Genomic DNA, 288,358 nt, shown 5'->3' with positions numbered 1-288,358 from the left:
ACTGCACGTCTCTTTGCTGAAACCAAAGAGGATCTGAAGCACTTGCTGATGAAGCTAGAAGCCTACAGCCTTCAATGTGCATTACAACGTCCGATAAAGGAAACAAAGATCCTCACAACTGGACCAACAGACGCCATCATGATAAGCAGAGAAGTCGCAAGGATTTCATTTTACCTGGATTCATAATCCATGCCCTTGGAAGCAGCTTTATTTCAAACACAAAGCTGTCATTTTGAAAACTAAAGTGCCCCTGACCCAAGTCATGACATTGTCAGTGGTTTCATAAGGTGTGGAAGCTGGACAATGAATAAGGAAGACCAAAGGAAAAGGTTGATGCATGTGAATTATGTTTAAATGCACCCCGGGGCTTCCAGAAGAGCATACAACTGCAACTCTGTGACGGAAGAAGCACAGACAGAATTCTCCCAAGCAGCAAGAATGGGGAGACGTTCTCTTTTGTCCTGTGGAGATTTCATCTGAGGGACCATTTCCTGGAGGATGTTACGCTTGGTGAAGGTCAGAAAGAAGAGAGTGACCGTCAACAAGATGGACGGACCCAGCGGCTACCACAATGGGCTTTCACGGAGGCACAGCAGGGATTGTGAGGATGGCACAGGACCAGGCGGTTTCCTTCACTGGTCCCCGTGTCCTGTGTGTTGGATCTGACCCCAGGACGCCTAACAACAAGGTTGAACCAGGGTCAATTTGGGATGATGCTCTAAACAGTAATCTATATCACCATATAGTTTCAAATCAATTTTTTTTAATTTCTGAGAATTTTTATTGAACTACAGTTTTTGCCTTGGTTTTCTTCTTTAATCACTCATTATTTGTAATGAATCTTTCTTGCCTATCTTTCCTATTTGTGCTTTGTCTCCTTTATATCTTTAAACATTTTTAAATAAATCACTTCCTATTTCAATATTAAGACATTATTGCATTGACTGCTCTTATTTTCTTCCAAGGTTAGACATCATATCTAATTTTTTGCTTTTATTCCTAATTCTTTTTTGAGTACTGTTACCTTATTTTTTTGTTTTACTAATTCTAGCTTATTTTGTTTTCTATGCCTCATATTATTTTCTGTACATATTTTAGCTTGCTTTAAAATGGTTTGTTATGGCTTAGAGCTACTTTAAGGGCACTGCATTTGTTGCATGCTTGTCTGTTTGTGGGGTGTTGTGCTGTTCCTCGTTCTCTTGTTACTTATAATGTTGTATAGGATTGGTTCTCCACTCCTTTGTGATACTCGTTGTTATTCAGAATTGGTCTAAATTTGCTTTGGAATGTCACAGCGCTTCCTCCTGTTTTATTGCTTGCTTCTTTACCTTAATCGTCCTGCTTTACTCAGTTTTGATGTCACTCTCAGTTTTTCCTAAGTATGAAGTCCTGTCATTTCCTTTTATTCCACGTAATCTGAAAAACTACAGAGGAGTTTTTAGCAAAGCGGCACAATTTAACTAAGATTTTAATAGGATCATCTGGCTGCTCTGTTGAGCAAAGACTGCAAGGGAGAAGCAAGGCGATCCTTAGAACACAACTGAAATACTATTATTGAAAAAACGTTATGCATTAAAAAACTGAGACATAGAGGGACTTGATCAAGGGCAATGTAGCCAAGAGGAATTACCAAAACCCGAATCAAGGCCGAGCATGATAGTGAGACAAGAGGAAAGTAAAAGGAAATAGAGGAAATAACTAGGAGACAAATGATGTTTATAGAGGCCTAATACAGGCATGCACATATGTAAATATATTTGTAAATAACAATAGGGAAATATATCTACATAGATATATTTATATGTTGAGTATTAAGGTAGCAGGTGGACATTGGGCTTCTACTCAAGTACTCCCTCAATATAAAAACACTGTGTTCTAATAAACCAGCATTCTGTGATGCTCACCTTCCCTGACATGATCACTGAAGACAAAATGGGTGCATAAGCAAATGTGGTGAAGAAAACTGATGGTGCCCAGCTGTCATAAGATATAATGTCTGGGGTCTTAAAGACTTGAGATAAACAAGTGGCCATCTAGCTGAGAAGCAACAAGCCTACATGGAAGAAGCACACCAGCCTGTGTGATCTCAAGGTGTCAATGGGATCTGGTGTCAGGCATCAAAGACCCAGAATGAAAAATCATATCAACGTGAATGAGGAGGAGGGCAGAATGGAGACCCAAAGCCCATTTGTAGACAGTTGGACATCCCCTCACAGAAGGTCACAAGGAAGAGATGAGGCAGTGACTGTGCAGTATAGCGCCAATGAAACACACAACTTTCATCTATTTCTTTAATTCTTCATCCCCCTAACTATAATGACCCCAATTCTACCTTAAAAATCTGGATATACCAGAGAATGTACACTGGTACAGATAAGAACTTGGAACACAGAGAATTCAGGACAGATAAACCCCTCAGAACCAACAGTGAGAGCAGCGATACCAGGAGGGCAAGGGGAAGTTGTGGGGAGAAGGGGAGAACTGATCATAATGATCGACATATAGCCCCCCCTGTCCAAGGGGACAGACAGCAGAAAAGTACGTGAAGGGAAACAGCGTTTGGTGTAAGGCATAAAAAAATAATAATTTATAAATTATCAAGGATTCATGAGGGAGGGTGGGTGGGGGAAGGGAGAAAATGAGCTGATACCAAGAGCGCAAGTAGAAAGAAAATGTGTTGAGAATGATGTTGGCAGCATATGTGCAAATGAGCCTGGCACAATGGATGGATGTATAGATTGTGATAAGAGCTTTAAGAGGCCCCAATAAAATGTGTTTTTTAATTATGCCTTTGAAGTGTACAGTGATTTTTAATAAATTCATAAAATTGTGTGATCATTACCAGTAATTCTGTAATATTTTATCATCCCAAAAGGAAACTCCATACATATTATCACTCATCATTTCCCCTCCTCTCATCACCTGTTAGTAATCTCCTCTCTGTCTGTATGGATTTACCTAGTCTAGACATTTCACACAAGTAGGATCATACATTATATGGCCTTTTGTGTCTATCTTCTGTCACTTAGCATAATGTTTCCAAGAGTTATTTATGTTATAGTATTAATACTTTATTCTTATTCATTGTACATATATACCACTGTGTCCATGCATCAGTTAATGGGCCTTGGAACTTTCTCTACCTTTTGGCTGCTATGAGTTATACTAAGGAACCCGGAACTGCAGTTCAATCCAACGCCCACTATGCAAGAGAAAGTTGAGAATCGCTGTTCCTGTAAAGATTTACAGCCCCCAAACCTATATTGGAAGACTTTGAGTCGGAATTGATTCGATGGCAGTGAGCCTGGTTTAAACCTTGTTCCCAACTGCATAATCATCTAATACTACCTGAGCTGCTAATCTTCTGTGTAACAGGATATTTCTCCTTGCACTAGCCAGAAGGGCTTCTTTTGTCTGCTACTAAGAACCCTGTTTAATTCAAGGTTAATAACTACACACAGACAATATGTATGTACAATATAGCCATCTTTATAGATCTATAGGTAACAAAATCTCCTGAGGATACAAACATGATGTACTTCTCTGAAACTATGTTCATTTCAGCCTTCAACTTTATATGCTTTTATGAAGAGAAACATCTCTTTTTCTTAAGTAGTTGATGTCTAAAAATATCAAGAAGGCTTGAATTATAATTGGGATATTAAAGAGGGGAAGTTCAGGACTTAATAGGTTAAACTAAAATGTCTGATTCCCCTTAGTCTAAACCAATTCTAAGCATTCAGGTTGCTGTTGTGGACTGAACTGTGTCCCTCAAAAAGACACCTTAAAACCCTGCCCTTGAACCTGTAACATGGCCTTGCTTGGAGATGGGGTCTTTTAAAATGTTCGCAGTAAAATTAACACGAGGTCATACTGGTGTGGGGACCCTAACCTAATCAGAGTGGAGCTCTCATGCTTCAAAAGGGATGAGACACAGAGAGACAGAGAAAGAAAGCCCCTGGGCTGAGAGGCAGGCATAGCACTACACTCCAGCTGCAAGGCAAGGACCTCCTGGGGTGACCATAGGTGCCAAGGACAAGAGCAGGTTCTTCATCTAGACCTTTCGGAGAGAACATGGTCCCGACCACACCCTACCTCTCAGAGCCATGTGAAAATACACTTGTTCCTCGAAAGGACTCTATCTGTGGTACTGGATTACAGGAGCCCTAGGAAACGTGTATCTTTATGAACCACCAGTGGCACTGAATCCAAGACAAATCATCGCGCCATGAGGATGTGTGTCAGTGTTTAATTTCTTGGAAGTAGATCACTAGAACTTTCTTCCAACATACTCCTGTGTAGACTTGAACTTCTAGCCTCTTGGTTGGCAGCCACGCCCACTATCCATGCTCACTACCTAGGGATTCCTACAATTGCTAACAAATCCCAAAAATGCCATAGGCTATACTTTTTTCTTCTACTGTGGTATACATGAAAGGGAGGGGGTGGAATGGTACAGCGATATCGATGAAGAACAGAGCCAGGGGAGGGGTTTAGGCCTCCTGGCTCCAGGCCATGGAGCACAGAGGCGCAGTGGGTTCAGCGTCTGGAGGCTCCAGTCAGCTGCACTGTGGAAGAACGAGGCAGCAGTCTGTCTCTGTCAAGATTTAGAGCTTCAGAAACTCCTATGGAGCCTGTGCTGCAGGTCTGCTCTGTCCTGTAGGGTCACTCTAATTTGGAATCAATACAATGGCAGTGGGCGTGGGTTGGTCCAGGCCTGACATCTTGACAAAGGCTCATCCTTTAGAGTTGAGACAGGCTTCATGCAGGGTCCGGTCCTGACGCCCTTGCCTAAGCTTTTAGAGTCATGGGGTGCTAACAGAGATGGCTAACACTGGCCCCGAAGGCTAGGAGGTGTTCACTGAGAAGCCGTCAGTTTCAGCCAGCCAAGCCTACCATGAAAGAAAGAGGCATGGATGGGGATTTAGTCCTTTCCAATCACCACTGGCCGGAGGAAGGCCTATCTAAACCAGGACGGCTCAGACAACACAACAGAATGTAACTCCTTGAACACGTGCAGCGTTTGCAACCGGCTCAGGGAAGAACAGGGGGCCCTGGTCATCTGCCCGTCCTCTCTCGTCCTCTGGGCAGGAGGAAGACTTCCCGAATCGTGCATTTGGAGGTGGAACTGAGCAGGTCTGGCTCAAGCCTTTCCCCTTCTCTTTCCTTCCAATCGCTCAGTCTCCAGGGGCGGCGCCTGTCGGTGCTCCTGTTTGTCACAGGTTCAGGAGCCAGTCCCTGTTGCACTGACCGGTGGCTTCATACATTTGCCAGGGCGATGTTGGATAATCTTCGAAAAGGAGGGAGTGTGCGTTCATTTCTTTTGCCACAAATCTAAAGCCATTGGGGGGAAAATAGTCCCCTTTGAACTTTGTCAGGGCTGATGTACTAACTGTGAGGACGGCGCAGAACCAGTCTGTCGACCCCTTGCACAAGGGTCGCTGAGTGTGAACTCACACGAGGCGCCTGCCCTCACGGAACGCCGCAATGGCCGAGGTGAAGATGATGTCAATGGTGGAGAAATCATTTGGAAAAGAAAGGTGCCTAGCTTGAAGACATCACTGGATTGTGCATGCACACCCTGCTGGACTGCTGTGTGCATTTTCAACAACAACAAACAGAAATAAATTCTTTGTAAGAAGATATAAACCGGGCGTCATTTGCAGGTCAAGCTGGGTCACGCCCTACATACATGGCGTTAATAAACCAAACACCAAAGCAAAACCCATTGCCCGCAGGTGGATTCCGACTCCTTCTGGCCTTCTAGGACAGAGCAGAACTGGCACTTCAGGCTGTAATTTTTACATTTTACTCATCATTATAGAGGTTTATTAGAGAAGCTAACAGGTTACACAATGTTAAGGATATATGGTTAGTTCCTTAGTCCACAATACCTTTTCTGAGCTTGCTGGCAGGCAGGTCTCCCAGTGACTGGTCCTCAGCTTCAGTCCCACGGTCCCTTGGCCTCTGCCTGGTTTGGCCTCAGTGCTGCAGTTTCTGACGCTTCCATCTTTTCTGACAGGGAACTCAAATGCATTCTGGTGGTGCCTCTTCTTTCCCTTTGGAGGCAGGACTCCTCCATGCTTGGAGCTGGCTCATACGTAAAGGAAGCTTAATTGCAAAACCGAGCAATGCCCGAGTTCAGAGTCTTCTACACTTTTTTTTCTCATGATCTTACCCTTTCATCTGGTGGGAGTTACAAAAATTCTAGATACACAAGTTATACCCAACAGTTTAACTTCACCACATTAATGAATAGATGTATCACTTTTACATTATATGCCTATGATATGTCACATTCAGGTTGTAAGTTTGTATGGAGACAGAATGTCTACAGACAAACTGCTGACCTTGAAGTTAACAGCCCAACCTGTAACCCACAGGCAGCCCAGGGCTTCTTTGTGCTTGAGGGCAGTGTGCCTAAAATGTGAGCAAGATGAAAATCCTCAGTCAGCAAGCACGCTCTTCTCTAGCAGGCAGGCGCAGTTATGCCTGATGCAATCTGGGGCGTGGATCCCCAATCCTTTTCAAACACCCAAAGCGGTATTTTGTTGTGTTTTGTCAAAGAATCTGTTTGCTTCCTTCATTGATACTTTTTCCTGTGTGGATTTGCACAGACAGATTTTGTCAGTCGCCAAAACATGGTTTGAATAGGAATGTGGCTGGTAAAACAGGGATTGTTCCTACACTGTGATTACACTTCAAGTCTTTGAGAAAGAGTATTTCTTCTGTTTTATATATTGAATTTTCAAAGTCCCCAAGCCCCAGGAGGAAGCTCATCTGAATACCCACTGTGTTTAAACTTCATGTGGAAATAACTAAGTCCTCAGCTATGCTGTAAATATTAAAGAGTATGCAAGAAAAAGGAGGGAGATGGGAGGGGAAATCACTCAACAATTTCTATACAGTTAAAGGGATCCTTTGAAACAAGCACTTGATTCAATGCCTGTAACCCCATAATTATTACTGATTAAAAGGAATGTAGCAAAGAATGTGCTAGCTTTTCATTTTGGTGGGAGAATATATGATGTATAAAGAAAAAAAAACCATTAATCAGTGTCGTTACTATCAAAGAGCTGTAAATCCTGGGAATGTGTGAGGCTGTGAAGAACGGTGAATACTCAGCCTTTCAGCCCCATAACTGGTAGATCACAACTCATGCTTTTTCCCTTGGTCTTGAACGTGGGCTAAGAATGACAAGTTCAAAGAGATGTTTGTTTTGAGGAGGGAGTGCCTAATGGGTCCAAAGTGCAATCCAGTCTGAGGGCATGCTGGTTTCGAAATGGCCTTTGAGAGGACCCTATTTTCAGCAGTGGCAGCAGAATTTCTTCATCGCTGTGGCTCAGCAGATTTGTGTTAGAATGATGCTTGTTAAAATCCAGTAGACCAGTAATAACGCAGTGGCATAACCTGATACTCGGAAGACAGCCTGCATGCTCATCACCATGGTCCATTTGCACACGAATAAAGGGACTCTTCATTCTATCCTCTGCCTCATCAGCTGAAAGCTACTATTAATGTTTTGTTTTGGGGGGTGGGGGTGGGGAGTTGGTCGTCCTCCATTTCCTAGCTCAGTTCCTGATGATGACTGCTTCTTGCCAGAATCCTGGTTGAGTGGTTTTGTAAAGTGCATACCCGAAGACTGATCAAGTGGAAGGGGGCAAAGCCCAATATGGATTTTAGAGAGACCCCACTGCCTCACATTTGGCATGACTGTGAGCTCCTGGCACGTGTTGCTGTTAGTTGGCATGGAGTAATCCCAACCCAAGGCAACCCCGTATGGGCAGAATAGGATACACTGCCTTGGGTTTTCAAAGCAGATTGCCAGGTGTCACTTCTGAGGTACAGTTGGATGGGGTTGAACCACCAAACTTGCAGGTAATAGTTCTTCACTTAGCCAGTTGCATCACCCAGGGACTTTACCTGGCACATGGGTCTCAGTAAATATTTACTGAATGCATGGATAAGGAATGGACTGACTAAAGTGGAATGATTTCCAAATAACTAGAGGGTTGGGAGAATCCAGAACTGAAAACAGAAAACAAGTTTGTACCAACTTCTAGCTTGTCTTTCGAAAAAAGCTCCAGTTTTCAGGAAAGTTTTGTTGAAAGACAAAATAGAAGAATCCAATTCTTAGGAGCATTCGGCTGTACTTCCTTCAAGACAGATTTGGTTATTCCACTGGAAGTCCAAGTACTTTCACTACTCCTCCCAACACCACAATTCAAATGCATCATTTCTTAATCATTGCCCAGGTTCCACATGCACATGAGGTGAATAAAAAAGCATGGCTCGTGTCAGGTGCACCTTAGTCCTCAAAGTGACATCTTTGCTCTCCAATATTTTCAAGAGGACTTGTGCAGCGGGTTTGCTCAATGCATCATTTGATTTACTGATTGCTTCTTCCATGAGAATTGATTATGGAGCCGAGTAAAATTAAATCCTTGATAGCTTCAATCTTTTCTTAGTTTATCAAGATATTTTCCATAAAAGCTTGAAGGTAAACAAGCAGCTATCTAGCAGGGAAGCAACAAAACCCACATGGAAGAAGCACACCAGCCTGTGTGATCACAAGGTATTGATGGGATCAGGCATCAGAAGACCCAAAACAAACAATCACATAGATTCAAATGAGGGGGTGGGTGGAGTGGAGATCCAAAGTCCATCTGTAAACAATTGGACATCCTCTCAAAGAAGGCTCACAAGGAAGGAACAAGTCAACCAGGGTGCAGTATAGCACCAATGAAACACACAACATTCCTCTAATTCTTTAATGCTTCTCACTACCACCACCACCACCATCATGACCCCAGTTCAACCTCCAGCTAGACTGAGGCATGTACACTGACTGGTACATGTAAGAAATCTTGACACACAGAATCCAGGACAGATAAACCCCTCAGGAACAATAATGGGAATATTCATATCATGAGGGTAGGGGGAAGGTGGAGGGAGAATTGGGAGAAAGGGGGAACTGATTACAATGATTGACATATAACAACACCCCCCCCAAGGGTAACAAATAACAGAAATGTGGGTGAAGGGAGATAGCAGATGTAAGATATAAAATAATAATAATTTGTAGTTTTTTGAGGGTGGGAGGATGGAGGAGCCCTGATACCAAGGGCTCAAGTAGAAAGAAAATGTTTTGAAACTGATGAAGGCAACATATGTACAAATTCGCTTGATAACATTGATGTACGGATTGTATTAAGAGGTAAGAGCTCCAATAAAGTGATTTGTAAAAAGGTGTTGTCCGTTGTCCAATTGTGTGGTTTTTGGCTGAGGAAATCAAAAGCAAAACAAAAAGCCCTCCTGCCATTGAGTTGATTTCTATCATCAGGCTGGATGCTCTGAAATATAACTCATTGAGGGGGGGGGGTTTGAATATGGGCAAATAACTCAGCTGTATTCTGTTTTCATTCATGCATGGTGGGAATGGTGGGGAAAGGATGGAAGTATTCATGGACATTGTTGTGTTGAGAATTTCCCCTGAGTCTATATTCTTACTGAGAGTGACCCCACGCGAATGAGTAGAACTGCCCAGTAAGGTTTTCCCAGGCTGTGATCTTTGGGGAAGCTGATCTTTAGGCATTTCTTTCATGGGTCACTCGGTAGATTTGAACTGTCAACCTTCTTGTTGGTAGCCAAAGGCTTAACTGTTGTACTACAGGGTTTCATTTAGGGATATATTCCCTGGTGATTTTATTTCTCCCTTTAGAGAATTACTTTTCTCTAATCCTTGCCCCTCAAGAATGAATGTGATGGGAGAAAGCAAGGGGGGAAGGTGGCTTCCTCTGACCTGTGTATTCTAAAAGATAAAAAAATAAAAACCAACCATATGTGGGGGGCTATAGAAAATCCCATAGGGCAATTCTCTTCTGTCACACGTGCACCTAACAGCAGCACAGCTATATGCTTGTATAAGAGTTCCTCGGCTTGGAAGAGAAAGCAACATCAAGGGGCAATGACGGAGACGTGGAAGTAGATGTTGGTGGATAGTAGAGAAAGCAGGCGCAGCACATTGAGCTTCACCCAGACTGGGGAGCGCAGGAGGGAGGCGATGAAGGAACAAGAACCAGGAGAGTTTGTGAAGGGCAAGAGAAGAGAGCTATGTCCTGTCTTCCAGCTAGAGTCTACTAGAGAATACGAAAAGCCCAGGGAAGCAATGACCTTGGGGAGTATCATAGACACCCTATCGTGCTGAAAGCAGCCGTGTGATTTCCCAGGGCCAAGTAGATTGAGGACCCACCAACCTGAAGGAGTGTTGAAGGCGAAAAGGAGAGAGAACACAGAGAAAAGTGAGTCCTCTGAGAGGATGGATGTCTCGGCAGGTGGGAGTGGGAACAGAAGACACCGTGGTTAGGTAGATTTCCCCATCCCTTCCAGCCCCAGCACTTTGGCATCCACAGAAGCTTCTGCCACCCAGGTATAGTTGCAGATAAAAATTTGAGAGTATCCTAAAATTGTCTGAGGTCTGTGGTTGTGCTGGCTCTGTAACAGAAAGTGAAATTAAGAAGAAGATTGTTAAGTTGCAAGATTTGTTTTAGTTGCTGGTTTTTCCTACCGCTGTAATAGAAAGGAAGATAGACTAAAAGGTTGTTCAGGGAATTCATGTGGAGGTCAGAGTGAATGCAGGTGCGAGTGGGCGGAAAGGTGAGATCTAACAGAAGCACACATGGCTGCCAAGGTGTTTGTGTCCATCGGCAAGTATGGCCTGACCTTAGCCATTGCCGGAGGCATGGTGAACTCCGCGCTCTATAACGTGGATGCGGGACACAGAGCTGTCATCTTTGACAGATTCCGTGGCGTCCAGGACATCGTGGTAGGGAAAGGGACTCACTTTCTCATCCCTTGGGTACAGAAACCAATCCTCTTTGACTGCCGCTCTCGGCCACGGATGTGCCTGTCATCACTGGTAGCAAAGATCTACAGACCGTCAACATCACACTGCGCATCCTCTTCCGCCCGGTGGCCAGCCAGCTGCCGTGCATCTATGTCAGCATCGACGAGGCCTACGATGAGCGCGTGCTGCCCATCACCACCGAGATCCTCCAGTCCGTGGTGGCTCGCTGTGATGCTGGAGAACTAATCACCCAGAGGGAGCTGGTCTCCAGACAGGTGAGCGATGACCTCACGGAGCCAGCAGCCACCTTTCGGCTCATCCTGGATGACAGGTCCTTGACGCATCTGACCTTCGGGAAGGAGTTCACAGAAGCGGTGGACGCCAAGCAGGTGGCCCAGCAGGAAGCTGAGAGAGCCAGATTTGTGGTGGGAAAGACTGAGCAGCAGAAGAAGACGGCCATCATCTCGGGCCGAGGGCGACTCCACGGCCGCCCAGCTGATCGCCAGCTCGCTGGCCACTGCGAGGGACGGGCTGATCAAGCTGCGCAAGCTGGAGGCAGCTGGGGACATTGCTTATCAGCTGGCTAGCTCCAGAAACATCACCTACCTGCCACAGGGCCAGTCTCCTCCAACCGCCGCAGTGAGCCCGCCCTGCCCATGGCCAGCAGATGGGTGACACCTTCCTTTGGCCCCCACCCCAGGAATCACTGTGAAATCTCATGATTGACTTACATAGTGCAGAAAATAAAGTCACTTCAGATCGCTTCCTTAAAAAAAAAGGTTGTTCAGTTGTAGAAAAATAAAGCTGTTTCTTATAGATGTGTAGCTTAAAATTTAGACTCGAGGCACTTACTAAAATAATAATAGCATTTACTGAATGCCCATCATATAGCATATGGCATTATTAAAAAAAATAATTTTATCAGGGGCTGATACAACTCTTATCACAATCCATACATACATCAATTGTGCAAAGCGCATTTGTACATTCATTGTCCTCAACATTCTCAAAACATTTGCTCTCCACTTAAGCCCCTGGCCTCAGGTCCTCATTTTCCCCTCCCTCCCTGCTCCCCCCTTCCTCATGAACGCTTGATAATTTATAAATTTATAATTATAAATTTTGTCTTATTTTGCACTATCTGACGTCTCCCTTCACCCACTTTTCTGTTGTTCATCCCCCAGGGAGGAGGTCACATGTAGATCCTTTTAATCGGTTCTCCCTTTCCACCCCACACTTCCTTCACCCTCCTGGCATCGCCACTTGAACCACTGCTCCTGAAGGGATCATCCACCCTGGATTCCCTGTGTGTCCAGTTCCTATCTGTACCAGTGTACATCCTCTGGTCTACACAGATTTGTAAGGTAGAATTGGGATCATGATAGTGGTGGGGGAGGAAGCATTTAGGAACTAGAGGAAAGTTGTAAGTTTCATCGTTGCTACATCATACTCTGACTGGCTCTTCTCCTCCCTGAGACCCTTCTGTAAGAGGATGTCCAGTGGCCTACAAATCGGCTTTGGGTCTCCACTCCACACTACTCCCCTCATTCACAATGATATGATTTTTTGTTCTGATGATACCTGATACCTGATACCTGATCCCTGCAACACCTCATGATCACATAGACTGGTGTGTTTCTTCCATGTGGGCTTTGTTGCTTCTGAGCTAGATGGCCGCTTGTTTACCTTCAAGCCTTTAAGACTCTAGCTGCTATATCTTTTGATAGTGGGGCACCATCAGCTTTCTTCACCACATTTGTTTATGCACCCATTTGTCTTCAGTGATCGTATCATAGAGGTGAGCACACAATGATATATTTTGTTCTTTGATAACTGATCCCTTTGACACCTCGTGATCACACAGCCTGGTATGTTTCTTCTATATGGGTTTTGTTGCTTCTCAGCTAGATGGCCACTTGTTTAGCTTCAAGTCTTTAAGATCCCAGATGCTATATCTTTTGATAGCTGGATACCATCAGCTTTCTTCACCGCATATGCTTTATTCACCCGCTTTGTCTTCAGGGATTGTGTTGGGAAGGTGAGCATCATAGAATGCCAGTTTAATAGAAAGAGTATTCTTGCATTGAGGAGGTACTTGAGTGGAGGCCCAATATTGCATATAGATCTATTTCCCCATGCTCATTTATAAATATATTTACATATGTACATGCCTTTATCTAAACCTATATAAATGCCCTTTGCCTCATAGCTCTTTCCTCTATTTACTTTCCTCTTGTCCCACCATCATGCTCAGCCTTCATTTGGGTTTCAGTAATTTTTCTTGGTTACATTACCCTTGATCATGCCCTATCAAGCCTCCCACACCCTCCTCACCACCTATTTGGATCACTTGTTGCTCCCTTGTTCCTGGGTTTGTTAACATCACTACCTTTCCCCCCACCTCTCCCTCTCCCATGTCCCCTAGGAACTGCCGGTTCCCTTGTTTTCTTGTTCATCCAGCCTATCTTATTTAGACAGACCTGCAGAGATTATAGCATGCACAAAAACGAGACAGAGCAAAACCAAGCAAAAAAATAAAAGAAAACAACAACAAGCCAATGACAAAAAACACAACAACAAGAAAGAAGAGCTTGTTGTTAGCTCAGGAACTGTTTGTTGGCCTTTAGGAGTGTTTTCCAGTCAAGTCTGTTGGGGTACCAAGCTCTGGCCCCAAAGTCTATTTTCGCTATTCCCTGGGGACTTCGTTGCTCTGTTCCCTTGCTGTTCTGTTGCATGCCCTTAGTGTTTTGCCTCGGTGTGGTGGGATTAGGTCGGGGGCAATTCCCACACTGTGTCTCCAGTGTTGTCCTCTGTGGGGCTATGGGTCAGTGAGGAATGTTGTGTCTCATAGTGTGGTCTTCTCTTAGGAGTGGCTACTCTGAGCAGGAATTTCGTCCTCAAGGCTTGGTGGGCCAGGATGTGCTCCACTCTCTCCTCCTCCCCCTTCATTTGCTCCCGTGTGCTCTGATCAGACATGTCCCTCTCCCGGAGCTGCAGATTCAGTGCTGTCCTCTGAAGTAAATTCATCTGGGGGGAGGGGCATGTGTTCACATAGTTGGCATTGGGGCCGGCCCCTCAGACCTCTCCACTGTTTCCCTACTCCACGCCAACATGTTGCATTCACTTCTTGGAGCACTGGGTTGAAGTCTGGTCCCTTGTTTCCTGTGGAGATATAAACAAGACACTCTCCTTGGGTGGGTTAGTGCCCTGTGCCCCGCTACCCATTTCTTTTTAATTTTTTTCCTTTCCACCCCTTCTTTTTAGTTGGCTACCATATGTATCCCTGAATTTGGCCGGCCCCTGCCATACTACCTGGTCCTCACCCCAGGAACGTTTGGCGTTGGGCATTGCTTGAAGTGCTTTATGTGTCGCAACTCGTTTAGGGAGGAGCTCCTCTGCTTTAGAACTTTGTTTTGACGCTGATGGGGTGCTATTTAAGCTCATTTAAAAGCACAAGTACTATCATGTGCTTCTAATAGGAAAAAAATGGATTTTATTATTCAGAGCCTGCTTGTTTAACAAAGAAAAATCCCAACAGATCATTTAAAACACATACCAAAGTAGAGAGGGTAGTATAAAGAACCCCAAAGTACTCATCAGCCAACCTTAATTATTATCACAGTTCATATTTTTAATTAAGTCCTAGACATCATATCATTCATCTGTAAATTGTGAACATATCTCTACAAAAAAAAATTTAATTTCTTGTCAAACATCTAGTCTTCAAATTTCCCTGAGTAGCATATGGATTTTTTTTCTTAGCATTTTTTACTCAAGTCAAGATCCAAACTGGATCCACACATTGCATTTGATAAATACGTCCCTTAGCACACCATTATTCTACATGCCTCCACTTCCTCTTATTTTTGCCTCACATTTTCTTCTTTGGAGAATCAGGTCCTCTGTGCTGCAGTTTCCTACATTCTGGATTTTGCTGATCATCGCTCTGTGTCTTGGCAATCATTTCTGTGGCATCATGGTGGCCCCATGCACAACGGATCAAAAGATTTCCCAGTTGTGCATATTCCTGAATCAATTTAGTGTTATCCCTAGGGGTGTCACTGACTGATTTTTGTAAATCACCTGGCCTCTTCATTTGGAAGTTCTGCTGAACTTGTTCAACTTCGTAAACCTAAATACATCAGCCTCCACTGGCAGGCGAGTGGTGGCTACATCTGAAGCGCACTGGCTAGGGATTGGATGCAAATGCCCGGCACCTCAAACAAAGAAAGAACGATACAAACCAGTCACTGCCGTGAGTCTATTCTGGACATTAGAACTGTGTTGGTGGGTCCGGAGACTCTTTAGAGGAGGGAGCAGAAGGTCTCTGCTCTCCCCCGAGGGGCAGCTGGGGCTAAGTGCTGACCTTGTCGCTGCCAGCCCAACTGCTTTTAGCCCACCGACAACCAGGGCTCCCTGTGGAAGGAGGGATTCTACCACTGAACCCCCAGCGCCTCTTTAAGGAAACACAAGGCAGACAGTTACTGCAAGAGCAAAGCTTTGGTGGTAAGAGAAACTCATCTTCCCTTTCAATGACAACAGGGTCACCAACATCATTCAGCCGCTCCCTCCTCCCCCTGAAATCTAACCAGACAGCCAGACCTTTATTTACAGATCACTCACCACTTGTCTCAAAAATCTTTATTTAAACAAAGATAAGCAGTAGCACACATAAAGTGTGACTTTGTCTTGGCTTCTGCGCCCTTCTCCAGTGTCGCTAATTTCCTTTTGTTTACCAGACAGTGCTGGTGCCCTGGGACCCGCACCATGTGCACTGCTCCCCATTTACCTCGGGATTGAGGCCATCCCGTGGGGAACAGGTTTTCATGCGATTAGACATATTGAATGGCCAATTTATTCCCATTCAGACCTGGTAGAAAAGACTGACTAGGGAAGCCTCCCCTGGGAGAAGGTGGGATTAATTCTAGTCATCATTTGATCTACTCACAGCTGAGAACTCTTGGGGTGGGGGGGGAGGGGTGGGGGTTGGGTAAGCCATCCTGGTATTTTCAAGACAGGTAGTTGCAGTTAGATAAACCATCCAGACTGAAATACTGTGTGTAGTTCATATGCATGTACTATGAAAAGGACAATTATTATTTGAGGTTTGGCCTTTGAAAGATAGTGGCATGATCTTATATCTAATCATTTGGCTTCAAACATTTCTCATCTCTAATATTTTTATGGCCTTTCCAACACTGTTAAGTAGGCCATTATATATTTATGGGGAAATTCCATTTTTAACTCATTTTTCCACCAAATTTTGAAGCGTGTGTATGATAGTCATTAAACTGAGTTTGCTATAAATAATTCCCACTTGCATGTGGCTTCAAATTGATTTTATTTTGCTAAAAAGAGTACAGTTATTTTAAATCAAATCTGAGTTCTAGTTTATAACATATGAACTTGCAAGCAGAAAAAAGGCTTAGAGAAATGAAAACCCAGAACCGTAGTACTGGGGAAAGCACATCTTGTGTTGAAAGTCAACTTAGGAAGAAAAATAGTGACGTACTCGGGAGCAGAGATCGGCAAACCTCACAGGCTCCATTAGAAAGACAAGGCAGCAGACAGCTGTCATTCAGTTCCAAGCCCCTGAGGAAAGAGGAGATTCATTCTCCCACAGAAAACAAACAGATCAGCTCATCTTTAAAGAATTGAGGAGAGTGGAAAGTAGACTATGGGAGTGTTACGGGTTGAATTGTGTCTCTAAAACATGTGTTGTAAATTCTAACTTCTATGCTAGTGCTTGTATTCCTACTTGTGAATGGGTTTCTTTGTAATATTAATGAGATGGGATTGGTGTTGGGTAAATTTTGTACCAATCTGTCCTGAGATAGAAAAAGGTTCAATGGACACTAATAAGCAGAGATGGGGGACAAGACACCCCAAGCCACCAGATCACAAAGAACCCCCAGAAACAGAATTGAAGGGATAAGGACCTGTATGCCGAACCAGCAGAGAGAGAAAGCCTTCCCTAGAGCCAGCACCGAGAATTCCAGTGGCTAGCCCCCAAACTGTGGGAAATTAAACTTTTGTTTATTAAAACCACCCACTTAGGTATTTCTGTTATGGCCACACTAGATATCTAGACATGGGAGCAACGTCAGCCTAATAATACCTTTATAAAACAACCTTTGCAGTCTACAGAATGTTCTCCCTTCTAATTTCTCAGCTCAGTGCCCCTAGGTGGGGCAGATGATGACCAGCTGCAAACACAAGCCTAGCCGCTCAAGTCTGCCCAGAAGGCATGAGATCCATGTGTGATAACAGCCACGGATAACCCTGTGGGGGTAGTTCTACCCTGGCACACGTGGGGTCGCCATGCCCAGTCCACTCCACAAGTGGTTTGGGTGTCATGTCTCACTTTAACTTCAGGCCAACTTTGTGGAGTATGATGTCTCCGTTTTAAAGAGGGAGAGAAGGAGGCAAGGAGAGGTTAAGGGACTCACTCCAAGCCGTGACTTGAAACCAGGTCTTTGATGTGTGTGGATGCCCCTACCCTTATACCAACTACAGGGTCTTTGTGTTTCCAGGATCGCCTCTCCTATGTCCTTCTCACTGGCCTCAGAACTACGTTTCTGCTCACTGTCGGGATACAAAGTGGGTCTTTCTCCCTCTTGCTCTTTGGTGACTCCTGGATACCTAGTCTTTGGCTCACAGCTATCCTTGGGTGGGTTTCATCTCCTCACTGGGCTTCATTTTCCGCATCTTTGAGATTTCTTGTGCCTGATAAATTCTCTACTTTTAAAACTAGAACTTAAATTTTAGAGTATAATGAAATATGAGCTGCCTTTCTCGAGCACCGCTGGGAGCTAAGTCCTCGCTGGGCCTCGTGCTCGCAGTTGCTTGGCTGTCCGACTTGAACCTGCTTGGCAGGCTCCTGAGGCACAGGGCTGGTTGTTAGGCAGCCCTCAAGCTAAAGGAAGTTCACAGTGCTCATCTGCTTTCTCTTGACGCACAGTGATCACTGTCAAACTGGTCTCCTTGCTTCTCCTTTTATCTCATGACTTCCATTTTCCACACAACTGATCTTGTGAAAATTGAAATCAGCTCGAGTCACTGCCCTCTGTCTTCCTGGCACACAACTTTCCTTTGTCGCATTCTGTAATAAACTATTCAACTCACTGCCACCAAGTCCATTCTGACTCATAGTGACCCTACAGTATGAGCCCAACTGTCGCGGAGGGTTTCCAAGACTGTAACTCTTCACAGGAGTAAAAGTCTCAGCTTTCTCTCTTGAAGCAGCTGGTGGTTTCCAACCTTTGACCTCGCAGAAAGACTGCTCCCAATGGAGAAAGATGGGGCTTTCTACTCCAGTAAGCAGTCACTGTCTCAGAAAGCCACAGGGGGTCACTATGAGTCCGTGTTGACTCAATGGCAATGGGTTTGGCTGGAGGTTGGTGATATTGATTAAGGATCCTGGGATGGGAGGATTATCTGGATGGGGCCAGTGTCGTCATGGTTGTTGGGTGCTGACTCCGTGACAGAGCAGAGCTTCCCCTTGGGTTTTGCAGCGAACAGATGTCAGGTCTTCCAACCCCCCTGCCTTCCATTTAACAGTCACTTAATTGTTGCTCCAACTGGGCTTCCCATGTGGTCATAAGGGTCAATATAAAAAGGAAGCAAGACATTTAAAGATACTACACTGCTGGCTTTGAAAGTGAAGGAAGGCGTCATGAGCCAAGGAATGCTGCCCCGAGCACTCAAACCAAACTCATTGTCACTCCGTAGATTCTGACCCACTGCAATCCCAGAGGACGCCGTAGAACTGCCTGTGTGGCTTCCGGAGATGGTAACTGTTTATGGGAGTAGAAAGCCTCATCTTTGTCCTGAGCAACGGACGGTGGTTTAGAACTACAGCACTTGAGGATTGCAGCCAGAAAAGAATGGATCCATTTTACAGGTCTTTGTTGATGACAACGTTCTAAGACCTTTACAATAGTTAGGATTTTGCACTGTGCACATAAAAAATTCAGCACTTATTTTCATAGTGGGAATAATGGAATGTTTATTTAACTCCTTTCCAAGAGGCCTGATCATAAAAGAAAATTCAAGTGCTTCCTTACAAATGGCAATTTATCTGTCCCGCCCCCCCCCTGTATGAGCAGTAGCTGTGATATTAATACTGTGTGTTTATGTAGGACACCATCTTCGTTTCTCTAGGGAAGCCAGTATTTAAAGATGTCAGTGAATCATCCTAGAGCAGAGGTGGAAAATTTTTTTTCTGAAATGATCATTTGGATATTTCTACCATCATTTGAGGGTCATACAAAATTGTTGATTTAAAACAGCCTGCATATTTAATTAGCTCATCCCTCACGTGATGGCTGGAACGGTTTCTCTTTGGTGAAATGTATGACCTTAGCTGGTGTGGATGAGTTCGCAGGCTTACACCACCCATGGGCCAGACGTTCCCCATCCCTAGCCTAGAGTATCTCCGAGCATCTGGAAAATGTCCGTGGGCGATTGGATGGGGCTGTAGACCTTCAAAGGCATTTCCCAAGCCCAGCACCAAAGTGGTTGGTCTAAGGGTGGGGCTGGGGGAGAAGAAGGGGCAGGCACCAGGTACTTCACACTAACATCACCTTCACTACTCACTTCCTTCGAGTCCCTCAGTAGTACAAATGGCACCTATCTGCTAACCGAGAGGTTGACATCTCAAATCTACCCAAAGGCACATTGGAAGAAAGGCCCAAACCCTATTGAACACAACTCTTCACCGTGAATTAGAAATGGCGACAACTGATTACTCATTTCCCAGGGAAAGACATGCTCGCTCATTCTCTGCATTAAAAGGCCCATAATTGACCTCATCAGATCCTATGTTTGTCCCTTAACCAATCACTCCAGCCAGGGGGATGTTGTACTTGGTCAAGTCTGAGTCTCATTTCCATCTCCAAATTTAGTGTTGAAATCAACCCCATTTACCTGAAATCTAACCCCATTTACCTGCTTAAAGAGAGCTGGGGAGAGTCGTTACCATGAATAAGAATGAGATGCTAGGCAGGCAAAAGTAGCGTATGGCCTTTCCTGGGCACCCTTTGTTCAAGGCACCAGGGTCCTTGCATAGGCCGATGTTTTAGAAGTGCTTACTTTGGATCCTGAGATAACACCATGTTACCACCAGTCCACTTCACCAGTATGAGCGAGCCATCTGGTCTGGGTTTGACTATTTTATCCACGTTGCTTGTAGTTCTGGCTTAAATCCCTTGGCTTGTGAAATCAGAGCGCAGCATTTGAATCTGCTGAATTCTGAAAAATGTTGGAATTATAAATAGTTTTTCATATTTTAGAAATGCAAACAGAAGTTATGAACATTTTAGACTCTCAAAGGCACCAGATGGTCTGGTGGGTTTTCCTCTGTGTGTGTGCGTGCACGCGCGTGTGCATTTTTTGTATAGAACACATTTTATTATTGATAGGACAATTATTCTTATACTAAATAAATGATACGGAAAAACTCTCGGTGTAGGAAAACTTCAAATACTCGTTTTTCCTCTGAATCATACAAAACCAGCTGTAAACAGCTTTTTCAAAAACATTTTTTTCTTTCTTTTCCATTTATTTTAAATTGGGAGTTAATACATCCGTCATTCAACAGCTCTTTCAGAGGTGGTCACTGTGCTTTGTCGATGATGACCCCCGATGCAAGTCTCCCCGCATGTGCAGGAAAATGTGAATCAGTATTTGCTCTCTGCTCACGGTAAGCTCACCATTGAGAATTTGATAGTACAAATGTAGAAGAGTGCATCTTCCAACCGCTGGGTCAGGCACCAGTAGGAACAGCCTGCCCTGCCCTTCTCAGACAAGCCACTTGCATCAACAGGGCTCCAAGACGACGAGCCATCTCCTTGGTATCAAGCTGACCGATCAAGACACCACCTTACCGTGGAACTTCATGGATGAAGACAGCTTAAGCCCCTGCAGCTCCAGCCCTACCCTCTCCCTTCTTCTTTACCCTCCTTCTACCAAGTTCATGGCCCTTAGACACCTCTCAGACCTTGTGCAGAGCAGCTCAGCTCAACTTTCAGCCAAATGATAGACAGTCTTCTAAGGTGACCAATGGTACCAGGGAGGCACTCACTTCTTGGAACCACCTGAGATCAAAAGGGCAGCATCAAAAGGAGCATTAGAAGGATAGGAAAGAAGGACAATGGAACATCGGGAGGAAGTGGCAGGAGTGCTGTTATGTAGTGGGAATTACAATCAAAGTCACAAAGCAAAATGTGTTTGGATTATTCCATGGAAAACCAGTGTGCGCTATAAACTTTCATCCAAATCACAATAAAAAGTTTTAAAAAGACAACAAAAACTCCATGGATGACAAGGATCCAATCTGCAACTGACCATGGGGATGTTTCTGGACCAGGCAGTGTTTCAGCCGCCAGCAACAATAACGAGTGGATTGCTAGTGAGACACGAAATCACAGAGTGGTTAAAACGAGAGCTCTGAAATCCTAGCTCTGAAATGTCCTGTGTAATCTTGGGCAAGATAACGCCTTTGTGTTTGTTTCCTCATCTGTTTTTTTAAAAAAAAAAAAAAGGTATTAATTACACTTACCTCATCGGGTTGTTGTGAAGATTAAGTTAATTAACATTCAAAGCTCTAAGATCAGTGCTTGATGAATAGTAATCAGCATATCATCATTATATACCCACTCACCCCCAAAGCCCACGGCCACTGGGCTGATTCTGATTCATCGCCACCCTTGAGTGCAGCGTCGGACTGCCCCATAGGGTTTCCCAAACTGTCCACCGTGTGGAAGCAGGCCGCCTTCTCTAGGAGAGAACACAGACTCTAGACTCCAAATCACACTCACTGCCATCAAGTCAATGTCATCTCAGGGCGATTGTAAATCTTTATGGGAGCAGAAAGCCTCATCTTTCTCCCGAGGAGCAGCTGGTCGGTTCGGACTACTGACCTTGTGGTTAGCAGCCCAAAGCACAACTCACTAGGCCACCAGGGCTTTCCAAACACAGGCGGTAGCTCCAAAATAAGTTGCAGTTTGATGGCGCCTCTGTTTATCATGGAAGCTAACTGGCGTGCCTCGTCAGTTAGCCGAAGGTATACATTGACACAGCCAGTCTGTGAGAGTCAAGACTCATGCCCAGAGTTGGCGCTTTTAAGGGCCGTGCCTCTTGCAAAGCAGATGGAACGAACAATAAACGAAGTAGAAGGTGTATAACTTGTGAACAGACTCTTTCTAGGTGGAAGGGTTGCCTATGTTAGAACAACTTACAGTGCGCTGATTTCTGGAGCAGCAAGAATGTTTGGTATGGTCTTGGCCCGCCTTTTATAAAACTAAAAACCAAACTGGCTGATGGACTTGATTCTGACTCACAGGGACCCGAGGATAAGCCTTGAGATTGTCTTTGAGGACCTCTCCCTGCCCAATTCCTCCCCCCCCCCTTTCGTCTTTCTTTTTACTAAATATATCATCCAACTCTTGGTGTGCAGTCGCTCAGTGATTTTGCCTGGCTTCTGTTACTGGAGCTTCAGGAAGATGGTGCTCGATACTTCTACCCGTATCAAGTGAAAATGTGGATGAAATTCTCTCCACGCCTAGAGTTTGCATTTGCCCCCATCCTCACTGCATGCTAAATTTGGGTTTTAGGTTTGACAGCCTAGACAGTAAGTTGGAAAACACAACAAAGAGCCTGAAAACTCTCATCTGAGTAACATCAACTTCAGGAACAGCTGCTAAGATAAAATAAACCCCAGAGAAGCCAGCAACCAGAATGCAAGTGCTTTGCTCCTTAAAGGGACAGACAGACTCATTGGGATTTTGAGTCTTAAGCTGTTTCTTTAAACCAATTCTTTATTTTAATTGATACCAGTGCTTTTAAATACTGAAATTAAGAAAAATAAATACATTTTGCCTTATTTGCTCTTTTTCCAATTACAAAAAAAAATGTTTTGTTTTTGAAAAAGTCAAACATTTCAGAAACGGAACAAACAAGGCAGCACGTGAAAGGCTCCATGAGGCCACCCTTCTGCAGTCACCTTGTTCAAGGGATTGCTGCCTCTTCCTCCATATAGTTAATGCTGGAATTTTATCCAGGTATCTCTTGTCAGTACACAGAGGCTTTTATTCCACTATACTAAACTTGAGCAATTCTTCGATGGAATAAGTGATAGAAGTTTATAAAGTGGCAAATAAAATCCATCAGAAACCAACCTTCCAGATTTCATCTTCATTGAGAATATGGAGGGAGGGGTGCAAGCGGTAAAGACAAACACCTTGATCTAATGAAATGTAAAATTAAATGGAAATATACAAGTAAGATAAAATTGACTCACCAACTACAGATTAAATATATATTGACTTCTGTGATTGCAACACAAGCCTTCATAGTGTGACTCAAATTAACAAAAACTTATCCTTAAAAAGATAGCTAAAAAGTCTGTGTTTTCAATGATGATTAGGAAGCCCAGCATATTAAAACATGGCCGTAGAGAATAGACAAATGAGAAAGGTTATTTGTTCTACAAAGGCATCATTCATAATAGGAAAGGATTTATCATAGTTTTCTTTTCAACATATAACTTTGCTTGTGCTTGTGTACTTAGGAGGAGCCCTGGTGGCACCGTGGTTAAGCATCAGACTGCTAACCAGGTCAGTGGTTAAGCCCCCAGCCAATCCATGGAGTAGAGATGTGGCCGTCTAATGGAAGGATTACTATTTTGAAGGTCCTATGGTGTGGTTCTCTGTCCTACAGAGTTGCTACGACTTGGAGACGACTTGATGGCAGCGAGGGGATGGGGATATAGCACACTCAGAAGATGGCTTGATTAGAAACCCACTATTTACACATGACTTTTCCTGGAAAACATCTATGGCACAAAGCCAGCCCCAGCAAGCACACACAGTGCTGTGGCAATGCAAAGCAAGGAGGTTATTTTGAGGACTAAGTAGGGCTAGACCCAAGCCATGATATTTTCACTTGCCTCCATGAATGTGAAAGTTGGACATTGATTCAAGAATAGCACAGAGGAATACCCCTCTATGCATTTTCATTATGGTGCTAGCAAACAATATTGAAAGTACCAAGGGCTGCAAAGGAACCAACCAATCTGTCTTGGAAGAAGTACAGACAGAGCGCCGCTGGCAGCAAGGATGGAAAGACTTTGTCTTACACACTTCGGGCATGTTGTCAGGAGAGACCAGTCTCTGGAGAAGGACATCATCATGCGTGGCAAAGTCAAGGGGACCTGAGAAAGAGGAAGGCCCTCTTTACAATGGACGCAGCGGCTGTAACAGTGGAACAATTGTGAGGCTGGGGCAGCACTGGGCTGCGTCTCATTTGGTCGCGTATAGAGTATGGGTTGGAACTGACTGGATGACACCTAAGGATAACCAACAACAGCTGAATGTGTGTGTGTGTGCAGATGTGTGCGCATTACAAATTGTACATCCATTTGGGGACGCACACAGTAGGGGATCAAAGGGTTAGGGATTGGTAAGACTCATCAGATGCTCCTGCTCAAAAAGGGGGTCCCTTCCGAAAGAAAGAGCAGGGCAGGAGATTCCCAGAACAGACCAGACGCAAACCAAAGGCACGTAAAACGGAGCAGGTAGAAAATGCGCAGGTCATTCTCTCAGCTAGTCTTTTTGTTTGAGTATGTGTGGGGTGGAGAGGAGGGGTGGGGTGGCTCGAGGGAGCTGGGGGAAAGTGATGGGGCAACAAGGGGCGAGTTGTTTTTCACCTAGGTGGAGGTGGGAAGCAAAGGGAACCCAAGTGGTCTATTTTCCCGGCAAACCCCAAGGCTGGTGATTCAAACCCAGCCAGCCTGTTGTAAGCAGCACAGCGGTATCACTTCAAGCCTGACCAGGACTGGCCTCCATCCAAAGGGATTGGCTAGAAATGAATCATCTTTGGGAACTCAGCATGATGCAGATTCGCTTTGACAGCCCAGCTGAGTGAAGGCCACCTTTCAGAGCCCCGCTGGCAACTTCTCAACGCTGGGCTTTTAAAATTGTAGGCCAGTTGCCAGACCTGCAGAGTAAAGATTGTTCTAATGCCTTACTCCAGTTCTTTCTGTGGAATGTTCCTTGACCTGTCAGCCCAGGGAGAAAGCACTGAAGTCTCTCTCCCATGAGCCTTGGAAACGGTCCCATCCTGGTTTGCAGTTAATTACACACAGCCTTAGACTGCTCATGTGGATGAAATGAGCGTTGGGCTGCTAACTGTCAGGTCAGCAGGGCAAAGCCACCAGCAGCTCCTAATGAGCAGGATACGGCTGGCTACTCCTGGGAAGATTGACAGCCTTGGAAACCCAGTATAAGGTTGCTATGGGTCTGAATCCACTTGATGAGAGTTAAAAAAAGTAAGAATATGAAAGTGCTGAACATAATATCCAGCGAAGGATTTTATTTATACACCAAGCCTTGCCTGGAAAGTGTTTGTTGTTTTTATTTCCACTGCCAATGCGTCCATTCCAACTCAAAGCAACCCTACAGAAGAGCAGAACTGCCCCTGTAGGTTTCCGTGACTAAATCTTTATGGGAGCAGAAAGCCTCATCCTTCTCTGGAGGAACACCGGGTAGTTTCCAACTGCTGACCTTGCCCTTAATAGGCCAATGCATACCTCATTCCTCAAATCCTGGCCCAAACAGAGCTATTTGAAAACAGAGCTGGCAAATTGAGGTGACTCAGCCCATATTCTCATCTGTTCTAGCATACAGGCCCCAGCAAGCAACTGTTCTCCATGTGATCCCCAAATCGCTGCTGCTCTCAAAATAATCCAGATGGTATGAATTATAGCAGAACCCCTTAGCATTTGGCCCATTTTTGTCCCAATGTGACTATACAAGTTAATAGAAGGTGTGTGGCCTGAATGCTTGCTGGAGGACTTATTTAAAATCAACATTTACAAGGGATATATATATATATGATTACCTTAATATATGGGGCTTCACAAAGAGTGGAAAACCTCTTTATCTTATCATTTCATGTTCCACTTGTACATCAATATCAGAGCTAACTTATTTCAGAAAATGAAAATAGTTTAAGTTTACAACAATACTTATAAAATTTGTATGTAACAGTAGGTAATAAAAAATGTAAAGTCAATGTTCTTTCCCTCTTGCTATGGTCAGTTTGGCAAGCAATCCTCCAATATAGGCAAGGAGGAGCTGGTGCTACAGAGACCATCACCACCACCACCACCACCGCCCCAGCCCCTGACTTCCTGGGGATTCCTTTCTCGTGGGAGACAAGACTGTAGCGAGGAAATGAGATCACTGCAGGAGATGGTTTTCAAGCCAGAAAAGGCTGCTCTCTATATGGAAGTGGATCCAAAGGATGCATGAGAATAGGTGTTTTTTTTAATATTCTTTTATCCCCCCAGTTTTATTGGCACATAATTTACATATCATATAATTCAATAGTTCAATCATATCAAGGAGAATTGTATTATCATTACCACATCAATTTTAGCGTATTCTCCTCCCCACTGCCATGGTTAAATCGCCTTTAAAATGAGTTGTGCGATCACAAGCCGTTCTAGAGCTCCCTCCCCTTGGAGAATGAGATTTTTGAAGTCAGTTGGAGGAACCTGCCAGATGGGCTGAAGGGCCAGGACAAAGGACCACAGGGCCTCTTTGGCTGGCACTTTGTAAGCCAAGGCAAGAGTTCAAAGGTGGCTGGGGGTAAGCTCATGCCATGCAGGACTGCGTAGGAAGTATTACTTCATGCTAAATGAGAGGCTAATGAAGAGCCTGGAAAGGGAAGGTCTAATTTTCATTTTTGAAAGATAATTCTCATGTCTGGAGAAGGGATGGGATTAGAGCAAGAACGGAAGTCTGAAGATAAGCCAGAAGAGCTTGGAATTATGAACATATATACATATACACCCATATACATAATAATTTACAAAATGGTGGCATAGAGTGCCTATTTTGCAGCTGATGTGGTTTTATACATCCTCTTTGAAATGACGTCCAGTGTACTGTGTTTTGGCCTCCCCCTCTCTGCCCATGTGCGTTAGTGAAGAAGAAACATAGGTTTGCCATTTCAACATGACTGCTGAGTATGGTCATCACATTCGTCTCTAACGGGCTTTGGGATTGCTCCCAAACTCAGATTTATTCTTAAAGATGTATTTTCAATCCTTTGAGCAGCTTTGCTGGAATATGCACACCAACTTGAAAAGTGATTACTTTGAAATGAAATGCCTTCATTTGCAGTTGTAAATTCAGTTATCACCAAATAACTGTTGAGCACCAGCCCCTATGTGGCAGCCACGGGGTAAGGCATGAGGACATCAGGGAACACCGTGGTCTCGCTTGCTCTGGATCCTGCATCTGGCTCCCGTTCTTGGGACCGAGTCAGCTCCCTGCAGCGTTACCTCCAGCAGCCCGCCCACTCCCGTGTTGATCTTGATTACGCCAACCCCACACCTACATGAGCGGGCAGCAGCTTCCCACTGGGTGTCTGACCCACGGACTTGGGGCTTGCCAGCTTCTCAATTGCATGAGCCAATTTCTTGAGGCCAATCTCTCCGTCTAGATCCATATGTGAGGGAACTTCAAAAAGTTTGTTGAGAATTTTCATTATCTTGAAATTCCATTTTCCAGGAACTTTTTGAAGGCCCCTCATGGAAGAAGATCACTGATTTTGATCTCTAGAAAATCCAGCCTCAGAGGTATCTTTGGGCCTGCACGTAACCGAACGTGCGGCCCAATGTGTCCTAAGGAGTCGCTCGTCTACTCCCTCGCACAATGAGTAGCCAGCAAGTACGCAGCGCGAGGGCAGTTTACTCAGCTTTGCAATGAAGTCTAGCTTTGGAGTTGCTTTTTTTGTCTTGTTCTTGTTTTCCTTCCATGGTTAAAGTATACTTCCATAGTTCTTGTTCAATGGGGAACAGCCAAAGCAAGGAAGGAAAAACTCTATGACGTTCAGGACAGATAGGCTTCCCCTGAAACTCCCTGCCCTTACTTCTCATTTCACCATATGGATAGACTAGAACAAGGTCGCATGTTCTACTCCTATCCCAGAAACTGACGAAGGGCGTCAAAGCACCAAGACTGGCTTAGCTCAGCCGTTCGCAAAGTGTGCTTTACAAAAACCCTGCAAGAGGGGTCCCCAACACCTTGTCAGGAAGCTTGTGGTGTCAAAGCAAATTACAATATTGGAAACCCTGCTGCTGTAGTCAATTTCAACTCAGAGCAGGGGAACCTAGGGCGTTTTCAATGGCTCCTTTCTCAGAAGTAGATCCCCAAGTCTTTCTTCCTAGGTGGCCCTATGGTGGACTTGAACAATCGATCTTTAGGTTAGTATTTGAGCGCTTATTTCTAACATATTATTTGCGTTTTTACTCTCCTTTGCTCTTGAGTGTACAGTGGAATTTTCCAGTGGTTACCTGAAATACTGTAACAGATTGAAGGTAGAAGCAAATGTGAAATCTAGATGCCTAAAGCCAGACTTTAAAACTATTTGCAAAGATTTAAAATAATTCTTTCTACAAACTTTTTGGAATATAATTAATATTCATAAAAGTTGCCATTTATGTTAATATGTAAGCCTGTTGTTTCAAACTTTTCAGTTTCACAGTTGCAATTTCCTATATTGTCAACATCAATAGGTATAGTCCACAGAAACAAAAGGTCTTTGGGGGTCCTCGTCTATTTTAAGGGATCCTGAAACCAAGTTTGAGAAACACTGGTTTATTCAGACACAGTTTATTCATCCCCGGGGTTAGGAAGCGACAAACTTTTCCAGAGTTAACCTGAGCTGCCCCAAACCTTCCTAAAATGACTCTCCTCATAGCAGGTTATTGTGTGTGTGTGTGTGTGTGTGTGAGAGAGAGAGAGAGAGAGAGAGAGAGAGAGAGAGAGAGAGACTGCTTATGGAATTGATTCATGTTTTTTATCAGTGAGATATTGACTAAGGACTTTGGGAAGTGGGTGTTCACAATTAAGTACTATTTTAAAGACGGTAACAGGTGTAGTTGAATTTTCCCACACCTCTTCTGGGAGCAGAGGTGCCCTCTCTCCCATCAGCGCTCCAGGCACAGTAGCAAGGCAATAATAACTGGCCGTGATTGCTCTCTCCCTCCTTCCCTACCCACAAACGTTAGGTCAAACTTGCTTTGTTGGCGGTGGTTACCCTTGAGTTGGTACTGACTCACGGGGATCCCATGTGCAACCGAAGGAGATGCAGCCTCAGAATTGTTGTCTGAGTCCACTGCTTATCTACCTCATCAAGAATCTCCTCTTTTTGGCTTCTCCTCTACTTTACCAAGCATGATGTCCTCTTCCAGGAACTGGTCTCTGGTGCAAACACGGCCAAAGGACTTGCGGCAGCGTCTCGTGTCATCCTCCCACCGAGGAGCTTTCAGGCTGACTTCCTTCCTAGGCAGATTTGGGGGCGTTACAAAGAATCTCAGTGTGTGTGCTGTTCTCTGTTCTGCAGTCCAAGGCATTTTCAATATTCTTCACCAACACCACAACTCTAATTCATCAATTGTTCTTTTGCTTCCTTATTCTTGGGCCACCTTTCACATGCATGAGGTGACTAAAAATACCAGGGTCTTGACTCAGGACCAGTCATCTTAGTCCTCAAAGCGACACCTTTGCTCTTGAACACTTTTTCAGAGTCTTGCACAGCATATTTGTGCAATGAATTGAATTTGACAAAAGAGAGCGTGGAAGTGCAAGGCACCTGGCGACCATGCTTGGGGTAAAGTATTTCGTTGGGCCTGAGGTTGTCACCCAGGCGTGCTCATTACTTGCCTTGGTCCAGAATAGGGAAATATTCCTGTCCTCTCAGTTCTTCAGAGTTCTTATTTTTTGTTCTTTTCTCCTAATATTTTGGTTTCATGGTACTCAGGAGCCTCCTTAAAATGCAAAACCGGTTTTTCTCCTTTAGATAAAAGTCTTTCGGCATCACTAAAAAAATTAATTGAAGTATTTTAAAACACAACCCTCTACTTACGGGTCTTCCCATATAATCTTTTTCCTTCCTGTGGCCTCTTTCCATTCCTGGAGAATTTCAAGCCTTCATGGAACTGGGAAGGGTCCACCCGACACTGGAAACGGGTGCAACCCATGTATAAAGACCATGTCTTTTCTCTGGACATACTTTGTTGAGTGGGTGTGCAGTAGTTTATAAACCTCTAGTTCATGGGTGCCATTTCTTACATTCTTCCTTCTGCCTGCTGTGTTCTGCTTTGATCCGGTTTTGTGGCCTAATTTTACACTCTATCCCCCCCCCCCTCTTTTCGGCCGTTTGCATCCTTGATTCCCTAGACTAGAACCTCCTTCCCTTGCGCCTGACCTAATTCTGGGTGCTGGCTGGGGTTTGGTTTACTACTTCTCTTTTGCAAACTCACATGCACTTTTTCTCCTAGGATGGGTGCTGGGGTTCACCGGGCCACGTTCTCCTTCCCCATGGTGCGCCCGGGCCCCCAGCCCAGCAGGCGTGGGGAGGGGCGTGGAGCAGGGCCGGGCCGGGTGAATCACAGGGCGTAACAGGTGCCGTAGCCGCAGCTGCGCCCGAGTCCCACTCTGGCTCTAGGGATAAGGTTTTCTTTTCTCTCTCTCTTTTTTTTGGGGGGGTGGGGGGGAGGAGACTTCGGTGGCCCCCACAGGGCCAATGCAAGCCCCGGTTATTCATATCCTAGCAACTGGCGGAGCCAATGGGAGGCGGCTGGGCCCGCGGCGCTGCGGCGCGGGGGCGGGCTGGGAACTTCGCAAACCTGCCCAGGCCCGGAGGCGGTCGGAGGGGCGGGGCGAGGCGGCCGGAGGGGCGGGGCGAGGCGGCCGGGGGCGGGGCCATCGGGAGCCCGAGGCGGCGGCGGCGGAGGGGCCGGCGGGCGGCACTGCGTCCCGAGGCGGTGGTGCGGCCCGCGGGGCTCCGGGAGGTGGGCTCGACAGCCGACGCGGCCTTCCCCGCCGCTCCGGGGGCCGAGACGGTGAGCGTCCTCGCAGCCTGCCCCGCAGCGGGGATTGTGACGCGCCCGCGCGGGGCGGGGCAGCGGCGTGGCGGGGCGTGGCGTGGCGGGCGCGGGCAGCGCGGCGCGGAGGTGAGCGCCCGCACCTGGCTCTGCGCCCCGCGGATCGGCGCTGCCGTTGGTGCTGTTGAGGGCGCCGGGGAGCGGGGCCCGCCGCGCCTGCGGAGGAAGTGGGAGGTAGGTGCCGGCCCCTGCCGGGGGTCGCAGCGCTGCGCCCTCGGGAGCGCTCCAGCCCGGGGGGCCGCTGCGAGGGAGCCCCAAGCCTCCGGGATGGAAAACGGGTGGCGCCTGGCTAGGGATGACGAGCACCGCGAGAGACGGGGGGGGGGGGGGGGGGGAAGGTCGATTTGGGGCCGTAGCGTCTGCCTCGGCGAGGTTGTGGGCTTTGCAGGGCTTGGGGTCGGGAGAATGAGATACCGAGTGGTCAGGGGAAGACAGCCCCGAAAATGGTCAAAGTCTGGCGGAAGAACTTACATCACCCGAGATGCAGGAATGTGTGAAAACATGCAGATGTAAGGTTTTGCGGTGAAGCACAGTAGTAAACCGAATTGAGCATAGCTGATCGCTTCAGTCATGCAAGTCACTTGGGCCCGAGAAGTAGAGTCGGCTGCATGGATTTCTCTCAACCCCCAACCCATGTATAAAGAGCACCTTTAGATTATCCCAGAGGAGTGGTGTTGGCGCAGTGGGTTAAGCGCTGGGCCGCTAACCAAAACATCAGCCGTTGGAACATATCAGCCGTTCTCCGTGGTAAAGATGAGGCAGCCCCATTTTCCGTGCAAATTTCTAGCCTGTAAAACCTGTGGTGTACTGTTTTGGCGGAAGAAAAATCTAGCCCGGAAGGTATGACTCGACACATTTAGGAAATGGAATAAAATTGGAAAAGAATGAGAGATTTAAAGAGAGAGAAATGCCTTTCGAATTAGCTAAGGTCAAATTGCCTTGACATTTAGAAGGTAAGTAGATTTATGAAGTTGGAGTCAGCCCACAAAAGAGTCCAAGCCCTGGTGGGTTAGTGGTTAAGCATTTTGCTGTTAACAGCTAGGTCCACAGTTTGAAACCACCAGCTACTCTTGGGAAGAAAGACAAGGCTTTCTATTCTTGTAACTTACTCTCTCTGGAACACATGGGCAGTTCTCCACTGTCCTCTGGGGTTGTGTGAGTCGGAATTGACTGGCAGTGAGTTTGGCTCTGATTTGAGAGCCCTGGTACGCATTGGGCTGCTAACACGCACCACAGTGCTCGCTGTTCAAGCCTACCGTCTGTCATCAGAACAAGGCTTTCGGCCTTGTTTTTACTCCTGGAAAGATTGACTGTCTCAGAAACCCCCAGGGGCAATATATTCTATAAGGCTGCTACGAGTCAGAATTGACTCCTCCCCATTGCGTTTGACTGGAGAAACATCAAAGCTGTAGGCCTACAGTGTTTAGGTTTATTCATTCAAACTAAGTAAGAAAAGCTAATCCGAGTGTGACACTGCTGCCACAGCCCATGACCGTTTCTCTAACAAACTGTTCTTTGAGAAGAAGGTTGAGAACTGAGTTATGAACCTAGTTCTCAGTCAAGTCATTTCCTATCCTTACCTTTTCCCTCCCCATCTGTACCAGGAAGTAAAGCCCCGGTATTAGGTATCCAGGACCGAAGCAATTTCCAGATAAATGCAGTTACTCCAGGTTGAAATGTGAAGATCTCTTTGAGGTAGTTTATTGTGCCAGCCTGGCCAATTAAGCACATGTAGGGTTAATTGAAGGGCGGAGAGATAAATGGCTCTGTGAGCCTCGCCTTTCTAGTTCTCTGGTCTCTTGCTTTCTGAAGGTCAGACCAGGGTGCAGCTGCTTAGCCAGTTCTCTGCTTTAGCTGACAAGGCGTACTTCCTGCAAGACATCCCTGAGGAGAAGCCACGTGGACTTAACCTTGATGCAACTCTGGGTGCTGGAGCAACTGTGTGGAGACCCCAGCCAGCACTGAGATGTTTACAGATTCACTGACTTGGCTTTCCTCCTGCAGTTGGCATCATTGCTTGTGTTTTGTGAGATGGAGGAGGACTTTGTGGATTGGTGTTGGACATATGGGTTAATGTTGGACTTGTGGGATTGGGCAGCACTGGGTTGGAATGTTTTCTTGATGCGCACTTCACCTTTATATAAAACCCTCTCTTACGAGTTTCTGTGCATTTGTTTCTCTAAAGTACCCAGACTCACACATTCTTCTTAACACATTGTTCCTTGTGACAAGACGTGTTATAGCATGTTAGGATTCAAACATGCCGGGGTTGTCTATGAGAAAAAGAAAATATTACCATTCAGATTATTTGGCGAGGGCCTCAGGATCAACTCAAATTGAAGATGATATGCTGGGCTCTCCTAACACCTGGTCTTGGGTCAAGCTAGTTATGGCAGGTGTCTTTTGAAAGGACCTAGTATTTAAGTGCCTGCTGAGTAGTAGTCGAGAATGATGGTGGTACAGGGGTTGAAGCGTTAGGCTTTTAAACCAAAGATTGACAGTCAGCCCACCAGCTGCTCCTTTTAGAAAGGTGAGGCTGCCTGCTCCCGTGAAGACTTGCCGTCTAGGAAACCCTAACGGGCAGTTCTGTTGTGTCTTACAGGGTTTGCTATGAGCTAGTCAGTGTAATGGCAGTGGGCTTGCATCTGGTAAATTTCAGAAACTTACATCTTAATGCAGGTTTTTATTTTAAGACAGTGTAAATTCAGTGTGGGAAGTCATTGGAATGAATGGATTTCATCTATGTCTTGACAAGGAGTAGAACTTTAGTTTATTGTATATATAGTTCATATATATATATACTTTATATAGTATCTACGGTTAGGAATTACAGGTGCTTGGCTGTAGAATTGGAGCAGAGTCGGGGAGTAGGTGTATTGGTAACGTCAAAGAGTGTAAGAGGCATCCGGCTGATCAAGGTGTTTACTAATGGGTGACTATTTAGTCCCCTGTGCCTCAGTGCCTTTGCAGACAAAAGCATTGCAAAATGACTTATTTGTGACTTTGCTGAGGACTTCAAAAGAGGACTATGCGTCTTGACTGGCAGGTGATAGGGAATCATTTAAAGATATTCAGGGAAATAATACAAAGGGGGTATCAAAAAATTCTTGGGAAATTTTCATTATCTTTAAATTCCGTTTTTCTACAAGCTTTTTTGAAGTCCCGTCCCCCCCCCCCCACACACAAATGAATTTTTATTTTGGGTGGAAGTCTCCCCCCAAAACAAACTCAACTGCCATCAAGTCATTTCTGACTCCGAGGGTAGAGCTGACCCATGGATTTCCACCTTACAGAAGTGGGTTTGAACTGCTAGGACCAGTTCTTAGTTCATCACCTGGTTCATAGCCTGCTACCCCACAAAGGCTCCCAGGTGATGCAGGTGACTGGCACCTGGGTTACTAACTGGTAGTTTGGCAGGTCAGATCCATGCAAACACATTGCCAGAAAGACCTGGCCTTGTAACGTTCACAGTCCCTGAAAACCCGAGGAGGCAGTCCCCTGGCACATTTGGGATCATTTGGGGTCACTGGGAGTTGGGACTGACTTGTGGGCAATTGATTGCTGTTTGTTTCTCTGGATGTGCTTTAGGTGGACATTTCCAATAGAACCAGCAATCCAGTGATTCGCAGTGGTCCCTAACACAGTCTAAGCAGCATCCTAGAGCCAACACCTGCACAGTAATTAAATATTTAAACATTTCAGTGAAGCCCCCAGAAACTTACGAAGAGCAGAAATGATTATGACAAACCTTACCGAGTATCTTTTATTTTTACGACTGAGGGAAAAGGCATAAGGTACAGCTCCACTTTTTCCAAATCAGTAGGAAAAACAGTACAACTAATTATAATGCAGTACTGAATCTAGGCCTCATAAAATGCAAAAACTGTGAAACTCCAGCAGTGTAGGATTCTGTGATGAGAAAATATGCTTTTCAGATAAGTTTTAAAAATAGAAATTAAACTTGAACCAGTTAAACAGCATTCTTGCCTATGATAATATAACAAAATACAGTTTCCCATTAACCTGAAAAAGTTTGTGTGTGTGTGTGTGATTTGGATGGAAAGTGTACAGAGCAAATTAGTTTCCGTTTCAACCGTTGGTGCGCATTTTCTTTGCTGATTTTGATCGCTATTCTCAGTGTAGCAGCACTCATTTCACCTCTCTGCGTCTGCATCCCTTAAGTCAGCAGTTCTCAATCTGTGAGTCGTGACCCCTTTGGGGGTTGAACAACCCTTTCCCAGGGGCCACCCGATTCATAACAGTAGAAAATTACAGTGATGAAGTAGCAACAAAATTTGATGGTTGGGGGTCGCCACAACCTGAACTGTGTGAAAGGGTTGCAGCATTAAGAAAGTTGGGAACCACTGCCTTAATTTTTCTTTTCCTCTTTTCCTGCCTCTGCGCTTTCTCCCTGGAGGTGATACATTGACTGCTAGCAGCGAGATGCGCAGGTCAAGCCCACCAGCCACTCCTTGTGAGAAAGACTGATACCTTTCTGTAAAGATGCACATCTTTGGAAACCCGCAGAGGCCATTCTTTGTCCTAGAAGGTCACTATGAGGTGAAATTGGCTTCATAGCAATGGGGTTTGGGTTATTGTTTGAAAACAATGGGGGTGATTTAGATTCCAGACTTGAAAGTTGACAAAGGGTCATAGTTTGGGGGTTTGACTAGTCTGTATGAGACCAGTAGGCCTGGTCTTTTTGATGAATTTGGTTTTTGTTCCACAGTGTTCTCCAGCTCTTATCACGGGCGGTCTAATGTGATCCCTTTCAGAGCAGTTGGTAGTAACTGAACACCGTCTAGTTATGGTGTCGGAGCTGTGGAGGCTGATATTTCCATAGTCCATTAGTTCTTCATACAAACCGTTTTCATGTGTTTTTAATTTTCTTACCTCTTCCGTTACATGGCCGTGTGCAAGCTTTAAGACCCAGTTCTCTGTAGAAGCAAGCATGGTGAGACACTTCTTACATACTTTGGGCATGTTGTCAGGAGAGACCTGTCCCTGGAGAAGGACGTCATGCTTGATACAGTGGAGGGGCGGCGAGCCAAAGGAAGACCCTCAGGAGGTGGGTTGTTCCAGTTTCTGTAACAGTGGGTGCGACACGGCACACCTGTGAGGATGGCGCAGGACCAGGCAGTGTTTAGTTTTGTTGTGCATGATTAGGTGTCTGGGTCAGAGGGGCCTCAATGGCACCCAACAACAAGACCCAGTTGGCTACTCACCAGTAGGATGTAGAAGATTATCCTTGTGGATTGTGCTATGCCAATTGATTTATCTACTAACTTTGGCATCAAACATAAAATTTTGGATTTGACCTCATTCTCCTAGCTATGTGACCTTGGGCCGCATGTGCCATGCCCCTATCATGTGTGTCAGAGCTGTTTCGGTTGTAACTTGTTGTGTGTCCCTGAGTTGATTGCAGTTTATAGCAGCCTCGTGTGACAGCTGGTCTGTGTTCATCGGGTTTCGGGGTGCAGATTTCATTAAGCCAGGTTTTTTGAGCTTGCCAGGTCTGTCTTTCACAGAGCCCCTTCTGGGGGTGTGAACTGCCAGCTTGCCCTGAGTAGCTGAGGGCTTACATATTGTGCCATCAGGGCTCCTGGGAAAGGCAGGGGTGAAAGTACCGACCACAAAGGGTTGTGATGCTTGAGGACACAGGTGTGCAGGCAGAACAGTGCCTGGAGGAGTTACTGCAATTACTGAGCGCTTGTTATTTCTAGTCGACATCAAAATGCAGTACTTGAATAAGAGCTGATGTAAACCGAAAGAGACTCACTACCATAGGACAGACTTTTTGTTTTTAAAGCACTTGTGGATCAGTCCATGTGAATCTAATAAAGCCTCTACAGCCAGAGACACTATGAAGGGGCGCAAAGAGTGGGGGGGGAATGAAAAGATAATGGCTTTCCCCCCCCCATGAACTTGTTTATGAAACTTCCTTGCACATTAAGTGAGCTAGGCTTGAACAAGTGACCTTTGTTTATTAAGACCTCTTCTGATTTGCTGATCGCCTTTCTGCCCTCTGGTTTTCGTATTTTCACTCCTCAGCTTTGCCTGTAAAGTCATTAGTCATCTAAGCTGTTGTATTTCTGTCCAGCTCTTGACCATCATGAGGCACCTACTGCTATTCATCACCCTCTCCTCTTCACAACTCTTTCCCCACTAACTTTGCTAAAGCCCCCTACCCCTGCCCCTTTCCCTCTCCGTCCTCAGCGTCTGGGTCTCTTTCCTGTGTCTGCTCCGTGCCGGTGCTCTGCAGAACTCTGTGCTGCCGGCGTTTTTGTCATTTGTGTTTTGCTCCCCGACCGAGTGTATGCTGACGCCTGAATCTGCCTGGCTGCCTTTTGATCCCCAAGCTCATCCCGTTTGAATGTCTCTTAAAGACTCTCCTAAATTCAGTAAGTTCGACACAGAGTTTGTTACCACTGCACACTCCGCCAACGACATGCAGCTTTGGTGACCACATGCTGCTGCACTGTCACTAAATGGGCCTGCATAATACCAGAGAGACTTTTACCTGAGGGACTCGGTATTCAGTACTGTGACCATGTTCGCCAGTTATACGTCTGAAATGTCGTGGGAGGTGCTGTCGAGTCGGCTCTGACCCAGCAACCCCTTGCACAACAGAGAGAAACACCGGCCGGTCCTGGGTCCTCCTCAGGAAGGCAGCTCTTCTGAAATTCTCAGCTTTCCATCATGATCCTAATTGCCATTGGCTGAATCAGTGAGACAGCCCCCAGCCATTAATCACCTGGTTTCTATATTTCTGAAGGACCCCCCCACTAAAGTATACATATTTTATGTACCCCCCAAAAATTGGAGCATAAAAAGCATTTTAAAAAATCAGTATAGCTCCTGTCATTTGGTGAGCAGTGAAAAATGTAATTATTGAAAATGAAACACCTTTTGAAAAGTTTGGAGGAGAGTGTCAGAAGAAGAATATTGTTCTAATAGGATTTTAGCCCCCAAGGTTGGCACAATAAACTTTAACTAACTCGCCTACTAAATTGTCAGTGCTCTTGGTTCATACATTAAAACACCTTGCTGCTTACCTGACATCAATCGAGATTAAATCGGAAACCCTTCACGTTGTACCCTGAGACCTATCTGTCACAATAACAACGGCATTACCCCGATGCTAGTTTAACACATCATCAAAATGTTAAGCATGCATTTAGCACATTGTATTGGGTTCTACTATGGGTCAGTGTGACCCCCTCAGACTGAGGTGGACTACCAACAGTCTGACAGGCCCGCTCACCAGGCACTCAGTTGAGCTAGTGAAAGAGAAGTTTCGATGCCCTGTGTCCAGTACCAAAGTGGACAGTCAGGACACAGTGGTGTAGGAAACCTCCAAAAAGAAAGTGGCAGTTCAGAAGAAAGCCGAGCAGTTTGGGCTTGGAGTTACCGGTTATTTTCCAAGAACCTTTCTAAGTTGCTACATGGCTGCTTTTGTATAGTTTCAGTTAATTCTCTCTGGCGGTAATTTAGTCTCACTACTATGTTCGGTTTGAACAAAGCCTCTCTCCGCTGGGGGTCCCCATCTCTTACAGGGAGGACAAAGAGGTACATGCTGGACTACCAGGCATTGAATCTCGGCTTTGTCACATTCAAGCTGTGTGATCTTGGCCAAGAAAACTCTCTGGGCCCCAGTTTCCTCAAGAGCAATAAGGGGAAAACAGCATTTTCTTTGGTTTTTGAGAATTTGAAAGAGTACGTGTGTGTGAAGTGCTTCCAGTTGTTGCGAGTAAAAAGTATATGTTTGACAAATTATATTACTGTTAACATTTGATAGAAATTCATTTGGTTGTGAAGGCTGTAGATTCTCTTATACAATTTTGAATAAATACATTTGATGTAAAGAGCTATACTCAGTGTGTATTAAGTCCCTTGGAAAATGTAAATATTAAAAGTAATATTTCTGAACAATTGTTAAAGATCAGGTGACTCCAATTGTACAGATCTATAAACTAAAACTCAAAAGTATGACCGATTTAAGGTTACTGGTTGGGCTGTCGGCTAGACATTGAACTACTCACCACAAGGTTGGTGGTTCAAATCTACCATCCTCTTCTTGTGAGAAAGAGGAGGTATTCTGCTCCTGTAAAGATTCATAGTCTTAGAAACGGTATATAGGCTCACTGTGAGCTGGAATTGCCTTGAGAGTAGTGTTGTGTGCATGTGTAAATAAACTGAGACCTAATGCAATTAAAACTGTTTATAGAAGTACACTGAGAGCCTTAAACCAGTTATAATAAGGACACCGAGACCCTTAACCCTTGGTTTTTAATGTTTTGTTGTTTTGTTTAATGCCCTGCCCTGTGCAGCTTCCCTGACATGACAACACAATAACACAGCTTTTGGAGAGTCAAGGTCAGAACGGATGACAGCAGTAGCCATAAGCCCTCGAGTCTGTATCAGGAGGTGTTGCATAGGCTCTGAAATTTATACTCTAAGTACATAATCTTCAGTGTGGCTTCAGGAGCTGTTGCCTGGAATCTAAGACATGCATCTTATTGGTTACCAGATTCATAGACAGTTGCTGCACTATGAATATTCTTTTAAAAAGAATCTTAAGGGTTACAAATAAAAATGATGTTTCCCTTCTTTCTCCCTAGTGTGGTTTTTCTTTTATTGTCTAGGCAACTTTTATTTGGATTTTCTTTTTTTTTTAAATCATTTTATTGGGGCTCATACAACTCTTATCACAATTCATACATACATCAATCGTGTAAAGCACACTTAAACATTCCTTGCCCTCATCATTCTCAAAGTTCACTTTCCGCTTGGGTTCCTGGAATCAGCTCCTCATTTTCCTTTTTTTCCCTCCTGCTCCCTACCCACTCCCCCCTCCCTCATGATCCTTAATAATTTATAAATTATTGTTTTATCTTAACCCTGCCCAGCATCTCCCTTCACCCACTTTTCTGTTGCCCATCCCCCAGAGAGGTTATATGTAGATCCTTGTGATCAGTTCCCCCTTTGTACCTGCCTTTCCTCCCGGTATCGCCATTCTCACCACTGGTCCTGAGTGGTTCATTTGTCCTAGATTCTGTGTTTCCAGATTCCAACTGTACCGCTGTGCATCCTCTGGTCTAACCAGGTTTGCAAGGTAGAATTGGGATCATGACAGTTGGGGGAGGAAGCATTTAAGAACTAGAGGAAGGTTGTGAGTTTCATTGTTGCTACACTGAACCCTGAGTGACTCATCTCTTCCCCACTACCCCTCTGCAAGGGATGTCCAGCTGTCTACAGATGGACATTGGGTCCCCATCACAGGCGCCCCTCATTCACGATTAGTGTGGATTTTTAATTGTATCAATGGACAGTCCCATTTGCTAGGTCTACTGGTAGTCTGTCTCAGAGGCCTGGCTTCTCTCTGCTCCCTGTCAACTCTTGTTATGTTAACAAAACCATATGGAGATCTTTCCTAGTTAGAAAACAGTAACAATAGCATTTATGTACCCAAGAGCTTGTGTTAGACAAGCCTTTGAACTAGTTCTTCCAGTGTTAGGCATGACTGAGGAATTGGAATTGGCACACCGAGGGCTTGAAATTATAACCAGCATGGGGGAAATGATAGTTTGATGCCCACTTAAAACATAGCCTATCTCATGGCAACCAAGTCTCTCGCCTGGTTGAGTCCCAAACAGTGGTGCCCTGCTCAGAGATGGCAGCAGCCTCACCCTTGGACCGTGCATTACTCTCCACGGTGCTGGCAGCAGTCTGGTCAGTCTTCCACAGCAGGCTCCAGAAAGGACCCACTATGCCGATTTTGAACCTCACATTCCAAGGTTTCAACCCATAATTTTTCCCATTCTGGTTATTCTTCAAACACACATAATCTGAGAATTCCAACCCATCCCGGTTCCACTTGTTTGCTGTGCCTGAGCTAGTGTGAACTGGTTTGAAGTCTTTCACATATCTAATCACAATGCTAATCACCTCCTAATCCTCTGGGGCAGCACCCCTCCCCCCTCGCAGATGAGAGCATGGTGCAGTTTTATGCTGGGTCACTCTGTAGGTATTGGGGTTTGAATCCTGGTGGTCTGACTTTGGATTCTGCGCGTTTAATCACTGTGCCGTACTATCTGGCCTAGTAGACTGTGCGTTGGGCTGCTAGCCGCAACGTCAGCTGTTTGAACTCAACAGCAACTCCGCGGAAAAAAGATGAGGCTCTCTGCTCCCATGGAGAGGTATAGCCTTGGAAACCCAAAGGGTTAGTTCCACCTTCCCTAAAGGGTCTTTGAGTTGGAGTCGGCGTGATGGCAGGAGTTTTGGGTTGTGTTGTCTTGGTTTCGTTTTAGTTCCGCAACAAATGGTTCAAAGTTGCCCTGGGAGTTGGCCGACTGGTGACTTGTAAAGCACAGCTTCCGTAGCTCACTGCCTACCAAGAAGGGGCTTGCTCTGTGTAGAAGTACCTTGATTAGTAATCTACTGAGGTTTGTATTCCTCAGCCCAGAGGGAGACACTTGCAGTGCAACAGCTTGTCATAACTTGTATCTTCTCACTATTTTGGTGTCAGCTTTATCCACGTGGGGGGTGCCGTGGGGTTGGGGTGGGATGGGAGATACAAGTTAGAGAGGTGGTAGAGAGAGTCTTTCCCACTGAAGTAGCAATATGCGATGATGGTGAACAGAACAGGCCCTGGAGTGCTCCGGGTTGGGAGATATGGGGTGGTTGGAATCCTGCCTCTGCTAATTGCTAGCTCTATGAATTTGGGCAAATGACCTAGCTTGTCTGTGCTTTGATTTTATTAGATCTGCAAAAGGGAAAGAATAGTAGTGTGGTAATGCATAGGTGATGAGGATTGATTTATTAATACACCACGTAAAACAGCAGCAGCTGACGCACTTGTTAAATCATCCCCTCTGTCCTAGATGGTCTGTGCTCGGTGTTTTCGCCTGTCGTGTCATTGCATCCAGTAGCCTACCAAGGTAGCTGTTTCAGCCCCATTGCACTAAGCCAGCTTGGAATGGCCCCGGGAATGTGCCTGCCAGCCTGCGCCTCAGAGGCTTGCATTGTACCCCCGTCACTCTGTAAATCCCCCTGATATAGCCAGAAACTTATAACCTGTCCTATAGGTTCACGCTGAGTCGGAATTATTTGCTGGCAGTGAGTTTGGTTTGGATTTTTAAACCTTTTAATTAAGATATTACGTGTTTCTCCTGAGCTTTGTCACTTGGTAGCTGTGAGGAGAAATGTAGGCGTTGAAGAGGATAAGAGAATTGGGAGTGTGGAAACAACATTTCTCTAAAGATTCAAGTCATCCCATTTTATCCATTGCTGCTTGAGTACTCATTGGTTATTCTCTCTGTTAAGTATGGTGGTGGTGGTGGGGATACCCAAATGGGTGACATGTGGTACTTAGACTCCTGCTGGAGATGAAGCAAACTACAGAGTAAACAGCTTCTTATTGAGTATCTTATGGAGGGAGGGGAGGGAGTAGCCGGAGGACAATGTGGAGAGGACAATGGTGGTTGGATTGTGCTTTGCCAAAGCCTTTTGAGACAAGGAACCGGTTCATTCTGGTTTGATCCCCTGCTGGGAGGAAGGCGAAAGAAGAGAGCAGAGTGTGCCACACATGGGACTCAGTTCCTGCTGTACTCACTTACTGAGGACATGCTGTGTTCCTGAACAACTGACTTTCAAAGATGAATACATTTCCTATCCTCTGGGAGTTGATCAACTGATGGAGCATACATCCCACTATAATAATAGGGACTTCTTCATTGTGGGATTGAAGGATATTGTTGTACTAAGCCTGATTAGTTGAATTTGTAGTGAATGGTATCATTTTTAATTGTGTTTAGGCAGGAGGCATATGTAAATGATAGACAGTGATTTAGAAGGGACTCAGATTTTCATTTACGTTTGTTATATTTACACATAGACACTTTTATTGGTTACGGTAGTTATTGCTGTACAACACATTCCCCCCAGATTCAGCAGCTTAACGTGATAAAATGGACCCTCCCACTGTTGCCCTAGCTTAGGAATCTGGGTGGCTCAGCGTCCCACAAGACCGCTAGCAGGGTGTTGACCAGAACTGCTGTCAGCTCCAGTCTTGAGTGGGCGATGATCAAGTACCAACCACACTCACTCGCACGGCACTGGGCAGGAGTCACGTCCTTGTTGGCTGTTGGTCAAACAGTTCCCAGGCACATGCAGCTCTCACAACACGAAACCTTGCTTTCCCCAGAACAAGGGCTCTGAAAGAGAGGCGGGAGACGGGAGATGATGCCCAAGACAGAAGCCAGAGCCTTCTTTTCACCCAATTTCGGAAGTGAAATTGCATTGTTTCTGTTGTCTTCTGTTGTTCGCTAGAAGAACCGAGGCTTTGGTTTGTAGACTAGCAGAGAACCGTACAGGTGTGCCTTAAAGTAAGTAGGAGATAAGTACCTTTGAGAATTTCATGTGCTTCCTGCAATTATTTGCATTGAATTGGAAAGATTCTATTCCTAAAAGACTCTTGATGGAAATATCTTACATTATATTTGCTTTTAACGGCTGGATGTACACCTTTGCTTGTGCAGTGGTGAAAGGCAGATGGAGTGGAAAGCGCAGCATTGAAGAATGAAATTGGTATCTTGGCAACGTTGGGCAGTCCAGTTGGCCTCCCTGAGCCCAAGTTCGTTGTCTACAATATAAGAAACACGTGTGAAAAAATGCTCTGACTTGAAGAATGACGGATTTATGAAACTAGAGAATTGTTTTCTTTCAGAAAGTATAAAATTATCATAAGTTCAAATCTTAGAGCTTTCTAGACAATTCTGCTAGACAATTCTTAAGGTCTGCATAATCGTTTTTATTGTCAAAAGTCCAGACTACCTTTGTTCATACTATACCTGAAATATATGGCATTGCTACCTTAACAACATACAATTTCAAAGTATTCAAATATAATAAGATAAATTTTTATGGAAATTATTTTAATTTTAATGTTAAATTTATTTATTTAGTAAAATATTTTAATGGAGGCTCTTAGAACTCTTATAGTTATCTATACATCAATTGTATCAAGCATATGTGTACATAAGTCGCCATCATTCTTTTCTTGACATTTACTTTCTATTGGGATCAGCTTCTCTTTTTTCCCAACCCCTCTACCCTCGTGACCCCTTGATAAATTATAAGCTACCATTATCTTAGTATCTTTCACCAACTGCTGTCTCCCTTTCCCCATGGTTTCTGTTTGTCACCCCGATTTTAATTTTTACTACCTGTAGTGAGAATTTGTGTTATAAAAACTCGTTGATGGGACTCACCCTTGGGAAGTATTTGGAACAGGGAAGTTTATTCGGTGGTTTTAAGACGTTATCCACAAGGAGGGAATAAAATGATGCCTTTGTGATGTTGACAAAAGAGGAAATTCTTTTTTTTTTAAAGGAGAAAATTCTTACACAATGTCTTTTTTTTCTGCTTTATTTTAAGGTTACTCATCTTAGATGAATGAAATGGCTTTTATAGGTATCGAGTTCTTTACTCTGATGAATTTTGCTCATAAAATTCACTCATAATAATAATTTATAAATTATCAAGGGTTCATGAGGGAGGGGGAAGCGGGAGGGAAGGGGAAAAATGAGGAGCTGATGCCAGGGGCTTAAGCGGAGAGCAAATGTTTTGAGAATGATGAGAGCAATGAGTGTACAAATGTGTTTTACACAATTGATGTATGTATGGATTGTGATAAGAGTTGTATGAGCCCTCAATAAAATTATTTTAAAAATTCACTAATACATTTGATCTATCTTGGAATTTGAGCTGTAACCAATGATACAAAGAATTTTGTATATAGACAGTTTTGAGCTTTACATGTTCGTGTACCGAACCATGATTCACTGTTAACTTTTTCCCTTCCATCTTCTGAAGCAATATGGTAACAGTGCTGGTAAAACGAAGCTTGATGTTAATTGTCAGGGATGCTCGTGTTTACTATGCTCACCATGACATGGTCAATATGGAAGTGAATTCCCCGTCTTACAAGGTTTGGGTCGGAGTCGGTGTTGATCCCTTGACGCTGTCAGGTTAAAGCGGACCCGTGGTGTTGCAGATTAAAGCCATCCAGCGCTTTTCCTTTGGTAGCAGGACTGGCTTAGCTGAGACACCCCCCCTCTGACAGCCTTGCCCACTGCACTGCTGACTGCCTTCATTACGCGCTTCGCACTGACCACATTCATTTCCATCTTGGGGTCTTTTGGCTTCTTTCTCTGCCTGGGCTGCTGTGGTCTCTGGAGACGTGTGGGTGACCCCTTATTCACCCATCTCTGTTCAGGTGCTAGCTACCTGTAGCCTTCCCTCACCTACTGTAGATACTCATCCCCAAGCACTCTCGTCTGACCTTATTTTGTGTTCTTTTGAGCCTCTGCCATTCTAACCAGTTTTACTGTGTTAATAACATTTAATTGATTGCTTACTTCCTTCTTACCTGTTCCTACCCTCCACCAGATGTGAGCTTGTTAGCGCACGGCCCTCCATGCGCCCAGAGCAGTGTGCCTCACGCCTCGTAGAGACCCCTCTCCGTTCGAATGATTGGGCATGTTCATCTCATCCTCACGCTCTGTGGTGAATATTTCCCACCATTTAAAATATTCCAGACTTGGGTTGTGAACTCTTGATCCGCAGGCCAGACCTGAATGTAGAGACACATGTTTCTTGTTTTTGTTGTCTGGGCCGCAGGATATGCACGGTCCAGTGTGCAGCTCTTGCTGTACAGCTTGATGCGTGTCTTAGGTGAATACCACCTAGCAGATGGTTGCTGGCATTCCAGAAGGCTCTCTTTCCATCACTGGCTCCTCCCAGGGTAAGCAGCCTATCTTACATTAAATTTTTTAAAAAATAATTTGCTTCTAGCATTTAGAACCTGGGAGGCTTCATATAAAAATACAGAATTAGAGCATCTCCGAAAACTAAAAGGTCTGGTAACAAGCCTGCTTTCCCTCTTGGCTACGATATATTGTGGCTGTGCAGGGCTGCCTCGAGTACCATATGCTCTGTTTGCCTGTGGCCTCCACCCCCCCCCCCACCCCGTTCCTGACCTTGACATCACTGGCCAGTTGCCATTTGTAATTTCATTTGAATTGTTTTTTGTTAAGTTAGGAAAATCTGTAGTTGGAGAAATGTTTGTCTCGCTTATTTTCTCTTAAGAAAAGTACCACCACCATCCACTGCCACTGACTTGACTGGCTGGGAGCGGCCCTCGCTAGGCTTTCCTGGGCTTTGAGTCTTTTCCCAGTGCCTCCCCAGGTGGGCAAGCCCTGCTGCTCTGCGGTGCCCTCTCCAGGGCTGGCTCCCAGTGCCACTGTGCCCCTTCAAACACCGAAGAAGAGGGTCAGCGTGTAGACTTCATTTGTGTGTATGCCCTGCTGGACACAGTGATTAAGTGCCCTGCAGCTAACCAAAAGGGTCTGCCTCAAACCCACCACCCGACCTGTGTGGGAGACCACACAGATTTGCCGCCTGGGAATCTGAGACCGCTTGCCTTTGCCCTCCATGCAGGGTGGCTATGATCCGGTCAGTGGCAGGGGGCTTGCTGGGGGTTGATGGTCCTTTTTTAGTTATGTGCTTGTTAAGCTCCTGGTTCTCATTAGATGCTGTCCAGGAGGCTCCAACTTACAGTGACTTTTTAAAAAATAGTTTTAGTGAGAGGCTCTTATAAATCTCATGACAATCCATCATTTATATTAAGCACACTTGTACATATCTTGCCATCAACATTTCCAAGTTTCTTTCTACTTGAACACTTAGTGTATCAGCTCCTTTTTCCCCCTCCCTCCCACACCCTCTCACCTTCGTGAATCATTGATCAATTATATATTGTTGTTACTTCGTGTCTTACAGTCTTTTGTCTCCTTTCACCCACATTTCTGTTATTCCCCTGGGGGGTGGGGCTATATATTCAACCTTGTGATGGGTTCCGGTTCCCCCTTTGTCCCCATTCTACCCCTTCCCCACCTACTATTCCTGTTTTATAATGCTGTACATTATCCCATATGAATGTATCATTTATTTAGCTAGGAGTCCTGGTGCTATAGTGGTTATCCATTGGGCTGCTATAAGGTCTGCAGTTCGAAACCACCAACTGCTCAATGGATTTTCAGTTCACAGCCTCGAAAACCCACAGGAGCAGGTCTATTCTGTCAGAGGGTCGCTATGAGGTGACATCGACTCAGTGGGAACGAGTTACTGTGGAACTTAAACAGTTACATCTACCTTTTGATATTGTAAAGAACAACTTACAGGTCAATTTTTATGCGTATCATAACTGTCTTAGGAAAAAATTTAGAAGTGGAATTTGTGGATTGACTTCACTTTTAAGACTTTTGGTATATATTCCTGGTAGCTTAACTCCCTAGACTTATACCAATGCTAAGGATTGTAATTTACAAGAAAAAATTGGGAAATATGGCTACTAAAAGCAAACTAAAAAAGGGAAATGGTAGCTGAGTATTTTTTTATCATATCTGTAGAAATACGAATTGTATTTTATTTTAAAGGTTTTTCTGTGGAGATATTTATTCTCAGTATAGTGCTGTACCTTAGATGCATATTGAGCCAGACAGTGGACCTTGCATGCACATGAAGTAATAAGAACACCTTAGTGAGACTTGGAGGACCTGTATATGTGTGAGAGCGTTGTTGAGCTAGCCCTATCTCTGTGTGTACAGGAGTAAATATTTCAAAATTTGTTTGGGAGCACAGACAGCTAACTCACGCCTTGGCCACACGAGGGAAAGTATAACAGTGTTGTTACCGGGGTCCCAGTCCATACAGCATGGGTTATTCTTAGCAAAATTGCGTTGAAACGTGTCTCTGATGAGTACATGGCAGTAGACACGTTTTCTCAGCAACACACCTGTCTTAGTCTTCTTAGAGTTCCTTCACAACAAAGGTCCAGTCACAACAGTGGCTTCCAAAAGCATCTGCTGGGCCGCTTACACTCAAGAAAGGTAGGTCAGCTCAGAAGACCAGAGTGGCTATTTGTGAGTCCAATGGAATAATCATGGTAGATCTTTTTGAAGGATGCAGGGCGATCATGGGGGACTCAAGTGAAGAAGTTTTAAGAAAATGTACAACTGCACTGGTGAGAAAAAAGGCAGGAAGGTTGTGCGAGAAATTGTCTCCCACCCTGACAATGTGCCCGCTCATTTTTGATCCCAGAAGGGCTCTTCTGCAGTGTTTTCCTGGGAAACCTCACCCCATCTCTCCTCCGGACTTCATCTGTCTCTTGTGTCTTCTTTTTGTTGCCTCATCTCCAACGAACATTGGAGCAAAGCAACAGTGTGAGTGCCCGGAGGATTCTTTGTGGCAGAGTCAGAGAGGTGGAGACACGGCCTTCAGAAATGTGTACACCTAGCTAGAGGGGATGATGAGCAATGATTGCTTCACGTTTTGGTGGTTTTGCTTAATAAAGGTTTATAAGAGTTTATGGCAGTACATTTTGACTCACATATTTGCTTTCATATTTTTAATTGTTAGATGCTATTATTCTCTAACTTGTTTTCTAAGGAGATGCCTACACAGAAGAGTGATAGGCACTGAACTACGTGCTTCCTGCTGAACTCGCTCCTCAGGTACCCCGGCTCTGGTGATTGCTATGGGAGATTGGATGACTGTTACAGATCCAGCTCTGTCTTCAGGTAGCTGAGTCTATCCTCGTAAATGTGAATTTTCAATTACACTGTAAATTATTATAAATATCATAAGTGCTACTAGAGAGATATTGTAAGGTATCTAATTTTTATGTTCCATAAATAATTAGCAGTAACCATGAACTGTTTATGTATTATCAGTCTTTTTTCCCTACATTGTCAGTCTTATTATTATGGTGTTATCATGGAGGAAAATTTTTATGCATTTGAAATACGTTTCTTTGATGTATTGTTCCTTTCACCTCGAACTTCTAAGTGGGGTAGATGAGTGGCTGTCATTTGGTCTGCTATTTCCGCACCTGAAAGTACCTTTGGAGAGAAGTGTAGGGTCGTCTGGAGCCCTGGTGGTGCAGTGGTTGTTTGTTGCACTGCAGTCCCGTGGTTCACAGTTCAAACCACCAGCAGCTCCTTGGGAGAAAGACTGGACTTTATACTGCTCAGAAACCCACAGGGGTCGCTGTGAGTCCGCACTGACTGATGTGAGTTTGAGTTATTGCAACTTTAACATGCCTACTGAAAACACCACTGTGTCTGTATGTCTTGCATCTTTTTTCAAATAAAGTATTTAATTTTCATGATAAGTTTTTTTCTTAAAGTATATATAATGTATAATTAGTTCTCAAAGTCTTGTTACGTGGAATGTTAGTTTTATATACATTTTAAAACATTATATATGTCAATGTCTTTCAGAAAGCATAAATATCTCGCAATATACCTCAGAAACAAAGATGTCTCCATCAAGTTTATACTCACATCAAGTGCTATGTTCTTCAATACCGTTATCAAAAAATGTGCAGAGTTTTTTCAGTGCCTTCTGCACGGAAGAGAATATTGAACAAAGTATTTGCTATCTGGATCAGGTAACATCCTTCTTTCATGTAAGAAGCAGTTGTGTAAACCGTGTACACAATGGAGCAGACTGTAGTGATGAGAAAGCATGTCGTTTAGTAAGCAGGCAGTCCCCAGGTTACACATGAGAGTTGTTCCTAATGGCTTCTTTAAGAATTTGTAGGAAAATTGGAACAGGTGCATGTGGTTCTTATTTAACCTTAGTTTCGTGCATGACAAGCCCTGGTGGTGTAGTGGTTATGCACTGGGCTCTCATCCTCATGGTTGGTAGTAGGAAACTGCCTGCAGCTCTTCAGGAAAGACTGGGCTTTCTACTCCCATAACCAGTTATAGTCTCAGAAACTCACAGGGGCTTCCTTGGCTTGAGTGCATCGGTTCCCAAACTTACTTGGCCTACCACTACCCTTTCAGGAAAAAAGTTACTCAGTCGTCCATCCTGTAACATCTCCCCACCCCCCGGCACTTGAAAACGTTTGTTTTGTAGCCCGTAATCCAGGATCAAGTGTAGGTTTCTACTGCGCAGCCCTCTTAGATCATTCCAGTGCCCACTTCCAGCAGGCGGTATCCCCACTGCAGTAACGCTGCATTAGCGTGAGGGAAAGCCCACAGTGTCTTCAGTGATTTAAAAGCTGTACATGCAGGTAGGAACTGGAAACACCGGGAACCTAGGGCGGACGGTCCCCTCAGGACCAGTGCTGAGTGGCCATACCGGGAGGGTGCAGGGAGGGTGAGGGAGAAAGGGGGAACCGATTACAAGCATCTACATATAACTTCCTCCCTGGGGGGCGGACAGCGGAGAAGTGGGTGAAGGGTGACATTGGACCGTGTAAGATATGACAAAATAATAATAATTTATAAATTATCAAGGTTTATGAGGGAGGACGGAGCGGGGAGGGAGGGGGAAAAATGAGGAGCTGATAGCAAGGGCTCAAGTAGTAAGCAAATGTTTTGAGAACGATGAGGGAAACATGTATAAAAGTGCTTGACACAATGGATGGATTGTGATAAGAGTTGTGCGAGCCCCCAATAAAATGATTAAATAAATAAAAGCTGTACATGTAGCAAGCGAAGGTGGGTGGTTATGATGACTGCGCTGTGAATTGGGATGGGTTCATTTGGTTCAAAGTGAGGGCAAATTTATAACATTAAAGGACAAATGGGAGTTCTTTGTAAGCCTGGTTCACTCATTCACTTACTGCCATTGAGCCTGAGGCTGTAAGTCTTCATGGGAACAGACAACCTCATCTTTCCCCCACAGAACGTCTCATAGATGTGAACACAGCCCACTAGGCCAGTAGACATGTGCTCCCGTGGGAACTGCCTGTATTGTGATGTGCTGACATAGGACTTGGGAGTAGATTTGCTACGAACCACCGTGCACATCTAGTCTAGCTAGAAAGGAAATTTGTGGTTAGGAGCAACTTGGCGTGTCCTCCTGCCTCCTCCTCTGAGAGTCCGACCCTAATTTTACTGAGGTAGAATCAGAAGTTCCTCGCTCTGTCCCTGTAACGGTTTGGTCCTTGTAGACCAGAGACTAAACTGGCCACTTCTCTTACTTCTTCATCCTTCAGAATAAAACTATTTTCGTAATCTCAGTGGTTTCTGTCTTTTGTTCATTAACCAAATTCTGGAAAAAACATTTTCTCTTCCCAGGAATTGACTACTTTCGGCTTTCCTTCATTATATGAAGAATCCAAAGACAAAGATGCCAAGAGAGGATTAAATATAGTTGCTGTTTTAAATTGTATGAATGAACTACTTGTACTTCAACGGAAGAACCTTCTAGCTCAGGAAAATGTGGAAACACAGAATCTGAAACTTGGAAGTGATATGGATCATCTCCAGAGCTGCTACGCAAAGCTTAAGGTGCATGGCGCCTAGGGATCTGCACTTGAAAGCCATCATGGAGTCTGATGCTGTAAACGTTTCAGGGAATTCATCAAACAGATTTTAGACATTTGAAAAAAGGTTCTAGGCTTTTAGAAAGTTGATAAATGAAAGTCAACATAAAGCAAGTGGCATAAATCAGTTCTACTTTGTGCTTCCTGATATCTGTATTGAAGATAATGATCTTACAGGCTATTTAGTGACTTGCTTACTCTGTAGAAGGTTAGACTAGGAGGTACTTCGGTAAATAAGAATCTTCCCGCTCCACTCAATAAGGTAGATGCTTAATTTAAGACAGTTCTCGTTGAGAGGTAATTCCAAGAAGATCATTCTTAAACTCATCTCTGCTTCAGTGATGAAGGTATTCCAGAAACTTTTACAGGGTCCATGGAATAGACCAGGCGTCCTCAAACTATGGCCCATGGAACATTTATCTGCCCACCAGGTGGTTTTGCCCTGTTTGTTTTTTTACTTCAGAATAACTAAGTGCAGTGTGCATAGGAATTTGTTCATAGTTTTTTTAAACTATGGCCTGCCCTACAACTGGTCTAAGGAACAGTGAACTGGCCCCCTGTTTTAAAAGTTTGAGGACCCCTGGAATAGACCATGAACCCAGGATCCCCTCAATTTGCTTGTTTTTCTGAATAAGAGAAATAAGTCATTTACTATGGAGCGCTAACTTCCTTCTCATATAAAACATTTAGTTTGCTTCTTGTTTTACTACTCTTATATTTTCTTTATTTATTTACTGGAGAAAGATGGAGAGGGAAATCCTCAGATGTATAACTGCCATCAAGCTGAATTCTGACTTTGAATGAGACCCTATGCAGGGGTTTCGCCGTGAGTTGGAATTGACTCAATGGTGACTAGTCATGTCATAAACTTTATCTTTAGATAACAAAACTAACACATTTAACTCATTATGAAGTCATTGTTTGGATGTCTGTGTTACTCTTCATCGGAGTTGCTTTTGGATGCTTTAGGAACAACTGGAATCCTCCAGGAGAGAAATGATTGGACTTCAGGAACGAGACAGACAGCTACAATGCAAGAACAGGAATTTGCACCAGCTGCTTAAAAATGAGAAGGATGAGGTGAGCGGTCAGTAACCATAGAGTGAAGTGTAATTGGATTTTGGAGGTCGGGGGAAATCTGAGATGTCCGTTAAGAACGATTTCACTTTAAAACATGTATTCGTTCTGCGCCGAGTTGGTATGGTGAACTGTATCTACATTAGTATCTGTAACGGAGAGGTCAGGTGCCCCTAGCATGCAGTTTAGCATGGCCGTTCCTAGTTCTCAACCTGGCTCCTGTACTGTCCACCCAGACTCACACTCCATTACAGAGGGAATTCAAATGCAGACCTTCTGTTCTCTGCCATGCATGTGCATGATACTAGGCACAATCCTTCTCTTGCTATCTTAAATATTGATGCAGTACTTCCAGTCAATCAGTATGCGACTCCCACCCCAAGTGTGTGTCAACCTGACTGCTGAGTCATGATTCTCAAGTGGCAGTTTGGTGATGATGTTGTCAGCCCCATGCTGCGGTCACTCGGAGTCAGCATTGACTCCGTGGTAGCGAGTTTGATATTTTGGTATATGGGTAGGTAAATATTAGGGCTTCTTTTCAATGTTAAGTTTGTAAACTTTCATTTGAGTTTATTGACCCTTCAAGCGGGCCCATCTAACAGAAAATGCTTTTTCAGGTGCAAAAGTTACAAAATATCATTGCAAGCCGAGCTACACAGTACAATCATGATATGAAGAGAAAAGAACGTGAATATAATAAATTAAAGGAACGTCTGCATCAACTTGTTATGAACAAAAAGGATAAAAAAATAGGTAAGGAGCAGCCGGCCTAGCTGTGGTGGTAAATAGCTAATGGGGTGCTAAGCAGTGATGTCTGATAACTCATGAGTGACATTTTTGTACATGGCTTTGTACAAATTGTAGACAGTGTATGTCCATGTGAATAAGATATTAAGATAACTAATGAAAAATAAGTGATTTTGCTTCATGAGTTCCACAAAAAGATTAAACTTCATAATGCACACTTTCAATAAAGCAGTTATAGGATTAATCCATGATCTTTCAATGATAAAATTAGTATTTCTGAGTAACAAAAGTATGTCCTTGGAGAGTTAACTACCTAAATTTGTCTATATGAGGGGGCACCCTAAAAAACCCGGAATTTTTTCTCAAAGCTACATATTTAAATGTATTTACAAAACAACTTTATCACCTTCATCAAATCTCCATTATACTTCATACATTTGTCAAATCTGCAATTCTAGTCTTGGAAGCATTTTTCAGACTCCTCTGTCTAGATGGCTGACAGCCCCTCCCTCGTATTTTTCTTCACCTCTCTTGCATTGTCAAATTCTTTCATGCCCCTCTTCATTTCTGGGAACAAAAAGAAGTTGCGTGGAGCGAGGTCAGGTGTGTGAGGAAAGAGAGCATGCTGCTTTTTGCCCCAAACTGGCACACTGAGATGGCTGGGTGAGCAGCTGGATTGTGGTGGTGGCAAAGCCAGTCCCCCATCTGCCACAGATCTGGCCTTTTTGTCACACAGTCTTAAGCGATCTTTTCAGAACTGCTAACTGGAAAGTTTGCTTTACAGTCTGACCTGGTGGGATGAGCTCCCTATGCACAACAGGTTGACATTTTCATCCATGTGGACGTCCAGAACAAGGTTTGTCCTCAGTCGACATTTCACGTTTTTTATGAACATTTTTACATTTATTTTTATGCTTGAAATTGACTACATGAAATTCCAGACCAAGTCTTGTAAGGATGTTCTCTTAAAATTACCATTCATCACCATGAATGAAAAAATATATTGGTGTAAATGAGTGTGATTTAAAAAATAAGTTTTTGTATTCATTTATTGGGGCCGCATAGAACTCTTATCATAATCCATACATACATCAATTGTGTCAAGCATATTTGTACATTCGTTGTCCTCATCATTCTCAAAGTACTTGCTCTTCACTTAAGCCCTTGGTATCAGCTCATTTTTACCCTCCCTCCCCACTCCCCCCTCCTTCATTTCACCTTGTTTGAAATGAGAAAAACACTCGTACTCTTTCTTGAGTTTTTCCTATAATACTGTCCTTATAAGCTGCATTCAACATCACAACAGTTTCTGCAGCATTTTCCCCAAGCAGGAAACAAAATTTCACAGTTCGACGTGAGTAGAAAAGATAATCAAAAGTGGTCATCACAAAAAATGAGTTCAAATGAAATTGCTTTTATGAAAAAATATACTGTGACCAAAGAGAACTTCCCCAGGCAACACCACTGGGTGTACTGTAACTCAGAGCGAGTGGCTAGATGTTCACCTAGCAGGGGGTAAAAATGCATATTACGAATTCTGCACTCTGCCCCATGCAGTTGTGCTGTTGTTGTTTTGTGGGAGAGGGAGCTAAACACCCTTGTATACTGACCAAATTGTTGGTGTCAGCGTGAGTCCCTTTAAGTGAGTAGTTTAGTGTGAATATTTGAAGCAGCTAGTTTACAAGGGTGGACTATAAAGTTCTTAGGTTGATGTATGTGTCTGAGGGATGCTTTGTTCCTAATGTTGCCCCTTTGAAATTTATATCTGTGTTATCTAAATAACTTAACTTTAAGGAGCTGTTGTTAGATGCCAGGCAGTCGGCTCAGACCCATACCGACCCAGTGCACGACAGACAGAGCACTGCACGGCCCTGAGCCGTCCCCACAGTTGTTCCTGTGCCTGAGCCCAGTGTTACAGTCGCTCTGTCCGTCCATCTCCTGGAAGGCCTGTTTGCTGGCTCTCCAGCTTACCAAATGTGATGTCCTTCTCCAGGGACTCGTCTCTCCTGACAATATGTCCAGAGTATGTAAGACGAAGTCTCGCCGTCCTTGCCTCTAAGGAGCACTCCGGCCACACTTCTTCCACAACGGTCTGCCCTTTTAGCAGTCCATGGTACTGTGAATATTCTTCCCCGGCACCAGAATTCAAAACTCAGATGCATCGATTCTTCTACATAGGGTCTTCCTTATTCAGAGAAGGTAGTACAGATTAAAAAAGCGTTGTTGTTGTTGTTGTTCGGTTCTCTGTGAGTACAATAGAACAAAACAGTGTCCATGTTGGAGCCAGCCGACGAGTCGAACAGTCCTGAAAGTGGGAGTGAGCATTAAGGAAAAAAAAGAAAAAGTCTTGGGAGGGCAGCAGTCTGATGGATGGAAGCCCCCGAGTTTATTCTACACACTCCTTATGTCCATGCAGAAACAGCCTGGCGTTAATTATCTCATTGTTAGGCAAGCACATTTGACACACATAGCCACTCTGTCTTCTGCCAAGCCAGACATCCTTGAGAAAATTAAACCACCTGTTTTTCCCAGACCTTGCATACTTTCTTGTCCTGGACAGTCTGTTCAAAGCGTAGTCACAGACACTGACACAGGCTGCGTCTTAATGGCCTTCAGCATGTCCAGTCCTGTGCCATCCTCGCCACTGTTGCGTACATCAGAGTCCGTTGTGGCAGTCACTGAGTCAGTCCATCTCATGGAGGCCTTCCTCTTTCCCTGCCCTTCACTTTACCGAGCATGCTGTCCTGCTCCAGGGACTGGTCTCGCCTGACAACATGTCCAAGTACATGCGACAAGGACTTTGCATTCTCGCTTCAGCGGAACGTCCTGGTAGTACTTCTTCCAAGATGATTAGTTCATTCTCTGGCCAACCATGGTACTTTCAGCATTCCTTCTCCAGCTTGCCTTATTCAGTGTCCATGCATATGAAGCAATTGAAAATACTATGGCATGGGTGGAGTTATGGAGCCAGTGGCTGGATTGATGATGGCCTGGGGGACATGGAAGGGAAATGAGTTCTAGAAGGAAGAAAAGGTTACAGAGTTGATGGTGGTGATGATTGCACCGCCCTTCTTGCTGTGCTGGAATGCTGGGTGGGGTGGGGTGTTAATAAAAACCAGAATTCCATGGCTTGCATTAGGCACACCTTGGTCCTCAAAGTATCGGCCACACTCCTCACCACTTTGGAAGGTCTGTGCTGCAGCTTTCCCCAGTGCAGTGCAGCGTTTAATTTCGTTACTTGCTGGCTCCATGAGCACTGACTACAGATCGGAGCAAGACCAGCAAAATCTTTAACAACTTCACTCTTTTCTGGTGCAGTTATGAAGATTGTCGTTTTCTTTACATTAAGTTGTAATCCTAATGAGTTCCTTTAAGCGATGGCTTAAATTCATATTGAAGATTTGAAAGTACAGCTACACAAATAGTTTTGCTGATCTGGTAAAATGCAGAAAACTCTAGGACTAGGTGACTCCTCTGGTGAATTCTGTAAAACATTTAAAGTATTAATACCAATCCTTCTTTCAAGCTCTCCTAAAATTAGAAGAGGGAGCATTTCCTAACTCATTGTGTGAGGCCAGCATTACTCTGATACTTCAGCCAAATAACGAAACCACACACACAAATTATGGACCAATATTCCATAAGACTATAGATGCAGAAATCCTTAACAGAATACTAGTGAACAGAGTAGAATAACATGTAAGGAGGATTATGTACCATGACCAAGTGGGGTTTATCCCACAATGCATGTGTGATTAATTATAAGGACAACCAAAATGTATATTATGTTGTATTAATAAAATAAAGGCAAAAAGGAAAACATTTGATATCTCACTTGATGCAAAAGCATTTTGACAAATGTCACCACCCTCTCATGATAGAAATACTCTGCACACTAAGGATAGAGTGGGTAGTGCCTCATCCTGATAAAAGACATTTATGAAAAACCCATAGCTGACAGGATCCAGACCAAGACATGGATGCCTGCTTTTGCCACTGCTGGTCAACAGTCCATGGGAACTTTCAGCCAGAGCAGTTGGATAAGAAAAAGTAATAAGAAGCGTCCAAATCAAGAAAAAAGTAGTAAAACTGTTTCTATTAGGAAATGTGTGTGATGTAGGAAATCAAAAGATTCTATAAGGAAGCTGCTAGAGCTAATACATTTAGCAAAGCTGCAGAATACAAGGGCGGCACACAAAAATTAGTGGTGTTTCTATATGCCAGCAATGAATGATAGGAAAATAAAGTAATTCCATTTTAGTAGCATCTAAAAGAAAAATAACTAAAAATAAATGTAACATGAGATAAAAGAATTATATGCTGAAAAATTAGAAAACAAAGCTGAAAGAAAGTAATGTAGATTTAAATATATATGGAAAGATGTTCTGTGTTCATGAATTAGAAGACTTAATAATACTAAAGTGTCATCACCACCCAAAGCAATCTGAAGATTCAGTGTAATCCATATCAATTCCAATAGTCCTTTTAAAAAATTCTCCATATATGAATGAGCTGACCATTTTAAGGTCTCCAAATAACCAAAACATCCTGGAAACAAAACAGAACAAAATAGAAGGATTCACATGCCCATATTTTAAATAAAAGAGTGTGATATTAGTACAAGGATAGACATAAAGACCAGTGGAATAGAAAAAGAGTCCAGAATTGAGCTCATGCAACTGTAGCCAATTGTTTTTCGACAGGTTGCCAAGTTCATTCAAAGGGAGGGTAAAGGAGTAGTCTCTTCAATAATTGGTGCTGGCATATTTCACATGCAAAAGAAAGTAACATCCACCTCACAATGAACATGAAAATCAGTTCGGCGGGAATCAAGGGTCTACATATGAGAGAGAACTAAAGCCACAAAACCTCTAGAAGATCTTAAAGCCGTCGAGTTGACTGTGACTCCTAGTGACCCAGTAGAGCTGCCCCACAGGATTCCCCAAACTACAGGTCTTGATGGAAGCAGACCCAGCATGACTGGCAGGCTCCAGTAGACCATCTTTTCAAGTCTCAGCTGAGCGCTTTAATCATGGCATCAGCAGGGCTCCTTAGAAGAAAGGGGTAAATCTTTCAGACTTTATATTTAGCAGGGTATTCTTAGATATGGCACCAGAAGCATGAACCACAAAAGAGAGGATAAGGTGAACCGCATGGAGATTAAATGTATTTTGTCTCTCAGAGGTCATATAAATAAAGTTGAAAAGACAACCTGGAGGATGGGAGAATATTAACAACCATATCTGATACGGACTTATTCAGAATACATAGAGAACTTGTACAACTCAGTGACAAAACGCCGACCTAATTTTAAAAATGGGCCAAGAACTTGAAGTGGACCTATCAACAAAGAAGATAGACGAACAGCTAGTAAATTGACAAGATGCTGAACATCATTCATCATTCCTCACCCCCAGTCAGCTGCAGCTCACAGCACCCCTGCAGGCGGGAGTGACTTGCAGGCTGCACCTCTTGAGAGGAGCGAAAGTGGCTGATGGGTTTGAACTGCGCTAGTGGTTAGGAAAATGCAAATCAAAATATGTGCTACTGCATCCCCACTAGAATGGCTGGTATTTGCAAACAAAGCAACAAAGTAGCAAGTGTTGTGCTGGTGAGGGGGATACTGGAACCCTCATCCGCTCCTGGGGAGAACTTGTATGAAGCGGCCACTGTGGGGCACAGGTTGGTGGTTCTGTAGAATAGTAAACATGTCATTACCACCTGACCTGGCAGTTTCACGATCAGGCCTCTGTACCCAAAATAACGAAAAACAATGATGCAAACATCATTATTTTCCAGTGTTCCTTGCAACATTGTTCATAATAGCCTTCAGGTGGAAACTACCCCATGTGTCTGTCAGCAAATGAATGAGTAAACAAGGGCAAACTGGGAATTCACTGAGTCACACAAAGGAAGTTTTCATATTTGCTTCTGCATGGAACCTTGAAAATAAGCTTGCAACAAAAGGGGAACTATTGTCTGACTCTGTGAGGTATCTGGAACAGGCGCGGATCCTAGGAAAGTAGACACAGAAAGTACTAGGCAGGGCGGGGTGGGGGTGGGAACTGTTGTTGATGGGCCTAGGTTTTCTGGTTGGAGTTATGGAAACATTTAGAAATCACGTCAAACCCAAAAGAAGAAGCAGCAATCAGTAGTTAAGACAAAAGTTAGAGATCTTTCGGTCATCTTGCATTTCATTTGGATGCTCAATGGCCTTTCAGCCTATTGGCGAGCAGGGGCAGTGCTTGAAGTGTGCTGTCATTACCTCTTTTGAAAGGGTTATGACGGTTGAAGTCGTTGTTCTGTGGAGCCTTGCTCTTTTGTGACCCAGGCCCATCTGACTCTGATCGTTCACAATGATGTTATTTGCTCGAAGATGACCATTTGGTCTCATGGTATGCCTTTTCAGGACAGTGGCTTCCTCCCCACGAGGCTAGTAGGACCATCACTGCTGTCCACACCTTGACCCCTTCAGTGGTCTCAGAAGGACTTGGCCACGTTTTTCTATAAAGACCCAGAGAGTAAATACTTACAGCTTTGTAGGTTCTTGCCACTATGGCAGAGTTATTTATATGTGAAACAAGAACCGTATACACTCAAGTATAAGCCGACCCGAATATCAGCTGAGGCACCTAATTTTACCACAAAAACTGCATTGAAAATGTGTTGAAGAACTCGGCTTATGCACGAGTGTGTATGGTATTTACATATTGTTTCTGACTGCTTTAGTGAGAGACAAGATGGAAAGAATGGGTATAAATGTATGTGGTCCAGTGAAACTATGAAAAATCAGGCACTGACTCATAGTTCACCACCTAACAAAAGGGCTCAAAAGCAAAGCTGTTGCCGTGAGACTTGGGTTGCCCTGGCCCAGCCATGGGATGTTGACTCTTGCTTAAGAAGGGTGACCAAAGAAGACCCGGTGGATTTGAATTGTGATGTTGATGGAGAATATTGAGTGTAACACGACTGTCCGGAGAATGGACGGATCTGCTGGAAGAAGTACAGCCCGGACACGCCTTAGTCGTGTGGGGATGGTGAGACTTGTTCTTCTTGGCTTGGACATGGCAGCAGGAAGGAAGGTTCTGGAAGAGCGCCATCAGGCTTGGTAAAGCAGAGAATCAGTGAAAAAGCGGGAGGAGACCCACCAGTGATTGTGAAGATGGCACAAGCCTGGGCAGCATTTCATTCTTTTGCATATGAGGCTTCTCTGAATCTGTTGACTCGGGCACCACCACCACCAAGATTTAATAAGAGTAATAAGTGACATTTATTAAAAATGGTGTGCTAGGTACTGTGTCGTCAAGAGCTGGACATCACTATTGTGCCTTCAGCCTTCACAAGTGTTTGGTTAATGCTTTCATCGTCTCCATTTTATCAATGAAAAAACTGGTTTAGCAGTTAAATTTAACCTGCCACTCTCACTCACAGTGCGGACAAGAGGTAGAACTGAAATTTGAATAAGGGCTATTTCAGCCTGAATCCTGACCTGTGTACCCAGTTGGTTTATGCCTTGAATGTTCAGAGGACATTACGGTTTTGAACATGTCAGGGTATGTGGTGAGACTTAGCTGTGCTGCTCTGTGTGTTTCCATTCGTAGCTATGGACGTTTTAAACTACGTGGGACGAGCTGATGGGAAAAGAGGCTCCTGGAGAACTGGTAAAACTGAAGCTAGGTAAAGTCTGAGCTTAATGGGTAAATTTAACTAGACTTTGCTGTGTGTTGCATTTTCATACCGACCGTTTCTTCCTCAGGAATGAAGATGAAATGTATAAAATTCTCTTGAACGATTATGAATATCGTCAGAAACAAATCCTAATGGAAAATGCTGAACTGAAGAAGGTTCTTCAGCAAATGAAAAGGGAAATGATTTCTCTTCTTTCTCCCCAAAAGCAGAAACCTCGGGAAAGAGCCGATGATAGGACAACCGTAAGTGGCCCTCTTCTCTGACTGCCCCGCTTTGGGGTTGCTGTAGCAGCTACAGGAGCGACACCCTGTCTGGGCGTTCTCAGCAGGGCCACTGTTGGCATTCCGAACAGGACGCTCCTGCCTCCGCAGCTCCCGGTCGGTTGTGTGACAGCCTAAAAATCAGTCTGCAGTTTGCCTTGGCTGGCAGGTTTTCTGAGGATTGGATCTGTGCTAAGAGTTATGATAGGCACTTCAGAAATATTTTCCCCATATTAACTTTATGACTTAGAAGAAACCATAATTGGCCCAATTTATAGATGAAGTGACTGAAGCCCAGAGTATCTTAGTTGTGAGTCCCTATCTCCCAGCTAGTTAATGACAGAGTTACTATCTGTTGCACCCCTGAACTCCTCTCTCTCTCTTTCTTTTTGGACTCCTTCTCTTAACTGCTGTGAGATGGGTCCCTCTCCTCTGGTCGCCACAGTCTCAGGGTCTCACAGGGGCGGGTCGACCCTGCCCTGTGGGGTTGCTTTGAGTCAGCATCACTCGATGGCAGTGTGGTGTATTTTTTTTGTTTTCTTTTTCAGTTTGGTTTTTGATGGGTGCTTAAATGCAGGCTTCCCTTTTCAGAGTGGAACTTCTGTTAACTTTGGGAACCACCAAATAATCATCTAGGCCATGCATTTATTGAATGTGCACTATGTTCTTTTACCTGGTGGTAGGGAAGCTAAAATGATAATTCATTTTTCCTTTAAGAAGCTCTCTTTGGTGGAGAAAGGCATACAAAAAATTAACTACAATGTGTTGAATCATACATTAAGGTGTTACAGGATGTTAAATAAAGCATTTGTGGGTATCCTGGAAGGTATCTCAGACTACGTGACATTGTCTGCTCCAGAGAAGGTGAGGCTGCCTGCCCCTGTAAACATTCACAGTCTCTAAGCTTTCTAGGTCACCGAGAGGCAACTCAATGGCCGTGAGGGGTGTGTTTTTTTAATTAAGTATGTAAAGTCTCGTTAAGATACACTGGTCTTTTCACCTCCCGCCGCTTGTAGGTTGTTTCTGATGTTGAAGATGACGCTGGGGAACTAAGTAGAGAGAGCATGTGGGATCTTTCCTGCGAAGCGGTGAGAGAACAGCTGACAAATAGCATCCGAGCACAGTGGAGAATCTTGAAAAGTCATGTAGAAAAACTGGATAACCAAGGTAACTACTGCTGAACTACATGGAAAGTTGAGTTGTGACTCGTCAGAAGCGCATATTTTTCGGTCACGTGTTAAACCACATTGTGGGTCAGCTCAGCAGTGTTTTAGGTCAGTTTGTGCCAGAGGTTTGAACCTCTGAGATTTGGCATGAGGTTTGAACCGTACTAAGAAAATTGCACTTTGCTTTCAGAGTGACTCTTGTCTTCGAGAAGAGCGCCCCAGGTGTCCGTCTGCTGAGTTATATAATTGAATGCTTTTCTAAATCTTAAAAATCAAATAACAGTACTTTTAAAGTAGCTTTAAAAATATTCTTTACTATTATTTTTAAACTACCTTCTACTCTATTTCTAGATGCTTGCATTTTTCCTGTAGGTTCCTAATTATTATTTTAAAAATATTCTTCAATTAATAGATGTTCATGGCAAAATTTCAATTCAAAGAAGCCTGTAAAGCAGAATGTTTAGGTCTCCATCTCTCCCCCTACATCCCCCCTCCCCAATACAGTTTGTTGTTCATTCTAGACTCCTCTCTGGATATGCAAATATTTCTTGAAATATATATAAAATTGAATATTGTATACATACTTTTCACTTAGTAATGTATTCTTGCAGATACTATTCTCATTATAAGTAAACATTGATTAATATATCCTTAACACTTTATATTTGTTAAGTAAACTGTAGGCTTGTAAATCAGGAAAATGTAAAGGTATTACTTAGCAAGTAAAGGCAATTTAAAGAAATTTTATTCCAAATTGTCAGATTCACAAATACAGTGACAGTTACCTTTAGTAGTAAAGAGTGATCAGCAAATTATTATAGCACCAAGATTACGTAAGTGGGATTGTGCTGATTTCAGTCGTTAGCTTCTATGAGTAAACAGCAAATGTCATTAATGCCAGGGGACACATCTGATAGCACTGCTTTGACCTTGGAGGTCATGTCAGTAGCAGTGTAGTTTATGAATTTCTTTCTTTCTGTTAGTGTCTTTGAGGGCGTTTTTAATTAGGGCATATCTTAAATGTGGATTACGAGTTAAGTATTGACAGTATAGTTCTTTTTGTAGGAATGCCATTTAGTCCCAGAATAGTGCAAATTTATAGGGTTTATGAATGGCTTATAATTGATTTGCTTTAATATTTCCAGTGTTAAAATCATGTACATTTAATTTTACTGTGGCTTATGAAAGTGTAAAAGAAATCATTACTCTGTACAAAACCTATGAGATTCCAGAAAAAGGAAATCCTGAGAGGCTCGGTCTGAAAATAATATTTGTATAAGAAAACACCATAAACTCAATGGTCGCTGGAAACCTATGCTGAATTACTGGGTCTGTGTTAGTTTCAAAGGTACACTTAGATGGCTTTAATGAGGACGGTGTAATTTCACGACAAGACCATGAACAAGAGACTGAAAAGCTTGAATTAGAAATTCAGCAGTGTAAAGAAATGATTAAAACTCAGCAACAACTTTTACAGGTAAATGTGGGTTACTTTTTTAAAGCCGTGATCCTTTGTAAAAGGCCAGGTTGTTCATCTGACTAGATTTTTCAGTCCTTTATGTTGTAAGGTCTACAGTTTGTGGCATTTTCCTCCCCTCCACACTAAATCCTTCCCTTCCTGTTAATACACTCACTACGTTCCTTGAACACTTGGCACGTGGAGGGTAGTTGGTAGGGGCTGTCAGGTGGGGTGGAACTGGATGAAGTCCTGGCTGATCGGGCACCATCCTCACCCGAGCCCCTGTGGTAACTAACCACAGTTGTCAGCCCACCCTGTAGCGGTCCCCTCTTTCTCACGGACCTCCCACGTTACCAAGCACGATGTCCTTTTCAACGAGCTGGTCTCTTCTGCAAGCACAGTGGGATCTTAGACAACTCCAGTCTTCTCCGTTTAGCTTGATGTTGTCTGTTGGTCCTGTTTTAAAGATTGCTGTTTTCTTTACATTGAGTTGTAGTCTGCACTGAATACTCCGGTCTTCAGTGCTTCAGGCCCGCCTTGCTCTCTGCGAGCCAGGTCATGTCATCTGCATATTGCAGGTTGTGAATAAGCCTTTCTCCAATCTCGGTGCTAACTTCATTGGGGGAGTAGCATTGGGTAAATGGACTCCTCAGCTAATTTTCTGATTGTTCATTTCTGTTCGCTTCCGAAGGTTTGGTCTGCCTTCCCCTGTGTTATTTCAGCTTGGTGGGTTCTTGCAGTGACTCTTTGGAACTTAACTCTCTTTTAAAATTTAATAGCAGCAGCTTACTACCGCATGTGACGATGATACCACCTCTCTACTACGAGACTGTTATTTGTTGGAAGAAAAAGAACGTCTCAAAGAAGAGTGGTCTTTATTTAAAGAGCAAAAAAAGAATTTCGAGAGAGAAAGACGAAGCTTTACGGAAGCCGCTATTCGCCTGGGATCGGAGGTATTTTAAACATGAAGTTTCCTGTGGAACGCCTGACAGTTCTACGTAGGCCTCAGTAGAATACCTCGCTGTTCTGCTTTACCTTGTTGGCTGTGCAGGTTTTTTGTTTGTTTGTTTCTAAAGTAGTTATACCAGTGATCTAAAAGCAAATCACAAAACTAGAAAGCCAAGGGGGGCTGAGAAAATGAGCTATTGTAGAAGGCTATCTTGCTTTTCTCAGCTTTGGGAACTAAGTGTTTTCAGATTGGCTTTCGACTATAGGTGTCTTTTTTTTGTTTGTTTTTAAACAATTTATTAGGGGCTCATACAACTCTTATCACAGTCCAAACATATACTTACATCAATTGTATAAAGCACATCTGTACATTCTTTGCCCTAATCATTTTTTTCTCTTCTTTTCTTTTTTTACGTTTTATTAGGGACTTATAGAACTCTTATCACAATCCATACATATACATACATCAATTGTATAAAGCACATCCATACATTCCCTGCCCCAATCATTCTCGAAGCATTTGCTCTCCACTTAAGCCCTTTGCATCAGGTCCTCTTTTTTTTTCCCCTCCCTTCCCTCTCCCCCCTCCCTCATGTGCCCTTGGTAATTTATACATCGTTATTTTGTCATTTCTTGCCCTATCCGGAGTCTCCCCTCCCCCCCTTTTCTGTTGTCCCTCTCCCAGGGAAGAGGTCACATGTGGATCCTTGTAATCAGTTCCCCCTTTTCAACCCACTCACCCTCCACTCTCCCAGCATCACCCCTCACACCCTTGGTCTTGAAGGTATCATCCACCCTAGATTCCCTGTGTCTCCAGCCCCCATATGTACCAGTGTACAGCCTCTGTCCTATCCAGCCCTGCAAGGTAGAATTCGGGTCATGGTAGTTGGGGAGAGGAAGCATCCAGGATCTGGGGGAAGGCTGTGTTCTTCATCAGTACTACCTCGCACCCTAATTAACCCATCTCCTCTCCTAAACCCCTCTATGAGGGGATCTCCAGTGGCCGACACTTGGGCCTTGGGTCTCCACTCTGCACTTCCCCCTTCATTTAATATGATATATATATATATATATATACATACACATATACACACATATATACATATACACATACATACACACACATATATATCTTTTGTGTGTGTGTGTGCATGATGCCTTATACCTGGTCCCTTGGCACCTCGTGATCGCACTGGCCGGTGTGCTTCTTCCATGTGGGCTTTTTTGCTTCTGAGCTAGATGGCCACTTGTTCACCTTCAAGCCTTTAAGACCCCAGACACTATCTCTTTTGATAGCCGTGCACCATCAGCTTTCTTCACCACATTTGCTTATGCACCCATTTGTCTTCAGCGATCCTGTCATGGAGGTGTGCAGTCAATGATAGGATTTTTTGTTCTTTGATGCCTGGTAACTGATCCCTTCGGGACCACTCGATCACACAGGCTGGTGTGTTCTTCCATGTGGACTTTGTTGCTTCTGAGCTAGATGGCCGCTTGTTTATCTTCAAGCCTTTAAGACCCCAGTCACTATCTCTTTTGATAGCCGGGCACCATCAGCTTTCTTCACCACATTTACTTGTTCACCCACTTTGGCTCCAGCCGTTGTGTCGGGAGAGTGAGCATCATATAGGTGTTTTGCTTCACACAAGAGATCTCTTTTGGGCATGTCGTTTATCTGCTCTCCCACGCGTGTGTTGTCAGAAATGAAAACAGTCACGGAAGTACGGTGAAAGGAAGCTCCCGTCAGCCTCTTTTTCCAGAGCTGCCTGCAGTGACCGTTAACAGTTGGGATTGTTCTATACACATGTGCTGCGGCTTGCCCTGGTTACCGAGGAGTGCCTTCCGTACATGCTACTCCGTCAGAAATTATACGAGTGAAGTCTGAACATGGCATTGAAGCATTCTTTTTCAAAGGAATCTGTGCAGAAAACTATAAAGCGAGAAAGCGCCCCCCAAATCCTTGCCCCCCCAGTCCCTTGCTCAGGAGTAAGCATGGTTAGTTTCCGTGTGATTGGTCAGGCGTGCATTATTTTAACTTCAATACAGTTCAGGTTTTTTCCTCTTGGCGTTGTCTCTTGATTCCCTACTGAAAAAAGATAAAAGAGTTTACATCTTTATAGTCGTTTCCTCCCACATTCTTCCACATCTTCTCAGTTCTTAGTATTCTTGCTTTTCCTAGTTCACATAAATACTACGCTCAATGCTTCCATTTCACGTTTGCTCAGCGTCAGACAGTATTTACTTGGTCCTGCAGTGAAGGATAAGTGCGTTCCTAAAATGGAATCTTGCTCCGCTTCCCTTGCCCATTACTTTCCAGTTTTTGTTTATGAAATTGTTTTCATTTAAAAAAATTAACCACATTGATCATCTGTTCTGTAACATAATCCAAATGTAAGTCCTTTGTCTGAGATGAAAAGATTGAAAGCCAGGAATCAACATTGATAACATCCAGAGATGATGTAACTGTTATGCCCACTAAACTACTGTGTTTGGACACATAAAAGAGAGCGTATTCTGTATTACTCTGACTCTGCGCCTGGACGAGAACCTGCCCTGGATCCATAGCTAGTGGAGCGAGTGGCCCTGGATCCATAGCTAGTGGAGCGAGTGGCCCTGGGTCCATAGCTAGTGGAGCGAGTGGCCCTGGATCCATAGCTAGTGGAGCGAGTGGCCCTGGGTCCATAGCTAGTGGGACGAGTGGCCCTGGATCCATAGCTAGTGGAGCGAGTGGCCCTGGGTCCATAGCTAGTGGAGCGAGTGGCCCTGGATCCATAGCTAGTGGGACGAGTGGCCCTGGGTCCATAGCTAGTGGAGCGAGTGGCCCTGGATCCATAGCTAGTGGAGCGAGTGGCCCTGGATCCATAGCTAGTGGAGCGAGTGGCCCTGGATCCATAGCTAGTGGAGCGAGTGGCCCTGGGTCCATAGCTAGTGGAACGAGTGGCCCTGGGTCCATAGCTAGTGGAGCGAGTGGCCCTGGGTCCATAGCTAGTGGAGCGAGTGGCCCTGGATCCATAGCTAGTGGAACGAGTGGCCCTGGGTCCATAGCTAGTGGGACGAGTGGCCCTGGGTCCATAGCTAGTGGAGCGAGTGGCCCTGGATCCATAGCTAGTGGAGCGAGTGGCCCTGGGTCCATAGCTAGTGGAGCGAGTGGCCCTGGGTCCGTAGCTGGACGAGACTCTGCCCTGTAGCCCTTTGTTGCTTCCTTTGTGAGTTTCTGTATCTGACTCCACTGCCATGTTTCTCATGTCTCATGCTGCCGTTTTTCTTAAGTTTTTTTTACCATTTTGAATTTTTGTTTGGTTTTGTGTGTGTGTGTGTGTGTGTGTGTGTGTGTGTGTGCTGTTGCTTAAGAAATAATCTCTGAGGTGTAAACATTTTGAATTCTGAAATATCCCAAAGTATGTTCATACCTGAGTGGTCTTGCATGTACAGGTGTTGGGCTTGGACTTTTTCTTTCAGAACTTTGAAAGAATCTATTTCTTCTAGTGCTTGGTTTAGCTTATGAGAAGCCTGATGGATACAAGTTATATTACTTTTATTTATTTTTTACTAAGTTTTAAAAGATTTCTTCCATCTCCCGTGGTCAGATTTCTCTTTAGTTTGGCCTTCTTATATTTTCATTTTCCTTCCAATGTCTGATGGCTTATGATTTGTATTAGTATATAAGAATTTTAGGTACTGAGATGTTATCTCCTTCACAGCTGTGAAAGTCTGTTTTGTCGCTAACTCTCTTCCTAAGGAAACAGAAGTAATTTGCATGATTATTTTCTCCTGTCTGATCCGGTCATTGCTTCTGAACCTACTTCCTAGCCGCCTCCAGGAGACCTTCTTGCTGCTTTGATGTTGCTCCAAGTGTCCTGGTCCCTTCCCTACATGAAGACTCTCTGCCCGGGTCACCAAAAAGAACCCTGTTGCTTGGTAGTTATGGGTTGGGGTGCTAACCGCAAAGTCAGCAGTTCAAGACCCAACGACGGGGCTTTCTACTCCGGTAAAGAGTTGTGGTCTCAGAAACCCACAAGGCAGCTCTACCGTGTCCCTGTAGGGTTGCTATGAGTCGGCGTTGACTCAATGGCAGTGAGTCTGAGAGTATTTTTGGCCCTTGCTTAACAGGGGCAGTGACAGAAGGGCAGGAAGGAGTGGAACTGCAGGGTGGGGAAGAAGTTAGATTAGAACCATCAGCAATTTAGAAGGGACAGATTTGATATGAACCTTCTTAAGGTTCAGTGGTAGTGGTTGCTACTACTAGTAGATGGCTGTTTGGAAGATAAGAAAAATGCTGGATAAAGCATATATCCTTGTTTCAAATCAATGACTTATGCTGTAAGATACTTTGGTTTTTAGATGAGTTTTTAGATGATTCCAATTTTGTTGGCATCTTCTAAAGTGTCATAGTCAGGAGCCAGTCAAACATAAGCCTTCTTCTCACCGTCAGGCCTGGTGTTGACCTTGGCTTTGTCAGTGTCATAGAGCTTCTTCACAGCCTGTTTGATCTGGTGCTAGTTGGCTTTGACATCCACAGTGACCACAAGTGGGTGGTTATCTTCGATCTTCTTCATGGCAGACTCTGGTCAAGGGGAACTTGATGATGGCATAATGGCCCAGCTTATTTCTCCTGGGGGCTGTCTTCTTAGTCTCAGGGTCTTGGGCCACTGGAAGGTGGGTGGCGTGCGGATCTTCTTTTTTAGTGGCTGTGGACGCCTTTCAGCACGGCCTTCTTGGCTCTTAAAGCCTTTTCTTCGGCTTCCGTTTTAGAAGGGGCAGGAGCTTCCTTCTGCACTTTCGGCGCCATCTTCGTGATAAGATGGAATGAATGAATACTTCATATATAATTTTCTCAAATTAAATATTTCTTTTCAAGATCAATTTATTTTATGTGAGAAATACAGCAGCTCTCTAGACCTCCAGTGAGCAAGCGTAGATAACTGGAGAGATTGAGGTGAGTGTTAGCCATTGACTGTTTCTTGCTTTGCTTTCTATGGCAGAGGAAGGCGTTTGAAGAAGAAAGAGCCTGTTGGTTAAAGCAACAGTTTTTAAATATGACGACCTTCGACCCCCAGAACTCAGCAAATGTGAAACTTTTCAGTGCCTTCTCAGGAAGTGAGTACTTTAAACGTTCTTTGATCTGAGTGTGCCTACAGCTAAGAAAGTATTCATAAAACATTTTACCAGAATTTTAAGTCGATTTTGGTATTTTACTATATTAGACTCAAGGGTGTGATGCATACCAGAAACTTTAATTGTGCGTATAATTTTGTCACGTAATTGTCACATTTGTGACAGTTCACAGTCTAAAAATACTATTTTTAAAAATTAGATCTTTCTAAATATTCTTAGAGTGTGCATAACAGAGGCCACAAGATTAAGTAGACTAGTGTTACAGGGATAGAATGGCTCATCAGATTATTTTGACTCACACAGAACTATAAATATGTCATTCTCGTGAGTTACCTGTATCTTACTTAGTGCTTCACTGTCTGTACCTCTTCGTTCCTTTCTAACAGCAGATTCTGATCGGGACAATCTTACAGTACCCTCAAGGCCACGGCAGAGGAAGCCTCACGGTGTGTGCCGCAGGTCTCCCGCCGGCACGTCTAAACTTACTAAATCCCTTCCGACGTCTCCTACTTCCGACTTTGGCCAGACACGCTCCTGTGTATCTGAACATAGGTACGGTCTATACTGGGTCTTTTCACGTATTTCTGAACATTGCCAGGGCTGATCTGAAGAACAGCTGGTATGTTCTTCAGTTAGCAATGGAGCAGACTCTGGAGAGGAACTTATTCGATTGATCCATTCCGTCTTCGAGTGTTCCCTGGGGACCTGTTACTGGCACCCTACGAGGTGTTAGTAACATAAAAATGAAAAGCTAGAAAAAGAAGTTAGTCCTGCCTTCTGGGACTAACATAGAATGTGTGCACTTATATTTCACACTTACGAAAATGCAATTTAAAATACAGACATACTTCAAGGACCAACTTACTATTTTAAGTACTTTAATGATATTAAGTAGAAGGAAATTGTTTTTGCATTTTGTGTACAAGACATGTTTTAATGTTTCTTCCTCTATGTCCTTTTATTTGATGCTGAAATATAAAGAATTAAAAGCTATAAGAGTTTTGAATTTATGATCAAGAGGAATCTGTAGGAGTTGCTCATTGCTCCCAGGAAGCCCATACGTTACTTTTAACAGTTGCATTTTGGTATTTCCTTAAAGTTATTAGCTCTTCCCCACACACACACCCCGCATGTCTAGCCAAGCATCCGCTTCTAGAACAGCAGCAGTATTGCAGGATTGTGTGTATAAAGTCTATGCCTCTGTTGCCTTTAGCTCTTGCAAACCCCCATCCCCGCCAGTGTCTCCCCTGCCTCCGTCATTGTTTTCCAGACCCCCCGTATTGTACATAGCCTGCCCCTCGCCACCTCCTCTCTAGTCTGTGACTGCCCTCTCCACATTCTCCTCCCGTCCCTGATAAGGATCAGTGGATGTTTCTTTTCACGGGAACATCTTTTTCTGGCTTTTTATAATAGTGGTGCCTCATCACATCTGCCCTTTTGTAGTTGACGGTTTCACTCAGCAGTGCCCTCCAGGTTCGTCGGCATTGTGAGGTGTTTATTCTTTAGCATCGCACAGTGTCCGGTGTGTGTGTGTGTGTGTGTGTGTACACTAAAGTTTACTTCTCCATCTCCCGCTTCTGTGAATAATGCTGCCGTGGACATGGGTGTGCATATCTATGAGGTCCTGGCCCTCATTTGCCTAGGATTTGGTATTACTATACCAAGTAGAGTCATAAGGTATTTCTAGCCCAACCTTTTAACGAGGGGCCGTCCCACTTTCCACAGCAGTGCATTCTCTGCGCACCGTCTCCAGAAGGGGTTGTTTCCTGGACCTGTTTTTGTAGCTGTGTTGTTGGGGCGAGGCAATCTGGTTGCTTTGATTGGCAGCTGTCCAGTGACTGGTGATTGTATTTCGTTGTGTGTGTTGCCTGCTTGAATGTCTTTGTCGGTGAAGTGTCTGTTCCTGGGCTCTGCTCACTTTTTAACTCGATTATTTGTCGCTTTCTTTTGAAGTGTTGCAGTTTGCTATACATTTTAGAGGGTAGTCCTTGTCCAGTGTAGCGGGCCAGTTTCCCCCGTCTGGGTTCCTTTTGCACTCTGGGAGAACTCCTTCGATGCGTGTAGTGCCTGGTGTGGGGAGGTCACCGTGTTTGCCTTCTGTTGTGTGGTTTCATTGTGTCTAATCTTGGTGGATGCCACCAGGTTTGTCCCCGCTTTTTCCGTGAATGATCTTTACTGTTCTCGGCCCGCCAGGAGGTGGCTGGCACAGTGGCTGCAGCAGTGGGCACAGGCATGTGGACGGTTGTGCGGGTGGGGCCGAACCGGGCAGTGGTTCCTCCTGTTGAGTATTGGGCCCCTGTGGGTTGGAACCAGCTGGATAGCCCCTAACAGCAGCCACAGTCTGGTTTATATTGAGATCTTTGACGCATTTTTAATTCACTTCTGCGTTTCCAGTGTGAGGTATGGGGCCTGTTACTCTTCTGCACGTGTTTATCTGCTTTAGCCAGCACCATTTGTTATGAGGTTATCTCTTCCCACTTCATATGTGTCTGCCTGTGTGGGTGGGTGTGGTTATTTGTGGCTTCCCCATTCTGTCCACTGATGGGTGTGCCCCTGTGCCAGCGTCGGGCGTGTTTGAATGCTGTGCGGCAGGATTGGACACTGCAAAGTGAGGGACCTCCTTTGTTTCTTTCAATGTCACATTTTGCTTATCTGGACGTCTCGATAGGTTTTAGTCCATTTTTATCTTTTGTAGAGAACATATTGATGGGTCTCATTTTTTCATTCAATGTACTATTCTGTCTCCGGCCTGGTGCAGTGAATTCATTTAAATTCAGTGTACTCATTGGTAGGTGGGGTTTTATTGCTGTCGTTTTGTTTTGCGGTGCTGTTAGTTTTTAAGTAATTTTCTGTGGGAGTGAATTTTGCTCGTGGCCTTTCTTGTCGTGGTCCTCTGCTGTGGACGTGGTGCTCCCTAAGTCTTTATGATTTCCCTCCTTTTTATTTGATGAAGTGTTTTCATTTTCGTTGAGGTTGTCGTGAAATTTACTGATTTTCCCCCAAGTTTAAAGCTGTGCTCTTTCTTGATATCTACATGATTTCCTCTGGGATTGAAATTCTGTCATTACATTATTCCCTCTGTTTACTTTGTAAGAGTTTGCATTACAAGTTGATAATGCTTGTTTCCAATTTTTCGTCTTGTTTGCCTGCTTCTGTATTTGGGCTGACTTCTGCGTGTCATGAATGTCCGTCTCAGATTGTTGTCTACTGTTGACTTCTGTTCAAAGAACTCACCTTGGCACTTTTTTGTAAAGTTGGCTTGCTTTTCACAAACTCAGTTCATTTAGAAATATCCCAATGTCATTGTTATATTGTAGGGACAATATTGCTAAGTAAATGATTCTTGGTTTGTATTTTTTTTAATTTCACCATTGTGCATATGCCTTCTTGCCAGTATGGTTTCTCCTGAGATAGCAGTTTCCCTTTTGTTGATAACTGTTCATTTTTCCTGGGCTCAAGTTTGGTTATGCCATTTTGATGATTCTCTTTTGGAATCAATCCTGTTTGGGGTTTGCTCAGCTCCTGAAATGCATATTTTCCTCTTTTGCATGATGCTGGGCAAGTTTTCTTTCAACAATTCTTGAGCACTTTCTTCTGTGCTCCTTGTTTCTTCCTCACCTAGAATGGTGACCGCGTCTCAGTGCTGCCCCCGGTGACAGTTATGCTTTCTTTGGGGATCTGTTGTTGCTGTTGCTCCTTTTCTGAGTGTTGCTGTGCACGGCCATTGAGTTGGTCCTGACTGAGCAGTGCTTCAAGACGGAAGAGAACGGCCGGGGTTCTGAGAAGAATGCTCGACAGCCGCAGAAAGCTCTGTCTTTCTCCTGAGGAGTGGCTGCTGGTTTGGGATTGCTGAGCCAAGGGTATTGGAGAAACTTAAGCAGATGAGAGAAAAATAAACTCTGTCTTTTCTTATGTAGAATGTAGAATGTTAATGGAATCTTCCAAATTTGACCAGAATTTTTAAAGATGTATAGAAACAAATTCTAGTCACCATTTACAAATAATGCATCTTATGTCTAAGATAGAACCTAACAGAGTCAGCTCAATTGTATGTGTTTAAAAGTTTTTTAATTCATTATTTTTAGGTAGGAAATAATTGTCAAAAGTAGTCCTTGAACATGCTTTCTTGTGTTTAATTAAGAAGGCTATAATACAACGGGCCTCCATCGTGTCGTGTGGATCACGTTTCAATTCCTATAAAGACCTTAATACATAGTGCACTATAAATATTCAGTGCCAGCCTAAAAATAAAAATACATGTGAACATAGACAATAAGATGCCGTTCCTTGTCTTTTGAGGTTGATATCAGTGGCCATTCCCAGTGACCCGTCTGAGGACAAGGCAGATAAGAGTGGGGCAGCTAGCCTCCAGTAAAGGACTTGGGCAGCTACACATGGATCTTGAAATTTTAAATTACTTGGTGAATTTGGATATCTTGTCCAAGAAGTATCTTGGATCTGGGTTTGTAATAAAATTATAGCAAAGTAATTAGCAGTATTGGTAGCTTGTTTCTTAAATGACATCATCGCTCTTTTACTGCTGTACAAAGACATGTCAAGGCTGTGTCGTGGATACTGTGTTACTGTACAGATATAATAGCTGACTGTCTCATCTGAGATGGCTCTGAGGGGTAGATTATAAACTTTATTAGCAGATAAGTATAAGATTTCTTAATTAGGTTTGTTTGGGTTTTGATTTTTAGAATTAAAAGCGACTTATTTATTTATTTATTTTAGGATTACCACATTGTGAAGTCAAGTTAGTGAAGCCAAGACACACAAAGGTACATGAGAGAAGTGAAAGTGGGGAAATCACGGAAGGTGTTCCGTCTCGATGAAAATGGATTGTTCAGTGGCCAGCCCCATAGCTTGTAAAGCTCTCCCTTGAGCAGGCGCTGGGTTGCAGCAGGCTGCGTGCTTGCTCCCAGACTCCGACCCTGAGTGCGGCAGCTGTGTCTGTTCAGCGTTAGGCCTTTACTGCCGGGCACTCGGGTCATTCCCAGCCCAGCCTTCTGAGATAGGTAGTATCATTTCCTCCATTTTTACAGCTGAAGGACAGGGAGGTTTGACCTGCCCAAGGCCCCGGAACTACGTGTGCACTCTGGGCTAATGAAAAGTCATCTGGTGTCAGAACCTGGGCTCTGAACCACTTTTGTGGACTCATTAAATATCTGGATGGATGGACAGACGGATGGATGGATGGATGGATAAAAACATGAATAAACACATAAGCAAGTAAAGAAGGGGGAACCATGAAGTGATCGGGAAATAATGGTAGAAAGATGAGAGTACTAGATTATAAGTCCAGCATATCTTCCTTCGCCCCAGTGAGCAGCGTGCTTCATGCTTCAAATGCTGGTATGGATGGCACTTGAATTAAAGAAACACTTCTTCCATCTCCTTGACTGGTGTGCTGTGAAAATTTATCTTGATAAGACAAAGAAGTGATGAGACTTTGTGACATCTAGACTTACCTAATATATATATAAGGATACGTATACATATACGTATTATCTACTTTTCTTTTCCCAACAGTTCAAGCAATGTACTGAATATAACTAATGAAGAAACTAAACCAAATCAGACTGGGAGAGAATGTCTAAGTCCGTCATGGAGCCTGGCGCCCAGACCTGGGTCACAGGATGGTTGCTACAATGGATGCCCCTTGACCTGCACAAGTGCTCATGAAGAAGAAGATGACTTACCTTAGACGCAGGACCTGATTTTTCTGCATTTGTGTTTGTTACCATTCACAGCTGAGCTGGAACAGAGTGTGTTTTAAATTCCATCATCGCTAGTAACTTAAGAGAGCCAGTCTGAGTTGTCTGAACTTCTCTCCTGTCTTCCTCCAAAGAGCTAAAATGTTAAATCTATTTAAAAGGATATAAAAGCTTTGGATATGTATTTTTAGTAACAGAAGCATCTGGCTCTGTGAATGAAAGAATGTATAGATGTTTGAATGAGAACAGAAGCACTAGCATGAGTTTCCTCTTGTAGGTATTAAAAATAGCACTTTTAGGAAACTGATTATTGTAAATGCTTAATTTTTATCTCAAATATAGTTGGTGTTGGAAGTTTAGCCCTTACTTGAATGTACACTGTAGATTTTTAACAAAGCAAGTTCTATATTTATTATGTTTAGTGTGATTTGAAATTACCTCTTTCATATGTTTTAAATAAAGTGAAATTTATGTATGTTTAGTACATAGATATACATGATTATGCTAAGAGACTTTAAGATTTAAAACATTTTACATATCCATAACTATAGTATTCCATGCCAATAAATTTTTTTTAGTGAGATTCTATTTGCAGCTGTTATTAGGCCATTGCCATGTTACCTGTAAGAACCTTTTCAGCCCATCTGGGCAATAGCTGTTCAGACGCTACTCCATGGAGCCAAGTACTTTAGAGAGCATAACCCTATGTGTAGGACATTTTTACCTCACTGGGTTTCCTTGGTGTGTGTGTGGTGTTAAACGTTTCAAGGCTTATGCTTGTCAAGTAATGGGCGCATGACTACAAGAGGACATTTGGGTTAAAGGAACGTAATACCAGTTTAAGACATTTGGATGATAGAAGATGTCGCGTCATTTGGATTTAAATTTTCTTTTTCACCAGGGGGGTACACCAGTCCAGTAACATCGGTACCGGCTAGGGCTCTGTACAATGACCAGTAATATTTTTATGATTCTTGAAGAAGGTATTTAACTACCACTGATATGGAAATATAGTAGGAAAGCATCTACTTCTGTAACCCAGGCATTGCTGTTCTGTGGGCGGGGGTGTCAGTGCATTGTGATAGCACTCATCACGGTTAATGTTCCTGATTGCATGTGTCTTCATAGTATGTTGTTATTAGCAGTGATAGTCATACGCATCGGTACAGGCTTTGCCCCAGGATTGTCGTCATAAGGTTTTTAAGTGCCTAACCCTGCTTGTGCCTGAACACAGACACCACCCAAATCCAGTGCCGGTTAGGGAGTGCATGTAATTCAGGCCTACCTGCCTTCTGTGTTCCAGCACTTCATCGCTTACCTAGCCTCACCCTCTCTGCGGCTATTCCATTTGAATCCGTCAGACTAGAAGGGAAAAACCTATTGTCTGTTGCCACAGCCAGTTTTCTTCAGGACCGATCGAGTATCGCTAAAAGCATCTAATGTAGCATTAAAGGAGTACTCAAACAGCAATCTCCTTTGTTGTCTCAAAGAGCAGGCTCTTGAACAAAAAAGTTAGTAGCTCACTACTGTGCAGAATTTTAGAAATGTTACAGAATGTTAAAAGATCGCACATTCCAAAAGAAGAAACGAGTATCAATTTTCTTTTGCTACTGAGCAAAATCGTGCTAAAGAAAGGCAATCATAAATTTCATTTTTTTTAAAAAGTCAGTGATGCATTTTCCAACATCGGGAGTTTCCATGAGACACTCAAACTTGAGCGTTCTGATTTTAAGGTAAATCTTCTCATTTGGGTTCTACTGTAATCTGGAAAGCAGCATCTTGTTTTGCTTCCATAGCAGAGCTCACTCGATTCTCATATTGGAAAGGAAAATTCTTTCAGATCGACTTGAAAAGCTCCGGTATGAAAGAAAAAATAAAGCGATAGCCAGGGTCCTGGAGCTTTTGAAGCTCTCGTAATCCGCTACCAGCTGTGCATTTTCCCTAACCGCATAGCCTTGTACGCTGGACCGTCCAACTCCGAAAAGGTCGCCAACATCCCAGAGCAGCTCAGAGTGACTGGTCTCCATGCCAGGGCAGCCCCGACTCTGCTTGTCGCTCCTAAGATGTGCTCCTTCCCCCGCCCCTGTTCAGGGTATTTTCAACGCTCTCTGCTCCAGTCGTACCTAACCAGGACTAGAGGGTGGCATCTGTCATTGGTTTTCAGCATGAAAGTTCTGATCATCTTAAATGTTTTCTTTATCAGGATGTAAGTCATAATTTATACCTCAAAATTTGTTTTTACATACCCATTTTGAATTTTCAAAGCATAAAAAGAGTAAAGAGTTATAATTATTTTTCTTGTGCTATTATATATGATGAGAACCTAAGAGAATTGATTGTACCTTCTTCTCCTGACAAAAATTTAAATGTACAAATAAATATGTTCTTATAGGAACAGTGTATGAAATGATTAGATTCCTTAGACAGCTCACATTAAATTGTGTACATCTTGGTATAATTGAAGCACTTACTGATGAGGATCAGGGACTGCGGCTGTCAGTATGGATTACACTTCAACATAGAGCAAGATGGATGGTATCAAGGAATTCCGTTTACTTGGGTTTACAATCAACAAACACCATGGAAAACAGTAGTCAAGAAATCAAATGATAAATTGCATGAAGCTGGCTGCTGCAAAAGATCTCTCTGATGTGTTAGAGAGCAAAGATGTCGCTGAGGATGAAGGTGCCCCTGGATCCAGCCTGCTCTTTACAGTCACTTCATTTGCACGTGAAAGCTGAACACCGAATAAAGAAGGCCAAAGAATCCGTGCCTTTGAATTCCGGGTGTTGCTGAAAAATTATTGAATGTACCATGGACGGCCAGACGAGTGAACGCATCTGCCAGGGAAGACACATGGCCACACAGAATGCCTTAAAACCATGATGTCTTCCTGCCTTTTGGAGAGAGCGGAATACGTGTCATCACGACAGACCCGTCCTTGGGAAAGGACATCATGCTTAATAGAGTAGAGGGTCAGCCGAAAAGCGGAAGACCCTTGACGAGATAGATGGACACTATAGCTGGACAGCGCAGGCTCACGCATAGCAATGATGACGGTGCAGGACCAGGTAGTGTTTCATTCTGTTGAATGTAGGGTCAATATCAGTTAGAACCAACTCAGCACCTAACAACAAAATGAATATTATTCAGAAAGAGGTCTGCATTTCATAGCTTAAGAGAGGGAGTGAGAGAGAGAGAGGGAGTGAGGGAGAGAGAGAGAGAGAGAGAGTGTGTGTGTGTGTGTGTGTGTTTGTTTTGAGAAGTTGCTATGCTGTGTGCAGTCCCAGAGTGCTCCTGTATGAGCAAAATCCTCATACAGTTGCTCTAGTGTAAAAATCTTCAAAGTCTGTCTTGTTTGGTGTTCCATGCTCTTATTTCTAAAATGGATTTAAAGTGTGGGTCATGGATGTTTAGTGAATACGCTTCCCCTATGCTCTTTTTCCCCACTCCCTTGGTTGTCGTTCATAAAGCATTTATTGTATGCCAGGGTTCCTATATTGTCGTTACTGAGGATCTGAAGTGTAGCACACTCCTGCCATTGTAAATGTTCAGATTGAGTAGAAAACCAGCTATGACAAATCTGAACCGTGATAAACTGTGGTGGATGCTATTGAAACCTGTAATAAAACTTGGAGTCACTGTCCAGCTCCATGAGGACCTCAGATCCTTTCGTAACAGTGAAGTGCTGAGGCTTCTGGTCTGCATGGCTTTCTTTTTTTTCTCTCCCTCCCCCAACAGTTTGATTGGCATATCATTCAGTAGTTCAGTCACATCAAGGAGTGTTAGACAATCAGTTTTAGGCAAGTTTCTTTACTCTTGCACTAATCTTTATTAGCTCCCCATCCCCCCCAACCTCCCTTGCCAAACCCCCAAAGAACCATTGATCAGTTACTGTCTATAGATTTACTCACCCTGGATTTCATAGAGAACAGTACTTAAAAACAAAACAACAACAACGTAAAACAACCTCGATAGGAAGAAAATAATAAAAGTGAACATTTTAAACCATAGGGTGCTAAATTGTCCCGTGACTGCATCTGCAACAATGCACTCTCCAATGCACTGTGCACGCTAGCAAGGCTGTTCCCCTCCCTGGCCCGTGGTCAGAGGGGATGCCCCCGGTGCTTCATACGCTTGTACTTAGTTCCCCTTCACTGTTTATAAACTAGAGCAGATGTTAATGTGTTGTGTTGTGGCCTAACTGGCTGCCACAATCGACTTTACAATGCTCTCCAATCGTGGGGCTGTTCACATCCCTAAACTACCTTCAGAGGGGATTCACTGGAGGCCTGACTAAGCGTGGACCCTGCAAATGGATTTTGGGCCTCCACTGCCATCCATAGCCTATAAACCAGGTGTTCACCATTTAAACTCTGCTACCATCCCCTCTAGATGTAGATTACATTATTGTCCATCATTGGATCACAGGCTGGCATTCTGCCATGCGGACTTAACTGACACCTCACTCAGATGGCCGATCGAGACAACCCTTTAAGACAGACCCCACATGCTTTTCTTGTTGATAGCCAGGTGCCGTCTAGTTTCTTCACCACACTTTGCTCTAGCACCGCATCTTCAGTGATCTCATGAGGGTGAGCACCGAGTAGGGCCCGTCTGTAGAACTAATTGTTATTAGATTGGGGCTAGAGTTAAGTGCAAGCCCAAAATCTATTCATATATCTATAGTTTGTCTCTGGTTAACCCGAGAGACAGCATTGTCATTTTGTGTTTGAGAACATTATCCATCTCCCCCTGGGGCTTTCCATTGGCATCTGGTCAATAGTTGTATTATTTGGGGGGTGTATATTAGATGCAAAAAAATGGATTCCCCCCCAAAGTTATGTATGTACTTTTTTTTTTTTTTTTTTTACAAAACATCACCTTCAAAATAACTCCACTACTATGAATACATTTGTCAAATCTGTGATTCCATTCTTAGGAACATTTTTCAAACTCATCTGTTTAGATGGCTGACAGCACCTCATTTTTTTCTTCACCTCTTTGTCAAATCACTATCCTTTGATGCCCCTCTTCATAGAAATAAAAAGTTGCACAGAGCCAAGTCTGGTGAGTAAGGTACATGGGGCAAGAAAGGCATCTTTTTGGCAAACACTGGCACACTGAGATGGCTGCGTGAGCAGGTGTAGTTGTGACAAAACCGGTCCCTCATCTGCCACTGATCAGGCATTTTTGTTGCACACTGGAACCTAATCTTTTCAGAACCTCTAAATAGCTTGATTAACAGTCTGACCTGGAAGAATGAACTCAAAATGCACTATCGCATCAAAAAGCAAGTAAGCTTCATCTTGATACTGGATTTCACTTTTGGGGGGAGTCTTCCACTGGATCGATTGATGTTTGCTTTGGGAGTCGTAAGAATAGCACCATATCATCTTCAGAATGACCTTGGAAAAAAAGTCTGGGTCGCTTCAGAGCTGTTCTTTCAAAGTAAGGCCTCTTTCTACTTTATGCTCTTTATCCTGGTCAGTCAGCATCTGAGGCACAAATTTCATAGCAAATCTTCCATTAAAATTTGCTGAACTGAGCAAGACAGTCCAGGTAACTTCCACATCTCTTCAATGGTCCATTGTCGTTCTTTGAGTACAAAGTGCACAAATTCTGTCGACATTTCATCTGTTTGGGAAGTTGATGGATGCCCAGAGCAAGGTTTGTCATCGATCGACATTTCACCTTTTTTGAAATGAGAAAAACACTTGTACACTTGAGTTTTTCCCAAGCAGAAAACAAAATTTCACAGCTGCATGCTGTTCTCTTAAATGCACCATCATAAAAAATGAGGTTCTAGTGAAATTGCCTTTACAAAAAAAAAAAAAACTCTGTGACCAGAGAACCTTCCCAGGCAACACCACTGGGTATTGCAAAGGCTCTGCCCAGCAATTTGGTTTTTGTTTTTGGTATCCCTTTGTATGTTCGTTTGTTTGGCAAGGTTTTGTTGGTTTTTATGTAGTTTTCCACAATCAAAATGTCATTGACCTCCAAAGCAGTATAGGAATTTCCCTCCACAGAAGACAGTTAAATTAGTAGACATGTAATCTTTAAGATTTTCATATTTAAAATTCAGAAGTAGTTATAGTCACATACTGTTAGTACAAAGGGTTTTCAACAAGGCTTGTGGGGAAACTCCATTATTTAAATTCCATTTCCCACACACTTTCTGAAGCCACCTTGTACATCATCTAAAACTAACATGAAACAGCAACATTGTATCTGAGAATCCTTCAGCTTTTTCAAGAAACGGAACCCAATTTCCCCCCCTTTGGGGTTTTGTTTATTTCCTCTCCCTGTTCAGCCTGGTTCCTTGCACAGAGTACAGGCATAGAGTAAGAAGCATGAAGTCACTTCACACACGCTTGAATGTTGCGCATGAGATGTCCAGTGTGGGTTAGCAGAGCCACCTCCATCTCCATCCATTCCTTCTGAACCCCTCATGTTGCCAAATTGGGGGGTGAGTGGGCTGCAGTGTGGTGCAAGCCTGCACAAGGCAATCCCTTCCACCTACCTGGCTTTGGCTGGAACCCAGGCCCAAGGCCCTGGCCTAGCTCAACCTGGTGGGGGGAGGTAAGGAGAAGGAACGCAGTCACTCTGCCACATAATTTAGCTGATAGGTACTATTTCATCCATTCGATTATTTAAACAAAACTGCAAGGAATTTATTGCCAAATATCGAAGCCTCTATTTAAGGAATGTATTTCAAGGCTTCTCATAGAAGCTTGACTCTTGGATAATGAGTTTTAAATGATCAAGCAGTTTTATACATTTCACTATTAAAACTCATTGCAGTGTATAGAGCACATTTCATTTTTTCAATACTGTGAGAATACTAATCTTTCTATTAGATGTTACGGACTCATATTAAGTGACAAGCTCAGGTTCACATAGCTATGAAGTGTTAAAGCCAAATATTTAAAACGCAGAGCACCTTAAACACCCAAGTCCACACTGCTATAGAACCTTCTGGTATAACATTAAGCAAAATTATTCAATTCTTAAACACACTAGGTATCACCTAATAAAATCTATAGTGGAGGTAGGATTCATTTGGTCTACCATATATACTCGAATATAAGCTGACCCAAGTATAAGCCAAGGTACCTAATTATTACCTGGGAAACCAGAAAAACTGATTGACTCGAGTATAAGCCTAGGGTGGAAAATGCAGATGCTATTGGTGAGTTTCAATAATCAAAACAAATGAAAATAAAATTACTGAAAATTGAGACATCAGTGGGGTAATGTATTTAAATATTTTAAATTAAAAACATAAATAAAAGGACAAGTCATTTGACATTAGTAAACCAGCACAGTAAGTGGAAAATAGGTTCAACACAAACAAGGTATTAACAAGGATACCTTAAGAGTACTATGCCCTGAGCTCAATCAGCAACCAAGCTAAAATGTAGAGTTAAAATCCTTCAAAACTGGATTCCTCATCATTATCCGTATCCCAGTGCAGAGCTTCAGCTGGTGTGAGGTCATCATAGACGCTGTCCTCACTGAGATCGCCGTCATCACCATCACTGCTGTCATTTTCATACAAAGTGCAGTCTTCACTGCCACCCATAGCATTACTAATACTACATTTCTGGAAGGCACGTCGCACCATTCTTCTGGAATGTCTTCCCATGCATCTCGAACCCACTTTGCTATTAACTCTATGTCCGACTTCATGAGATTTCCTCCTTTCGTTAGTCGGGCTTGACCAGATGACATCCATTCATGCCACATCCTTCGCACGCGGTCTTTCAAAGATACATGTCATAGGACCGCTCTGATTGGTTAGATGTGAGTAAACAAACATTCAAAGCCCTGCAGTGTCAGCGGGACTTTGAATGAACAGCGGAGAAACGGCAATCACCCGCGAGATAATGGGCGCTCATCCCATTACTTTGGGGGGGGGAGGAGGGGGGCAGCGAGATGTTGCCCTCGCTGGGGTCCCACTGACCCGTGTCTGAGCCGCCCCCTATGTACGAGTATATACGGGATATGCAAAGCTGGGTTGGTGAGTAGTTGCTCTGATAATTCTACTCAGGAATGGACTTAATCTGTTTCCAGATGAACACATTAAGGACCTAATTGAAATAGCTCATTTAAAAGCAAATTAAAAGTCATTGAGTAATCCCTAAATAGACCACCACCTCTTCTCCCTCCCACCTGGCCAATCTCGCCTCTGCCTGTGCTAAGTGCACGGCTGTCTTTGTTCACTTTGGGCAACATTGTGCGCCACGTCCCTGTCCGCCACGTCCCTGTGCGCCACGTCCCTGTCCGCCACGTCCCTGTGCGCCATGTCTTAGTGACCAGCAAGCAGTGCTTTGCCCTGCTGGCCAACAACTCCCCAAAATAATTCATTATGAAAATATTGCAGTAGCATTTTTAAACAACTTAGAGCAAAACGTGGTGTGTGCAAGGAAGCTAGAGACTTTCTAGTTCCCCTGATGTATTTAAAGACAGTTCTTGCTTCCAGTCAATAGAGTTTCGTCCTTGTATCCCATGTTCCATAACAGAAAACCCACACCATCGCAGTGTATTGATTAGGATGCATTCCTTAGACTGATATTCTAGAACCAGTTTTGGGGATCAAATTCTACAATACAGACAATGCCTTAGTTATGTCCCGGATCAGTTCCTGTGAGTCTTTTAAGTCGAGTTTGTAGTTAGTTGGAACAGGTGGATGTTTTTATTTAGCCTTACTGTAACCTGCTGTCATCAAGTTCATTCGGACTCAGTAACCCTACGTAGGGCTTCTGAGACTAAATCTTGACAGGTGCAGCCACCTCATCCTACCGGGAAGTGACTGGTAGCCACCCAGCCTGCTTACCTCGGGGCTCCTTAACCTTCCCTCTGTGCAAGAAGGGCAAAGACCGGAGCATGTCCCAGGATTTGAAAGCTGTGCATACTGCAAGTGAAGGTGATTGTGATGGATGTGTTGCCAGAACCCAAACCACACTAAATGCTTTTGAGTCCACTCTGACTCACAGCAGCCCCGTCGGATAGAGTAAAACTGCCATTTTATTGAGAACCGATACAGACATATCTTAACTCCATAGTCCAATCACAAATAGCATTGTACAATTGCTACCACCATCAGATTCGGAACATTTTCTTCCTTCTTGAACTCCGTGATATCAGCTCCCCTTTCATCTCCCCCACTGCATACCCCCAGGAACCTTTCTTCTGTTTGTTATCTCTATAGGTTCATCAATCCTGGATGTCATATGCAAAAAACAGCAAACATTCAAGAGGGCTACCCACAATGACAAAATACATCAGAGATAAATCTCAATGTTTAAAAAAAAGAAAAGAAACAAAAGGTTGAAAACCAGATTGGGGAGGTGTCGAAGGGATCAGGCATCAGGCATCAAAGAATAGAAAATCATATCATTGTGTGCTCACCTTCCCAACACAATCACTGAAGACAAATGGATGCATAAGCCAATGTGAAGAAAGCTGATGGTGCCGGCTATCAAAAGATATAGCATCTAGGGTCTTAAAGGTTTGAAGAAGTGGCCATCTAGCTGAGAAGCAACAAAGCCTACGTGGAAGAAGTACACCAGCCTGTGTGATCACGAGGTGTCGAAGGGATCAGGGATCAGGCATTAAAGAACAAAAAATCATATCATTGTGAATGAGGGGGACTTGGCATCAGGATTGGAGGAAGGCTGATTAACAACCCATGATAAGCCAATGACACAATCTTGCATGCTGAAAGCAAAGAAGACTTGAAGCACTTACTGGTGAAGATCAATGACAACACTTCAGTATCAATTACACTTCAACATAAAGGGGGGAAAATCTTCACAACTGGACCATGAACAGCATGACAAATAGAGAAAACGTCAAAATGTCCAAGGATTTTATTTTACTGGGATCCACTATCAGTACTCATAGAAACAGCAGTCAAGAAATCCCAGGCAGATTGGACAAGTATGTTGCCCAAGACCTCTCTGAGCGATGAAAAAGCAAAAGATGTCCCTGTGAGTGTAAGCACGTCTGATGCCAGCACGGTATTTTCATCTGAATCAGATGCATGCGAAAGCCAGACAAGAAGTAAGGATGACTGGAGAAGACTGGGAGCTCGTGGGGCTTTCTACTCCAGGAAAGAGTTACAGGCTTGGAAACCCACAGGGGCAGTTCAACCCTCTCCCATAGGGTCGCCATGAGTCAGCATTGACACAATGGGTGTCTGAGTGTTTTAGAAGACTCAACAATGAATTATGTACTGGGGAAGCACATCCAATATACCACGGACTGCCAGAAGAACAAATAAATCTGTTTGGGGATAAGTTCAGTCAGATTGGTCCTTGCAAGTGAGGATGGAGAGGCTTTGTCTCTCATGTGTTGGACATGTTTTCAAGAGGGGCCATTTTCTGGAGAAGCACATCATCCTTATTCAAGTGGAGGGCCGAGGAAGATTCCCATTGAAGTAGAGTAACACAGTAGCTGCAAGAGGGGGTTCAAAGGTAACAGTGTTAAGAATGGTGGGGACCCCGGAACTGTTGTGTTGTTTGTACATATGGTCACTGTAGGTTGGAGCAGACTCGCATCTGACGGGAGCAGCAGCACAACTGAAAATGGATAGGGTGTGCTGCTGCGCAGTTAACTGCCGCTTCATCTCCTGGTTCTGGCATAGCTCTTACTCAGAATGGGTGACTTGGCAGTGATCAGGCTGAGTGGCTATGCCCAGTGACTCTCCTGGTGACTCAGCAAGTACCTGACCATATAACGCATACACTCAGGTATAAATCAACCTGAAAATCAGCTGAGGCACCTAATTTTACCACAAAAAAACATTAAAAACGTGCTAAAAAGCTCTTATACACGAGTAGATTCGGCAAATCATCTGTTATCACACATGCAACAATGTCTACGTTTGCACGTTTCCATTTTCTATTAGCCACACTTAAAAAGGCAATAAGAACCAGGTGAAATTAATTTTATTAATCCATTTAATGTGATTCTATGTTAAACATGTTATCTTTTAAAACTATAATTAATAGGAAGACTATGAACAAGTTATATTTATTTCCATGCTAAGGCCTAGCATTCAGTGAATGTTTTATACTTCCAGCGCATCTCATTCAGGCCAGCCACATTTCAGTCCTCAGTAGCAATGTATCTCATGACTTCCACACTGGACAGCAAAGCTCCACATACAAAGAGAAATTTGAAAGGAAAATATTGTATTTTTGAAAAAAAAACAATAATTTCCTGATTGTACGTGTAGGGATACTCTTTGTTATCATATAATTCCATCGCCTTTTTTCTGCTTAAGCAGTCAATAGATAGCATAAGCTCTGGACAAGAGAGAGACATGAATAAGATACAGTTTCTGTTGGCACTAAAATAATCGCCATCTGTGTTATAAGATGCTCTGAAAACCCAGAGAGTCTGCAAGATGAAATCGAAACTGCTTCCCCCGTAGCATAATGCTCATGATTCATGAGCCACTGTGCTCACGGAAGTCCTACTCTTTCTGTAGCCTTCCTTTTCTGAAGACCACTGTATTCATTTTCTATTGCTACAAAATAAATTACTACTGATTAAGCTGCTTAAAGCAACATCTTTATTATCTCCCGGTGTCTGTGGACCTGAGACCAGGCACAGCTTAGCTGTGTCCTCTGTGCAGGGTCTCATGTGCTGCACTTGACGTGTCCGACCAGGTTGTCTCGGCCGAGCCTTATCTTGAAAAGGAAAGATCTTCTTCCAAGCCCATTCAAGCTGTTGACAGAATTCAGTCCTTGCAGTTGTGGGACTGAGCTTCAGCTTCTTGTTGGCTGTTGTGGGGCCAACTGTCGGGTCCTAGAGGTTACCCCATGGTCCCTTGGCATGTGGATCATCCCACTAGGCTGCCCGCACAAGGTAGCTTGTTTTCCAAACCAGCAAATGTGAGAGAAACTTCAGCATGTATGTCATCAAGTACCTCCCTTCCGCCCCCTCCCCTTTTTTGTATTGTATTGATTAGAAGCCAGTCACAGGTCAAGTCCACACTCAGTGGGACTGGACTATGTGAGGGGCCCACCCTAGCGTCTTCCGACAACACCATCCAAACCCACGTCAGTAGGATCTCTACAATACTGATAGATAGGAGCCTTGGTGGCGTACTCAGTTATGTGTTCAGTTGCTAACCACAAGGTCAGTAGTTCAAAACCATTAGCTGCCCCAAGGGGGAAGGATGGACTTTTTATTGTTCTAGAGCAGTGGTTCTCACCCTTCCTAATGCCATGACTCTTTCATACAGCTCCTCATGTTGTGGTGACCCCCAACCATAACATGATTTTTGTTGCTACTTCATAGTTGCAACTTTGCTGCTCTTATGAATTGGGTGACCCCTGTGAAAGGGTCGTTCAACCCCCATAGGGGTGGGGACTCACAGACTGAGAACCGTTGCCATAAAGTATTAGTCTCAAAAGCCCACCGGGGCAGTTCTACCCAGCCATACAGGGTCATTATGAATCAAAACCGACTAAAAGCAGTGAGAACATTGAGATGATGCCCAAAGAGGTTGTAGCCAAGAGCTACAAAAGATTGATTGTTTGCATCCACTCGACAGTGCTGTTGAAGAAAGGCCTGGTGATCGACTTCTATAAGACTGTTGTGGTGTTAGGTGTTGTCGAGTTGGCTCAGACTCATAATAACCCTAGGTTAAACAGACCAAAACACCGCTCTATCCTTTGCGATCCATCAAAACTGTTCTTATGCTTCAGCCCATTGTTGACGCCACCGTGTCAATCCATCTTGCCGAGGGTCTTCGTCTTTTTCGCTGCTCCACCACTGTACCGAGCGTGATGTCTTTTTCCTGGGAGTGGTCTCTCCTGAAAACAGGTCCACAGTACCTGAGATGAAATCTCGCCATCCTTGCCTCAAAGGAGCATTCTGGTTGTACTTTTCCCAAGACAGACCTGTCTGTTCTTTTGGCAGTCCATGGGACTTGCAAGATTCTTCATCAACTCCACAGTTCAAACGTATCAATTTTTCTTCAGTCTTCCTTACTGAATGTCCAATTTTTACATAGCTATGACTCGATTGAAAATATCATGGCTTAGGTCAGCAATATCTTCATCCTCAAAGTAGCATCTTTGCTTTTCAACAGTTTCAAGGGGTCTTTTGAAGCAGATTTATCTTATGCAATTGGTCATTGGAGATCTTGACTCCTCCTTCCATGACCATTGATCATAGATCTAAGCAAGATAAAGTCCTTGACAACTTCAATCTTTTCTCCCTTTATCATGATGTTACATATTGGTTCACTTCTGAGGATCTTGGTCTTCTTTAAATTGAGTTATAATCCACACTAACACTGAAATTCTTGATCTTCATCAGCAAGTGCTTCAAGCCATCCTCACTTTCAGCAAGCAAGGTTGTGTCATCTGCATATTAAAGGTTGTTAATAAGAGCTTCCTCCAGTACTGATACTGCATTCTTCTTGATTCCATCCAGTTCTCTGGTGATTTGCTCAGCATACAGGGTGAATAAGCATAGTGAGAGGATAGACCCGTGATGCGAACCCTTCCTGATTTTAAACCATGCAGCATGCCCTTGTTCCATTCATACAACTGCCTTTCGATCCATGTACAAGTTCCCCATCAGCACAATGAAGGGTCTGGAATTCCTATTCTTCTCAAAGTAATCCACAGTTTATTGAGGTCCACACAGTTGAATCTTTTGCGTAGTCAATGAAACACTAGTAAGCATCTTTCAGGCATTCTCTGCTTTCAACCAAGATCCCTCTGACATCAGCAATGATATTCCTTGTTCCAAGTTTTCTTCTGAATCGGGACTGACCCCTCTGGCAGTTCTCTGTCGATGGACTGCTGCAACTGTTGGAAGCTCTTCAGGAAAATGTTCATTGTAAGTGGAATTAATGATATGGTTCTGTAATCTGAGCGTTCTGTTGGGTCACCTTCATTGGAATGGGTGCAGGCCTGAATCTTTTCCATTCGGTTTGTCAAGAAGCTCCCTTCCAAATTTGTTGGCAGAAATAAATGAGTGCTTCCAATGCTTCATCAACCTATTGAAATATTTCAATTGCTATTCCATCAATTCCTAGAGCCTGGTTTTGGCTAATGCTTTCAGTGCAGCTTGGATTTCTTCCTGCGGCACCGTTGATTCTTGCTTATATGCTAGCTCCTGAAGTGGTTGAAGTCTGCTCGTTCTTTGGGTGCAGGGACTCTGTGTACCTTCCCATCTTCTTTGGATGTTTCCTGCATCATTCAGTCGTTAGCCCACAGAAGCTTTCAATAGTTCACTGCGTTTCTTGAGTCCTTACTGTTTAAGAGATCCTTCGCAGGTTTTCAAACTTTAGGTCTTTTCACATTTCATTATAATATTGGATTTCGTCTTCCTGAACCGCCCTTCACATTTTTCTGTTCAGCTATTTTACATCATCCTTTTTTCCATTTGCCTTAATTATTGTATGATTAAGAGCAAGTTACAGTTCCTTCTGAATTCCCGTTGATGTTTTTTCTTTATTTCATGACCTTTGCTCTCTTCCTGTTTAATGGCCTTGAGGTCTTACCACTACTCATCACGTCTTTTGCCATCAGTGTTCAATGTGTCAGATCTGTTCTTGGAATCCAGGTGGGAGAGACTCAAGGTTGCACTTGGCTCTCGTGGACTGGTTTTCATTTTCTTCCGCTTCACCCTGCACTTACTAACAATTGATGGTCTGCTGCACAGTCAGCCCCTGGCCTTGTTGAGTTCCTTACACCGAGCTTCTCTATTGTCTCTTCCCATAGTGACTCACAGTGCTCATTGCAACTCGCAGCGGCCCAATAGGCAGGGTAGAATCACCCCCTTTCAGTTTCTCAGCCTGTAATTGTTTATGGGGGCAGAAAGCCCCATCCTTCTCCAATCATGTCCCCCAAAACACTTCTAAAGGTTTTGATTCTTATTTCCCAGCTGAGGAGAAACTTGGCTATGAGGTAGCCAGAGAGCCTTGGCAGCCTAGTTAATAAAAAAGGGTCAGTTCACCCTTTGAAGGTCATAACATCCTTTTTGGTGCATGAACTGTTTGTATCTCCTAGGACTTCTGTGCTACCAGGAGGCTACAGTTCTTTTAGGTTTGAGTGGCTATTGTACAAACAGCCTACGTGTGCACAACGTTAGCATCCTCAGCCAACGTGTGCACAATGTTAGCATCATGGAAGATGACACAAACTTTCTGACTGGCTGCTCAGCCAGTTCCAAATGGATGACCCATCTTCTCTGTGGTCAGCTTTAAATACCTGACTCTTACAGACCACTTCTGTGTCCAAAGCTGGGCAAGGACACTGCTAAAGCAAGTTCCACCTCTCGACTAGACACAGTGGAATGTTGAAGCTGGTCAATCACGGATTGCCACCGTTCAGGTCAGAAGAGCTCTACAAACAGCCCCTGAGAGATAATTACCCCCTGAGATCTGAGAAACATTGAGAGAATCGTAACTTCAAGTGCCCTGCTTAATGTAAGACCAGCCTGTTAAGCTTACTAGTTGGACATTTGGGCCTACAAAAGTTTTAAAAGCCTTTTAAATGCATCTTCAGCTCTGTGAAGTCAGGTGAGAAACATTATTATTATTAGGGATTTTAAATGCATGAAGAATAATGAGCTCCTAACCATAGAGGTGTATGATTTGTGAATACTATATTAAGAAAACCGCTTTGAAAGAAAAAAGAATGTTGACATATTGTGGAAAATATATCCAATATCATTGAACAATAAGTATAGAAATTATTCATTTGGGAACCCGTTTTGCTGTGTAAACTCTAACCAAAACACAATAAAATATGTTTTAAGAAGAACAATGAGCTCCTCTTCCTGTGGGACCTGTTGTACAGCAGGATCAGAGGGTCCCCTCTTGTTTGCCTACATGCGGACCGCCCTCCCCGGGACCATCCCAGGTGTATGCTGCCTTAGCGTCCGTCTGCCGGATACAATAGCAGGACAGGTGGGTGTAGAGCCTTATGGACTGGGTTCCACTCCTGACTCTGTCCTGGCCAAGCTGTATGTCTTTGGGAAAGTTGTTCAACCTCTCTGGGCTTAGCTTTTTCATATACAGTAAGAGGGATGCCAGCTCACAGTTTCTGATGAACAGGTGGGATCCACCAGTGTTACAAGAAGAAGAAATTCTCGTTTCCCTCTTTACTGCTGCTCACTGATAGCTCAGAGGCTGCACTATTGATTGGGTGCACTGAGAGAGAACGAGAGTGTGTGCAGAGTTGTCGAGGGTAGAGAGCACTTTCACTGAGATTCTTGTTTGAGCTTCACAGCACTATAGAAGGCTATCCTGCAGGTGATATTATCCTCCTTCAGGGGGGACAAGCAAAAGGCTGTTGGTCACGATGTGCACTCACTAGGACACAGCTAGGAAGTAGAGTAAGAACCCAAGCCTTTTCGGCTTGATGCCTCCAGGACGAGATCCCGGAAGATGAAGGTGCTACAGCAGAGTGTGAAGAAAGCAGAGGGTGCCTGGTTATCAACTGGAATGGTGTCTGGGGTCTTAAAGGCTTATATTCAAACAAGCAGCCATCTAAGTGAGGCATCATCAAGTCCACATCAAAGAAGCCTGTGTGATCCAAATATGATGGAGGGGAAAGTACCAGAGCTTACACTGTGAACAACCAATTGGTAGAAGGCCGTGGAGGACAGTGGGAACCCTGAACCCATGGCAGAGCATCTAATCAGATTCAGCCTCGGGCAGATCCCCTCTAGCCACAAGGAAGGAACACAAACAGCTTACTATCAGACAGAGATAGTGTAAACTTGATTACAGTGGATCGAAATCATGGTATGATGGACTGAAATGTCCACTCGGGACTGCAATCAAAGAATCGCTTTTAGATTTTAGCAGTTCAGTTGTGACCGAATAAAGACTCTTCTAAATTATTTGAACCCATAACAGAAATATTGAAAGATTCTATTGAAAAAAATATTGAAGGATGCAGGAAATATCAAAAGAAGATGGAAAGAATACATAGAGTCATTAGACCAAAAAGCACTAGTCAACGTTCCACCATTTCAGGAGGTTGCATATGAGCAAGAACCAATGGTGCTGAAGGAAGAAGTTCAAGCTTCACCAAAAGCATTAGCCAAAAACAAGCCTCCAGGAATTTACGGAATACCGATAGAAACGTGTCACCAAATTGATGAAGCCCTGGAAGCACTCACTCATCTCTGCCAGAAAATTTGAAAGACAGCTACTTGGCCAACCAACTGGAGGATGGCCATACTTGTACCCATTCCAAAGAAAGAAAACCCAACAGAATGCTCAAACTATAGAACAATATCACTTGCCAGTAAAATTTCACTAACAAGAACCCAACAATGACTGATGCAGTACATTGACAGGGACCTGCCAGAGGTTCAGGTCTGATTTAGAAGAGGATGTGGAACAAGGGTTGTCATTGCTGATGTCAGATTCATCTTGGCTGAAAGTAGAAAATACCAGAAATATGTTTACTCGTGCTTTACTGACTACACCAAGGCATTCAATTGTGTGGATCACATGAAACCATGGATAACTTTGAGAAGAATGGGAGTTCCAGAACACTTCGTTGTGCTCCTGGGGAACTTGTACGTGGATCAAAAAGCAGCTGTGAAAACAGAACAAGGGAAGAAATACTGCATGGTTTAAAATTAAGAAAGGACACGCAGTATCTTTTCACCACACTCACTCAATGTGGATGGTGACCAAATCATGGGAGAAGCTGGCGTATATGAGGAAGAATGTGGCGTCAGGACTGGCTTATTAACAACCTTTAATATGCAGATGACACACCTCGCTTGCTGAAAGGAGGACTTGAAACACTTGCTGATGAAGATCAAGGAGTGGAACATTAAGTATTAATTGCAACTAATTTAAAGACCACAATCCTACCAACCGGACCGATAGGAAACATCATGATAAATGGGGAAAAGGTTGAAAGTTTCAAGGATTTTTCCTGTTTGGATTCAAAATCAAATTCTCATGGAAGCAGCAGTCAAGAGATCAAACGATGTGTTGTTAGGTAAACTTGCTGCACGAGACCTCTTCAGAATATTGAAAAGCAAGGATGTTACTTTGAGGACTGCAGTGGGTCTGGCCCAAGCCATGGTATTTTCAATTGCCTCAAATGCATGTAACAAGCGGACATTAAAGAAAGAAGACCAACAAACAGTTGATGCATTTTAATTGCGGTGCTGGAGAAGAACATTGAAAGCACCATGGCTGGCTAAAAGAAACCAATTTTCTTGGAAGCAGTACAAACAATGTCCCTGGAAGAAAGGATGAAAAGATGTACTCTTTCATACTTTGTTTATTTTTCATGTTTTTTTGTTTGTTTGAGATGAACTTGTTTCTCTCTAAGCACTCCAAGTCCATTTCAGTTTTACTCGTCTTGCATCGGGTAAGTCTGTTGCACGAGATCTCTTTAAAGCATTGAAAAGCAAGGATGTTTCTTAAGATGTGTCTAACCCAAGCCATGGTACTTATGATCGCTTCCTATGCATCTGATTGGTGCATACATTTGAATAATAGTTGGGTTGATTAGACTTCCTTGAAGATCGATAATACGATCATAGCATAAAAAGCATAATATTTCATGATTGATTTTCCAATGACCTGTTTGACGATGAGTGCGGCACCATTCCTCTTAATTGTATTATTCAGCTCCACTGAAACCTGTCCATGGTGGGGGACCCTGCTGGCGCTCCAAATACCAGTTGCATGGCTCCCAGTATCATAGCAACACAGAAGCCACTACAGTATGACAAACTGATGGACAAGTGGTGGCCATTTGCATATAGCAAATTGCAATTGAACCTTCCTCTATCGTGATGCCATAGCCTTCATATAGCCCCACTGCTTGGAGACAATCCTAATGTGCATCTTCCCTGACTGTAAACATGCAACATCCCTTGTTCTGGCCAAGGGGCTGCCTCTTGATTCACTACAGATTCTGCCTGAGCACAATTAAGTGTCCTGGAATTCCCATTTTTCTAGTTTATCCATAGTTTTTCATGATACATAATCAAATGCCTTTACAGAGTCAGTAAAACACAAATAGGCATTTCTTTCTGGTATTCTCTTCTTTCAAGCAAGATCCATCGGTTATCAGCAGTGATAACCCCTTGTTCCATGGCCTCATCTGAATCCAGCTTGAATTTCTGGTGGCTCTCTATTGATGTACTATTGTGACTATTGTTGAATGATCTTCAGGAAAAAATGTTGCTTACATGTGCTATCAATTAAATTATTTGATAGTTTCCACATTCCGTTCAGTCACCTTTTTTATTTAAATGCATACAAACAAAGATCTCTTGTAGTCTGTTGGTCAGGTAGCTGTCTTCTCAATTTCTTGACATAGGTGAGTGAATGCTTCAAGTGCATCATCAGCTTATTGAAAAATTTTAGTTGGTGTTTCATCAGAACCTGGAGCCTTGTTTTTCCCTAATGCCTTCAGTGCAGTCGGACTTCTTTGAGTACCTTCCATCCTGGTCATATGGTACCTCTTGAAGTGAAATAGCGGAAGGTCCACCTGTTCTTTCTGGTACAGTGACTCTGCATTCCTTCATCACCTCCGACATTGCTCGAACATTTACCATTGAATCTTTTAGTATTTCAACTCAAGGCATGACTTTTTTCTTCAGTTCTTTCAGCTTAAGGTATACATGTTGTCTTAATTGGTATTCTCTCCTTAATCCTTAGGCTCTAATATGCATTACAATGGTTACATAGAGCTCACAGATGAAATTCATGATTAAAGGGTTATTAAGGAAGTTAAAGGTTATAATGCCAGTGAGAAAGACTTGGGATAGGGTTATTAGGACATGTTACAGAGTTCCTCAGGTCTGCTAACAAATGTCCAAAGGGGCAAACCACTCTGCTGTAAGTCTCAACCCAAAGGCCTTCGGCTCAAATGTGTGGGTCAGCAAACCTAGATCCCCGAATGAATAGCCCAGAAGCAACACGCTCCAGGAAACCTCCATTCCACAAAGGCACTCCATTCCACAAGCCTGCCTCCTGCACAGAAGCACTCAGCTGTACTTGCTCTGTGAGCTGAGAAGTCCACGAATCTGTTCCGCGCTCTGGCTCCTGGTTCTGCTTCTCATTCAGTGATACAGCTGTCTTCTAGAAGGATTCAGGAGGTTCACTTCGCAGGACTCTCAGGTCCAGAGGACTTGATCCACTCCTGGCTCCTGCGATAACGACGTCGCTCCTCCTGCTTCTCAGAGGACTCATTTTATATGAAGCAGGAATGGGAGTATCGTCCCCTACCTTCCTTCCATGCAGGAAAAGGAGGTGTGGTTGGAATTAGAGACTTCGGCAAGAAGAGCCACATTCAATGCTTCACTGTCCCTACAGTAAGCTGAGAGCATTCTTCATCTTTGTGCTTCTAAATCATCTCCCCCCCACACACACACATTTCATTGTAATACTTTACTTTTTTTTTTTCTGAGCTGCCTTTTGAGGTTTTCCATTGAGCTCTTGTACTTCCTCAACTCTTCTGTTTGCTTTAGCTACTCTATGATCACAGAATGAGTACAGGCCAAATATTCTATAGAAACGGGATGGAAGACTTCATCTCACATACTTTGGATGTGTTATCCAGATAGAACAGTTCCTGGCAAAGGACATCATGTTTGGTAGAGGGGCAGCAAAAACAAGAGGGTAAGAATACGAAGGGTGGGCACCGTTGCTGCAACAATGGATTCAGACATAACCATTGTGCGGACGACCAGGACTGGGCCACGTTTCGTTTTGTTGTACTATGAACTGGAACTGACTCAGTGGCACCTAACGAAACAACCACTCTATGATCAAGAGCAAGTTCCAGTGTCTCTTCTGACACCCAGTTTGATCTTTTCTTTCTTTCCTGTGTTTCTAGTGACCTTTTGCTTTCCTCTTAGGGGGTGCTCTTGATGGCACCCACAGCTTTTCAAGTCTTCTGTAATTAATGTTCAATGATCCAAACCCACTCTTGAGTTGTTCTCAAAATTCAGGTGGGAGGTACTCAAGGTCATATTTTAGCTCTCCTGGATTTGTTTGAACTTTCTTGAACTTGAACTTGAGCTTACATATGAAAAATGATTATCTGTTCCACAATCAGCCCCTAGCCTTATTTCGGTAGCTGACATTGAGCTTCTTACATTCTCTTCCCACAGACATACTCAATTTAATTTTTGTGCATTCCATGTGAAGAAGTCTATGTGCATAGTCCCATTTATGTTGTTGGAAAAGGTGTTACAATGAAGAAGTTGTTAGGCTTATACAATTCTATTGGGTTATCTCTAGCTTTATTTCTATCACTAAGGCCATATTTTCCAACTACTGTTATTTCCTATTTATTTCCAAATTCCATATTCCAATCATCAATAGTTTTAAAAAAATCATTTTATTGGGCACTTTTACAGCTCTTATCACAATCCATACATACATCCATTGTGTTAAGCACATTTGTACATGTGTTCCCATCATCATTTTCAAAACATTTTCTTTCTATTTCATCCCTTGGTATCAGCTCCTCATTTTTCCCCTTCCCTTCCCCATGCTTCCTACTTCATGAACCCTTGATAATTTATAAATTAGTATCATTTTTTCGTGTCTTATACTGACTGATGTCTCCCTTAATCCACTTTTCCGTTGTCCATCCCCCTGTGAGGGGGTTGTATGTAGATCATTGTGATTGGGTCTCCTTTATCCCCCACCTTCCCCTTCCCCTCCTGGTATCATTATTGGTCCTGAGGGGTTTATCAATCCTGATTCCCTGTGTTTACAGTTCTGTTCTGTACCACTGTACATCCTCTGGTCTAACTGGATTTGTAAGCTAGAACTGGGATCATGATAGTGGGGAGTAGAGGAAAGAAGCATTAAAGAACTAGAGGAAAGTTGTATGTTTCATCAGTGCTGTACTGCACTCTGACTGGCTCATCTCCGCACAACCATTCTGTAAGGAGATGTCCGGTTGCCTACAGATGGGCTTTGGGTATCCTCTCTGCACTCCTCCTCATTCACAATGATATGATTTTTTGTTCTTTGATACCTGATCCTATCAATACCTCGTGATGATAAGGTTGGTGTGCTTCTCCCATGTGGACTTTGTTACTTCTCAGCTAGATGGCCTCCTGTTTATCTGCAAGCCTTTAACACATTGTACGTTAGATATATCTTGAGATGCTCTTTTTGATGATGAATGGAATGCTATTCTTGAAAGTGTCATTCCACCATAATATACCATATAATGGTCTGGTTCAAAATAGCCACTGCCACTTCATTTCCATTTCAGCTCACTAATGCCTGAGAGATCAAATTGTTCCATTTCACTTTTGATGACTTCCATTTTCCCAGATTCACATTTTGTATGTTCCAAGTTCCCATTAGTAATAGATATTTCAAGTGTTTCTTCTCACTTTGAATCATGGTCCAGCAACAAAAGAATGTCCTGAACACTTTATCCCATCCGTGTCATTATAGTCAACTACTTTGATAGTGTATTTATGCCACTTATTAGGGACCGTAAATTTGTCCACATTTTCCTCATCTATGATCTTTATAATTGTAGGCTTAAAATACAGATCTTTGACTCATTTTGAGTTCATTTTTATATGGTGTGAAATATGGGTCCTATTTCACTCTTCTGTAAATAAATATCTAGTTTTGCCAGCAAAGTTTGTTAAAAAGACTTTCCCTTCCCATGTTTGCCAGCACAGCTTGTTGAAAAGACTTTCCCTTAATGTGTCTCAATCTTTTGTCGAAGATCAGCTGTCCATTGGTGGATGGATTTAATTCTAGGCTCTCAGTTCTGTTCCATTGGTTACTGTGTCTGCCACTGTATGGGTATCAGTCTGGACTACTCTGGCTGTGCAGTAGATTTTGAGATTAGGAAGTAAGAGTCCTCTTATTTTGTCCTTCTTTAGTAATTCTTTGGTTATCCAGTGTCTCTTTCCTTCTCCTTAAATTGAAGATTATTTTTTTCCATCCTTTCAAAACCCACTACAGGAATGCCCATGTGTTTTATCTGTAGATCACATTTTCACAATGTTAAATCTTCCTAACCAGGAGCATGGTATAATTTTTCATTTATGTAGATCTCATTTCTAAAGTAGTGTTTTATAGTTTATTTTTGGTCATTATTCTGGTTATATTTATTACCAATTATTTAATCTTTTCTGTGTCTATTATACCTGGTCTAATTTTCCTGAGTTCACTTTCAGAACCCTCCTTTTCAGAAATCTCTTTGTTAATGTAATGAAATTCAATTGATTTTTATACTTTGATATTGTACCCTGCCAATTTACACTTTCAATTAGTTCCAATGCTTTTTTTTCAAAAGCTTTTGGATTGTCCAATTAATTTTCAAGGTGCTCTCGTATGTTTGCAATCCTGCTGAGGCCTCTCCATTCTCTTCCTCCTTTGTGGAGGGTGATCATCATTTAATTGTTGGATCTTATCAAATGCCTTTTCCGCATTGCCTGGTGGGCTCCTTTTCTTCTGTTCTAAGGGCTGGATTCGATTACTATGACAGTGGCTTGGAGGTGGCCTCTGACTTCCCAAGGGAGAAGGAGGATCAAACTCAACATCAGCCCAGACTGTTTCATATTTCAGATATGCTCCCATTCTCCGACCTTCTTTCCTAGTTCTGACACCAACTGTTCCTCACATGATTTGATAATTCATTCCAATGGCCATCCAGAACTCACCAACTTCACTCATGATTATGACTTTTACTAGGGAAATCGGTGGTTACAGTGTAGGGTCAGGAATATGCAGAATGTAATTCTTTCCTTGAGATAGCCTCTTCTCACCTGTGTTTCCAGACATGTTGAGGGCCTCAGTCTCAAGTCCTCCTGGGGCAAGTTTTAAAAAGCTTTTTAAAAAAATTTTTAGCTCTCTGCCCTGTGACCCCTTGCCTGTGCCCTGTTTGGGCAAGTGTACCTTTGCAGATTATGCATTCAATTCATCAGAAATCTTCAGTTCAAATATGCTCAGCTCTGGCTCCGTGCATTGGCAAACATATAGCTTGCCATGATTAAAATCTTGATGGCAAGCCACTTCATCAATAGCTTCCTGCCTAAAGGCCTTCATGTAACCTATGTTATCTTACTTCATGCGCTAGAAAAACAAAAACAAAAAACCCTTACTAATTGCAGTTAGCCTAATGTACTTTACTTAATGAAGTCTCTAGGGAATTTTTTACAAATTATTCAAAGACAAATAGGTTTTATATGTATGGATATCACTTACAGGGCCCAGATAAAGCTGAGAGTTTTCTCTTATTTACCTGACTCTTAGTGAGGACAAGCTAGGTCCTGCTGTCTAGTCAGTCAACAAGGACGTCCCAAGACTGGCCGAAGACATATTGCTCTGCTTGCTTGATCTTGGTCAATAGTTGTTTACCATCCTTACCCTGAAAGCTTATATGAAACAGCTATATGTGACTCTCAAAAGAGTAAATTCCAACGTACAAGGTGTATATTGCCTGTGTTTTCTGAGTTCAAAGAGCCAAAGACACCAGAAAGACAGTCTTGGCTGCTGATGGTTCCCTGCGTTTCAGGTGAAAGCTAGCTTTCTCGCCTGCTGTCCAGGAAGCCCACCACCCTGTCTCGCGCTCTTCTGGGCTTTGCTGCCTCAGCTGCTGCCCCTTCTCTGATACTGCTCACGGGTCTTGCTGTCGCTGGTGTCGCAGCTCTGTCTCCTGGATTGAAGGGGTTCAGTACAGAGGTCTTGGTGTCCAGAGGCATGCCCCACTTCTAGCTCTTCATTCTTGATGGTGGTGAAATTCTTCCCATTCTGCTTCTGAGATGACGTATTTTCATCCCAGAGGAATGATAAAACTGACCAATCCCTATTTTAGAGTCGCGTGCCTTCGATGCATAGGATTCACCAACTTCTAAGGGGGATTTCTAATTTCTCTCTGAAGTCTTGGATCTCATGTTTCCTATATCCCTTTTCACAACCTTTTCATTGGTTATTTTATTTTGGGGGGGGGGGGTAGCATATTTTAGAAGCTTCTTGAGAAAAGGGGTGTGTCCAGTAAAAAATGTTCTGAAATTTTGCATCCCTAAAAATAACTTCAATCACCTATCCCATTTGATTACTAACTTGGCGGAATGCTAAGTGGAAATCCATTTCTTTAGCGTCTCAAATGCACAGTTCATTGGCACAGCAGCTGTTGAGAAACCTGGTGCTCTTTGGAGTCCTGACCTTTGTGGCGTTCCTTTCCCTGGGGGGGAGGGGGGGCTCTAGGGTTTCTGCATTTATTCACTCTGGAAACTCCTGTTTTCCAGCCTTGCCAGCTTCCCTTAAATTATTTAACTGGTTGTTTCTAATTGTTTTTTTCTTCCCTTCTATTTCCAAACTACTATCGTCTGGGCACTTGGTCTCCAGGAATGCTCTCCTAATGGTCCTATCTTTCTCCTCATTCTCTCTTTCATTTTTGCTTTATCACGCCTTTATCTTACATTGATAGATTTTTAATTTTTACTTTCCAAGGAGTTTTATTTAAACCCTACCTTTGTCCCCTGCCCATGCACACACATCAACTCATCTTACTTTTCTTGAGGCTGTTAATGAGAATGTTTTACAATGTTTACACCACCTATTACTCTACAGTCTTCATTTTTGTTGTGTGGGTTCCTCTTTATGACTAAAAGTTAAAATTACAGGATAGAAAGGGAGGCAGCTCCCAGTGAGTGGCAGTTGTTTTTGATTATGAATTTCACTATAGGATCATAAGTATGTATGCTTTGTCTAGAAAAACCTGATAGAATATCCTTAGGTCAGACTGCGGGTTAATCTGATTCTGGGAGCTTAAGGCGTAATGTTGAGAGCTTGTTTTCAGGAGATAAGAAGTCACTGACCCCTCTGTTCTAGGTAGAGTCCTGACAAAGAGGTTTCAGTTCTCTGGAATCCATTTTTGGTTATCATGGAAGTTGCTATTAGATGTCCTTTAGAGCCTTGGAACAATGGGTCACTAAAAGCCACCTTTGCCCCAAACAATGGCCCAAATAAACCAGTAAGTGGGTTTTGCCTTGGGAATTATGCTCTTTTGAAGAATTCAATTTGTTTAGTGAAACAGATTCCCAAAGTCAGGCAAAGAGAAAGGTTTAGTTCTTTTATAATCTTATTTTACTCTGATAGTAGAGTTAATTAGTGGTTGTTTTAGTCATTCTTCAAGACAATGCTGTACAAAATTTTTTTCAGTTCCTTTCTCACCATTCTTCCCCATGGCAACACCAAGAAGATTTGGTATAAGAATTTTGATAATTCTTATTATTTGGGGAATATTTCTAAAGCTGTCGTCCAAATGATCCCCTGATTTATAAATCATATATCTAATCATCTTTGATTTCTATTATTTGCTGAACATAATTTTTGTTTTAACAGTACCCACATCTGCTTCAAAAGACTTCCTTTAAAGTGTTAAAAAGCCAAGGTGTCACTTTGAAAACTAGGTTTGTCTGATACAAGCCATGGTATTTTCTGTCACTTCAAATGGTGCAAGGAGACTAGGGGCTGGCTGTGGACAGACCATTGATTGCTCATATGTAAGCTCAGGTTGGAGCTGAAAAAAAATTAAAACAAGTCAACAATGCCAACATCTGACCTTGAGATACCGCACTTGAGTTTCAGGAATGTCTCAAGAACAGATATGCCACACTAAACACTAATGACAGAAGACAAGACGAGCTGTGAGATGACATCAAGAATATCATACATGAACAAAGAAAAAGGTCATAAAAAGACAGGAGAGAAAGTGAATGTCAGAAGAAACTCTGAAACGTGCTCTTGGTTGTGCAGTAGGTAAGACAAATGGAAGAAATGATAAAGTCAAAGAGCTGAGCAGAAAATTTCAAAGGGCAGCTTGAAAAGACGAAGTCAAATATAATGAAATGTGCAAAGACCTAGAGTTAGCAAATAAAAAAGGAAGAACAGGTTAAGTATATCTTAAATGGAAATAAATCGGGGGGGGATGGGCTCCAGAAATCAAGCCTTGAGTTACAATATGGAAAGATTCTATGAGCAAAATACAAAATGATGCAGGAAGCCTCAGGAAAGATGAAAGGCTCTTGTATAGAAAGCTCCTCCTTACACACATCAAGAAAAAAAGATGAAGGAATACAAAGTCACTGAAAAAAATGAGTCAACAGTCTAGAGTTGTACGAGACCCCAATAAAATGCTTAAAATTATTATACAGAAACATCACTGACATCACATGTAAGTAAACTTTTGCTGGAAATCCTCAACCAGTGTATGGTTGCAGAAGTAAATGAGAGGGAGTGGCTAGAGATTCCGGCTAGATTCAGAAGTATACTTGGCCAAAGGAACATCATTGCTGATGTTGCTGCATCTTGCCTGGTAGCAGAAAATACCAGAAGGTTTATTTGTGTTTTGTGGACTATGCTAAGACATTCAGCCATGTGGACCATAAAAAATCTATGGAGAACTTTGAGAAAAATGGGAATTCCAGAACACTTCATTGTGCTCCAGTGGAACCTGTACATGGATCGACACAGTTGTGTGAACAGAACAAGGAAACTGCATGGTCTAACATTAGGAAAGCTGTGAATCTAGGTAATCTCGACGGGTGCAAAGCAGCTGGTTGGCAAAGGTTCAGAGAACTGATACCTAGTCTTTTGTTGAGTTCAGTGAACCAGTTGTTAAAAGCACTAGCAGCACTCACCTGTCTAAGTCAAGTTCAAGTGACACTTGTAATCAGGGTTCTCTCTAGCCTACGGCATGTGTCTTCCCAGTTGCCCAATGTGCAAATCACAAATTTGTATTCTTTCCCGTTTTTTAATGTTCATCTGCACAACAGTGCATTCCCAGAAGCCATAGTAATGTTCCTTCTGTCCATAGGTATGAATAATTAGACAGAACTATGCTTTTAATGTTTATTTATTCATTTCATAAAACTTGTTATACTTTTGATGAAATGCTACATTTGTATTTCTCTGCATTTGGACTTCAGTAAGCAAACATATAACATCAAGAGAAAAAGTGTCAAAAACCAGTGGGTGACACACTGTCCTTAGTTTCAGCTTTGTGTTATGCCCCAAATTTCCACAAGATATTATCAATGAATTATGAAATTCCCAAAAGTGTTCAAAGAACTAAAAATATTGTCAGACCAATTGCTGTAAGTTCAGCAGAAGTGGAAAGGGGTTTTTCCAAATATGAGCATAATATGTCGCCTAATGGTTTCTAATGTCATACACAATGACGATTGTCTAATTGCCCTATTGCCCTACCTTTAAAGGGATAGGATCCTACCGTACGTGAAAGTTGCACATTGAATAAGAGAGCCTGAAGAATTGATGCATTTTAATTACGGTGCTGGCAAAGAATCTTGAAAATGCCATGGAATGTCAAAAAACAAATGAATCTGTCATGGAAGAAGTACCAACAGAGTGCCAGTCTTCGGCTCATATACTCTGGGCACGTTATCAGGAGAGACCAGCCTCTGGCAAAGGACATCATGCTTGGGAAAGGAGAGGGGCAACGGAAAAGAGGGAGACACAGTTCTGCAACATGGGCTCAAGCATGAGCATCGTGATTGATGTGGCGATGGCGCAGGGCTAGGCAGTGTTTTACAGGGGGTCATTTGTACAGAGGGTCATTCTGAGCTGGAACGGAGTGGGTGGAACCTGACAACAACAGCAACAGTGTATGCAAGTGAAAGATGGACAAGTAATAGACTTAAAAGGATCGATGCCTTTTAACTATGGGGTTGACCAAGACTATTGATAAAACAGGTACTATCAGAAAAACAAACACATCTGGTTAAAGTATAGGCATTCTACTCCTGTAAAGAGCCTTGGAAACCCATAGGGGAAGTTCTAGTCTGTCCTTTAGGGCGGCTGTGAGTGAGAATTGACTCGATAGCAGTGAGTTGTATAGTCAGAATTCTCTTTGGAAGTGAGAATCTCAAGACTTCGTCCTACGTACTTTGGGTATGTTCTCAGGAACAACCAATCCCTGAAAAGGACTTCATGCTTGGTGAAAAGAGGAAGCGTCTCAAAGACACGGAGGAGCAGCGTGGCTGCAAGCAGGGGCTCCCACAGAGCGGTGATTTATTTGATAGTAAGGTTGTGTGCCATTTTGGCTGGGCCGAGATCGTCAGTGGTTTGGCAGTTGAGATGTAGTCATCCTCTGTGATGACTTCTGTTGCGAACTGCCAGTTAATTGAAAGGTACGTTCTTGGGGACGTGGCTTGCTGTTAATGTGTATGAGGGGGCACCAAAATGTGTAGGCAAATAGAATTAGAAGATAATGCAAAATTCCACCAACTTTGTGAAGCCCCACCCAGCTGACATGGACGTTCTGGCAAAGCACTGCTTTTTTGTTGGCTCTGGAGTCTGTATCTGGACTTGAGCAGGTGGCCTGTCATATTAGAAACATGGATATTTATGTATGTTTATGTTTATATATGCATATATGTGTGTGTTGCTAACCTTTACAGCTCATGAATCAGCTGCTTGTCATCGTACCTGATGACCTGAGCTCATGTATGTTTGCAGCCAGCAGCCTGTCTTCTGATCTGATGATATGGGATTCATCAGCTCCTGCAGCTAGTTGAGACAGTTGAAACTGCTAGCCTGACTCACGGACTTGGAACTTGCCGGCCTCTACATCCTAAAATTTTGTGTCCATTCCAAAGAAAGGGGATTCATTTAATTCACTGAAGGTATGGATACTACAGCAAAGTGTGGTGAAGAAAGCAGATGGCGCCTGCCTATCAGAAAGAATAACATCTGGGGTCATAAATGCTAACTTTTAAACAAGCCGCCATCTGAGAAGAACACAGCAGCCTGTGTGACCCGAGGATTGTAATAATAAAACATAAGATTAGAAGAGGGAAATTATATTATAGTTCAAATTCTTAGGACCTTGTTTGCAGAAGGGTATGGGTGACAGTAAACGTCAAGCATCTATTTTCGGAGTCGCCAGGTGTTTCAATCCTCTGGTGCGTCCCCTCTGAGCAATGACCATGGTGGTGGCTTTGGATAACCTTACCCTCAGACAAAATGCCTCAGAAAGTGTCTTCATGTGGATTTCGTTAGCTTAAATCTTACATCTTATCCTTTGTTTTCCCTTTTTATTCATTTTAGATTTTCCTAGTTTGAAATCCAGGAGAGGTAAGTCTATAGAGACAGGGACCACGTGAATGGTCTTCTTAGGGCAGGGGAGGTTGGAGGGGTGGGAATGGAGAGCTAAGTGCAATAAGTGCAAAAATGAAGAAAATGTTCTAAAATTGTGGTGATGATTGCACAACTTTTTAAACACATTCAAACATTGAATTGCATGGCACATGAATGAGATGCCCATAAAACTTTATTTTTTAAAAGAAAAATGATCCAACAGAATGCAGAAGTGCCAAACAATGCCATTAACTTCACACGAAGTGACATGTTACTGAAGATGAGTCAACCATTCTGGCAGCAGTGCATCAGCAGGGAGCTGTCAGGAACTCAACCTGACTTGAGAAAAAGCATGTAGGATCAGAAACATCACTGCTGGTGTCTTAGAGATCGGCTTAAAGAAGAGAGTATCAGAAAGAGGCCTGCTTGTGTTTCGTTAACAAAGTGAGAATATTCCACTGTGGCGATCATAACAACCTATGGATGATATTGTGACGAATGGGAATTCCAGAACACTTCATTGTTCTCATAGGAAACCTGTGCATAGGTCCAGAGGCCGGCATTGGAACAGGATGAGGGGATATATTGGTTTAAAATCAGAAAAGGTGTGTGTCAGGGCTGTATCCTTTCACCATGTTCATTTATTCTGTGTGCAGAGCAAATAGTCTGAGAAGCTGGACGACGTGATGAGAGATACGGCCTCGGAATTGGAGGAAAGCTTGTACACACCTGCGATCCGCAGATGGCACATCTTGCTTGCTGAAAGTGAGGAGGACTTGGAGCACTTGCTGACCAAGGTCAAGGCCTGCAGCCTTCCGTGTGAATGGCAACTCACTGAAAAGAAAGCAAGTCCTCACAACTGGACCAGAAGCGAACACCACGGTAAGCAGAGAAGCCATGAGAGTTGTCGAAGGGCTCCTTTTACTTGGAACCTCAATCAGCCAAGAAGTGCGATGGCATATTGTCGCGGTCATCTGCTGCACAGGGCCTCGTGAAGCATGAAAGCGGTCACTGTGAGGGCTCAGGGATGCTCGATGCAAACGAGAGGATTGTCAATCCCCCGGGCTGCATAAGAAAGCTGGACCATGAGTACGGAAGAGTGGAGAAGAATTGATGGATTGGAACGATGATGCCAGCAAAGAATTCTGAAAGCACCATGGAGTGCCATTAGAACCAGCCAATCTGCCCTGGAGAAAGTTTATCTTAGATGTGAGGCCGGTGGGCCCTGGACCCTGGAGAGCCCCGTCCTTGGTAAAGAACGCTGTGCTTGGTAAAGCAAATGGGCAGTGAAACAGGGGAGGCCACTCAAGGAGATGGACTGGCACACGGCTGCCCCATGGAAGCACAGCACAGGATGGCACAGGCGTTCATGGTGCTGCGCGGAGGGTCGGTGTGAGTTGGCGCCAACCGAGGGCGTCTCCAGCAGCCACGCAGACGCACCCCAGACGGACGTTGGTGACCTCATTTGTAGGTAATATTTCCGAGGCTGAAACCTTTCCAAAAGCAAACAGCCTCATCTTCCTTCTGCAAAGCTGCGTGTGGGTTTTAACCGCTGACCTTGGAGTTAGCAGTCCAAGGCCGATCCAACAGCACCTCTGGGATGCCTTAAACATCTACTCTGCACTCCAAACTCCAGACTCGCTGTGGTGGAGGGGACACGGGACTTTCAGGACGCGCCTCTTCCTGCCTTTCTCCTTTACTTTACACTCTGAACCCAGCCCACTGCCCCCGCCTCCCCCGCCCCAGGCCGCGCCCCGGGGTGGCACCCCGCCCCGCCGCGGGAGCCAGCACGCCCTCCCGGCAGTCCGCCCGGGACCGCGACCCGCCGGCACGTCACGTCGCCATGGCCCGCCGGGCCCCACGCCTAGCAGCCCACCCGCGCCGCCCACTCCCGGGACTCGCTCTCCTGCTGCTGGCGCTGCCCCTCGCGGCCCGGGCCGACTGCCCGTGCGAGCACCCAGCGCTGTGCCGACCGATCCGCCGCCACCCAGACTATGAGGTGAGCCCCTTTGGACTTTGGTTGTTTCCTGCTGTGCGCTCCAGGACCCCAGGAGGACTGTAGTCAGGCGATGTGCTGCCCAGACCGGCTTTCATCCCGCCCGGAGGGAGTTTCTGTTTCATGGCTGCCTTCGCTTGAAAGAAGGAAATGGGCCCTCGGTGGTTGAGACACTCACAGGAACGCCCAAGAGACTGCAGAAAAGAGTAAAACCCCGATCTGATTTTCAAAGGCAGCCTCTGCCTTTCCTGGCGCTTCAGCAGTCTGAGCAACAAACACAGAGTGATGTAGGTGTTCCCTAAATTTAAAGTAGCACTGGAAGCCCTCAGTGGGCTATGCCAGGACATCTGGAAGGCAGTACTGGCCAACTCACTGGAGATCCATATTTGTACCCATTCCGAAGAAAGGAGACCCAAAAGAATCCACAAATCATAGACGATATCATTAATATCACATGCAAGTACATTTTGCAGATCCACCAACCACAGTTGGAGCGGTGCAGTGATTGACAGGGAGCCAGGAGAGGTTCCGGCCAGATCCAGAAGAGGACTTGGATCAAAGACTATCACTGGTGATGTAGCTAGACCTTAACTGAAAGCGGAGAATAGCAGGATGTTTGCTTGTGTTTTACTGACTTGACTATACAAAGGCATCCCACTGTGCGGCCGCAATAAAGCACGGACAAACTTGAGAAGGACGGAACTCCAGAAGAGTTCAGTGTGCTCACCAGGAGGCTGTCATGGATCACGAGGCAGTCCTTTGACCACAACACGGGAATACTGCATGCTTTAAAATCAGGAAAGGTGTGCATCGGATTGTATGCATACCGCATGCTTTAAAATCAGGAGCGGTGTGCATTGGATGGTATCCTTTCGTCCTACTTATTCGATCTGTCTGCTGAGCAACTGATCAGAGAAGCTGGAGTAGAGTAAGAAGAATTAGAGGAAGACTTATTAACAACCTGTGGTGTGCAGGTGACTCAACCTTGCTTGCTGAAAGTGAGGAGGACTTGAAGCACTTGCTGATGAAGTTCAAGATGACAGCCTTCAGCATGGATTGATACTCATTGTAAAGAAAACCCAAATCCCCACAACTGGACCAGTAGGTAGCATTATGATAAATGGAGAAAACATTGAAGTTGTCAAGGATTTAATCTTACTTGGATGCAATCAATTCTCATGGAAGCAGCAGAAATTACATATTGCCTTGGGTACATTTGCTGCGCAAGACCTTGAAAAGCAAGGATGTTCCATTGAGAGTTACGGTGCCCCTGACCCAGGGGTACTTTTAGTCACTCGTATGCACGTGAAAGTTGGACATAAAAGGAATGTGGAAGACCCAAGAGTAATTGATGCATTTGAATTAGTGTGCCAGGGGAGAATCTTGAAAGTACCATGATCTGCCAAAAGAACAAACAAATCTGTCTTGGAAGAAGTACAGCCAGAGTGCTAGTTAGAGGCAAGAATACTGAGACTTGGTCACACGTCCTGTGGGCAGACATGTCATCAGGAGAGACTAGTCCCTAGCGAAGGACCTCAGGCTTGGTAAAGTGAAAGGGCTGTGGGAAAAAGGAGGCTCTTCCACAAGGTGATGGACAGTGTCGGTAACCCGGACGCAAACACTAAAGCAATTGTGTGGCTGGTGCGGGACCAGGTAGTGGTTTGCTTTGCTGTACAAAGTGGCATCGCTGTGACTTGGAACTGACCCGACAGCATTTAACAGTAAAAATTAAAATAAAACAAAACGAAAACACAACCAAGCAAACAAAAAACCCCACTGCTATCAAGTCGAATTCTGACTCAGAGTGACCGTGTAAGCCTGAGCAGACCTGTCCCGCTGGGTTTCCAAGGCTGCAAGTCTTTGTTCCCCCAATAACACCCTGGCTCCCGGTTCCCATTTCTTGGATTCTGAGAGAATGAGGATTTACTTTGAGGGATTTTAGCAATCCCAAACAGTGTGTTAAAAGGTGGAATGTTTTTGTCTTCTTCTTTTTTTTTTTTTGCAGGTCAAAGGACATTGATTGTTTTAATCTAAATATATAACAGTAAATATAAAAGGATTGTTACAAAATCCCTCTGAGGCAAAATGATCAAGATGTGAGGCCATTCTTCCTCAACATTTTTTCTATGTTTTCTTTGCCTTTCCTTTCTTTACCAGCCTTTCTGCACCCAGACCAGCTACCTTCCGGTTGATACTGACTCATTGTCACCTTATAGGACAGGGTGCAACCCCCACTAGGATTTCCAAAAGTATAGTTTTTATGGAAACAGACTGCCACATCTTTTCTTTTGTTTATTGGCTGGTGCATTTAAACTATCGACCTTTCAGTTAGCTGCCAAGTGTTTAAACTTGACCTACCGGGTCTTGCTCTCTTTTCCTCAACATACCCAGGAAGGGAGATAAAAACAGGCCTTTCAATAAAAATTTCCTTGACTTGTCTAATCATTATAAAACCTTTTCACACTTTACCAAACACCTTTATGGAGTTAATATTAAGACTACAACCACCTGACTAGAGTTTGCAGAAGTTAGACAGTGTGAGGGAGATGGGAAAGGGTAGTCCAAAGAACTAATATTCTGTAGAGATAGGAATCGTTCCAAGTTCTTACTCTAGCAGATGATTAACTTTGAGCCGGGAGATTAAATATATATAAATCACAGGTTTGGTTGGTACAAAGGCTGTTTTGATGGTAACTATGAATAACATTGCTAAGGCAATGCGAATCCAGACCACTTCATCATGCTCACGTGGAGTCATTTGCGCAGAATAAGCAGAACAGAATAAGGGGATACTACTTGGTTTTGCATCAAGAAAGATCGTCTCCTTTCACTATACTTAATTCCATTTGTATTCTAAGCAAATAATCCAAGAAACAGGATTTATGAAAAAAATGAGGCATCAGGATTGGAGGAAACTATAATCTTAACTTTCACTATCCAGATGATACAAGGTTGCATGCTGAAAACAAGGAGCTTGAAGCCCTTATTGCGGGAGGAAGATAAAAGCTACAGCCTTCGATACGGATTACACCTCAAGGAAGATCCTCAGTAAGACGGGCTGAGGCAGTGATCACAGCTTGGGCTCAGGCATAGCGATGCTTGTAAAGACGACATTGTGCAGTGTTGGACATAGGGTTGCTATGGGCTCGGACCAAATCAATAGCACCTAAACAGCAACATGTGTAAACATGGGAGGTCCACTGGCACAGGGTGAAGTGCCGGCTGCTATCACGGAGGTTGACATATACCCTGCAGCTCTGTCTGTGGAAGAAAGACTGGGCGATCTACTTTCTTTAACATCATATCCAAGAGAGCCCTACGGAGCAGGTTCTTGGTGTGTCTTGTTCAAGGATGCACTCTCAGTGCCCACTAGTGTCTGTGATATGTGCGGTGTCTTAATGTCTTTCTGATGATCACCATACAATTCTTGGTTTAAGTGATAATTAAGCATTCACCTTTTGCTTAAAACCATACACTGGCTTATTGAACTATCACGGTTGTTCTGGCAGGTCTTTGTGTTTGATGTTGGTCAAAAAACTTGGAAATCTTACGATTGGTCACAGATTACAACCGTGGCGACTTTCGGAAAATATGACTCAGAACTTATGTGCTATGCTCATTCAAATGGAGCCAGGGTAGTGCTAAAAGGTAAGTGACAGTTTCCACTAGCTGTTTGTAAATGTGGTAAATTTACACCTCCTCCTCCTGGAGGAGCCTTGGTGATATAGTGGGATAAGCATAGGACTGCTAGCTGAAAGATCAGTAGCTCAAACTCACCAGCTGCTCCATGGGAAACAGTGGGGCCATCTGCTTCTAGAAGGCGTTCCAGCCTTGGAAACCCTAAGAGGCACTTCTGCGCTGTCCTATAGGGCTGCTGCGAGTCAGCATCGACACGATGGCCCTGGGCTGTAATGTCACCTATATGGTTTTCACTAGTGCTGACTTTGGGAAAAGTCTTTAAGTTTATCTGGCATGTTTTAGCACCTTAAAATTAGTCTTAGGTACTTTAAATTCATTTCATAGATATAATAATTTTATAAATAAAATATTTAAAGAGCTAGCTAAACCAATGGATGATTTTGAGCAAAATGTGAATGCCTAGTGACCATGATAATCCTTAGTTGTAGCACACATTCTGCTACTAATTTGTGAATGATTTTATTAGCTGATGCATACTGTCAGATTGGAGAGTCTGAGTAATACTTATCGACTATTTTGCTATATTATTTCTCCAGTAAGAAGTTAAATTGGCAGTTTAGTGTTTCAGTGTGATATTTTAAAGACATTCTGATCTCTTTGGAATAGATTTGTAAAGTGAATTCTTTTAGACTGTAAAATACATATTTGCACAGAAGATGTATTCCTACCCCTCTTCCCCCTCCAGGAGATGTGTCTGTCAAGGATATCACTAACCCTACTTTTAGAGCATCTTGGATAGCTCAACAACTTGACTTGGCCAAAAAGCAATATATGGATGGGATTAACATAGACATAGAGCAAGAAGTGAATTGCTCATCACCAGAATATGATGCTTTAACTGCTTTAGTCAAAGAGACCACAGATGCTTTCCACCGTGAAATCGAAGGATCGCAGGTAAAAAGTCAATCATGTCTTAGGAACCGCCATATTTTCTCTATCTAAAAGTAATGGAGTGGGTATGGGGTGGACATTCAGGATATATTTTCTAAATTGTTTTCTGGAACATTAGAGTCTTACTAGAGGGATTTTAAGGTGCTTTTAATAACGGGCTCAGACTTAAGAGCAATTGTGGAGATGGTGCAGGAGCAGGTGGTATTTCGTTCTGTTCCTCACCGGGTTGGCTTCTATGAGTTAGAACCAGCTCAGCCGCACCTAAGAACAACGAGAACTCTCTTTGCTCTAAGTTAATACCCGGCACTGGGATTGCCCCATCGCCTTGCCCTGCAGTCGCGCTAGAAGTTCAGTGAAGCCTGTGAGTGTTGGAACTCGGTGGCGCGACCTGGTTTCTCGGGTCTTGCAAGTTGTTCACCTTCGACGGTGCTGTCTTACCACTCTTATCTTGCTGCTTTCAGTGGAGAATATTGGAGTTTTACTGGCTATAGGCTTTTCAAGTTTTGCTGTATACATCGGCAGTGGGAGAGAAGGGATCAGGAGATCATACTAGGACCTCTGGCCTAAGAGGAAGGAAGTGTTTCCCTTATTTCATAGATGCGGAACTACTTGAAAAGCTCCCAAGGCCCAATAGGTTCAAAGGACAACTCTAGAGCACTTGCCAGAGTAATGGCAAAAGGCGGTGTACTGCCCATTGCCCAAACAAGCCCGGTTAGCACAGAGGATCACGCCACAGGCATCTTGGGAGGTCATGTGTGGATCCCAAAGGAGGCTGTAGCCCCAGATTAGACAGTCCCCGGTGTCTTAAATAACAGCATATATACTGGGCAGCCACGTTCAGATTTTATTATTTAGATGTTTGGGTGAGCCCATAGTCTTTATTTCCAAAAATATCATCAGTGATGCTGGCTACGAATGATTAGAATAAGTAATGAGCTCTCTTTACTTTGGCAGAGACCGGCTTTTTGGTGTTCCACACAATGCTCAAAACTTGCTGAGTGGCTTGAGTGATCTGTGAAATTAAGATAATCTACTTACGTGAAACATAGATAGATAGAACCAATGAACCTTCAGAAGCCTAAAAACCCTTCTAGACATTTCTGCTGGGTCCCCTGGGGTAGCCCTAAGTCAAAATCAACTGCATGGCACCTACCCAAACCAACAAAAATGCTTACTATAATCTGTTTCCCATTGTATAATAGGAGGCAGTCGTAAAATGGGATTCAATATGTAAAAATTTAATTTCATAGCTAATTTTTCTAGGCCATTGAGAAAACCTTTTATGTGGAAAGCAAAGCTTCCTTTAGGTTTTTTTTATCCTCAGAGAATTATTAGATAGAACTTTGAGAAGTTTCTGAAAGTAGTTACGCTGGAATTATAGAATTTTAACCTAAAGTAACTTGATTTTTGTAATCAATAATCAATAAGATTTTTTTCCAGAGTTTGTCATTAATCAATAAGATTTATGTAGTACATAATTCAGAAAAATATCAGCCTTTAATGAAGTTTTCAAATGTTTGTGCACATAATTCGTTGGGGCAGGGCATCCTGCTTGGCAATGAGGCCTAGCTCGTCATTTGAAAGGGAAGAACATCTATCATTCAAAGTTTTAAAAGTGATTCCATAAAATAAGATTACCAGATAAGTTATTGAATATTTTGAGTTGATGAATCTGTGTTGGTAGCCCCAAACCCAAACAGCTGTAACAGGAATGCTGGGTTAAACCCACCATGTCAATTAATCGTGAATCAGAGATTTCTAACTCTGAACAAGGTCAGTCAACGTGGGCCAACAGATGCCCTATATAATCTGTATACTATTTTTAAAGCTTTTGTTTGAATCATTTTTGGGCCACCTTCCTTTTCTGTTGCTCAGCAGACCCACTGTAGGCTCTGTCCCATGTCTCTTTCAATTACTGTATATACTCATGTTTAAGTTGAGTTTTTCAGCACATTTTAATGCAGTTTTTGTGGTAAAAATAGGTGCCTCGGCTGATATTCGGGTAGACTTATACTCAAGTATTTACAGTAGGTAAGTTGCAGCCTGATTTTTGAAGTCATTTGAGTTTTAAATCCCTCTTCTAGAGAGTTCCCTGGTCCTGGTCATTGTACGTCCCAAAATATGTCTTGGTCAACCCAATGTGGTTAAAAATATGTATTTCTTAGAACTGCTCTAGTTCTGCACATACTGAATTTAAGCTCATACTGTAAGCAATTTATTTTCCCTGGGGTAAAATGAAGCAGAAAATATATACAGGCAGTCCCAGATTATGAATGAGTTCCATTCCTAAGTCTGTTTTTAAGTAGAATTTGTATATAAATCAGAAAAGCTAAGTACAGTTTGCATTTATTGTCAGCAAGTTTAATGTTGGTCTTATTATATAGTAGCCTTTTTAATGCATAAGGTATTAAACATTTTCAGATACACTGAAACTTCTTTAACATAGTAATAATCATGTTTTGGCAAACACATGTCACAAAGTAATGCTTGTTTGTTACTATAAACCATTGCATGTACCTGGAATTTTTATTATAATAGACTTCACAGAAATTAAGTCATAACTACTGGTTATATGTGAGTTTCATGCATAATGATAACCTGATTGTTCCTGAAATCAAGAAAATGTCTGACATCGCCAGTTCTGGTGATGCTACGATATTCTTTGATGATGGTATTATTAAGTGGTGTGATTTTCTCCAGGTGACCTTTGATGTAGCCTGGTCTCCAAAGCGCATAGACAGAAGGTGCTATAATTATTCTGGAATTGCAGATGCTTGTGACTTTGTCTTTGTGATGTCATATGATGAACAAAGTCAGGTCTGGTCAGAATGCATTGCTGCTGCCAACGCTCCCTATAACCAGACATTATCTGGTAAGTCTCTACAAAATGATGACTTTTTAGGAATATTAATCCTACCACCTCAAACATTAATGTCGTTTTTAGTGACTCTAACTTACCCGTATACATTTCCATCCAAATGTAAACTCTTAGATTCTGGCCTCACTATGTTATGTCCTAAGTGTGTGTGTAGTATGGTTGTGTGTACACTATTTAAATGGGAAAAATGACGAATTTGTTCTGTTAAATTACTAATTAATTAATTAATGTAAGGTTCTCCCAACTGTGTTTCATGGAAGAGATGATAATTGGGTTCTATCAATGAAAAGTTCATTGTCAAATATATTTGGGAAGTAATGCTTACCCCGCTATTGTTAGGCGCCCTCTTGTTGTCGCTGACTCACAGTGACCCAATGTGCAACAGAACAAAACGCTACCTAGGCCTGCGCTGTGCTCACAATTGTTCTTTTTGGTCCACGGTTGCACCCGCGGTGTCAGGCCACCTTACTGAAGGTTTTCCTCCTTTTGCTGACCCTCAACTTTGCCAAACATGCTGTGTTTATCTAGGGACTGATCCCTTGTGATCGTGTCAAAAGTATACGAGATGAAGTCTTATTCTCATTTCTAAAGAGCATTCTGGCTGTACTTCCTGCATCTGTTTGTTCACATCTGTTTGTTCTTCTGACAGTCCATGTCGCTCTCTGTATTCTTCACCAACACCATCATTAAAAGGCAGCGATTCCCCTTCGGTCTTCCTTATTCATTGTCCAGCTTGCATGGGCAGCTGAAACAATTGAAAATACCTTGTCTCATGTCCTGCACACTTCACTTCTAAGAGTGACACTTTTAACATAATATTTTTATTGATATAGAATTCACCAGTCTTGCACTTCAATAGCTCCTACCACAAAGGGTTGCTCAATCACCACAATCAATTCCAGAACATTTTCTTCCTTCCTGCACCCACTCCACCCCATCCACACCCCAATAAGATATGAATCCAATTATTGTCCCTGTCGGTCCACCCGTCCAGGATTTCATATATTGGAAAATATATCAAAACACTCAGCAAGCAACAACAATAACAAAATAAAGCACAGAAAAACATCAATCCAAAAGAAAGCAGGAGATACAAAAAAGCAGAACATATTTAAGATAGGTCAGAAGGGAGAGCATGTGATAAGGTGTCCCGTTTTAACGTAACTGGTTCTGCAACACCACACCCTCCATTGCTTCCTGGTCTTTGACCAGAGGAGCTTCGCCGGAGGCTTAATCCATGTATATCTGAACTTTACGTTTTTAAAAATATGAAGCAACTTTAGGTCAAAGGGGAGATCAAATGACACTATTTCATTTCAGTATAACTATATCTGCCATAATCACTTTACAATGCTCTCGGTCTGATAGAAAGATGATTCCCGTCCCTCAGCTCTGGCCAGAGGGGATTCACCAGAGGCGTAATCCATGTGTGACCCCTGCAAACAGCCTTTGGGCGTCCACCGTCATCGGCAGCCTTCTTCCATCTGGGTATTCACAATTTAAGCTCTGATACCAGTCCCTCCTTTGGATTTGGACTTGATTGTTTACACTTGTTTACAATCCTTGGATCACACAGGCTGGTGTGCTTCTTCCGTGGGGACTCAGTTGACACTTCACTTAGATGGCTGCTTGTTTGAGGACAAGCCTTTAAAATTCCAGAAGCTATTCTTTTTGATAGCTGGACACCATCTACTTTCTTCACCACACTTTGCTACAGCCCCCATATCTCCAGTGATCTCATCCTTGGGCCATGTCACTGCCCCTGTACTTTACTAAACATGATGTCCTTCTCCACGGACTAGTCTCTCCTGACAACATGTCCAAAATGCATAAGAGGAAATAGTGCCACCCTCACCTCTAAGGCGCATTCTGGCCGTACTTCTTCCAAGACACATTGCCTTGTTCTTTTGGCGGCCCATGGTACTTTCAGTATTCTTCTCCGGCACCACAATGTGATTTAATTGATTCTGCTTCAGTCTTCCTTTTCAATGTTCAACTTTCAAGTGTATATGAGGCAACTGAATAGATCTTAGTAGAGGGACACTATATTAGTATTTTGGGTACGTTTCATCTGTTTTGAAAATTTAGATTCTAAATGCATGGACTACATTAATGCCTTATCAGGTATGGTAAGAGGAAAACAATCTGATGTTTCTACCTCTTTTTAATTAGGATATGATGACTACATCCAGATGGGTATTGACCCTAGGAAAATTGTAATGGGTGTTCCCTGGTATGGCTATGACTACCCGTGCCTGAGACTAGCTGAGGTAAGAGCAGGTCATGGGATACATAGTTTCTTCTCTTTCTATTATTACATATATTAAAGCTCATTTTATTTTATTAGAAAAATATAACCTTTATTTAGAATTCTGGAAATAACCTTGATACTAGAAAGTAAATCATTTATTTCTTATTTTTTCAGTCCCAAGAATGCTTCTGAATATTACATATTTTTATTTAATAATGGAATTTAAATTTTATTCGATATAGCTGGGCTATCTGTTCATAAGGGAGTTTATTTCTGGCAAATAGATTTTTATACTATTTTGTGGTGCCCGTCTTAAAATGTGCTGAGTTAATAATTAATGGTTGCTGCGTGATCGATCCCTTTGGTGTCTCTAGGATGATACATGTTTCATTGCCAAGGTCCCCTTCCGAGGGGCTCCTTGCAGTGACGCTGCGGGGCGCCAGGTACCCTACAAAGTGATCATGAAACAAGTGAACAGTTCTATTTCCGGAAGCCAGTGGAATGAAGATCAACAAGCTCCTTATTATAACTATAAAGTAAGTGAAAACAAGTTATGCCATGAATTCTATTCATTTTCTTAATTGGGCGTTTTCATAGTTTGATATTTGAATATAAGAACGTTCGCCCTACTTCCTTGAGTAAAGTTACCTTTGAATCTATGCGATCAGGAATTTTCATTCCTGGCAGGGCAATTCAAGTTATGATGCCAGTGGATCTGTGTGCTTGGACCACCTAGATGATGCTCCCAACACAAATATCCAAGCAAGATCTTCTTCATCCATTGGAGTTGTGTTATAATGGCTTTTGCCTTTCCAGAGAGCATTGGAACTAAGTGGGTTTTCTGCTCTTGAAACCTCCATTTCAGTGTAGCCTGAAGATTCTCGTGAGGTTTTTCCTTGGGGGGTACTGAGTGGGAGCATGTGAGATACCGCATCTCGGACTGTACAGGAGAGAAACAGCATCATTTCAAGATTATTTCATAATTCAAGCTTTGTGTTATTAAAAGGATGAATTATAACTAATGTTAAAAATTAGAGAGAGAAAAATATTAGAAAAGAAATTTGAAGAAATAGAGTAGTTGTTTGATAATCAGGAGTTGGTATACTAAAGAAGTCAAGAAGAGTTACAATTTTCCAGCATAATAAAGTATGTCAAAAATGAAAGTGCTATGGATTATGTTACTGTAGAAGGTACTCTGAAATGGTACACACTCTCTGTTGAAGGGGGTTATGTTCCTGACTAATCGATTAACAACCATGTATAAGATATGACTACAAGCACCACATTTAATAAATTATAATCAATACACACCTCTAAGCCTGAGCATCAGTTATATAGAAGACTTTAATCCAGAGCTTTCTAGACTTTAAGATCTGAAGTGCATGTCTTTTAGTTAAAACAGGGTATTGTAATCCTGTCTTTGTTAAACAGAATTCTATAAGTTCTGTTTATTTTAGTGAAAAAAAATTCTGTTAGTGTTTTACACACACACACTTGTTAAATGGGTGAATATATTTGGAAAACACTCTATGTTCCTCTTGGCAGCATAACATGTAAAGCAGAATATTTAAAGGATCAAAGAGGTTTGCCAGGAGTCCCGTTGGTGTGCCCTGAAAGGCTGCTAATGGAAGGTCAGCCATTGGAAACCAGCAGGCTCCCTGGGAGAGGGGCCCAGGGACCCGCTTCTACAAACGCTGCAACTTAGGGGACCCTATGGGCAGTTATCCTTGCTCCTACAGGGTTGCTGTCGTTAGAACTGATACACAACAATTTTATACTGCTCTTGATCGTGTTTAATTGTTTAACATAGAACTCAATTTCACAGTACTCTTCCAAACCTACATAAAGAGCCATGTTTCATTATATTAAGTTTGCAAAACAAACCAAACACAGAGCTTGCCATTGAGGGGTCCCAACTCATGGTGACCCCATCGGTTTCAGAGCAGAACTGTGTGCCCTTGGGTTTTCAGTGCGTTCACATGTATGGACCTCACACAAACTAGTGGCCTTAGAGTCGATTTCAACTCATCGTGACCCTACATGACAGGAGAACTGCCCCTGTGGGTTTTTGAGACTGTAACTCTTCACAGGAGTGCAAAGCCTCCTCTTTCTCCCTTGGGGTGGCTGGTGGTTTTGAACTGCTGTCCTTGCCATTGGCATCCCCAAACTTAACCACCACAGCAGCAGAGCTCCTGGTGTGGGCCCAGAGGTTTGCACTTTTTAAGCTCTGCAAGAGATTTAAATGTGCATCTTGGGTGATAAATTTGGATGAGACCCAGGAAGATACATTAGGGGATGAAGTATCATATATACTCGAGCATAAGCTGACCCGAGTATCAGTCGAGGCACTTAATTTTAGCACAAAAACTGCATTAAAATGTGCTGGAAAACTTATACACGAGTCTATACGGTACCTTAGAAAACCCATTTGTGTAATCTCTGGTGTTACTGAGTTCCACAAGCAATAATATTTAGAAATCATCAGAGACAGAACTATGAAGTAATAGAGGCCGCAAGGTGTTGTGCCTGAGTTTTCTTTTTTATCGTTTCATTCCATTTTTTTTTAATCATTGGGTTTTAGACACGTCTTTCCTTCTGACTGCACTGCTTACTTTGCACATGTGTTTCCGTCCTCTTGTCCAGGACTCTTCGGGCCGACCTCATCAGGTGTGGTACGACGACCCTCGGAGCATTTCTCTGAAAGCAGCCTATGTACACGGCCATGGCTTGCTGGGCATTGGCATGTGGAACGCCAACTGTCTGGACTACTCTGGAGATGCTGCAGCTAAACAGCAAACCAGAGAAATGTGGGAAGTCTTGAAACGAAAGCAGGGACAGGATTGAGCATATTTGTAGAAGCCTCATTTGTCAAACAATCGACATTAAGAAAAATGATCTTTGTAAACATATATCATTTCTTGAAGACCGAAGTAGATTACAGCATATGTATGTGGATATACTTTGGTTGTGTTGCTATATACTGTTTACTTAGTATATGCACAAAGGTAAAGAATAAAGAAATATTTTGATGGCTTGGATTTGAAAAATCCATACATATAAATAAATGTGCCAGTCACACAAGAGTAAGAGAACACGTCACCTTCCTCTGTTAAATACCCTTCCTTGATGTTTTAGCAGCATTTCTACTAGGGCTCTTCAGGGCTCCACACTGAATCAGCCCGGTTCAATCATGGCCCAAAAGTGACAGCAGAAGGGACCTGAATTGTAAGAACCTTTGTGAACTGGCGCGATAATCACAATGGGAAAACATTTGGCTCCCAGCCCCACCAGAAACGGAATCTCCATTTTAGGGCAGCGTCCAGGAGCCTACGGTGAGTGGAGACAGCAGCGCCCAGGTTAAAGCTGGTGGCTGACTGTGCCACTTGGAGTGCATGGGGTGCTACGCGGCACTGTTTAAATTAGTGCCTACTAATTTAAACAGTGCAAACCAACGCCAAACCAAAACCGGCTCACTGCCAACAAGTCCGTTCTGACTCATAGTGACCCGATAGGGAACAGTAGACCTGTGGGTATCTGAGACTGTAACTATTTTTTTTTCCTTTAAATAATTTTATTGGGGGCTCATACAACTCTTATCACCATCCACACATCAATTGAATCAGGCATGTTTGTACATATATTGCCCTCATTCTCTTCTAGACATTTACTTTCTATTGAGCTCTCGGTACCTGCTCTATTTTTCCCTCCCCCCCCTGCCCCACCCTCATAGCTCCCCTCTCTTTCCCCTCCTCCCCTCCTCCCCCTGCCGATAGATTGTAGAAACCCTCATCACTCTGCCTTGGAGAAGCTGGTGGTCTCAAACAGCTGACCTTGCAGTTAGCAATCCAATTAGTAACCAAGAATCCACCACGGCTCATGTACAATTTGAACCGGACATTGTTAGACGAGTTTCTCTTTAAAGCTAATACTTTAGCAGTTTACTGCTTACTCCACCCACTCCCAATAATTTAAAATGGAAAGCATGGAGCCCTGGTGGCGTGGTGGTTAGGTGTGAGTCTGCTAAGTTCACAGTCGTTTCGAAACCACCAGAAGCTCCACTTTGGAAAGTGGAGGTTTTCTATTTCTGTATAGACTTACAGTCTCTGAAAGCCACAGGGACAGTTCTACCTAGCATATAGGGTCACTATGTCAAATCGATTGCTGGCAGGGAGTTTGGAGTTTGATTTTCAGAGTTATCACCAGAGTGATAAAAACTTTTCTGCTACAATGCTCATCTTCTCTAGGCACCTGAACTAAATCCACTTCAACGTCTACCTGGTGAGTGAGGACAACCAGGAATATAAACGACGGAAATTGCTGATGAAATAAGATCGTTTAGTAACATTTTTAGTTAGTAGGCTAGAGATAACTAATATTTTCCAACTAAATTAAGTATTGATGGGCTTATATCTAGGGTGCTTCAAAAAATCATGGGAAAATGAAATTAAATTGAAAGCTTTGTGATGGCCCCTCTGTACCTGAGAATTGCACACCAGGTATAGCTTGTGTTCATCTTGGTCTTATGCACGGTTATTTGCTCTTCCAATTATTCAGGTCCCTTCATTAGTGGACCTCTATCGTTTATTTCTTGCTTGGTTTCTTTATGTGGTCTCTGCCCACTCCTTTTTCTACATCTGCATTTTACTTTTAATTATCTAAAGATATTGGTTGGTTTCTCAGCTAGTGGAAAACTACAAGAAAACTTGTGCAGATAAATTTCTAAATGTACAGAAATGTCAGTTCTCTTTCTCTGGGTGTTCAAGAACACGTTGCTGTCTTTCTATTGTTTCTGAAAACCAGCGTCGCTGTACTCTGAACTTTTATGAATTCTGTCTTCCTTGCCAATTTCCTCTCACCAAATAGAAATAAATGATGCTTTAAGCATCGATTATGAGGTTATATTTTCTATTTATAATGGCTTATGTAAAAGCAATGGTTTGCCATAGTGTATGCTAAATAACTGTTGTCTTTATATCCCTACAATGAGTTTAAATTCTAAGTCATCAGTTACCACACCCTGAATACATTAAATAGCAAGTTCAAAACCCTGTCTATAGATTTCCGAGTTTTTCTCCTTGAAATGCATTTTGGACTGCTAACTGTAAGACCATGAGTTCGAATTCCCTTGCCCCCCCCAGGAGAAAGATGAAGCTGTCTGCTTCCGTAAAGATTTGCAGCCTGAGAAAGCTCACACAGAGGGGAGATGAGATGGAATCAATTCAGTGGCAGTGGGCCGGAAACTTGTTAGAAATGAAGCGCCGCAGATTTCTCCCCAGATCTGAGAGAGGATCTGCATGTCACCAGGATTCCCACTTGATCATGCCTCTGGCGTCTAGAAGCATGGCCTGTGCTTCATGATCTAAATCTGTATACTTGCAGCAGGCTAGGTATTCTGCATTTTAGTTCTGAGTCTGAAAAGGTTGGCCTTTTGGGGGTAAATTATTCAGAATTCAATAAATGGTTATTACAGTGTTTACCAGATACTCTGGTTAAATGTAAGTCTCCAAACCTACCAGTTTGTCGCTATAAATTTAGTTTCCTTTTTCTTTATTTGTGATTGCTGTTTTGTAATAATCATTTCCATTTGGATTGAGATTCCTAGGTATGCTTGTAAAGTAAAATATGCAAACCTGGGAGAATGCAATGTGCAACCTCTCTGAAGAAAGAACACAAGAAAGCCTTAATTTTAGGTGCTGCCGTTGTTTTTAATGATTTCTTCTTTCCTCCTGACCAATATCCATAAGTGTACAAACGATCCCTTTTCAGCATTGACATCCTTTCCTTTGCTTACACGCACACTGAGCTTTCATTCATAAAACGAGCTATTTGCGGGAGCACGTTGTAATGTGAAAGGTGAAATTCATATTTCATTTGTTAAATGCCATTCTTTGCTCTCTTCCTTTTCTGTAGTTCAAGTTTCTCAGAACTGAGCCAGGACTTAGCCTCAAGCATGCTACTAGGAAACATTAACTAGGTAACCAATCAGTTCCCTACTGCCACACACAGCGATTTAAATTCAAATGAGCTAAAGCTTAAAACTCACTTCCTCAGGCAAAAGAGTGACATTTAAAGAGCTCCGTGTTTTATACGGCGAGTAGCTGCCATATAGGTCTGAGCATGAAAAGGCTATTTCTATCACTGCAGAAAGACCTCGTGGACCGTGCTGATTGCAGAAAGAAGCACTCCGCGCCACACAGCCAGTTCTCACGAAGAGATGACGTCGAACTGGTAACTTACTTTATATGGTGGAAAGAAACCAGCTTGGGGGTGAGTTTTAAAATTTTAATTTGAAATATTCGTATAAAATACCAAATAATAGTGGAATGCAGAAGTTGGAGCCCCAGAGAATATAGTTGTTAAGGAAGGTTTCGGAGTTCATCATCATGCAAAAAAAAAAAAATTGAATTGCTGATGTGCATTATCAAATGCTCAGAGACTGATGAAAAAGAGTGTCTCACTAGGTCAGATCTTAATGATTTTCCCTCATTTCCTCATGAACCGGCTTTGCGCAGTAACAACTAGTGACTCTTTCATGCATACTGATGTAAGTATAATGATTGTGTGTGTAAACATTGATGATATCATGAGGCAACATCATTAAGGTCTTGGGAGCCATTGAGTAGGTTCCAACTCATAGTGACCCCGCCCACCCCCACCCCCACCCCTACCCCGGGTCCGACAGAATGAAGTGCTGCTCAGTCGTGTGTTACACTCAGTTAGAGCTATGTGGAGGCCATTGTTGCAGTCACGGTGCTAATCCATTTGCCAAGAGTTGTTCTCTTTTTGACTGACACCTACCTGACCAAGCATGTAGAGCTTTCTCAGCGACTGGTGTTGACTGGTTCTATGCCTAAAGCACTATGCCTGAAGTCTTACCCTCTTGTTTCTCTGGAGCACTCTGGCTGGACTTCTTTCAAGACTTTTTTCCTTTGGTCGTTTGGCTGTCCATGGTACTTTCAATATTCGTCACCAACAATTATCTTTCTTTAGAGAGATGGGAAAATTAAGCACAACTTTATATGGAAAGGGAAGAGACTGGCCAGGCAAAAAGCACTCTTAATGAAGAAGAACAAAGAGAGAGGTCTTTCAATCCCCAGCCTATTCAACATGGAAGTCCACGGCAGACTCACGGTCGTGGGGAGCAGAACTGAGAACCTAGAAGTAAAGCCACACACTTACAGACAGAGAGTTTGTGACAAAGGCCGAGTCACATTAAACCCAGTTGCAAAAGAGTGAACTAGGACCCACATCCCACACCAGCTACAAAAATGAATGCAAGATGGATCAAAGAGCTAAATGTAAAACCTAAGGATCAACAGAAAATGGTGTCCTTAATGCAGAGTATAACTACCCAATCAATCGCAATGGAACTCAGTTGAAGATAAACTAGGTGACTGGGACCGCCTAGAAATTAGACATGTGCATCAAAAGATTTCACCAAGAGAGTGAGACAAGAACGCAGTGTGTGTGTGTGGGGGGGGGGGGCATGCTGACACTGTGAAGGAACTAATCTATAAAATCTATAGAAATCTTCAAAGAAATAAAACACTTTAAAAATAAAGCAAAACGAAGAATAAAAGTTACATAGCATATACCTGTTTTTACCATAGACAATTCTGGGCAAGCATAAACATAACCCAGTGGGAAACACCCAGTACATGTTTCTAAGGTTTCATACCCGATTGATGTAGTCATCGCATTCTAATAAAAAGGGCAAAAATCAGAATCATATTGCTAATCCTGCATATTTACCACGTTTCTCTTCAGTCCTTGGTGATCCAGACGTTGTATTACAGGTTACTTGTACTTTAGATTTTGCCCTTTTGAAGTGTACAGTATTTTGCATACGCCACCTCAGGAGGGTTTGATTCAGAAAACCCACTAAGTGGACTGGACTTTATCTTAAATAAGCCTGCTGCAAATATTGATACACTCCTTACGACTTAAAATTGAAACGTTCCAGAGCAAGAAGAAGACTTCTACCTCAAGGTGGATTTGGAAGTCATTGAACTTTGCTTCACACCTTTTGCTTATGAAGTAGTCTAGTAATAGGCAACTTACCACCACCATATATCGCTCCTTTTCATATGTCCTTAGTTTTTTGTGACAAGCCTTAGTTTGCAGTCATAGCTCCGCCTTAGCAAAGGAATGTTATTAAAATGTATGCCTTGAATCTAACCCTCATAGGTTTCTTAAATGCTTTTAAATAGATATAAATGAGCATTCAATGTATTTTAGTTTAAAAAGCTTTCCTATAGATGATTATTTACATTATTTCAATAGTATTTTAAATTCTATATTTTGGCAAGATTAATATTAGAATTACCGCAGGTCCCATGGAGGTTACTCATATTATCTCTCAAGAAGCGGATGCTGCTGCCACTAGAGTGGACCAGAGATTTATGTAAACCTTAGCTATATAAATGGATTTTGAGCCCACACTTAATCATAAGTCCTAATCTGAGAACAAGTAGGTTTTATGATGTGCTTCTGCTCCATACTTACTCTGATGAAGGGACCCCATTGAAGACTAGGGAGCTATAGCAAAGGGTGGGGAAGAAATCAGCTAATGCTAGGCTTTGAGAAAGAATAGCATCTGGGGTATTTTAAAGGCTTGTCGTAAAGTAAGCAGTCTTCTAAGTGAGGTGTCAGCTAAGTCCACATGGGAGAAAGCACACCAACCCGTGTGATTCAAAGTTGTAAACCACATAGATCCATGATCAGAGGAAGGAAGGATCCTAGAGCTTAAGTTTCGAGCACCCAATGTGCAGGGGACTCCCAATCCATCTGCAGAGTTCCCCAAATGGCTAAAGCTATCACTGAACACCCTCTGAACGTCAACCACGGATAAGAGTAATTTGCCACCACACAGGAAAGGGCATTACCACCACCCGTGCAAGGGCAGTCCATGGAGAGAACTGTCTGGGGGGGTTGCATAGACATGAACCTGACTGCCTGGGGGAGTCCCTTGGACCAAATCTTGTGAGCTCTGTCTACTACAACATACGTATGACAATCATGGTTCCATTCCTGCTCCAGTGAGCCCCAGCAGTAACTATGATGTGTGGATTTGCCTGTGTGACACTTTCCCTCGAAGCCTCGTGTCCTTTCCAAAGTCCCGCATACCAGCAAGCTCTGGGGTGCCATCATGACCCCGTGCTAGGGGGCTTCCTCATCTGGGTGTATGGTTTGGTCTTCCCCTTGGTCCATTTAAGACTATTATAAATGCTGTCTTCAACTTGTAAAAAGGGGGTGGGCAGAAAAATTCAGTGTCTTCATCGTCAGATGTCTGGTACAACCACCTGGCATGCACATTTGTAGAGGACAGGTATATTTTAGATAGAATACAAATACCAAACACAAAATAAAAACAAACAAATGCCAAATGCACTCCCCTAGAGGTAATTCTAAGTGATCGAGACTCGATCGGACAGAGTGGAACCCCCCACCCCTGTGGATTTCAAAGGCTGTAAATCTTTAAGGGAGCAGAACTTCTCCTCTATCGCCCTCCAAGAGGCTGGTCAATTTGTAATGCTGACCTGTGCTTAACAGCTGAACTCATAAGCCACTCTGCTATCAGAGCCCCGTCAAATATGAGCACAATGTCCTTTCATATGGCACTCCAGAAGTTGTCTCTGAAGAACCATGCGAGGCAGGAAAGAGCGTCCTCCTTTTGCCTCTGTGACTTTACACTGAAATTGGAGAATGCACACTCAGAGAGGCTGGCTCTATGATGAAGCATGTAATGGCATGCTAGCTCAGACACCAGAATGGAGGGGACGGACTTCCTTTGATGTGTGGAGTCTGACCAGATAGTCATGCACTCCACGCCGCGGCTGCGTCGGAGTTACCACTCTCTCCCCCCTTTCTCCTTTGTCCTGTGCATCCCAACCCACAGACCCCGCCTGTCCGAGGTAGAGCTCTTTGACCCCCTGTTTTCTGCACCCACAACCTGGGGAGGGACTATGTGGGCAGAGAAGTGATAGCTTTGTCAACTGGATAGGATGACTTATTCAGAGAGGAACTTGTCTGTGATGAAATTTTATTCCCACTGGTTACCATGTAAGAAATTAAAGCGTATGAAGATGCTACTGGGTAGATGAGATGATTCTCAGCCTTGCATGACTTATATTTTAATTTTTATATTGCTTCACTGCACACTATCAATTCAGTATCTTGTTTTACATGCTGTTCCTTTTTAATAATTGTGTTTAATGTAAGTGTGTTAGTCTGAGTATACTAGAGGAATGAATTCATTGACAGACTTATGTGTATAAGAGAGAGCTTTATATAAAGGGTAATTTTACATGAAGAAAACATCCCAGTCCAGTCCAGTCCAAGCCCATTAGTCTGTTATTAGCCCATATGTCTGATACCAATCTATAAAGTCCTCTTCAGACTCATGAAACACACACAATGACGCCGGATGCAGGATGATCACAGGCCAGTGGGTAGAAAGTCTTTGGGTCCAATGGTGTGGTAAGCATCTCAGCGCTGGCAGGGGTCTCCATGTGCCTTCTCCAGTTCCCAGGGCTGTATCAGGGTAGATCTATGTGGCTTCTCCTCAGGGATGTCTCACAGGGAGTCAGCAGAGAGTCTTGAAGGAAGTGAGTAGAGTGAGGAAGTGCCGCCTGCCTCTAAGGAGGAAAATACAGGAGTTCCCAGAACTCTCAGAAGGCCACACCCACAAAGAGGCCTCATTGGCTATGACATGATTGACACATTAGACTCTTAATCTTTCAAGTCCCGAATTGACACCAGATTATGTAACTACCACAATAAGTCAAAAATTTTAAAGTTCATAAAAGTCCGTCTAAGAAGAATCACACCCTTGAGGAGCTCGGCGAGCAGAGCAGAGCAGCTCTGTAGACTTTTCAGGAAGGACACCTTTGAAGGGGTCATCAAGCCTTCCTTCTGAGGCTCCATCTCCCTCTGACAATAAGACTTTTTCTAGGAACAAAAATAACCCCAAATTTCTGCTCTTTGTAGATTTTAAAATATTCTTTTGAAAGAAATTTTCTTCTAATAGAGAACCAGATTCCCTTCTCCCCCTCTTGGTGCTATACTCTTTCATAAACGTTGAGAGGTATTTGTTTGCTTGTTTTTTACCTTCTCTTCTCAACCACCTGCTTTCACTTCATTTCAAATCCTGGTGCTTGGATCACAGCAATGGCCAGAGAAGGCAGCCACGATTTTCGTCACTGCTCCACAGGTCGCAAGCCAAGCGGCTCAAGATGCCGACTGCTTCAAGTGGTGAACATAGTGGCAGACCTGGCAGAACCCAATGCATGTGTGGTGCACCTACAGCCACACCTGCTGCCCAGAACTTTCTAGTACAGCGGTTCTCAACCTATCGGTCACAACCCCTTTGGGGGTCGAATGACCCTTTTACAGCGGTCGCCTCAGACCATCAGAAAGCACATATTTCCAGTGGTTTTAGGAAGCAAGATACTGCTCATCTATAAGTCTCCAGGTGGGTCCGCCCACATGCAGATATGCCCACATACAAGTACCCGAGTACCCGGCATGAAGACTGTTAGCCATGCTACACCAGGCTTTAAGACAAAATTTCACTTATTTGTCATTAGAAATAAATATTTCCCAATACATAATTACATATTGTTTTTGTGATCAATCACTATGCTTTAATGATCAATTTGTAACAATGGAAACACATCCCGCATATCAGATATTTACATGATGATTCATAACAGTAGCAAAATTACAGTGATGAAGTGGCAATGAAAATAATTTTATGGTTGGGGGTCACCACAACATGAGGAACTGCATTAAAGGGTCATGGCATTAGGAAGGTTGAGAACCACTGTTCTAGTATCAGCCTCCATATCAATTTCTTCCTGTTATATCCATGAAGATTAATTTTTTGAGCAGCCCAGGCGTACCTGTCAGAATGTTTTGAGAATGATGATGGCAACAAATGTACAAATGTGCTTGACACAATGGATGGATGGATGGATTGTGATAAGAGTTGTATGAGCCCCCGATAAAATGATTAAATAAATAAAAAGAATCATGGTCATCTTTAGCATCCTGTTGCACTCCATTGTGTGTATATGGACTGTAGTTTGTGTATCTGTTCATCTGCTGATGGCCACTTAGGTTGCTTCTATGTTTTGCTATTGGGAATACTGCCGTAATCATGGATGTGCAAATATCTGTTCATCCCACCTGATATTTCTACTCTAGATTTTGATCTAGCTATTCTTAGCGAGCATCTTGAAAAGGAGTTATGCAAAGATTCATAATTATACTCACATATGTATGTCTATGATAAATTGGACTATTTTCCAATACGTCTTTTCTATATTTTCCAACACAAACAGACAACATTGCTGTATTTTCCCTTTTCAATTTTCAGTTGGTTCACTAGCAGCAATTATATATATATATATATGATTTCTGTTTTAATGGTTCTCAATATCTTAAATTTTTTCAATATCTTTTTAAACACTTTATTATGACAAAAATTGTGATAGAAGCAGGACTATCAAAACAAGCCATCAATTACACATTGTGTAATTTTAATTTCATGGGCAGTTGCAGAAAAGTAAGTTAACTTCATGCATAATTAATTCTGATGAATCTAAATTTACAGATGGAAAAACTAAGAAATATTCAACATTTATATAAATAATTTTATTGGGAGCACTTACAGCTCTTATAACAATTCATGCATCAATTACATCAGGCACATTTGTACATATGTTGCCATCATCACTTTCAAAACACTTTCTACTTGAGCCCTTAGTACCAGCATCCTCTTTTGTCCCTCCTTCCCCAATCCTCCCACCCTTGTGAACCCTCAATAAATGATAAATTATTATTATTTTCATATCTTACACGGTCTGCTTTCTCCCTTCACCCATGTTTCTGTTGCTTGTCCCCCTCAGGGTCAGGGGGTTATACTTTGATCATTGCTCAAATTTTGTAATTAATACTCTCCACCTTTCATTCTCCCCATCTAGCCCAATGACATTAATTTTTTCATGTAAATCTTACCATGCCTTGTTATAGATGGTCATTACCGCCCATACTGAACCCATGTGAATTGTGCCACAGGGTTTTCTAGGCTGTGCTTTTCAAAGAAACAGATGATGGGTGAGTGTGAACTGCCGACTTTTGGTAGCCGAGTGCTGAACAATTGTGCTTACGGGGTCCTGTTTCATGTCTGTCCCCTCTTCAAACTGTTCAATGACTTCTCCTTGACCTTTGGATAAGCCATAAAATTCTTTGTCATCCAGGAGATGCCAACTCATCGTGGCTTAATAGCAAACACAGCGGACAGAGTGAGACTGCGCCATAGGCTTCCGAGGCGGGGATGTTCATGTGAGGAGGGGCGCGTTGTTCGCTTAACCACTGAACCGCCAGGGTACGGTAAGAAATCCCCAACTGTCCAGAAGACCTTAGTTAATCTTGTCACTATCTACCTATGCGGCTGTTCTTATTCCAGATACATGGGCTTACTTTCAGTTCCAGAAACACACAATTCTCCTTAAGGATGAGGACCTTTGTACTTTTTGTTCCCTGTCAGGAATACTCTCTTCTGCTCCTGAGTATCCCTCCTCTGTGCTCATCCACAAATTTCAGTCCTTCCCCGTGTAGTCTTCAGGTAGGTCCCTCCAGGGAGGCTTTGGTCCCCATTCTATGGTGTTATGGTCCCTGCATTCTCTTGCCGCCCATAACACTGCTGTAATTAAATAAAGAACTCCCTCATGGACCTCTAGGAGCCCTGGTGGTGTAGTGGTTTATTGACTGGGCTGCTACCCATAAGGTCAGCAGTTTGAACCCACCAGCTGCTCTACTGGAGAAAGTTGAGGCTATCTGCTCCCATAAAGATTTACAGCCTCAGAAATCTATAAGGAGGGTTCTACCCTGTCCATAGGGTCACTATGAGTCAGGATTTACTTTAAGACAGTTTAATGGACTTCTGCTTATTTACCATTCTGTTCACAGTGCCTATGAAATTAACTGCCCCCTATATTGCTGGAATTCAATAAACACTCGCTCAATCAATGAATTAACACTTTACTGGGAATGTGTTCAATGAGCCCTCTATGCTTCTACAGATTAGCTGTAGAAGAAAACATGGAGAACTGTAACCTCAACAGCTTTTGTATTTGACTGGAGTGTGCCCAAGTTCACTCCGAAATTCTGAGCAATGGAATAGCTAGGGCTCCCTCTGCAGGAGACAGAACTCTGTCAAGCTCCTTCCTCTCTCCTCCCTGGCTCACTCCACCCCAAAGGCCGCTACTTTTCTTCTTTAGGAGCTTTCAGACATGTTCACTTATTTTCATTTCCTCTGCACTTAGTTTAGTTGAGGCCACCATCTTCCCGACTCCATACTCTCCATCAGTTTGTTTGCTTTTTAACAGTTTTATTGGCACCTAATTTGCATGCATATAGTTCAGTCATTCATTTGTTCAATCAGATCAAGTTCTCCATCAGTTTTGACCTCTCTTCCATCTATTTCCCATTTAACCTGAAAGGCCTCTGTAATGTTCATATCTAAGAATGCGATCACCTTAACACAAAACCCAAAAACCTTTTGTTCTACTTTCCTTGAGGTACATGGGACTGTCGGCTGCAAGGCCAGCAGTTCAAACCTACCAGCTGCTCTGCAGAGACCTGTAAAGGGTTTAAACCATGGAAGCCCTTGTGCTGAGTTGGAATCCACTCAATGACAGTGGCTTTGGTGTTTTTGTTTTGTTTCCCTCAAGATAAAGTAGTAACTTCTCAACATGGCTTAAAAAAACCCATCATGTTTGCCTCTACCAATCACTGTGATTCTTCACTCTAACACCCTTGAAAATCAGCCATACTAAACAGCTGGTTTAACATCCATCAGCCCTCTGTATTTGCTCCTATAAATCTAGCCTGCCTTTCTCCATTTTCTAGGCCTACCTAATCCTCTTGCCACTTGTAACCTGGAGAGCCCTAGTCCTACCCATTGATGTGCCCACTGCTTGTCTTTCATATGGGCTGTGTTTGGTCACTATTATTTTCCTCTTGGTGTAAGTGGTAGTGAGTACATGCACTGCTCCAGCAGGTCTTTTTGTCCGATATTTGCCACAAAACGTGGAAATTCTATGAATGATTACAAATTACAACTGTGGCGGCTTTGGGGTAATATGACTGAGAACTACGTGCCTTGCTCATTCACATGCAGCTAATTGGCTTAGCTAGTGCGCTAACGTGAGCTATAGTGTGTACTAGATGTAAGGAAATTGCTATCTCTAGTCATGACTTTCAAAAATTACCTCTTTATATTTATCTGATGGGGAAAAGATGGAGTTTTCTACTCCCCTAAACAGTTAAGGTCTTGAAGACTCATGGACAGTTCTACTCTGTCTTCCAGGGTCGCTATGAATCAGCATTCACTCAATGGCAGTGCGTTTAGTTTTATTTATCTGGTATTTTGTTTTATTACTCTTTAGCATCCTAAAACTAATCTTATATACTTCTTAATTCATTTTGCAAATTAATATTTTAAAATAGTTAAGTAAACCATTTATGGCTTTGAGCACAATGTAAATATCCAATTAGTATAAAGCTTAGTTAGTCATAGTCTAAAATTTCTGCTTCAGATTGGAAAATAATTTCACTAATTTTTCACACTTATGGTGTTGAAAAATGTCAATGTTTCTTATATTATTTATCCACTTAGAAAACTTAAGTTGGGAGTTATAATTCCATCATAATGACATAGTTTACGGATATTTATATTTCTTTAAGTGGATTTGTAAAGTAAATGTGATTAAATTATAAAATGTGATCAAATTATATTTGAATATGATAACATATTAAAATTATATGAGATAAAGTCTTATCATCCTTACTTCTAAGGAGTATTCTGGCTTTACATCTTTCAAGACATATCTTCACCAAAGAGATCTATCTCACACACAGGAGCAGTGCTGGTAAAGATTAACATTGGCCCTACTTTCAGAGCACCCTGGATGGCCGGAAGAGTTGATTAGGCCAGAAAACAGCATATGGACAGCATTAGTTTAGGCGTACAGAACAAGACTAAGGGTTAATCACTTGAATATGATGCAGTTAGTAAAAAAAAACAAAACAAAAATACAGAGACTCCATCATGGAATTCATGGATCGCAGGCAAACAGTCGTTTCTTAGGCAGAATCGTGCTTACCCTGTCAAAGTGTATTGCTGAGCGTATGACTTGTGCAATCTGTTCTGTAGTCATGGAGCGGGAAGCAGTTCCAACAAGGGGGCTTCAAAGAGTTTGTTGGGAAAGTTCCTTATTGTTTAACTCCATTTCCCACAAGCTTTGGAAGCCCCCTTGGAGATTCCCAACTATCTTTTTCTGGAACTTGTGAAATTCTTCCTAAAGGTTTCTTTTTTAAAAGAAATTATGAGGTGCTTTTGGTAGTTACATAATCTGGTGTCAATTTGAGAGGATTAAGAGTGAAGGGGTGGAGTTTAGTCTGTCAATCAGGTGGCAGCTTGATGACCTCATTAGGAGGCGCTAAGGAGATAAATAGCTCGCTGGAGGCGGGACACTGGCTCAGTCCCTGTAATGCTCTATTGACAAGACACATGGCGCTATGCTGATATAGTGTGTTCCCTGGGAGCTGGAGGAGCCATGTGGAGACCCCTGCCAGCACTGAGATGCTTCTACTGCCACTGGATCCACACGACTTACCATCCACTGGCCTGTGATCTTCCTGCATTTGGCATCATTGCATGTGTTTTGTGAGTCTGAAGAGGAATTTCTAGATTGGTATCAGACATACGGGCTAATATCAGACTTATGAACTGGATCTGGACTGGGCTGGGATGTTTTTTCAATATTCAATTGCTCTTGTTTATAAAGCTCTTTCTTATACACATATAAGTCTACCCAGACTAACACAGTGCCAGATCTCTCTACACTCATCAAAGTACAATACTGAGACTGTCTGACCGACTTGCCTTTCAGCAGTGTTAGAAGGATGTACAGGTGCCACATGAGCACAACGAAGCGTTCTGGACTTCTTCTCGAGTCTATCCGTAGTTTGCTGTCATGCACACAGTCCAATGCCTTGGCAGAGTCAATAAACACAAGTAAACCTCTTTCTGGTATTCTCTGCTTTCAGTCAAAGGCCGTCTGACTTCAGAAATGATATCCCTTGTACCACCTCCACTTCTGAATCCGCCCTAAATCTCTGAGAGCTCCTTGTCAATGTTAGTGGATGATCAATGGGCTCAAATATAAGAACACTTGTGAGGATAGCACAGGACTGGGCAGGGTTTTTTCTGTTGTACCTGGAGTCTCTATGACCCAGAACCAACTTGACTGAACCTAACAACAACCGAATATGGCTGTTGCTCTTGGTAGGTGCAGTAAAGTTGGTTCTAATTAGTATCTGTCAATCCATCTTGTGAGCGTCTTCCTCTTTTTTACTGACCCTCTATTTTACCAAGCATGATGACCAGGGACTGGTCCCTCCTGATAGCATATTCACAGTATATGAGATGAAGTCTTGCCATCCTCACTTCTAAGGAGTATTCTGACTTTCCATCTTTCGAGACATCTTTGTTTGTTGTGCAGTCCATTGCACTTTTACTATTCTTTGCTAGCACCAAAATCCAAATGCATCTATTTTTCTGTGGTCTCCTTTATTTGTTGTCCAGCTTTCACATACATAAAGAGTGACTGAAACGCCCATCGCTTGGGTCAGGTTTACCTTAGACCTCAAAGTGATATCTTTGCTATTGAACATTTTTAAGAAGTCTTGTGTAACAGTTGGGTGAAGAGAAAGGCAATATACAAAACAAGGAGGGTCCACACAAAATGTTCAAGGGAAAGGACGTCACTGGGAGTAGCCCAAGAGACAACAGGGGCCAATACTACTGCCCAACAGTCCTACAGTATGAGTAATAGCATGATCCATGAATGGGCACGTAGACATTCAAGTTGAACAGTTTGTGGGAAGGCAAAGGAAACTACTACTATCACGCACACAGATGATATGTGCCGTAAGTATATCCTTGAAGATACTAGAGCATACAGGAGGCAAAATTGTGGAAACTTCTCAGGCTTCATTAAACAGTTTGAGGAAATACATTCCTAAGCCTGAGAGCTCAAGACCATAGTCTTGGGGGACATTAAAAGACCATAGTCCTAAAAAAAACATAGTCTTGGGGGACACTAAGGTCAATTGGCACAAAATCATCTATAAACTGTTGTATATCCTACTTTGGTGAGTGATGACAGGAGTCTTAGAAGCATGTGAGTGGCAACCATTTTTCTCTCCCTGTCTGGAGTTAAGAAAAGGGAGTGAGAGAGGAATCAGCTATGCATAGAAACAGATCAAAGAACTAATGGATATGTAGCTCAGCCTGTGCTGCCGAAACCAGAACTAGAGAGTGACCAACTCCTGCTACCAACCATATGGAACGGAATCAAGTAAAAGGTCCTGGATAAAGTGGAAGAAAATGTGTGACAAATTCAAAATCATAACAAGGTCAGGCCTTTGGACCTGGGCTACAGCAATGAGAGATGAGAGAGAATCAGAAGGGCTGGCTGGTCTGAAATTCTGAGGGTTGTGCAGATACTAAGCTTTGGAGCATGATCTCGCCCAAGGGACTAGGGCTGGTGAGAGTTTTTGAAGAGTCAAGATTGTCTGACTAGTACACCATTTACTTAGCTTGGATGGCAACTAGAGCTGACTTGACCAGAAACTGACTAGATGAAGAAAAATATTTTGACCTTGTGAGCTGGTATAAATTGTAGCAGTCTGATGACTTTCCGTGGTCCTTACCTTGCTTATGGATGCAGGTAAGTTGCATTCCAACTGTAATGAAAATCATATAATCATTTCTTAAGAGTACTGGATTATTAAGAATGCACAATTTAGAAATTAGATATCTAAACCATGGTATGATAACAGCATAAAGTGGCTGGCTTACAAGCTCTCACAGACCTGTTTAGTCATAAAATAGCTGAAACAAGGGACAATGGCCACTGAATAGTTTTCTCTTCTTCTGATGGGTTTGGGGAAGAGAGGATGGAGAAAGATGTTGATCAGATTATGTTTCTGGTGTGTGATTTTCACTGGGTTAATAGTGATTGTAAAATTGTAATTATAGAAGAGGAGGGGAAAGTAATTTTTCATGTCTGAGGGAGACAATGGCTAGACGCCCCTGAAGGTGGCTTTTGATGGAGTGAAATTCCTTAATATGGCTCTCCTACCTCAGTCTTTGTAACTCCCACCCAATTATGTCCAATAGGGCAAGTGCAACGCTAATGGATGGGATTGGTCAGTTTTTGTTATCACCCCCTGGCTATAAAGACGAGCCATCTATTGGGGATCCTATTGGGGGATTCTTTTCCAGATCTTGGTCTCCAGTGACAGAGGTCGAGACCAGAGGCAGCCAGACTAGGGCACAGTGCAAGAGGAGCACTGCCAAGACTATGGGACAGTGACAGGCAGAGTGAGTCTTTCCTGCAAGTGGCTAAGCGGCTAGACCCAGAGGCAGTCTTGGCTGGTGGCTGGGGAGCCATGTTGCTGTGGAGCCATGACTGCATCCTTACTGTTTACTGATCCTGGTTTGTGGTCACCTATTAACTTCCCTAATAACCAAACCAGACTCACTGCCATTGAGTCACTGCTGACTCAGAGCGACCCTTTAGGACCAGGTGAAACGGCTCTGGTGGGTTTGCCAGACGAACTCTTTGTAGGAGTAGAAAGCCCGCATAATTTTGATGGGGAAAAAGACCAGGCTTGCTGATCAGAAAGAGACTGGTGGGACCCCTGAAATGATGGCTGCTAGTCACTCTTCAAACTTGGGATGGACTCACTTTAGAAGCTCAACAGCAGAAGAACGACCAAAAGGCTTATAAGGTGGGCAATACCATGAGGGACATTCACAATCTCTACAACTATTACTTGTAGGGGATCCTAGGGCAGCATTCTCCAGAGGCAGTGGAGAAGTCAGGAAGAGGTAGAAAAGAACAGAGAGAAGTAGGGGAAGCAGGGTGAGTGGTGCTGTATGGGGGTGGGGGATTGCAATCAATGTAACGAAACAAAGTGTCTCTGGGTTTTTGAATGGAAAGCTAATTTCTTCTGCAAACTTTCACTAAAATGACAGTACAGAGGGGGAAAACTCCCAACAATTAAACTGCAATAGCAGTTGTCTGTCAGCTTGCGTTTTATACGGCGGCATTGCCTGTACACAAGGTCTATATTATAGGCAATGAGGAGAGCGGGAATTAGGTGGTTTCTAGCTGTACCAATTCTGCATTCAGCAATTCGGGCCAGAAAGAGCTTTTGCGTACAATTTTGCGTATGATCAAGGAAACTGTCTTCCATATTTCATAGACCATGAATTACTTGCAAGGTACATCCCTAAAGATCCAGGCTCTAAGGCAAACTCTATAGCACTTTCCAGAGCGATGGAAAAAGGCAGTATATTTTTCCATTGCCTAAATGAACCTGAGCAGCACACAAGATCATAACACAGGTGTGATGGTTCAGCAGTTTTTTTGTGCCAACATGGCTCCTGTAGGGACATGTGAGTGGAGTTTCGCCAGTCAGTCAGGTCACAGCTCGGTTGGACCAGTATGCTGCTGTCCGAGTTAGCTGCTCTACGGTGCGCTGTGCTACCTGTGGGCTGAGCCAAGCAGTGGACTGTGGTGGATCATGCCACTGCGCTGCGCATCACTATGTCTCCAGGCTTCGTCCGTCACGACCTGCTTCTTGACATTGCTGCCGTGAGATTGGCCTCTGCTTCACGTCGAATCAAATCTTCCTGCTGTGGCTGCCCCACCTTGCTGTGGCTGTCATACCTGCTGCCAGCTGTCTGCTTCCTTGGCCTTAGACCAGTGACCATGAAAGAGGGTTGGACTGAGCCCTCTGTATTGCTGTGTGGATAAATTAGTTGTTGTATTCCTGCTCACTATATAAACCTTTTCATATATATAAGTGTCCTGGTTTGTTTTTCTCTGGGGAGCCCTGCCTAACAACTGGCATCTGTAAAGGCAGTGCATGGATAACAAAGATTGTAACTCTAATCGGTGATTCTCAGGTCTGGTTATCAATATCACCATAACTCTTAAATAAAAACAATACACACATGTAATGGGCATCCACTTCCAGAGCTCATTATTTAGAAAGTTTCGAAGGACACAGAGTACTTTAAACAAGTCTCCTAAGTGATTCATGTGAAGACCTCTAGAGAGTTGAGGTTGACACCAGCGCTTGGATGACCCACTCTATGTTAAAACATGGTTGAGTAAAGCCAGTTTCCTAACATGTGTCAGAAACACCTGGGAGGAATTGTTTAAATATCCTTGGAGATAGATTTAGTAGGTCTGAACCCGAGCTCTTGCTTCTAAGTGTTGTAGGTAACTCTGATATAGTCTGTTGATCATCGTGCATTTGGGAACCACTGGAAAATAGTACGTTATATGAGGCCTAGCATCACTGGGGCCTTGAGCACACAGGGACAGTTTGTCAGCACCGACTTCAGCTTCTCCACGTGAATACAGTGTGAAACAAAGATTGCAAATGCACAGCACACAGGTTACCAGACCACTTTCCTTCTCACAAACTCGAGTCTCTGAAATGTTTCCTTCATTTTAGATGCAAAAACTCCAAACCCCAAACCCTGAACTTTATGGAAGCAGATAGCCTCATCTTTCTCCCATGGAGAGGCTGGTAGGTTTGAACCACTGACAACGCAGGTAGCAGCACAACATGAAACCTAGCACCACTAGGTTCCTTTATAGCCATGATTAATACATTCAAAGCTGGAGTGTAGTAAACAACCTAATTTCCAAGGTTGATTGTAGGACGCTGAGCAACGGATTTGAAGTGGGTCATCTACTGTGTTTGGGGGCCAGGGAAACACTTTGCTCTACTGTGGCGAGCCATGTTGAGTTAGTAGGAGATGCCGTGGGAGAGCTAGGCCCGTGAGTGAGGAGAAGGCATTCTGTTCTGCATGTTATGGAGTACTTGTGTAGACCGTGTTTGGGAAGATTTTTCTGTAGCAGTATGTCAAGTAGTCTAGAGGTGAAAGGGAGACCACTAAAGACTAACCCAATTATTCAGTAATGAAGGATTTACAGTTTAAATGAACATGATGGCTCAACCCTAACACTAAGCTAGAACTCATTAAGTTGGTGAAAGAAAAAAAAAGTTGGTGAAAGAATAGATTAATGGAAGGGAAAGGGACAAAACAGGAATAAGAGACTGCCCAAAAGGAAATGTGATATTAAATTTGGGATGTGAGAGAGGAAGAAATTATAGCTCAGTGTTTGGTAATAATAAGTGTATTTATTTGGTTCCTAATTAAGAAAAAATTCAACCTTAACTGAAGTTTTAGAACATTTGCGCACATATAGGTTAAAATGAACTAACATTAGGTTAAGGCGATAAACAAATATTTCAGAAGTCTTAAAGATTACTCACCATTCAGAATGAAATAAAATATCCACTCACATTTTATTTGACTATTTTCATGCAAGATGATAATTTTAAATATTGGTTCAACACTTCCAACTTGTGAATCCAGACTCCCAGCCACACCACTGTAGTTAGCTCTGATGCTAGGCCCAATGACGATGCAATGTAATCGAGACTGCAGGGTCTCAAACTTCCACCACAGGCCAGCCAGCTTGCACCAACAGATGACCTGTTTAGCTGGTACAATTGTCTATAAAACTTATTTGCTTTTATATTTGTAGCAACACTTGACTTTCCAGTTGCTCAGGTGGCCTGCCATGGGCTATTGCCATCAATAACTTGATAACTTCCATCAGTTAAGTTACAGCATGGCCTCTTGACATTGAAACACCATTTTTGTAGAGTGCCCTGGTCCCGGCCATCGTACCTCCAAAGCTATATTACAGTCAGTCCAGTGTGGAAGAAATAGACAGCGCTCAGAATTGCCATGCCACTCCCTAAAGTCCAGATGCCGCCAGCAAGGCAGTGCTTTCTCATTGGGATGGATAAGGCAAGATGACAATGGATGAAGCATACAGCCTGATATGCAGATTTGATCATGTTATCAAAATAATATGTCTGTTTCCAAAGGCACTCTTTAGTGTAACTTGGTCTCCCAAGAACAATGTCATGACGTGCTAGAATTATACTGGAACTGTAGCAGCTTCTGACGTGGTCTTCGCGATGCCTTATGTTACACACAGACGGGTCAATGTTGCAGTAGCCTAGAAGCAGACATTAACTGGTAAGAACCCACAAATGATCAATATTAGTAACATTCATTTAATATCTCAAACATTAAGGCAACTCTTAATACTTCTAAGTTATTTGTATACCTCTTCTATTAAAAACCTTTCTTGTAACATTACCTAAAGATCATACAATTTGGAGGGTGGTAAAGGTTTACGAGTGTCTAATTCATCATTTCAGTTCCTGTAGCAGCCTGTGGGTAGGCAGGCCTTGTGGTGTAACAGTTAAATGATTGACTTATGACCTGTAGGTTGACAATTTGAGTCTACCCAGTGACATCCTGGGGTGGGGAACCTGACAATCTGCCCCCTTAAAGATGCAACTCCCACCCACTGCCATTGAGTTGATTCTGACTCAGAGTGATCCTATAGCAGCGGTTCTCAACTTGTGGGTCGCGACCCCTTTGGGAAGTCGAATGACCCTTTCACAAGGGTTGCCTGATTCATAACAGTAGCAAAATTAATGTTATGAAGTAGAAACGGAAATCATTTTATGGTTGGGGGGGTCACCACAACATGAGGTATTAAAGAGTCACAGCGTTAGGAAGTTTGAGAACCACTGTCCTATAGGATAGAGAAGATTTGCTCATGAGGGGTTCTGAGACTGTACGTTTCACAGGAGCAGACAGCCTCTTCTTTCCTCAGCGGACCCCTGCTTAACCACTGCCCATCAGGACTCAAACCCTTTGGACGATTTCTACTCTGTCACATGGCGACAGTATGAGTCAGAGCTTGTTGCTCATGCATGTCACTTGTCTCTGTAGTTTCATTTCTATTACCTTGGGATAGTATTTTAAGTGAATTTTCTATTCTCACAGGTCTTCAAGGGATTGTCACAGATTTTAGTTTCGATATGGATATTTAGACGAACATTCAAGATAGGTCTGTTTAAAGTGTGTGCAAGGCTGGCAGCTCAAACCTGCCAAGTGCCCTGTGGGAGAAAACGTGGTGATCTGCTTTCATAAAGGCTGAGCAGACTGCCCTTGAAGCTCGTGCGTACAGTTCTATTCTGCTCCATAGTGTTGCTGTGTGTTTGAAATGAGTCGATGGCAGCAGGCATGGTAATTCTTTTTGTTTTTTGGGTGGGGAAAATATTAAGTGATTTGTTTGAATACATTAACTGCATTTGTTTGAATGCAGTTTCTGAGTTGGGCTGCAAATCACAAGGCCAGCAGTTCAAAGCCACCAACCACTTCTTGAGAGAGTCTGGTGAGGCTTTTACACAGGGAAGAGTGAGTCTGAGAATGGGAGATGTCTTATCTTATCGTGAACTTTAAGTGGTAAAACAATGTTATTTCAAATTTTTCATAGTTCAAATCATGTGCTATTAAAAGGCAAGCTCATAAATAATGTAAAAAAAACTGGAGACAGAAAATTTTTATAAAAGTAAACAGAAGAAAATAGTAAGTTAATGGTATTTGTTTTTTCTCCTACAATCTTTTATTAAATAAAAAAATCAAAATGTGAAGCTACCATTTCTTTTTTTTAATAGAGTAGTATTTCTATCAGTTGTTCTTTGATACATAAGAAGTATCTTATTTAAAAGGCCAAGGAAACAGTATAATTTTCATAATTTATCTTTATCACAGTAGCATCTTTTCCACACCGGCCATTCTAAGTACAAACATACTTAGACTCTTCTCTGCATTCGCGTTGTCTGTTAGTCCTGACATGGGTGACCCCACGTGCATGTAGAGCTGCTCCGTAGGGTGTTAAGGTGGTGGCCTTTGGAAACAGATGAGGAGGTGTGGGTAATGTGGCCATCTTTTGGTGAGTGGTTGAGCCCTTAACTGTGTGTAGGACCCAGAGACACCTACTTGGGATTACATTATGTTAAAAAGCACTCTAACACATATACATTCATTGTAGCAAGTATTTATGCTTATAATAATCTGTTACACATTTATAAAATGTAACTAAAAGTGATAATTATTAACATATATATATCTGTGTATCCATTATATAGAAAGCAGACTGGCTTTGAGTCAATCTTTCTAAACTTCAGAATCTAAATTATGTAATTTAGCTAAATTAGTGTGTATTGTAATCCTGTCTTCACCAAATTGCATGTGATGTAACTCCACTAACATTGCACACACACCAGTGCACACTTGATCCTTGTCCTAATAGATTGGGAAACACTGTTTATCACACATTCCTCTGGGACATTATAATACATTATTAAAGGATCTGAGATGTCTTGCGTTCCATAAAAATGTTAACATAGAACCCTGTATCACAGCCTTCTCAGAAATGTGCCGAGGAATAGTAAGTAGTTCTTGATTTAAGGTTGGTAAAACAAAACAAGAATAGTTGATGTGCAGTTGATCTCCCCCTGAGTAACCCAGGTGCTTTTTACAGGAGGACAGTGGGTAGTGCACAGTTTTCAATGGTTGAGAGTCTTCAAATGGCAAGACTTTCTTCTGAGATACCTCTGGGTGGCTTTCTCCAATCAACTCTTCAGGAAGGTGAGATTGAAATAATCACTAACAAATATAAATACAATTTTAAAATATATAATACAGAATTATTGGGTACTCTACTTTTTTGGTAATTAATTACAAGATGCAGGGTTATATTATTCTGGGTATTTGAATTCAGGAAATATTTGGGATGAGCCTAAAGGCCATTTAATTTTTCTTTAGAAAAGAATCTAGTTGTACCTTTTGTTCCTCTTTTTACCCACCGTCAAATTGAATGATGACCCAAATCAAATCTCCTTTGTTTGAAAAAGACCTTTCTGCTTTCTTACGCTATCTCAGCAACAGCAGCTTCATTTCACCCTCCCAGTCTGAGTGGCACAATGCCTCACCCAAGCATCATCAATAGTACCCTGCATGCTCAGCTCTTCGTTCTTTGATCCTTCACTCTTTTGAGACATTTTAAATTACTTAACAATGTCCAGTAGGTTCAGAATACTAGCTAGGATTATGGCAAAATTCAAAGATACCTAACTTTGGATTTTCTTCTGCATCTTTTTCTCTGTTCAGATAGAGGTTCTGGAAGTTCTCTATTGATAGTGAATCACAATCCCTACCAGACTATGTATGGCTTTATTTGGGTCTTAATACTTTAATGTGTGGAATATAAGATATAGAATGAGATGTGATTACACATAATAATAAATGTATTATGTTTAAATATGCCAAGGTTTATTTATATACAAAATGACTATGATTTACATAATAGTCACCATAGAAGATTATTCTAATTCGAGTAGTCTTACCATAGGTAAAAATATTGACATTTTTGCAGAATTACGTTCATAATCATTTTCCAGACATGTGTAAAATTCAGTAAATTATTATTACGCGGGGTCATTCTTTTAACTATTTTCCCCTTCTGCTTAGATCTGCTCCTTTCTAGCTTCCTTTCCCTTTTATACCGTATACAACAGTCATGTGCTTCCTGAAGGTACAGCGTACTATATGTATACCTGTCTTGCTCTAGAGTGGGGCAGGTGATTCTGCGGAGAGGGGCATTACTGGGATGATGTGACTGACTGTAAGTCCAGAGGCTAGATTGTGTTGTTATCAAGTGTGAGTTTCAGTCACCCACTGAGTCAACTCTGTAAGACCCAGAGAAGCAGGAGCTCTCCTCCCCATTGGCATTACCTTGTGATTCCGCTGATACATAAAGAGATGGGATCACTTGTCGAAGCATTAACTAGGTACACTTGGAGGCACTGTAACGAAGACTGCACGGTTACAGCAGCTTCTCGAGTCTTGGCTGCATATCAGGATTAGCTAGAATAATACAGAAACACAAGACAAATAAACAACTATGTGTCTCAGCAACATCCCCGGAAGATTCTGATTATGTGGCTCTCCTGAGGTCTGTCTGGGGTTGAGAAATCTGGATGCAGAAGTCTGGATCTGCATCTTGGTGATAATCATTGGATGAGACCAGTGATGACATGCCAGGGATGAGAAGGACCTTAAATGGAGTGTGTTGGGAGAGACACATTTGTACAGTCTTTGCTGTTGTTAAGTGCCATAAACAATGACGTCTAGAAAGTATCACCTGCAGAACCTTAACATAACAGAGCTGGAAAGTGTTATACCCTCTAGCTTGTATTATTTCATCGAATACTTTTTGATAAGTGGAAGTAAGAAATGTTTCCTTCTTATTTGTACTGGAACATTTCCATGTTGATTTATTTGTGCAGGGTTCTTCTGGCCATTTTCATCAAATATGGTATGAAAACCCTCAGAGTACTTCTTTAAAAACAGCAGGTGCACAAAAGCATGGCTTACGGGGCATTGGCGTGTGGCACACACACTCTTTAGACAAGTCTAAAAATCTGGTAACTAAACAACAAATTAAAGAATCGAGGAAATGCTTAGAGCCAAAGCTGTGAGAGGGGAGCGTTTATTGAAGGGATCAATATACTGTCATCCTGCTCATATGTACACATTTTTCAAATATTACTATGTGCTCACAGTATCATCCAAAACCAGGTAAGGAATAAAGAAATGCTTTCATTGTACAGATTTGAAAATTAAATACACATTAATATTGTTAGTCCTCCAGGAATACAAGAGTTTTAAACAAGGCAACTTTCTAGATTAAATCACCCTGTTTGAGATGTTTGAACGCAATAATGTAGTTAAGAACATCTTTTTCCTCAGAATTTTACATGCTGCTTCTCCCCTATGATCTGAAAATATATGCTGTCAAAATTATTCTAATTTTTAAAACGTAAAATTGGAACTGTAAATAATTTGCTTGGACTAGATTTTTTTAGGCTAAGGGAGTTCCACTTTGGCATGGCTTTTCTGTTTTAAGCCAGGAGTAAATGCTCTCCTCTTGATGGAGGTCTGGATCAATTGTGTTAGGACTCTTAAATTGCTGCAGCCATTTCTTTTTTTATTTTTATTTTAATCTAATGATTGGGAAGCTTGCTCTGTACTCTCTTTCCATAAATCTTAAAGTTAAGGTCTACAGTTGAATGTCTCTTCTTTAGGATTATCAAAGTTATAACAATCATTTCTCAGTTTCCTGACTACATGCAGCATCCATGTTTATGAGGCACTTTAACTAAGCTTACCTAACCCTCTGAACAAAAGGGCGAGGAACATAAAGATAATATGAAGAGTAAGTAGTGCTCACAGAATATAAGATAACTTAATAATACAACTCCTCCTCACTTATTGGCTATTTGGTTACCTGACATTTCATATTTATGACAATAGTGAGCGATCTATTATCTGATTATTTTGTGGAGTAATGCGTCCAGGTGGCTCCTGGGCAGCTGAGTTGGCTACCCCATGCCCTCGGCTACCCCATGTCCTTGGCTCTCTTGCCCATTGGGGCACCACATCAGCTGTTATGCAGCCTCTATGCCCATGGCCTGCAGGGTAGATGCCCAGGCAATACCAAGTGAGTGGACACTTGCTTTGGGCTCTCAGTTTTATGTGGCCTGAGGCCCTGCAGCTCCAAATTCCTTTGAGTAGAAAAAGAGAAAAGAAAGAGGCACCAGAGGTATTTGAAAGACACGTGTCTGAGTTTCATGACACCCGAAGGTGAGCCTAAGTGGGCCTGATGCCTACATCTCCAGTGGCTTGGTTTGCTTGCAGGCACCCAGTGCCCTGGAAGAAAGCGCCAAACCTTGATGACTCACCAACTGTATTGGGCAGAGCAGACTGGGACTGTGAAATCAGGGTTGACAGAGGTGGGAGGAGAGTCCTGAAGGCCATTCTGAGAGGTAGCTCTGACCTCGCACAGGAGGAAGGTGAAACAGGTAAGGTGGTCCTCCAGTCACACAGACCAACTTTATCCAGTTTTGTCTCCTCCAAGCCTTTCATGAACAATGTATAACTGACTTATCACAGTGATGAAAACCACAGTAAATCTTAGCTGTCATTTTTTATCATATTTTCTAAATTTAGAAAAAATAGATGGTCTAAAAATCGGTAAACATTTCCATTTTCACATAATGACTTGGTCTTTGGAATTCAGTCATGCTTAAGTGGTAAGTGGATGTACTTTTGAATTAATAGGTTAGAGATACATAATATCTGACAATTCTATTTTTTTATATCATTTTATTGTGGGCTTGTACAACTCTTATCACAACCCATACACCAACTGAATCAGGCATGTTTGTATATAGGTTGTCTTAATTCTTTTCTAGACATTTGCTTTCTATTGAGCCCTTGGTATCAGCATCCCCCCCATAATCCCCAAATAGATTGTACATTGTTATTATTTTCATCTCTCACCAGTTCCATTTTTATGAGGTTGTTCTGAACTTTTAGAACAGCAATAACTTGGGGTAGAGCCTGATTCTACCCATTTACATTTCCCTTTCCAATCATTCATTCCTTGATTTGGGGCATTTAGAATTTACTTCTTGGTCAGTTTTCTTTTCAAGGTTAAAATCTTTTTCCTTACCTTTGCATTTCCCTTTTAATTATCTAAAGATACTGGTTTCTCAACTAATGCTCCTCTTTCGAAAAGAAGTTGTATAAAATTTTTTTCTAAATATACAGAAGTCTCACTTCTCTTTTTTAATATGGTTAAAACAACATCTTGCTTCACTTATATTAGTTCCTGAAAATACTTAGATTATAACATTGCAACTTTGAATTCCAGACTTTCATAAATCCTATCTTCTATCTCATGTCCCATCTTCTATACAAATTGGAGAAAGTGGTTTTTTTCATGAGATTATTTCCTATTTATGCAATTCTTTATGCAAAAGCAATTATTTTTAAAGGTACAAGTTGAATCATTATTGTCTTCATATATAAAAAATTAAATTTAAGTTCTTATATAGTAATCTCTCTTTTAAAGGTAAAGGTTAATACCCAAGTTCTTTTAGATTTCTGGATTGATTTTAGTTAAAATATAATAAACAAATTAAGTATTTGTCTATAAAATTTTATGAAATATTACTATAAAATTTTAATTATAATCAGATTTTTAATTTTAAAAAATGTTTTCTTGTAAACTAGGTGAAAGTTTACTATAATTAGGTTTTAATGTTATTTAGTTACCAATTTTAAAGATAATTTTAAAAGAAAAAGTAATGATAACATATAATCCTATAAAATAATATGCAATAGATTTGAAGTCTTAAACAGTAACTAACTTCCACCGTTTTGCTTTGTGTTACATCTAATATCATGAAACACTTTGTAACAGCCAAGTGAAAAATAAGGAATACAAATATTATGATTATATAAAACATTATCATGGAGAAAATGGTTAAACAAGACTATTGAAATAAATGTCTCAATTTTTAACAAACGAACGTTTTAATAGTAAAAACTCAAGTGGACATACCGATTTGGCATTGTAAAGATGTGCTCATTTTCTTCTGTGCCAGCTCAGCTTTCAGTGTGCGTAAATCTGAAACTGCTTGTTTTCTCATCTGTGAGGGGCATTACAAAATGAGCTCACCTTACCTCTCTTAGAGTGTATAATGATTTCATGCAAATTAGGTGTTTTAAAAAATGCTTTGTTTTCCCTTTTGTCTTCAGTACCTTTATTACCACTGACTACCCCACCTAGTAATCATACTAGTAAAACTACTAGAGACAGAGAGATCATCGTCCTGCTTAATAAACAAGCTTATTTACTGCTATGCATGCTGTCAGATAACTCTAACTATTAGTGTATAAAAAACAAATGAGCCACAAGAGCATAACCTCCAAGTCCATCCTGACCCAGGGCGAGTGACCCTATAGCAATTCTATAGGACAGAGCAGAATGGCCATAGGTTTCTAAGGCTGTTAAATCTTTTTTTTAATCGTTTTATTAGGGGCTCATACAGCTCTTATCACAATCCATACATACATCAATTGTGTAAAGCACATTTGTACATTCACTGCCCTCATCATTCTCAAAACATTCGCTCTCCACTTAAGCCCCTGGCATCAGGTCCTCATTTTCCCTCTCACTCCCCGCTCCCCTTCCCTCATGAACCCTTGATAATTTAGAAATTATTATTTTGTCATATCTTTCCCTGTCCAACGTCTCCCTTCACCCACTTTTCTGTTGTCCATCCCCCAGGGAGGCGGTCACATGTAGATCCTTGAAATTGGTTCCCCCTTTCCAACCCACCCTCCCTATGCCCTCCCAGTATTGCCACTCACACCACTGGTCCTAAGGGGACAATCCGCCCTGGATTCCCTGTGTTTCCAGTTCCTATCTGTACCAGTGTACATCCTCTGGTCTAGCCAGACTTATAAGGTAGGATTGGGGTCATGACAGTGAGGGGGAGGAGGGGGAGAGGAAACATTTAGGAACTAGAGTAAAGTTGTATTTTTCATTGTTGCTACATTGCACCCTGACTCCTTTGTCTCCTTCCCGAGACCCTTCTGTAAGGGAATGTCAAGTGGTCTACAAATGGGCTTTGGGTCTCCACTCCATGCTCACCCCCCCCCCCATTCACTATGGTAAGATTTTTGGTTCTGATGATGCCTGATACCTGATCCCTTCGACACCTTGTGATCGCACAGGCTGGTGTGCTTCTTCCACGTAGGTTTTGCTGCTTCTGAGCTAGATGGCTGCTTGTTTACTTTCAAGCCTTAAGATTCCAGACACTATATCTTTTGATAGCTGGGCACCATGAGCTTTCTTCGCCACTTTTGCTTACTCACCCATTTGTCTTCAGCGATCATATCATGGAAGTGAGCACACAATGATATGATTTTTTGTTCTTTGACACCTGAAGAAGCACACCAGCCTGTGTGATCATGAGGTGCCAAATGGATCAGCTATCAAGCTGTTAAATCTTTATGGAAGCAGACCATCACTTATTTTTCACACTGAGTGACTTGTGGATTTCAACTCCAGACCTTTTTGTTAGCAGCCAAACATTCTAACCACTGAGCTACCAGGACTACGTTTATTAGTATAGAGAAACCATCAAATTAAATTATTCTAAAAACTTCAGTGAGAAATAACTTTAATTTTTGTTGAGAAATCAGTAGAAATAATTATAGTATATTAATTATATTAAATTTCCAAACCTTAGGAAGTGAATGTTTTTAAAGAACATAGTAGTAGCAAGCACTCTTTTAAAACATTACTCTTTTAGATTCCCCCAAAACCCTTCCTGAGGTAGATAGGAAATTTTTCCTTATTTTACACTTGAAGAAACAGAAACCCAGAGCGTTTAAGCAACGTGTCTAAGTTATAAAACTGGTAAGACAGCCAAGATGCAAACACAAGTCGTCTGGCACGATAGCCCTTGGTACTCAAATTGCTGTGGGGTGGGGGTGGGGAGCAGTGTGACCGTTAGCATCGCATAGGAAATTATTCAAAATGAAGAATGACAGGTTTCCATCCAGATTTGAATCAAATGCTGCATTTTAATAGGATTCCTAGGTGATAATCATACTGAGGAGTTTTGAGATCTTTGAGGCACTCTAATTATGTTCCTTTGTAATATTCTTTGAGTTGAGGGAGCAAAAATAAATCTAAAGGGACAATACCATCACAGTAGTGTGGATAGGGTAAGGTTTCCCAATAAAGTCCTCATAGGACAGCTCGTGGCTCGTCTAAAAAAATGAGCAAGTGCATTGTCCTGCTGGAAAAATCTTATTCTACACAACTTTCTTGCCCTATTTCTCACCAATACACTTTTCAATTTTCTGAAAACTTTGTCATAACAATCCCTGTGATTATCCAATGACCTCTGAGAAAATGTATCCAGATTACCCTTTAAGAATCCCCCCCCACCAAAAAACAAAAAACCATGAAACTGTCACCACAGGTTAGGGTAGCTTCCTTAGGATTCTAAAAGGAAACTTGTCCACACAGATGCTGGTGTGGCTAGGAGTGCAGTACATGCCCACTGTACCACCAGGGGTGACAAAGAAGGAGACATCACCGTTAAAAGTGTATATAAAGACACAGGATCTCAAGAAGAGTAGCTACACATTTTTATACTTCTGTTAAATAAAGGCTTTTGTTGGTTTTTATTTTTAAACAGCTTTATTGGCACACAATCTACAATCAACACAATTCAATAGCTCCATCATATTCTGAAGAGCTATACAGGCATCACCACCATTAGTCTGAGAACCTCTTCCTTCTTGTACTCATTGTCATAAGCTCATATTCCCCCCAACCTCCCCGGCCATGCTCCCAAGAAAGCATTAACCCAGTTACTGTCTAAAGATTTACCTGTCCTGGATTTCAGATACAGGAAAACACACAAAACAGCAACAATTCCAACAACCTATGTTTATTTCTGCAATTCCACAATAGCAAAACCACCGAAACAACCCCCAAACCTCAACTATATAGGAATGGATAAACATCTATAATATGGAATATTATGACTCAATAAAAACAACGATAACTCCTTTAAATACCATAAGACATGGACAAAACTAGAGAGCATTATGCTTAGCAAACCCACTCTTACAAAGATAAACATTAAATATCACCATTGCTATAAAGAAAAACAAAGTAGATACAACATGGTTTATACACCAACAGACAAGACGTGGACAACTACAAAGAGGTCAGGGACTGGGGTGTGAACAGAGAGGGAAGGAATATGGGGATGGACAGGAAAAAACAACCAAAAAGTGGAGGGTCTAATAGGAAATAAATAATAAAAACTGCTTCATGTAAACAATAAAGAAAGAAATCCTTCAGATTCCTTACCCTTAGATTTAAACATTGGTCAGAGTGGCTAAAAAATGAGGATAAGTAAAACTGAAGTGGACTTAAAGGCCATAACAGAATATAAGTTAATTTCAAACATAAAAAACAACACAAAAATGATGAAGTAAAACAGACAAAACATGAATTGAAAAGAAAGTTGTTAGGAGGAGTCAAGATGGCATCCAGGTTGAATCACCTACCCAGTGCTCCTGTTGTCAGATCAGAAAATTGAGGGGTAAGGAGGGCAATATTGGAAAAGATAGGAGCCAAAAATAGATTCGGTGTACTAGGGTCTAGTTTAGATCTCCCCCTGCAATTTTCAACCATGGAGGGATTTGAGAACTTGCTGAAATGCTCTAAGTTCATTGCATCTGCCTCCAGGCGCCTCTAAACCCTCACCAGATCCAGCAAGATGGCATGTGCTACCCCTTCTGGTGCCCAAGATCTGAGACTCACAGCATGCAGTAGTTTCCCCAGGCTGCTGTCTAAAGGTGGTCATACTCCAAGCTTTTGGAGAGCCTCCAAGAATTACCCACAAGACCTCACACTGGAGTTCCCTCTGCTATCCTCTGCATCCTCCCTTTGCAGCCAGGAACAGAGTGACTACATGGGCCACCCATTTTCCCCCTCTCCCCAGCTCAGCGCCTGCCAGCATGGGTATCCACAGATAATTAGTCACTAATTTACACCAATTGAAGAGCCCCTGGAATATCTACCCATGAGATAGCTGTGCAGAAGAGAGTGAAGAGTGAGTGACAGGCGTGTAGCCCGGGAAGAATTCAGATCCAGTCATCCCCCAAATCACTCAACTATCTGGTCCCCCTTCCCTGGGGGATAGCACAGCACAGCATTGATACCAGGGCACCCCACAGCCCATTGTAAAAAAATATTTTTAATAAAAAAAACACTTAAGAATTCCAGGCTGTGTTCCTCTGTGTAACTTTGAATGTAAGCTGCCAGGATGTAAGTCTTGGTTTATTAGCATAATATTAACATAACAAGACAGGCAGAACTCTAATTCTCAGAGTACAATTTAGGATTTTAATATAACAAAACAGGAAAAGTCAGGGGTTCAAAGCCACAGCCCAAGCCAAAACAAACAAAGAGAAACAGGCTCTATAAGTTTTGGGCTGAGCAGAGTCTTTAAAAGACTGCAAATCGGGCCAGACAATCCAGACCAGGCTTATGACCATGCTTCAGGCCCACCCCAACCTGGCCCAGTGGCATACCTATTGTTGCCGGCCCCAGCACACACTCTTGAGGCCCCCACCTCCTCCAGCCACTGAGTTGCCATAGCACTTTGCCTACACAGCAGTCTGACCCAACACCTTAGTGGGCCACACATAGTTCCTGAAACCACACAAGTCACACAGAGAAAGAGCACAGGGCCCCTGGTCTCCTGGGAACATGGCTTCCCGTTCTTGCAAAGTGACACACAGACGCAACATACCTCAACACCCTCAACAAGAAAACAAGAAAAAATAGCAGAAGTCCTAAACCTAATGCCACTCATAGAAGAAACAGACATTGACCTGTAACAAAAAGAAATCTTCAGAATGCTGCTTGAAGAAATACAAGATATGAGGGAAGCAAGCAGAATAAGCATTGGTGAAGATATGAAAATAATAATAATAATCTATAATTTATCAAGGGGTCATGGGTGTAGGGGGTAGGGAGGGAGGGAAAAAAGAAGAGCTGATACCAAGAGCTCAAGCTGAAAGTAAATGTATGGCAACATATGTACAAGTGTGCTTGATATAATTGTTGCATGGATTGTTATAAGAGCTATAAGATCCCCCAGTAATCTTTAAAAATTAATTCACATTCTTTTCCAGTGCACATGGCTCATTTTCAAAATTAGACCGTAAGTCGAGCCTGAGTAAATTCAAACACACAGAGATCACTCAGACGTCCTTCTCAGACTACCAGACCATAAAGGTGGAGATCAACAAAAAGATGACCAAAAAGACAAGGGCAAACAATTGGAGGATGAATAATGACCTTCTGTGGCACAAATGAGTGCTGGACCAGTGTTTTAGTTTGAGCTGACGAGAAACAAATTCATAGACACTCGTATGCATATAAGAATGAGCTTTATATAAAGAGTAATTGTATATTAAGATAATAACCCAGTTCAGATCAAGTTCATAAGTCTGATATTAGCCTATATTTCCAATACCAGCCTATAAATTCCTCTTCAGATCCACACAACATTACAGGCCTGTGGGTGGAAAGCCTTGTGGATCCAGTGGTGGTGGAAGCACCTCAGCACTGGTGTGGGTCTCCATGTGGCTCCTCCTGCTCCAGGGCTCTGGCTCCATCAGCAGAGCTCCATGTGGCTTGTCAGCAGGAATGTCTTGCAGGGAAAGTGTGTCCCATCTCCAGGGAGGAAGAAGGGACTTCCCAGAATCCTTAGGAGAAGGCCATGCCCCACAGAGAGGCCTCATTGGCTGTGACCGGATTGGCAAGCTAGACTCCACCCCTTCGCTCAAGTTGACAGAAGGCTATGTAACTGCCACACCCAGATTAGACAGGAAACAAGGATGTTTATAGATATTAATGAAAATGAGAATACAGCATAACCAAGCCTTTGGGGTACAGCCAAGGCAGTAATCAGAGGAAGTTTGATAGTGATTAATGCATATATGAAAATGGAACAGAGGCTTGTGACATACGCTATAATAAAACCTCCAGCAACCAGAACAGAGTCAACAGAACAACCCCTCCAATAGCAATAGAAAAGAAATTCTAAAATTCAGGGCAGAATTAAATGAATAGGAAGACAAGAGACAATGCAAAAAAAAGCAATGCAGCAAAAGCTGGTTCTTTGAAAGGTTCAACAGAATTTGCAGACCACTGGCAAACCTAACCAAGGAAAGGAAGGAGAAAACATCAATAGCCAGGGTGAGGGATGAAAACGGGGAAATCACAATCGACCCCAACAAGATTAAAAGGATAATCACAAATTACTATGAAAGCCTATATTCTAGTGAATTCAACAACATGGAAGACATAGACAAATACTAGGAAAAACAATCCCTCCCTAGATTATCTGAGATAGAGGTCAAGAACCTCAACAAACCCATAGCAAAAGAAGAAATAGATATGGTTGTCAAGAAAATACCAATGAAAAAGCTCTCAGACCAGACAGCTTTACAGGAGAATTCTACCAAGTATCAGGGAAAGGCTGACACTGATCCTTCACAAATTATTCCAGAGCATATAAAAAGATGGCAAAATCCCAAACTCATTCTACAAAGCCAGTATAACTTTGATACCCAAACATGGCAAGGATCCCACAGGAATAGAGAACTACAGACTGATAGCTCTAATAAACATAGATACAAAAATCCTTAACAAAATATTGACCAATAGAATACAAAAGTATATAAAACATATCATCCATCATCCTCATCAGGTGGGATTTATTCCAGGGATGCAGGGATTGTTTAACATCTGAAAGTCCATCAATATTATTTGTCACATTGCGAAGAAAAAGGATAAGAACCACATGATAATACTGATAGATGGAAAAAAGCATTTGACAACATCAACACCCATTTCTTTTTTTAAAGTCATTTTACTGGGAGCTCCTACAGCTCTTACCACCATCCATCCATCCAACCACCATGTCAAGCACATTTGCACATATGTTACCATCATCACTCTCAAAACATTTGCTTTCTACTTGGGCCCTTCATATCAGCTCATCATTTTCCCCTCTCTCCCCACTACCCCCTCCTTTGTGAACCCTTAATAATTTATAAATTATTATTATTATGTCATGTCTTACAACGTCCGATGTCTCCCTTCACCCACTTTTCTGTTGTTCATCCCCCAGAGAGGTTATATGTAGATCCTTGTAATCAGTTTACCCCTTCTATCCCACCTTCCCTCCACCCTCCCGGTACCTTCCCTCCACCTTCCCTCCACCTCTCACCACTGGTCCTGAAGGGATCATCTGTCTTGAATTCCCTGTTTCCGATTACTATCTGTACCAGCCAACACACATTTCTAATTAAGGCACTCAAGAAGATGGGAATGGAAGGGGAATTCTTTAAGTTAATACAAGCTATTTATGAAAAGTCAATAGCCAGCATCATAGTTAACAGAGAAAAGACTAAATCCCATTGAAAAAGGGGACCACACAAGGATGCCCCTTGTCCACACTTCTATCTAACATTGTACTGGAGGTTCTAGATAACAATGTAAGGCAGCAGGAGGATATTAAAGGTATCAACTGGGAGAGGAGGAGGTGAAACAATTGCTATGTGCAGACAACATGATTCTATATATTGAAAACCCCAAAAGTTCCACCATTGGAGCACTGACAGAGATAGGGGTATACGGAAGGGTAGCAGGATACAAAATCAACCAACAGAAGTCTATTGGTTTGCTATCTACATCAGCCAAGACCACAGAAGAGGAGATCAAGAAGGCAGCACCCTTCACAATAATCAAGAACAAACTGAAATATCTAGGAATATATCTAAGTCCCCCCAAACCAAAAGACCTACACAAGGAAAACTATAGAACCCCACTACAGGAAACCAAAAGCTACCTCCACAAAAGGAACAATATACCATGTGTTTGGATCAGAAGACTCAGTATAGTAAAGATGTCATTCTTACGCAAGGCACTCTATAAGAATTGGAAAACCTCAACCCAGTTTCATATGGAGAGGGAAGAAGCCCAGAATTAGCAGAGAACTCCTCAAGAAGAAGGACAAAGACGGAGACTCACCTAACCTAACTTTAACACTTACTATACAGCCATAGTGGTCAAAAGAGCATAGTACTAGAATAATGACAGATACTTAGACCAGTGGAAAAGAACAGAAAACCCAGAGATAAAACAATCAGCATATAGACAACTGATCTTCAACCAGGGCCCAAAAACATCAAGCGGGGGGTGCCCTCTCTAACAAATAGTGCTGGAAACAATGGATATCCACCTTCAGAAAAATGAAACAAGACCCTTACCTCATCCCTCACACAAGAATAAACTCAAAGTAGCTCACAGACCTAGAAGTAAACCCTCAAACTATCAGGACCATCAACGAAGGAATCAGGATAAACCTAATAATTCTGGATCAGGGAATACATAGGCTAACTGTAATAGGGAAGCATACACACACAGATGAAGCTGAAATAAAAAACTGGGATATACTAAGGATAAAGCACCAGTGTGTCAAAAGACTTTGCCAACAGGGTAGCAAGAAAACCCCCAAAACTGGGAGAAGATTTTTAGCAATGACATAAGACAAAGGGCTTATGAATAAAATCTACAATACCCCCTAGTCTGCAAAAAGAAGAAAAACAGTTAACCCCCTGAGAAAGTAGGAAAAAGCCCTGAACAGAAGCTTCACTAGGAAAAAGACCCGAATAGCCAATAAACATATGAGAAAATGTTCCTGATCACTATCCATCAGAGAAATGCAAATTAAAACAACTATAAGATACCACCTAATACCTTTGAAGATAACCCAAATCAGAAAGCAACAAATGTTGGAGGGGATGTGGCAAGAAAGGAATTCTCCTCCACTGCCGGTGATCGTGTAGATATGTACAGCTACGGTAGAATGCCATCTGGCGATATTTAAAGCAAATAGAAATTGAGTTACCTTATGACCCAGCAATCCCTCTACTAGGCATATAACCAGAAGAGGTAAGAAATAGACCACGACCAGTCTTCTGTGCTCCAATGTTTATTGCAGTGCAATTCACAATTGCAAAGAATTGGAAACAACCTAAATTTCTATCGATAGACAAGTGGGTTAGTAAATTGGCACATACACACAATGGAGTACTATGCATCTCTAAAATGCACTGATGATCACATGGAGCACATCATCCCATGGGAAGAGTTGGAGGAAATTATGCTAAACAAAGTTAGCCAATCACAAGAGGACAAATACACACGAGTCCACTGAGGTAAATATCATCAGCACAGTAGGTATAGAAGCAAAGTCACTTATGTCACACTTTACCGGCTGGGGTATAGGCAATTGGGTGACGGACAGACCAAGCCCAAGGATGTAGGATGTACATGTCATCCCAATGCAAAGTAGGGGAAAGGGGTTGGGGAGTGCAGGGGAGAAAAGGGGGAAAAAGAGGGAGATGATGGCACTGGGGTAGTAGGGCACTACACTGGGAGGGGCTATGTTTTTACTTCTCCACAGAAAGAGGAGAATGAGTGCAGACCCACCATGATGCACCCAACTTTGAGGGCAACGTAAGCACGTGGAGCAACTCATGAACAGACAGGTCTACAGGGCTGGCCCCAATCAACCTAAGTGACCCCCCCACACCGCTACCCTAGAAGTATGCACTTCAGAGGACACTACATCTACGGGTTGGGGAGAGGGGGTGGTCTGGCATGCCCATACAGAAGCAAACCAAGAAGGAAAAGGAGAGGAGGGGCCAGAGACCCCAAACTAGCACACAAAGCCCTGAGGATAACATCCTGCATGGAGCTGCTAAGGCACAGAGAGGACTGTAGGGTAAACAGCAGCTCTAAACATGATGGCCCCTCCCCAACGCATACCTCAACTGAGGACAATACTGGAGACACAGGATGGGGTGAGTCTGCTCTGACCTCCCCACATGGGGTGAACCAAGAAGGGAACATAACAAATAAGCAACAGGAACAAAGCAAAGCAACAAAACCCCCAAGTTGCTCCAAAAATAGACTTTAGGCTGGGAGGGTAGCTCCTGGAACTACTGCCCCCAGGACTGGTGTGGAGATAGTCATAAAGGTCAACGGACAGACCTGGAATTATGTATATTTTTCTCCATTTTTTTCTTTTGTCTCCATTATTGCTGTTCTGCCTGCCTATGTAAGATACGCATGGGAAGCAAGTCCGAGGAGAAAGCAACAGGACCAACGATTCTGGAGGAACTTGTGGGAGGAGAAGGCGGAGGAAGGGAGTGCTGAGCAAACAACGCCATAGACAGGGGAACAACTAGGGAATTCAAATCAACCACGAGGTGGATATAGAGATCCTGAGGGTGCTGGAGTAACAGCAATCTAGTGGAGAGGAATTACTAAGAGGCAGAAGAAGGCCAAGCATGATGGTGGGGCAGTAGGAAGGTAAAAGGAAGCAGAGGAAAGATTTGGAAGCAAAGTTATAGATAGAAGTATAAACATAGGTGTAAACTTATGTAAATATATTAATTAATAAAAATAGAGGTATTGGTATTGCACTTTTATTTATATGGCAATAAATTGAGGAAGTGGACAGACTTTGGGCTTCTGCTCAAGCCCTTTCTTGATGCAAGAACACTTTGTTCTAACAACCTGCCATTATGTGATACTCACCCTCCTGCATGATCGCTGAAGACAAAATGGACATATAAGCAAATGTGGTGCAGAAAACTGATGGTGCCAGGCTATCAAAATATATAGCATCTGGGGTCTTAAAAGCTTGAAGTTAAATAAGTGGCCATCTAGCAGAGAAGCAACAAGCCCACATGGAAGAAGCACATCAGCTTGTGTAATCATGAGGTTTTGACGAAATCAGGTAACAGGCACCAGAAGACCCAAAACAAAACAAAAGACATTGTTGAGAATGAAGGGGGTCAGAGCACAGACCTCAAACCCATCTGAGGACAAAAGGACATCCCCTCACAGAAGGGTCACAAGGAAGGGATGAGTCAAACAGGGTGCAGTATAGCACCGATAAAACACACAATATTCCCCTGATTCTTTGAGTCTTCCTCACCCCCTCCTAGTATCATGATCCCAGTCCTGCGTTTCAGTTCTGGCTAGACTGGAGCATGTGCGCTGGTACAGATAAGAGCTCAAGACACACGGAATCCAGGTCAGATAAACCCCTCAGGAACAGCAATGGGAGCAGTGATATCAGGAGGGTAGGAGGATGGTGGGAAGGGGAGAGGAGAAAGGGGGAACCAAAGTCAATGATCAATGTACTAACCTCAACTCCCCACTCCCAGGGGAATGAACAACAGAAACATGGGTGAAGGGAAACAGTGGTCCATGTAAGACATGAAAACAATAATATTAATTTATAATTTATTGTGCTGTCATGAGTATTGGGAGGGTGGGGGGAGGGAAGTAAAAAAGAAGAGCTGATATAAAGGGCTCAAATAGAAAGTAAATGTTTTGAAAAATGATGATGGCAACATATTCACAAACATACTTGAGACAATTGATGTATGGAATGTTATAAGAGCTATAAGAGCCCCCAATAAAATCATTTTTAAAGAGAAGAAAGGAAGTTGTTAGGTAACATCAGTAGGTTCCAATTTATAGGAACCCTATGCTCAAAAGAAGGAAACACTGCCTGGTCCTGCAACATCCTCACAATTTCTCCTGTGCTTGAAACCATTGGTGCATCCACTGTGTCAGTCCACCTCCTTGAGAAACTTCCTCTTTTCTGTCCCTCTTCTTTGCCCGGTCTCTGGGAACCGATGTCCCTGACAACAAGGCCACAATATGTGAAACAGTCTTGCCATCCTAGCCTCTAAGGAGTACTGTGGCCGTATTTCTTCAAGGACAGAATTGTCCTTTTAGCAGACCATGGTGCTTTTAATATTCCATGCCAACACCACAATTAAAATGCATTAATTCTTCTGCAGTCTCATTAATTAAATGTCCAACTTTCAAATGCATGGGAGGTATCATGGCATGGGTAAAATGCATCTTAGTCCTCAAAGTAACATACTCACTTTTCAAGACTCAAAAAGTCTTGTATAGTCGATTTACCTAATGAAACTCGACTTTTGATTTCTTGCCTGCTGCTTTCATGAGCATTGACTGTGGATCTAAGCACAACAAAATTCTTGATAACTTCAATCTTTTCTCCATTTGCCATGATGCTACCTATTGGTCCAGTTGGGCCAATGTTTTGGCATAGTCAATAAAACACAAGTAAACATCCTTCTTCTATTCTCTGCTTTTAGTTAAAATCCATCTGACATAAGCAATGATATCCCTGTTCCAAGTTCTCTTCTGAATCTGGCTGGGACCTCTGGCAGCTCCCAGTCAACATAATGCTGCAAATGTTGATTGATCATCAGCAAATTTTACTTGCACGTGCGATCAATGAGATATTGTTCTTTGATTTGAACATTCTGTTGGGTCACCTTTTTGAAATGGATATAAATATAGATTGATTCCTGTCAGTTGACCAAGTAGCTATTTTACAAATTTCCTGGCATAGACTAGAAAATGCTTCCAGTGCTTCATCGGTTTCTTGAAACATTTCAATTAGCATTCCGTCAATTCCTGAAGCCTTGTTTTTGGCTCATGCATTCAGTGCAGTTTGCACGTCTTCCTTCAGCACCATTGAGTCTTGCTCATATACTACTATCTGAAATGGTGGAATGTCAGCTAGTTTTTCTTGCTATAGTGACTGTGTATTCTTTCCATCTTCATTTGATGCTTTCTGCATCATTTAATATTTTATCCATAGAATCTTTCAATATTGTAACTTTAGGCTTGATTTTTTTTCTTGAGTTCTCTCAGTTTAAGATCTGCTAAGCATGTTCTTCACATATCTTGTTATAATAGTGGCTTTGTCTTCTCCATCTGTCCTTTGACTTCATCCTTTCTTCCATTTACTTTATTTACCCTATGATTCCACCTCTTGTGTGTAAGTGTGTCATGCTGTGGTGGCTTTTGTGTTGCTGTTATTCTGGAAGCTGTGCCACTGGCATTTCAAATGCCAGCAGGGTTACCCAGAGTGAACAGGTTTCAGCAGAGCTTCCAGACTAAGAACAGACAGCTACGAAGAACTCAGCTGCCTACTTCTGAGGACAGAGTCACTAATTAGCTTACCTATAGCTTCAAAACATTGTCAGGTACTGAAGGCTTAATGAATGCAAGCAGAACATTGTCGGAGATAGTGCCACAGGATGGAGCCCTTGGGTCAGAGAACATTCAAAATGTGACTGAGCAGGAGCTGATTTGTCAGAATGCAGTCAACTATGGGGACATGAGCTGGGTGGAGCCTGTGGAAGCGGAGCCTTTGGGATTTTCATTTACTGATGGGGCGTGACTCAAAGTAAGGGAAAACAGCTGCAAAAACCTGCTAATGATCAGAACTTTGAATGTGCAAAGTATGAATCTAGGAAAATTGGGAGTCTTGAAAAATGAAATGGAACATATAAAGATCAATGTCCTATACATTAATGAGCTGAAGTGGACTGGTATTTGCTATTATGAATCAGAAATTAATATGATTTACTATGTCAGGAATAACACAATCAAGAGGAATAGCAAAGCATTTGTTGTCAAAAAGGACACTGCAAATCAATCCTTAAATACAATGCTGTCTATGATAGGATTATATCTATCCACATTCAAGGAGATCCAATTAATACAACTATGATTCAAATTTATGCACCAGCCACAAAATTTAGTGATGAAGAAATTGAAGCATCCTACCAACAACTTCAGTCAGAAATTGGTCGAACATGCAATCAAGATGCAATGATAATCATTGGAGATTGGAATGTTAAAGTTGGAAACAAAGAGGAAGGAACAATAGTTGGAAAATATGGACTTGATGATAGAAATGAAGCTGGAGATTGCATAATATAATTTTGTAAGACCAACGACTTGTTCATAACAAAAACCTTTTTCCAATAACCCAAAACATGACTATACACATGGACTTCTCCAAGTGGAATACACAGAAATCAAATTGACCGTATCTGTGGGAAAAGATGACGGAGAAGTTCAATATCAGCAACTAAAACCAGGCCAGGGGCTGACTGTGGACATGACCATCGATTTCTCATTTTAAATTTCAGATTGAAGATGAAGAAGAAAATAAAAACAAGTCCACAATAGCCAAAATATGACCTTGAGTCTATCCCATCTAAATTTTGAGAACATCTCAAGAACAGATTTAAGGCATTGAACGCTAACGATAGAAGGCCTGATGGTAGGACATCAAGATCATCATTCATGATGAAAGCAAAGGGTCATTAAAAAAATTAGGAAGGAAAGAAAAGATCAAAATTGATATTAGAAGAGACTCAGAGAATTAATCTTAAGAGTGCTGTTGTTAGGTGCCATCTAGGCAGTTCAGATCCATAGCAACTGATAATTAGGTTTATTGTGCCAACTTGGTCAATAGGAACATGCAGAGATAAATGGCTCTGTAAAGCCCACCCCCCTCTCTCCCGTTCTCAGGTGATCAGAATGTGCTGGAGCATTTGTGCTGCTGCTGTAGCTAGTTCTCTGCCTCAGCCTGTGAGCTTCACTACCTGTGGGCCAGGCCAGCCCATGGATCTCCTTCAAAACCTGCTTCACCATGCTGTTGGTACATATATCGCTTCAGCTTGAGGCTGGTGGATTCTGTCTCTTGCATTCCTTGCTTTGGATATCCCATCCAGGCCTGCTTCACTAAGATCCTGAGCTACTGACTGTTGGTGACCCACCCTGTTGCTTGATGCCTGTGGCAATACTCTGCTTGCCTTGCTCCAGGGAGGACTCAGCTGTCTGCTTCCTTGACCTTGGACCCAGCAGCCCATATGAGTTGAAGAACTTCCAGTATATTAACTGTTCCACAGAAGTGAGTTGAACTGAGCCCTCTATACTTCCGGGTGGATAAATATGCTGTTATATTCCTTCTTGCTGTATAAACCTATATATATACACACGTATATACAAATACACATATGTGTATATATAATTGTATATATAAAATATGCACGTATAACGTGTGTGTGTTATATACACACATACATACATAATTGCCCTGGTTTTGTTTCTCTAGAGAAACCTGCCCCTAACACAGCAACCTTATAAACAACAGTAGGAACCACTACCTGGTCCTGTACCATCCTCACTTCCTATGCTTGAGACTATTGAAGCAGCCACTCTATCAGTTCATCTAGTTGATCCTCTTTTCACTGCCTTTCTACTTACCTAACATGATATCTTTCTTCAGGGTGTCTCCTGACAATATGCCCAAGGAATGTAAAATGAAATCTTGCTATCCTTGCCTCGAAGAGGGCACTCTGGCTATACTTCTTCAAGACAGATTGCTTGTCCTTTTAGCAGCCCAAGGCACGTTCTATAGTCTTCTCCAGCACCATGATTCAAGTGCATCAATTCTTCTGTCTTCCTTACTTTATACATATGATGCAATTAAAGATATCACATCTTGAGTCAGGCACACCTTAGTCCTCAAAGTAACACTCTTCTTTTCAATACTCTAAAGAAGTCTTGTGCAGCAGATTTACCTAATGAAATCAGTCTTTTGATCTCTTGACTGCTGCTTCCATGAGCACTGACAATGGATCCAAGCCAGGCAAAATCCTTGACAACTTCAACCTTTTCTCCATCTATCATGATGTTACCTGTTGATCCAGATGTAAGGATTTTGGTCTTCTTACATTGAATTGTAATCCTTGATTTTCATCAGCCAGTGTTTCATGTAATCCTCACTTTCTGCAAGCAAGGTTGTGTCATCTGCATATCACACGTTGTTAATAAGACTTCTTAAAATCTTCATGCATTCTTCTTCATATAAGCCAGCTTCTCTGATGAGTTGCTTAGCATACATAATGTATGGTACGAGGATACAACCCTGACACACACCTCTCCTGATTTTAAACCCTGCACTATGCCCTTGTTCTGTTCGCACAGTGACCTCGTGATCTATGTACAATTTCCCCAGGAACACAATGAAGTGTTCTGGAATTTCCATTATTCTCAAGGATATCCATATTTGTTATGATTCATACTATATAAGAATGCTAAAACTTAATTGTTAAAATTGTCTTTTACATTTACGTACGTTAAGTTTTAAGCGTCTCTGTGCTACGTCAAGGCTGAACCCTGCTATGCGCTGGCGAAAAGAATACAGGGTAGCATCTCCAATCTGGCAGCCACTTCGCACGTGCAGCTATTTAAATTTATGTGAAGTGGAATGAATTAAAATATGGAAATCACTTCTTTAGTCGTGCAAGCCACATTTCAAATGCTTCATATCTTAAGTGATTTTCATATTTTAGCCTATTCTAGATAGAGGTCATTTTTCTGGCTCATGAAGCTACTTTTGATAAAGAGGTGCATTAAGAACATTCATATAATTATCAATCTTATTTCTCTGTCTTGTATAGATACTTGTGTGAAAATGTATAATAATCTTCTGTTTTTATTTATTGAAAGAGATTTATATGATGTCTATGCAGCATTTCAGAGATTATTCTCATGGTTTGATAATTATACACATTTATTATTAAATAAATAAAGTTTTACAGTTCTCTACATTTAGTTCTACTACACAAAAGATCTTTTGGGAGAAGTAAAGTTAGCTTAAGCACATTTTTTCAATGGTGAGGACGGCACAGGATGCCTGGTAGGGCTGATCAAGGGCAATGCAATCAGAAGGAATTACTGAAACTTCAATGAAGACTGAACATGATAATGGGACTAGAGGAAAGTAAAAGGAAATAGAGGAAAGAACTAGGAGGCAAACCGTATTGATAGAGGTTTAAATACAGGCATGTACATATATAAATATATTTATAACATTAAGGAAATAGATCTATGGATATATCTTTATATGTGAAGTATCAAGGTAGCAGATGGACATTGGGCCTCTACTCAAGTACTCCCTCAACACAAGAACACTTTGTCCTAATAACCTAGCATTCCATGATGCTCACCTTTCCAAAACAATTGCTGAAGACAAAATGGGTGTACAGCAAATGTGGTGAATAAAGCTGTTGGTGCCCAGCTGTCAAAAAACATAGCATATGGGGTCTTAAAGGCTTGAAGACAAACAAGCAGGCATCTGGCTGAGAAGCATCTAAGCCCACATGGAAGAAGCACACCAGCCTGTGTGATCATGAGGTGTTGATGGGATCAGGTATCAGGCATCAAAGCCCCAGAACAAAAAATCATATCAAGGTGAATGAGGGGGAGTTCAGAGTGGAGACGCAAAGGCTATCTGTAGACAATTGGGCATCCCCTTACAGAAGGTTCACGGGGAGGAGATGAGTCAGTCAGGGTGCAGTATAGCAATGATGAAACGTACAACTTTCCTCTAGTTCTTTAATGCGTCCTCCTCCCCCACTATCATGATCCCAATTCTACCTTACAAATCTGGCTAGACCAGAGCATGTACCCGGGTACAGATCAGAGCTGGAAACAGGGAATACATGAAAGATAAACGCTTCAGGATCAATAATGAGAGTAGCCATACCAGGAGGGGAAGGGGTAGGTGGGGGGAGAAATGGGAAACCGATCACAAAGATCTACCCATAACCCCCTCCTGGGGACAGACAACAGAAACGTGGGTGAAAGGAGACATCGGTCAGTGTAAGACATGAAAAATAATAATAATTTATAAGTTTATTAAGGGATCATGAGGGAGGGAGGGTGGGGAAGGTAGAAGGAAAAATGAGGAGCTGATACTAAGGGCTGCAAGTAGAAAGAAAATGTTTTAAAAATGATGGCAACAAATGTACAAATGTGCCTGACACAATGAATGTATTATGTATTGTGATAAGCGTTGTATGAGCCCCCAATAAAATGATTTTTTAAAGCACATTTTTTTGCACTCAGGGTAAATTAACAACCAATAGAAGACCCATACTTCATATTAATTAACATATTCTAAACTAAACTCCCTGCTGTCCAGTTGATTCTGACTCATTGCAACTCTCTATGACAGAGGGGAACTGCTCCAGAGTTTCCAGGGTTGTACATCTTTATGGAGCAGACAGCCTCATCTCACTACTGAAAACAATATGTTAGACTAGATATCCAGAGAAAATGAAGTCATTGTCCAGAAGAATGCCATATATATATAAAGTGAGAATTCAGAGGAGAGCTCCGTGGTTTGTTAACCTTGTTTATAAATGACTCTTCTATAGGATAATTACTCATTCTCTTTGCTATTCAGGTAGAAATTTTAAGATAGTCAATCCTTACTACCCTTATACTTAAACACCCATACCAAAATATTTTATTTCAAAATGAATTTTATAACTTGATTATAAGAAATGTAAATTACCTTAACTTCTATTATGAGTTTCATTTTATCTGTATCCAATTTTCTCTTAAGCTGGTCAATCGCATGCTGTACTTCAGTGATCTGAATTATAAGGTAATTCTGTTTGAGGTGTAAAGACACATATTTATTAGGTGTAACAATTATACATTCTTAATTTTAACAGTCTTGGAAAATGTAATACAGAAAATGATAACGAATATCAAAATAAGAAATCATGAAAATAAATTACTATTCATTTCTTGCATTTTATGGACATCTTTTCCTTTATTTTACTCCCATTCTGCATTTACTCTAAGAATAAGTAGATATCTGTAGAAGTTATTTAGTTATCAGCATAAAGACCAACATTATTTTGACAAAAGCAACAATTATTACTACAAAAAGAATATGTTTGGTCTAAGATATTAATAAGACTTTAGAAATTGGCATAATGCTCAGTAACTGAGTCAAGCTAGTATAATCTTAAAACATTTGATCACAAAATAACGTATTTACATAAGAAGTGTAATATAACAATAGCCTATTTTTAAAAATAGAAGAAATATCCTTAGCTACTTTTGTCCAGAAAAGTTTACAAAAAGTAATGGTTTTCATCAAAACAGTTGTGTGAGAATTTTAAATTGACCCTTGAAAAAATATGATCACATATTCACCTTGATAAAACAGTAAAATGAGTAAAATAGTATAGTTAGTACAAACTATTAATTTGAACCTACTTGGATTTTTTACCAACTTTATCTAAGATGATACACTTAATGTTTCACCAGTTTAAAGTTAAATCTTTATTCTTAATCACAGTTAACATTTAAAAATCAGTTTGGGATAAGTGGAGTTACTCTAATATATATTAAACTGTTCAGTGGCTTCTAGAATTGTTTTGCCTGTGGTTTAGTTATGTGGTGGAATTACTCAGTATTATAAAAAACTTCTTGTCTCTGATCTGTCAAAGTTCAAGACTAAATCTCAAGAAAACATAAATAGATCACAATTTTATAAAATTTCTTTTAGATCTTATGGGTGCCATAAAACAAAAACAATTAGCTGAAATGAATTCCTTTATGTGACATGTTATCCTGATTCTTTGGGGGAAAAACAGCTCAAGAGATTTTCCTCCTGAACCCTAAGAAGTTGCCTTTGCCCTAGTTTTCTACTCCAAAAAGTTTGTCACTTTTATCCAGGTTGATGTACATTTCCTGGGTAACTGTCAACAAATTTGATAGTTTAATACTTTTTGTCTGACCCTGGGCTATAGCCTGCCTTGTAATTGGTCTATCTTACACCACTTGCAGAAAATAGTCAATATACTTATGGAAATTAAATCTATACTATAATTAATCTGTTTTACAAATGAAGTCTACTGAGAAGGGATTGGTCAGTTTGGGGTCCTGGAACTGTTTATTTATGCATGCACTCCTACAGAGTTAGGCAGGAAGAAAGAGAAGAAAGTAAGAGCCGACAGGAGAAAAGGAATGATTTGGAAAAGGACAAGGAGAATGGGTGTACAACTTGAAGAATGTAATTACTGTCACTGAAGGTTACATGTAGAAATTGTTAAGGTGACATATGCTTTGGTATATATATTTTTCTATTTGTGAAAAAAAGAGAAGAGAAAGTCAAGAGAGAAGCAGAGGCAGGAAAGAATTATAACACGGGAAGGGATATAATACTAAAGACAGCCACAGGGGCCGAAGGAACCCTGGAAGAGAGCTGCAGAAACTGCTACCAGCCTCTGAGCTGAGCCAGTTAGGAATGGAGAGCTGATGCAGAAAGACTGAAGGCAGAAAGGCCTGCATGAATGAGGGGCATGAATAGCCAAGAAGAAAGGGCAGCCCTAAGGAGGCATGTCCTGAGGGAGCTCCAGAGGAGGCCTGCAGGGCTGAGGGTGCATGCACAGCAGAGTGCCTGCTTGCTTGCACAGTGTGGAGGAGCTGAGAGATGTCCTGTACAGAAGAAAGATGGGATGAGTCTTCTGAAGTTTACCTACATGCTTCTTGATCCTGATCCTGAGTTATAGCCTGCTCATCCTGATCCTTTTACTTCCTTACTAAGCCATTTCCTCTAAGTATGGTCTGAGAGTTCTCTGGGATTATTGAAATGGATTATTAAACTCAGCAGAGTAGGGGAGGGGAGGAGGGCTGGTGTCAGATTGGTAAGAGAGTTGGAGTGGAAGTTTGCTTAACCTCCACATCATTGGAATCAGCTTTGTGAGCATCCTGATTCTCATCTCTGCCCCTAAAGTTAGAGAGACTTCTGATACTACTCCTTGATAGTGGTAGCCAAACTAGCCTTCCAGCCCTGTTTCATCAAGTACTTATCTTCTTTGCCCCTTTACTGAGAAAGTGACCTCAATCCCAGATACCAAGATAGAGCTTAATTAGCATAAAGAAGCCAATATCTAGCATTTGCTGTTAACTGTTATTTATCTTACAAGCCCTGGTGGCATAGTGGTGATGTGTTGGGCTGTTAACTGTAAGGTCAGCAGTTTGAAACCTCTGGAGAAAGTTGAGGTTTTCTACTCCAGTGAAGAGTTATAGTCAGAAATCCAGGGGCAGTTCTATCCTGTCTTATAGTCACCACAAGTTGGAATCAACTCAATGGCAATGAGCTTAGCTTTTTTAAATTGGTATTATTGACTGAGGAAGTACACTTGGTTGTTCTCCTAGCAGGATAATGAGAAAGTTTTATACATTCAAAGTTTTGAGAAGTAGCTCCTCTCTTCTGAACTTAGAGGCAAATAGTTCTAGTTACCACAAGAAAACCAGCCTTACAATGAGACTCACATTGAAAATAGAAGAACACAGCAAAAAGCACCAAAGGAAATCACAATGCTATCATATACTTTCAAAGAATTTTTTCCCGATAGAAACAGAACACATTTAGGAGTACCTTGGAGTCAGTGATATTTGCCAAGTTCTTTGGTCTCATTTTGATCTCTCTGGCTTCAAGTTGCATGAGTAATTTTTTATAGTAAAGTTCCAAATCTTCTCGAAGTTTTGTTAAAACCTCCTCCAATGATGATGTGACTTTCTTTGTTTCTAAGTATTTTTTCTTCCAACTCTCGCCAGCTTCAAAAATAGAAAAGTTTGAGTTTTGATTACAGGATTAATCTTTTCATCCTTCAAAAGACCTTTAAGTCAATGTCAACTTAAACCCATTCCCTCCTCCTCTCTTTTCCCTTATTGGATTCTTTTATTGGAGTCAGAGGAGAAATGTTTGTTTGATAACAAAAAAACTTGCTTCAGACTATAGTAAAATAGTGATTAATTCACGAACTTCTTTAATCATGGAACTGTCTCATTTAAAAACACTGTCTTAAAATTGTTTGAGGTGAATTTGTTAAGCATATAATTAAAATTATTAAAGAAAAAGGCATTTTACAACCCTCATACTGACTTAGATATTGTGAAGTAGCTGATTCTTATTAATAATTTATCACAATTATCCTAATCAAATCTCCCAAGTTCTACAGTGCAAAGTTTCTCAAACTTTAGAGCCTGGGTTGAGAAAATCCGAAAGCAAACATTGCCACTTTCGGTAACCACGTTGACGCCAACGACTCTAAGTGCACACTTAATAGGAGCGCAAAGTGCACACAGGTGTGGCAGAGTATACTTTCATCTCTTCTAGATAATCGCTTATGTAAAAACTCCAGATTTTAAAAGTCTATGTACAAATATGTAGACCCCTGAGAGTGAATTTATACACTCATTTGTGAAATACTACTTAAGCTTTTGTATTCTTTTTTGTTATAGACATTGCATCTGTAATAAAAGATGCCTAATACAGATGCCAGATAGTATTAGGTATACTATGAAAATGTAGGAAAGTTTTTACTTTAATTTTCCCTCAAAATCATTATTTTTCAGATTATAAACGTGCTTTTTGTTGTGGTGAACATAAAAGGAAACATCATAATTTAACACATCTACATGTATAATTCAGTGACTTGATTATACTCTTCAAGTTGGAAAAACATTCTCCTTATCATTTTACAAAGTATTCAACCACCAGTACCATAAACTCAGTGCCTCCTAAGCAAAGCTTGTCATCTTCCCTTCCTACTCATGATGACCACGAAAACGTGTTGGTTTATACATATCACTTCCATCACTTGCTGGCTTATCGTACTGTGGTGGCTGGCTACCAATATTTCAAATACCAACAGAGCCACCAAAGATAGTCAGGTGTCAATGAAACTTCCAGACTAAGACAGACTGGAAAAAGGATCTGCAATCAACTTCTTAAATCAAAATTGACCAGTAAGACCCTGTGAATAGTCGGAAAATAAGTTTCAGTTTGTTCAAGCCAGTTACTTACAGCACTTCTATTATAGTGGCACTAGATAAGGCAAATTCTAGAAAACTTGTTTACTTCCATCATGATAAAAGATACATAATGAACGTTACCATTACATTGCTTCAGTTTGCTTTGCTCCAATAGCTTTTCAACTCTTTTCATTAGTTGTTCTCTAATTTTTTCCAGATATCTTCTTTCTTCCCTAACTTGTTTCAGTTGTTCAAGAATCTTTTCCCCTAAAGAGATGGTAACCCATATTCATTAATAACATGACTGACAGATGGTGAGTCTCCAAAAATATGAATTACAAAATTTAGATTCAAAGGGCTTGTAACAAAAGGAATACTTTCACCCAAGGATTTCTTGAAGCGGGAAAGCATATGTGTCTATATTTATAGGTCAAGTATTAAGGTGGCGGAAGGACCTTGGGCCTCTACTCAAACACTCCCTCAATGCATGAATACCTTCTTTTATTAAATTGGAACTCTATGATGCTCACTCTCCCGACACAACGGCTGGAGCCAAAGTGGGTGAACAAGTAAATGTGGTGAAGAAAGCTGATGGTGCCCGGCTATCAAAAGAGATAGTGACTGGGGTCTGAAAGGCTTGAAGATAAACAAGCGGCCATCTAGCTCAGAAGCAACAAAGTCCACATGGAAGAACACACCAGCCTGTGTGATCGAGTGGTCCCAAAGGGATCAATCACCAGGCATCAAAGAACAAAAAATCATATCATTGACTGCACACCTCCATGACAGGATCGCTGAAGACAAATGGGTGCATAAGCAAATGTGGTGAAGAAAGCTGATGGTGCCCGGCTATCGAGGGAGATAGTGTCTGGGGTCTTAAAGGCTTGAAGGTGAACAAGCGGCCATCAAGCTCAGAAGCAAATAAGCCCACATGGAAGAAGCACACCGGCCAGTGCGATCACGAGGTGCCAAGGGACCAGGTATAAGGCATCATGCAAAAAAAAAAAAAACAACGATATAAGTGTGTGTATGTATGTGTATATATGTGTATATGTATATATATACCATGTTGAATGAAGGGGGAAGTGCAGAGTGGAGACCCAGGACCCGGTGTCGGCCAATGGAGATCCCCTCATAGAGGTGTTTAGGAGAGGAGATGGGTTAATTAGGGTGCAAGGTAGTACTGATGAAGAGCACAGCTTTCCCCCAGATCCTGGACGCTTCCTCCCCCCAACTACCATGATCCGAATTCTACCTTGCAGGCCTGGATAGGACAGAGGCTGTACACTGGTACATATGAGGGCTGGAGGTACAGGGAATCTAGGGTGGATGATACCTTCAGGACCAAGGGTGTGAGGGACGATGCTGGAAGAGTGGAGGGTGAGTGGGTTGGAAAGGGGGAACTGATTACAAGGATCCACATGTGACCTCTTCCCTGGGAGAGGGACAGCAGAGAAGGGGGGAAGGGAGACTCCGGATAGGGCAAGATATGACAAAATAACGAGGTATAAATTACCGAGGGCACATGAGGGAGGGGGGAAAGGGGAGGGAGGGGGAAAAAAAAGAGGACCTGATGCAAGGGGCTTAAGTGGAGAGCAAATGCCTTGAGAATGATTGGGGCAGGGAATGTATGGATGTGCTTTATACAATTGATGTATGTATATGTATGGATGGTGATAAGAGTTGTATGAGTCCCTAATAAAATGTAAAAAAAGAAAAGAGGAGAAAAAAATGATTAGGGCAAAGACTGTAGAGATGTGCTTTATACAATTGATGTATGTATATGTATGAACTGTGATAAGAATTGTATGAGCCCCAATAAATTGTTAAAAAAATAAATTAAAAAAATGTTAAGGAGTTATTTCTGTTTCTAAGAGGGTATCAATAATTCAATTGTATTCCACCAAATGAGTGTCCATTAGGCAGGGCCATGCTCCTCCATGATCTGGCAATTATATAATGATGTAATTTGCCAGCTACGTAATGTTGTGATCATCACGAGGATGTGAGCTGATGTGATAAGGCAATTTCATGTAAGGGAAAAAGAGTCCATGTAATGCCCTAACTCAGTTCACAGCCCTCATCTGATGAAAGGGTGTTCCCCTGGAGGGTGGCCTAAATTACATTTAATTTTGCAAGAGATAAAAGGAGAGACAAACAAGTAGAGAAGGTAGGACCTGAGTACTATGAAAGAAGAACCAGAACAAGGATATGGATGCAGGGTCCCTGTGCTGAGAACCTGCGAGAGCTCCCTAAAGCAGATTGATGCCAAGACACCAGCAATACCAAGTCCACAGATGTTCAGAGGAGACAATGACCTTTCCCAGAGCTAACAGAACAAGATCATCTTTCCCAGAACTTGGATCCTAGAGCTAGACTTCTAATCTGCTAAACTGTGAGAGAATAAATTTCTGGTTACTAAAGCCACCCATTTGTAGTGCTTCTGCTCTAGCAGTACTAGGTGACTGAGACAGAATTTAGTAAAGAGATTAGGTTGCTGCTCTAAAAGAAAACTAAAATGTGGAAGCAGCAATGAAATAAATAACATTGAAAAGTTATTTATTTATTGTATTTTATTTTTATTGTGAATTGGATTAAATTTTGTAGAACAAATCATTTTTCCATGCAGCAGTTTATATACATTTTATGTCATGTCATTGATTGCAAACCCGGCAAACTAACATCACCTACCCCACTTCCTCCCTGTGTTTCTTTGGGTAAATACTACTCTTTTGATTTCAAATACCCTCTTTTAAGGTATGTTATAATCTTAGTTATATAACTGCCTAGTGTTATTTTTCCCTTTATAAACCTGTCTATTATTTGGCTGAAAATTGATCCATAGGGGTGAGTCTAATCCTAGCCCTGAGGTTGACTATGGGTCATAGTCTCTGAGGTCCCACTAATAAGCTTGGGTTGTATTTATTTATTTACTTTAAATATATTTTCATTCTTTATTTTTATTAAAATATCCTTTTATTGGGGGCTCTTATAGCTCTTAAAACAATCCATACATCAATTGTATCCAGCATATTTGTACATATGTTGCCACCATTATTTTCTAGACATTTACTTTCCATTAAGCCCTGGATTATTTTTTTATGATTTAGATTTTTGTTCCAGATTTTCCTCCCACTCTATCCAGAACCTTATGTGTTCCTTTTCAGCAGTTGGTAATGAGCGGGCCACCCTCTAGTTCTTTGGTCTCAGGGTCACAGAAACTAGTGTTCATGTGGCCCACAAGTCCATTGGACTAATTGAGGTTGGAAGAATTTTAATATGCCTAATAGTAACAAGCCTGCATTGCCTAGAAAAGATGCTGGTTGAACTATGGACTTCAAAGGCAATTCAGATGAGGGCCCAGAGGAAGGAAGGAGAGTTATAACACTGGAGATGATGTAGACAATTGGAAATTCATAAGTGAGACTGAGAAAAATGAGTATCTTTGTGTTAAGGCTTACTGGCAGAGTGAGGTGCCTCAGGGCACTTATCAATAGAGTCAGAGAGACTTGCTCAAGCAGGGCAGAGGCTAGACTAGCCCAAGAGGCCTAAAGGCTGAGGGGCTGAAGGGAGAAGTCAAAGAACAGAGACAGTAGAAGCAGAACAGAAAAAAAGGACACAGGAAGCAGACATGACTCAGTCTCAAAAAGACTTTTGGTGTCGAATAGCTGCTGGGTCTCAAGGGTGGAGGAACACAATTTGTGAGGTTTCAAAAAGTTAGATCTTCACAGTTTGGCTCCAGAGTGTGTGGCTGTCATTCACAAGTGGGAAGAGGACGGGCCCACAACTGCTGCCCAAAGCTGAGAAGCAGGGCTGTTATGTACAGGAAGCACAACAGGGCTGGTCAGGGTGAAGGGGCTTGGCCCCCACTCAGACTAGGGGAATGAAGCTACCCATAGCAGAGGAAACAGAGTGTCATACCAGTGGGCTTAGATGGCTGAGCTGAAGTCCAGGGCAAAGCAATACCCACCCAGAATGCAGAAAGTATGGCCAACACATGAAGTCTGGAGGGCAGGACCCTTGGCTAGCCGGCCTCAGAGAACAGGAGATTGTTTTCAGGTCTTGAGAGCAGATGGAAATGGTTCTGCTGGGTGTTTTACTTGCTGGATACCAGTTGTCACATCTGTCCTCCTAATTCTCTTATTTGTCATAGAAATGTCTCCTTGTATCTGTTTAAACATTGTCATTTGGGAGCCAAAAACGTGTATTCTAGATTCATAGGTGAAGAGGAATTTTGGACTTTGGACTTGGAGTTGATTGAAGACTTGGGGGATGATGTGAGGAGTTTAAAGTATTTTGCATGGGGAAAAGACATGGATTTGAGAGAATTAAAGGTCAAATGCCATGGAATAAATTGTGCTCCCCCCAAAACAGCTGTCCAGTTTGCAGTGGTTTGATAGTTAGATGAGACTAGTCAGTTAATTGTAGGGGACTAGGGTGGAATGTAATATGATTATTAAGGTCCCAGCCCTGCTTAGTAGTAAGGAGAGTTCCTCTAGGGGTGTGGCCTGCATTACCATTTATCTACAAGAGGCAAATGGAGGACAAAGCAAGCAGAGATGGATGGAGCCCAGAAATGCTAGGAAAGCTGACCCAGGAATGGAGAGTGTCCCTGTGTCACTAACCTAAGAACTTCCTAGTCCCTGGGGAACACTGATGTCAAGACACATGGAAAACTAGTTTTTGTGTAGCCCTAGGTGACAGAAGCAGTGTGCTATAGGCTGCTAGGAGTTTAGACTCTGTCCTTTTGAGGCACACAACATCCGTTATAGGCTACACCAGAAGAACTCAGTGTGGAAACCCCACTAAGTGAACAAACTCAGCTGTAGCTCTTGGGCTTTAGAGTGAAACTCCCTAATGTGAGAAGCAGCAGATAACTTGCCTTGAAAGGTGCCCAATGAATGGTGGCCCAGAGTGCCATATCCATACTACTGTAATGCCCTCCGTACTTCATTGGGACATGACACCTGGTAGGTGTGGCTTTGTTGTTGTGAATGAATATTCTTGAAAGTTTTGCCCTATCATCAATCCCATTGTTTGTGTAATTAGTGCCCTGTCATTTAAGAGTTTTATCTGTGTAAGTCAACATTTCATGTATTGTGGTTCACAGATGGCCTATACTTGTGTAATTCCCTTTCCTCAACAGTGTTTTAATTTCGAGATCATTGGCTAAAGTAATGACACTACCAACAGAATAAGCTGAGCCTCCAGGAGGATGATTGATAATGTTCTCTAACATAAAAGACGGTGTCTCAAAATTGAACTGGAGGCATATATCAACTACAGGTATCTGAATGGATTTGGGGCTTGCACTTACTTGTAGCCCTAATTTGAGAACAATTAGTTCTTATGATGCGTCCCTGTGCGATGCTTGATCTCATGAAGAGATTGCTGCAGATGTGGGTGCTAGAGCAAAGTGTGGTGACGCAACTACAGGGCCTGGCTATCAGAAGGAATAGCATGTACGATCTTAAAGGTTTGTCTTCCAACAAGCACACCAGTCTATGTGACCCAAGGATTACAAATAATAAAATCCAAAGTCAAAGGAGGGAATGGTATCAGAGCTTCTTAAATTGTGAAGACCTGGTTTGCCAAAGGCTATGGATGACAGTGGAAGCCCAACATCTATTTGTAGTGTTAGCACCTGGATTGAGCCCCGATGAACCCTTCTAACCACAGTCAAGACAAAGAGCACTGCAAATCTGATTATGGAAGATATAGTTAAATCTTATCATTTAATCTCCCTTATGACTCCTTTTAAAGTTGCTTCCATGTAAAAAATAAAGACACCTGGAAATCTCCAAAGAATGCCAGGTATACAGGCGTTGAAAGGAGAGAAAACCTTTACTTCAGATCCCACAGAGAGAGAGAGGCTTTCCCTAGAGCTGGTATCTTCCATATGGGCTTCTCAAGTCATAACCTGTGAGAAAGCTAATTCCCGTGTTTGTTAAGCAGCTGCATGTGGTGTTTCCAGTGTCTAGCAGCACCAGACAACTACGAGAGAGGACGGAATGCGAGAACTTATTATACACACATTCTAGTGTGTCTTTTATCTACTTACATATGAAGAGGCTCAAAAAGTTCTTGGGGAAATTCCATTATCTTTCAATTTCATTTTACCACACTTTTTGAAACCCCTTTGTACATGTGTGAAAATGAAGTATCATTCCAATAATTATGCTTATAATTTTGGTTAGGTGCTTTTTCCAGGGGTGGGGGTCAAAGTCTTATAATTAAATGGCATATTTATTTTTAAGAATCCATGAGTATATTTCAAATGAATAATATTAGTGACTAACATATCCTGTAATCAGTATAGCCTTTGTGTGACTTACCATTACTTCATTTCCCCCAGAATCATGCAGAGCTGTAGCTTCAGTTGTTATACTTACTCTCACATTGGAGGGAAGAGATGTCAGTTACGCCCGAAGAAAGAGCAGGTTGACAAGGGAACGAGGGAAAATCAATACTATCTGGCAGGGCCACACATTCATTCGCAACTATCTGTAAGCAAGCATTAAAACCATTAAGATCTGGTGGAATAACACCTTTCCCCCACCTGTCTGTATGCACTTGATAATGCACGACAATGATTCAGGTTTTGTTTACGCTGTGGTCAGCTCCCCACTCTGCATTGACAGCACTGTCCTTGCTCGTGCACTCCAGCACCTCCGGTTCACTATTGTTGGATATTCTACCCAGACATTTCAAAGACAGAGCTATAAAAGTTCCAAGATTTCTTACTTATTTTTAATATTTTAAGATGGTTATTAGTCAATGTATTCCTTTATTCATGTTGAATAAATTTTGATCATTTATCTGTGGTTAGAAAATGGATAATCCTATCCCAAAGGATCATAGAAGCCACTCGAAGTTGAATCTCTCCACATTGTCAGGCGTCTACTATAAAAAGAAAGCAACAAAACTACCCATTGCTTATGTGTAAATTATGATTAGAGACAGAATCCTCCATACTGCAAATGTAAATAGGGAAATAGACTCTCTGGGAACTCACATCTGATCAAAGAATCAGATACAGAGAGAACTATACAGGTAACAGCAAACATTAACCAACAACTGTGTAGTCTGAAAGGAGAGGGCCCAGTCTGGAGTAGAAAAATACTTAAAGCAAGGATGAAAACAGAGCAGAGCAGAGCATTTCTATGAGGTATCTGAAAAAAAAAAAAAAAGGCTTGGAGAACATAGGGGCCAAGGGCTGTAATCAGATTTTGGAGGAGAGAAAGCTGCACCGGAAGCAGGAAGTATCTTGGAGTCTTGGTGATTAGAGAAAAGACTAAAGCATGCCAGGATAGAACTCTGATGAATTAAGTACGTTGGAAAGAATCCAAAGAAAACAAGTTGTACCCCGTAATCAAGGACCATCACAATATGTTACAGGCCCATTCAGTAAAAAGACAGAAATTTCATCAAAGAACTACATTTCACTGAAGCAACAGAAGAGGGTGTTCCTGATCCGAGAAACTGAGTATGCCATGGAGACACCAGTAAGATCACTTGCTATTGTTGATTTAAAAAAAAAAAATTCAATACAAAAACTATGATCATTGACAAAGTTCCTTAATGGGGAAGAACTGAAAAATGAAAACAACCGCAACAAAAACTAAAAAGGAGGTGAAAAGGCCATTAGGAAGCACAGAAATCTTAACAACTTTCCCAGTAATAAGGGGCCTCTAATATGTGTGGAAAAATGGAATTTCTCCATGAACTTTTCAAAGTGCTCTCAAGTTAAATATAATTAAACAAGCACTTGCAGGTATTAAAGAATACCATGAATCTTAATTCTTAAATCAGGAACACTTTCTTCTGCTGCTTCAGTGAAATGGCGTTATTTCTTTTTACTGAATGGGCCTGTAGTATATGACAGGCGTCCTCAAACTACGGCCCGCCGAGGACATTTATCTGGCCCACCAGGTGTTTTTGCCCCGTTTGGTTTTTTACTTCAAAATTAGATATGTGCAGTGTGCATTGGAATTTGTTCATAGTTTTGTTTTGTTTTTAACTATAGTCAGGTCCTCCAACTTGTCTGAGGGACAGTGAACTGGCCCCCTGTTTAAAAAGTTTGAGGATCCCTGGTTTATGGTATGGGTCTTTCTTAAGGGGAGGGGGTGTGTGTGTGTGTGTTTATTTTTCAAATATATCTATACTGATGTGCAGTCAAAGTTGTCCAAATTAAAGAAGTTTTAAGAAAAACATAATTGAGGAATTAACAGATATCATTAGGAGATATCCAAGAAAAAAACACATATGACCAAAATATATAGGAAGAATAACATAGGATAGACATCAGATGGGGCCAAGACAATGAAACCTAAATAAAATAGCACAAATGATCAGTGAGAAAGGGATGCTGTACAGTGTAAAAGAGAGCTACTGAGAAGACTGATTGGGGTCTCTGAAGAAGAGAAGCAGAACAATGGAACAGAAATAATGGTTAATCGGCAGCCAATTAAGCCAACCATCCTCCTCCTAGTGGGGGCCGGTGTGCAATGGCTGCAAACAGCAGCCTATTGTATGTCTAGGCTGCCCTAAGGGACCTTGGAGACAACCTTTTGCTGCTTTTCAATGCCTCTGGCCTGGCTAATTTCTGCTCTCCCTAAACTAGGCTTCAAACTGGGATGCGAGGTGCTTTGGGGAAACCTCAAGGCACAGTGGCTAGAGTCCACATTGGCCAGGTTATCATGTCCATCCGCACCAAGCTTCAAAACAAGGAGCATGTGATTGAGGTCTTACGCAGGGTCAAGTTCAAGTTCCCTGGGCACCAGAAGATCCACATCTCTAAGAAGTAGGGCTTCACCAAGTTTAATGCTGATGAATTTGAGGATATGGTGGCTGAGAAGCGCCTCATCCCTGATGGTTGTGGAGTCAAATACATCCCTAACCGCTGCCCCTTGGACAAGCGGCGGGCCCTGCATTCATGAAGGCCTTGGTGGACCTGTGCTACCTCTCGTACCCACCAAGTAAAAATTGAACTTCCTGATAAAGAAAAAAAAAAAGCAACAATGGTTAAAATGATAACTTAAGAAAAAGATTTCTGAAATAAAATCGGTAGTGATTTTCATATTGAAAGTACCTACTGTGCATTTAGAAAGATGGACCTAAAATTCTCATTAGTTAGATAAAAAGCTAGGAACTTTACGTGTAGGGCTTCGCTCCGCATGGCCGGCTGTTTGAAACCCCCAGCAGCTCTGGGAGAAAGACGGGGCTTTCTACTCCCATAAATAGTTACAGTCTCAGAACCTCACAGGTGGTCACTATGGGTCAGCATTAATTTTCTGGCAGTAAGAGAGACCGATAAGAAAAAGCCACTTACATTAAAAGAATGTTCAGCACTTCCAGGAAAAATTTTAAGTGACTTTAGAACGAAAAGCATCCCAAACTGCCATCAGACTGCTAAATGTTATTGCTGTCAGGTCCGATCAGGTCAGTTGTATTTCATAGGACCGTTTGTTCAATAGAATGAAACACTTTCCCATTCTGTGTTGTCTTCGCAAACACGGCTGTTTGAGCGCTGTCTTGCAGCCAAAGTGTCAATCGAGGTCACCGCGGGTCTTCCTCTTTTACCACTGACCCTCTACTTTACTAAGAATTATGCACTTTTCCAGGGACTGGTGCCTCCTGAAAACATGGCCAAAGTACGTGAGGTGAAGTCTCACAATTCTCTCTTCCAGGGAACAGTTTCAACAACTCAAAGTCACTGACATCCGTCATTTCTACTCACAGCAACCCTACAGGGCAGAGAAGACTGCCTGTGGCTGCCGGGACTGTAACACTAGGAGAGCAGAAAGTCTTACCCTCATCCCAAGGAGCAGTGGATCGCTTCAAACTGCTGACTTTGTGGTTAGCAGCTCAATACATAATCCACTATACTACCAGGGTTCCTAAAGAACAATTGGTCTGTACTTTTCCAACACAATTTTTTTTTAACTTTCTGGCAGTCAATGCTATATGCAGTCCTTCTCAACCAACACCATAAATCGAATGGTTAATCCTTCCTTATTAGTTATTCATCTGCAAACAGCCTTCATACTGCAGCCGTAGGTATGGATTACAACTCCATGTAAAGAAAAACAAAATCTTCACAATGGGACACATCGTGATAAAGTTGAAATTGCAAAAAAAATTTTCTTATTTGTTTCCACAATCAATGCTCACAGAAGCAGCAGTCAAGAGATCAACAATACACATTGCATTAGGTAAATCTGCTGCATGAGAATTCGTTAGAGTATTGAAGAGCAAGGGTGTTACTTGAAGGACTAAGGTGCACCTGACTCAAGCCATGGTATTCTCCATTGCATCAAATGCATGTGAAATGTGGACAGTGAATAAGAATAAGGAAGACCATAGAAGAAAAGATGCATTTGAATCACGGTGCTGTAGAATATTTAAAGTACCATGGCCTGCTAAAAGGACAAATCAATGTCTTGGAAGAAGTAAGGCCAGAGTGCTCCTTACAGGCAAAGATGGCAAGATTTCATCTCACATATTTTGGACAGATTGTCAGGGGAGACCAGTCCCTGGGGAAGGACATCATGTTTGGTGAAGTGGAGCAGCCACAAGAAGAGGAAGGCCCTCAGCGAGATGGACTGACACAGAGGCTGCATTAATGGGCTCAGGAGCACACACAATTAAGAGGATGGCACAGGATGATGCAATACTTCATTCTGTTGGGCATACAGTCACTGTGGGTCGGACCTGGCTAGACGGCACTAACAAAACAACAATAACACACATAGCCAAAACCAAATGCCATCATGTTGACTTACATGACCCTAGGAGGGAAATGAACATCCCTAGGCTTGGGTCAGGCACATTTTAGTCCTCAAAGTGCTATCTTTGTATTTTAATGCTTGAAAGGAGTCTTTTGCGGTAGATTTACCCAATACAATGTGTTGTTTGATTCTTGACTGCTGTTTTCATGGGCATTGATTGTGGATCCAAGTAAAATAAAATCCTTCACAATCTCAATCTTTTCTCTGTTTGTCTTGATGTTACTTATGTGATCCAATTGTGGTACATTTTATTTTTTATGTTGAGAACTAAATCCATAGTGAATACTGTATTTTTTATCTTCATCAGTAAGTCCTTCTTCACTTTCAACAATCAAAACTGTCATCTGCATGTTATGGGTTGTTAATGAGTCTGCCTCCAATCTTGATGCCACATTCTTCTTCATCTAGTGGTTTGTGTTGCTTAATGGCTATGATATGTTCTGTGAAATGGACATTATGTGATTTGAATGTTATCCAAACACCATATTAAAATCTATGAGCATCTCCTTTGAGTTGCTGCTGCTGCTGTAGTCTGCCTGAGACTGAGAGAGAATGGGCAGAAGAGATTGAGAAGGTTGAGAGGTAGGAAGGAGGAGAGGGTGTGTTAGTTCGGGTAGACTAGAGAAACAAAATTCACAGACACTCATATGTGTATAAGAAAGAACTTTATATACAAGAGCAATTGAATATTGAGAAAGCATCCCAGCCCAGTCCAAATCAAGTCCATAAGTCTGATATTAGCCTATATGTCCAATACCAATCTATAAATTCCTTTTCAGACTCACAAAACACATGCAATGATGCTGAATACTGGAAAGATCACAGGCCAGTGGATGAAAGTCTTGTGGATCCAATGGTGGTGGAAGCATCTCAGCACTGGCAGGGGTCTCCATATGGCTTCTTCAGCTCTAGCACTCTAGCATAGCTCCATGTGTCTTGTCTTCAGGGATGTCTTGCAGGGAGTCGGTCTGCATCCCACCTCTGTTGAGCTATTTATCTCCTTAGCACCTCCAAATGAAGTCATGAAGCTGTGACCTGATTGACAGGCTAAACTCCATTCCTTCACTCTTAAGTCTCAAATTGACAACAGTTTATGTAACAGTGGTTCTCGAACTTCCTAATGCTGCAACAATTTATTACAGTTCCTCATGTTGTGATGACTCCCCCCACCATGAAATTATTTTTGTTGCTACTTCATAGCTGTAATTTTGCTACTGTTATGAATCAGGTGACCCCTGTGAAAGGGTTGTTCGACCCTCAAGGGGTCCTGACTCACAGATTGAGAATCACTGGATGAATCTATAGAGGAGGAAACCAAGAGTGCCCAGATACACCTGTTACAGCTTGGGCCCAGAAACCCTTAGTGCCACCACCCACCTATCCAGAGCCATGTCCCTTGCCTCACCTGAATGTATCCTACCTATGGTTCAGTATAGCAGGAGCTTATGTTTGAGATTGTTACAATCGTTTGGGGAAAATAATAAAGGGTTGGCTCTGTTCTCTTAAAAACAAAACTACAACTCTTATGTTTCATATTAGAGGAGGTGAAAAAAAAATATTGCTACTAGGTTTCCAGTTCACATTCCAGGCAAAACACATTCACTGATTCAGCTTTCCTCCTGCAGTTGGCATCATAGTGTGTGTTTTGTGAGATGTAGGAGGACTTTGTGGATTGGTGTCAGACATATGGGTTAATGGGCTAAGGTTGGACTTGTGGGCTTGGGCAACACTGGGTTTGGATGTTTTCTTGATGTGCACTTAGCCTTTACATAAAATTCTCTCTTATACCTGAGTTTCTATGGATTTGTTTCTCTAAAATACCAAGACTAACACATATGCTCAGCATGGAAATTGAATGAATATGTGAAAGGTAACAAATAACTTTGATGCACTTTTCCTGACTTTACACAATATCATCTTCTTATTCTATTCAAATGACTGCTTCAGAATTTATTCATAGATTCTAAAAGAGCACAATTAAGTGTTCTGGAGTTTCCATCTTCATAATGTTAGCCACAATTTGCTATGATCCACACAATAATGATAACATAGCCTTTGCATCACCAAGAAGACATAGATAAAACATTTCTGGTATGCTCTGCAGTTGGCCAAAATCCATCTGACATTAGCAGTGATATCTTCCGAATCTAACTTAAATTTATGCCAACTCCCCGTTGACATATTGCTGCATTTTAAAATTTATCTTCAGCAAAAAAGTATTTGTATGTGATGTTTTCAATATTTTCTGTATTCTGCTACATCATGTTTCTTTGGAATGGGTATAAATGCGTATTTCTTCTAGTTGGATGGCTAGGTATTCCAACTTTCTTGGCATAGATGAATGAGTGCTTTCAGGCAGCATCTGCATTTGTTGAAACCTTTCCATTGGTGGTCTATCAACTCCTAGAACCCAGTTTCTCACCAGTGCTTTCACTGCAGCCGGGAGCTCTTCCTTCAGTACCGTCTGCTCTTGATCATATGCTGCTACCTCTTGAAATGGTTGAGTGTTGATCAATTCTTTGGGTATAATGATTGAAGATATATATATATATATATATCCACAAAAGAACAAAAGATATCCACAAATGTCCAAGATACAGAACTGTTTGGATAGAACAACAGAACTGTTTGAATAAATACACACTGTGTATCTTTTGGGAGTTCTGGTGGCACTGTGATTCAGGTGTTAGATTGCTAACCACAAGATTGGTCATTCAAACCCATCAGCTCCTCTTTGAAGAAAGATGAAGCTGTCAGCTGCTGTCAAGCTGTAGTCTTATAAACTCTGTATAGGGTTGCTATGCACCAGGAGCGACTTCATGGCAGTGGGTGAGGCATAGCTATAATTCCTTATGTGATGTATTATAATTCTGGACTCTTTGCCTATGATCCAATTTTGGAGAGTGTTCTCTGTTACAGGATTAAGGTTAACTCCTGACCTTAGAGCGTGTGAACCAAGTCATATCCTTTGTCTCTTTGGGGCTGTCTCATTTTTCTTGAGGATATGGTTGGTTAAAAGACAAACACCCCTCCATCAAGGCCATTCCTCAGTGTCTAAGAGCTACCTGTGACACAGAGATAGACCACAAGACCATTTGAAGAGCACATCCAAGATCTGTCTGAAGTGGTGGACGTCACTGACACTAGATGCACCAGACTGGCACGGGGACTTGGAGGAACGCCATTGAAATTACAGTGCATCTTCTCTTCCTCTGGCCTGAAGCTATGGGACTGTGAGATGAGTCATTGGTAGGCTGGCTTCTTGGCTTGCAGAAGGAGAAGGGATCATGTGGCTGAGAAGCTGAGGACCAGAAAGAGACTTGGTTGCTGATTTAGGAGCCGAGTTGTTGTGGACTAGTGACTGAATCCTCAGTGTTTTCTGATTCTGACTCGTGATCACCTATTAACTTCTTTAATAAACCCCTATAATTGTAAGTATTGTCTGTGAGTTCTGTAGGGCCATTGCAACAAATGGCTGAATCCATCATAGAAAAGGAGTGCGGGGTTGATGTCAGAATAGGGTATAAAGGGACCGTGGGTAAGGCATATCCAAACCCTGCCTCGTGGCAACAGGGAAGCTGGGGGTTTGGCTTTGTTGTTTTTATTTATTTATTTGGGGGCACCTTTTAAATAGTTGGAAAATTCTCAATGGATAGTGTGGCATGATATGTAGGATACACTATTAAGTGAAAAAATAAGGTACTTAATAATCTATATAGTCTGAAATAAAAGAGGGGGGACTTAATAAATAGCTGTTTACTTTTGTTAAGCCGAGGTAATTGTAGATTCATATGTAGCTGTAAGAAAACGATACAGAAACATTTCTTGTTCACATTGCCCAGTTTCCCTAATGCTTTCATTTTTATATAACTATATTATATATATAATTATAAAATATCACAACCAGGCGATTGACGTCAATACAATCAAAAGATTGCTTCAGTTTTTCTAGCCCTCATGCAGGTGTGTATTGTATAAGCATTTGTGTGTGTGTGTCTATACAATTTTATCACTGGTGTAGGTGTCTCCACCACCACAGACAAGATGCAGAGCATTTCTAATTCTACCAGTCTTGTCTTAGGTTGCCCTTTCATAACCACACTCACTCTGCCAGTCTACTCTCTGTTTCTTACTCCTGGGAAACTCTAAGCCTCCCTCCATGTCTAAAATTTTGTCATTTCAAATTGCTTAATGATGAAATTATGAGGGGGTGCCCCCTAACAAGAAAAAAATGGAAACAAAGTGTCACTGGGCAGAGCATCAAGAAACTCGCTCTGAGTTAGTGAATCCAGAGGCATTCCCTGGGAAGGTTCTCTCTGGTCACAATGATTTTTTTCCTAAAAGCAGTTTGGCTCTAACCTTGTTTTTCTGTGATCGCTGATTTAAGAAAACAGTGTGGGGCTATGAAATGGGCAAAATGCTGCAGGAACTGTTGTAATGTTAAACACAGCTTACAAGGACAGCACTATGGGAAAAAACTCAAGTGTACAAGTGGCTTTCTTGTTTCAAAAAAGGTGAAATGTTGATTGATGACAAGCCTCATTCTGGACGTCCACCAACTTCCCAAACAGATGAAAATGTCAACTTATAGCTCATTTTGAGTTCGTTCCACCAGGTCAGACTGTTAATCAAGCTTTCTATTTAGAGGTTCAGAAACTATTAAGTAACAGTGTGCAACAAAAAAGGCCTGATCGTGGCAGACTGGTTTTGCCACCATGACAATGCACCTGCTCACACAGCCATCTCAGTGTGCCAGTTTTTGACAAACACCAGCATGCCTCTCTTGCCACACGCACCTTAGTCACCTGACCTTGCTCTGTGCAACATTTTTGTTTCCACAAATGAAGAGGAACATGAAATGACAGCGATTTGACGACATAGAAGAGGTGAAGAAAAAAACGTGGGAGATGCTGTCAGCCATCCAAACAGATGAGTTTGAAAAATGTTTCCAATAATGGAATCGCAGATTTGACAAATATACTAATTATAATGGAGAGTACTTTGAGGGTGATAAGGTTGTTTTGTAAAACAAATTAAATACATAGCATTGAAAAAATCCATTTTTTCGGGGTACTCCCTCATATTTATCACATAACTTTTTGAGATTGACTTTTTTTGCTTAACCTAATTCCCTAGAGACCCATCCAAACTACGAAGTGTATCAATGGCTATTTCTCTTTTATTGCTGGGTAGTATCCATGACATGTCTGCACCACTGCTTGTTTGGCCATTCTCCTTGAACATTCATGAGCAGGACTTTGTGTGGCCATAAGCTTCCATTTCTCTTAAGTAAGTTGCTGAGAGTACACTAATTCATGTTTATATTTTAAAGAAACGCTGAATTATTTTCCTATTGGCTTATTTTCTCACAAAGAAACACAGAAGATAACCCAGGAACTAATAAAAATAGGTATCTATTGAGAGCAGGGAGCAAGAGCAGAGTGGATAGGTCAGAGTCACGGAGCATACCTCCTGATATTGCTTGGACTTTCAAGCCGTGTGAGAGTTTTTATAGGAGTCCTGGAGGCATACTGGGCACAAGTGGGCCAGCAGTTGGAAGCCACCACAGATGAAGCTCTTTGGTCCTGTAAAGACTTACAGCCTGGGGAACCCATAGAGCAGCGGTTCTCAACCTTCCCCACACCACCACCCTTTCATACAGTTCCTCGTGTTGTGGTGATCCCAACCATAAAAGTATTTTCATTGCTACTTCGTAACTGTAATTTTGCTATTGTTATTAATCATAATGTAAATATCTGATATGCAGGATGTAGTTTCATTGTTATAAACTGAACATAATTATAGTGATTAATCACAAAACAATCTCATTATGTATTGTGAAATATTTATTTCTAATGACAAATAAAGGAAATTTTGTCTTGAACCCATGGTGTAGCATGGGTATCCGTCTTTGTGCGGGTTACTCATCTGTGGGCGTATGTGCACATGGGCGGACCCGCCTGGAGAATGATAGAGGAGCGGTGTCTCAGTTCCTAAGATCATTGAAAATATGTGTTTCTGATGGTTTTAGGTGATCCTTGTGAAAGGCTCATTCGACCCCAATGGGGTCACAACCCACAGGTTGAGAACCACTGCCAGAGAGGGTGTCTACTCTGTCCCATGGAGTCATGGAGTCATGATCAGCTGGAATTGACTTGATAGCGGTGATTTTGGTTTTGGATGTGTCTTGTGTCATCAAAATAAAGTTTGTTTTTGTACTGAGAACTACTAAACATGAATTAAATCACTGGAGAAATATACCGTGTCCATGGACTGGAAATTAAATGCTATAAAAGTGACATAGTTCTCATTTCTGTTATATAGATTATATATAACCTAAATTCTACCAGGTGTTATTTTATACCTTGACAAACTTATCTAACTTTATATAAAAGTTAAAAAGGCAGGAGGGAGGGGAAGGGAAAAAAGGAAAATGAGCTGATTCCAGGAACCCAGGTGGAAGGCGAATTTTGAGAATGATGAGGGCAACGAATGTATAAGGGTGCTTTACTCAATTGATGTATGTATGGATTGTGATAAGAGTTGTATGAGCCCCAATAAAATGATTTATTTTTTTTTAAAAAGTTAAAAAGGTAAAAAATAACCAAGATACTCTTTAAGAACAATTTGAGAGAAGTTGCTCTATGCCTCACTGCCTTTCCGTTGATTCCAACTCATAGTGACTCTATATGACAGAGACACAGATTAGATTGATAACAATGCGATAACAAGAAGCCATAATAAGGAAAACTAGAAAAACAAATGAGATGATCTGATTTATGTGCACCCTAACTGACCAAATGTGGAGTTGTAGTGGAATACCATTACTACATTGGGAACTACCTAGACACTAGTAATCTTAGACATTTCAATCTAAGATTTTGATTTCAGTGTAAATATTATCTTACATTAACACATTTAAGCAAGAATCTTTTTGTTTGAGGGGGGAGTAAATGGAATTGTTTTATTAGGGAAGAAATTCATATAGCCTTCTAGCATGGAGAATACCTCACACAACCAAACCAATTGCTGTGGAGTTGATTTAAATTAAGCAAAAATCTTAAAAATCATACCTGATTATCCTTTCTTCTACTGACATTAGCTATGTCGTCTTCACTTTCCCAGGGACTCTGACTTAAGAGGAATGACAGATTTGAAAGTCATATTAAAATACGATTCCATGTTTTATAAATTTTATTTGATATTTTAGAAATACAAACATAACATTAAAACTTCAAGAAAATGGAAACCATGTACTTAGTATATGTGATACTAATTCCTTATCCTATAGCTAGATACAATTCACAGTGCAATGTCTATACCACAGATTACCCCTTTGTGGTAACAAAATAAGTTTAAATAAATCAATCTCTTGTTATATTGGAAAGGTGCTAGTAAAGAATGGTAGTGATTGAAACAAAGGTTTCAAAATAAAAATATGAATAATTTCACTCATATCTTTGCTCTAATTATAAGTCCCTCGATCAGTTCGCTGGATAGCTCTCTCCTATAGAGTCTCTTAGAGTGTAACATGTATAATCCACAGGGATGCTAATTACCTTTTTCCAGGGCTACAGTAATCATTGTGTGAGCATTGGGATGGTCCCGGCAGCTCCGTGTGTCTCCTGCGGCCTCCCCCCGGCTGGCTTTCCTGTGGCACGGGCTTCTCCCCAGCTGATGTGGATGGTCAGCCATGGCAAGTAAAATTCAGACGATTAAGAAATATTGAGAGAAAATTTTGTTTTCATATTTATTGACTATAATTTTATCCCATGTTTCCAAACTCTATAAACTTAACTATATGAGCTATATGGCAACAATGTCTTAAGGGTTTTTTTTGAAACATTAATTTATATGAAAAGATAATTCTTTGGTCAATTTAATTTGGTAGGTGTTAGATTAAGCAACACTTAAAGGAACATGATCTCCTACACAAATACACACAAACACTGATTATAGGATTTCTCTGTCTTGTTATAGCACATAACTGCACAGTAGGGTAAATACTATTTTACCTAAACTTAATGTCTTCAGACACATTTTACCAAAAGCATCTTTTGTTATGAGAAATCTTCACTAGAAAAAAAGCTGGTTTAAATAACAGAGCATATAATATCATTTGTTATTTCACATGCAATCCCATTTATAAAAACCATCCTCCACTTTAAGAGACTTTTTCCAAGTAGGAAAAATAATGTAATCTATCTTTAAAATATTAGAATGTATATTCCAACTGATTACTTTTAAAACTATGAATCTGGTAAAGTTAATATAAAATATTTTCCTTGGGTAAGCAGTTTTGTCATAACTTAGGGAAAGAACATGAATTAATATTTGTAAAGTTGTTTTCAAGGCCTGTCACCCTATCTGCTGCTGGCCCACAGCGACCATGTGGATAACAGAATAGAGCACTGCCCGCTCCTGTGCCATCCGCACAGTCGCTCTTCTCTTCTGCCCACCATTTTACCAAGCATGACATCCTTGCGCAGGGCTGGTCGCTCCCGACAACATATCCGGATTACGTGAGGTGAAGTCTGGCCTTCCCGGCTCTAAGGGGCACTCTGCATGTTGGTGGTTCTTGTGGCACCCCCGTGGTACCATCAAGATTCTTCACCACAATTCAGATGCATTGATTCTTCTTTGGCTTTCCTTATTCAAAGTCCAAATTCACAGGCATATGAGATCGCTGAAAATACCAGGGCTTGGGCCAAGCACACCTTAGTCCTCCAAGTAAAAATCTTGCTTTTCGATATTTTAAAGAGGTCTTGTGCAGCAAATTTACCCAACGCAATGTGTCATTTTCTTGCTACTAGATTTTACATAAAAACCTGAAGCTTGCATTTGTTTAATTTTAGTTTTGCTGTTACAATATATTCCCAGCTGGCACTGGAAAAGTCATTTAAGAACAACAAACAGATTTTTCAAAAAAGATACATTCCATTAAAGTGAAGGAAAAATGAATATTATCAGCTGTTTAAAAGATCACTATCTGCAGATGGAGAGAATGAGGATGAAGAGTATTAACCTGTCGCACTGTACACTCTGTTGTCTTGGGGCTTTTATGTCTGTTGTCCTGTAAAACTGTCCTGCGACCCCTAACTGTCAATAAAAGTGTTTTCTTTATAAATGTAAAAGAAAAATTAAAAAATAAATAAAAGATCACTATCCTACTCCACATAGAAAAAGAAACAACAATGCCAAACACAACAGATTCTAAGTTAATTTTTGATAGGGACATAGAATCTGCATCCATTATTCCTAGTGAAGGGAGACATCGGATAGCACTGTAAGACATGAACAAATAATAATAATTTATAAATTATCGAGGGTTTGCGAGGGAGGGAGGGTAGGGAAGGAGGAGAAAAATGAGGAACTGATACCACAGGCTCAAGTAGAATGAAAATGTTTTGAGAATGATGATGACAATAAATGTACAAATGTGCCTGACACAATGGATAGATGTATGGATTGTGATAAGTTATATGAGCCCCAATAAAATGATTTTTAAAAAGAATGAACAAAAAGGTTTTCACACTAAAATAAGCATTCTTTGGTGGTTCCCAGGGATGGGAGGGGAAGAGAAAATAAAGGGAAAAATTGTTCTGTGACAATATAAATTAATATCTCTGAACAATAGAGCAAAAAGAAGTTGATAGAAATCTCTATCTCCATACATACAAATGTGCCTGATAAAACTGACGTATGGATTGTTATAAGAGCTGTAAGAGCCCCCAATAAAATGATTTAGTAAAAAAAAGAAACAAGAGTATCAGTTTATACATACATGGGTTTATCCCTGGCAAAATATATTTAAATGTGAACCTGCAATAAGTAGGTGGCTGCAGATAAGTTCTCTCAGTAATACACTTATGTTAGTGTCTTTTCTTTCCTTTATAAAACTTATTTTTTAATCATTTTATTGGGGGCTCGTACAACTCTTATCACAATCCATACATACATATCCATTGTGTCAAGTACATTTGTTGCCAACATCAGTCTCAAAACTTTTTCTTTCTACTTGAGCCCTTGGTATCAGCTCCTCGTTTTCCCCTCCCACCTCTACCCTCCCTCCCTCCCTCATTATTTCATGTCTTACACAGACCACTGTCTCCTCTTACCCATTTTTCTGCTGTCTGTATACTTATCTTAGTCTCATTAAGGTGGCTTCAAATAAAAAAGGTCCTATCAAAACAGAGGCTTCCAAGGAGATTTGCTGAACCAGTTAAATTCAAGGCAGAGAGATCAGTTCAGAAAGTTATGAAGACTATTTCTGAGCATTCCAAAGGGGGTAATCTTTTTTTTAAATCACGTTTTTGGGGGCTCTTACAGCTCTCATCACGATCCATACGTCTATGCATTGTGTCAAACACCTTTATATATATGTTGCCACCATCCCCCTCCCAACCCTTCTTCCCTCCTGAACCCTTGATAATTTAAAAATTGGTGTGTTTTATGTCTTACACCGACTGCTGTCTCCAAGGGGGTAATCTCGATTTCTTGAAGGTTAAAAGATGACCACAGGGACATGTTAAAAAGAAGTTTTAAGTAAGTTGAAACCAGCATTAGTAAAAAAAAAGGCCCAGAACATTTTGCCCAGGAATTTTTCCCACCAGAGCAAGGCACCTGCCTGCCTTTTAGGACAGCAAGGGCAGTGCAATGAGAAATCCATTGGGAAACAACACCATCCATCCGACAGCCTCACTCCTGCAGACTTCTTCTTTTTATACTTTTTACTTGGCAGTTAATACATACATTATATCATTCCATAGTTCAAGCACATCAAGCAATATTGTACTATTGCTATCACAATTAGTTTCCAAACATTCTTTTCCTTGGCTCAGAAAAAAAAAATTGAAAAAAAACATGATTTCAGTCTCTAAGTCAAAGAGCACAAAATTCTTAGAGAAGGATTACAAAAATAGAAACACCGCCTTCACAAATGTATAAATATAGATGGAAGATGTGTTGAGAAACAACAGCTTCACAGTTTGATATTTTTGTTGAATAATGGTTTCTATGATTTCGTAAGACCTGGTATTCAAAAACTAAAAGAGAACTTGCTAAGTATGTCTCAAGCTGAAACAACTAGAAAGAAAAATTCAAGCCCCAAATGGAACTACTGAAGGATGCTATGGGGAGAAATATTGAATAATGCAAAAGATGGTGGAAAGAATACACAGAGAGTAACTGTACCAAAAATCAATGGTTAATGTTTGTTTTCAAGAGGCAGCATATGATCAAGCACCAATGGTATTAAAGGAAGAAGTTCAAGCTCTTCTGAAGGCATTCAAGAAAAACAGGCTTCAGAAATTGATGGAATACCAACTTAAGTGTTTCGACAAGTTGATGCAGTGTTGGAAGCACTCAGGAGTCTATGGCAAGAAATTTGGAAGACAGCCAACAAGTAGGAAAAGATTTTATGACTGCCTATTCCAAAGAAAGGAGGCCTAACAGATTTATCCTGTTAATGCAGGATTATCAAGCAGAATGCAGAAATTATCTAGCAATAACAATAATATCACATGCAAATACAATTTTGCTGAAGATAATGAAAAAATTGATTGCGGCAGTATATCAACAGGAAAAAAAATCAATGAAGAGAAACCCATGCTGAAATCAAAGGAGGGGTGTTATTGCTGATGTCAGATGAATCTTGGCTAAAAGCAGAAAATATTATAAAGAAGTTTACTTGTGTTTTACTGGCTGTGCAAAAGCATTCAACTGTATAGATCATAATAAACTATGAATACTATTGCAAAGAATGAGAATCCAGAACATTTAATTGTGCTCACGTCAAGCTTGCACACAGACTAGGAGGCAGTCATTAAAATATAAAAAGGGGGCACAGGGGGAACCCATCACAAGGTTGGATAAATAGCACCCCTAGGGGGACAAATAACAGAGAGCTGGGTGAAGGGAGACAATGGACAATGTAAGACACAAATAACAATAATAATATATAATCGATCAAGGATTCACAAGGGTGGGAGGGTGTGGAGGGAGGGCCAAAAAGAAGAGCTGATACGAAGGGCTCAAGTAGAAAGAAATTGTTTTGAAAATGTTGATAGCAACATATGTACACGTGTTTTTAATACTATTGACTGATGTTTGTTACATGATTTGTAAGAACCCCCAGTAAAACGAGTAATTAAAAAAATCAGAAAGATTTGTATCAGGGTTGTCTCACTCAGTCATACTTATTCAATTTGTATCGGGAGCAAATAATCTGGGACTATATGAGGGAGGGAGTGGCAACAGAATTGAAAGAAGGCTCATGAATAACCTGCCATGTGCAGATGACCCAGCCCTGCTGCTAAAACTGAAGAGAATTTGAGGTGTTTTCTGAGACAGACCAAAGAACACAGCCTTCAGTATGTATTACTACTCAATGTAAAAAGAAGAGAGAGGGAGAGAGAGAAGATACAACTTGATCAACATACCACAGTATGATAAATGAAGAAAAGACTGGAGCTGTCAGTGACATCTTAATTGGATCCACAATCAACATTCATATAAGCAGCAGACAAGCAATCAAATACGGTATTGAACTGGGCAGATCTGCTGCACAAGGCCTCTTTACAGCATCAAAGAACCAAGGTATCACTTTGAGCACTAAAATGTGCCTGGCACAAGCCCTGTTATTTCCAATGGCCTCATATTCATGTCAAAACTGGACAATACATATGGAAGACCAAAGAAGAATTGAAATATTTGAATTATGGTGTTGGTAAATGAGATAGTTTATTGTGCCAGCCTGGGCAATAAACACAAGTGGGATTAATTGAAGGGCAGAGAGATAAGTGGCTCAGTGAGCCTTGCCTTTCTTGTCTCTCGCTCTTTAATCATCGGACCAGTGTGCAGCTGCCTTGCTTGTTCTGTGCCTCAATTTAAAGGGCACACTACCTGTGGGACGCCTAGCCTGTGGACTGTGTCGCTGTGAGTTGAGGTCGCTTTGAGACCACACAATTGGAATGTACACCTCTGGAGCTGGGGACTGAGTTGGTGACCTGGCTGAAAGTTGGCCTTGCTGTTTGCTGCCTGTGCTGGGATAGCCTAGCTCTCTCTCTTTCTACAGAGGAATACCTGATGGCCCTCAAGACTTCAAGGACTGCCAGTGTCTCACAACTCTTTCTCAGGAAAGACCATTCTCTGGAGCGGGCATCATGCTTGGTAAAGCAGAGAGTCAATGACACAGAAGAGTCTTACTGAGATGGACTGGCACAGTGGCTACAACAAGCTTAAATCCTCACAACAATTGTGAGGCTGGTGCAAGACTGAGGAGTGTTTTGTTCTGCTGTAAATGGGGTCACGGAGTAGGAAGTGACTCAAAGGGAACTAACAACAACAACAACAAATTATAGCAATACTCTTTGACTTGTCCTAGAATTAAATGTTGCTAAAATTAAAGAAAGTACTAAGTTTGGAAAATCACTGGGTACACCATAACCTTAGAATATACTAATTGCTAATTTAAAAACCAGAAAAAATATGTAACTGGTTATGAATTACTGTATGCTGTGGCAGTCATGTATTTTGTCATTTCATCTACAAAGTTATTTCATTTACAAATGTTTAATATATTAATTTCTTCTTGACAAAGAATATGTAAAATGGTTCAAAAGTTCAATAGATTTTTTTTCAATTTCTTCATGGAATGTTTATAAGTATGTTTTTATTTAAATAACTTAAAATTTACTTATAATTTTTCCCAGAATCTAATTATCAGTCATATAAAAACTTTTTAAAATTATTTTTAAAAAATCTTTGAAATACAACTGTCCCCAGTGAAGCTAACTTAACATTTGCCCTTGTTTGACACTGCGTCCTACATAAAATCCTCCTGGCCTCAGAGAAATACTGAGGGGTAATACAGTACATCACTTTCTTTCTCTTCCCTTTGGTCTTCTTATCTTCACCATATCTGAATCTATTGGACTATGAAGTAACTACAGGTGGCAGAGCTACAGTGCTGCAACTATTTTCATTTGAACCTTTCCCTCAGTATTTCAAATGTGCTTTTCTCCCACCAGATGAAAACAGTAACACTCTAAATTGAGTTGTAACTTTCCTTTTGTACTGCGTGCGTGCGTTAGCAATGCTAGGCTTGCCCAGCACTCACTCATGACTCTGACGGCTACAATGAACCAAGATCATCTCTTTGTCTTTCCCAAGCCAGTTGAAATCACCTGCTGGACTCGTCTTGAGAAGCTCTTTCAAAGGGTTTGCTAACAACTGGGAATCTCTTCCAGAGTTTTCCTTGGACAAAATCACGCTGAATGGTCTGTGGGCTGTTCCATTTTCCCCAGTAACAGTGTTTCCAGTTTGCTCACCATCTAATGTAACCGTTGACGAGGCTGAATAAATATTTCCTAAATGGTCCATTATGGGAAGCAAATATAATTCTGGTTGAAGAGCCTAAAACATAGAGAAATTTTTGAAATCTCTTTTATAAGTTGTGAAAATGTAAATTAAAGTAATTAGCATAAGTTAAAATGACACATTACATACATAGGGAGGAGCAAATGATTTGAGTTTCAGTTCTGATTCTTGCTTTGCCTTCACCTAAAAATAAATGAGAGAGAGTAAAAAAAGCTATTGCAGCATTTCTGAGTGTAAGGTTTTAACCTTTTCATGTGAATTGGGTCAAGGTTTACAGAACAGGTAGATCATGGCTTTTACATTCAACAATCCATACACATTCGGTTCCACCTCATAGATTGCAACCCCCTCAATGGAACATCACTTACCTTACTTCCTCCCTGTACTTCCTGTTTCCATTTCTCTGTCTTTCCTAATCCTTCTGAACTTTGTCCTTGGGGAAATGCTTGATTATTTCAAGGTCCCCTTAGATCCTTGATTATTATTTGGCTGAAAATTGTGCCATGAGGGTGAATTCAGTTACAGAACTGAAGGGTGACTAAGGGCCACACGTAGTCACTTTCCAGATCTGAAGGGCGAGTAAAGGTAACTGGGAGGTCCACAGTCAATCTGACCAGTAATTCTAGGTTTCTTTTAAAAATGATTTTGAGTTTTATTTCACATTTTTCTTTCACTTCATCCTGGAATGGGATCCCTTTGAGAGCAATTGATAGTGGTGGCTAGGCACCATCTAGTTCTTCTGGTCTCACGACCTTGGAAACTGAGGTTTGCATATATATATATATATATATATATATATATATATATATATATATATATATATATATATATATATATATATATATAATTTTGCCGAAGCTATGTACAAAAGGGCTTCAAAAAGGTCATGTAAAAATTCCTTTATCAATGTGGCGAAGAAAGCGGATGGTGCCCGGCTATCAAAAGAGATAGTGTCTGGGGTCTTAAAGGCTTGAAAACAAACAAGCGGCCATCTAGCTCAGAAGCAAAAAAGCCCACATGGAAGAAGCACACCAGCCAGTGCGATCACGAGGTGCCAAAGGGACCAGGTATAAGGCATCATGCACAAAAAAAAAAAGAATATGTGTGTGTATGTGTGTGTATATATATATATATATTTATATATATACCACATTGAATGAAGGGGGAAGTGCAGAGTGGAGACCCAAAGCCACAGTGTCGGCCACTGGAGATCCCCTCATAGAGGGGCTTAGGAGAGGAGATGGGTCAGTCAGGGTGCAAGGTAGTACCGACGAAGAGCACAGCTTTCCCCCAGATCCTGGATGCTTCCTCCCCCCAACTACCATGATCCGAATTCTACCGTGCAGGGCTGGATAGGGCAGAGGTTGTACACTGGTACATATGAGGGCTGGAGGCACAGGGAATCCAGGGTGGATGATACCTTCAGGACCAAGGGTGTGAGGGGCGATGCTGGGAGAGTGTAGGGTGAGTGGGTTGGAAAGGGGGAACTGATTACAGGGATCCACATGTGACCTCCTCCCTGGGAGAGGGACGACAGAGAAGTGGGGGAAGGGAGACTCCGGATAGAGCAAGATATGACAAAATAACGATGTATAAATTACAAAGGGCACATGAGGGAGGGGGGAGCGGGGAGGGAGGGGGTAAAAATAGAGGACCTGATGCAAAGGGCTTAAGTGGAGAGCAAATGCTTTGAGAATGATTGGGGCGGGGAATGTATGGATGTGCTTTATACAATTGATGTATGTATATGTACGGATTGTGATAAGAGTTGTATGAGTCCCTAATAAAATGTAAAAAAAGAAAAGGGAAAAGAAAGAAAAGAAAATTAAGGCAAAGAATGTACAGATGTGCTTTATACAATTGATGTATGTATATATATGGACTGTGATAAGAGTTGTACGAGCCCCTAATAAAACGTTTAAAAAAAAAGAAAAAAAATTCCTTTATCTTTTAATCCCATTTTGCCATGAACTTTTTGGAACTTTCTTGTATTTTAGTTATATGTAAGTCATGATTAAAAGCTAGTAATTAGGATTAAATTCTTGAAAAGAATTACAATGTAATCTTATTTCTATTCACTCTATCTAATATAAATTTATTTTTAATAAAAATAATTATGGTGGTTATTTATATGGATTCACCATGTGCCAGGCACTATTATAAATATTTTACATATTTTAGTTCATTTACTCCTCACAACTCCATGTGATAGTGTTGTTAGTGCTGCTGAGTGGGCTCTGCTTCATAGCAATGCTGTACACAATTGCCCCTCACAATGGTTACTCTTGAGCCCATGGGTGCAGGCATTGTGTCAATACATTTCATGAGTGTCTTCCTCCTTTTAACTGATCCTCCACCTTACCAAACCTCATGTTCTTCTCCAGGGACCAATCTCTCCTCATTACATGCCCAAAGTAAGTGAGGCAAAGTCTAGCTATCCTCATATCTTCTTATTTTTTCCTTCAAGGTAATACAATTCCATTTATTAACATTAATTAGTATTATATATGGGCGGTTGCAAATAAAACCTTAGAATACTTATATGAAAACAACTATACCTGGATGACACTTGTTCTAGGTGAAAAAATGACCCTCAATTCAAATAGGTTTTATCAAGACCCCTTTATTAGGTCTTCCCAGGATGAAGAAGGAGCCTTGGCGGCAGCGTTGGGTAAGCATTGGACTGTTCACTGCAGAGACTGGCACCCACTAGCAGCTCCGTGGGAGAAAGATGAGGCTACTGCTGCCTTAAACATATTGCTGTTGGTAGGTGCTATCAAGTCAGTTCCACCTTATAGTGCCCCTGTATACAACAGAGCAAAACACAGCCTGCTACTGCGCCATCCACACAATGGTTCCCATGCTTGAGCCATGGTTGTAACCACGATGTCAGTGCATCTTGCCGAGGGTCTTCCTCTTTTTCACTGCCCCTCTACTATACCAAGCATGATGTTCTTTTCCAGGGACTGGTCTCTCCTGGCAACATATCCAAAGTGTGTAAATCGAAATCTTGCCATCCTTGCCTCTAAGGAGCATTCTGACTATACTTCTTCCAAGACAGATTAATTCGTTTGCTCTTTTACCAGCCCATGGCACTTTCAATATTTTTCATCAGCACTCTAATTCAAACACATCAATTCTGTCTTCCTTGTTCAGGGTCCAGCTTCACCTCCCAATGAGGTAATTGAAAATACCGCGGGTTGGGTCAGGCAAACCATAGTACTCAAAGTAACATCCTTGATCTTCAGCAGCAAGTGCTTCAAGTTCTCATGTTTAGAAAGCAAGGTGTGTCATCTGCATATCCTCATGTCTAAGGATCATTTTGGCTGTACTCTTCCAAGATAGATTAATTTGTTCTTCTGACAGTCAATGACACACTCAGTATTCTTTTCAACACTGATATTTAAAGGGATTCGCTCTTCTGTAGTCTTCCTTATTCATTTCCAGCTTTTACATGAGTATGAGGCAATTTAAAGTAACAGGGCTTATGTCAGGCACACTTTAGTGCTTAATGTGACATCTGTGTTTTAACACTTTAAAAGAAGTCTTGAGCAGTAGCTTTGCCCAAGTCAGTATAGTGTTTGATTTCTTGCCTGTTGCTTCCATTGACATTGATTGTGGATCCAATTGAAATGAAATCACTGACAGCTTCAGTCTTTTCTTCATTTATTAGGATGTAATATATCAATTGAGTTTTAGTTTTCTCTATTTTTTGTACTGAGTTTTGATCTATATTGAAAGCAATATTCTTGGTCTTCATCAGAGTGTGCCTCAAGTTCTCTTCTGTTTCACACTGAGGTGGCATTATTTGCATACGGCATCCAATTCTGATGTCATACTCTTCCTCATGTAATCAGGCTTCTCTGATTATTTGCTCAGCATATATATTTAATAAGTATCATGATAGATTGCAACACTATGACAAAACTTTCCTGATTTTAAATTATTGTCTATTCAAATGACTGCCTCTTGGTCTGTGAACAGGTTCAGCATGAGCACAATTAAGTATTCTGGAATTTCCATTCTTTGCAACATTTTCCATAGTTTATTGTTATCAGCACCATTGAATGCCTCTGAATAATCCATATGACAAAACTAAACATCTTTCTAAATCCGCTGCTTTCAGTCAAGACCCATCTGATGTCAGCAATAATAATCCTTCCTTGTTTCTTCTGAATCCAACTTGAATTTCTTAGCTCTCTGTGGATATACTACTGTGATCTATTGAGCAAAATTAACTTGCATGTCTCATTAAGGACACAGTTCAACAATTTCCATATTCTGTCGGTTCACCTTTCTTTGAAATTAGAACAAATATGGATCTCCATATTTCCGTTGGTATTGTCGATTTCTGGAGCCTCGCAATTTTTGCTAATGCCTTTAGTTTGCAGATTGGAGTTATTCCTTCAATCCCATGGTTCTTGATTATAGGCTATCTCTTGAAATGGTTGAATAATGACTAATCTTTTCTCGTATAGTGTCCCTGTGTATTCCTTCTATCTTGTGTGATGCTTTTAGCATCACTCAATATTTTACCCATAAAATCCTTCAATATTGCAATCTGAGGTTTGATTTTTTTCTTCAGTTCTTTCAGCTTGAGATATGCTCTTGGTTTTCTACCTCTGCACATTTCATTATAATTCTTTACTTTTTTCCCTAAAGACTCCTTAAATGTGAGTGTAGAAAATTTGTCCACATTCACTCTCTTCCCAGTTCTCAGTTTCCCACACTTATGCTAATTTTCTTCTGCGACAACCTGAATTTACAACCTGTGGTCTGTTCCACAGATGGCCCTTTATTTTGTTTGGACTGTTATTGAGTTCCCTATTATCTCTTCCCACAGATCTAGTGAATTTGATCCCTGGGTATTTCGTTTGCTGAGGTACACATATATAGTCTCTGTCTATGTACTTAAATGAATAATTCATTGGTCTTGTAAAATTCTGTCATCTGATGTCCAGCTTTATATCCATCACACAGGTTGTATTTTATAACTACTGATCCTTGCTCTTTGTTTCCAACTTTTACATTCTAATCACCAATTATCAATGTATAATTATTTCAGGTTTGATTCATTTCAGAAAGAAGAATTTGATATAACTTTTCAATGTCTTCATCGTTGGCTTTAATGGCTGGTGCATAAACTAGAAGAATAGTTGTATTAACTGGTCTTCCTTGTAAACACATAGATATTATCCTATCATACATAGTATTGTACTTTAAAATTAATCTTGAAATGTCCTTTATGATGATGAATGCAATGCTATTCCTCATGGATTTGTCATTCCCTGGAGAGTAAACATGATTGTCTGACTCAAAATGGCCAATGTCAATTCATTTGAACTCACTAATATCTAGGATATGTTCCATTTCTATGGTAAACGGAGGACTTGGTAGAGTGTATTTGGCCTTATTTCAACACTTGAAACCATGGGCATAGAAAACTAGCAATTTTGAGAAAGATCTCCATAGTTCTGAGATAGAAATGTTTTCAAATATGTACATGTTCTCCAGGCTGAATAACATAATAGCCCTCCATTAAGGAGCAGTTATAAGGGAGCTACCATATAAGATGAATAATTCCTGTATCTGGCTACTTCACTATGCCTGAAGGTTATTTGTAGATAGGAGCAATCAGGTTTTATAGCTAACCCGCAGTAAAATGTAGCAAACTCTTCTGATAGATTGTACCCCTAGGGAGGGCTCAGTGGTGTTGGAGGTCAACTAGCATTAGGTCAAGATGGTGACTCACTCATTGTTTGTTGACTGCTACCCACTTATGATATTACCCATTGACTATGTAATATGTTCACTGTATGACATGTATACCTTTAGAAAGATCTGTAAGCCCCATTCTACATAGCCATTGGAAAATATATTCACTCTCAGTCAGGACATAGGGACAAGGAGCCTCTGTGTCCCTCTCTCTATCTGTCTCTATCATTTTTCAAAAAGGCAAAGTTGCTCCTGAGGACCCGTTCAAATGTTGGGGACCCTGTAACCCCAACACACTTCATTTTTGATGACTCCCAATTTTCCTAGATTCGTATTTTGGGTTAGGAATTCCAACAGGAATACTTCTGTTTAGAAAAACCCACAGGTAAGCAACGGCCATATTGTTATTCCGTGCCATTAAGTAAAGTCCCATATATGACAACCTAATGTACAACATAAGGAGCTCTGGCGGCATAGTCATTATGCGTTGACCCACCCACAAGATCAGCAGTTCAAAATCACCCGCCGCTCTATGGGAGAAAAATGAGGCTTTCTACTCCCATAAAGAGGAACAGTCTCAGAAACCCACAGGTACAGTTCTTTTTTTTGTCCAATCCATGGCCCCAGCCACCAACGACTACTTTTTCCAGAACTGTCCCAGGGGGTTAAAAAAACCCAAATTCACAGATATTGATTTGATTCTGATTCAAGAGGCCCTAAGGGCATGGTCGAACTGTCCCCGTGAATTTCTGAGACTGCTAACTCTTGACTGGCCAAGCAGCTGGCAGTTTCCGATTACTGGCCTTGTGGCTAGCAGTTCAATGCTCAGCTCACTATGCTACTAAGGCTTTTTTTCTCTCCAAGAACAGTATCCGGATATTTGTTGAATACATTTTATCAATAATTAAAACAAAACTTCCACACCGGGTAGCAACAAGTTTAGGCCTGAAAATCCATATTTTGCGTAATTTTGTAGAAACTGGCTTCTCTTTCCCTGACTAGCTTTCCCACCGCAGAAAAGTGCCACCTGGAGAGTCAGGGTGGGAGGAGAAAGCTAGGTAAAAAAGAGACGCCAAACACGGCGACTAGGAGAACGCAGCTGGAACACGGAATCAGTGTGGATCTTTAGCTTCCTCCACTAGAAGATGGCACCCTGCGCTCCGCATGGGACAAAAGGCGAGGGTACACTACCCTTTTTCTTCTGCTCAGAAAGATGACGAAGCTTCTAGAGGTAGCGTCTTATATCTCACTGTGCAAAAGCTCCGGTAGAGGGAGCGTTACGCTAGGACAAAGCCTCTGGGATTCACAGGTACAGTTCTACCCTGCCCTAAAGGGGGCTATCAGTCAGAACTTACTCAGTAGCAGTACATAAGTAATATACAGCAGAACAACATGTTGCCCAGTTCCGTGCTACCTTCAAAGACTTGAGTTCATTGTGTGGCTAATGAGTCCATCTGTTTCACTACAGGTTTCTCTAGTGTTCACTGACTTTATCAAGCATGATGTCCTTTTCTAGAGATTGGCATTTCCTGACCATGTGTCCAAAATAAGTGAGTCAAGGTGTTGCCACCTGGAATACTCAGGAACATTTGGTTGAATTTCTTTTAAGACTGATTTGTTTGTTCTTTTAACAGTCGAGGGTATGTTCAATACTCTTCATCAACACCCCGAACTGAATGCATCGATTATGCACCTTTCCTTTTTCATCAATCAACTTTCACACATATATGAGATGACTTAAACATCCTGGCGAGCACCAGGCATCCCTTATACATCAAGGTGCCACCTTTGCTCTTGAGAACTTGAAAGAAGTCTTTTACAGCTGACTTGCCTAACACAATATGCTGTTGGATTTCCTTACTGCTGCTTCCATACACATTGACTGTTGATCCAAGCAAAGGAAATCACTGAGAACTTCAATTTTGTCTTCATTTATTATGTCAATTTGTGGTGCTACTGTGGCTTGCAGGATCATTCACCTTGGATAGATTTCAGCAGAGCTTCTAGACTAAGACATACTAGAAGAAAAAAAACTTGGCATTCACCTTCTGAAAATCAGCCAATTAAAATCTTATGGATAACAGGAGTACCGTAAAAGAGACAAACAAGCAAACTGCTCTCAAGTTGATGCTGACTCATTGTCAACTAAATCACAGAAACCACAAACAGGAGTCTCCAGTATATAAACAGCTGACTCTAAAAAATGTTGGAGCTCATTAATTTTCATATAGAACTTGGATAGTTGTGGTTCAAAATATTATAATCGATGTGTCTCCAGAATGCTAGTACTTGCTTTGAAAGGCTTAAGTGTGTGTGTATTCCTTTCAAGAAAATTTGCAAGTGGAATAAGCTCTGTATCATTGCAGTACCTGACATTCAGTTCAAACCCATCTCTTCTTGATGACCTATATGCTTAGTGATATTTCTATTTCATTAATTTTTATGTAGATTACATACTTCATAGCATATTAAAGTACTGAGTTGGTAATCATTTAAGAAGTATAATTTGTTAAAGGATGCTTTCTTTTAACTGGAAGGAAAAAAATAAGAAACTTACCACAGCGAGATTATTTCCTATGCATTTCAGGAATAAAAATTTTTCTGCAACAGCTTCTTCACCAAGGAACTCACCAAGATGCTCCCTCAGGGCTTGTAAAGTAAGCTGAGGAGATACTCTGAAATATCATTACATTACTTTATAATATAAAACAAAATAAATTGTGACTATACCAATAATGTGACAATTTTAGTTAGCTGCCTAAATAGAAATACTAATTTAACATATTAGATGCAGCTTAATAAATCATAATTCTATAGTACTGACACTTTGTCAGCATCTAATGAATTTTTAATGAATAAATGAATGAAATTATGTCTTCTGAAATTATGCAAGTAGATACTGTTTCTAGATTATTTTCGTACTGAGAGGGAAAATACTTGTCAACTTTTCTCACACACTTACAAATTTTTATTTTGAAAGCAAAAAATTGCTATGGAAATCATATACTTTATTAAATAATTATTTAGCCACAGATTAATTTTGTCAATATGGTAGGATTAGCTGGTTTTTAAAATATCCTTAATGATAAAATGATGTAGACTCCACATCTTTGCTTAATAGGAATAGTTTACTCCTTGGTATCTAAATTTAAAGATGGTCTTTCTGTGATTTTCTGGGTTATTATTACAGAGTTATGGGAAGACAGAACATCATAAATAAAGACTGAAAAGTAATTTAAAAGACAGTAAAAAAGGAAAGTGATCAAAGTGGATGTCAGAGGAGACTCTGAAACTTGTTCTTGAGAGCTAAGTATGTAGCTAAAATGGAGGGAATAAATGAAGTAAACGAGCTAAATAAAAGACTTCAAAGAACAGATTGAAAAAATACAGCAAAGTATTATGATGAAATAGCAAACGCCTGCCACTATAAAACCCAAAGAGAACATGACCAGCATTCTTAGCTAAAAGAACTGAGGCGGGGGGGGGGGGGGGGGGGGGATTGAAGCTTTGAGCTGCTTTGCTAAAATACCCTATGGTGGTGGGGATTGAATAATGCAGGGAATATCCAAAGAAGATGGAAGGGATCCGCAGAATCACTAATGATACTAAACACAAACAGCTGACAGTCAAACATTTCAGGAGGTAGCATAAGATCAAGAACCACTGGTACTGATATTTAAGCTACACCGAAGGCATTAGTAAAGAAAACCAAATAAACACCTAGGAATTGGCAGAATACCAGTTGAGTTCTTTCAACAAACACCCAATGCTAGAAACTTATTTATCTATACCAAGTAATTTGGAGGCAGCTATCTGGTTAGCTGATGGAAAGAAATTCCTATTTGTTTATATTCCAAAAAGGCAATCAGACAGAATGTGGAAACGATCAAAATTGTCATTGATATCACAGACAAGCAAACTTGTGCTGAGTATAATTTTAAAACGACGGCAGCCGTACATCTATAGGAACTGTCAGCTGTGCAAAAGGGTTCAGAAAGGGACGTGCACGGACACATCACTGCTGATGCCAGGTGGACCCTGGCCGAAAGCAAACAGCTTCTGAAAGATGTTTGCAGTGCGGTGTGGGGCACAACAAATCATGGGTAATGTTGTACAGAATTGCACAGCACTTCATCACGCTCCAACGGAACCTGTACACAAGCCAAAATGCAGTCACTTGAATGGGCTAGACTCGCAGGGGTCCTCAAACTACGCACGCAGGCCACATGCGGCCCGCCGCGGATGTTTATCAGGTCCGCCGGGTGTTTTTGCACGTTTTGTTATTTTACTTCAAAGTAAGATATGTGCAGTGTGCATAGGAATTTGTTCATAGTTTTTTTAAACTATAGTCCAGCCCTCCAACGGTCTGAGGGACGGTGAAGTGGCCCCTGTATAAAAAGTTTGAGGACCCCGTGAGAGGATAATAGTGGTTGTTCCAAATTGGAAAATGTGGGTGGAAGGGTTTTATTCTTTCACCTTGTTTATTAAATGTATATACTGAGAAAATAATCGGAGAATTTGGACTATATGAAAAAGAACATTGTACAGCACTGAAGGAAGACTAATTAATAACCTACAATATGCAGATGGAATATTGCTGAAAATGAAGTTGACTTGAAGCTCTTGAACTGGAGGAAGTTGCAAATCTTTGCAAATTGACCGATAAGCAATCTAACATTTTTCTCATGATGGAAGGAGAAAAACTTAAAGTTGTCACAATTTCATTCTACTTGTATCAACAATCACTGTTCACGGAAGCAGCACTCAGGAAATCCAGCAATGTACTCCACTGAGGAAATCTGCCACAAAAGATCTCTGTAAAGGCTTCAAAGGCAATGAGGGCACTGTGAGGACTAGAGAGAGCCTGATCCAAGGTGTGGGATTTTCAATTGCCTCAGAGAGATGAAAGCTGGACAGTGAAAAAGGAAGACAGAAGAACAATGAATGCAGTTCATTGACAAGGTTAACAGAGTATTGCATATAGATCAGGCAGCCAAAGAATGAACAAACCCATTTTAGAAGAAATACAACCAAAATGCTCCTCAGAATCGAAGATGGCAAGACGCTGACTGACTTGCTTTGGCCAGAGTCATCATTTGGAAAGGCAGATCTCCAGAATGCTACCATGCTTGGTAAAGTGGAGGGTCATTCAGAAGGAGGCTAGGCCTCACTGAGGTGGATGACCCACACGTCGCTACAATGCACTTGTGCATCAGTGATCCCGAAGACCATGCAGAACTAGGCACACTTTCCATGTCGTTGTGCTGCACATAAGGTCACCACGAATTGCAGCTGACTCAAGGGCAGCTTACAACAGCATACAAAATATTATATCATTTATTCAACGGGAAAATGCTATTTATTGAGCACCCACTATGAACCAGGATTGTAATGCGAATATAGCAGTGAACAAAGCAGAATAAAATCTCTGTCCTCATGGCTTTACCACCTACTGGTGGAAGAAGAAAAATTAATGAGTTAAAAATTTAATCAATAAGGGGGTGCTTAGGACTGTTTGAAGGCAAAATAAAGAGTAATATTTGAGTAAAAATCTGGAGGGGTAAGTGGACATATGGGAAAGACAAAAGAGCATTCTATAAAATAACAGTAAAGACAGGGGCCCTGAAGTAGAACTATGTCTGACATGTTCCAGAATACAAAGATAGGTAGTGTGGTTGCAACAAATGTGGCAGAAAATTAAGAGGGGCTTTTAAAGAAAGTTAACAAGAAGTGGTCGGATCACATAGTATCATGTGTTACTCTCTGAATAAGAAAATACACACGTATATATGCTTAAATACATATGTACTTCAAAACATTCGGGGGATTGTTTATAGTTTTTAACCAGTTCAGGGGAAAAGACATTTAGAATACGTGCTGTTCTCAGGCTATAAATGTCCAACTTGTTCTTTACTGTTACATAAATTTGTCCTCACTTTGAAAGAACTGAGTCAAGTTAAACCAAACCAAGCCCACCGTGCTATCAAGCAATCTTACAAAGGGGGCCCAGGGTTTATGAAATCTTTATGCAAGCATACAGCTTCATTTTTCTCCCATCGAGTGGTTGGTAGGTTTGAACAGCTGGCCTTCTGGTTAGTGTCTCAATGTCTGACCCACAGCACCATCAGGGCTCCGGACCCCACACATACTGATAACCATTTTTATCATAATTTCACTTGCTGCATGTGCAGCTTTTAAATCTTTTGCACTAAAATCAAAACCAAATCCACTGCTGTGCATAGCAACCCCAGAGAAGGCAGAGTAGAATTGTTTCAAAGGGTTTCTGAGACTAAATCTTACAGGGGCAGATAGCCTCATCTTTCTCCCATGAAGCAGCTGGTGAATTTGAACCAATAACCTTGAGGTTAGCAGTTCAATGCTTACCCCAAACCAGCACCAGGGTTCCTTTTGCTTCTCAGTGTTTCCCAAAGTGAGAAATCCTGCCCCTTGAAGGAAGCTGGAACATTTCAGGGAGCTACAAAAGCAAATACCAGCTCTTTACCCTGATTTATGGGCTATAGTACAAGAGATCTTAATTGCCAAGAGAGCACTGAGTAATTCTTTTCCCCTGAAAACTGTGCAGCAGACCAGTTTGGGAACCTATGCATTAAAGAAAAGTTAAACAAGAATAATATGCTTCACCTAAAAAATTGCTAATGCTCATTAGGAACGAGATTCTTTCCTGATTCTGTCTTGAAGCCAAATTTGCAGCTCTTCAATATGTTTCTAATTTCAGATAGTTTCTCTCTTAATTGTCTCTGTGTGTAACAATAATAATACACTGGCTATACATTATTTTCCTTGTGGTAGAACTAAGACTGAGTGGCATATGTTTCCTATAGCACGGTTTTATTTATGATATAGAACTTTCCAAACTCAGTGCATAGTTATCTTCTGACTCACAGGGCCCTATAGAAGAGGCTAGAACTGGCCCTATGGGTTTCCACGACTGTAATCGTGTGCAGTCTACCTCTTCACAGGAGTAGAAAACCCTCTCTCCCTCAGTGGCTGATGGCTTCAAATAACTGACCTTGCAGTTAGAAGCCCACCGAGTAATGGTAGTTATTAATAATATTAATTAAATAGGAACTAGATACATCACCCGAACAAGATCATTTTCATTTACAATTTAAGTTTCTCAGAAAAGATTGTCTCTGCAGAAAAAAATCTCTCTTTCCCCTGGCATCTTTTCTAATGACTATAAAACACTTGCCTTATAAATCCAGCTGAAATGAATTTGTTAACCACATTTTTTGAAATGGTATTTAACTTATAATTCCATGATCCTTCAGGGACATAAAAAACATGGAGTTCCACCAACTGAATAAATTAAGAAGGATATCAGTTAAGACATTTTTAAAATGAAAAAGTCAGTTATTATTAAATTAGTTTTAATTTCATAAACATAATTGAAATAAGCATGAACTACATGTATCCCTCTGAACAAACAAAAAGGAAAAAATGTAAGAACAAAAATTTGTAACTTAGTTCCCTTGAAAATAATGTTATCTTTGCAAATCTTAAATTACCTCAAGCATCTTTGGCCTATGATATTCTTTCTGTGGCGGTATTAAGAATACTAAAAATTGCCAAAATCTGTTTTATCACAAGTTTTCTCTTCCTGTTCACCCCACACACTCAGTTCTATGAGTGTGATCTTATGGCATCCTTAGCTGGTAGATACTGGGAACCTAATATAACTGAGATAGTGGCTAACTCTAACCATCTGCTACAGTTTTGAGGAATATGTTTCTTTCCAAGAATTCTAGGACAAACCTACTCCTGGACAGTCATGGAGAAAAAAAAATGGTTGTTCTTACATGGGGCATTTCTGTAGCTTCTATTTACAACATATATTGTGTGTTCTTTTTCTATTATTTTGTTATGACCATGATTAAAATCTTCCTTTAAAAATATTTAGATTATTACCATAGAAATAGGAAAATTACAGGAAGTATAGCTTCAACTTGACAACGAATGAAGTTTGATATTGTGTTGCACCAGGTCATACGTAATGCTCTACTTCTAAAGTATACTAAATGTAATCCCTTGGATTAAATGGATACTAGCCAGAACAAATTGAAGGGTAAAAGAGAACATCATGTTATAAAACTTTTGAATGAATTAAAGCATGAGAAGTTAAAAGTATGAGTTGGGTCAATGTGTTGAGAGTAGAAGTGGTAAGTGGTCATACTTTATATATTTTTTTGAAACAAAAATCAATAGATTGGAAATGGCCTCCAAATCTGAGAAAGAGAGTTGCTGAAATAGAAAAGGTCCTGGGTAATACAAATTTAAGGGAGGGAAGAAAGCTCCATATTTCAGTTGCAGATTTTTTTAGCTCTCCAGTGCCTCTTGGTCATTCAAGTGGCGATGGCAAAGACGGTGTACTCTGTAATTTGTGACATCTGACCTGGCTCCAGTGTTGCAGATGAGGGAGTAAGGTGCCAGGCTGGCGACTGGTGTCAAAATTGACAATGAAGAAGGGAACAAATTTCAATAGCAAGAATAAGGGATGAAAGAGGGGACATTACAACATACCCTAATGAAATCAAAAGGATAATTACACAGTACTATGAAGGATTTTACTCCAATGAATTCAACAATTTGGAAGACATGGACAAATTCTTGGAAAAGCAATCCCTCCCTAGACTATTCTCAATGGACACTAAAAATCTCAACAGACCCATAGCAATAGAAGAAATAGACAAGGTTATCAAGGGATTACCAACAAAAAAATCCCCTGGACCAGTTGGCTTCACTGGAGAATTCTACCAAGCATTTAGGGAATAACTAACACCAATCTTACACAAACTCTTCCAGAACATGAAAAAAGATGGCAAACTCCCAAATTCCTTCTATGAAGCTAGTAAAACTCTGATACCCAAACTGGGCAAGGATCCCACAAGAATCGAGAACTACAGACCAATATCCCCAATGAACATCGATGCAAAAATCCTTAACAAATAACTAGCCAACAGAATAAAAAAGTATATAAAACAAATAATTCACCATGACCAAGTGGGATTCATACCAGGGATGCAGGGATGGTTCAACATATGAAAGACCATTATTATTATTCATCACACTGACATGAAAAACTATAAGAACCACATGATAATATCGATAAATGCAGAGAAAGCATTCAACAACATGCAACACCAATTCCTGTTTAAGACACTTGAGAAGATAGGAATGGAAGGAAAATTCCTCAAGATAATACAAGTTGGCTGAAAAACCAACATTCCTCAAGATAATACAAGTTGGCTGAAAAACCAACAGCCAACGTGGTAGTCAATGGAGAAAAGACTAACACAATCCCACTGAAAAAGGGGACCAGACAAGGATGACCCTTGTCCCCACTCTTATTTAATATCGTGCTGGAGGTTTTAGCTAACAGCATAAGGCAAAGAAAAGACATCAAAGGTATTCATCTAGGGTAAGAAGAGATGAAACTATCGTTATTAGCAGATGATATGATTTTATACATGGAAAATCCCAAAAATTCCACAAGGGGAGTACTTGGAAGCAATAGAGGAGTTTGGCAATGTGGCAGGATACAAGAGCAACAAACAGAAGTCCATTGGACTGTTACACATTGGATAAGACCACAGAAGAGGAGATAAAAAAGGTGGCACCCTTCATATTAGCCAAGCACAAATTGAAATATCTAGTGATATACCTGACAAAAAGAACAAAAGATTTATATGGGGAAAACTACAGAACACTATTACAAGAAACCAAGAGCGACCTCAAGAAATAGAAGAATATCCCATGCTCGTGGATTGGAAGACTCAATATAGTCAAGATGCCAGTTCTGTCAGAGGCACTACATAAATTTAATGCAATCCGATAGAATTACTCTCATCTTTCTTCAATGAAATGGAAAAACTGATTACCAACTTCATCTGGAGAGGGAAGAAATCCAGAATTAGCAGAGAACTCCTCAAGAAGAAGGACACAGTGGGAGGGCTTGCGTTACCTGACTTTAGCAGATACTATACAGCACAGATGTCAAAACCGCATGGCATTGGTACAATGACAGATACTCAGACCAATGGAAAAGAACTGAAAACTCAGAAATAAAATCATCAGTATACAGACAACTGATCTTTGATCAGGGTCCAAAACATATCCAATGGGAAGCAGAAGCCCTCTTTAACAAGTGGTGCTGGGAAAAAAATGGATATTTACCTGCAGAAAAATGACGCAAGGTCCTTATGTCACTCCACGCACAAGAATAAACTCAAGGTGGATTGCAGAACTTGAAGTTAAACACCAAACTATTAGGGCCATCAATGAGGGAATTGGGACAAACTTGAGAACTTTGGCAAATGGAATACATATGCTATCAGAAATAGGGAAGGACACAAACACAGAGGAGGCACAAATTGACAAATGGGATATACTGAAGATAAAACACCTGTGTACATCGAAATAATTCACCAAGAGAGTAATAAGAGAGTCCACAGACTCGGAAAACATCTTTAGCAAAGACACATCAGACAAAGGCTTTATTACTAAAATCTACAATACTCTGCTAGCTTCCAAAAAGATAAAAACTAATTGCCCACTAAGGAGGTAGGCAAAGAACCTGAAGAGAAGTTTCACAGGAGCAGAAATCCTAATGGCCAACAAACATATGAGAAAATGTTCCCGATCTTTAACCATAAGAGAAATGCAAATTAAAACAACAATGAGGTAACACCTAACCCCCTCAAAGATAGTCCAATTCAAAAAATCAGAAAGCAACAGTGTTGGAGGGGGTATGGGAAGACAGGAACTCTCATCCACTGCTGGTGGACCAGTAAGTACGTACATCCACTATGGAAATTGATCTGGCAATATCTAAAACTGATGGAAATCGAGTTACCATACAACCCAGCAATCCCCCTACTGGGCATATATCCAGAGGAGACAAGAAACAAACCAAGGCCAGACATCTGTGCTCCAATGTTCATTGCAGCACAGTTCACAATTGCAAGAAGGTGGAAACAACCTAAATTTCCATAAACTGACGATTGCATTAAAAAACTTGGTACATACATACATACAATGGAGTACTAAGCACCAGGGCGTGATGCCACAACAGACTGGACTGGAAAACAAGCCTAAAGGCCAACATACGATCCTTGAACTAACTACAAGCTTTTCTTTCTTGTGTTTTGTTTTGTTCTGTTTTTGTCATTGGTTTGTTGTTGTTTTGTTGTATATTGTTGCTTGCTTTTGCTCTGTCTTGTTTTTGTACATGGTATTATTTCCGCAAGTCTGTTTAAATAAAATAGACTAGATGAACAATTTGGAAGAGAAAACAATGGGACCAACAGTTCCAGGGGGGAATGGGGGAAGGGGTGGGGGTGGGGGGAATGGTAGTGGTGTTAACAAACCCAGGGACAAGGGAACAACAAGTAATCCAAATCGGTGGTGAGGAGGGTGTAGAAGGCCTGGTAGGGCGTGATCAAGGATAATGTAATAAAGAGGAATTGCTGAAACCCAGGTGTGGACTGAGGATGATAGTGGGACAGGAGGAAAGTCAAAGGAAATAGAGGAAAGAGCTGGGAGGCATAGGGCATTTATAGAGGTCTAGATAAAGACATGTACATATGCAAATATATTTATATATGAGGATGGGGAAATAGATCCATTTGCCTATATTCATAGGTTTAGTACTAAGGTAGCAGAAGGAGATTGAGCCTCTACTCAAGTACTCCCTCAATGCAAGAATACTTTCTTCTATTAAATTGGCATTCTATGATGCTGGCCTTCCCGACACAACCACTGAAGACAAAGCGGGTGAATAAGCAAATATGGTGAAGAAAGCTGATGGTGCCCAGCTATCAAAAGAGATAGCACATTTGGGGTCGTAAAGACTTGAAGGTAAACAAGCGGCCATCTATCTCAAAAGCAACAAAGTCCACATGGAAGAAACACACTAGCCTGTGTGATCACGAGGTGTCGAAGGGATCAGATATCAGGCATCATCAGAACCAAATATCTTATCATAGTGAATGAAGGGGTTAGTGCGGGGTGGACACCCAAAGTCCATTTGTAGGCCACTGCACATCACCTTACAGAAGGATATCGGGGAGGAGACGAGCCAGTCAGGGTGCGATGTAGCAATGATGAAAAATATAACTCTCCTCTAGTTCCTAAATGCACTATCCTGATCCGAATTCTACCTTGCAAGTCTGGCTAGATCAGAGGATGTACACTGGTACAGACAGGAACCAGAAACACAGGGAATCCAGCGCAGATGATCCCTTCAGGACCAGTGGTGAGAGTGGTGATACTGGGAGAGTAGAGGGGGGTGGGTTGGAAAAGGGGAACCGATTACAAGGATATACATGTGACTTCCTCCCTGGGGGACAGACAACAGAAAAGTGGGTGAAAGGAGACATCGCACAGTGCAAGATATGACAAAAGAGTATTGTATAAATTATCAAGGGTTCATGAGGGAGGCAGGAGCGGGGAGGGAGGGGAAAAATGAGGAGCTGATGCCAGAGGCGCAGGTAGAGAGCAAATGTTTTGAGAATGATGAGGGCAATGAATGTACAAATTTGCTTCACATAATTGATGTATGTACGGATTGTGATAAGAGGTGTATGGACCCTGATAAAATGATTTTAAAAACTGACAATGAAGTGGAAAGCGGGGAACCAGACCATGGCCAGCAGGAAGAGCTGGAGCAGAGCACAGCCATGGAGCTGTAGTCCCTGGGTGAAGAAGTTTCTAGACCAGGGTCAGCAAACTGTAGCTCTTGGGTCATGGATGTCTCTTTTGATACACACATGTGGCTCTGAAGTAAAACTGAAAATAAAAACAAAACTATCTGTTTCATTTATCAAAAATTTAAAGGATATTATTCAGATAATGGTGGTTTCATTTGTTTGTAAAAACAGACTCTCAAATACTTTTTAGAATATTGTCAGGGAATGGATCGGCTCTCCCAGCTCAGCGTTTGCTAACCCTTGTTCCTGACCCAGAGGAAATGGATATGAAGCCACACAGAAATCGCCAGGGAAGATCAGCATAGGATGTGGACAGGAGACAAGGCTCTTCTCTCAGCGGCCATAAAAAGAGAAAGCCTTCCTCCTCTACAGCTGGTGTGGTAAATTCAGACTTTAGATGACAAAACTTTGAGAAAATAAATTTCTGTTGTTAAAGCTATTCACGTATGCTTTCTCTGTTGTGGCAGCACAGGGCAACAGAGATACAAAGCGAGGACTTGTAGAAACAGGCAATAGGGTCCGTTCTTGGGAGCTTTCAGCATCATCAGGATCCCAGAGGAAGTGATTTGGAGACACAGGAAGCATGATCAGAAAATGGGATAGAAGAAATTGATAACATGGGGATGTCAGTAACATACTTTACCTAATTTGTATTACTGCTTTATTTTAAAAACTTTATTAAAACAATAAGGGAGGTTTTATTATATTTCAGTACAAAAATATTGTCTTACCTCTGATGAGGAAGGTCGATTTGAATTATGTGACATAGTCACCAATGCTCAAATTGGATGAGTATCAGTTGAAAATTTTTTTTCTTTTTAATCTCTCTTCACATGAGCTGTATGTAATAATAAATTCTACAACTGATTTTTGACTTCTTTAAGAAAGCAGTCCAATCATTTTTGCTCTCTGATTCAAACAGTGAAAAGAAAAACAAAAAAATTTTAAAGCAGATTAAAAATAAAAGTGAAGGAAAATACACAATGTTATTATCCTAATTTTAAAATGCTCACAGACTGCCAATTGAAAATAAAAACAATTCATTTTCTCTTAGTCAAAAATTAAGATTAAACATACTTTTTTTTTAACTTGAAAGCCGCCTTGGTGACACTATTGGGTAAGCATTGGATTATCAACTGCAAGTTCAGTAGTTCAAATCTGCCAGCCACACAGGGGGAGAAAGAAGAGGCTGTGTGTTCCTATAAAGATTTACAAACCCTAAGACTACTTACTACATGTTCTCACTATGAGTCAGAACGGACTGGATGGCAGTGGGCCTGGCTTGTGGGGTATATATTATATTGCATAAAATTTTTTAAAAGCTTTGGAAGTTGAAGAACTAAATACATCAAAGCGACGAGAATGATGAAAACTCTTTTGCCACATACATTTCTTCCTGGGCTTGCATACCTCAATAATAATAAAAATAAACAATCGTTCCAGATGAAGATTCCAGGCTTTAATAGTGCAGACTATTATTTACCCACATATATTATTCCTGGGTTCTTCATCAAAAGATTCATGGCAGTTTATAAGAGTGCACGTGATAAACTTAGAAATTGAAAAATAAGGTAGCTGAATTATAACTCTAAAAAGAAGTCACTAAAGTGGGTCAATCCTGAAAAAAATACACTAATAATACCAACAGAGCAGAACTTTTTGTTTGAGATGAACTTGTCACTGAAGACTCCAAGTTCATTTCAATCCCCCCACCCCCTTTATTTTTTCTTTAAGCCACACAGACCAACATTTAGGTTTCAGGGATAAGGAATCTGGAGGGATCTTTTTCTTTCTAGAGAAACATACTATATGTATTTACACGACCCATCTCAAGAAATGAAATCAACAATATCCAATAGTGTCCCCTGTATCTGTGGCTATTTGCTTCCTTCCCTATTCCTCTTCCCCGGTTCCCTCCAACCTCAACAAACCATCCCTCCCTCTGCCTGTTCCCAGCCACCTCCCTGGCCTCCTGTAGTCATCGAAGGCTTGTCTATTGGTGTAAAACCCATGTTTCTTCTTCTCTGTTTTTCCTTATAACAATGGTATTAGTAAATATTTAATTTTGTTTGCTAAGTATAATATTCTCTAGTTCTGTCCTTGTCTTACGATGTTTAAGATAGCTGTCATTGTTTTTTATTGAGGCATAATGTTCCACAGTAGGAATGTACCAGATTGTTTATTCATTCCTCTATAATTGGGGTTTTTATTTTTCCATGCTTTTGCCATCATGGAAATTTCTGTAGCAAATATAGGTATTGTCTATGTTTGTTCATGTTTTATTCTCAGTATCTTTACAGTGTGTATCAAGTAGAGAGATCATAAGATACTAGCATTTGCATGTTTGAGGACGTGCCATACTGATTTCCATAGCAGTTGCACAATTCTACTGTCCCACCAACAATGTAAAAGGACTCAAATCTCTCTGCATTTTTCTCCAGTATTCATTATTTCCCGCTTTATTGAATTTTGCCAAGAGTGGTGGTGTGAGGTGTTAACTCATTGTTTTAATTTGTTTTCTCTTATTGCTAATGGTCACTAACATTTCTTCATATGTTTCTTGGCCACCTGGATGTTGTCATTGGTAAATTGTATATTCATGTCTTATGTCCAGTTTTTGATTGTGTGGTTTGTTTTTTCTTGTTAAGATGTTATAGTGGCTTTTTAAATAGATTTTGGAGATTAGCCCTTTATTTGATTTATTATTACTGAATCTCTTTTCCCAATCTGTGGGTTCCTTGTGGACTCGGTTGATGAAGTCTTTTGTTGTTAATAAATGTCATGTTTTTAGTAGGCCCTAGTTATTTGTCTTTTCTTTGATAGCATGGCTATTTTCCATTATGTTTGGTAGGGTCTTTATGCCTTGGATTAGGGACCTAAAGAAACATACTAAATGTTTTTTTTTAATTGTTGGTTTTTATTTTTTTAATTGATGGTCTTTATAACTATGTGATTTATATTTGTCTTTGATTGATCTTGAGTTTTGTTTTTGTTTACATGATGTTAAGTATTTGCTTTTTGTACATAGTGTTTGGGCTGGGTCCAGACCGGTAGCCCCTACCTCCTCTCTGGCTTCTCAGGAAAATGAAATTTCACAGCTTCCATTCCCAACCTCTCAGAAAGATGGATGACCTATTGAACTATGCAACTCTTGCCCCAGCACCACAGGAAGCTATTTACCTTCCCAGGTCCATCTGCATTACCCATTCCCCCAGCACTTCAAAGAGCAGGTCTGCAAACAACAACATGACCTCCCAGGATCAGATCGCATCCTGACTTAAGGTCCTGCAGCTGCAAGCAATAAAGATTCTCCCTTCTGCTAACATATACTTCTGTAGCTCAGACCCTATATAACTCCCACTGCCTCTCCAATAAGCTGCGAGTCCCCTGAACTAACTCGTTGGGGCTCGGAACCCTCCCTTTCTCTGCTCTCTCTTCCCTCCGGGGAGTTCTTTCCCTGCCTCAATAAAGTCTTTCTCAACTTCACGTTCCTGGCCAAATTCTATCTCTGTCCTGCGCCTCTGTCTCCAACCTCTAGTGTGAAGTGTGGGTCTTGTTTCATTCTTTTGCAGGTGAAGATACAGTTTTTCCAGCACCATTTGTTGAAAAGACTATCTCTTACCCATTTAATGTGTTTTAGTCCTTTATTAAAAAAAAACAAACTAGTTGTCTATAGGTGCTGTCCTTAGGTGCTATCAAGTTGGCTCTGACCCTCAGGGACTCTATGCACAACAGAAGGAAACATTGCATGGTCCTGTGACATCCTTACAATTGTTCCTACGCCTGAGTCCATTGTTGTAGCCACTGTGAAAATCCATCTCATTGAGGGCCTTCCTCTTTTTCATTGCCCTTCCACTTTACCAAGAATGATGTCCTTCTCCAGAGACTGGGTTCTCCTGACAGTATGCCCACAGTATGCCTCGAAGGAACTCTGGCCCTACTTCTTTCAACACAGGTCCCCCTTTCTTTTTAGCAGTCTATGGTACTTTCAATCTTCCTCTCCAGCCATCCCCTTACAGAAGGGTCGTGGGGAGGAGACGAGTCAGTCAGGGTGCAGTGTACCAATAAGGAAACATACAACTTTCCTCTAGTTCTTTAATCCTCCCCCACCACTACCACTGTCATGATCTCAATTCTACCTTACACATCCAGCGAGACCAGAGGATGCACACTGATACAGATCAGAGCTGGAAACACAGGGAATCCAGGATAAATCCCTCAGGACAATAATGAGAGTAGAGATACCAGGAGGGGAAAGGGAAAGTGGGGGAGAAAGGAGAACCAAATCACAATTATCTACATATAAGCCCCTCCCTGGGGGATGGACATCAGAAAAGTGGGTGATGGTGGACATCAGACAGTGTAAGACATGACAAAATAATAATTTATAAATTATCAAGTGTTCGTGAGGGAGGGGAAAATTGAGGAGCTAATACCAAGGGCTCAAGTAGAAAGAAAATGTTTTGAGAATGATGATGGCAACAAATGTACAAATGTGCTTGACACAATGGATGTATGTATGGATTGTGATAAGAGTTGTATGAGCCCCAAATAAAATGATTAAAAAAAAATTCTTCTCCAGCACCAAATTTCAAATGCATTGATTCTTCTTTGATTTTCCTTATTCGGTGTCCAACTTTCACATGCATATGATGCAATGGAGAATACCATGGTTCGAGTCAGGTGCACCTTAGTCTTCAAGGTAACATACTTGCTCTCAGTACTCTGAAGAGGTCTTGTGCAGCAGATTTACCTAATGCAAAATGACTTCATGATTTCTTCCATTTGCCTTAGCTACTCGACGATTAAGAGTAAGTGTAAGAGTCTCCTCTGATATCACTTTGACGTTTTATTTCTTGTCATTAAAAATTTTTTCCCTCCCTCCCTGTGCCCCCTTCATAAACCCTTGATAATTTATAAATTATTATTATTTTGTCAGTCTTACACTGTCTAACATCTCCCACTTCACCCACTTTTCTGTTGTCTGTCCTCCAGGGAGGGGGTTATATGTAGATCTTTGTGAGCAGAGAATTCCAAATATTCAATGTTAGGATTTAGCACGTAAAATATGGTTTGGTTATAAGTCATTGATATTGCACAACTTTATTATGTAATCTCCAGCTTCATTTTTATCAAAAGACCATATTTTCCAACTACTGTTCCTTTCTCTGTTTCCATCTTCCCCTTCTCCTCCTGGTACGGCTACTCTCAATATTGGTCCTGAGGGACTTATCTGTCCTGGATTCCCTGTGTTTCCAGCTCTGATCTGTACCCATGTACATGCTCTGGTTTAGCCAGATTTGTAAGGTAGAATTGGGGTCATGATAATTGGGGGTGGAGAGGACATTAAGGAATTAGAGGAAAGTTATATGTTTCCTTGTTGCTATACTGCACCCTGACTGACTCATCTCCTCTCCGCAACCCTTCTGTAAGGGGATATCCAGCTGCCTACAGATGGGCTGTGGGTCTCCATTCCACACTCCCCCTCATTCACAATGATATGATTTTTTGTTCTTTGATGACTGATACCTGATCCTATCGACACCTCATGTTCACACAGGCTGGTGTGCTTCTTCCATGTGGGCTTTGTTGCTTCTCAGCTAGATGACATGGGGGATAATACTGGCGACACAGTGCAGGAATTGCTCCCTATCTGACCCCACCACACCAAGGCAAAACACTAAAGGCGTGCAAACAGAACAGCAAGGGGAGAAGAGCAAGGAAGTCCCGAGGGAATACCAAAAATAGAGTTTGTGGCCGTGGCACCCCATCAGATTTGACCTGAAAACACTCCTAAATGTCAACAAACAGACCTTGAACTATTTACAGGCTTTTCTTATTTTGTCATTGTTTTGCTGTTGTTGTTTTGTTTTCTTTTGTTGCTTTGTTTTGTTCTGTCTTGTTTTTTGTGCATATTATTATCTCTGTAACTCTATCTAGATAAGGTAGACTGGATAAACAACCTGGAGGAGAAAACACCAGACCTATAGTTGGGGGTGTGGGGTGGGGGGAAACATGGAAGAGGGGGAGGCAGGGGAAAGGAAGTGGGTGTTAACAAATCCAGGGACAAGGGAACAAGTGAACCAAAATCGATGGCGAGAAGGGTGTAGGGGGCCTGGTAGGGCTTGATCAAGGGCAATGTAACCAAGAGGAATTACTGTAACCCAAATGAAGGCTGAATATAATAGGACAAGACTAAAGTAAAAGGAAATAGAGAAAAGAACTAGGAGGCAAAGGGCATTTAGAGAGGTCTAAATACAGGCATGTATATATGTAACTATTTATATATGATGATGGTGAACTAGATCTATTTGCATATATTTATAGGTTTAGTATTAAGGTAGCAGATGGACATTTGGGCCTCTACTCAAGTACTCCCTCAATGCAAGAACACTTTGTTCTATTAAACTGGCATTCCATGATGCTCACCTTCCCAACACTAAAGACAAAGTGGGTACATAAGCAAATGTGGTGCAGAAAGCTAATGGTACCCAGCTATTTTATCTAATAGCTGGGCACCATCTAAATTCTTCACCACATTTTGCTATAGCACCTGTGTTTCCTGTGTTCCTTCCTGAGGGTGAGTATTGAGCAGGGCCATGATGTAAGAACTAATTGTTCTTAAGTTGGAGGAAGGATTTAGTGTGAGCCCAAAACTCATTCCTGGAACTATGCTTTTTTATTTTTTTTAATTTGCTGTAATTTTGGAGTTAATAGTATGTCATATAATTCCATAGTTCAATCACATCAAATAGAATTGTATATTTGCTTCCATAATCAGTCTCCAAACATACTTTCCCTTCCTGGAGTCTTTGACATCATCTCCCTTTTATCTCCCCTCCCCCTTGATGTCCCTCCCCTCTCCCCAAAACCCTTGTTCTACTTGCTTTCCTATAGGCTCAGCATCCCTAGGCTTCATTTACTAGAAAACAGAGAAACAACGCAATTTCAATAGGGTGCCCCCCAATGGAGTGAAGTCTTTTTTAACAAAACCAAAAAAGTTAATTAAAACTTTAGGCATGCTTAGAATTTGTGTTGACTGTAACCAAATCACATTTTACATACCAAAGCCTAACATCGAATATTTGGAATTCTCAAAGTCTTTGTTAGTTGCCATCAAATCAGTTTCAATGCATGGGCATGGTGGTCCTGTGTCATCTCCAAAATAATTGATGCTTTTAAATTAATTGTTGTGGTTAGTGTGCCAGGCCATCTCATTGAAGATTTACATTAAAAACATAAGGTCTTCTAGTGATTGGTCCTGAGGAGACAGATTGGCTAGACTAGACAGATTGGTTCATTTTGGGGGGTTATCGAAGATATATTCAATAGTCTTTGCTAAAACCACAATTTGAATGTATCAATTGTTCTTCTGTCTTTCCTCTCCATTGCCCATCATTCACATGTATGTATGAGGCAACTGAAAATATGGTGACTTGGGTCAGGTGCACCTTAGTCATCAAAGCTCCATCTTTGAATTTTAAAACTGTAAAAGTGTCGTTTGCTAAAGTTTTGTCCAATGCAATCAATTGCTCCATTTGGCTGCCACTTCCACAGCCACTGATTTTTGATCCAAGTAGAATGAAATTGTTGACAACTTAATTTTATTTTCAGTTGATCATGATGTCATTTATCAGTTGAGGAAGGATATTCATTTTCTTCATGTTTACAAGTAATCAATACCAAAGGCTGTAGTCTTTGATCTTCATGAACAGGAGTTTGAAGTTATAAAAGAAGGGTATTGTTGACATTTGTTGCTAGGTGTCATCTAGTTGGTGCCAACTCATAGCAATCCTACCTACAACAGAGGAAACACTGCCCAGTCTTGCACCATTTTCACAACCTTCCTTATGTCTGAGTCCCGTATTGTAACCACAGTGTCAATCGACTTGTTGAGTGTCTCCTCTTCTCTGGTCAAAGTACAAGTTCTGCTGAGTTCAATGTAATGTTCTGGAATCCCATATTTCAATAATGTCGTCCATAATTTGTTAAGATCCAAGTCAAATGTTTTCAAATTCTTTACATATTATTAAATATCTAAAACCAAAACAATGTCAACAATTCAACAAAAAGATTAATAGCTCAGTACTCTAAGATTAAATGTGACTAGACTTTCCAGTTTAATCTCTTATTTACTGCATAATTTTGTTTTATAACTCCTCTGCCAGGAATGGAAAATTGCTTTTCTCTTGCATGCTAATTCCCATCAGCAGGTATTAATTGTGTAAGAGTTGACTGACAAGGATCCCAAGGCCACACCTGACCTCACTAAGGAAAACAACAGAAATGGATTTTCATAGGCAACAAAGGAGGGGCTAACTTTGTAAATATATCTATTTTCCCATCTCTGATCTAGTCTCTACTTTCAAAAGTATTATCTACTATGCTTCCCCCCCCCCCCAAAATGACTATGGAAATCAGTAGAGCAGACAAACCAAGCTTAGGAATTTTGAATGTTCTGTTCAGTGCCTAAAAATAACAATACTGGTAAGTTAAAAAAATTATATGGTTCAATAATAATGAATGCACAGAAAGGCTCAAAAGATTTTAGAAAATCGTACATAAATACTAAAGTTGGAAACATGAAATGGACTATGTTTAAACATACAAATATTGCAGATTACATAAAAAGTAACCAAATGAACTGTGAATCACAAAAGTCCTATAGAAAGTGATAAAGAAAAAAACCTTTCATGAAATGTATCGGCACTATAGATGCAACAGAATCAAACATTTCATTGACAGTGATGTCACAGGACCTGGCAATGTTTCTTTTTTATATATATAAAGTGGTCATGAGTTGGGCCAAGTTGACAGCAAAAAGCAAACCACAAAAAAAGGAATCCACTACTGTTGAGTTGATGCTGACTCATAGCAATCCCATAGGATTTATAAAACTATAAATCTTTGTTTTAAAATTAATTGGCACTTAATCCAAATATCAAAAAATTCAATAGTTCAATCATATCCAGAAGATTTGTACAATCATTACCACAATAGATTTTTAAACTTTTCTTCTTTCTTGTACTCGTTATGAGCTCATTTTTCCCCAACCTCCCCTATCATACCCCCAAGAAACCCTTAATAAAGTTACCATTTCTATAGATTTACTTTAGATTTAATATACAGAAAAACATACCCCCCCAAACCCTACTTAACAATAATAAATTAAAATAGAAGAAAACCTTAATTGAAAAGAAAATAAAAGATATTAAAACTAGAACTTTAAAATACATCAAAAGGAAGATCAAATTATAAAGTATTAAAATTTAATCTATACATCTGTCATCATCCACTTTCAAACAGGCTATTCATGTCCCAGTCTATGGTCAGGTGGAATTCACTGGAGGCTCAGTCTCCCTGTATTCCCCCTTTACTTTTTCTTTAAACTGAAGCAACTTCTGAATGTGTCAAAAGGGAGATCAAATAAGATATTACGTTTTAACCTAACTGTATCTACTATAAGCAACTTTACAATGTTATCTGTCTGATTCTAAGGCTATTCACATCCCTGGACATGGTCAGAGGGGACTCATCCGAGGCTGAATCTATGTCTAGACTCTATAAATGGATTTTGGGTTTCCACTTTTATGCACAGCCTTCTGCAAACCAAGTGTTCACAATTTATGCTCTGATACCATTCCTCCCTTTGGATTGGGATTATATTATTTACAATCCTTGGATCACAGGCTGGAGTGCTTCTTCCATGTGGAATTAGTTGATGCTTCACTTAGATGGCTTCTTGTTTGAAGACAAGCCTTTAAGACCCCAGGTGCTGTTTTTCTTTGTTTTTTTCCTCTCTGATAGCTGGGCACCATCTAGTTTCTTTGCCACGTGTTTCAAGGCTGTAAATTTTGGGGGGAAGCAGACTGCTACATCTTTCTCCCACAGAGCTGATGATGCCTAGGCATCGTGACCTTAAAGTTTACAGGTTTACCCTACAACTACCACAAGCATGGGAAGGTTTTGCAGAAAGCTATTTATGCTTAATCTTGCTTAGTATCATTGAGTCTGCTCTGATTCATAGTGACTCTATAACAGAATACAACAGAATGAAACATTGCCCAGTCTTTTACTATCTTCATAATAACAGGTATGTTTGAATCAATTGACACGGATACTAAGCACGGATGTCCTTTTCCATGGAATGGTCCTTTTTGATAACATGTCCCAAAGTAAGAGTGGTAAGTCTTTCTACCAGTAGTAGTTATACTTTCTCCAAGATAGACTTTTTCATTTCTCAGATAGTCTATAGCAGTGGTTCTTAACCTTCCTAATGCAATGACCCTTGATACAGTTCCTCATGTTGTGGTGATCCCGTATGTGGAGATGGCTCTTTCTTTTTTTAATTCTCTAGTTTTCATATGCTTGTTAAGTAATTGAAAATACTATGGCTTGGGTCAAGCATAACTTATTCATTAAAGTGGAAGTTTTTTCTTTAATTTAAAAGATATTTTGCAGCAGATATATCTAATATAAATACTACAAATGGATAAACTATGGATGAGCTATTAGATCTACATTATCAGCAAGGCAGCCTAATGAAGAAGAGGAACAATATGTTATACATATAATTTCATTTCCCTCTCAAAAAGCATTCCAAGAAGTAAGCTTTATTATTTCATTGGGAAGTGAGGATGCAGAGGCTCAGAGAAGTTTAATTGGCTTGTTTAGAGATATATATGCATAGTAGTGGTAGAGTTGGAATTCAAACTATGGTCTATAATCTTATATTGTATACATTGTATAACTAAGTAAACTATTAAATTTACATAGTATAGTACATTTCAGTCACTGTTTTAAATAGTTTGGTAAATAAGTTGGGTTTTGTGTCCAAGGGTAAAATGAGGATTTTTTTAACCAAAGAAAAAGTTAAAATGAATTAGTAAGGAAATTATTTAAGATTATAGGAAAGACCTATTAACTAGAAATACCTTTTGTCACTGACATAAATGGTGACTATACACCAGATAAAATTCACCAGAATAAAGTTGACTATGTCTGTGGAGAATTGATGAAGAAGCTTCATGATAACAGAAAGAAGACTCAGGCCAATTGTGATGAAGACTCACAGTTGCTCACATGTAAATTCAAATCAAAGCTGAAAAAAGGCTCCAAACATCGATGGAATACCAATTGAAATGTTTCAGCAGGTGCTGCCTGCAGAATTGGAGGTGCTCACTCATCGATGGCAAAATAATTAGAAGACAGATACCTTACCAACTGATTGGAAGAGATACATATTTGTACTGCTTTCAAAGAAAGGTGATAAAATAGAATGTGGAGATAACCAAGTAATATCATTAATATCACATACGAGTAAAATTTGCTGAATATAATTCAAGAAAGATTGTGAGGGAAGAAAGAGTTGATAATAAGGGCTCAAGTGGAAAGATGTTTTGAAAATGATGCTGGTAATATATGTACAAGTTTGCTTGATATAATTGATTTATAGATTGTTATAATATCTGTAAGAGCCCTGAATAAAATGATTTGAAAAAGAAAGAAAGAAAGATTGCAGCCCATCAATAGGGAGCTGCCAGGAATTTCAGCTCAGTTCAGAAGAGGATGTGTAATTTTGGGGGATATCACTGGGGATGTTAGTGACACAACTTTGCTTCCTCAAAGTGAGGACTTGAAGCACCTGGTGATGAAGATCAACGATTGTAGCCTCAAGTATAGATTACAACTGAATGTAAAGAATACCAAAATCTTTGCTGGACCAATAAGTAATATCATGATAAATGAAGAAAAGATTGAAGTTGTCAAAGATTTTGTCTTGGTTGGTTCCACAACCAATGCTCATGGAAGCAGCAAAGAGATCAAAGAATGCATTGCATTGGGTACATCTGCTGCACCAGACCTTTTAAAGTGTTGAAAAGTAAGGATATTAGTTTAAGGACTAAGCTGCATCTGGCTCAAGCCATGGTATTTTCAATTGTCTCTTATGCATGTGAACGCCGGGCAGTGAATAAGGAAGGCTGAAGGCTGGCATAGAATATTGAAAGTAACATAGGCTGCCAAAAGAACAAACAAATCTTTCTTGAAAGTACACCCAGAATACTCCTTAGAGGCAAGGATGGTGAGACTTTACCTCAAGTACTTTAGACATATTATCAGGAGAGATCAGTCCCTGGAGAAAATTATGCTAAACAAAATAAGCCAGGCCAAAAGGACAAGTACAACATGAGTCTGCTGAGGTAAGCTTTTAAAAAATGCAAAAGGGGCACAGGGAAAGCTACAAACATTCCTGGGGTGAGGACCAGGTAGTATGGCAGGGGTCAGACCAAATCCAGAAACACATGGTAGCCAACTAAAAAGGAAGGGGGAAAAAGGGAGGTGAATAGTAGGGGAACAGGGCACTAACCCAACTAAGGGGAGGGTATTGTTTATATCTCCACAGGGAAAGAGGGACCAGACTTCAACCCTGTGCTCCAAGATGTGAATGCAACATGCTGGCGTGGAGTAGGGAACCAGTGGAGAAGTCTAAGGGGCCGGCCCCTATCCAAACTATGTGCACAGCTGCCAGAGGACAGCACTGAAGCTGCAGCTCAGGGAGAGGGACATGTCTGATCAGAGCACACGGGAACAAATGAAGGGGGAGGAAGAGAGAGGGGACCACATCTTGGCCCACCAAGCCTTGTGGACAATATTCCCATTCAGAGCAGCCAGTCCACAGAGAAGACCTTATGGCTGGCCCCACTGAGACAGGACATCCCTCACTGACCCATAGCTCTACAGGGGACAACACTGGAGACTAAATGTAGGAATTGTGCCCAATTTGATCCCATCACACTGAGGAAAAATACTAAAGGCATGCAACAGAACATCAAGGGGAACAGAGCCATGAAGTTCCCAAGGAATACCAAAAGTAGACTTTGGGGACAGGGCTTGGCACCCCATCAGACTCGACCAGAAAACACTCCTAAAGGTTAACAAACTGTCCTTAAACTAACTACAAGCTTTTCTTTGTTTTGTCATTGGCTTTTTGTTGTTTTGTTTTTCTCTGCCTTGTTTTTGTGCATGTTATTATCTCCACAGGTCTGTCTAAATAAGAGGCTGGATGAACTATCTGGAAGAGAAAACAGGAACGACGGTTCGGGGGGACATGGGAGAGGGACAGGGGTGGGGAATGGAAGTGGTGCTAATAAACCCAGGGACAAGGGAACAACAAGTTATCCAAATCAGTGATGAAAAGGGTGTAGGAGTCCTGGTAGGGCGTGATCAAGGGTAAGGTACCTGAGAGGAATTATTGTAACCCAAATGACGGCTGAGAATGATAGTGGGACAAAAGGAAAGTAAAAGGAAATAGAGGAAAGAGCTAGGAGGCAAAGGGCATTTACAGAGATCTAAATAAAGGGATGTACATATGTAAATATATTTATATATGAGGATGGGGAAATAGATCTATGTGCACATATTTGTAGGTTTAGTATTTAGGTCGCAGACATTGGGCCTCCACTTAAGTACACCCTCAATGCAAGAATACTTTGTTCTATTAAATTGGCATTCCATGATGCTCACCTTCCCGAAATGATCACTGAAGACAAAGCAGGTGAATAAGAAAATGTGGTGAGGAAAGCTGATGGTGCCCAGCTATCAAAGTTATAGCATCTAGGGTCTTAAAGACTTGAAGGTAAACAAGTGGCCATCTAGCTGAGAAGCAACAAAGCCCACATGGAAGAAGCACACCACCCTATAAAAATGATCACAAGGTGTCCAAGGGATCAGGTATCAAGCATCAAAGAAGGAAAAATCATATCATTGTGAATGAGGGGGAGTGCAGGGTGGAGACCCAAAGCCCATCTGTAGGCAACTGGACATCCCTTTGCAGAAGGGTTGTGGGGAGGAGACGAGTCAGTCAGTGTGGAGTGTAGCAACGATGAAACATACAACTTTACTCTAGTTTCTAAATGCTTCCTTTCCCCCCTCCCCCCTGGCTCCCCCATCATGATTCCAATTCTACCTCACAAATCTGGCTAGACCAGAAGATGTACACTGGTACAGATAGGAACTGGAAACACAGGGAATCCATGACTGATGATTCCTCAGGACCAGTGGTGAGAGTGGCGATACTGGGAATCTGGAGTGAGGGTGGAGGGAAAGGGGGAACTGATTACAAAGTTCTACATATAACCTCCTCCCTAGGGATGGACAACAGAAAAGTGGTTGAAGGGAGACGTCGGACAGTGTATGATATGACAAAATAATAATTTATAAATTATCAAGGGTTCATGAGGGAGGGGGGAACTGTGAGGGGGGAGGAAATGAGCTGATGCCAGGGGCTTAAGTGGAGAGCAAATGTTTTGAGAATGATGAAGGCAACAAATGTACAAATGTGCTTTACACAACTGATGTATGTATGGATTGTGATAACAGTTGTTGAGCCCCCAATAAAATGATTTTTAAAAAAAGAAAACAGATTCATTGCCATCAGGTCAATTCTTACTCATAGTGACCCTATCAACAGGATAGAACTGTCCCTGTAAATCTGTGATCAGAAAGCCACAGAAGTAAAATAAAGTATTTCTATGAAACGGCAAAGATCTGGAGCTAGAAAACCAGAAGTAAAAAAACACATTTAACATTTCTCAAGCTGAAAGAATGGAAGAAAAAACTCAGTACTTGAATTGCAATATTGAAGGATAATATGGGCAAAATACTAAGCAAAACACGAAGCATCAAAAGAAGAAAGAAATACAATGTACCAGAAAGACGTGGTTAAAGATGAACAATTTATAGTGATCCTTTGATCAAGACCCAGCGGATGTAAAAGGAAGAAGTCCAAGCTGCACTGAAAGCACTGGCCAAAAAAAAAACAAAAAACACCAAGTTTTCAGGAATGGACAGGATACTGATGGAAATGTTTAAACAAACAAATGCAGAACTCAGGGTATCCTCTTGTCTCTGCCAACACAGTTGGAAGACAAGTAGGTGGCCAACCGACTCAAACTCCAAAATTAAACTTACTGCCAATGTGTCAATTGACTCATCCTGAAATATTTTATATCCTTGCCTGTTACAGAAAGTTGATCTAAAAGAATACAGAAATTACTGAACACCTATCAATGCCACACAGAAGTAAACTGCTGAAGATAATTCAAAAATGGTTATTGCAGCACATCAAGAGGCTGCCAGAAATTTAAGCCTGATTCAGATGAAGACATGGAATGAGGGCTATCATCGTTTATATCAGATGGATCTTACCTAAAAGCTGAGAATAACAGAAAGATGTTAATCTGTTTCTCAAAATAGGTGATACTGCTTTCTAGGGGATTCCAGAATGATCAAGGAGCACTTGCAAAAGCAGGTATCTACATTTTATCCTGGATTATGGGCTATAGTACAAACCTTTTTTTTAAATGCCAGGGAGGAGCTGAGTAATTTCTTTTTTTTTTTTTTTTTTTTCCTAAAAGGGGGCAACTAAGCCAAGTAAGTTTGGGACGCTGTGGACGGTGTGGATTATCACAGTATGTATGCGTAGCATGTCAAAGCACAGGAACTCCAGAACACTTCATTGTGCTTGTGTAAAACATATGTAGAGGCAGTTGTTTGAACAAGAACAAGGGGACATTGCATGTCTTAATGTCAGGAAAGGGTTGTATCTATTCATTATATTTATTTAATCTGAATGCTGAACAAATTAGAGAAGCTAGGCTTTAACAATGTGGCATCAGCAATGGAAGACATAACAACCAGCTATTTGCGGATGCGGAGCACTTTTGGTACTGCCGTCGAGTGCTGGGCTGCTAACTGTAAGGTGGCCGGTACAAAACCACGAGCCACTCAATATGAGAATGTTGAGACCATCTGCTTTGCAAAGATTTATAGCCTTGAAAATCTCATATGGGTTGGCATTGATCTAAAAACAACATATAATAAGACATACATAACCTTGCTTGTGGAAAGCAATGAGGACTTGAAGCATTTACTGATAAAGATTAACTTTGTACCTCAACATAAACAATGATCTTCAGAACTGGCCAATAAACATCATGATAAATGAAGACAGAAAATGTCAAGGACTTTTCCTTGGGGCTACAAGCATATTCATGGAAGAACTCAGGAAATCAAAGCACGTGTCTTATTGGACAAATCTGATGCAAAGGATCTCTTTTAAGTGTAAAGAGCAAAGATGTCACTTTGACAGCTATGGTGTACCTGACCCACACCACAGTATTTTCAATTTCCTCAGGAGAAAGCTGGACATGAGTGAGGACAGTATACAAACTGTTCCCTTTGAATTATGGTGTTGGCAAAGAATATCGACTATATACTGAAAAGCTAGAAGAATGAAAATATCTATGTTGGAACAAGTAGAGCCAGAAGGGAGAATACACAATTTTGTCTCAGATACCATGGGCACCTCATTAGGAAGAACCAGTCTCCAAAGAAGAGCACTATACATGATAATGCATAAGTTCATTTAAATAGAGGATGGCCCTCAATGCGATGGACTGAGATAGCTATAACCAAAGGCTCAAACGGGAACGAAGGTGGCAGACTAATGTTTCACGGTTATTCATAGGGTCACTATGAGTCAGGGTTGACTCTGTACCTAGCAACCGAAACTATAAACTGCCTTGGACCATGCACTGGTTTGGGCTGATTTTGTTCAGTTGGATACTACTGTGATTGGGAATCCTTTTTTTGTGATCCATTTCAATAAGAGTTAACAAATTACAGCTGAAATAAAAAAAACGAGCAAATTTTCTGAAAACACAAAACCGTTTTATTTTTAAAAACACAACAATTACGAGTGCCCCATATGGAACGGATAACTGCGGTGACACGACGCCCGTTGGACTACCTCGGGTCACTTTCTGTGAGTGGGCCGGTGAAACCTAGCCCCGACGGGCCCTCCCTTGACCTTCAGCCCTGCCTCACACTCCGACAGCAATGTGGGGACCGATCCTGGCCACCGGCCACCAGCGTCTGACTTCCCACATCGGTCTCTTCAGAGCTCCTCGCACGTCTGGAAGGCAAACCACCGGCTCTTTCCTTACCTCTTCCGGAAGATCCTCGGCGAGAGAGACTAGCAGGTGGGCATCCGGCCGGGCCCACCGTCCGCTCCGCCCCTTCCCGCCACGGGGTTCCCTTCTCCGCTCCGCTCCGCTCGTCCTCCCGCCCGGCGCGGCCTCGGCGGGGCAGAGTGCGCACGCGCGCCGAGGGTGGAGCCGCTGCGCCCAGAACCGGAAACTTGGAGACAAAGTTCGGCGCCCCGCCCCCTGCCGCGCTGCCTCGCCGTCCTGCGCGGCCAACTCACCCGCCGAGCCGACGACCGAGGAACGAACGTCTCCGCGCCCTGTTGCTCGCCATGTCTGGCTCTTCCAGTGTCGCCGCCATGAAGAAAGTGGTTCAGCAGCTCCGGCTGGAGGCCGGGCTCAACCGTGTGAAAGTGAGCGGGGGCGGGCGGGCCGGCCGGGGGAGGGGGAGGGGCGGCGGCGGGTGGGACCGGCGGCCCACTGGCGGGCGCGGGCGGGACGCCTCCGCGTCGGGCGCCAGCTCCGTCCGGGGGGCACGCGCGCGGGCGGCGGCGAGGTGCGAGCCACCGGCGTGAGAGACGGGGCCGCGCGCGCTGGTGCGGGTGAACCGCTGTTCCGCCTCGGGACTTCCCTGAGCGGCCCGGTCCCCGCGCTGCGCCCTGGCTGCCCGCCCGCCCGCGCTGTCGCGCCGCCCGCACCCTGCCCTTCCTTCCCGCTCCTCGCGGCTCACGTCTGCTCACCGGACGTGGTGGTTTTCGATTTGCAGCAGTTTTCTTTGCAGGTCAGAATTTTCACAAACCCGCTCCTTTAAAATGGCAGATCCTTACCGTATTTCTTGGCTACCGACCACAGACAAACTAAATTCTTGCTTGCCTTCACGGACGCCAGTTTTGCCCAAGGTTACCATCTGGTACGAATCAGTTCAGCACGCTTTGCACGGCTCTGACCCTGGGCTATCTCATGGTCTCTACCGGGAAACCGATTAGGGTGGCACTGGTTGGTTTTGTTTATTTGGGCGGCCGGCTGCCCTTGGCCTGGTACTAGGGGCAAAAGCCATTGGGGTGTGTGCTGGTGTGATAGCGTGACATCAAGTTGCTTTTGTAAGAATTTCCCGGTTTTTAAAACCCAAAGTGGACTGGCTTCTTTCTAGTGCAGGAGGTGAGCGAGGTAGACATTTGTTAGAAACAAGAAACAGAAAATACAAAGTCGTGTACCCTGCTGGAAGAACCAGTTTACAAGATGATGTTCTACTTAGCAGACTAGCTTTTTTTCCCCTTTACTCTCAAATGTTTTGTGAAGTAACATGATCTTCCATTGACCTACTCAGCATAGAAATGTCAGGGACCCAACTTACTCAACCTCAAGAGAGAAGGGAAATTCCTCTCAGCCTCGGTTTGGGATTTTCCTCATCCCGGTCCCTTTAAGTCCCTTTAAGTGCCCTTCAAGAGTACTGCAGAGGAACCTTGGTGGCATAATGGTTGAGCTGCCAGCAAGGTCGGCAGTTCAAACTCAACTCAGGAGAAAGTGGTGACTTTTTATTCCCATTAAAAAAATTAGTCTTGGAAACCCATGGGGGCAATTCCAACTCTGCCCAATATAGGGCCACCCCGAGTGGGAATTGACTCCATGACAGTGAGTTTGTGCTGTTTGAAATGCACTCATCCCAGCGGTTTATGGCTGGTCTTGGCTGCATTCAACAATGAAATTTTAAATCCCACGCAGTGACACCTGTGAGAACTGTTTTAGTTTTCTGGGCCTCACAAGTTCTGATGGTGCAGGCTTTTTGGTCACTCATTTTAGTGGAAACTCTTGACAAGTTTTAGCATGATTTTGGAAGGTTTGACTTTAAATCTAGCCATAATCATTCAGGAGTAACTTTCTTTCTCACAGGTGAGTGGGGGGAGGCCCAACTAAACCGATGGTAGCCAAAAGCAGTATGCCCACATAGGGATCTTCACTTCGGTCTTAAGAACACCAGCTGCCTTGGAAGGGGTTTACCGTAAACACTCTAGCCCCTCAGCATAACTCCATAACCCAATGCCTGCCATGCAGGCTGTTTTTTGAGGTTTCCAGCCAGAAAATCACTAAAGCCAGGACAAGTGATTTGATTTTGTGGTTCAGATCCTGCGGGGTGGGAGGGCAGTAGCAAGGAGGGAAGGGGCTACTATAAAGGAACCCTTCTTTAGTTAACATCACTGACTGGGGAGGTTTAATGTCATCTTCAATGTGAACCTACTTTATCCACTTCCTAGCAGATAGAGCCATGGTGGTTACATGTTGGCTGCTACCCACAAAGTCAGCAGTTTACAACCACCAGCTTGCTCTTCAGGAAATAGGTGAGCTTTCTACTACCCCAAAGGGTTAAAGCCCTAGAAACTCAGAGGGGGCAGTTCTACCCTGCCCTATAGGGTCACTGTGAGTGAGAATGGACTTGGTAGCAGTTGAGGTTGGTTTATTTTTATCTATGACTGGCTCTACTTGATGCCTGTTTGTGATACAGTCTTTGGAACTAATGCAAGTTTACTTTGTTTAAACTTTTGTTTGAATGCAGTTGGCAGGAATTCTCTTACAAGGGCTTGATAAACTTTCCAACCCTACGATACTTAAGAGGGACACTAATAATTATGCCAAGTTATAGGGCCTCAACCTCTTGAGGTGCTGCTGTATTTGTCAGATAATTACTGCATTGCCTTGGAGGCTAGGAGCTTGTTCTAACTTAACAGCCTATGTCTCAGCTCCCCGCTTTGCTTGGAAAGCTGTTTCTGTGGAGAAACTTAGCTGATTCTCTTGTCATTGGCATCTCAGCTGAAATGTCACCTCCTCAGACTTTCCCTTAGGTGGCCACCCAATTCCTGTCTAATAACTCTTTGTCTGCAGCTTGTCTGCCTTGTTCTTTAGACAGTTTCATAAGATCTGGGACCTGTTGTTCTTACATAGTGAGAAGATTGTGAAAGGAAGGGGATTAAATTTGGGCATATGGTCACTTTGTGCTAGAAAAACAAACACATTTTACTCTACTTAGTGGCTGGTTGAGGTGAATGCAGCCAAGTAGTGAAATATGGTGAAAAATGCTATGACCCATTTCCCCTTTCAACTAAAAAACCTCAAACTCATTGCTTTTGAGTCAGTTCTGTGCATAGTGACCCTGTAGGGGTGTAGAAACTACCCCTTGGGGAGTTCCCAGGACGCATCTTTATGAAAGCTGACTGCCGTATTATTTTCCAGCATGGCAGTAGGTGGGTTCAAACCACTGACCTTTCAGTTGGCATCTGAGCTAACCATTTGCTAAAGTACTCCTTAGTCGCGCTAATAAACTCATGTACACTATGAGGGATAGCTGCAGTCTGTAGGACTTCTTGTTACAGAGGACATATTGATAGGAACCTCTTTACAAATACCCAGTTAGAATCAACATCTGCCCTCACCCTCTTTGCTTGTATTTAAGACTGTTAGAAAGAAAAGAGAGCATTTTATTTTTCCATCTTCCTTAACCTCACAAAGACTTGCCTTTGGGCAAGGACATCATTTAGTCATTTTGTACATCTGAACCATTCAGTTCATTTATTTGATCTTACAGAACTGTAACTGTTTAATATTAAGAAACTAAATACACAGGGAATCCAGGACAGATTGTCCCTTCAGGACCAGTGGTGAGAGTGGTGATATCGGAGGGTGAGGGAAGGTGGGGTGGAAAGGGGGAACCCATTACAAGGATCTATATATAACCTCTTCCCTGGGGGATGGACAACAGGAAAGTGGGTGAAGGGAGACATTGGACAGTGAAAGATGACAAAATAATAATTCTAAATTATCAAGGGTTCATGAGGGAGGGGGGAGGGGAAAATGAGCTGAGCTGATACCAAGGGCTTAAGTAGAAAGCAAATGTTCTGAGAATGATGAGGGCAACAAATGTGCTTGATACAATTGATGTATGATATAAGAGCTGTAGAGCCCCCAATAAAATGATTTTTTAAGTGAAAAAAAGTTATCTTTCTGCTCATATAACTGAAGGACTGATAGAACACAGCATTCCAGCCTTTAAGGAGCTTACCTGTTTCTCTTAAATTTGGCATTTTTGGGGGGTGTGGGGAAACTCCCTTGATTATATATGGAATGCCACCTGAGTCTTAAGGCATTTTGGCAGTTTTGCAGTTCTGTTTACATCTATCTGTATTACCTTAACAGAATACATCCAACTCCTCACTTGCCAACATTGTTAGGTTCCAAAGATTGATCGTTAGGCAAAATTGGCATTTTGCAAAGAGGAGCATGTGAGGCACCCTTGGAGGCCGGATAGTCAGAACCACCATGCTCTGGACCCAAGGACATGGTGTTAGGGGCACTGGCACTCACAGACCTAGCAGCTGACTAGAAAAGTTGAAGGATCTGGGCCTCAGGCAAATGGACAAAATGGTTGCTGGGTGTTGCTGCCCATGCCCCCTTTGAAGTCCCAACCACCTGCTACCATCCTGTAGGCTGTGAAGAGCCTCTTGGAAAGGAGCAAAATGCTGGTGGTCCTGAAGGGTGGTCCTGAAGGGCTTGGAATCCAAGGGGAGAACCTGGAGGCTAACAGCTGCAGTCTGAGCCATGGAGGAGGGGGGGCCGTTTTGTAGCAACCCCCCCCCCCCGGCCAAATTACCCCTGTAACTCTTCTCACTGCAGAACTTCGTCTCCTTAGGGTGCTAAGGGTAATAGCATAACCTCCCCTATGCCAATCTGTAAGGCCCCTCGGGCCCTTGTTGGAATGGCTCTCCAAAAACCTACCAGCAATGTCCTTTCCACATGAAGAGCTCTAACAGTGGCTCCAGTCAGTGATGAGTATGGAACCAGCGGAGGCCTTTGGGGGAGAGTTGGTTGCTTCAGCTGTGGGCTTGACAGACGTGTGATGGCTCTGCAGGCAGGGAGCTAAATGTAGAAAGAAACCTAGGTTGGGTAATGTGCAAAATAGATGTTTTATTATTGCTGTAAATGCGAAAGGTCGGAAAAAGATCATAGGTAAGTGAAAAGTTTTGTTATCAAACCTTTCATACTTACGGTAAGTTTGAAAAAATTCTGAGGTGACGCCTCTGGTAGTATAGGCCCCATGATGGCCACCACCATAAGCCAGAAGCTTGTGTGCCCTCAACTTTTCTTTACACAAGGTTACAGACAGGCTGGCCATGGGACTGAAAAGGGCCAAGGAGGGTGGGGCCCACAGGATAGTAGAGAAAGGGAAGAGGGCCACTGAGCTGGGGTGATGCAGGATTAGCAGGTTCCTTGCCCAGGGCTGGGGCCCTAGGGCCTAGTGGTTCCACGGTGGGCGGCTAGCCACAAAGTAAGCTATGTTCAAAACCACCAGCTACTCCCCAGCAGAAAGATGAGGCTTTCTATCTGTAAAGAGTTACACTCCTAGAAACATATAGACACTTGCACGGTGTCCTTATTTTGCTGTATGCGAATTGTCTCTATGGTACTGAGTTTGCCGGGTCTAGCACTATCCAAACACCAACCTTAACCCCCAGGGGCTCCACGGTTAGGGAAAGGGGAGGTCTGCCAAATCCTCAGGTGTGTGAGGGGTATCTGACTGGCAGTGACAAGGGGCAGGCAGGGACTGGTGTCTGAGTGTAAGGGCTCAGCATATGCTCATTGACCTTTACTAAGTATACATACTATCATTGTCACATATTGTTGGAAGGATTTCAGAAAACCTATAACATTCTCACCACCTACTCTTTCCTCTGTTGTGTGTAGGTTTCCCAGGCAGCTGCAGATTTGAAACAGTTTTGTCTGCAGAATGCCCAACATGACCCTTTGCTGACTGGAGTGTCTTCAAGTACAAATCCCTTTAGACCCCAGAAAGTCTGTTCATTTTTGTAGGAAGATGAATCTTTGAAAGGTAAGTTTTAAAACCTCACAAAATAGGAGTAACTAGGCAATCCTTTGCAACACTTTATAAAGACGACAAAGGATTCCAATTACTTTTGTTTGGCACTGTAAATTTCTAGTCTTTTGGAAAGAAAGTGAAGATAGGAGAAACTTGCTGTTTTGGTAGTCTTGAAGACTAATAATTCCTATTTTACACCAGAGGTTTAAATAGAGGATTACATAACTACAATGAACCCCATGAGAGTTGGAACTCTGAGACTGTCTGGTTTTCTGCTTTGACAGGGTGTAGTCTTTCCACTTTTTTGATATTTTAGTCGAAAATAATAGTTTTTCCTGCTTTTAACAGCTTTCCACCTTATACCAGTTACAGCTTTCGCAGGTTTTACTGTACTGTTACTGTTTACTAGGGCCCACCTGTAGGTCATTTTAACAAGTAGGGGTAAATGCAAGATGAAGTAGTTTAATAAGGATAACAACATCTTGACTCCTCAAAGTGTAGGAAGTTAACTCCTAAAATAGCATGTTACATATTGTGCCCCTCCCTGATTAACCTTTGTGGATTTGCGAGTGTGTAGGGAGTCTGTGTGTAATACAGTGGTAAATACAATGGTAGGTTAAGATGATGACTAAGGCTTAGGAAAAAGCAGGAGTAGGTTCTCCAAAAGGAAGTAATTTTAAGTAACTTTAATATTTCTTTCAACAGTATTCATTTCATTCTTCATGGCAGTTTGGGGAACATTCATGGATTATTCACTTTATAAAGTGATTTCTTTGTATTTGGAATAAAATACTGTTGAGTTTGGGATGTTTTCATTTCACAGGAGTCGGGAGAGAAGTATCTAAAATGATTTAAGGGTATGAATATGGCTTGGATAAGACTCTTAATTTCAAAAGTAAAACAATGGCTACTAATTCCAGCTGTATCAGAAGGGATTGGAGCCTTTCGGGCAATGGAAGATGAAGCAGTATGGAAAGAGTGTCACGATGTATACGCAATGCCTCATACAAGTTGGATCACCGTGTTAAAATGCAGTGTTCATTCTGTAGGGCCTCACTACGAGGCCCTAGAATCTGCCTTTGTCACAAGTGCCCAGGTTATAGTGCAGATTTTGGTCCTTGGACTACATCACAAGTAGTGTGTGCCAATGCACATAAATAAATAAATTTGAGTGTTTACTCATAACTTTTTAAAAGTTGTACGGCTTTTATAATGAAAAGGAAAGAAACCCCAGGTCAGTTTAGCAACTAGAACTAAAAGAAAAATAGAAATCCCAATGATTCATTATGTCTATACATACCCACTATTGAGATTATTACCTCTTAATGGAAATAATTTTTTTATTTTCAAAACATAGGATGATACTGTATGCAATTTTCCATTCTAAAACCTTAGTTCCATATTTATTTTGAATGGTTGTACTAATTTAATGATACGCCATTATGTTTCCACTAAATTTGAGGTTACCTAGAAATGAACACTTTGGTACTTCACTTTTTTTTAAGACTTTATCTCTCCTAGTATTAGGGTTAGTTTTCAGAAGAAAATTAGTCATACAGGACGTTGAAATTTTTAATAGCACTTCAAAAGCACGGCCAAGATTACACTTTTTCCCCCACTCTGAACAACCTTTTGAATCTTTGGCAGCAAAATTAGACTTAAAACAATTCTCTGCCTGTCTCATTGTAATGTGCACTGATTCAGTTATCTTACATGAGGCTAAGTAAGCATTTCCGATGCTTGCTTTAATACTAATTCTACTCATGTCACCTGAACACCTTTTTGTTAGGAAGTAATTTCAAACTTTAAATTAAGTACAAAGGAAGAGTCCTATGCCCACTATCTTGAATTACATATTTTGCCCTATTACCTTCTAAAAACAAGCATAACTGATTAAAGCTACTTTACTTCCTCCACAGATAACTTATCTTGAAGTTGATATACCTATGCTATTTTTGCATTTTACTGCATGTTGATTGCATTTTGTGATTTTTAAGGCGTGACTATTGAGTATTGTATAAACACACACGTACACCTTGTAGATTATTTTAATTGCTGGATAAAGTGATATCATGTACTATATGCCCTTGAGGTAATTATGACTTGTGACAATTATCCACTTCTCTATTGAGTTCCATTTAATCTGTGTATGGTTGGGGGTTTTGTTTTGTTTTGGCTGTTTAGTGCAGTCAGTGTCCCTGCATGGTTTCAATGTCTATGTTTATCTTGAGAAATTAAAACTTTAATGGAATCTTTTAGTAGATATCGCTAAAGGGGGGTCTCTCTTAAGTATTCTTTTTTTTAACTTTTCTCGGGATGCTCACTTTTCTTGACACTTAAACTTAATAGTCCTTTTAAGCTGCAGTCAAGTGTATCCTACTCTGATAGCGATCACGGCAAGTCTGTTTATAAAGCAGGTGATGCACACTTCAGAGTGGGTATGACAATCACATAGCACTCTTAGGTGAGGTAAGCATTTTGTGTGTTAATTTTTTCCTAGAGACCCTGTAATACACAGTGCATTCACCTGTTCCGTTTATTTTTTTTAATGCAGATGAGGAAATGGACCCAGTTTTTAATAGAAAGTACTTTTAAAATTGACGTACCAAATAAGTACCACAAAAGTAATATATCATGTACTGCTATTTAGAAAAACAAGATACATGAGCAATTTATGACAAATTGATAAATATGTAATTAATCATCCATTACAAATATATTCAACTTTCTAATTCATTTTTCTTTCCATTTTAGGTTTCCTAAGCCACTTCTCATGAACCAGTGAATATTCAAGGAGAGCTAAATTTGAAGCTTGTACAAAAGCTTGTCTTCACAGTTACATGTGCCATACTATACAAACTTCTTTTGTCAGTCCTTAACATCTACCTCTCTGAATTTTCATGAATTTCTATTTCACAAGGGTTGTTTTATATACACTGGCATCTGCATATAATAAAATACGTAGTACAAATGTTTTGAATTACTGGTGTTTTATACATTTGAATTAATCTGCCTTATATACCTAAGATAAATGACAAACTTCCCATTACAAGGGGGTTAGGTTTTGAGTGTTCCGCTAACTCTATCTGGTGACCTTAAGAGCTATACAACATTTGCGACGATGCTAAGAATTGTAGGATGTCTACCCATTGTCTAATCAGTGCCAACTCTTAGCAGCCCTAAAGGGCAAAGCTGCAATTATTACAGAAGCAGGTTGCTACATCTCTGAGCGGCTGGTGGCCTGGTACCGCTGACCTTCCAGTTAGCCAGCTAGGCGCTTCTCCAAGTGCCATATTAAAGGACAGACATTTAGAATGGGACACAGTGCCTGGAAGGACTACTGTAAGACAAAAGACCAGCTGAGCCCACTGTCCACCAGGGCTGCTGTGAAAGGTTTACCACAAACTCTCTGCCATCATTCCATTTAAAACATTTAAGAATCCTGGCCCCCCCCAAATTAATTTATCCAAGAAATTAAGTCAAAACGACCAAACAAGGGTTTCAAAATGTGTCTGCTATGGAACCAATGGATTACATGAGATCTAGCAAGCATTTTATCCATCCCACATGCCCATAAAAATACAAATAGGAAAGTAGACTGTATTCCAACTTATTCACGATTACCGCAGAATAATACATTTTAGGAAACAAATCTTCATCCAAAATCACTTTTATTCACATATGCTGCATAAACTGGTAGTTCATGGCACTTTGTAGTTTTTGACATGAAAAGGTATATGTCAATGCAATTTTGAAAAAGCTCTTCTGTCAGAATTTACCAAGTTCATGATAGTCCTGTTTAGCAAAAACCAGTATTTTTCTAATGCTGCTATTCCAAAACTTTATAAATGAAATTTTCTTCTACTTGTATCCATTTCCCGGGGCTGAAAATTGGAGGAGAAAACATCAATGTGGGTTATAAAAAAATAATGAAATTTTAATTTTAAATCTATAGCAGTATATGCTATACATAACAGGTGTTGGAAGTAACTGGTCCATGTGTACATAATTTTTACAGTAAAAATACGGCTTATTGGACTGAGAAATGTTCTAAAGTCCTGACACTCATTCAAAATCACGATCCTCAAACTTATACAAAATTTCTACCATTAAAGCTATAGCACTCAAACCATTGACTTCCTCCCATACCCACCCCCAACTGGTAATTCTTAGGATTGTGGTCCAAGAATTTGCATTCCTAACAGGTTCTCCGTTGATGCTGTTGGAGAGCTTTAGGATACTTCAAATGTTGCCACTAGTTTATTCTGACTGATGGCAACTCCATGGTGCAAAGAACTCCATAGGTCAAGGTTGTAACCACTTGAAATACAGCCTAAGGTGGGCTACTTTCAACTAGTAGGTCTGTACTACCCAAGGTTAATCACTAGACCATCAGGGATTGGTTCTCCAGTTGATTTGGGGGAGAGGGGGGAAGTGGGAAGTTCCAAAGTACAGGCAGTCAGGATTATGAATAACATCTATAGCATGTTTAAGAATTTGTGACTCAGTTGAACAGGTGCATATGGCTAGCTTTCATTTAGTCTAAGAACAGCTCTACGTCTTCTCAAGCAAAGGTGGTGACTGATGAACTTTATTAGAAATAGATTTGTTTCAAAGTAAGTACAAGTTAACATTAAAACGGCTTCAAATGGGAGCATCCACTCAAAAATGGTGACCGACCAAACCACTCAAGTGTGGCTCTCCAGAGTGCCAATAGTTCAATCTGCATCAGGCCCCTGAAAGGGTTCACTATGATTCTTCCAAGTATCCCACTCCATGGCTTCAATCCCTATTTCCCCACCACCCGTTCTAGTTACAATGACAAGAGTTTAAAAATTTTGGTCTATTATTTTACTTTGCCAGCTATCATAGGCAGTTCAAAGCCCTGCATTAAATGGCAAGTAGGAGTTGCCTGTAAATAGGACACTCACAACCAAGGGACTGCCTGTAGAACTTAATGTATAAATACTAAAAGTTCAAAGTACATAGGTTTCCTTTATATTCAATACTTTTTAAATGATCTACTAGTACATAGGTTCCCAAACTTACTTGTCCTACTGCCTCCACCTTTTCAGAAAAAGTTTCCCCAACCCTAATGAAACACTTTTGGACCTCAGCCTGTACTCCAGGGAGTGCAGGCAGATGCTTTTGCAGCCTACCCTGAGCACACCAGTGCACCACTAAGGTATAGCCCATTTGGGGAAACATTGTACTAGTAATTTCAAATAATACATACCTTATGGACCCATTCATATTCTCCATATTTAGAATCGAACGTTCCTTTCTGAAGAGATCGTAATTTTAAGGTAAAACGTGGTCCGAGCTCCTGAATTCCCACTTTCTTTTCACTTTTGAATATGTACCTTCAAAGTTAAATACAAGAGTTGAAGAAATCAGGGTGGTCAACCCAAATTTATTTTCATCTATAACACTTTATATTAGAAAACAGGTTGATGCTAACAAGGTATTTCATATTTGAAGTCATAGTCCAAGAATGAAAGCACCTCCTCACCTGTGAAACCTGAAGAAGATATAATCCCGTTGGTTGTGGAATGTGGCAACCTGCCGTCCAGTAAACTGAGGGTCATGAGGAAAGAGAGATGCAAACATACGCCCAATAGAATGACCCAGTCGTGTTGTAAAATTATTCAGAATGACTTCAGGTATGTGTTCTGTAGGGTCCTTGCCTCTTCTCTAGAAAAAGGAAAGAAATCTCAAAAGCCAAGAAGTATACCTCGCGCTCCAATTGTCAAGAATTAGAATTGACATAAGACATTTGTAAAGTTTTAACAAGCTACCACAGATTGCTTATCAAACATGAATTGATACATGCCCAAGATTGATATTAAAAAGAAGTAACAAAAAGAAACTCCTACTATAAAACCAGTATTTTGTAGTCATGAAGGCCTAATCATCTAATCACAATCTCACAAGAACTGCTTTAACCAGGATAAGCACCATTGTTATAAGAGACAACGTATATGTATATTGATGTTTTAAGTGTTACTGGAGTTTTCCATTACAAAGCAAAAGACTCCCTTTCAGAAATACAGGTGATAGTGAAATGTGCGATAAGACAAAGGGCCAATGCCATCAAGGAACGGCAGGAAACTTACCTTAATTTCTTTACGCAGACGAACACTGCTTATTTTAAAATGAGCAGTTGGACCATGTGGCAAGTGACTCAAAATAAGTCCATCTGTTTGTAAAGTTAAGAACATACTGAAATGCTTTAAATAAAATCTTAAATTATTGAAAATAACCAGTCCTCTGTACGCTCCCAAACCAAGACCAAACCAGTTGCTGTGAATTTCAATCCTTGTGTATCAAGGTATAACAAAGTTCCATAAAAACTTAATGGCTGATTTCCTGGATCTTTCTTTCAAGGACACCCCTTAGTAGACTCGAACTTCCAACCTATGGTCAGCAGCCAAGTATAGGTCTTCCTTAGGCCACCTAAGGCCTCCCTGTATGCCCAAAGCGCCTTAAATCTACAGCTGGATTAATGGGTGGGTACGTGCTAACCCTGAGTTAACTGAAATTTATTTACTTCCCCCCCAAACTTAAATCTTTCCCAAAAAATGTTAGGTGTCATCAAATTAGCTTCAACCATAGTGACGCAATGCACAACAGAATGAAACACCATGCCATCTTTACAACTGTTTCCATGCCTGAGCCCATTGATGCAGCCACGGTGTCAGTACATCTGGTTGAGGGTCTTCTTTTTTGCTCCTTCCACTAAGCATGATGTCCTCCAGAGGCTGGTCCTTCCTGACAATATGTCCAAAGGCGTGCCATCCTCGCCTCTAAGGAGCCCTCCGGTCTGTCTTCTTCTCATAGATTGGTTTGTCCTTTCAGCAGTCCAATTCAAAGGCATCTATTCTAGTTTTCTTTATTCAATGTCCAACTCTCACATGCACATGATGCAATGGAGAATACCACAGCTTAGGTCAGGCACACCTTAGTCGTCAGAGTAACATCGGTGCTCTTTAATGCCTTAAAAAGGTCTTGTGCAGACCAAATTTGTTCCAAAAAATAAATTAACTTTAAGTAGTTCTACTTTTTCTCTTTTTAAGAAGGGTAAAATGCTTGTTATAATGTTGGACATTCACCTAAAAAAACACAAAACCCATCAGTGGATGCCCACCCTATAGGACAGGGTGGACATGCCTCTTTGAGTTTCTAATTAGAGTAGAAAGTCCTTCCATGGAGCAGCTGGCGGCTTTGAATTGCTGATCGTGGGGTTAGTAGCCAAGTGGTGGCCACTGTCACTAGGGCCCCATCCAAAGCAGGAAAAAAACTCCATGTTTTCTATCAGGAATCACAAGACAGGATGAGACTCTAGACTAACTTTAGTAATGCAAAGACTTTAGCATTATGTTTAGGAGACCTATAACCCCAAAATGCACATTTTAATATGTGTGGTCTGGATATGCGGTCACCTTTCAGTATTACCCCAGAAGACTTGAGACCCCTACCCAAGCTCTCTTCCTGAAGATTAGTGTTTCTCAAGAGACAAACTCTTCCTCTTAGGATTACTGTACCACCAATTAAAAACAATCAACCAATTAATAACTATTATCTACAGAGAATCATGCTACACTAAAAATGAAATCCAACACATCTACCTACAATCAGCTGGGTTAGGAGCCCCAGGGCAATGCAGCAAACGCGCATCTCTCAAGTCTTTGCATGGCACCTTCTTTGTTGTTGCCGCTGTTGTCATCGCGAGGAGCCATCAGTCTGCTCCAACCATAGCTTCATCTCTGCCACCCAAACATCGCACGTGGATCTTCCAGTAATCAATTTTGGCTACTGTTCAGTGCCAGGACAATCAGGCAGAAATTCTAACAATGGACAATTTAAATATGTTTACAGAACATTTACACTTACATTGTTTCAGCCGATCATCTCAAGAATTGAACCTTAAATGGCATCAAAATGAAGACTGTTTAAAGTCAATATGTACACAATGAATTTAACACAAACATCAACACGCTTCCATTCATCTACACACACAGCTGCATTTAGTTGTATCTTCAACTTCCCCCTCTCCTGCCAAATCCAATTGATTTTTTTCTGTAGAAGGTCTTTCACTTCTACGGTCACTTTTTTACCCTCAAAACCACTGTTTTAGTTGAGCTCCTTGGGCGTTGACACTCTTACTAAAAGGTCAGCTGGCGGGTGCAGACTGCTCACCACTGCCAAGTCCATCTTCTAACAGCCTGTAAGTCAAGCCTGGACGAAGGCCTTGGTTCGGTAAGTGACCTGCCACGTGCCACAGCTTCTCGTGTGCCAAGTGGAAGGAAAAAAGCAAACTGAGGGAGCATTAGAACCTTGCTAGCTGTAGCTAACTTCACGCATTCTCATGAGACTTACCTACACAATAAAGACACTGATAAAGAATAAAGACTTTCCCCTATTCAACCACATGCTACTGGATGGCTGACTTTTATCTCTGCATATTTACTGAGCATTAAACAATGCCTTGCACATATAATGTGCTCAATAAATGTTTGCTGAAAGAAGGAAAAATAAATTTATAGAATTTTGGGGGGGGAAGCAAAATACCAAGCCAACCAACCTGGACCACTGCCACTGAGCCACTTCCCACCCAAAGTGACCTTATGTAGAGTTGCGTACGTTTTGGCTATAAAAATTATGTTGACTGGGGTGGAGGGAGGGCGGGGTGCAAAGGGGGAACCCATTACAAGGATCTACATATAACTTCCTCACTGGGAGATGGACAGTATAGATATGACAAAACAGTAATTATTTATAAATTATCAAGGGTTCCTGAGGAAGGGGGAGCAGGAGAGAGGGGCAAATGAGCTGATATCAAGAGCTCAAGTAAAAGAAATGATTTGAGAATGATGGCAACATATGTACAAATGTGCTTGACACAATGGATGTATGTATGGATTGTGATGAATTGTAAAAGCCCCCAATAAAATGATTAAAAAATTTATGCTGTTACAAGGAATATAGTCTTTACAAAGTCTGCATTCTTTTAAATATATTTTAAAGGAGAAAGAAAAACTCCCTAAAAAACCCAAAGGATACTTGGTGTTTTCCGGTCTTCATTGATAACAATCAGATCTGTGAAATCTCTTGAGATGCACTGAGGGATAATTTTTTTCAGAGCCAGACCTCTTCTGTAATAAACATGTGAGTTTGGAATAACCGTGGAGAGCTGTTCACCAAGTCGTACTGTTCTCTGAAAAACAAAATGAAAGCAGTCCTCAAAGGTAATAGGAACAATAAAATCTTAAGTGACATTATAAGGGTAGGAGTCCTCGTTATTAAACGAGTGCCATCAAGGTGAATCAAGCTCACGTGGAACACTCGTGTAGAATTAGGCATAAGAGTGTTATAGAGGGTTTCCACAGGTGAATTTTGGGTGGTTGAGCTCCAGGTTTCTCTAAGTGGACCTGAACCTTCAATCTTGATGTTCGCAAACACATGCATTAACCATCTGCACCATCCAGGAACTCCACTGATAACTGGAAGACAGTATTACTAACAGAGAACAAGGCTGGGAAAAGGATGAAGTATAAACAGTGGTTTATCTTCTTATCAAAGGCAGATGATACTTTGGCAGTGGTTCTCAACTAAATGCCATTTTGCCCTCCTTGACAATGTAAGGAGATATTTTGTGTTGCTGTCAATGGTGATAGAGGATGGATGCTACTAGTATTCAGGGGGTAAGCTATGGACATTGTTGAACATTGTACAATGCATAGGACAGTGTCCCAAAACAAAGAGTTATCCAGGGAGAAATGTAATAGTACTATAGTTGAGAAAGTTTATCATGAAGAATTATGCTTAGTGAATCTATAACACAGTTCCAGTAGTAATATTATTCAACGTACTCATAAGCATTAGCTAAAATAATTAAGTAATGATCCAACTTTTCTGGACAGTTTTCAAGACAAAATAATATAAGCAAATTCAGAAACTATTAATCTAAGTGTTTACCCCATGAGGTCTGTCTGCTGTGGTAATGAGAATCTTGGGAGAAGTTTGTCTATTGAAATAGGAAGCAAATTCATCTGTAGCTTCATCGTAAGCAACCTGAGAAAAAATAAAGTAACATTGAGAAAATAAACAATATACTTAGCAAACATTTTAAGAGGTTCGGTAAGATTCTTTGTCACTAACTGCCTAGCTAGTGGAGCATTTGAAGAAGGCTCGGGAGGGATAAACGTTAAAGGCGACAGTAAGAGGTTGGGTGACTTCCCCTCTGCAAAAACAAGCATAAACATGGACATAATTTTTCCCATATGAGAACATATGCTAGGACAGAGGCCCGGAGGCACAGTAGCTTAAGCACTGATCTACTGACAGGTCAGCAATTTGAGTCCACCAGCCACTCCATGGGAAAAGAAGCCGTCTGCTCCAATCAAGGTCCACAGCCTTGGGAAATCCCCCGAGCATTCCACTCCATCTTCCAGGGTTCACTCAGAGTCAGAATAGGCTTGATAGCAGTGGAGATGTGTTTTTTTGGTTTGCACATATATTAACTTCTGACCCAACAATTTCAACTTCTGACCAAACACTCATTTTTAGTAATTTACCTTGAAGATACAGCTCCCATAAATATGAAAATATCACACAAAAAGTTACACATCATGGCATTATTGGTTTAGTACACTGATGATCTCGAAGTCCCTGAAACAGGCGTCAATACATCGCAGGCGCTCAATGCTGGACGACTTAACTAAGTGAATGAGTAAATGACTATGTCAGCAGATGCATGAAAGAAGGTGGATGGAATTTTCCGAAAGCAGACACAAACAAAATTAACAGGTAGAAATCTAATTATCTAATAATTAGCAAATCAATAAATAAATGTTGGTACGCTTATAAAATGAAGTAGTACAAACCCAAGCTTTCTCAACAAAAACTTAAAAGACGTAACAAGTTTTAAAATCTTGAATACTTTACGGCACTGTCAAAATATGCAAAGTGTAAGATTATTTTGAAACTTAAGCATTTTTGAGGAAATAACAAAATCTCCCACATCAAATGCTATTAAGTATCAGAGTATAACAAAATCTCTAATATGTGAGATGCAGGGAATTAGTTAATATGGGCCTTCTCTCCATAATCTCCATACTCCTCCATTTTGTGATATATTGCAAGTCCTAGCCTCTACACCTATGGTCATAATCCCATTTTAGAGTTCTCTGTTACTTTAATGAGGCAGGATTAAGGTGAAATGTATCATAAGTTTGTCTTATTAGAGTATGGCTCAAGTAATCACCTTTAGTTTCCTTGAGTGGGGGGAGTGTGTTCTGCCAATTAACCATCATCCTTGACAAGAATTATTAAACAAGAATTGATTTCCTGTTCTAAGCTGTTCCCTTATTAGGCAAACTTCCAGCTTCCTCCTAAATTAAGAAAAGCAGGCGGCTGGGTGTCACAGAACTTGAGACAGATCTGGCCAGTTTAACATGCACAGTAAAGCCCAAACTATCCTTAATCTGACCTCTCTTCAACAGAGGAACACACATCTTCCTAATTCTTTAGAAATGAGGAAAACGCCATCTCTGTGGCCCAGCCTCCTCGCAACAAGGATGTGTAGAAAGCATTTGCTTGTGCTGAATCATGGTGAAAAATGCCAATCAGATGCCAGTTTTACCCTAGAAGACTCTAATAACAGCCATCTAGGTGACACAAGTGCTTTGATCAGTCAAAAACTCATTTCACTTTCGGCCATTTTTAATCTCTACGGCCACACTGAGCACGACCTCGGAGGTTGTGGAAACACTGGCAAAACGTATTCTCTTGCGCTCGATCCTGAAACTGGATCAGCTCCATCTGACCTCCAGTTCTGGAGACTTGAGCCAGTGGCCTACTGTGTGACCCAATTATCATCTTCTACAACAAGGTGAGCCATTCCTCTGGTTTGTGAGCTCTGTGAAGCAATGCAGCAAATTACAGAACCCTAAGGCAGAAGCTAGAATCCTGAAGGTAGTAGTAGTAGTAGTTGATATCAGAAACAATGGGAGCAATGCAGCATTTTGGAAAGGATGGACATTTGGGATATCTTAACCTCTATCCCAAACGGACGTGACAATGGGCAAATCTGTGTTAAAAGGGCATAGATGTCACTTTGAAGACTAAGGTACGCATAACCCACTCCACAGTATGTTTAATAGCCTCATATGCATGTGGAAATTGGATAATGAATAAGGAAGGCTGGAGAAGAATTGATGCATCTGAAGTATGGTGCTGTCAGAGATTACCCAAGAGTTGCCATAAGAAGGAATAAACGAGTCTTGGAGGAAGGCAGTAGAGCCAGAATGCTCTTTAGAGGTCAGGATGGTGAAATTTGGTCTCACATACTTTGGTCCTGTTATGATGAAAGACCCGTCCCTGGAGGAAGCTAGCTTGGTAATGGAGAGGGTCAGAGAAAATAAGGAAGCCCCTCAATGACCTGGACTGACACGGTGACCGCCACAATGGGCTCAAACCTAACCATTCCGAGTGTGGCTCAGGGTCGGAGAGTGTACACGTTGGTGTACGCAGGGTCACTAAGAGTCAGAGCTGACTTGAGAGAAACTAACACAAAAACAGCAACCTACCTTGTGTTGATCCTTCTAAAAGAAATCATTCTTGAAAGATGAGAAGTGCTTTTCAAATGACGTAAAATACTTTAACTAAAGGCAATATTCAGAGATTCAATGACAAATATACAAGCTATCTAAGAATTCAGGGGGCATAGTGGTTACACATTGGATTGTGATCAGAAAGGTCGGCAGTTTGGTAACACCAGTCACTCCTTGGGAAACAGGGCTTTCTATTCCCATAAAGAGTTAGTATCAGAAACTCACAGGGCCAGCTACCCTGTCCTATCAGGTCACTATGAGTTAGCATCAACTCGATGGCCGTGAGTGTGGCATATTTACAATCAATATCTAGAAATGATTTTTAGATTTTTCTACATTGACAATTTCAACTAAGAAATAATGCACAGTAAATAATATGCCAACATCATATTGAAACCACTCCATTATCCAACTTTACCAGCACTTACAACAATAATCAAGTGAGGCTATGCAAATATATTTGCGACTCCCAATATTACCTCTTCATCATTAGGGTCTACTATGGTTTCATCATACACTCGCTGGTTGTCAATGGTCTTAGGTACAGGTTTTGGTGGAGCCTAAATAAAAGAAAAGGTATTAAATTTTAGCAGCATTAATACTTTTGCATTACTGTTGGAGAAAAATACATCTACAAATACTAAAAACCTCAACCTGTTCCTTATTTTGTTCAACTCCCTGAAACAATATTACAGACACTGAATAAAAAGCTTTTTAACTCACCAAGTAGAGAATCACATTAAAAGAATTGCATACATTGAACCAAATAGAAGTAGCAAAAAGAGGTAGGGATAAAAATAATCTTCCACCTAACCCAGGAACGATAAGCCCACGCCCTCAGGAACAGTAATGGGAGTAGCAATAATATCAGGAGGGCAGGAGATGGTTAGGGACGGGAAGAATTATAAAGGGGAACCCAGCACAAGACTGGATATTTCCCCTTACGCCCCACCCTAAGGGGGCAGATAACAGAAATGTGGATGGACACAATCAACAATATGAAAAACAATAAAAACATACATAATTGATCAAGGACATGAGGGTGGGATGGAGGGGTGAGGGGAGCAGAGCTTATACGAAGGGCTCAAGTAGAAAATGTTTTGGAAATGATAATGGCAACATATATTCAAATACGTTTGATACAACTGATGTGTGGAGTGTTAAAAGAGCTGTAAGAGCCTTATATAAAATGACTTAAAATTAACAATAATCTTCCAAAGAGATAAATATCAAAGGATAAGAAAAAAATAAGGAAAATCTACAAAGTACACACAAAGGGGCTTCAAAAAACTTATGTAAAAATTTCATTATTTTTCCGTCCCATTTTTCCATGGTAATTTTAAAGTAAAGGCCCCTAATATATGTCTGTGGCTTTGATCCAATTCTTCTAGAAAGCCATTCAGAAACAAATTAAAATAGCTACAAATTAGTTTCTAGTCATTATAGTCTGGCATATTTATGGTAATGAATGAAAGCAAAGAGAAAGGAATTTATACCAAAAAATATGTATTATCACTATTCAAAATGGAAATAAAAAGCTAGTAATGTCAATGTCCAAAAGGATAATGACTAAGCAATACGGCATTTCAATGTGATAGCATACTATTAGAATCCAGAAACATACATACTGAACAAAGATCAAGGAATTATATAATGTTAAGTGAAAGAGCAATAACATAGAAGTGTAGCTATACTCTACAACTAAATAAAAATGCACATACTAGCAGAGATATTTTTAAAAATATATGAAATATTAGGACTCTATTTTTTAATACTCTAAGAGATTACTTTATAAACAATTTTTTTAAAGGGGTCAGTCTTAGAAAGTCATCCTCTGGTTTTTTAAAAAAAGACTATTTTCAAATGCTGATCAGCTGTAACTGACTAATAATTGAAAGTTACAGACTAAAGTGCTCACTGTGTTAAATTTGCAAGTCAAAACAGTCCAATAGTGATAACTTCATATTAAAATGCATGCGTGGTTTATTTGCATAATCATTTAAAATGTGTTCCATTCTTCAAAGATATTTATCATTACTTAGTATTTCTTAGGCTATTAGAGGAATGATTACAATCTTACGCTTTAATACAAGGAGGCATCCCCCCCAAAAATTGGGGGGGAAAGCTCTGCTAGGCAGAACTTTCATACTATGCATTTGTCCCCCAGGCGAGCCCCGAGCATGGAGCAACTCTTGCTGTGAGTCAGCGCACCCAGGGGCACTGCCTGCAAGGTTCTCTCTGGTCACTGATTTTTTTCCTAAAAGCAGTTTCACTTGAACCTCGTTGCTTTTTGTTTTTCTTTGGATAGCCAATCTAAGAGAACAGTGTGTGATTGTGAAATTTTGTTTCCCACTCCGAGAAATATTCCCCAGAAACTGTTGTGATGTTGAACAGTTTGCAAGGACAGCACTATGGGAAAAACTCAAGAGTACGAGTGGTTTTCTAGCTTCAAAAAGGTGAAATGTCGATTGGTGACAAACCTCGTTCTGGATGCCTGCCAACTTCCCAAATGGATGAAAATGTCGACAAAATTCAGGCACGTTGTGCTCGAAGACCAACAACGGACCATTGAAGAGATGGGGAAATTATCTGGACTATCTTGGAGCTGGGTTCAATGAATTCCAATGGAAGATTTTGGAATGAGAAGGGCCTCTGCAGAATTTGTGCCTCGGGTTCTGACTGACCAGGAAAAGAATGTCGAGTGGAAACATGCAGTGCTTTGAAAGAACAACCTCCAAGTGGCCAGACTGTTTTTCCCCAAGGTCATTACTGGTGATGAGACATGGTGCTATTCTCACGACCCGAAAGCAAACAAACATCAATCAAACCAGTGGAAGTCGCCATCATCACTTTGCCCCCCCCCCCCCAACAAGCATTTCAAGTGAAATCAAAGATCATGATGGTGCTCACTAGTTTTTTGATGTGAGGAGGATAGTGCATTTGCAGTTCATTCCACGAGGTCAGAACGCTTAATCTAGCTTTCTATTTACAGGTTCCGAAAAGGTTGCATAACAGTGTGTGACACAAAAAGTCCATGCCACATGAGGTGCACAGCCATCTCAGTGAGCAAGGTTTTGGGAAAAAACAGCATGCCTCTCTTTCCCCATACACCTTACTTGAATTCACTCCGTGTGACTTCTTTTGGTTTCATGCAAAGACACATGAAAGGACAGCGATTAGACAACATAGAAGAGTTGAAAAAAAACCAAGGGAGATGCTGTCAGCTATCTAGAGATGAGTATGAGAAACGTTTCCTAGAATTTCAGATTGGTGGGGGGAGGTAGGAGGGTAAGGAAGTGGTGTTAACAAACACATGGACAAGGGAACAACATAGGACCCAAAATGGTAGTGAGGGGGGAGTGGCAGGCCTGGTGGGGAATTATCAAAGGTAAGGTTGCTTAGAGAAGAGATATAGCTGTAGCCCAGGTGGGGACGAAGCATGGTAGTAGGGCAGGAGGAAAGTCAAGGGAGATGGAGGAAAGAGCTAGGAGTCAAGGGGTATTTATGGAGGTCTAGACAAAGACATGTACATGCAAATATATATATGAGGATGGGGAACTAGATCTATGTGTCTATATTTATAGGTTTAGTATTAAGGTGGCGGAAGGACCTTGGGCCTCTACTCAAGCACTCCCTCAAAGCATGAATACTTTCTTTTATTAAATTGGCACTCTACGATGCTCACCCTTCTGACACAACTGCTGAAGCCAAAGCGGGTGAACAAGTAAATGTGGTGAAGAAAGCTGATGGTGCCTGGCTATCAAAAGAGATAAGTGTCTGAGGTCTTAAAAGGCTTGAAGATAAATAAGCGGGCATCTAGCTCAGAAGCAACAAAGCCCACATGGAAGAACACACCAGCCTGTGTGATCACGTGGTCCCGAAGGGATCAGTTATCAGGCATCAAAGAACAAAAAATCATATCATTGGCTGCACACCTCCATGATACGATCGCCGAAGACAAACGGGTGCATAAGCAAATGTGGCAAAGAAAGCTGATGGTACCCGGCTATCAAAAGAGATAGTGTCTGGGGTCTTAAAGGCTTGAAGGTGAACAAGTGGCCATCTAGCTCAGAAGCAATAAAGCCCACATGGAAGAAGCACACCAGCCTGTGCGATCACGAGGTGCCAAAGGGACCAGGTATAAGGCATCATGCAAAAAAAATGTATATGTATGTGTATATATATATGTGTGTGTGTGTATGTATATATATATATATATGTATGTGTATATATATATATATATATATATATACACGATAGTGAATGAAGGGGGAAATGCAGAGTGGAGACCCAAGGCCCATTTGTCGGTCACTGGAGATTCCCTCATAGAGGGGTTTAGGAGAGGAGATGGGTCAGTCAGGGTGCGATGTAGTACCAATGAAGAACACAGCTTTCCCCCAGATCCTGGATGCTTCCTCCCCGCAACTACCATGATCCGAATTCTACCTTGCAGGACTGGATAGGACAGAGGTTGTACACTGGTGCATATGGGAGCTGGAGGCACAGGGAATCCAGGGTGGATGATACCTTTAGGACCAGGGTTGTGAAAGGTGATACTAGGAGAGTAGAGGGCGAGTGGGTTGCAAAGGGGGAACTGATTACAAGGATCCACGTGTGACCTCCTCCCTGGAGATGGACGGCAGAGAAGGGGGGAAGGTAGACTCCGGATAGGGAAAGATATGAGAAAATAACAATCTATAAATTATCAAGGGCTCATGAGGGAAGGGGGAGCGGGGAGGGAAGGGTAGGGAAAAAAAAAAGAGGACCTGATGCAAAGGGCTTAAGCGGAGAGCAAATGCTTTGAAAATGATTAGGGCAAAGAATGTACGGATGTGCTTTCTACAATTGATGTATGTATATGTATGGATTGTGATAAGAGTTGTATGAGCCCCTAATAAAATGTAATAAATAAATAAATAGATAAAAAGAAAATGATTAGGGCAACAAAAAAAAAAATCCACCAGCAACCCCAAGGCGGAAGTCATCTTGGGCTGCAATGGATTGAAATCTACTCAATAAAAATGACTTATTGTTGGTGAGTGTTTGTGCTTATCTACTTTCATATTGTAAATATTGTTTATGGTTTGTATTAGAACTTAAATGCTGAGCAAAAAAAAAAGAATTGCAGATTGGACAAATGTATTAAGTGTAATGGAGAGTATTTTGAAGGTGATAAGGTTGTTTTGTAAAAACATTTAAATACACATAGCTTTGGGGGTAAATCTTCCATTTTGGGGGTTATCCCCTCATAGTTTGTTAAGTATAAGCCAGAACCTAAGAGTAGCTATAAATAAAACTTAACTCCCCGCAAAATAGCCTTGGACTATGAGGGGCAGCTCCCAGAATTCCCCCAGGACTACGGGGAGATAGTTGTAAAGGGCAACAGACAGACCTGAATTATGTTTTTTTTTTTTAGTCTTTTGTTTTCTATTTGGTCTATGCCATTGTAGGTTTGCCTACTCACATTGTACAGAATTGGGAAGAAAGCTCAAGGAGAAAGCAAAGGGACCGACGGTCCCAGAGGGACTTGGGGGAAGCAGGGGGTGAAGGAAGGGTGTGGCGAGCACACACCATAGATAGGGGAACTAGGAAATTAAAATCAACAACCAGGAGGATATAGAGATCCTGGGGGTGTTGGAGCAACAGCAATCTAGCTGAGAGGAAGTACTATGAGGCAGAAGTAGGGCAAGCGTGATGGTGGGGCAGAAGGTAAAAGGAAACAGAGGAATGATCTAGGAAGCAAAGTTATGGATAGGTGTGTCCATATGTAAATACATTAACCATAAAAATAGAGGTACTGGCCTATGCACATATTTATATGGCAATGTACTGAAGCAGTGGATGGACTCGAGCCTCTGCTCGTGCCCTCCCTGAACACAAGAACGCTGTATTCTAACAAACTGGCATTCTGTGATGCTCAGCCTCCCAGGCGCAAGTGCTGACGACAAAATGGGTGCATAAGTGGATGGTGACCGGCTACTGAAACATACAGCGTCTGGGGTCTTAAAGGCCTGAAGTGAAACAAGCGGCCATCCAGCAGAGAAACAAGCCCACATGGAAGCAGCACACCAGCCTGTGCAATCATGAGGTGTCATTGGGACCAGAAGACCCATAACTAACAAACAAACAATGAAAAAACATATTGTTGAGAACAAGGGGTGGGGGGTTGGAGCAGAGACCCAAAGCCCACCTGTAGATAATGTAACATCTCCCCACAGAGGGGTCACAGGGAAGGAATGAGTCAACCAGGGCCCAGCAGAGCACCGATTAAACACTCAGTATTCTTCTGGTTCCTTGAGGCTTCCTCAACCCCCATTATCCCAACTCCAGTGCTGCTTGGCACTTCGGACTAGACTGGAGCATGTTCACAGGTATAGACAGGAGGTAAGACCTCATGACACCACGGAATCCAGGAGCAGGAACGGGAAGAGTGATACAGAGGGGGGGAGGGAGGAAAGGGGAACTGATTGTAATGATGGACACAAAACCACACACTCATCTCCTGGGGGAAGAACAACAGAAACCATGGGGGGAGACAGCAGTTGGTGTGTGGGGTCATGAGTGTGGGAGGGGGAGTGGGAAAAACAGAGCTGATACCAAGAGCTCAATAGAAAATAATTGTCTAAAAAAGAATGATGGCAGCATATGTACAAATATGCCTGATACAATTGACATATGGATTGTAATAAAATGATCCTTAATAATAATAAAAAGAGGTGACTAGGAAAAAAAGAAAAGAACTTCATAAAGCCTTTTCAATAGAAATTTTCCACTTACCATCCATACTACAAAACCAGCAAAACCTTCGTTGCTGCACTATCTCAGTTTTCCCTCGTCACACTCCATTTGGGTGCCTCACCCCTCCCACTCCCCATTCTAACTCTTCACAGATTCATGTTCTGTGTAAGGTCATCGGTCTTACAAACCCGACCCAATCCAGAAGGCATTCCCTCCTCATTCTGAAGTTCTTGCCTGACAAAGAACCTTGGCTCCGATTCTGAAGTGCTCAAGGCCTAGACTGGGGGCCTTCCTCAGTCCCAAAGTCAGAGAAACGTGTCCCCGCCTCTCAAATACCGAGGTAAGTAAAATGAGCTGTGCTACAGAAGTGTACATAGCACGTATCCACAAATCTGAAGACATATAAAACACTGTGACGTTTGCTGTTTCCGGACACAGCACAGAGAACTTCCTAGGCGTAGTGAAACTTCATCTCGTAGGTGGTTTATTTCGGAGGGGAATGCAAGCAAGAAGTGGCACACGGGCGCTGCCAACATTACTTGCTAATACGCTATTCCTTAAGCTGAGTGGAGAACAGAAAGGGGGTTGGGGCATTAGTTACATTTTTTTCTTTAGACCGAGGCCTTCAAAAAATTCAGAGAAAAATGCCATTTTTTCAAATCTGTTTGTTCCATGAACATCTTGCAGCCCCTCTTTCAGTGAAGGCGTCCAGGTGGGAGCACTGGTTCAGAGCAGCAGCTCAGAGGGGAAGATGAGCTTTCTGTGCCAGTAGCGTCTCAGCCTTGGGACCGAGGGAGCAGCACAGGCTTACTGAGGTGAGATTAACCCAGTGGCGGTGGGTGGGTGGATAGGTAGGGAGTTGTAAACCTGAATAATCCATGTCAAATTTTAAAAGAAGGCGACTCAATGTGACAACACGAAATATTTCTTTCTTTCAATATACACAACTACAACTTCTGTATGAGTACTTCAATAACATCGATAAGTTGCCACCTTTCTCTCTATCCACACTGTATCATAATCATGAATTTGGATTCTCTGCCTCAGAACATTCTCATCTGTCTTTAGATGAACTGTTACCAGATTAGACTCATATGCATAATTCTCTCTTAGGACACTGGTGGCAGAGTGGTTACAAATCGGGCTGTTGTCAGGTCAGCAGTTTGAAATCCCCAGTTGCTCTATGGAAGAAAGATGAGGCTTTCTACTCCTGATCAAAGTTACATTCTGGGAAAACCACAGGGGCAGTTCGACCCTATCCAACAGGGTCGCCGCCAGTCAGAATTGATGCAATGGCCATGGGTTTGGTTTTGAAATTAAGGCAAAACGTTTTTATTACTTGGGCTAAACTTGTTACTTATAACAATGGCTTTATGTGATAGTCTTGGTTCAAGGTTTAAAGGTTTTTTTTTCCTGCACATTTGTTTCTGTGGAAATTTGAAGTTCTGTTTCACATCTTTTCTTCTTTTAATCAGGATTGACGTTCACAACATTCAGTAACTGGGCATTTGCCATTGCTTTTGGTTTCATGGGTGTGATAAGTTTATAGACGTAATTTCTTTATCGAATTCCTGGCTCTTTTTCCTCTGTTGCTCTAAGCATTCCTTAGCAGATGGTCAAAAATTTTACTTACCTTATCACCAAGAACTTCTCTTTCTTTCTTAAGTTTTTTCTTAGCTGCCAGCTTTTCCTAGAATTTTAATAAACGAACAAAGTTTGACTGTAAACCATCATGTATATAACAAAAACACAAAATGATTCATTACTATGCTAAGGCTACTTAAATTGGGAAAGTTCTGCAATCTATTAAAACAAACATGTCATAATTTAATGGCCAATTAATATGATTTAATAAAGATCTTATTCCTTCATAGTCTAAATTGACAAGTTGGGGAATCTAAAATTTCATTTGTCGTATTTCCTATGCAGTCTCAAGTTTAGCAAATACCCATAATCTATATGAAATCGGGGTTTGCTTTTTGTGTGTGGTTTGTGTGGCATCGCTGTACCCTAAAGGAAGCCCTAGCTATGCTGACTGCTTCTCTTAGAAAATAGCAAAGGGGAGATTATTAGTTTTTTTAAAAAAACCACCATTAGTTATTCATTTATTTTGTCATTAAAATATTCTAGATTGTTTTAACTATGAAAAATATCTTCTTTTGGAGAATTCTGGACATAATGCCACGTAATAGGGGGGAAGTTTTTCCTTCTCAGCACCTATTGACCAGGTCTCAAATCAGAATTCAGTCCCCAAAACTCTTTTAGAACCACCCCTGCCCCACTCCCCACCCTCACCCCGCATAGTACACCAGAATGGGTTGGATGCCCAATAGCACTCTGGTACAAATAAGACAGTCCAGAAAATCAAAAAGTCTGGTAAGAGAAGACGTACATAAGAAGTTTAATAATGTAAAAATAAACAAAGGTTTGATTTGAATCGGAAATCTCGGGACTCCTAACCGAGTATTACCCGGGCTTATTGAGTCGTTCTGAGTCGGAATGAACTTGATGGCAAGAAGTTTGGTGGCTTTTAAAAATCACAGGCTCTAGAAAGTAACCAACGCTGGGTGGATGGGGCAAAGCTGCAGCAGGGACACTTCACCTTCTAGGCCGGAGGAGGGGCCAGGGGGCCGGGTCATTTTCACTAAGGTGTGAAAAGTGCAGTCTAAAATCGGACCCTTCAACGTCATGCTCATGCAACCACGCGGAGGTGAGGCCAAAGCAGCGGCTGTGGAGCAGGTCACGCGAGACGAGGCGTCACCCAGTCCCATTAACTACCGTGCTCGGATCCCTGGCAGAGGCGGTCAGTCCCCCAAGTGCCAGGACCCCCCGCGCTCCGACCCCACGGCGAGGGGCACCGCGCATGCGCCCCGCCCCGCCCCGCCCCGGCGCTGCCAGCTCACCTTCCGCTGCTGCTGCTTCCACCGCGTGAACATGAGGTGTCGCCGCTGCTTGTTCTTAATTTCCGAAATACTGAAGCCTGGAGGGAAGGCAGCCGCCCTCGGGGCCGGACCCCCGCTTGCCGCCGTTCCATCCCCGGCGAGCTCCGTCTCCTGAGGCTCTTCCGAAGCGGCTTTTCGCTTCAGCCCTTTCTTCCCGCCGCCACTCTTGTCTCCGGCTTTCGCCATCGTGGTTGCTCCTCGGCGTCCGTGTGGAACCGGAAGTAGTTTTTACTGCGACCCTGTCCTTAAGTTTTTACTTCCGGGGTCGCAGAGATCTTTTAAAGACCCTCCCCCTCCCCGCCAGCTCTCGAGTTGATTCTGTTTCGTAGCGACGGTGGCGTTGCCCCCGCGGATTTCTTTCCCGCCATCAGCTGGGGGTCGGTTGGCAGGCCCTCGCTAAGGCACAATGTCACCAGGAGCCCAGTAATAAAAGCCAGCAGACCGCCTAAAGAAATGCATACAGTAACCAGGAGACGGGAAAGTAGAACCGGAGAAAAGGCGCCGAGGACCCTTAAATAGCCGCCCGAAAGGCTTCGTTGAAGGTTTGCTGGCGATTGGAAGAGGGTGCCGGCCGGAGGGAAGGGCCAGGTAGCTGGCGGGCAGGCCGTCCGGAGAAGCCGCACTCGCTGCCTCAGCGAGCCGCCCGAGCTGTCCCCCGGGGCTCCGCGGCGGACGGGGAACCCCGGGCCAGGCTCCTGCCGGAGTGGGCGCCAGCGGGGTTCCCTGCTCAAGCGGGAGCGGGTCGCGCAGGGCTTTGTAAGCACTTTGGCTTTGATGGAGCCTTGGAGGATGTTGGGCGAAGAAAGGGTATGATCTAACTTCCGTTTTTAAAGCCTCACTCAGACTTCTTTTGGGCAGACTATGGGGGAGGGAAAGTCCTGAGGAGTTTAAACGATGGCCTAAAGGAAGGTGACAAGAAGTGATCCGAGTTTTTGAACAGTAGAGCCCTTAGAAGCAAGGATGACCTCCAGTTTGAGATGGGAAGATGACAGGTGGAACGAGTTTGAGAAGTAACATCAGAACTTCAGTTCTGGAAATGTTAAGTTTTAGACACTTGATTTTGTCCAGTAGCCAACTGGATGCAAGAATGATTCTACTGTAAGATTCTCTGTGGAACAGAGATTAAAATTTGGGCTCTGTCCGCACATCTAGATGGTATTTCATGCCATTAGCGTAAGTACCAAGTCCTGCGTGAAGCACTTCCACATCTGGGAGAAGAAGCAAGTTAGCAAAGAAGAATGAACAGGAAAATCAAGAATTTCATAAAAGCCAAGTGAAGAAAATGTTTCCTCCACGGTTAATGTTTGCTTGTTAATCTTTTCCATTTTAACTATATGAAAATGTCTTCCATGATGAAGGATCCTGTTAGGTTCCTGTTAAGAGTCAGTCTTCCAGGTACTATTCTAGCGTCAACGTTTGTGTTCCAATATTCACGTCGAGTGTTTTCACAACCCATTTGTGTGTGTCCATCTTGCATTTTCACCTCTTCAAAATCTTACAGAATCACGATTTTAAAAACATGCAAGCTGCATCCTGCAGAAGAAAAGACCCATGCAAACGTGCTGTCAGCCTGGAAAACTGCAACCTCCACACTTAGATCCACGTTCGGATTTAGATTATATAGAAAAGAAAACGTTAACGTTGAGTTTTCAGATCTCTGGCATAGTGCTTGACAGATTGTTATATGCACTTTATTTGAAAAAGATCAAAAAACACGAAGACGAGGAATTGTTGTGTTGGGTGCTGTCAGTCGATTCCACCTCAGAGTGAACCTGTGTACACTAGAAGGAAACACCGCGTTGTCCTGCGCCATCCTCACTGCTGTTCTGCGTCAGCCTATGGTTACAGCCATTGCGCCAATCCAGTTCTTGAGTGTCTCCTCTTTTTCACTGCCCTTCTATTTCACCAAGCATGAAGCCCTTTTCCAAGGACTGGTCTCTCCTCATAATATGCCCAAAGACAATGTAGCGGAGTCTTGCCATCTTACTTCATTCTGGTTGTACTTCTTCCAAGACAGATTTGTTTGTTCTTTTGGCAGCCCGTAGTTCTTTCAATATTCTTCATTAGTACCATAATTCAAATATATCAGTTATTTTGTTTTCCTTATTCAATGTCCAATTTTCACATACATATGAGGCAACTGAAAAATACCAGGGCTTTGGACAGGTGCACCTTAGTCCTCAAAGTGACACCCTTGTTTTTCAAAACTTTCCAGAGGACTTGTGTAGCAGATTACTCAATGCAGTGCACCAGCTGCTTCTGTGGGCATTGATTCTGGATTCAAGCAAGAGGAAATCCTTGACAACCGCCATCTCTGTTTCTCTGCTCATCATGGTGTTACCCGTGGGTCCAGTTGTGAGGATTTGCATTTTCTTTATATTAAGTTGGAAGAGGAAGAGAAGTAGGAGATGTAAAGAGAGGAGGACAAGAAGGAAGAGGAACCTAATTTTCTTTTTAAGTCTCTTCTAAACTTAATTTTATATTTTATCTCCACATATACTCCTTCCTCTTAAGAATACAAGATATCCCAAGAAATTTTAGATAGTTGTCATGAATTTATTCAGAGATGCCATACAAGCAGAACCATATGCTGGGCAACATCTACACTTCCTTTTATTCATCATGTCTTATTTGTAACGGTTTTGAGAGTTGAATGAAAGGATGCACAGGATCAGAATAAAATTTCTATTTAGCAGAAAATACAAAAACATTGATTGATTAAACAAACATTAATACTAGTCTACCAGGGTCTAGAGTGGGTGGTTTGATGGAAACAGTGAGTTCAGATCTTGACACAATCACTTAGCTACTGTAATGTCTCAGGTAAGCCCGTCTCTGTGAACTTTTAATTTTTTTCATCCATGAGTTGAGTTATATTTATCGAGTAAGTTTTTGAAGAGTAGAGAGTATGTGTATTCAATAAGTAGCAGTGCCTGCCACACCTGATAAACGCTACGGCACTACATTTATTAGTTTCAGATATCAGATATTCTGCCAACCATTACGGGAGGCAATGTTTATCCTCAAGTAGCTTACAGTTAAGAACATGAAACACAATGAGCATTTATTAGATATTGAATAGAAATTCATGTAGAGTACCCCTTTAATTTTGAGGTCCAGCTCAGCTTCTTGCTTTTTCTGGTTCTTCCTTATCCATATGTCTAGGGCTCACTTCATATAGTGTTTTAAGGGAAGGATATGTTTTAATATTAAAATTAATTTCTGTTTTTTTTGTTCTTATCATGACAAAGACCAAAGGCACAAATGATAAATCCAAAGTATGAGACAAAGGAAAACCAATTTTGGGATGTGCAGATGTTCCACTTACAATGTAATACATCTTTTGTCAAATGCAAAGGAAATGAACGCTTTCTGGGGTTGAATTTTACCACACGGCTTGCGGGTAATAATCACAGGATGCTTGCAGACCCAGGCTTTCATCTGTATGCCTCACGGATATCTTAGAGCTGTTTCTGGCACTTAAACTACTGATGCCAAGGAGTTTTGAGAGTTCTGTTTTTGCTTATTTTATACCTGATGTTTTCTCAATCACTAATGAGACTGCTACTGTACCCAGACTTTGCTTATTAGCCCAAAAAATCTGTTGGAATGTTTCTATAGGAATTCATGCGTCAACAGAACTCTCCCAATAGCAGTTATATTTGGAAAGAGGTGAAAAACTTTTTTAAAAGTTGAATAATTACAATTTTGTGAGGTGGCAGTAGGGCCACATACACGGCCCCAGACTTAACTATAGTTTGACAACTTCTCAGATACTAGAATGCTGGGAAGTCTTTTTATGGTGAATGCTATCATGTCAATATACTTCTCACTCTGGAACAGACATGGTACATGTGTTGGCCCTTTCAGAGATCAAATACACATTAATAAACCACAAGATTTACCTCAGAAATTGGTTGATCCTTAGATTATGTGTTTGGAGTAATTGCTAATCATTTTCCTTCAGCTGTTTGACCTTTTTAAGCAGACCCCAAATGTGACTGTAATAGTATAATTCTCAATAGTTATATTTTCTAAATAGCTTGGTCCCTAAGTGATAAGTGAACATGGATAGACCAGGGGCTGCTAACCTGCCTGCTAGGGGAACGAACAAAGGACATTCTGGATGAATAAAAGGTCTCCGTGAGAACTGGCTTGATAAAAGCTACTTCACCTGGAAGCCAGGCCCAGTTGAATATCCTGACACAGGACCATACTCAAAGATAATTTTGAGACATGCTGACCCAGAGCCACGGCCCAGAAGTATTTGAAAGTAATGATGTATGAGACCCAAGGATGAATGGAGTAACTAATTAGAAAGGTGCTTGACCATCTGCAGAGTGGCAACCCTCAGCCCCACCCCTTTGAAAGTGCCATTTAAACAACAACAGAAGTGTTCCCCTAGACAGGGTGGCTTCTCAACTCTAGAGGGGAGGGGTCCCACTTTGCCCCCAGAGTGAATTGTATCTTATCTATGCTTCAAGTAGCCTACCTACTTTGAGGGAAGGACCTGCTTCGTTGCTTTTGAAGTGACTGTACTTTAATGACACTGTGACTTACCTCTTTGTGCTGCGTGTGTGTTTGTGTGTGCGCGCATGTGCGTGCAGCTTATCTCTGGATCGTAACAAACCACACAGGTCTGGAGCTTGCTAGTTCCCTGGTGGGTGACAGTCTGGGAGCCGAAATTCACAATAAGGTGGAAAACAAGAATTTTTCCACTTTCTAATATTTCCAGGAAGTATCTAGAACCATATATATATATATATATTTCTGATCTTTATATATATATTTCTGATCTTTACCCAATCAGAGACAACAGAGAGAAACACTACAATCAAATTGTAGTGTCACTAATATGTTCTCGACACTATTTTCACAACCATTTCATGGGGCATTAATACAGATATCATTCCATAGTTCAATCACAATGTACAATTGCTGCCACAGTCAGTTTCAAAACATTCTTTTCCTTGAACTCCTTGACATTACCTCCCTTTTACCACCCATCAAAACCTTTATTCTACTTGCTGCCCCTATAGGTTCATCAAACCTGGATTTCATATACTGAAAAACATATAACAAAAATTCAAGAGAGTGACCCCAAATAACATAATACATCTGAGATAAATCCCAATATGAACAAACTACAAACAAAAAATACAGAAAATGTTGAAAAACAGATCAGATCTAACATGCACCAGAGGCGCACCAACTGACAAGATTTTAACCGTTCAAGTCAGGTTTATCATTTTCATCTTCTATAGTCCTCTCTCCATTGCACTCTGGTAGCCACTTTCCTCCCACCCCTTTATTATGGATAGAGGGAAATCACTGGACACTTATTTCCTACATAGATCCCGCGGTTCTCCTCAAATATTATCTCTTAAAAGACTTTCTGGTTGTATGAATCAACCAGAAGAGCTTTTAGTCATCTATTTGGAATGTTTATATGGGATAACCACAGATATAATTCAAATACTGTCAAAATGTTTTTTTTGTTGTATTCATGTAGTCAACTAATATTTATTAAAAATAACATTGTGCTAGGTTCTCTGGATATTACAGTAAAAAGAAATCACTCCCTGCCCCCAAGGAGCTCCACTGAGGAGAAAGCAGCAAATACACAGCAATTGCAGAGTGTGAGAGTTGCTATGCTTGCTACCTTGCTGTATAATTGCAATTACATTTAGAACCACACCTTGTAGCATCTTTCTCAAGAAGCTAGGGTAGGGCTATTTGTAATTCCATTCTTGGTAGCTCAGAATATATTTTCTATAGAAATTAGCTCATGGGTAAGAGATGAAAATAATTAAACATAATGTATTAAAGAATAGTGCTTATGCTAATATATTGTTTATTATGTACTTGTATTAATTGTTATTATGTATTGGAGTATAGCACTTACATCAGCAATTCTCAAAATTTTGTCCCAGAGCCTCTTGACAGTCTTAAAAATTATTGAGGACCTCAAAGAGCTTTCATTCATATGGGTTGTACCTATCAAGGTGTTTTTTAAAAATAACATTGTCATCGAGTCGATTTTGACTCAGAGTAACCATAGAAGACCGAGTGGAACTGCCCCGGATGGTTTCCAAAGCTTTAATCTTTATGGAAGTAGACTTCTCCCACAGAAAAATGGTGGTGTGTTTGAACTGCTGAACTACTAACTCTTAGTAGCTGAGTGATTAACCATTTGAAATTAAAACTGAGAAAGATTTAAAATGTATTTTGTTGTGGGAAAATAACAAACCCATCTTCGCTTATTTCTGACAGTATTTTCCAGAAACAAATATGAGTGAGAAACAGTATTTTTCAATTTTTGCAAATCTCTTTAAGCCTGACGCAATTGAGGGCAGGTGGACTTCTGTCTGCTTCTGCATTCAGTCTCCTGTGATGTGTGTTTGGTTGAAGTACATAAAGAAAATCTGGCCTCACACAGATCGCTAACTGGGGAAAAAAAGAATATTTAGTAGCTTTTCAGATAATTATAAATATTTTTATTTGATATACCAAAACTCAAGAAGTAAAAAGTCTCTTAAAGGTTAGTTGTCATGTAGAATCCCAAATCATAGCAGCAGATTTTCATTCTCTGGTACATTAAAATCTATTGTTTTATCCTGAATTTTGGCTGAATCATGCATGATTGTATAAGCATGATACATTTGTTGATTATTTTGAAAATATTGGTTCATCAAGGTATACACATGGGGTGGGTGCTTAAAAAGCTTTTGGGAAAATGGAATTTAAAAACTACATAGAACTTCTATGAATTCTCTGAAGGCCCCTGTGAAAACATCGTGGGGGCCATATTTGACACCCTCTGGCTTCAGTAGGGAGAAGGAAAATCCAACTACTTACTAGCCCAAACCAAGAACACCTCACTATTGAGTCTGTTTTGCTCAGAGAGACCCTATGGCAAAGTGGAGATGCCCCTGGGGATTGCCTAGACTGTACATCTCTATGAGAGCAGAAAAGCTCACCCGTCTCCCGACTGCCCTGTTGCTGCAAGGCAGAGGTCAGAAGTTCTGCCACTCTCCATCATTCTTCATTCTGACAGGAACTCTTCCTCCACTGCAGTGGCCACACAGCCCTCCCCGACAATACTCACGATTAAGGAGGTTTATTAGGGGACTTAACGTGTTACCACAAGTCAGGATCATCAAACATTAAGGACACTGTCTTTGGTGCTTAGTGGTGCCTCTTTGTGGCCAGCCACTAAGTCTCTCTCTGGTCCTCAGTCTCTCAGCCATGCGGACCCTTGTCCTCTGCCTCTGTGGGCCAGGAGCCTGCTTGCTGCTCTACGTCACAGACTCATAGTCTTGGCATTGCTCCCCTGCTCTGCTCATGGTCGCCTGGCCTCAGCCTCTGGTCTCGGTGGCATGGCATTTTCTGCATCCTCCACTGCATTCTCAGTGTGCTCTGTTTGCAAAGGCTGACACATTTAATTATTCAATTAAATATATAATTATTCAAATTATATATATCACTCCAGTATCATCAGTAAAGTTTCTTCCAGTACTTGTAAGGAGTAAATATACATTTAACAACATTTTAATGTTCTCTTGAAGGAAGGGGACTTCCTCTGCTTTGAGTCTCTGATGAAAGTGTCCACAATACATCATAGGGTATAGCCACAGGGTCTGAGGGTGTAATAAGGAGTTGTGGGTTGTGAGGGCCTCTTGTTGATAAAAGCTTCCCAGGGCCATTTGTCCAATGAGGCCATCTTCCTCTTACCCCTTTTCACCTCTGGATACGTAAAGATTGACTTATCTTTTCATGGCACTATTTCAAAAGTAACTATCATAAATCCTTAAGTATTGTGTGAGTGAGTTTATAGAGATCATGAAGGGCACCTGGTGGGGTCCGTCCATTCATCACACACAGCTGTGCAGGATAAAATCCTCTAAGCCTTCATGGGTCCCCAGGCAGCATTGTGAGATAGTACAGATGGGCAGTTTGTTCAACTGACCAAGGTTTTTTCCTTGTATGTCCCACGATAGAAAAGCTTCTACATGCAGATCAAGTACAGATTATACCTCAACAAAAAGAAAACAAGTCCTCACAACTGGTCTAGTAAACAACATTATGATAAATAGTGAAAAGATCGAAGTCTTCCTGGATTTCATTTTTTTCAGATCCACAATCCAGACCCACGGAAGCAGCCTTCAACAAATAGAGTGAGGTATTGCATTGGGCAAATGAGTTACAAAAGGCTTATGTAAAGTGCTCAAAAGCAAACACATTATTTTGAAGACTAAGGTGTACTTGAACCAAGCTATAGGGTTTGCTTCATATACATGTGAGAGCTGGACAGTGAATAAAGAAGACAGAAGGTGAACTGATGCTTTTTAATTACGGGTTTGGTGAAGAATATTGACTGGGCCATGGATGGGCTGAAGAACAAATATCTGTCTTGAAAGAAGCACAGCCACGTGCTCTTTCGAAGTAGAAGATGGCAAGATCTTAGGAAGGACCTGTCTCTGGAGACGGACATCATGCTTGGTGAAGCAGTGGCTCCGCAAAAAGGAGGAAGACACTCGCTGACATGGATTAACACTGTGGCTGCAAAAATGGACATCAACAGCCCTGAGTGTGGTACAGGACCAGGCGGTGCAAAAATGGACTTCAACAGCCCTGAGTGTGGTACAGGACCAGGCGGTGCAAAAATGGACTTCAACAGCCCTGAGTGTGGTACAGGACCAGGCAGTGTTTCATTTTGTTTTGCACAAGGCTACTGAGTCGGAACTGATTCAATGGAATCTCATAACAACAGAGAAATGAAAGCATTCTCACAGTTTCTCTGATTCTCCTTGAGTGAACTTTTCTAGATTTTCTACATTTCCCCCCCTTGTAACATACACATGAATTGAAGAATTCGTATTATCCCCTTTCCTTGTACATTCTTAAAAGGATGTAAAAGCCACATATCATGTTGGTCTTTGACTCCACAAATAATCAAAATAAGCTAAATTTCATTTTAAAGTACCTACAAAATTCAGTGGGTTTCCTAGAATTTCCGTGAAAAGAGCCTTTTTGGAAGAAAGAAATGAGATGGAAAAATAGTTGAGGAAGTGAGAATGTGTTTATAACATCAGCTTTAGCAGAAGTGATAGGAGTACAGTATACAGAATTGGATTGCATGCTTACTCTCGGTATTTTTTCTTCTTTTGTCAGAGGAATCACTAGATTGATCCTAGAGTGAAGAAGAAATATGCATTAGAGATAAAATTTCTACCATGTTCCAGAACCCACCAGAAATCTTTGATTGATTGTTGTCATAAAACAATTTCATTGTTTATACTTACCTGGCAGGGGAGATACCATGATCACGAAGGTGGTTTTCCCAGGGCGAGGCTTATCCATTGCACTCCGGATGTGCTGACCCCTGCGATTTCCCCAAATGTGGGAAACTCGACTGCATAATTTGTGGTAGTGGGGGACTGCGTTCGCGCTCTCCCCTGAGGAAAAAAAAACAAAAAAACAATTTCATTGTTTATTCTAAAGTCTAAAATTCAGGATATAGCCAGAATATTCCAAAATATCCCTTCCTCAAAGGCCCTATTTCTGTGACTGAAAGATACTACATAGTTCTAATAGGCTCCGAGGGGTCATTCGACGGTGGAAACCCCGTGTACTTGGCCAGCTCCTTGTGAAAGGCCTTCAACATGAACTGGAGAGTTACTCAAAGTCTGCCCCAGGGACGATCAGCACTGGCCCCCTTTGGAGGTTTGTTAGAAGAGCAGCCACGCAGGGCCGTCCCGGGGTGTACAGAAGAAGCCCCGGGGTTCAGAGCCGCATTCACATGTGAGAGCATGCCTGAAAAGATGTGTGTTGCACCTCACTCCAGGAATTTCTACTGAGGGATCAAGGAGTGTGTTAGGATAAGCATTTTTAGTTTTTTTATATGCTATTATTATCATTTTATTATTAAAACTATTTTATTATTCTAACTTAATGATTTAAAATTAAGCAAATAGCATTTATTTGAATAATACTATAGTATTAGTTAATGATCACATTGACTGAAGCAGAGACCGGTAATAACTACTGTGGGAACGCAATGCATTTGTTTTAGTTTCTGACATCGATTAGTCTTTGCACAGACTTGGGACAGGAGTTAGTGGATTCCTTAATTAACTGTTAGTCAATTTACAGATGTAGGGAACTATGGCTATTCCCCATCAAACAAACTGTGCTTTTAAACATTTATCCACAAAGGTGACATTAGGGAGATTCTAGAGCATTGCATCTCAAAATGTATCCCCAGTTGAGCAGCATCTGCATCACCTGAAACCTTGTTAAGCATGCAGATGGGTGAGCCTGACCCTGGACATGCTGGATTAGAGGCTCTAGGGACGGGCCCAGGGCTCTGAACGGTAAGGAGCCCTCCACGTGTGCTTGGTGTACACCAACATTGGAGAAGCCCTGGTTCTGATCCATGATTCTAAGAACTGCCAGCACACCATGTAAGGCTTTGTCCTCTAGTGTCTGTGGACACCTCCCTCACTGGCAGGCAGATTTAGCAATCAAATCCGTTCTTCTCATGTCCTCATGGATGAAAAATTAGACATCCTCACTGGATGAGATCAGAACAAAATTATTACAGCAAAATATTTGTGTGGCTATCCAATAAAAAGTACTCTGACAATGTACGAGGGGCCTTCAAGAAGTTTGCTTAAAAATGAACTAAAAGGTAATCGGATCCTCCCCCAATTATTGTGAAGCGCCCTCATATTTCAGAACCATTAGGTAAATAAAACGTTTAATGACTGGCAACAAAGTCATGTTTATTTTGTCCTAAAAGTTAATGAAACTAATAATGTGGTTTACCCAGGTGGATCGTGATTACCTTCTGCAATACCCCAGAACTGATGATTTTTTAATCTCAGCAATAATATAACACAGATATTTTCGTACTAATCTGCTATTCTAGACTGCGTCCCGGAGCATAAAAAGTATCAGCAGAAAACAATTGATGGCCATCCCATCAGTCTCGACCAGAAAACAATCCTAAAGGCCAACAAACAGTCCTTGAACTAACCACAAGCTTTTCTTTGTTGTTGTGTTGTGATTTTTGTGGGGGTTTTTTTTGTCATTGATTTTTGTTGTTGTTTTGTTTTCTTGCTTGATTTTGCTCTGTCTTGTTTTTGTGCATGTTATTATCTCCGCAGGTCTGTCTAAATAAGATAGGCTGGATGAACAATCTGGAGGAGAAAATGGGTCCAAGAGTGCTGGGAGAACATGGGAGAGGGGGAGGTGGGGGGTGGTGGTGGTGTTAACAAACCCAGGGACAAGGGAACAAAAGTGATCCAAATCGGTGGTGAGGAGGATGTAGGAGGCCTGGTAGGGCGTGATCAAGGGTAAGGTAACCAAGAGGAATTACTGTAACCCAAATGAAGGCTGAGCATGATAGTGGGACAAGAGGAAAGTAAAAGGAAATAGAGGAAAGAGCTAGGAGGCAAAGGGTATTATAGAGGTCTAAATAAAGGCATGTACATATGTAAATATATTTAGATATGAGGATGGGGAAATAGATTTATGTGCATATATTTATTGGTTTAGTATTATGATAGCAGATGGACCTTGGCCTCCACTCAAGCACTCCCTCAATGCAAGATTACTTTGTTCTATTAAACTGGCATTCCGTGATGCTCACCCTCACCACACGATCACTGAAGACAAAGTGGGTGCATAAGCAAATGTGGTAAAGAAAGCTGATGGTGCCCGGCTGTCAAAAGATATAGCATCTGGAGTCTCAAAGACTTGAAGGTAAACAAGTGGCCATCTAGCTCAGAAGCAGAACAACCCACATGGAAGAAGCCCACCAGCCTGTGTGATCACAAGGTATCGAAGGGATCAGGTATCAGGCATCAAAGAACAAAAACTCATATCATTGTGAATGAGGGGGAGTGTGGGGTGTGGACCCAAAGCCCATCTCTAGGCAACTGGACATCCCCTTTGGGAAGGGTTGCGGAGAGGAGACGAGCCTGAGTGTGCAGTGTAGCAACAATGAAACATACAACTTTCCTCTAGTTTCTAAATGCTTCCTCCCACTATCATGATCCCAATTCTACCTTACAAATCTGGTTAGACTAGAGGATGTACACTGGTACACATGGGGAACTGGAAACACAGATAATCCAGGACAGACGATCCCTTCAGGACCAGTGGTGAGAATGGCGATACCGGGAGGGTGGAAGGAGGATGGGGTAGAGAGGGGAAACCGATTACAGAGTTCTACATATAACCTCCTCCCTGGGGGATTGACAACAGGAAAGTGGGTGAATGGAGACATCGTACAGTGTAAGATATGACAAAATAATTTATAAATTATCAAGGGTTTGTGGGGAGGGATGGGGGAAGGGAGGGGAGCTGATGCCAGGGTCTTACATGGAGATGGGGTGTTTTGAGAATGATGAGGGTAATGAATGTACAAATGTACTTTATACAATTGATGTATGTATGGATTGTGATAAGAGTTGTATGAGCCTCCAATAAAATGATTAAAAAAACAATTGATGGTGTCTGAATAAAGTTTATAGTTCAGTTGGTAGTAATGTACAATTGTTTGTTTCCTAGCTTTTGAAGAAACAAACAAAACGTGTACCCCTCCCTCCCACCCTCCCTCACTGCCATCAAGTGGATTCAGACCCGTAGTGACCCCATAGGACAGATGAGACCTGCCCTTGTGGGTTTCAGAGAGTGTAACGCTACAAGAGTAGAAAACCTCTTTCTCCTCCACAGTGGCTCATGCTTTTAAATTGCTGACCTTGTGGGTTAGTGGTCCGACGTGTAACCAGGGAGCCACCAGGCCTCTCAATGTACCATGGAGATATGACAGGTTAACTTTTGAGGAAACTGACTGAAGGGTACAGGGGAATGATCTATTATTTTTGTGACTTCTTTGAAAATCTAAAATTATTCCAAAAATAAATGTGATTTACAGAACATCTCTTCTCAGAATTAGTTAAGACCTGACCCTAAACAAAACCCTACAAGTATTACCAGGTAAGCGAAGTAAAAGCTACTCTGTGCCAACTCACGCTGCTCATTTAGTTAAACCAACGCTGGTTACGTCTGTTTTGTTGGGAGACCAGTAAAGCTACTAACAAATCACAAAGCGCATTTGCTAAATATATGGAGATGGAGCAATTAAGACGGAGAAGGCGCCTCCTTTATGCTCCATTCCTTGACTTTTATGCAGAGTTTCTACTTTGTGCGGGGTGATATGTTGTTTTAATCATAATCCTCAAATCTTTTCCTGGGTGACTGTTCCCATCCGCCCCCGCCCTCCTCCAGAGCTTAGCTCTCTCTGACTGACTGACTGACTCACCTGTGCTACCTGTAATTACATTGAAAAAGTTAATCAGAACAGTTCCAGGAACTAAAGTCAAAATCAAGTATTCAAGTAAGGTTTGCATAAAGTGTCTAACATGAATAGACTTGTCAAAATGCAGTTTGTCAGAGGCAACCAGAAGACCACAATTTAAACCATCTGTATGAAATACACCCAGTCTAAGAGGTGAATAGTTCATGGTGAAGTTACCAGACCCCCTCCTTTCCTGCTTTTTATATTATGTTTTGTTTTTAAAGGTAACCAAAAATCACAAGTGCTGTTTTGCGTGGCTGTTGCTGTGTCTTGAGAAATTCAGAAAAAGAACCATTTCTCTCTGACCTCCTTCTGTCGAATGGATATGACCTAAAAGCCCAAACTACTTGAAATGCCAAGAATTATGATAGAGCTAACCTTTAGGACTCTCGAAGTGTTTCAATGTATTAGCTCAGTCCTTCTAAAATCTCTGTAAAGGAGCTACAAAGGTAGAAATTATCACCATTTTCCAAGTAGGAAGACACAAATTTAAAGAGATCAAAAAGTGCCCCCTTGAGACTCAACTACAAATTGTATTTCTTAGGCCATTGCCTGCTCCATTTGTTGTGTGGCATGCCCTTCGATAGCTATTACTTGAAGTAAACTATTAAACGAAAACAACTTCATCTCTCTCTCTCTTTCTTGATTGTGGTGTAGGTCCAGGAACAAATAATGGAATATAATAGTGGAGCCTCTAAAAGAGGCGGATGCATGTCTGAGTAGTGAACGTAAGAGCAATGTTTGTTTTTTCACTTACAAATATTTTAATTAACTTTTTATTGCAGATACAGAAAGGCTGGATACAATTTGGCAGAATGAATTTAAGAGTGTGTGTAAGTCTGAGTAGCACAGATGGTTAGGCACTTGACTACTTTCTCAGTGTTTCAAACTTACCTGGAGAATCCTAGGAAGACAAACCTGGCAATCTGCTTCTAAGAGGCCAGAGTCACGGAAACCGAATGCCGAGTTCTGCTCTGCAAACGGGGAGTCCCCACGAGTTGTCCTCTACTCAAAGACAGCTCGTCTATCTAGGGGCCCTGACAGGCCAGTGTAAATGCATCCACGGGTGGCAGGCGTGAGATGGAACTGGAGGAAGACAGTGCTTTGGAGGCTGTAAGGATTTAGATCTTCCTCCTAGGTGTAGTTCATACTAAGCCACTCAAAGATTGTCAACAGGGCATTAAAGGTTTTGGATGTTTCTCCCAGGGGTAGTTCATAGTAAGCCATTAAAGACTTGTCAAATCTTGATTTGAGAGAGCTTCTGATCGTGGTGTGTGAAGACTTGAAGAACAGAATCAGGCAATTGAAGGTACTAAAATGTTTACTTTGGTCACTAAACACTGTCTTCAAATGTGCCGAAACCACTTCCCTTCCAGTCCCTTACTGACACCTCTGGCAGACGTCATAGCTTCGAAATCACTTTCTGTTATTATAAATCCAATCTCGTCTACTTACAAATCCAATCTTGTAGCCAACTTAAAATCTTCTCCATTCCTTCTCTCTTCCACAATTTAGCCGTGGCCCGAGGTCTGAGGGGTGTCCTGGGAAGTGGGTTCCAAGTATGGCCTATTTCTTGTTCTTTTCTATCTATTCCTGATATTCTCTTTGGGCGGTGCAGCTGACATGGAGTATTGGGGAAAAGTAGCAAATGTCTTCCCCTTAGTTGGAGCTTCTGTGGATATACTTTGCTTAACAGGCATCCAAATGATGCCTCTGTATAATGAGTCATATGTTTATTCTTTTTGTTTGTTTGTATTGAAAAAGTTTATTTTTAGCATTTGCCGGCTGGACTCAGTTTAGATGATTCCGATTTTGTTAACAACCGCTAAAGCATCATAGTCAGGAACCAGTTGAACATAATGCCTTCTTCTCACTGTCAGGCCTGATCAAGGTGTTGACCTTGGCTATGTCAGTGTCAGAGAGCTGCTTCACAGCCTGTTGGTGCTTGTTGGCCTTGACTTCCACAATGAGCAAAAGTGGGCCATCTTTGATCTTCATGGTGGACTCTGCGGTCAGGGGAACTTGGTGACGGCACAGTGGTCAAGCTTGTTCCTCCTGGGGGCGCTCTTCTGAGGTCTTTGATGTCTAAGTCCCAGGGTCTTGGTCACCAGAAGGTGGGTGGCATGTGAATCTTCTTCTTTTTGTGTTTGTGTGGCTGTCGATGCCTTTCAGCATGGCCTTCTTGGCCTTTAACACCCTTGCTTTGGCTTCCATCTTGGGAGGATCAGGGACTTCCTTCTTTGCCTTCAACACCATCTTCACAAAAAGCTGTTCATTTTTTAGGGGGCTCTGCAAGGACCTCTCTTCTGCACAGTTCCTTGATGTTGAAGGGGCAGCTTCTTCTGATACCCTACTTTTGCAGTATGTCCCAGAGCCTTTTGGCACTGGGGTACTCTTGTCTGCTGTGTAGGCCTCTGGGGAAGGTACTAGCAATGCAGCTCATGCCTGGCTTTCTTCATGGAAACCCAAGATTCTTGCTACCTCTCCTTGTCTGCAATACTTGTTTTCTCCTTGGTCAAGTTGGTGATAAGAGACCATCATGTCTAGTGTCTAAGTAGTTGTGCATACTAGAAGTGAAAAGCTTCGGGCCCCTTCTTGCAAACATTTCTGGTCTCTGCAAGTAATTTAATTTTGAAAACACAGAGACTAATTTATTTTCCTGAATAGATTGATGAAGAGGGAGATCCAGTGAGGATTTCCAGATTCTGACTTGAAAAACAGAGGCAGGGAAAAGGCAACAGAGGATCCGATTGTTATGGTGGAGAGGAGGCTTGATTTTGAATATTTTAAATGTGAGATCCTCGCTGATGTCTAACTGGAGTTACCAAAAACATAGTTGATTTGTGCCTGGAAACCAAAGACATTTAAGCTAGAGGTACAAATTTAAAAGGCATTGTTATGTAGATAAAATGTGAAGAATTCTATGTGCATAGAACCAGTGGTGGGATTAAAATAATTTAACAACCAGTTTGCTGCCCTAATGACCAGTTTAAGTATTAAAAACAATATACTGAAAGATAGTTTATTATCTCATACAAGAATGATAGTATATAAAATTCTTATAAGAGTTTTAAAATAGGAATGAAAAAATATTAACTATCTGACCAAAAAGTAAAATGGTTTTATAAGATATTTCCATAGTGCTTCTAGATTGGCATCCTCACTTGCAATATTCTTTGCTTTTACCTGAGCATCATCCGCTGTGTGATTTATCCTTAACCATCTTTTCACTATAGAAATAGGATACCATGCCTTTAGAATTAGACTATTGCCAATTAGACAATCGTCACTGTGTTTGATATATTAGAAACAGGCGACTTCTCTTCCCTGAACATGTATGTTCCTCTTTGGAAAACCCTTTTCTGCTTCCATGACCCTTACGACCTTGCGACAATTGTCCTGACGATGTGTTAGCTCTTTGAACACTTTCAGGAATTGCATTATTCACTCCACATACCTCGTGGGAATGTGGGGAATAATATAAAGCTGAACGAATGACAGCATGTCACCTTCGGGTTGTTTGGCACCTTTTCTCTTTACTGAAATAACAAGTGCAAGGGAATAAAAATGTAGTCTTTCATAAAAAGTTTAATGAGTTTTATGAAATGAGTAAGTAAATATTACAAGGATAGTTCCATGTAGGTTTTATGCCTATGGGAGGAATAAATATTACTGTGGGCACTTAGAATATGCTGTTGTTCAGATGAACATTAAAAAAGAACGTTACGTTTGTGAATTCCATGTTGGGTGACTGCTCAGCTGCCCACTCGAGAGAGAACCTTGATTACAAGTGCGATTTTAACAACCAATTCGCCAAACTCAACAGCAAATTAGGTATCTGTTCTGCCGGACTGGTGGGAAGCAGCTGAATGCCAACACTGATTATAACCTCCTGTTGTCCTTAGGTGCCATCGAGCCGATCCTGACTCATAGCTATGCTATGCACAACCGAATGAAACATTGCTTGTACCAACCTCACAAATGTTCATACATTTCAGCTCATTCTTTAAGCCACTGTGTCAATCCATCTTGTCAGAGCCTTCTTCATTGTCATTGTGCCTCTACTTTACCAAGCATGATGTCCTTCTCCATGGACTGGTCTCTTCTGACAACATGCCCAAAGTAAGGGAGACGACGTCTCTTCATCATTGCCTCCAAGGAACCTTGGTAGTTCTTGTGGCAATCCCGGCACTTTCAATCTCCATCACCAGCACCGTAACTCAACCAGTTAGTTGAAAAAAATCACCAGTCCTGAATCAGAACCATAGCGTATGGTGTCCTTATGCATCCTTAGTCAACATATACTAAGCAAGAATGGCAGAAATAAGTTTGGATTTCCAAGCATCTTTGTATGTACACAAAGTAACAATTTGGAAATACAAAAACAAGCTTATAACAGATATTATACAACATTAATTAAGTCATCAGGAAAACCAGTTTCTGATGGCACCAATTTCAACTGGACTTACAGGCTTAGGTGAGAGGATAAAATAATTATGTTTTGTTAGCAAAAGTTTCAGAGTAACTGAGTTGAGATGTTCTAATTAGTAAACTTTGTAACACTGATCCCAGCAAATAAGCAAGAGTCGTGAATTAACGAGGATCATTAATTAGTTCTAATTCTCCAAGCTGGGTGGGGAAAATTGCTTACACAGAGTTCAAGATTGAGAAAAGAACTAACAAAAAGACAGTCTTCTCCCACACTCAGACCTTGCACCCGAGTATCCAGTAGCCATCCCCGTTGTTGGGCGTTCACCCAATTCAGGGTACCCTCGTGTGCCAGCATAGAACTGTGCTCCACAAGGTATTGTGTGTGTGTGTGTGTGTGTGTGTGTGTGTGTGTGTGTGTGTGTGTGTTGGAAGCAGATTACCAGGCCTTTCTTCTGCGATGCCTCTGAGTGGACTTGAACTTAGCGGGGAAGCACCTTAACCATGTGCAGGACCCTGTAGGAAACTACACTTCTAATTAGTCACTCTACATTTGCAAGTAAATAACCCATAATAAGTTATAAATTTATAAATTATCAAGGGATTATGAAGGACGGAAGGTGGAGAAGGGAGGGGGAAAGTCAGGACCTGATACCAAGGGCTCAAGTAGAAAGCAAATGTTTTGAGAATGATGAGGGCAACACATGTACAAATGTGCTTGACACAATGGATAGATGGATGGATGGATTGTGATAAGGGTTGCATGATCCCCCAATAAAATGATTTCAAAACAAAACAAAATAAAAACCAAGCAGATAATCCATTTTGCTCACATGTGATCACTCTCTAGTTTTTAATATCCTGTGTGAGCAAGTATGTTCAGCGTTGCTGGGTGGGTTTGGAATTGTGGTTTTCTTATTTTCTCCATCAATTTGGCAGTTCCTTAAGGATTTTTCTACTGTTGTAGTTTTAAATGGTTTCTTGTGTCATGATAATTAATTCGCCAAATGTACAGGACCCTACTGTAATGAAAATAAAGTTGTGTTTATATATAGTCCATCATTATAGTTCTCACTTATATTATTTTAATAACCAAAAAAATTGTGGTAGTGTGGTAGGGAGTACATTTTACTATAATAATAATAGCAACCAACATTTCTTTAGTGCTTCTTATGTGGCCAGGAGCAATAAAGTTTCAGAAAGAATTGGTGCGTTTGAATTACCGTGTGGATGGAGAACATGCCAGAGGAGCAAACCAGTCTGTTTTGGGGGAAGTATAACCAGAATTTTCCTTAGAAACGAGGCTGGAAAGACTTCATCTCAGGTCCTTCGGTCCTGTTATCAAGAGGAGCCGGTCCCTGGAGGAGAGCACGATGCTTGGTGGAAGAAGCAGAGGAACAGAGGAGGACCCTTAATGAGATGAACTGACACAGATGCTGCGCCAATAGACTCAAACATCACATTGTGAATATGGCACATGTGTTCGTCTGGGTAAACTAGGGAAACAAGTCCACGGAAACGCACATATGTATAAGAGGGAGTTTTATATAAAGGGTAAGTGTATATTCAGGAAGCATCCCAATCCAGTGCTGTCCAAGCCCATAAGTTCAACATTAGCCCATATATCCGACACCAGACTACAAAGTCCTCCTCAATCTCACAAACCACACGCAGTGACGCCGACTGCAGGAGGAAAGCCGAATCAGTGAACATGTAAGCATCTCGGCGCTGGCACAGGTCTCCACATGGCTGCTCCAGCACCCAGGGCAGCATTGGGTAGGTCCACGTGGCTTCTCCTCTGGGATGTCTTGCAGGAAGTGAGCCTTGCCGCCTAAAGCAAGGAACTGGCTAACCTGGTCTGAAAGCAAGACACCCGAGAACTTGAAAGGTGAGGCTCACCGAGCCATTTATCTCTCCGCCCTTCAATTAACCCCACATGGGTTTATTGGCCAGGTTGGCACAATAAACCTTAACTCTCTCAGCACAGGACCAGGTAATGTTGTTTTGCTTTTTTCCTATTGTACATAGGGTCACTAGGAATTGAATGAACTCAATAGCACCTAACAACAACAAAAAAAATGTGTCAAGCAATGTTTTAAGTGTTTTGTATCTCTTACTCATTTAATCCTCTCAATAACCAAATGTATTGACTACTTTTCCAATCTCACTGCCATCCTGCTGTTCTCTAGTTTGACTCATAATGACTCTACAGGACAGAGTAGAACTGCCCCTGTGGGTTTCTGACACCTGTAATTCTTTATGGGAGTAGAAATTTTCATCTTTCTTCCGGGGAGTGGCTGGTGGTTTCAAACTGCTGACCTTGCAGTTAGCAGCCCCACACATAACCCACTATGCCACCAGGGCTCATTTGAGTACTATTAGAGGCCACAGAGTTATAGGCCAGTTGCTGAGGCACAAGGATGTTGACTGCTCTGCCCAGAGTCACCCCGCCACAGCCAGGATCCACACCCAGGCAAACAGAGAGCATGTTCCAGGAGCTACAAGTCCTGTGGCATTATGGGAACACAGGTGCAGGGAAGGAAGAGTATTAACAATGACGCCAGAGGGTAGGCCGAGACTCAAAGAATATGAAGGAATTTGGATTGGGTGTTTTGTTTTTTAGATGGAATGACATGATGAATTTAATGTCCAGATATATTGAACTCCAACTTTTCTCAACTCATTATACCACTTGAGCAATGGATAAATATGTAGTCATATCCTTGGTTCAGAAGAGCAAACGTGAAATTTATATGTATTGAAAATGGGTGTCTAGTGGACATGTATTGTTTAAGCCAGCCCTGAATCTATCATACACACCCAGTTATAATTATTATTATTATTTGTAATAGCACCTTGATTTTTCTTCCAATTTCCTACAACTGTAGAACAAGTTGTCTTCTCCTCCTTAGCTGGAAGTTGGTCAAGATAGCTCAGCAAGGCTTCCCTGGCTGCTCCAGGAAGCTAAATGTTATGATGGGTGACTCAAGAATGGGAAATGCTTAGAGATGACCTGGTATCAGAACCAGGAAGGGTAGCTGTGGACTTGCTATTACACAGTTACCTCGACCTGTCTTTTCTGAAGCTAAGAGTTCCTACACGTCCTGTGATTCCCTGAACTTCCCAAAACCTTCTAGAGCGAATATCATATTTGCTTGAGGTAATAGAGGTTTGTTTTTTCTCAAAATAGGTCCAGCTTACTTCCAAGCCAGCCACCATAATTGATAACACTTTCTGGGAGTATGATGTGCGTACATTGTACCTGCTAAAATGACCTGGAGACTGGGCACTAAGGCTGTGTTCTTCCCAGCCTAGAGCAGAGGAGTAGGCAGTTTGTTTTCCCGCCTGGAGTCTTGCTGCCACCCCTTGTGATGGCAAGAGGCAGGCTCAGGTTTGCCTTGCTCTGCCAACCTCTTCTCTCCATCCTTCAGTGACAAACTCGGGCCTCAAGCCATCTCTTTTCATTTGTGACAGTGTTTTTCCACTTCATATTTCTGGCCAAGAAAATCTTTCCATGTAGCACTTCTTTTCTTTACTTCACAAAAGGCTCTCGGTTCTCCTATGGCCTTGGCAGGATAATGGGAAGACTCTTTCCTCCGTGCCTCAAACATCCTTACGAGGCAGCCCAGAGATAGCAGGAGGACGAAGATACAACAAAAACAAGCTAGTATTTCAGAATATCCCGGTGTTTTAATAACCAAGTCAGATACCCATCAACATACCCTTATCATACTGTTTTTAGCCTATTCGCTTCCTCGATAAACCCTACAATCATGAAAATTGTCTGTAAGTGCTGGGTGGCCATGACAATGAATTAGGAGACTCAACACAGTGAAGTAGAGTTCTGTGGGAGGGAGGGCCGGTGTCAGAATAAGGTGAAGAAGGAAGTTAGGGGATGGGGGCACGTCTGACCTCTGCCTTGTGGTGATCATCCTTGCTCAAATGTGGTGTATTACATAATCTGGGGCCCACTTGAGACTAATAAGAGTGTAGGGGTGGAGTTTAGCCTGTCAATCCGGTCACTGCTTGATGACCTCATTTGGAGGCGCTAAGGAGATAAATAACTCGCTGGAGGTGGGACACACACACACCCTGCTTTGATTCCCTGCAAGACATTCCTACGCTAGAGCCTTGGAGCTGGAGGACCCACATGGAGACCCCTGCAAGTGCTGAGATGCCTCCACAGGCCTGTGATCTTCCTGTATTTGGCATCATCGCATGTGCTGCATGGGTCTGAAGAGGACTTTACAGACTGGTATCGGACATATGGGCTAATATGGGACTTAGGGACTTGATCTAGACTGGGCTGGGATGTTTTCTTACTATGCAATTATTCGTGTATATAAAGTTCTTTCTTATACACATACGAGTGTCTATGAATTTGTTTCTCTCATCAACCCAGACTAACGTGTGGAGTAGAATTCTCCAGCTCCGTATAGAAATCTGATGCCAGAGGAAGTCAGATAGGGTCTCCATGCCGTTTACGCAGATCACCCAGCAATACGGGACGCTTGTATCAATTTACACTCCCGTCGGCTGTGACAGATATTTATTTCCTAAACCCTTGTCAGCAATAATGTTGACTATGTATATTGTTTTTTAATCCATTGAAATCTGAAGTATTAGAAAATACCTTATTGTAGTTTTGATAATTATATGTTTATTTGTGAATTTGTGTCACTTGCATTGATTATGTTCCTGGGCACACTGTGGTTCTACATAGTCAGTGCAATTCCAGCAATGGCGACGCAGGCTTTCGATAGTGAACAACGGTTACGCATTTCTCAAGCCATCTAAACGAGCTATCAGAGGCCGCAGTTCCTGTCTTCTTTCCCGGCTTCTCTCCTGCAAGGGCTCCTGCATGCTTTCATGGAATACTGAGTCTTGATGGAGGAATGGGTAAGTCACTGCGTACAGTTCTGTTCTGATACACATGTACGTGACAGCAACTGGTTTTCATGATCATCCTCAGGATGGAGGGGCTTATATCCTGGACTACACAAGGCCCTTCTCTGGACTTTGCACAACACTCATGCCTATTTAGATTCTAGTTAATGTTTCCATGTTATTTTATTTTGTGTTATTTACTTTTACTCATACATCCCTGGTAGTCTTTGAAAGCTTTGGTTTGGCTCCAGCTATTTGGATATGAAGATAGCCAATAGCAATCCAAACGGTTCTGTGCTTGAGAGTAATTGCAAACCAAGCCTGCTTTCTTCCTTTTAGTAGAGATTTGCTTTCTAAGGGGAGGCGACACTGAGCTGAAGGCAGCATTATTTGTGCTAGCAAATGTTCTGTGCTAATGACATTTTATTATTTTTAAAATCATTTTATTAGAGGCACATACAACTCATTACACTCCATCCATACATCAATTGTGTAAAGCACATTTGTACATTCATTGGCCTCGTCATTCTCAAAACATTTCCTCTCCACTTAAGCCCCTGGCATCAGCTCCTCATGCTAATGACATTTTAATATTATACTTTTTTTGGTCTTTTGCTTCCTGCTATACCAATAATTCCTCTTTTTTTTTCATCCAGTCTGCTTCACCGCGGAGCCTGAAGGGTGGTGTCATTCATGATGGCATTCATTGCTTTAATCATTTCCAGTTTCTGCTGCCCGTGTTTGCATACTAGCTCCAGCTCCTTGATGTTACAGGGGATCTTCCCTCTTTACTGCTCATCCTCGTCACTGAACTTCTCAGAGGCAAAGGGAGATGCTCTGCACCTGGCTGCGTTAGGAAACACCTGGCTAGTGTGAGCCACCCTTCCCCTCCCCAGGCTACGTCACCGAGATGGCTATGAAAATGAAGTTGCCACAAACTGGAAGCCAGCACCTCTGCGCCAGGGGCAGGTAAGCTGCTAACATGGATCTCCGAAGGCCAGGCTGTGGCAAGTCACCGCAGAAGCTTTTTGAAGTAAGTTTTCAGTCAGATTATTTATTATCTTAATGCTGGTTCCTGAGGTGCCACTTCCCTGGGTGTTTAAATAGTTGATGCTTGGCATAGAAGCTTGGCATTGCTGCATGTAGGACTTCACTGAAGAAAGGCGACCCTTAGCAAGCTTCCCCCTCTTTGCCAGAGCCTCCTCCAAGTCCCGGACGGCTCCACTCACTGCCTTGGGAGACACGCTCACTTCTGAGCACTGATTCCATTTTGCAGCAGGCTGGTCCCAAAGAGTAAGGCTTAGTGAACGATATGGAGATGAAATTGAAGGATCAGTTGACAAAATATGTATGTTCTGTTTTAGGTTGTATATGCTTCGTAGTGCATTTTTTATAAAGCAATTCATCTGATTCCACAGATTGCTTCAAGGATGATTTATCTTTCACTCAGTCAATCAGGTACTTTCAAATAAAGAGAGAGTGATTTCAACTGGAATGTAAACTCTGAGTATAGCGTATCCCCCCCCTGGGTTTTCTCACCGCGGCAAGGGAAGAGTGAGCACTTGTGGGAAAAATCCTATCATCTTTCCATTACATTTCCCATGAACTTTCAGAGGCCCTCTCTGTGTCCCTAGCACTCAAAATGGTGTTAGCGGACCACAAATATTTGGGGATGAGTAAATACATGAATGAATGATGTGGTTTTTAAAACAGAAATTCCCTTTACAGGAAGAGGTAGGTAAATTGGGCTTGAAATTGTGATGATCAAAAGTGTGCCCATCTTCCAGAAAAGGGGCCAGAAGACGACCCGAAGCTCCCGGTGTGAGGGGCAGCGTGCTGCTTTCTAGTCACCGTGGGCAGCGCCACTTCATTTCACACCGTTTTGGCCTTAAAGGAAGCAGATGGCGAGTGATCTGCCTTCATTTCCCCACCTGTTTAGAAGATACAGATTCTGATCTATAAGCATGATGAATCATGGTAGCCTCTTCTTTGTTCATTTAGTGCCACTCCTGGAAATTTCAAAGCACTGAGCAGATAATCATACTAAACCTTACAGCACCGACCAATGTCACAAGCAGGGCCAGTCTTCAGGTGGGCCATGTTTTCTGCCCAGGGCGCTGGAAGCCGTTCTTAACAACAACAATAACAAACTACTGTTGCCACTGGGTCAATGCTGACTCATAGCAACCCCCTGTGGGTTTCTGAGAACTTTGGGTTTTAGGTTTATATTTACTGTTCTTTTAAAACTGTATATTTCTCATGGCCAGCAGTAATGAGGGAGGCTTGTGGGACTCAAGGTGGGTACCTGGGATGCTGCTGAAGAACTTAGTAGACAACCTTTGCCATCCACTTTCTTTCCTCCCTACCTAGGAGGGAGCACCGCTCTCCTCCTCTGCCCTGCCAGCAGCAAAGGCAAGTGCCCACTTGGCCCATCTCACACCCGGGGAGAGCAGACACCATCACCTCCATGTTGTGGTCTCACTAGCCACAACTTCCGAGTGGCTTCTTGGAGGTGATGCTGTGTCGGCGGCAGTACAGCCAGAAGTTTTGTCTGAGGCTTCGGCTATTACACTGCTCTATAAAAAAAAACACGTAAAGCAGTCTAATATTTTTATGTTGCCGTTGAAGTGTTATGGGACCTCATTTTATAAGAACTTAAATCTAGCACATACGTCTCGCTCAAGTCAGTGAGTCTTTGTGTGTGTGTGTGGTGCATGTGTGTTTCCTTAGAGTTCACTTTGGGTTTTCCAAAGCAGACATTCCCCAACTAGCTTTTTAGAAAATACACTAGGTAGTAATTTTCCACAATGAGGGAAGCTCATAATTGCACGTCAGAATCCACTCAACACTGAGCTTGACCCAGAATGAGTCAATATCCTATACCTCACTTTTCTGTTTAATACCCCCTTCCCCCTACACACACGAGTGCGCGCGCGCGCACACACACACACACACACACACATACACACACACACACACACTCCAAACCAAACTCAGCTGCTCTCGCTCTCAAGGCAATTCTGACTCATAGCAACCCTGGAAGACAGTTTCCAATTGTATAAGATAAACTCAGATGCCCTTTTCAGCTCTATTGCTCAATATAAGCTCAAGACTTCTTATCTCTTCTTTACAAAAATAGTGTAAAGAATTGAAATGACATTAGCTTTGGTTCAATGAATTGCAGTTAAGTCTGACTTAATGCAATGTAGCCAACTGACATCACTTATAAAGGAGGGAATTACTACCTGCCTAGGGAACACAACTAAGTAATGGAAGAAACTGGACGACTTCTTCCCACTAATCAAGAATTTTTTGCTCAAAACAAGACGGGATGGGGAAGAAATAGAAGGTTTCACAAAACATAGCGCTCTGCTTTTTTCCCCCTAAGAGAGCATTGTTTGTTGCGCTCTTCCTTGTCTATCTCACGCCAGCTAAAGCACTGGTGACTGTCAGAGAGAGGCATGTATTGGCTGCTCGAGGAGCAAACATAAGATTGGAGCCTTGTAGAGCAAAAGACCACACCATTGTCTAAGAAATTAGCATCTCTCTTTCATTTCCTCCTGACTGCGTTTACTTAAATAATAAAGAAGGTCAGGAGAATTTCTTCAGAAGGCAAGAACAAGGAGTATTCATATTCACACAGTCTCTACCATGATTTTGAGAAAATTGATGAACAAGTCATCTGAATTCATGTGAAATGATGACTCTCTGGTTGATCTCCATTGTCCTGCTAAGACTGGGTGTTACCTAAGTGTAAACTCAGCTTCTGGGAGCTGGCCTCTTCCTGCTTCCCTATTGCTTTGGGCAATGCCTCTGTTTTTCAAGTTACTGTTTCCAGTCTTGCTCATCTTTGACTCTTCCCCTTTCTTGGATGCATTTAAATATTTGCTAAACTCCATGGATTCCTCCTTTTGCAATACCTTGTCTCAGTTTTACTTCTTCATTCCTATTGCTTTTCACATAGAGTAAAGGCATATTTTGTGACTAATTACTTATATGAGTTGGATACCAGCAGAACTGGACTGAGTCCTACATCTGCCTTTTACCGTCCATATGTCAAATGTTTCATCTCCCCGACTCTTACTTTATCTGTGAAATGAGGGGGCTAATTATATTGGCCTCAAAGAGTGGCTGTGAGAATGAAATGAAGAAATGTATGTAAAATACTCAGTAGAATGCTAGCATATAATAATAAGTGTTCAATAAATAACAGAAATGATGACGGCTTTGCTCTCACCCCTCTAGTCCATCCTACTTCCCGCTGGCAGGAGAACCTTCCAAAGCCCAGGTCTGCCCTTCGCTCTTCCTTACCCTCAGAAGAGATGTTAGCACAAAATGCTTACAAGTTGGCCTCTGCAGCTGGGCTGCCTGGGTTATCATCTACTAACTGTGTTAGTCCGGGTAGACTAGAGAAACAAATCCAGGGAGACTCATATGTGTATAAGAAAGATCTTTATATCAAAGAGTAATTGTATATTGAGAATACACCCCAGTCCAGTCCAGACCAAGTTCATAAATCTGATATTAGCCCATATGTCCAATACCAGTCTATAAATTCCTCTTCAGACTCGGGCAACACATGCAATGACATCAAATGCAGGAAGATCACAGGCCAGTGGGTGGAAAGTCTTGTGGATCTAGTGGTGGTGGAATATCTCAGAGATGGTGTGGGTCTCCACGTGGCTCCTCCAGCACCAGGGCTCTGGTGCCAGCTTAGTTTCATGTGACTTGTCAACTGGAATGTCTCGCAGGGAGACAAACAGAGTGTATCTGAACTCCAGTGAACTATTTATCTCCTTCTCATGCCAAATGGGGTCAACAAGCTGCAACCTGATTGAGAGGCTAAACTCCACTCCTTCACTCAGTAGTCTCAAGTTGACACCAGATTACCTAAGTACTACACTAACTGTGTGATTTTGAGCAAGTTTCTTGACTTCTCTGTTTCAGTTTCTCATTTTTAAAGTTGAGATGATATAGTTCAAGGGGTTGTTATAATGTTTATATTATTTAATAACCACCATTCATATTTTAAAGTAGTTTGACTAGGGCACTGGCACACAAGTCATTATTATTGTTTAGCTAATGAATAAGAACTTAACACTAGCTCCAAATATTTGCTGTTTTATAAACATAATTAATATTTCTCTACATTCACCTCTTTGATCTTACAAAGGAATGCAGGCTGACTTAGTGGAAAGAATTCTTCTAACTCAGGGACAGGAGTGGCATGTATGTGTCGGTTTGGGGGATTTTTTAGTAGTCACTGCCTGGTGATTTCTGCTGCAAAGCATTCTGTGCCTTTGTGTGGTTTAGTGGGAAAGAGGCTCAAGATTACCTAGTTCTGCCGCCCAAGGGCCCTGGAAGGAGAAGTGAAGACCCCGTCCTTGTATTTTGCTACAGTGAAGAATAAGTCGTAGTCATAAGGGTCACCGTGTTTTCATAATAAAAATATATTGTTCAGCTAGAAAGATAAAGTTGTTTAGGGCTAAAGAAAAGACTTGTCTTTATAAACAGCAGCCTTCTAATTGCAATATGCCCTTTAATTCATTTATTCTTCACCGTATTCTCTCAGGTAGATATCACTTCTCCCTTTTTACAAACCAGGAAGCTAACGTATAAAGAGGCTTAGTCCTTTGCATTATGACTTAGCATTAAATAATAAAAGATGGAGCAAGGATTTGTGACCCGGACGGCTAAGCCCCAAAGTACAGTTTTGACTGCCACACTAAATATGACAGCACACCCCGTCAGTTACTTCTTAAGTCAATTTAATTTGGTTTAAAAAGATTGTGCCTCCATGCAACTTAAATCAATGCAATACAGCAACTTAAGACGATTCATTCTACAAGGACCCCGAACAAGACAATGCTGTTCAAATGTGTATCTCTCTGATGCTTTGAGTTGATCCAGGGTAAAGATGGTTAAGAACATCTCCCACTGTAGTTTCAACCTGAGCCCTGCAGAGTTTCTGGAGCTGGGAACAAAATTTTCGTGGGATTGAAGGGCCGAGGAGATGGGGCCCCTGCGATATACTGTGTTGCCCTAACCAGAGGTCAGCAGTTAAACCACCAGCTGCTCCATGGGGGAAAGATGAGGCTTTCTGCTTCTGTAGTGTTACAGTCTCAGAAACCCACAGGGGCAGTTCTACCTGGCCACACAGGGTGGCTGTGAGTCAGCTCTGAGGGGCACTAAGAGGTGAGTCAGACTCTCAGCGCATGGGCAGGGAGCACTGCGTTTGGGTTCAGGGCTGAGGAGCAAGGCAAGGGGTGGGTGTGAAGAAGCACTCTGGTCCTACACGCGCACCTCAACCAGGTAGCTTTGTTTGATCTTTTACAAATGGAGATGAGGAAACAGTTGCTTTAGACCTTTAAAGCTATGTTTTTCAAAGATGGCGAAGAAAGAATAAAAGAAAATCATCTGGAAGCCAAGTCCCCACTAGAGGCACGGTTACATTCTGAGTGAATCATCAGGGACCAGGCTTCTTCAGCAGCTGCTGGTGGTGAAGCTGGACTCGCAGGATGGCATGTTATGCTGGTTCTTTCTGTAATGGTTTTGTAATGGTGATGATTCATGCCCGTGATT

General features: G+C 41.7%; 5 protein-coding genes, 1 non-coding gene and 2 pseudogenes across 11 annotated transcripts; 6 read left to right on the top strand and 2 right to left on the bottom strand.

Annotated features, from left to right (window-relative positions):
* Nucleotides 1–10,656: 10,656 nt before the first annotated feature.
* On the top strand, nucleotides 10,657–11,521 carry LOC142434160 (prohibitin 1 pseudogene; annotated as a pseudogene).
* A 19,106-nt stretch (nucleotides 11,522–30,627) lies between these two features.
* Nucleotides 30,628–79,016, top strand: SSX2IP (SSX family member 2 interacting protein). Of its 6 annotated transcripts, XM_075557749.1 has the most exons (15): nucleotides 30,828–30,980; nucleotides 48,318–48,448; nucleotides 49,151–49,320; nucleotides 50,963–51,175; nucleotides 52,180–52,290; nucleotides 52,905–53,040; nucleotides 60,636–60,711; nucleotides 60,791–60,965; nucleotides 62,000–62,150; nucleotides 63,490–63,626; nucleotides 64,388–64,561; nucleotides 69,539–69,653; nucleotides 70,058–70,223; nucleotides 74,409–74,455; nucleotides 75,207–75,344. In XM_075557749.1, the coding sequence occupies exons 2-14, from the start codon at nucleotides 48,406–48,408 to the stop codon at nucleotides 74,422–74,424; spliced, it is 1,683 nt and encodes a 560-aa protein (XP_075413864.1). In that variant the 5' UTR covers nucleotides 30,828–30,980; nucleotides 48,318–48,405; the 3' UTR covers nucleotides 74,425–74,455; nucleotides 75,207–75,344. The 6 variants fall into 6 exon arrangements, with proteins under 6 accessions (XP_075413837.1, XP_075413854.1, XP_075413864.1 ...); XM_075557722.1 differs by lacking the exons at nucleotides 30,828–30,980; nucleotides 74,409–74,455 and adding an exon at nucleotides 30,628–30,764 and having other exon boundaries at nucleotides 75,207–79,014; XM_075557739.1 differs by lacking the exon at nucleotides 74,409–74,455 and having other exon boundaries at nucleotides 30,827–30,980; nucleotides 64,391–64,561; nucleotides 70,061–70,223; nucleotides 75,207–79,016.
* Nucleotides 79,017–107,260: 28,244 nt separating this feature from the next.
* On the top strand, nucleotides 107,261–122,277 carry CTBS (chitobiase). The gene is made up of 7 exons (XM_075557707.1): nucleotides 107,261–107,508; nucleotides 111,015–111,153; nucleotides 111,890–112,098; nucleotides 114,796–114,967; nucleotides 117,146–117,243; nucleotides 117,599–117,760; nucleotides 119,868–122,277. The coding sequence occupies exons 1-7, from the start codon at nucleotides 107,353–107,355 to the stop codon at nucleotides 120,066–120,068; spliced, it is 1,137 nt and encodes a 378-aa protein (XP_075413822.1). The 5' UTR covers nucleotides 107,261–107,352; the 3' UTR covers nucleotides 120,069–122,277.
* A 17,255-nt stretch (nucleotides 122,278–139,532) lies between these two features.
* Nucleotides 139,533–231,269, bottom strand: SPATA1 (spermatogenesis associated 1). The gene is made up of 14 exons (XM_075538776.1): nucleotides 231,255–231,269; nucleotides 230,957–230,985; nucleotides 203,780–203,897; nucleotides 195,637–195,690; nucleotides 195,315–195,543; nucleotides 188,688–188,802; nucleotides 188,202–188,262; nucleotides 176,731–176,842; nucleotides 170,480–170,605; nucleotides 168,960–169,138; nucleotides 166,074–166,172; nucleotides 147,734–147,821; nucleotides 144,058–144,189; nucleotides 139,533–140,419 (listed from the first exon to the last, which is right to left on the bottom strand). The coding sequence occupies exons 1-13, from the start codon at nucleotides 231,267–231,269 to the stop codon at nucleotides 144,149–144,151; spliced, it is 1,266 nt and encodes a 421-aa protein (XP_075394891.1). The 3' UTR covers nucleotides 139,533–140,419; nucleotides 144,058–144,148.
* Nucleotides 178,796–178,906, top strand: LOC142438387 (small nucleolar RNA SNORA70; annotated as a pseudogene).
* GNG5 (G protein subunit gamma 5) lies at nucleotides 231,152–239,778 on the top strand. Its single transcript, XM_075557692.1, has 3 exons — nucleotides 231,152–231,348; nucleotides 236,666–236,810; nucleotides 239,553–239,778. Exons 1-2 carry the CDS (start codon nucleotides 231,268–231,270, stop codon nucleotides 236,789–236,791), a joined length of 207 nt encoding a protein of 68 aa, XP_075413807.1. The 5' UTR covers nucleotides 231,152–231,267; the 3' UTR covers nucleotides 236,792–236,810; nucleotides 239,553–239,778.
* Nucleotides 239,779–240,452: 674 nt separating this feature from the next.
* On the bottom strand, nucleotides 240,453–259,880 carry RPF1 (ribosome production factor 1 homolog). The gene is made up of 9 exons (XM_075557686.1): nucleotides 259,054–259,880; nucleotides 257,784–257,840; nucleotides 249,892–249,972; nucleotides 246,777–246,872; nucleotides 245,862–246,015; nucleotides 242,915–242,997; nucleotides 242,311–242,492; nucleotides 242,035–242,161; nucleotides 240,453–240,682 (listed from the first exon to the last, which is right to left on the bottom strand). The coding sequence occupies exons 1-9, from the start codon at nucleotides 259,276–259,278 to the stop codon at nucleotides 240,641–240,643; spliced, it is 1,047 nt and encodes a 348-aa protein (XP_075413801.1). The 5' UTR covers nucleotides 259,279–259,880; the 3' UTR covers nucleotides 240,453–240,640.
* An 8,509-nt stretch (nucleotides 259,881–268,389) lies between these two features.
* Nucleotides 268,390–268,553, top strand: LOC142437974 (U1 spliceosomal RNA). Its single transcript, XR_012782469.1, has one exon. It is a non-coding gene; the product is annotated as a U1 spliceosomal RNA (small nuclear RNA).
* Nucleotides 268,554–288,358: the final 19,805 nt, after the last annotated feature.

Source organism: Tenrec ecaudatus, chromosome 1, assembly GCF_050624435.1.
Source record: "Tenrec ecaudatus isolate mTenEca1 chromosome 1, mTenEca1.hap1, whole genome shotgun sequence".
Classification (NCBI taxonomy): Eukaryota; Metazoa; Chordata; class Mammalia; order Afrosoricida; family Tenrecidae; genus Tenrec; species Tenrec ecaudatus.
Note: the sequence above shows the minus strand (reverse complement) of the source record. Positions and strands in the feature narration are given on the sequence as shown.

Bases quoted from the DNA above. Each gene is read 5' to 3' on its own strand.
- SSX2IP (XM_075557722.1), top strand. From the start codon at position 48,406: ATGGGAGATTGGATGACTGTTACAGATCCAGCTCTGTCTTCAG. The intron at 51,176-52,179 runs GTGCATGGCGCC...TGGATGCTTTAG, and splicing joins GCTGCTACGCAAAGCTTAAG to GAACAACTGGAATCCTCCAG. The intron at 64,562-69,538 runs GTATTTTAAACA...TTTCTATGGCAG, and splicing joins CTATTCGCCTGGGATCGGAG to AGGAAGGCGTTTGAAGAAGA.
- CTBS (XM_075557707.1), top strand. From the start codon at position 107,353: ATGGCCCGCCGGGCCCCACGCCTAGCAGCCCACCCGCGCCGCCCACTC. The intron at 111,154-111,889 runs GTAAGTGACAGT...TTCCCCCTCCAG, and splicing joins AGCCAGGGTAGTGCTAAAAG to GAGATGTGTCTGTCAAGGAT. The intron at 114,968-117,145 runs GTAAGTCTCTAC...CTTTTTAATTAG, and splicing joins CTATAACCAGACATTATCTG to GATATGATGACTACATCCAG.
- GNG5 (XM_075557692.1), top strand. From the start codon at position 231,268: ATGTCTGGCTCTTCCAGTGTCGCCGCCATGAAGAAAGTGGTTCAGCAG. The intron at 231,349-236,665 runs GTGAGCGGGGGC...TGTTGTGTGTAG, and splicing joins CCGGGCTCAACCGTGTGAAA to GTTTCCCAGGCAGCTGCAGA.
- SPATA1 (XM_075538776.1), bottom strand. The intron at 195,544-195,636 runs GTATGTAATGTG...TCTATGTTTTAG, and splicing joins AATCATTTGCTCCTCCCTAT to GCTCTTCAACCAGAATTATA. The intron at 188,803-195,314 runs GTGATTTCAACT...CATCCACATCAG, and splicing joins TCTCAAGACGAGTCCAGCAG to CTGGGGAGAAGCCCGTGCCA.
- RPF1 (XM_075557686.1), bottom strand. From the start codon at position 259,278: ATGGCGAAAGCCGGAGACAAGAGTGGCGGCGGGAAGAAAGGGCTGAAG. The intron at 257,841-259,053 runs GTGAGCTGGCAG...TTAAAATTCTAG, and splicing joins GGAAGCAGCAGCAGCGGAAG to GAAAAGCTGGCAGCTAAGAA. The intron at 242,998-245,861 runs GTATCCTTTGGG...CTTTACAAACAG, and splicing joins TGAAGACCGGAAAACACCAA to ATGGACTTATTTTGAGTCAC.